At 45.3% G+C, this 271023-nt stretch overlaps 44 protein-coding genes and 1 long non-coding RNA gene across 67 annotated transcripts in view; 23 read left to right on the plus strand and 22 right to left on the minus strand.

Moving 5' to 3' along the window:
• Positions 1-863: 863 nt before the first annotated feature.
• Positions 864-12509, plus strand: LOC6593016. The gene is made up of 8 exons (XM_026986053.1): positions 864-918; positions 1505-1611; positions 7568-9840; positions 9922-10052; positions 11366-11477; positions 11543-11796; positions 11859-12152; positions 12216-12509. The coding sequence occupies exons 3-8, from the start codon at positions 8375-8377 to the stop codon at positions 12329-12331; spliced, it is 2373 nt and encodes a 790-aa protein (XP_026841854.1). The 5' UTR covers positions 864-918; positions 1505-1611; positions 7568-8374; the 3' UTR covers positions 12332-12509.
• Positions 12510-12748: 239 nt separating this feature from the next.
• On the minus strand, positions 12749-13759 carry LOC6593015. The gene is made up of 4 exons (XM_002018220.2): positions 13415-13759; positions 13269-13354; positions 13050-13200; positions 12749-12985 (listed from the first exon to the last, which is right to left on the minus strand). The coding sequence occupies exons 1-4, from the start codon at positions 13656-13658 to the stop codon at positions 12813-12815; spliced, it is 654 nt and encodes a 217-aa protein (XP_002018256.1). The 5' UTR covers positions 13659-13759; the 3' UTR covers positions 12749-12812.
• Positions 13760-14547: 788 nt separating this feature from the next.
• LOC6593014 (serine proteinase stubble) lies at positions 14548-16507 on the plus strand. Its single transcript, XM_002018219.2, has 6 exons — positions 14548-14997; positions 15051-15367; positions 15421-15940; positions 16018-16125; positions 16183-16281; positions 16344-16507. Exons 1-6 carry the CDS (start codon positions 14931-14933, stop codon positions 16409-16411), a joined length of 1179 nt encoding a protein of 392 aa, XP_002018255.1. The 5' UTR covers positions 14548-14930; the 3' UTR covers positions 16412-16507.
• A 244-nt stretch (positions 16508-16751) lies between these two features.
• LOC6593013 (ATP-dependent 6-phosphofructokinase) lies at positions 16752-24284 on the minus strand. 6 transcript variants are annotated; one of them, XR_003408545.1, is made up of 11 exons: positions 24209-24284; positions 23618-24151; positions 22134-22235; positions 21141-21482; positions 20922-21076; positions 20375-20483; positions 19105-19293; positions 18600-19042; positions 17696-18538; positions 17438-17633; positions 16752-17374 (listed from the first exon to the last, which is right to left on the minus strand). XR_003408545.1 is itself a non-coding variant. In XM_026986927.1 (10 exons), exons 1-10 carry the CDS (start codon positions 24236-24238, stop codon positions 17495-17497), a joined length of 2886 nt encoding a protein of 961 aa, XP_026842728.1. In that variant the 5' UTR covers positions 24239-24284; the 3' UTR covers positions 16752-17494. The 6 variants fall into 6 exon arrangements, 5 of the variants coding, with proteins under 5 accessions (XP_026842728.1, XP_026842729.1, XP_002018254.1 ...); XM_026986927.1 differs by having other exon boundaries at positions 16752-17633; XM_026986928.1 differs by lacking the exon at positions 20375-20483 and adding an exon at positions 20705-20813 and having other exon boundaries at positions 16752-17633.
• A 2587-nt stretch (positions 24285-26871) lies between these two features.
• LOC6593012 (14-3-3 protein zeta) lies at positions 26872-30157 on the minus strand. 2 transcript variants are annotated; one of them, XM_026985094.1, is made up of 6 exons: positions 29945-30157; positions 29760-29873; positions 29490-29616; positions 28618-28741; positions 27939-28102; positions 26872-27133 (listed from the first exon to the last, which is right to left on the minus strand). In XM_026985094.1, the coding sequence occupies exons 1-6, from the start codon at positions 30004-30006 to the stop codon at positions 26978-26980; spliced, it is 747 nt and encodes a 248-aa protein (XP_026840895.1). In that variant the 5' UTR covers positions 30007-30157; the 3' UTR covers positions 26872-26977. The 2 variants fall into 2 exon arrangements, with proteins under 2 accessions (XP_026840895.1, XP_002018253.1); XM_002018217.2 differs by lacking the exon at positions 27939-28102 and adding an exon at positions 28327-28490 and having other exon boundaries at positions 29945-30152.
• A 7352-nt stretch (positions 30158-37509) lies between these two features.
• Positions 37510-38521, plus strand: LOC6592570 (mRNA turnover protein 4 homolog). The gene is made up of 3 exons (XM_002018216.2): positions 37510-37588; positions 37652-37899; positions 37965-38521. The coding sequence occupies exons 1-3, from the start codon at positions 37561-37563 to the stop codon at positions 38442-38444; spliced, it is 756 nt and encodes a 251-aa protein (XP_002018252.1). The 5' UTR covers positions 37510-37560; the 3' UTR covers positions 38445-38521.
• A 54-nt stretch (positions 38522-38575) lies between these two features.
• Positions 38576-40234, minus strand: LOC6592569 (transcription factor AP-1). Its single transcript, XM_002018215.2, has 2 exons — positions 40111-40234; positions 38576-40012 (listed from the first exon to the last, which is right to left on the minus strand). Exon 2 carries the CDS (start codon positions 39986-39988, stop codon positions 39107-39109), a length of 882 nt encoding a protein of 293 aa, XP_002018251.1. The 5' UTR covers positions 39989-40012; positions 40111-40234; the 3' UTR covers positions 38576-39106.
• A 681-nt stretch (positions 40235-40915) lies between these two features.
• Positions 40916-52789, minus strand: LOC6592568. Of its 3 annotated transcripts, none has more exons than XM_026985788.1 (7): positions 52704-52789; positions 45546-45757; positions 44826-45074; positions 43330-44407; positions 42831-43262; positions 42490-42772; positions 40916-42421 (listed from the first exon to the last, which is right to left on the minus strand). In XM_026985788.1, the coding sequence occupies exons 2-7, from the start codon at positions 45727-45729 to the stop codon at positions 42227-42229; spliced, it is 2421 nt and encodes an 806-aa protein (XP_026841589.1). In that variant the 5' UTR covers positions 45730-45757; positions 52704-52789; the 3' UTR covers positions 40916-42226. The 3 variants fall into 3 exon arrangements, with proteins under 3 accessions (XP_026841589.1, XP_002018250.1, XP_026841590.1); XM_002018214.2 differs by lacking the exon at positions 52704-52789 and adding an exon at positions 47847-47973; XM_026985789.1 differs by lacking the exons at positions 44826-45074; positions 52704-52789 and adding an exon at positions 47847-47973 and having other exon boundaries at positions 40917-42421.
• On the plus strand, positions 48341-49756 carry LOC6592567 (facilitated trehalose transporter Tret1). The gene has a single exon (XM_002018213.2). It carries the CDS (start codon positions 48352-48354, stop codon positions 49687-49689), a length of 1338 nt encoding a protein of 445 aa, XP_002018249.2. The 5' UTR covers positions 48341-48351; the 3' UTR covers positions 49690-49756.
• Positions 50753-52182, plus strand: LOC6592566 (facilitated trehalose transporter Tret1). The gene has a single exon (XM_002018212.2). It carries the CDS (start codon positions 50789-50791, stop codon positions 52124-52126), a length of 1338 nt encoding a protein of 445 aa, XP_002018248.1. The 5' UTR covers positions 50753-50788; the 3' UTR covers positions 52127-52182.
• A 1036-nt stretch (positions 52790-53825) lies between the features above and the next one.
• LOC6592565 (protein eiger) lies at positions 53826-59305 on the minus strand. 2 transcript variants are annotated; one of them, XM_026985106.1, is made up of 7 exons: positions 58443-59305; positions 56372-56497; positions 55008-55330; positions 54848-54949; positions 54714-54790; positions 54516-54611; positions 53826-54458 (listed from the first exon to the last, which is right to left on the minus strand). In XM_026985106.1, the coding sequence occupies exons 1-7, from the start codon at positions 58608-58610 to the stop codon at positions 54088-54090; spliced, it is 1263 nt and encodes a 420-aa protein (XP_026840907.1). In that variant the 5' UTR covers positions 58611-59305; the 3' UTR covers positions 53826-54087. The 2 variants fall into 2 exon arrangements, with proteins under 2 accessions (XP_026840907.1, XP_002018247.1); XM_002018211.2 differs by having other exon boundaries at positions 54516-54629; positions 58443-59304.
• Positions 59306-61332: 2027 nt separating this feature from the next.
• On the minus strand, positions 61333-62920 carry LOC6592564 (putative gustatory receptor 59e). Its single transcript, XM_002018210.2, has 3 exons — positions 62854-62920; positions 61507-62792; positions 61333-61440 (listed from the first exon to the last, which is right to left on the minus strand). Exons 2-3 carry the CDS (start codon positions 62611-62613, stop codon positions 61333-61335), a joined length of 1215 nt encoding a protein of 404 aa, XP_002018246.1. The 5' UTR covers positions 62614-62792; positions 62854-62920.
• On the plus strand, positions 62742-64000 carry LOC6592563 (putative gustatory receptor 59f). Its single transcript, XM_002018209.2, has 3 exons — positions 62742-62803; positions 62861-63758; positions 63812-64000. Exons 1-3 carry the CDS (start codon positions 62742-62744, stop codon positions 63998-64000), a joined length of 1149 nt encoding a protein of 382 aa, XP_002018245.2.
• A 605-nt stretch (positions 64001-64605) lies between these two features.
• LOC6592562 (eukaryotic translation elongation factor 1 epsilon-1) lies at positions 64606-65436 on the plus strand. The gene is made up of 3 exons (XM_002018208.2): positions 64606-64706; positions 64772-65077; positions 65139-65436. Exons 1-3 carry the CDS (start codon positions 64626-64628, stop codon positions 65289-65291), a joined length of 540 nt encoding a protein of 179 aa, XP_002018244.1. The 5' UTR covers positions 64606-64625; the 3' UTR covers positions 65292-65436.
• LOC6592561 (serine-threonine kinase receptor-associated protein) lies at positions 65325-67948 on the minus strand. Its single transcript, XM_002018207.2, has 3 exons — positions 67505-67948; positions 65807-66472; positions 65325-65739 (listed from the first exon to the last, which is right to left on the minus strand). Exons 1-3 carry the CDS (start codon positions 67623-67625, stop codon positions 65540-65542), a joined length of 987 nt encoding a protein of 328 aa, XP_002018243.1. The 5' UTR covers positions 67626-67948; the 3' UTR covers positions 65325-65539.
• Positions 67949-68502: 554 nt separating this feature from the next.
• LOC6592560 (cytochrome c oxidase subunit 6A, mitochondrial) lies at positions 68503-69245 on the plus strand. The gene is made up of 2 exons (XM_002018206.2): positions 68503-68636; positions 68763-69245. The coding sequence occupies exons 1-2, from the start codon at positions 68540-68542 to the stop codon at positions 68993-68995; spliced, it is 330 nt and encodes a 109-aa protein (XP_002018242.1). The 5' UTR covers positions 68503-68539; the 3' UTR covers positions 68996-69245.
• Positions 69227-74254, minus strand: LOC6592428 (zinc finger protein 570). Its single transcript, XM_002018204.2, has 3 exons — positions 74001-74254; positions 70204-71301; positions 69227-70150 (listed from the first exon to the last, which is right to left on the minus strand). Exons 1-3 carry the CDS (start codon positions 74160-74162, stop codon positions 69299-69301), a joined length of 2112 nt encoding a protein of 703 aa, XP_002018240.1. The 5' UTR covers positions 74163-74254; the 3' UTR covers positions 69227-69298.
• On the plus strand, positions 71524-73566 carry LOC6592429 (caspase-1). Its single transcript, XM_002018205.2, has 3 exons — positions 71524-72072; positions 72389-72957; positions 73022-73566. The coding sequence occupies exons 1-3, from the start codon at positions 71927-71929 to the stop codon at positions 73276-73278; spliced, it is 972 nt and encodes a 323-aa protein (XP_002018241.1). The 5' UTR covers positions 71524-71926; the 3' UTR covers positions 73279-73566.
• Positions 74255-74403: 149 nt separating the features above from the next.
• LOC6592427 (exosome complex component RRP4) lies at positions 74404-75433 on the minus strand. Its single transcript, XM_002018203.2, has 2 exons — positions 74941-75433; positions 74404-74880 (listed from the first exon to the last, which is right to left on the minus strand). Exons 1-2 carry the CDS (start codon positions 75385-75387, stop codon positions 74431-74433), a joined length of 897 nt encoding a protein of 298 aa, XP_002018239.1. The 5' UTR covers positions 75388-75433; the 3' UTR covers positions 74404-74430.
• A 160-nt stretch (positions 75434-75593) lies between these two features.
• On the plus strand, positions 75594-79091 carry LOC6592426 (phosphatidylinositol 3-kinase catalytic subunit type 3). Its single transcript, XM_002018202.2, has 8 exons — positions 75594-75682; positions 75753-76374; positions 76435-76530; positions 76593-76678; positions 76745-77688; positions 77749-78022; positions 78090-78451; positions 78517-79091. The coding sequence occupies exons 1-8, from the start codon at positions 75612-75614 to the stop codon at positions 78960-78962; spliced, it is 2901 nt and encodes a 966-aa protein (XP_002018238.1). The 5' UTR covers positions 75594-75611; the 3' UTR covers positions 78963-79091.
• Positions 79091-79982, plus strand: LOC6592425. Its single transcript, XM_002018201.2, has one exon. It carries the CDS (start codon positions 79134-79136, stop codon positions 79812-79814), a length of 681 nt encoding a protein of 226 aa, XP_002018237.1. The 5' UTR covers positions 79091-79133; the 3' UTR covers positions 79815-79982.
• Positions 79983-81157: 1175 nt separating this feature from the next.
• On the plus strand, positions 81158-118394 carry LOC6592424. Of its 3 annotated transcripts, none has more exons than XM_026984802.1 (5): positions 81158-81384; positions 115759-115864; positions 115969-116229; positions 116306-116552; positions 116621-118394. In XM_026984802.1, exons 1-5 carry the CDS (start codon positions 81361-81363, stop codon positions 117474-117476), a joined length of 1494 nt encoding a protein of 497 aa, XP_026840603.1. In that variant the 5' UTR covers positions 81158-81360; the 3' UTR covers positions 117477-118394. The 3 variants fall into 3 exon arrangements, with proteins under 3 accessions (XP_026840603.1, XP_026840604.1, XP_026840605.1); XM_026984803.1 differs by having other exon boundaries at positions 81162-81384; positions 116624-118394; XM_026984804.1 differs by lacking the exon at positions 81158-81384 and adding an exon at positions 97997-98320.
• A 679-nt stretch (positions 118395-119073) lies between these two features.
• LOC113565026 lies at positions 119074-120160 on the minus strand. The gene is made up of 5 exons (XR_003408401.1): positions 120089-120160; positions 119957-120023; positions 119604-119899; positions 119493-119547; positions 119074-119420 (listed from the first exon to the last, which is right to left on the minus strand). It is a non-coding gene; the product is annotated as an uncharacterized LOC113565026 (long non-coding RNA).
• Positions 120161-120503: 343 nt separating this feature from the next.
• Positions 120504-120783, minus strand: LOC6592421 (immune-induced peptide 18). The gene has a single exon (XM_002018197.2). The coding sequence runs from the start codon at positions 120760-120762 to the stop codon at positions 120550-120552; it is 213 nt and encodes a 70-aa protein (XP_002018233.1). The 5' UTR covers positions 120763-120783; the 3' UTR covers positions 120504-120549.
• A 65-nt stretch (positions 120784-120848) lies between these two features.
• LOC113565025 lies at positions 120849-121440 on the minus strand. The gene is made up of 3 exons (XM_026984805.1): positions 121320-121440; positions 121185-121260; positions 120849-121121 (listed from the first exon to the last, which is right to left on the minus strand). The coding sequence occupies exons 1-3, from the start codon at positions 121373-121375 to the stop codon at positions 120891-120893; spliced, it is 363 nt and encodes a 120-aa protein (XP_026840606.1). The 5' UTR covers positions 121376-121440; the 3' UTR covers positions 120849-120890.
• Positions 121441-122804: 1364 nt separating this feature from the next.
• LOC6592420 (aquaporin) lies at positions 122805-135579 on the minus strand. 2 transcript variants are annotated; one of them, XM_026985446.1, is made up of 3 exons: positions 135210-135579; positions 123199-123757; positions 122805-123132 (listed from the first exon to the last, which is right to left on the minus strand). In XM_026985446.1, exons 1-3 carry the CDS (start codon positions 135347-135349, stop codon positions 122911-122913), a joined length of 921 nt encoding a protein of 306 aa, XP_026841247.1. In that variant the 5' UTR covers positions 135350-135579; the 3' UTR covers positions 122805-122910. The 2 variants fall into 2 exon arrangements, with proteins under 2 accessions (XP_026841247.1, XP_002018232.1); XM_002018196.2 differs by lacking the exon at positions 135210-135579 and adding an exon at positions 123835-123944.
• On the minus strand, positions 124410-125433 carry LOC6592529 (aquaporin AQPcic). The gene is made up of 2 exons (XM_002018195.2): positions 124737-125433; positions 124410-124679 (listed from the first exon to the last, which is right to left on the minus strand). The coding sequence occupies exons 1-2, from the start codon at positions 125334-125336 to the stop codon at positions 124461-124463; spliced, it is 819 nt and encodes a 272-aa protein (XP_002018231.1). The 5' UTR covers positions 125337-125433; the 3' UTR covers positions 124410-124460.
• On the minus strand, positions 126161-133649 carry LOC6592528 (aquaporin AQPcic). The gene is made up of 3 exons (XM_002018194.2): positions 133571-133649; positions 126576-127125; positions 126161-126509 (listed from the first exon to the last, which is right to left on the minus strand). Exons 2-3 carry the CDS (start codon positions 127104-127106, stop codon positions 126291-126293), a joined length of 750 nt encoding a protein of 249 aa, XP_002018230.1. The 5' UTR covers positions 127107-127125; positions 133571-133649; the 3' UTR covers positions 126161-126290.
• A 16733-nt stretch (positions 135580-152312) lies between the features above and the next one.
• Positions 152313-175409, plus strand: LOC6592527 (protein dead ringer). 3 transcript variants are annotated; one of them, XM_026985855.1, is made up of 11 exons: positions 152313-153007; positions 161963-162135; positions 162206-162356; positions 162417-162804; positions 162865-162980; positions 168037-168109; positions 171833-172016; positions 172510-172657; positions 172727-173211; positions 173357-173991; positions 174050-175409. In XM_026985855.1, exons 1-11 carry the CDS (start codon positions 152921-152923, stop codon positions 174418-174420), a joined length of 2811 nt encoding a protein of 936 aa, XP_026841656.1. In that variant the 5' UTR covers positions 152313-152920; the 3' UTR covers positions 174421-175409. The 3 variants fall into 3 exon arrangements, with proteins under 3 accessions (XP_026841656.1, XP_002018229.2, XP_026841657.1); XM_002018193.2 differs by having other exon boundaries at positions 162880-162980; XM_026985856.1 differs by lacking the exons at positions 161963-162135; positions 162206-162356; positions 162417-162804; positions 162865-162980 and having other exon boundaries at positions 152316-153007.
• A 5256-nt stretch (positions 175410-180665) lies between these two features.
• Positions 180666-201065, plus strand: LOC6592526 (high affinity cAMP-specific and IBMX-insensitive 3',5'-cyclic phosphodiesterase 8). Of its 6 annotated transcripts, none has more exons than XM_026985159.1 (19): positions 180666-180761; positions 185751-186529; positions 186613-186697; positions 193012-193136; positions 195391-195447; positions 195567-195772; positions 195962-196021; positions 196113-196167; positions 196267-196365; positions 196933-197043; positions 197161-197330; positions 197419-197629; positions 198939-199106; positions 199168-199266; positions 199354-199602; positions 199699-199921; positions 199997-200154; positions 200223-200493; positions 200568-201065. In XM_026985159.1, exons 2-19 carry the CDS (start codon positions 186206-186208, stop codon positions 200708-200710), a joined length of 2814 nt encoding a protein of 937 aa, XP_026840960.1. In that variant the 5' UTR covers positions 180666-180761; positions 185751-186205; the 3' UTR covers positions 200711-201065. The 6 variants fall into 6 exon arrangements, with proteins under 6 accessions (XP_026840960.1, XP_026840961.1, XP_026840964.1 ...); XM_026985160.1 differs by having other exon boundaries at positions 198966-199106; XM_026985163.1 differs by lacking the exons at positions 180666-180761; positions 185751-186529; positions 186613-186697 and adding an exon at positions 189993-190194.
• Positions 201066-203758: 2693 nt separating this feature from the next.
• On the plus strand, positions 203759-205081 carry LOC6592525 (amine sulfotransferase). Of its 2 annotated transcripts, none has more exons than XM_026985440.1 (3): positions 203759-204150; positions 204223-204753; positions 204804-205081. In XM_026985440.1, the coding sequence occupies exons 1-3, from the start codon at positions 203816-203818 to the stop codon at positions 204958-204960; spliced, it is 1023 nt and encodes a 340-aa protein (XP_026841241.1). In that variant the 5' UTR covers positions 203759-203815; the 3' UTR covers positions 204961-205081. The 2 variants fall into 2 exon arrangements, with proteins under 2 accessions (XP_026841241.1, XP_002018227.1); XM_002018191.2 differs by having other exon boundaries at positions 203760-204150; positions 204822-205081.
• A 1446-nt stretch (positions 205082-206527) lies between these two features.
• Positions 206528-207733, plus strand: LOC6592524 (estrogen sulfotransferase). Its single transcript, XM_002018190.2, has 4 exons — positions 206528-206811; positions 206877-207331; positions 207388-207460; positions 207519-207733. The coding sequence occupies exons 1-4, from the start codon at positions 206543-206545 to the stop codon at positions 207658-207660; spliced, it is 939 nt and encodes a 312-aa protein (XP_002018226.1). The 5' UTR covers positions 206528-206542; the 3' UTR covers positions 207661-207733.
• Positions 207734-207802: 69 nt separating this feature from the next.
• Positions 207803-208715, minus strand: LOC6592523 (protein lethal(2)essential for life). Its single transcript, XM_002018189.2, has 3 exons — positions 208645-208715; positions 208176-208563; positions 207803-208096 (listed from the first exon to the last, which is right to left on the minus strand). Exons 2-3 carry the CDS (start codon positions 208561-208563, stop codon positions 207921-207923), a joined length of 564 nt encoding a protein of 187 aa, XP_002018225.2. The 5' UTR covers positions 208645-208715; the 3' UTR covers positions 207803-207920.
• An 806-nt stretch (positions 208716-209521) lies between these two features.
• On the plus strand, positions 209522-210621 carry LOC6592522. Its single transcript, XM_002018188.2, has 4 exons — positions 209522-209903; positions 209985-210137; positions 210218-210300; positions 210382-210621. Exons 1-4 carry the CDS (start codon positions 209895-209897, stop codon positions 210467-210469), a joined length of 333 nt encoding a protein of 110 aa, XP_002018224.2. The 5' UTR covers positions 209522-209894; the 3' UTR covers positions 210470-210621.
• A 404-nt stretch (positions 210622-211025) lies between these two features.
• Positions 211026-213361, plus strand: LOC6593030 (peptidyl-alpha-hydroxyglycine alpha-amidating lyase 2). The gene is made up of 7 exons (XM_026985092.1): positions 211026-211284; positions 211352-211566; positions 211663-211861; positions 211921-212034; positions 212094-212181; positions 212240-212339; positions 212402-213361. Exons 1-7 carry the CDS (start codon positions 211129-211131, stop codon positions 212703-212705), a joined length of 1176 nt encoding a protein of 391 aa, XP_026840893.1. The 5' UTR covers positions 211026-211128; the 3' UTR covers positions 212706-213361.
• On the minus strand, positions 213221-220702 carry LOC6593029 (anillin). Its single transcript, XM_026985091.1, has 8 exons — positions 220444-220702; positions 219925-220383; positions 219131-219848; positions 217918-218921; positions 215626-216483; positions 215355-215564; positions 214298-215155; positions 213221-214242 (listed from the first exon to the last, which is right to left on the minus strand). The coding sequence occupies exons 1-8, from the start codon at positions 220450-220452 to the stop codon at positions 213619-213621; spliced, it is 4740 nt and encodes a 1579-aa protein (XP_026840892.1). The 5' UTR covers positions 220453-220702; the 3' UTR covers positions 213221-213618.
• LOC113565041 (protein angel) lies at positions 216698-217901 on the plus strand. Its single transcript, XM_026985093.1, has one exon. The coding sequence runs from the start codon at positions 216741-216743 to the stop codon at positions 217818-217820; it is 1080 nt and encodes a 359-aa protein (XP_026840894.1). The 5' UTR covers positions 216698-216740; the 3' UTR covers positions 217821-217901.
• A 248-nt stretch (positions 220703-220950) lies between the features above and the next one.
• Positions 220951-221791, plus strand: LOC6593028 (39S ribosomal protein L43, mitochondrial). The gene is made up of 3 exons (XM_002018185.2): positions 220951-221120; positions 221182-221288; positions 221342-221791. The coding sequence occupies exons 1-3, from the start codon at positions 220984-220986 to the stop codon at positions 221665-221667; spliced, it is 570 nt and encodes a 189-aa protein (XP_002018221.1). The 5' UTR covers positions 220951-220983; the 3' UTR covers positions 221668-221791.
• LOC6593027 (tumor necrosis factor alpha-induced protein 8-like protein) lies at positions 221711-224949 on the minus strand. Of its 2 annotated transcripts, XM_002018184.2 has the most exons (4): positions 224823-224949; positions 223641-223710; positions 223179-223471; positions 221711-223112 (listed from the first exon to the last, which is right to left on the minus strand). In XM_002018184.2, exons 2-4 carry the CDS (start codon positions 223702-223704, stop codon positions 222837-222839), a joined length of 633 nt encoding a protein of 210 aa, XP_002018220.1. In that variant the 5' UTR covers positions 223705-223710; positions 224823-224949; the 3' UTR covers positions 221711-222836. The 2 variants fall into 2 exon arrangements, with proteins under 2 accessions (XP_002018220.1, XP_026842565.1); XM_026986764.1 differs by lacking the exon at positions 223641-223710 and having other exon boundaries at positions 224823-224948.
• A 553-nt stretch (positions 224950-225502) lies between these two features.
• On the plus strand, positions 225503-228423 carry LOC6593026 (protein lethal(2)denticleless). The gene is made up of 2 exons (XM_002018183.2): positions 225503-225587; positions 225949-228423. The coding sequence occupies exons 1-2, from the start codon at positions 225545-225547 to the stop codon at positions 228222-228224; spliced, it is 2319 nt and encodes a 772-aa protein (XP_002018219.1). The 5' UTR covers positions 225503-225544; the 3' UTR covers positions 228225-228423.
• LOC6593024 (lethal(2)neighbour of tid protein 2) lies at positions 228420-232333 on the minus strand. Its single transcript, XM_002018181.2, has 2 exons — positions 232039-232333; positions 228420-229734 (listed from the first exon to the last, which is right to left on the minus strand). Exons 1-2 carry the CDS (start codon positions 232322-232324, stop codon positions 228482-228484), a joined length of 1539 nt encoding a protein of 512 aa, XP_002018217.1. The 5' UTR covers positions 232325-232333; the 3' UTR covers positions 228420-228481.
• Positions 229969-231910, plus strand: LOC6593025 (protein tumorous imaginal discs, mitochondrial). Of its 2 annotated transcripts, none has more exons than XM_002018182.2 (2): positions 229969-231394; positions 231570-231910. In XM_002018182.2, exons 1-2 carry the CDS (start codon positions 230004-230006, stop codon positions 231754-231756), a joined length of 1578 nt encoding a protein of 525 aa, XP_002018218.1. In that variant the 5' UTR covers positions 229969-230003; the 3' UTR covers positions 231757-231910. The 2 variants fall into 2 exon arrangements, with proteins under 2 accessions (XP_002018218.1, XP_026842563.1); XM_026986762.1 differs by having other exon boundaries at positions 229969-231381.
• Positions 232334-242132: 9799 nt separating the features above from the next.
• Positions 242133-243215, minus strand: LOC6593023 (purine nucleoside phosphorylase 1). The gene has a single exon (XM_002018180.2). The coding sequence runs from the start codon at positions 243163-243165 to the stop codon at positions 242173-242175; it is 993 nt and encodes a 330-aa protein (XP_002018216.1). The 5' UTR covers positions 243166-243215; the 3' UTR covers positions 242133-242172.
• A 2237-nt stretch (positions 243216-245452) lies between these two features.
• Positions 245453-257539, plus strand: LOC6593022 (sestrin homolog). Its single transcript, XM_002018179.2, has 8 exons — positions 245453-245874; positions 253053-253232; positions 255590-255772; positions 255858-256329; positions 256393-256711; positions 256772-256955; positions 257022-257132; positions 257197-257539. The coding sequence occupies exons 1-8, from the start codon at positions 245824-245826 to the stop codon at positions 257281-257283; spliced, it is 1587 nt and encodes a 528-aa protein (XP_002018215.1). The 5' UTR covers positions 245453-245823; the 3' UTR covers positions 257284-257539.
• A 2844-nt stretch (positions 257540-260383) lies between these two features.
• Positions 260384-271023, minus strand: part of LOC6592894 — a 12853-nt gene continuing 2213 nt past the window's right edge. Inside the window, exons 2-8 of the mRNA XM_026985193.1 lie at positions 270880-271023; positions 264250-264495; positions 262195-264172; positions 262029-262127; positions 261717-261966; positions 261558-261646; positions 260384-261486 (exon numbers count right to left, since the gene is read on the minus strand). The exon at positions 270880-271023 is cut by the window's right edge and continues 176 nt beyond it. Of these exons, the coding sequence (XP_026840994.1) occupies positions 261273-261486; positions 261558-261646; positions 261717-261966; positions 262029-262127; positions 262195-264172; positions 264250-264495; positions 270880-271023 (3020 nt within the window). The 3' untranslated portion in view covers positions 260384-261272. The remainder of the gene's footprint in view (positions 261487-261557; positions 261647-261716; positions 261967-262028; positions 262128-262194; positions 264173-264249; positions 264496-270879) is intronic.

The following is a 271023-nucleotide window of genomic DNA, read 5'->3' on the forward strand; positions in this document are numbered from 1 at the left end:
CATGGGCTTTTTGCTCTGCTCTGCCTGGACACGGCGCACGCTTCCACACATACACATTTCAATCAAATCAAATGCAATTTGCTGTCAAAGCCGAGTCACAGCATGTCACAGTCTGTCAAAAGGCATTAAATGTTGCGACGCTTTTGTTATTTGTGGGTTCTTTTTTCTGTATTTTGTGGCCGAAGGCTTTGGACAAATATGAACTGAAAATGTTTAATTGGCGGCTGTCATGTTTGGGCAGCTATAAAACTGAAATAAAACGATGGCCGGACTCTGACTCGGCCGCCTGGTACTTACTATTGACCATGGCGTCCAATGATGCTTTACGACTTCATATCATAATTACAGCTTACGAAATGGGTGCCGGGGGAGTTGATAGAGGGGGGGGGGATAAAATATGGTGGGGAAGAGGGTGAAGTCGACGTCTGCCGGCATTAAGCAATAATTTGTATTATTTGTACAATGCGGTGGCTGTTACAGTACGAGTACTCTTCTCTCTCTCTCTCTGCGTCCATCTCTTGTATATCTTTTACGCTTGTCTGTGCATTTATTGTTGCCTAATCGGTGATGGGAGACGAAGATGGAGAGCCGAAGCCGAAGCCGAAGCGACAGCTGTTTCCAAGCTCTCCTTTGCTTTGATATTTCGTGCAAACGCACTCCACACTCCACAGCACAGCGCAGCCGAAAAAAGCGCAGAAGAGTAGGAAGACAACAGCAACAGCAACAGCAACAACACCGAAAGAAACGGCGACTGCGCAGCAGCTGGCAAAGCTCAGTAAGCCAAGCTTACTGGCGCTCGGCGCCTGCGCTTCAGTTCAGACTTCTTTGAGACTCCGCTCAAGAAGGTAGTGTTCAGCTCTAGCTCAGGTTGGGCTCGCGTACGTAATTACCGCTACTCACGGGCCTCGATCGTTGGCTGTAAGTGCATGAGTGTCTGTGTGTGTGTTAGTTGAGATAAGATAAGACTCAGGACTTGGGGCGTCAATCAAACTGCAAATTAAGGCTGCGCTGCCCCAAATGATAGGTGATATTAGGATTAAAAGAGTTGGAGAGCGCAATAACTTTAGTGTTGGTGCCAGTGTGAGTGCTACGGATTGGATATAGCTTGCATTCGCCTGCAACTTCAAACAGCAACTCCCTCTCTCCAGTCTCCACTCTCCTTCGATCTACGCCTAACAGTGAAAGTGATTTGATTTTGCAATTGGAGTCCGAGTCCGAGTCGGAGCTGCAGTTGCTGCCAGCAAGCGACTTTGAACAATATTTCTGCTTGTTTGCTGATCCGATCAGCCAGCAGCGAAAAGCGTTTTTGCTTTTATTATTATTATTTTTCGCCAGGCAACGCAAAGGCAAAACCAAAACAAATCCAACGAAACAAAACGCAGCAAAACAATAAACAAAAGTGCAAAGAAAACAGAAAAACAGAAAAACAGCAAATAACAAACGTAAATTGCAAGCAATTTGTAATCTGGATCCTAATGCAATTTCTCTCTCTCCTTCTGCACAGTCGTTCCACTGTGGCCAAAACCAAATCCCCACAAAATACCATTAAAAAATCATCTTCAAATTGGATTAATAATCTGCAGATCAATCTATCTATACCCTTGCTTAAAGGTAAGTCAGATCAAGATAGCTAGATAGCTAGACTAATTAAATTTCATAAATTTCACATTAAATCGAATCGACACTTATGCGGCAACACTAACCGCTGGCAGGCGATTAAATCATTTGCACATTGCAACACTTGCAACACTCGCATCGCGCACGAACCTCACAAAAAGAAACTATTTACGGAGCAAAAGTAAAGCGTCATTATCTAATAAATCTTACCATATACTACTCGTATACCCACATTATTTTACACCCCATTCGGGTGCAGATACTTGCACCAGTACTTAGATGCATAAAACGCAAACACCAGCCCAGACTCGGGCTCATGGCGTGGTCGGTGGTTGGGGGGGTGTCTTGCAAAATGTGGAAAGTATTCGCAATTGAATGCTTGCCACATGCCTGGACACATAATCCGCTAGAGTCAATTTGCCAGGGCTGTCCCCTTTGTGGGGGACGCGGGATATGTGGCATGCAAATATTTCAATGATATGCGAATCCTTGCCGTTTACTGGGAAATTGCTTTTTAGTTGCAACAAGCATTTATATGGCATCTATTTAGTTTGAGTTTAAGGGAATATGCTTTAGAAATTATCATATACTTAGCACAAAGATCTCAAGTGGGCAGATTCCCACTTTGAACTTGTGACCCAATAACACAATTAAAAGTCACATTTTCAACGATATTGCAGTACAAACGGATTATTCAATCTGTTTCCAAATTAACAACGTGATAATTATTATATAAGCAGTACGAAGCAGACTTTGAATAATAAGTAGCTGCCTTAAAAAAGTTAAAAGAAAAAACCATGTCAAGTCGCCAATAAAGCAAATAAAACCGAATCAGACGAAATGCAAAAACCAAAGAAACAAACAACAAACCGGAAAACATAAATAGTCGGACAATAAAAGTGCGTGAAAGAAGGGCAAACGAAATGGGCAAAGAGACAAAAGAGAGATGAGCAGAGAGAGAGAGAGAAAGAGAAGCGACGCATTGGGGCAACTTAACCCCAATTTGGTTAACTGCAGCTTGAGCCACAAATTATTTGGCAACGTTTTTATGGCTCCGCCGAAGTCTCGTCTCGACTACACAATACATATATATATATATATACTCTATAAGATATATATCGCTGTGTGTGTAGGTATGACATGAACTTCATTATCAGCACACCCGAACGCCGAAGCCGTCCTTTTTTTTTGGTTTTTGGTTTTTTCTTTTTGTAACATCTCTTTACCCCTTGTTCGTTTTCCTGAAATGGTTTTATTTTATTTTGCTTTTTCAATTTAGGGCTGGCTTACGAGGAGTATTGCGTAAGCGGAGAAACTCGTATTGCTGGGGCTGCTCTCTGGAGCATGTGATACTTACATATACATACATTCATACTTGTAGAGACCTATAGTAGGTGCCATATATTTACCGTATATTTATTACGGTTGAGAACTTTCTTTCGGGACTGACACAAATTACTTAATTTTTAGGTGCCGCTGCTGCTGGGGCCTTAAATCCGGTTTCGTATTGGCTTGGACGGTTTTTGGAGGGGACTGCGATCTGACCCTTTTTTCATCATGTAATAAAACCCAAAATATACGATCTGTTTGTTGGAAAACAAGTTCCGCCAAATTGTGACCGTGGCCATGGATTTGTTAGCTCCGTTCGCCTTGCTTTTATTTTCTTTTTTGATGCTTTATGTAAATCTTATTTTTCTTCTTTCTTTCTTTCTTTTGTGCCCCCTTTTTGCTCTTTTTCCTGGCCCGAGCTTATGTAAGTCAATCGAAACACTCGTCATATGCAAATGATTTCTCAATTTTTGCTGCTCTTTTTCAACGTTTTTCCTCTTTTGGTTTGGATTTTGGCTCCGGCTCCGGCTTGGGCTTGGGCTTGGGTCGAATCGATTCGATGATGATTATGTATTCAGGTTGTTTTGTTTAATTATTTGGTTTTGGTTAATTGGTAGCTGTGGTGGGCGGGTCGGGGGAGGTGACCATAGTAGCTACTGGCTATACGGATCACCTAATTATCGGAGGCAATCATTGGGTTCGCCCTTTCGTTGCCTCAAGTTCGTGTCTTAAGTCGTTTGTTATTCCGATTCCAAATCCAGTTTGGGGTTTCCCCATTTCTCTCTGTAGCGACGAGCGACTAGCGATTACCGGCTAGAATCGGTTGCGCATACGCCATGTGTGTTGCGCTAATTGCATAATCATCATCATACCCATCACCATTCGCATCGATGTGATTTGCATGCCATGCTTCAAATCGCAAGCGCCTTTTGTTTTTGTTGCCATGTCCGATAGTCTGGCACTGGCACTGGCACTAGCACTTCTTAACACCCGACTGCCGCCGGGTTGAATGTTGACTTAACACATTCGTAACAATTGCGTAGCAGCCTTGTGGCTTGTATGATGAATGCTAATTAGCGCACACTCCGCGCTGCAGCAGACGTCACAGTTGCCACGTACGAGTATTGATTATGTGGTCGGGCGGGTGTGCTTGCCGCAGCCCCCTCTTACAACGGCACTTACCTTACCCAATAACACCTTGGAGCGCGGCTTTCATCGCGTTGCGTTTGCGTCGCCTCTAATACTATATTTCGTTTGTTTTCGTTTTCGGTTTTCGGTTTTTCTGGTGTTTTTTTTTTTCCCGTTCGTTAATTTTTTGGCTGGACAAAATGTGCCAATGGCAAGGCATGGCATGGCATGACACCAATTTCCATTTAATTTGGCCGCTCAGCCCCGCATTGAGCCAGGCAGCCAAGACGAGCGAAGCGCAGCTGTTTGACCTACTTGGTGGATTGTTGGTGGGGCTGCTGGACGTGGATGTGGTGGTGCTGTTTGTGGGAAAGTCAAATGGGTTTAACCTTTTGGCTTGTGCAAACAATTGGTAAATGCAATTGGTAGCAATTCAAAATAATTGAGCAAATCTATTTTAATTCAAGTTTGCCAAGAAGAGACAACCATCGAAAGTGGCAGTGGCAGTGGGAGTAGGAGTGGAGCGGAGTGGTGCTTATCTTGATTGTCTCTCTTGATTGTTTGACTCGACTGCCATGAAATAAATAAATGAAAAATTGTATGGTTAGGGTAAAAGTTGGGGAAATACCCGCCGCACACCTTTTGAAGGGGGGGAGAGAAATATTTTGTATATTGTAAAAAGGGAAACCTTCTTTGTGGCAACAAGTCTAGTAGTCTGTTATTTATCAGCTCTTTATGAATGTTTTTGATTCCTTTATCCATTTATCTATCGTTTTGCTTCTGCTTATTTTCTGCTGATAAGCTGAACAAAGAAAGCTTCTTCAAAATCTCTCTCAGAGAGTAAGAGAAGCTCATTTATCGCTGTACCCATCCCATTTTAAACATAAATTAAATTTCAGCTTCTTTCTTTTGTCATTTTTTTCTTTAATTTATTTTTCATGCCTGCATTTGGGTCTGTGTCTGGGTCTCCTCCATAATATAAGCACTTTTCCCCCGACTCAACAAAATGCATACAAATTTCCTCGACTCGCTTCATTTCAACAAACGAGAAACAACGAATTTGACAACTTTTGGCTGAGCTTTTGTGTTGCCCCGTGCTGCCGGTGCCATTGTCATTTTCTAGTTTTCCATTGTGGCGAGGGAGAGGGAGCGGGAATTGCTTTGAATTATGCGTGAACCGAAGAGAGAGAAAAGTTTCTCAGGATTTGTGACGCACAATCAACTCTGCTGATGCGAAGTCCATGTCCAATGAGGCACTCAGCATCGTATCGCCTTGCATCGCCTTGCATCGCATCTGCATACGCAACTGCAACCAGTTGAAGCTAGCTGCTGTTGCAACTGCTGCCTCTGCTGCTGCTGCTGCAGCTGCGGTTGCGCATTTAAAATGCATTTATCTCAATTACGAGCAGAAAGAGCAACAAAATCGCTTGTTTACAGCGAAATGAAAACGAAAACGAAACGAAATGAACGACGCATTGTTTTGCAGCAGAAAATAAAAACTTTCACTGCCACAAAATCCAAAAAAAAACACACAAAAAACTAAAACAAAAGTAATCATGTTGCGGGCGGGGGCTGCCTCAGCGGAGAGGACGGGTGCCGGTGCCCCGAAAAAGAGGAGAAGCAGAAACAGAAACAGAAGCAAAAGCAAAGCCCTGGAAAAGTGTTGTTAATGAAAACAAATAAACTGAAAGGCCAGGCCCAGGCCAGTCAGCAAACTGATTGTAATTTGTGCGTGGCAGAAGGGGCATTGGAAGTGTGAAAGAAGCAGCAGCCGGAGAAAGAGAGGGCACAACAGACAGAAAGAAAGAAAGAGCAGCACAAAAGATAGGCGGAAAGTGAATGCTGCAAAAGCCAAAGCAAAAGCAAAAGCGAGTTTCCGGCGTCCTTCACTCAAGGCCGTTCCGTTGCAGTGGACGCTGCACGCATGCGCAACTGTGGCAGCTGCTGTGATGCAGCTTTTCATCCAGATGGTGGTGGTAATGGAAGGGGCAGCTGTCCGCCAAATAAATATTTATGTAATCTCGAGGACGGATAAGCTCTTCCTGCGCCCGCTTTCCAACACTGACAAATATGTAAATTAAATTTCTGCAGCACGTTGCATCACTGAGGAGGGGGAGGTCTGCAGAGGAAAAAGCTGGTATTTTAGCTAGCAAAACCAGTTGAACCGCCAAAAAAATACGATATTTCATAATCAACATCCACAAAAGAAACAAAATGCCCGCAAAATGTGTTAAATGTTATGCAAAACCATCTGCTACGGCTGTCGATGCCCGGTGCCATGCCGCAGAGTCACGTCACGATTCGGTTGGCATGCAACCAGGAAGCGTACCCTACCTCCCTATCGATCTGTGCAACACGCTTGCCTCTGTCTCTGTCTCTGCCCTGGCCCCTGCCTCTGCTCTGAAGCCGCAAATCAAGTTCAAAATGTCAAGTTTGCGCCCGCACAAATCAACCGAAAAGGAAGCGTTGCAGTGCAGCAGCAGCGCAGCAGCGCAGCAGCAGCTCAGTGGTGCTTGAACTCGAAATGAAAGTGAAAATACGCCAGCAGCGACGTCCACAGCGACTGCGACTGCGAATGCGATTGCAGCTGAGAGCAGCTGAGCGAAAAAAGCTCGCAAACTCTTACTTTCAAAGCTGCGCTGGCTAGCCTCCGCAGAAGGGCAGCCACCAGCAAGAGGTCGACTATTGAATACCCTTCCCATGCGAAATAGCTTCAAGGACAACGTTGAGGAGGAAGTTTCTGTAGAGATATTTAGGCTTACATTTACACACACATTCCACACGGTGTTAGTGGTTTTTTATCTCAAACTCCCGCACCTCTAGATCTTATGCGAATATTTCCAATAAGATATTACCACTGAACTAATACGCCCTGTGTGGTGTGGTCTAGGGTATTGAAATACAAGTCGGTTGGGCTTTTATTGCACTTTTTACAATCACATTCATTCATTTCCTTCTATCGTTAAACGTAAAAAACATAGAAAACACTAAACAACAAAATAAAAAGTGAAATTAAAAAACGCTGCGAATTTCCAGCTGCTGGGTGATGGTTTTTCCAGTTTTCCCAGATGCTTTTATCCCGCCAGCCACCAGCCACCAGACAGCAGCCAGCAACCAGCAACTCGTTTACCAAAAACTCAGCTGGTAGCTGGCGATCGAGGAAATGCACGCGTGATGCAGTTGCAAGTGCAGCTTTTGTGGCTGCAACCAACTGCAAGTTAAACCGTAAATTGATGATTTAAAATTAATTTGTTGCGCGATTAATGGGAATTTAATGCGCAAAGCGGAGATTATGGCTGCCAGATGAAAGCTCATTTGGGCATTTATGAGTTTTACGACGATGATGGGCGTTCGTTTCATGCAACACACCCATGCACCCATGCACCCACTTCATCGGGGAGTAGAGTTAATTGCCAAAATATTCGAATACAATGGAAACTACAAAAAACTAAAACCCGTTCTTCTCTTTCTATCTTTCGTTTATCTGCCGCAGGCAATTAAGGAAGTAATTTTGTTACCGAAGCTCTTCGTGGATGTCTATGTGGATGTCGCCAGCCAAATAGCGCGATGCGATGCATGCAACCACACGAAACCGCTTGAAAAGTCGCTGTTAAAGCGTCAACAGCAATTGCCATAATTGCCATTGGAGCAGCACACACACACGGACACACGGACACACGGACACACTCCCAGATACAGAGGAGTCCAATAACCGCTGGACAAACATCCAACAACCAGCAATCCAACACCCAACCCGTGCCCGTGCCCGTGCCCGTGCCCATACCCGCACCCGGACCAATTCAGCCATCAAAACGAAACTTGCCACACGAGCTATCCGAGGCAGGCACATAGAAACACACACGCACACACACACACACACACACACACACACACACAAATCCGCAAGTCCCACTGAATTGTAACATAGACGGGGAGTCGAGCTTGAAAATCCCCAAAGCCAAAACAAAGTCCAAGACCGAGAGCAAGAGCAAGACCAAAAAACCAGTGGGGAGATCAATGAACGCGGCACGCAGCTGACAGCAGCAGCACCACCAACACCACCAGCAGCAGCTCAGTGAAGCATAGGAAAGGCGCCACGGACGGACACCAGGCTGGGGCGGCGTTCAAGTTCAAGCATCAACTATTCCGACGACGACGGCAAGCAGGAAGTGCCGCGGCTGCACCTTAATTGGAGGCAGTGTCATTAGCACCAAAAACAACAACAACAACAACAACAGCAACAGAAACAGCCTCAACTGAACAACAACAACCAACCAACGCTCATCCTGCTCGATGTAAGATGTTACTGACCGACAACAGCAACGAGCTCCACACAAGAAGCAACAGCCGCAGTCGCAGCCGCAGCCGCATCTGCACCTGGAGATGGAGCCTGATCCAACTGTTTGCCCTTTGCTGGTGCTGCCTCTGCTCAGTGCTCAGTGTTGAGGCGGCCACACCCACCACAGTGTCCACGGGGCAACTGCTGACGGGACATCAGCTGCTGCCCTGGCAATCACCGGCGGCGGCGGCGGCGGCGGCCACATCCTCCTCGCCCTATGCCACCGCCACGTTGGCGCCCACGGCTCGCAATCTGTACGCGCCCTTCCAGCGCTTCAGTCAGCAGGACGACATCAGCTTCAAGGATGTGCGCCAGCGCAGCGACGGCACCATTGTGCAGTCCTTTGGTTCCTATCGCACCGCCCGCCAATTGGGCGTGCCTGCGGCCGCCGCAGCCCAGCGCCGTTCCGATGCCGCCGTCGAGATCATTCCGGCGCCCTCGGTGGAGCTGCCTCAAGGCGACCTGATCACGATACCAAAGCAACTGGTGCCCACGATGCCGGAGAACGTGACGCGGCAGGGCAGGCAGCGCAACTACATGTACATCCCCCTCCAGACGGAGGCAGATCCCGATTCTGCCGGAGCCCTCCTTCAACTGCGTCCGAGCCGAAATGCCACGCTCTCCTCCCTGGGACCGCCTGCCGATGGAGTAGCCGCTGTGGCCCATCAGTTTGCAGCGGAATTGGCCACTCAGGGCAGTCCTGAGCAGCAGCCGCTGGAACTAGAGCCAGAACGAACGGAACGCAGCGATCTGGTGGCCTCTGCCAGCTCCACGGACAAGCTGGAGTACGCGGAGCCGGAGAATACCAGTCGCCGCGTGGGCTTCCAGTTTCCGAGCTACAGCCTGAAGCCCGCGAGTCCCTTCCATCCGCAGTCCTATCGCGAGGACAACCCCATCTTCGGGGAGACCAGTGGAGCGGGGTTCGAGCCGCAGCCATACAGCGAGGATGCCTCGCCCACGCCCACCCAGTACGAAGGGCACGAGACGCGCCACACGCGCCAGCTGTACTTCGACTCGGACGTATCGCCCTCAAGCTTCGAGTTCCCGGGTCTGTCGAGCAACTCCAAGCCCCACGGCCTCAAGCTCTATCGGGATGATGTGACCAAGTTTGGGGACATCAACGGACCCATCACGGCCCTCCCACAGCGTCCCCAGCGTGGCTTCTACTTTGGAGATACGGAATTCCGGACGGGACCTCCCGCACCCATCCGCCAGTTTGGACCACAGAAGAACTTCCAGGAGTACGTGGGTCCCAGCGACTATCAGGGCTCCCGCAAGAGTCGCTACTATCCGTACAAGTCGTCCCGCAGTCCCCGTGTGGTTTTCCCCTCCAACGACAATGTGGGAACCACTGGAGTCAGTGGTCCGGCGGGCAGCAGCGGACCCTCCGGCACAGGAGTGTACTTCAGCGACAACCTCGCCTTCAGGTTAGTAGCACACACACACCCACACATACAGAGTGAGCGATCGATCATGTTCTGAGCGTTACCTTCTCTGTTACATCATAGGGATCAGAACTTTGGCATCAACGAGCTGGCCGCCGTGCAGGATGTGCGCAACGATTACAGTCTGCAGGAGCTGGACAACGCCTCGGAAGCCACCAGCAGTCCGCAGTCGGCGAGCACGTTCAAGGAGAAAGGTAAGTCCAGCCCAGCCCCAACCCCACCCAGCTCCCTGCACCCAATCCAAGCGGAGCCCCAATCCCCGCGTTCAGTAGAGCATAAGTTAGAGTCGCTGCTGCTACTGCTGCTGTCACTGCTGGGAAACTGCTTGCACTAGGCCAACATGTAATCCTTCGAAACCCAGCCGAAACACCACCTCCACACCACAACTCAACACAACACAACACAACACAAGAAAAAGCAACCCATTCCGATACCGATACCGATTCCGATTCCCATCCGACAGTCGACATCACAACGGACATGGAGTGCCAGAACCGCGGCGGCACATGTGAGTTCTTTTTGGGCTGCTGGCTGTCCGGTGGCCTCATTCAGGGCACCTGCAACGGAGTGCTGCGCGGCTGTTGCCACCGCACGGCCAAGTCGGCCAATCTGCGCAGCTCGGACTATGTGGGCAACACCGTAGATCTCACAGATCTGCCGCAAAAGAACTACGGACCGGTCAACAACGAACCCAGTGAGTGTGGCAGCCTCAGCTCGAACCAATCCAAAACCAAAACCAAACCCAAACCCAAATCAACTCCCAAGCACGTGCACACTAAAACCCTCCCCACCCCACCCCACCCAAAAATCGGTTCAACGAAATAGTTGAGAAATAATTTGCATGCCACAAAAATCTAACAAATTTACGTACTCTTTATGTATAAGTACTTTGTAGTTCGTTTTGTTTTTCTCCCATCTTCATTAAGTAGTATATTATGTAGTTATGCACTCGTAATTCGTACTTGTAAGTATTTGTTTTAGTTACACTCTTGGCTAGGTTTCAGCGCCCAATTAAGCTGAGCTGCTGTACTCTCGGATGTATGCACGCCACTAAAACCGAGCCGAAGCCCCCCTCGAAGGAGGCAGAAAGAAAGGCTGGGGTTGCAATGAAAGATATAGATATAGAGTTTAATTGCCAAGCATGAGCATGTTAATTACCACAGCACGCTAATGATAATTAAGCCATATTACACATAGCTTAACGGCATTACGCTCCATGTGCAAGACACGGGTAGACCTCCCAAATGAACCCCCAGACCCCCAGTTGGACGAGACTAGAGACTAGAAAGCGGAGACAGACCAGACCCACCCGGCAGTGGCAGACCCACCCATAGCGATGCTTTCGTTGTTTTGTTGTTTTTTGCCTAATTGCTTGCTTGCTTTGTGATCGATCACTCTGTTTAATGCTTCACTAATCCCTCCATATATGTATCCTTCCGATCCGAGGGATCTGTGAGTTCAATCTCTACTAACTGAGTGCGTTTTCCGTTCCCCCTTGCCATTCCAGGTTGCGGCATCTCGCTGGCCAAGCAGACCGCCCAGCGCCGCATCGTGGGTGGAGATGATGCCGGCTTCGGCTCCTTCCCCTGGCAGGCCTACATACGCATTGGATCATCCAGGTAAGCACTGAAAGAAGGCACTAACTGCTTCATTACTGAATGGAATATGGGCTTCCTCCTTGCAGATGCGGAGGATCGCTGGTATCGCGCCGTCATGTGGTCACCGCCGGGCATTGTGTGGCTCGGGCCACTCCTCGTCAGGTGCACGTCACACTGGGCGACTACGTGATAAACTCGGCCGTGGAACCACTGCCGGCTTATACTTTCGGTGTTCGTCGGATCGATGTGCATCCGTACTTCAAGTTCACCCCGCAGGCGGATCGCTTTGACATCTCAGTGCTGACGCTGGAACGGACAGTGCACTTCATGCCACACATAGGTAAGTACCCCATTGCGCTTCCCTTCCGAAAGCCGCTCATGGTGATTATCTTCCAACTACAGCCCCCATCTGCCTGCCCGAGAAGAACGAGGACTTTCTGGGTAAATTCGGATGGGCCGCCGGCTGGGGAGCTCTGAATCCGGGCTCTCGGCTGCGTCCCAAGACGCTGCAAGCCGTCGATGTTCCGGTGATCGAGAACCGGATCTGCGAGCGCTGGCACCGGCAGAACGGCATCAATGTGGTCATCTATCAGGAGATGCTCTGCGCGGGCTACCGCAATGGAGGCAAGGACTCGTGCCAGGGCGACTCGGGTGGACCGCTGATGCACGACAAGAACGGGCGTTGGTACTTGATCGGTGAGTGTCCCTTCAAGAGACTTGCCACCTGCATCTATACTCATTTCCCTCTCCCTCTTCCAGGTGTCGTCTCGGCCGGGTACTCGTGTGCGTCCCGTGGCCAGCCAGGGATCTACCACAGCGTGAGCAAGACCGTCGACTGGGTATCCTATGTCGTTGGCCTCACGATGAACATCTGATGGATTTACTACTAATTTATTCTCATCGCTTCACATTCGCAATCGCAATCGCACCTGCCTGGTGCATGATTTTGTACATAATTCACTTCATTCTGCTCACTGAATACTGAATTCTGATCAATGCTAACTCTATTTATGAATACAAACGAATTATAACATTTAATGTAATTGAACAAATTAGCGCAGTACAATTTAGCGGATAGAAATGGACGGTATGTACTGCATACATATGTACATGTGTGAATCTGTATCTAAAAGATGCTCTTCCGTGCGACATTAGTGCAGAGCCAGCCCTAAACTAATTATAATTAATGATTAATAATTATGGATTAATTTACGTAGTCATATGCGCTGTTATGTAATTTTAATACTATTTATGAACTACTACATTTCGTGTGTAAATAAATTATACAAATGTTGAAATGAAGTCGCAATTTATTCTATTAAAGTGTCATTAGAATGTATTTGATTGTTTGTGCAGCTACTGTTTAAGGGGCACGGGCACGTAGACCTGCTGACAGGGAACTCCAGCCGCTGCTGTCCAACCATGCTCGGTATCCTTGTAGAAGACTCCGCCAAGAGTCCCATACTTCGACTGCTCTCCCATCACGCGGAATAGGGTGAAGACCTCGTGATAGATCTTGTAAAAGATCACTGGAGATACAATATGATATATTGAGCTGTGTTAAGGGATTTATCATTTCCGCGACGAGCTTACCCAGAACGAGCGTGAATACCAGGAGGCACATCAAAAAGCTGGACAGATCAATGAAGAGGCCCACGGTGGCATAGAAGACACCCACATACAGGCCAAAACCAAAGATCAAGCCATGGAATATCAACCAGGGATACATCAGACAGCTCATATCCTTAGACGAGGAGGATGAGGAAAGGTGAAGAAAACGGATTTAAATTGGACATTAGCATTTCCTCTTACCCGAGCCACGCCAATGAGCAGCAGTAGGCTGACGGCCGCGTTGATCAACGACAGTCCATATGCGCAATAGCTAAAGATGGTCAACACTGCAAGGAGCCGGAAACGGAGGCGTCAGAGGAGGAGGAGTGTCAATGGGTTCAACTCACGATTCATCAGAAACTGGTGCTCGTTGGCCGCGGCAATGCTGAGGAGCGCTTGCTTTAGCATCAGTCCAATATTCGGGTGCATGTGGAGGGTCAGCATGGAGCTGCCTAGGGTCACGGAGGATATGATCACGCCCAGCCAGCCCAGGATGATGACGTTGTACTTGAGATTCTGGCACTGCACGTACGAGATACCAGTGCCGCATGCAATACTGCCCTGGTGAGATCTATTATCATTACGCCCCATGATTATCGTCGAGAGTCGATTCTGTGGTGCGTTCCCAATTGTGTTTTGTGTTCAGTGTAGTTCTTGTTTTGTTTTGTTTCTTTTTTGCTGTAGTGTATGCTGCTTCATGTGTTTACAATAGAACAAACTACGATGAACTGAATAGAGAACAACCTTTGGCTCCACACTGACAGGGCGAGAGAGACCCGAAACAGCAAAGGCCTGCTAGGAGAACAGTTCGTATTCGTACACTCGTACAATAGGAATAGGTAGGTGGGTAGTATATGTTTTATTATGCTAATCCCGAATTAGAAAGTTACTTCATAAATGGATGGGCTGGCTCCCCCCTTTGGGGTCAGTGGTTCGCCTTTGTCTGACTCTGGAACGCACCTCCAGCCGTGTGGTGTTCCCATTCCGAGAGATGGCGAGATGCCAGCGGTTGTGGCAATTATGTCGCATAAAATAATTATAACAGACCTGGGGCACATTTCCTGCGTTGCTGGCATCAGCATTTCGTAATAATTAGTAAAGATGAAGAACACAGCACATCAGTGGCAGTGGCAGTGGCAGTAGCATCCACCAGCAGAGCCAAGACAAACCAGAACCAAGATCCAACCTGTTGCTGCAGAAGCATTCGGCGCCCAGTTCGAGTTTGGCCAGCGGCGCGTGCGGTTGTGGCGGCTCCATCTCCCATCTACAGACCATCTAGAGAACCGAGCCCCATCTCGCGGAGAAGTTTTCGGAAAATGTGTGAGTCGTGCGGGCAACATCAATGGCTGCTCGTGGTGGTAAAAGGAAAAGCACTAAGGAAACTGTGCCATCGAGCCAAGTGAATTGGCACACTTCCCATTGGGATGAGTGTTATATAAAGATCCATTAGCCAGTGCGTGCCTGTGCGGACAGGTGACCCATTTAGCGGGTGACCCCAAAACTCGTATCTCGGTCTCATATCAAGGACACACATCCACAACTCTTTCCCCGTAAAAGCAAAGCTCTCGGCCGTGAGTCATCCGCGAGACAAGCCCATACCCATACCCATACCCATAACCAGAGACGAAACCGAGTAAAAGTGGAGCAGCAGCAGTAATAAGAAATCTAAGTAGAAGAAAGAGCAGAAGACACGGCCAGAAGAGCCGCAGCTACATAAAAGTGAATAAGAAACTGTCATGCTTTCGTTGGCACCCATCCGGAGCTCATGCCAATGGAGATTTAACAGTCCACAAATTGTGTTAAGTGCCTTAACACCCACCAGTAATCTTATCTACTCCAAATAGTGAACAGTGAACAGTGACAATGAATCTGCTGGTGTGGCTCCTAGTGCTGCTCCTGCTATCCTGCCACATCGGCCACGGCCAGGCCAGTGAGTAAGTGCAAGCGAACCCCAAACTGCCTATTGATCCTGGTCTCCTTCAGATATCCTCAACACGTTGCTGGGCGTGCCCGCGGAGTGTGTGCACCAGAGCGGTATATGGCCCTGCAAGTTGAGCTTCTCCTGCTGGCTGCAGGGCGGCAAGCATGCCAAGGGCTGTGGCAGCAACAAGTGGCTCTTCAGCTGCTGCATCGCCGCCGATCCCCAGCATCCGCATCTATCCCAGTCGCAGCTGCCGCATCCGCACCCGTCGTCTTTGGCGAATCTCATCGATTATGGCCAGCTCAAGATGAGTCTGCAGAGTCTGCCCAAGCGTATCATGTTGCGGCGTCGCGACGACAATGAGCTGCTCAACGTTCAGGTAAGATTTGTGGCTGCCACAGTGACGACTGAGCCTCCTCCAATCCATTACAGCCCGAGTGTGGGGTGCCACGAACTGCTCAGAACACGCTACAGAAGCGTATCATCGGAGGCCGGCCGGCACAGTTCGCCGAGTATCCGTGGCAGGCGCACATCCGCATAGCCGAGTACCAGTGCGGCGGGGTGCTAATCTCGGCGAACATGGTGGCCACGGCTGCCCATTGCATACAGCAGGCGCAGCTGCCGGATATCACCGTGTATCTGGGGGAGCTGGATACCCAGGATCTGGGCCACATAAACGAGCCGCTGCCAGTGCAGAAGCACAGCGTAGTGCAAAAGATTATCCATCCGCGCTTTAACTTTCGCATGACGCAGCCAGACCGCTACGATCTGGCTTTGCTGAAGCTGGCCCACCCCACGGCCTTCAGCGAGCACATCCTGCCCATTTGCCTGCCCCATTATCCCATCCGGTTGATCGGACGCAAGGGCCTCATCGCCGGCTGGGGTAAGACCGAGGCACATTTGGGGCATGCGGGCACCAACATGCTGCAGGTGGCCAGCGTCCCCATCATTAGTGAGTAGCTCTCCAGATCTTCCGAATTTCTGACTCCACTCATCATCATCAATATTTGCCATTTGCCACCATATCAGCCACCTTCGACTGCATTCGCTGGCACGAGAGCAAGCAAATAAATGTGGAAATCAAGGCGGAAATGTTCTGTGCCGGACACTCGGATGGCCACATGGATGCCTGTCTGGGTGAGTGAGTGGGGCAAGCAGAACAAGCAAGATATTCAAGTTCGTTGTCCTTCACAGGCGATTCCGGAGGTCCACTGGTGATCAAGGATCGCGGACGATTTGTACTCGTCGGCATCACTAGCGCCGGCTTCGGCTGTGGCGTCGATCACCAGCCAGGTGCGATCATTCCACAATAACTTACGATATGATTGGAAAACTAATTGACTGTTCTGATTTAGGCATATACCACAATGTTCAGAAGACTGTGAGGTGGATACAGGATGTGGTGACACGCAACGAATTGTAGCGAAAGCGCCTGGACTTAGCCCGCGACAAATCTCATTAGTTTATGGCTCGTAGCATTAGGCAGTGGATATGTGCAATCCAAATATGCCAAACCACATAAGAGACACATTTATTTAGTAGATTTAATAAATATTATTATTTACACTATTTATAATGTAGACTCCTTTCTTCCAATTATGGATCCCAGAGCGATGCCTATGCGGGCTTAGGCCGAGCACTTGGAACTCTTTAATAGTGCTGCTCTTCTTCTCCCTCTCTACTGAGACGAAACCCTCTTTATAGAACAAACGATGGCTGTGGTTCCCAAAAAGAAATACAGTTGGTTTCAAACAAATTTGATGCACATTATGAGTACAGGTCGTTGAGTATGTATTTAGTATTTAGCGATATCAATATGTATTTCATTGTTTGGTCAACAACAATACTCGGAAAAACATTTGGTGTGGCGTAACATTTTTGGGAGATTTGCCATAGATTTCACTACGATAAATTGTTGTATAAATAGTTTAACATTTAATATATAGCTGGTGGGGGCGTAGATTAACCAACAATTTACGATAACATACGATTGGCGCCCATTAATAGACGGTGCTGTGAAGACCCATGCGAGCAGCTGCAATGTAGAATCAACGGTTAAGGGATGTACATACTCGTATATGTACTTTTCTGAACTTTGATGAAATGATTGGCATTCAATAATCAAATTCGACAGACTCAAAATAGTTGTGTGTGTAATAGTAGGAAGCGAATCATAAATGAGTAGGAAATATAAATAAATTATGTATTTAAAATGAATACTTTCGTATGCTATGCGGGCGCTGTCATGGGACCATTTGTGTGGAGGCCTTTAGAGAGTGGCCTAGACCCAAATATCGATCTGATCGTCGCGACCAGCAGTAGCAGAGATGACAAAAACGGATCAAATGTATTTAAAACTTAGGCCATAGCTTGTTGCGTTTGTAAACTAAAAACAATCATTGAGATAGATTCGAAGGATAGAAGAATAGATGGTGCTTTAGCAAGTTACACTGGGCAATGCAAAAAAATCAAACGGGGATGGGCAGCTTCATCATCGTGAGTTCGTCTAGGCAACGGCATCGGTGGCGCATTCCTCCTCGACGGTGATGTACATACCCTCCTCCTCGTAGGCAGAGTCGTGCTTGGCAAGGATTCTCAGAAGCGGACGCAGACGCAGCCACCATTGCTTCTTTGGTATGCGTTGACTGGCGGAGAAAATTTCGAGAAATTACGCATGAAACAAGTCTCAAGATCTGGGGATACTCACTCAAAGTTTGTCTCCCCAATGAGATCGACGAGTGGAGTGAAGCGGTATTGACGCGACACAATGCCCAGCAAAGTGGCGGTGTCAGGAGCCTTGCAGGTGATCTCGCCGTTGGCATTGATGTTCGCCTTGATCTGCTCAGCCAACCAGTCGACGCACTTGGCCGCCATCTTCGTGCCCATGTTGCGGTCGAAGGGTGTGGGCGATCCTCCCTGCTGCATGTGGCCGAGGATGTTCATACGGCAGGTGAAGAGACCCTTGCCTTCCTCCGAGTACAGGCGATAGATGAAGTCTGTGCTATAGTTCTCGCAAGCCTTCTCGTTGCGCAGGATCAGACCTCGAGAAACGCCCTCGGCCATTTTGCTGGCCATGTGGTAGACATCCTGCTGCAGGTCCTTGATGGAGAACTTCTCCTCGTAAATGTACGCGGCATCCGCACCACCGGCCAGACCAGCCAGCGTAGCCAAATAGCCGCAATATCCGCCCATTGTCTCGATAACGAACACACGACGCTTCGTGCCCTGGGCCGACTGGCGGATACGGTCGCAAATCTCCGTGATTTCATTCAGACCCGTGTCGCAGCCGAGCGAGAACTCTGTGCCGGGCACATTGTTTGAAATCGTCGCGGGTACGACCACGATCGGGATGCAGAACTGTGGATAGTTATCGCGCTGATCGGCGATCTGTCCGGCGGCATGGTAACTCTCGAATCCACCGATGATGAGGAGACCCTGGATCTTGAATTCCTTCAAACGAGCAGCAATCTCTTTGAACTTTCCCTCGGGCAGGGTGCGTTTGGTGCCCAGATAGGCGCCGCCCTGTCCCACCCATCCACTCACATCCGACCTGGAGAGGAGATCGGTTATGCACTCCGCTCAACTCTGTAGCAACTCACGTGCAGACTCACCATCCCAATTCACGTACATTGCCAGCAATGAGACCCTCGACACCGTCGTTGATGCCATAGACAACGTCGCCACGATAGATGGCATTGCGCACGAAACTGCGCACGGCCGCGTTCATGCCACAAGAGGGGGCACCAATGTGCATGACTGCTAGCCTGTACCCCTCGATGCCCTTGCCTGCGGCATCGAAGCACTCCTTTGGTGGCTTCAAGCGGGTCAACATCTTGTATGTCTCCAGATTGCGCTCGAAGGAGCGCCCACGCAGCTTGACGGCATCCGCCCAGCGTTTCTCCTTCATGGCCTTGGCCACTGCCTGAGTGCGCTCCACACACTCCATCAACGGCACACGCACGGCCTGATTGCCATCCAAAGAGATGACCACAGGCACAGAATCCTTAGTGGCCTCCATCAGAGCCAAAGTCGCCTCGGCGCCCATGCGGCATGCCTGAAATTGGATGAGATCTTGTTAGGGAATGCTTAAGATGGAATGCTCATTCAGATACGAACCAAAATACGATCGAAGGCGCTGGGATTGCCGCCGCGCTGGACATGACCGAGGACCGTGATGCGTGCATCGTGCTTCAAGCGTTCATCGATCACCTTCTTAACATCCTCAGCGGTAATTGGATTTCCCTCACGGTCCATAGCACCCTCAGCCACGATGACAATGTTCAAACGCTGGCCAGCCGATCGTTCCTGTTTAAAAATCACTATGTATCAGTATTCTATTCATAGAGATAAAGAGGCGTGTTGTGCGCTTAATGTATTTACATTGATGTACGATTTACATATACAACAATTTTTTACTTCAAGCTGATGAATACAGTGCGTTTTAAAACTTGTTTTTAAGGTTTAAACTAAAGTATTCAATAATTTTGGATTTATTTATGACTTGGATTGAACTAACAGATGTTATGAAACGCACTGCAGCAGCTCATATTGTATGTATATGGAGTTTTGTATAAAAAGCACAAGCATAAGCCACTAAAACCAGTGAAAAGTGGACGATAGACATAAGTAGATGATGATTTAAAGATCGAAATGAGGATGAGTGTTAGTGGAGCCGGGGAACGTTAATAGAAACACACAATGAAACATGAAAATAATACAGGAGAGACCAAAGAACCCAATAAAATTGAATATACACAAGTTGAAGCTATGGCTTCAAAATAAATTCCAAAAACGAAGTGTTAGAAAGATGTTGGGAGATTCCAACTTAAAACTTTTATAGAGTAAACGCTAAAAAAACGAATGAAGGTAGGAGGAGGGCAATCAGCCTGACCTGATGGAGTTTGATACTGAGATCGTCCTGCCACGTGACATCCACTGGTTCTTCGGGTATAAACATAAAATCAGCCTCTGTGGCTATAGCCGCGGATATGGCTAAGTAACTAAAAACGAAAAGATTAAACACACAAAAAAAGAAAAAGGAAAATGTTGACAAACGTTGCTGTGAATCGATGAGGGGTGTGGGGGATAAACTTAAGATTATTTACAATGTGATACAGCAGGCGATACGGGATAGGGACAAACGCATACGTTAATTGTGCATAAATCAGAATCATCCAATAGATCAGACCATACCATACAATATATATGGAAAAAATCGAGTGTGCAGGAGTTAAAATGGAGCGTAAAATAATAAAATGTCAAACTCCTTCGCGTGTGTCTTTAGAACTCATACACTATACAAGTAGTGTTTTGTATCTAGCGAGTGTGCATTATTTGCTGGAGATCAAAGAAAGCGAGTGGAATATTTTGTAGTTCAACTTCTTGCCTGGGCCAATTGAGTGCACAGCCTATCTGGCCAATCGACTTTCGGGGGCATTTCCGGAATGAATATGAAATCAGCTTCACTAGACAATCCGGCAACAAGTGCTAAATAACTGCAAATATATATATATATATGTATACAATTTAGAAAATGTACTTATTAATCATAAAAGGAATTTGGAGATGGGCTGGATCGGATAGGTGGGTTGACGAGTAGTATCCACAGAAAGATCGAGTGATACGAGTATCTTGGAAGGCATTCAATGATGACAGAAATACAGAAATGTGCGAAATGAATGATTGCAACATTCAACAGATCTCTGTTTCCGCTTGCCTGTTCCAACTTAAGCACTAATTTATCGGGCCAATCGGTGGGCGGGGGATATTCAGGGAGAAAGACATAGTCTGCCTCGGATATAACGCCAGCCACCACTGATAAATATCTAGATATTCCAGGATTGACATTAGGAGATATGAATCATCGCGTTGTCCCCAATTAATCACCGCCCTCCTAACTGAAAGAACCCCTATTTTACCAGACCCCTTCTTACCCGCAATGACGACCCATAACCTCCATAATGAAGGTGCGTTGATGTGAGTAGGCCGTGCTTGAAATGGCGTCAATAGCCTCGATGATGCGATGCAGTGCAGAGTCCGTACCAATGGTCATGTCCGTGCCACAGAAATCGTTATCAATAGAGCCGACCTGGAAAAATCATTTGAATCGTTAGCTTATCATTTAAATGCAGAGTAGATTTCTCCTTCCATACCAATCCCACGATGTGCAACACACTGTTCTTCTCCTGCTGGGCGGCAGTGATGCTGCCATTCTTCACCAGCTCATCCAACAGGCTGGACCACTCCTGACGGAACAGATTGGCGCCGGTAAGGGAGCCATCACCGCCAATTATCACCAGGTTGGTGATTCCCTTCTGCACCAGGTTGTTGGCGGCCTTGAGGCGGCCTGCGCGTTCACGGAAATCCGCACAGCGGGCGGAGCCAATAATAGTGCCGCCGCGATGGATGATGGAGGACACCGAGGCCCAGTTGGCCTCCTGAATATTGTCACCGCCATCTACCATGCCCTGGTAGCCTTCGCGGATGAAGTAGGCCTGTGGATTGAATTATATAGTATTGATCAACTTTTATCGCAAAGTACCGAGTATCTGTTCTAAGTTATTGCCTAATAAATTGTTGGTTTTCCATAGCTATCATTGCCAAAATAAAGACAGACTTCACTGCGAAGACATAGAGTGATCCAACCAATCAGACCATCAAATTTCACTTCCATTGACCCAAAACTATTAAAATGGCCATCCAAATTTATTCTAATCAATTTCAATTACGGACAATTGAAAAAATATTTGCATATTTTTTGGAGCAAAAACTTCGAATTGAAACGAACCAATTGGTCAGATGGAAGATACTATTTAACCGAAATTTAGAACACAACAAAAAAGTGAAACAGAAATTAGCCGAAAAAATCGCATGTGAAGCACCAAAAATAAACTCAGTGTCAATGCGCACAGACACATCTGCACACACACTAACACATACACTAAGAAATTTCTTAGTTGGCCTGATAAAGATTATCTAACTGCTAATCCATTAACTAAGTTCAATGCCTGCGATAAGAGTGGTGTACATTGATAATTCGAAGCATTTTACGTAAATTACAGATCTAAATGTTGTTACAGGTGGGGGTGGGGTTTTGGAGCTTGGGTGGTGGGTGGTAAAAGTACTTGGCAGAGGTCACTACTCACCTTGCATCCCAAATATATGGCCATACGCACACATGCACGCACAGCGGCATTCATGCCCTGGGAGTCCCCCCCGCTGGTGAAGACTGCCAGCCCCTTGTCCTTCTGCGAGCCGCGGGCCAGAAAACGTTGATTAATTTCGGAGTTCATGGCGAATTTTCTTTGAATTAATTCTTTGATAAAATTTTAATTGTGACTGTTAACGTCTTTCTTCGCTACCGGTGGGCGCGTACACACACAGACACACACACACTGGCCCCGAAAACACCCACTGGAGGGAGATTATAGAGATTGTTATTTTAAACACCCTCGAAAGTCCTTTTTTCAATCAGTCCAAGGCGGAGAGTGTCGGGAGACTGTCACAGGAGGGGCGGTGGGGATAAATATTATATCCAAAGAGTTATTAATAAAATAAGTATTCTCCGGTTCCGTTCCGTGCTCTTTATCAGCGAAATTAAACTAACGATGTTTTGCAAAACATCGATACAACATCAGTAAACATCGGCAGAAAAACATCGATGCTCGATGCATCGATGGAATTTGTTAATATTTTTTTATATTTTTTGGAATGGGAAGCGATTGCAAAAAGTTAATTTAAAGCTAAGTTTGATCTGGAATATACACACACACATACATAAAAAGCTTAAACATGCTTTCTAAGGTAAATGTATGTATGTATGTATGTATGCTGTATGTACAGGTTCGATGATAGTCTCTTTATTCGTTTTTGTTATCTTCGATAGCTTTTGTTTTCATTTTTTTACTTTACATTTAAAACAAAAATGTACTTTTACGTCATTTTGCGACATGACCTTCACTTTAACCTTGCTTCTACACACGTGACCTTAAAATGACCTTGACCTACACACGTTTTTTAATTTTGAATTTTTTTTGACACAGGTGGTTTCTTTTTTTTACAAATCCGGAATAATTTCGGAAAACATTTTATTTTATTTTTTAAAAACCAGCTGATTTTTTTTGATTTTTTTTTTGTTTACAAAAATTTTTCCAAAATTACAATGTCAAATGAAAAACAAGACTCAGAGTTGCCACGTCGCGGTGGTTTTTCTGACAGGGTGGTACCACTGTGAAACTAGTGGAACTAGTTCGTTGCTAATGTGTTTAATTTTATTTCTTATTTTAAATCAAATCAAATATCGAAGCGCGACTGATAAGTCTGATGCAATGTGGGCGTTGTTTGGATTTACACGGCACTGACTCTAAGATAAGATAAGGTTTATCTCTGCGGATGGTAGCGATTAAGCGCTCTGGACTCGTTTTGTTTACGTTCAACCCACAGGCAAGTGTGCGTGTGAAGAACAGCTGTTGCTGCTCAGCTGTTGAGCGCTGCGAGTAAAAGCTCCGAGCTTTCTCTTCTAGTGATGAACCACGGGGGCCAGCGGTGTATGCCGGCGGTTATCGTATCTTATTGATTTCTTTTGAAATCGTAACGGAATGTAAAAGCTAAAATGAATAATTCAACTTACATAGAGATTGCGGTTTCTGGGACCGTATTTGTAAACTTCCTTGATCCTTTCCAAGTGTAACTCCGGTGCTTCTAGTTTCTCAGATGAAATATTTAGTTTTTTGGTCTCTCCGAGGACGCTTTTGTTCATTTTTCCATCGACAGAATTCTTTAGGTTGATACCCACTATATCCATAACTGATTCAGTAAGAATATGTTGCCCGTCCATTTTACATATCTTTAAGGCTGACGAACACGGAGTTTCCATTTGAATGGCACTTAGGTTCTGATTTTGAACGTTGATTGGCATCGCCTCATGGTCCATCCCCCTGGCTCCACTCAGGATCGATATCACTTGAGATGGGCTTTCGCAAAAATAGCGGTAATACAACTCAGTATTGTGTTCCCGAAGAGCTATCAAAAACTCGTACTTCCTCTCCAAGCTTTTGGTCTTTTTCAAATATGTCTTGATATCAGTCAGATCCTTGTGGAAGCCATCGCCTTGGTCTTTACTACAGCTATGTATCCATCGATGGTAGAACGTTGCTCGACTCAACTAGATAAAACGTAATCAATACGATAATCTTACTACAAATAAGAGGGTGGTTCTCACCTTTAACCTTTGGTAAAGTGTTTGGCCCATCCGATTTTCGGAAATCTTGGATAATTTTAAATAGCAAGGATGAGGCTTTGGTATCCGCTCATTGCAGCCACAAATACTGCAAACGGATATCGATACACATTATATTGTTAGAAAAGAATTTATTTGCATTCATACCTTTTTTGGAATTTAGCTAATACTCGAAATTTGTATAAATGCATGCCACCAATTCAGCTAACGATTATATTTCAAAAGCATACATCGATCTGCATAGATAATTCTTAGAATATGGCGCATTTTATTCACTTATTACTTTTTTATATGTTTTTCTTTGGGCATTGTACCAAAAAAGTTTAATTTTGTTTGTATTTTACGAATTTATGTATTGTTTGACACTTAATATAGATGAGCTCTAGATGAAGATTGAAATTAAATTGTACGAGTATATCAGACTGTTTGTTTATCGGTGTTTTATCACCTTTCGCTTAAGATCGCTCCCACATTATTCCAAATGAAAACAAAGAGTCTATTTAGTTGGTTTTTTTTATGATTTATTTATTTAATTTTTTTTGTTTTTTTGTTGGTAATTAAGAAACTGTAATTTCAATAAACTTAAACTTTCCACTCATACATCAATCTTTGCCTCTATTATATGCATACAATTTACGTCTACACCTGGTTTTCCGTCTGGTTGTCATTTACTCTCTTTTACTCTGTTGTTTTTGTCGTTTGTTTCATTTATGTATGTATTGCAGTTACATTATATTATTATTTTCTTGTAATTCGACTTATTAGCGTTGCGGCAAAAAAGTGTTTGTTTTTTTTTATCATGTTTTAAATATATATATTTTTTATGCCTCACATTCATAATATAGCGATAAATTCAATTGCGAAAATATACATTTACTTTTATCATACACACACATATATATGCAGTTGCACATATGTATATGGAAATATATACATACACACAAGTATATAATGCTCAGTATGTTTACCATTCTGTTCTTGTTGTTTTGGACAATAAGATTTATATATTTATATATAGTATATTTTTGCATTTTAAATTTTTCTTTCTTTTTAATACACATGCAATGTTTTCTTTTATGGAAATTAAAAATTTGAATAGATTTCGTTTACAATATTTATGTATTTTGATTTGTATTTGGTTTTTAGTTCATTTTGTTCAAATATTTCCATTGTTAATGTGCAGCCTGCGTTCGCCAAAAGTTAGTAACCTTTCGAAAGCTTGGAAGTCGAAAATTGCTAGTAAAATTAATAAAACCGAAAATTGGGAAAAAAAAGAATTCTTTGATATTAGGAACAATTGATGGCTGTTTTCTTATAAAAAAGAGTTAAAGTAGATTGGGATAGTCCCGTAGAAGCCCTAAAAAGAGTATAAACCCTTGTGCAACCCTTGCGCACAATAAAACTCGTGCCTAAAGCCATGTTGCACAGTGTGAAAATTATAATGACTTCGTTCGCATTCTAGTTGTTTTTTAATTTTTATTTTTTAGCTGGCCGAATAATTGGATATCCCTTCATTCGCAAGTTTTCTCTATAGAGAGTTGGATTATATGTATGTATGCAAGTATTATATGAGTGTTACACTTTTCACAATTATTGTATAATACCAAGAGAAGACAACGAGGAAATTTGTAATTGTATTTTTTTAACCTTTTGTTTATATGTAAGACATGTATAAAAAATAGCAATGAACAACTATATTTTATTCTGTATTTCTCTCAATCTCACTTTCACTTTCCTTTAACAGATACGGTCCCCGTTTCGGTACGGCCGCCCCCCCTCCCAGTATGGAAATGGGGGATCGATCATTCCAAAACCAAGTTCCTCACATGCATTATAAATGCAACCCTGTGTTTGCTGTGTCTATGTGTGTGTCTGTCTGTGTGTGTGTGTGGGTGGATGGATGGGGGAACTTAGCAACTTAAAGAAAATTTCAAATAAAATGTAAAACAAAAAAAGGGAAATTAGGTTTTTTTGGTTTTATTTGTTTAGAAAAAGAATTACAAATAATACATAAGTTTCTGTTTTACTTTTGTTGTTTTTCTCATTTGGTTCGCTTGTGGTTGTTGATTCTAGTTTCTGCTTGTTGTTGCTGCCTGACCAAAAATTACATAATTAATTTAATTTCTTGCAAAAATTTATAAAAACAGAAAACAGAAAATAATCGCTTTAATTTTGTTTTATGTATACAATTAGGAATATTATTGATTGGTTGTTGTTGTTTCAATGAGGAAATTCACACGAGCATCATCGCACTAAAGCACAAAAACCGAGCATGCGTCTGTCTACTGATGCGATGAAGCCCTATCTCTATGTGTGGAATTGTATGCTCAAGCAGTTGCAGTGGATTGGATCATTCATTTGACTCGGATCAGTGGGGTCGGCCTCCTACATGCTACATATACATACAACTATGTATAGGTATATAGGCAAATAAAACCTTACGTTTCTGTAGAGCACGCTCTATAATGTTCTAACCACGATCCACGGCTTCAAATGAAAAGCATTCTGCAATTCTGTAATTTTGAATTAAATGTTGCATATGATTCCTCTTCCTGCCTGTCTCCTGTTGCTGTCTGCCTGCCTGGTATTATCGTTTCATTTCAATTTGTTGCTTGTGTTTTTGCTTTGCTGTTTGCGTTTTGCATTTATATTTGTTTCTCCTTGTTGTTTCTGGTTTTTGTTTTGTTTTTGTTTGTATTACTGAATAATATTTGCATAGTCAAAAAGGAAACATTTTGCTTAGTTGTTTGGTTAGTTGTCGCCGCCCTCCTGTGGCTCATCGCCATCGCCCTGGGTGTCGGAGGTCCAGAGAGTCAGGTTATCCCTCAACAGTTGCATGATGAGTGTCGAGTCTTTGTATGAGTCCTCGTTGAGTGTGTCCAACTCGGCTATCGCATCATCGAACGCCTGAATCGGGAACAAACAGAATTCATTATTAGTCAGCGTTCTTTTGGGGCGTTCTTCATTAGAGGAAATGTTTGGCAAGGCAAAATCAAGTTGGTAAAACAAAAGCATTTTTAAAGTTGCGTTAGGATCATCAAACATTCACAATTTCTTATCGCTTCACTTAACAACTCTACTAAACTTTAAACTAAACTTGAAAGCGGAATATACAAAACCAAAATAACAAACGAATTTTGACCTTAACTAAAAAAAAAAAAGGAGAAAATAAAAAAAAATTGTTCACCAGCAAAGGCCGCAGGTAAGTCGGTCGGGTCGGTCGTTAGTTAGATTACAGGCAATGTTTTTTTAAGCATTTCTCATGCGATTCGGGGTAAAGAGAAGGATATATACAGCTTTTCAGGACTAAGTCTGTTGAAAGAAACCATCAAAAATGATTTTTACATCGAACTTGGTACAATAGTATTTCGGTGCGCAGTCTTCTCTCGTTATTAATTTTGGGATCCCGTCACACACCTCTCCCATTGTCCTGAAACGCTTTGTTCACGTACATATTGACATATATATAGTATCCTTCAACTTGGCTTGGGGATTAAGCTCTTTTAAATTGTGGTTTTTAGTAATCGCTGGAAATGCTTCTCTCAGAATTTTAGTCACAAAACAACGACAACTTATGCGGGTGTGTGTATGTGTGTGTGGGTGTGTGGGCGTGTGGTTTGTTTGTGGATTAGTATTGAGGGAAATTAGAATTAGATTCGGAAGCTAGGTTAGAGCAGACTTAAGACAGAGATATGCATAAGTTGAACTGAACCTGTTTAGCTAAATGACAAGCCCTCGCTGGTGAATTGATAATTTCGTAATAGAAGACGGAAAAGTTGAGTGCGAGCCCTAATCTGATTGGATGTGTTGGCTGCATTTTGGTTTTTGCAATATCAAACGCCTCCTGATAGGCTTTTTTCGAGTCCTCAACGACGGCTTAACAATTTACACGATTTTTTTTAATTACAATAATAAAAGAAACGAAACAAATTAAAGCAAGTTAGAAAAAATATTGAAACAGTTGTATATGGATATGGGATAGTTCTTATATAGATAGAGATAGAGAAGTAGAGTTTTTATGTTTTTTGTTTTTTTGCTTTGCTCGCTTGCCATACATTTCCAATAAAGTTCATTGATTCATTGTTCGTTCAGTTATTAACCTGTTTAGCCAACTGGCAAGCTTTGTCTGGAGAGTTTAAGATCTCATAATAGAAGACTGAGAAGTTAAGGGCCAGACCCAAACGGATTGGATGTGTTGGCTGCATTTTTCCCTTGCTAATGTCAAATGCATCCTGGTAAGCGGTTTGCGAGTCATCAACAACAGCTGCATTTTTAAGAATGGAGTTTGGATTGGATTTATATAGATATATATTGCATATCTTGTGTTTCTTTTGTATAGGTGCATTTTGTATATAATACTTTGGTGGGGTCCCTGCCCCCGAAATACTTACTATTGCGTGCGTCTCCTGTGGCAACCTCGGCCAAATACCTGTAATAATCGCCCTTCATCTTCAGATAGAACACCTTGCTCTCGGGATTGCTGGCTTTTGGAATAAGATATTTGTCCAGAAGTCCCTGTAAAACAAAAACGGTAATTTTAATAACTTTTTGAAGACAGACAATGTAAATGTACTTTTAATTAGCCAAAAGAGCTCCCAAGATTATTATAAGCCTGGGCATAGAATTTTCCATTTAAAATTCAATCAAGTACGAGTTGAATTAAGGCTTACATAAGAGAGGAGAAGGGAAGGGGAAATACCAAGCCCAAGGAAAACTCAAGTTCATCCCTGGCCATGGTCTATTTTTTGATCCAAGTATTTATGGGGGAAATACGGGTATTGTATAGGCCAAAGCCACTCTCAGAATGTATGTGGGGGTAAAGTGGAAAATGTTCATTTTAAAAATAGATTTATTGATTGAAACAAATTTGATATTTCACAGGGGAAAGAAAGAAGCGCACAAAACTGTGCTTTCCACGCCAACCACCATACCACAGCCACCCCTAGCCTTAGCCCCAGCCCCACACGCCCGCCCTACCGACCGACCGACAGCTGAGCTCGTTTGGGGCTCTTCTATGCGGTGCGGATAACGGCTGACAGGTTCGAGGCTTTGGCCTACAGACATAGCCATCAATAATTTTAGATGAACAGCACACCGTAAATTGTGTGTATCGGCTGCGTGATGTGTGGATAAAAATAATTAGATGGACCAATTACAACCCATAAAACAAGGACAGCCAAATGGCGGACGGCTGACAGGCTGTCGGGACGGGACGTGACGGGACGGACGGACTTGCGCAGTCCTTCGAGTGTGTATTACTTACCAAAACTTCATAGCAGATTTCCCGCAGCTCCTTCTCCACACGCTCTCTGTACTCACGGGCAAGCTGTTGTTTTCTAGCAGATGCTTCGGTTTTCTGCTCAATGGAGGAGATGACGCGCCACGATGACCTGGTTGACAAACAGACAGGGTTGTTTGGTTGTAGGGTTGTAGGGTGGGATGGGGACGATAGAAAGAGTTAAGTGTCAGCGTAAAATATTACCATTGATGTATGTTTAAAGACATTAATCAAGTCCCGGTTCGTACGACTTACCTGCGTGCACCGACCACATTTTTGTAGGCAACGGAGAGCAGATTTCTTTCCTCATTTGAGAGTTCGACGCCCGTTTCTGTGACGGACTTCATGGCCTGGGCCATGTCATCGTAGCTACATATATAGAAAATATAGGTTCAGTAAATATTTGAATAAACATACCATAGTGTTCAGTCATTGCTTACCGTTCTGATTGCTCGGCCAGTTTAGCCTTCTGGACCAGTTCTTCCTTATCGACTGTCGACATTTTGTTTGTTTTTTTTTTTCAATTACTTCACAAAACTAAGGATGTATGTGGGGTGTGTCTGTCGTTCACACGGCGTATATATATATAGATCCCAGAGGAAAAATCAATTAAAGCAACAGGAATACGCCACAAAGTTGTTTTTATTGGCTTTCTGCAAGAACATATTTCAAGTAAACAACAACAAATTCATTAAATTTTATATAAACATAATTTCCGAATAAAATAAGGAATTCGGTTTAAGATCTCATAGATGAATACTTATATCCATGGACTATGGTTAGATATTGCTTCCTCTCCTTCTACCCAATACACCCAAATTGTGCTACCTGCAACATTTACACAGGGTAAGCCACACATATTTACTTTGTTGTCATGCTTCCGCTGAGAGAAAGTGTCAAGTTTAAAACTTTTGATGACTCACAGAAGGCCAAACGCTGATTGAATGGCTAATTTACAAGGCAAGTACATGGTACACACACGTGCCTCAACCATTTTAAAGCTCAGTTTAGAGTCAGTTAAACAAGACGATTAGTACGAGGACGGACTATCTGACAGGCAGATTTTCAGCGATCGTCTGTGTACGAGAAGTGGATGGAAAAGTCGAAAAGACGTGTAAAACACACAAGTCCGACAACAAAGATAAAAATAAATCATGAATAAAAAAGAATTCTGAGAGAGAGAGGAAGACAAACGGAGAAAAAATAGAGCAAAGGCGGCTCGCCTCTGTGACTCGTTGGTGTATGTGTTCTCGTGTGTTTTACTATGTATGTATGTGTGTATTTGAGTGTGCCAAAGATAGATATTTATGTCCGTGCATACATATGTATGTATTTACGATATGTACGTTTGATTGCAAGCGTACAGTGACGCACTCCATTATTTGCACAGTAAGCAACCGGCTATGCGAATCATTATTATTCTCAACAAAACAAATTGTGCCAGAACTGCACATCTGACTCACGTAATCCGTTTAGCAAATGTTTCGAGCAAAGCAATAGGATCAAATTTTATCGTAGGATCAATTTTCCGGTTCTGTTTGACAGGAAATCGATTAATTTCCGCCTTTCTGCCTAGAGAAAGCTGGATTCGAATCGAGCACGATGGAGTGAGTGGGAGGGAGGGAGGTAAATTGTTCTGTGTGGGGGAATGCATGTGGGCGTTGCTGGTATTTTTAGACAACGGCCACTCTGGATAAAACTTTTTGTTTTCCGTCGAGAGTAAAAAATGGGAGAACCGACAGACGAAGAAGCCTCGACATCAAGCAAAAACGCAGCAGCAATGATTGAAATCACCGGTCAGCACTTTCGATGTTTTACCACCCACTCCAACCCCCCAACAAGCAATCCATCAGTTGGATTTTTGCATTGTGCTCCGGACTACATATGCCGCTAGCTATCGACTGCCAAATCAAAAAGCATTGACCCTTTGTATCAAAGCAAACAATATATCCAAGTACATAATATACGAATGTGTGGGTGAGGGACAGAGAGAGACAGGGGAGTAGGTTTGGCGACCAACTCGTTTCTGGGTCAATCGACGTGTTTTTCTAGCACCCTAATTGCCAAAACATTAAGCGAGGCGTAACGTAATGCTCTCCCGTATATGGGGTTTTCGGTGGAAAGACCTGTGCTTGAATACATAGATTAAAACTTGTCCCGACCACGCAAAACACAAATCTCAGATGATGATCATCATCGAGAAGAGGAAGAATCGGCGCTCACATTGCTCATCCCCATGCATTCCACACGCACGCACACACATGCATTGCGTTACAAAAAGTTTTGTGACACACCAGCCGGAGACCGGAGGAGCCGCATCGAGCGAAGTCTACAAAAGTGTCGGTCGGCATGGGGCAGACGATGATGACGGCACTTTAAAGACCGCCATACTATGTACATGAGTACTGTGTGCGAGAGTGTGAGTGTTCTTGCGCCGGCCCATGAGCCAAGCAACGGTGAATTGTACCCAGCATGCGCAGTAGCTAAAAAGAATAGAAACGTAGAATGTAGAAATTCCTCTACATGTAGACACACAGCAACACGTTCATATGGATGTGTGTGAGGGAAGTTACTAACTTTTGTGGGCAATGTATCAGTATTAGGCTCTTGACGATGGCGGTGGGGTGCTTGGGGCAATCGTGTTTCTAAGTGCGGCGCTACAGAATTATAAAAATATCTGAGAGCAGTGAGGAGAGCGAACGCGTACAAAAATACTCTCGCACACACACAAACACCGATAGCCGCATAGGCGGCGAGAGAAAATGTATCTACCACAGTCGGACAAAAGTGTGTTGAGTTCAAAAACACACCTAACCGCGTGTCCCCATCCAAGTTTATATATATGTACGTATATATGCTGTACATATATGTGTATATAGAAGTCGGCTATGCCCGCCGCCTACAATTTAACCGAGCTGATGAAAAACGAATCTCACCGCATCACATACATACATACACCAATACCCTGGCAACTCGGGCACTCTTTTTTTCGCACATATTCACAGGTTCTACGTTTTGCGTAGGATTTTTTTTGATCGATCCCTTATGGAATGATGCGTAAAAAGGTAGTACTCTTGGTAAAACCATATTTGCGCAGTACGGTATATGTGCACGTACATTCTGCTAAATTTTCCATCATTTCTCGAATTCGTTTTAACCGATTTTACACGTGTTCTGGCATATTTTCCGTTTTATAATTTCAGCATATACCTGCACACATTCGCACCAATATTTCATGTATTTAGTGCACACATACTTTTCGGCCCAACTAAATATTACTTACATTCTCGATTAACTTGAAACGACGACGAACACTACCAACGACCGAATGAAAGCGACGGCACTGTATCTGTGCTGCTATGATGTGATTCTGTCATAGTGTGCGGAGAGGCACACATACACAGGCGGCGCATGCCCGCCACAAGTGAGCGTATTGCAGCGTTGCCAACCTGACGGTGGCAGTAATGCTGCCAGGTGTGCTCTGCTTTGCGTCAGCCGATGTTAATATTTAAACTTTAAGCATACCAGCCAAGCTTAACTGGGTGTGTATGGGCATGGAACACAATAAAATAAATATATAAATTAAAAAGTTGATGCCATGACGCATTAACATCGTCCATCACTGACTGGCAATTTTGTATTCTATGGATGTTGAAGAGTTTTCGAGAACGATACTTTCCAGTTTCCCCACTACCTGTTGAAATTTTCAGACGAGGCGGTTATCTGCTCGCAGATTACGTTTTTATCTTAACTTTATGGCCCTGAAGGAGGAACCTAATCGGCAGATGTATACCATTGATAAGAAGCAGCAAATTGCCTTAATTCTAATGTGGCAACCATTGAATTCTCGCTCTGCACAGAGCATATGGACTGGCGAGGCGAGATATCACCTCCACTTATTTTTTAAAGAGTAACTGAATTAAAGTTTTTGTTGCTGGCAACGCTGTTTACTTTTTACTTGTCAATTTACAAAGAACAAGACGAAAAAAATTACGTCATCGGCGTCCTATTCTCTCACATACGTATGCGGTAATTCTACTGGTATTTGGCAATAGTATAGTTGTTAATCACACGTAGCACTTAGGGAACATTGAATTCCCATAGAGCGATCCAATTAGGCAATCAAATCGATAAATATGTACGTATGTGGTTTATAAAAGAAAATTAGGGCCGCCGACAACATGGCGGTCAGAAACCGACCGACGGACGATTCACAACTTGCATGACTCACTGCCCATTCGCGATATTACATATTACACCATATAGACACTTGTTCCGATGTGCGACAATAATAACTTACACTGTTTTATTAATTTGCAAAACTTATTAACAAAATGATATTTATTTCCCACCAGTGTGACCGCGGACTTATTGATCAAATATACGGTCTGACTGTCAGAAATATACCAAAATATACCGTTTCATTAAAAAAATATACCGTAAATATACTGACGAACTCAAGTTATATTATTCATATTCCCCATTTTCTTTGTTCCGTCGAATATTACCAGCTATATAGAACATTTAGCCATGCCCACATAATTATATCCGATTAATTAAACTATTCTCAACTTGACTGGCTTATTTAAAACACTTGCTTTTATTGCATTTTGCGTAAGAAGAGGTTTTAGTGAAATAAGTCAAACAAAAAACAAGTAGCGAAATAGGTCAATCAAAACAAACGAAAAAGGAAATTCGTTCATATTGCTCAATTTTGATATTCCATTGAATAATGCTGACTTATTAAATCTTTTAGCAATTCCCACATAATTTTCTCACATTGATGAATAAATTTTCTACAAGATTGAATAGTTTTTAATCCTTGCTTTTATTGTATTTACTGTAAAAAAAGGTTTAAACGAAAAAGTCTAACAGAAAAAGAGTCACTATGTTGCGTGAAAGCCGTAGTATAGGCCTTTGTATACCCTATTTTGTTAATTTTATATGAAGATGAAACGTGATTTATAAAGACCTTTTCTCAAATTGATATTCTTTAGACATATTCAAGTACATTACTAGTATCTTGTATATATTTATCTCGATCCTGATACCTACTGAGCCTTGGAAGACAAACGTATTCACAATTCTATAACATCCATTTCCCCCAGGGTATGTGTGCTTGGAATTAGCAACATTTGTGCATGGAATGCGACACATTTGTGTATGGAATGGGACTCATTGTTGCAATAGCGAAACTGCGGCGAATCGGGTATTGCCTATATTTCAAGCTATATAGATTTGCCCACTTAGCTTTATCCCATAGATAAATGCATTTTCTACAAGATTGCTTCTTTTAATTACCATTATGTATTTTATTTTGACCAAAAAACGGTTTTCAAGTAAATGTTGCCGCAACTTTTGTGTATGGAATGCGCAACATTTGTGTATGGAATGAGACTCATTGTTGCTAAAGCGAACTGGGGCGAACTGCGGCGAATTGCGGCGAATTCAAATTTTCTCATATTCTTTGTTCCGTTGTATAATACTATCTATATGGAACATTTAGCCATGCCCACTCAATTTTGTACGATTGATGAATCAATTCTATACATGATGGGACTATTCGAAATACTTGCATTTATTGGATTTTTATATAAAATTGAAAATTAAATTAATAGATTGATGAAATTGACAAAAATACCATGGGAGCGCGGCGAAAACCAGTATTTCTACAGTATGACCCTCAGAACAGCACCGAAATATACGGTCTCATTTGAAAAATATACCGAGTGGTGCGCGCCAAATCGAACTTTTTTGAATGTGAGCGACAAGGATTTAAATGTTGTCAACCGGGCCTTTATCTATGCCCACATAATTTTATACGATTAATGAATCAATTTTCTACACAATTGGTTAGTTTTTAGTCCTTGCTTTTATTGAATTTTGACTAAAACACGGTTTTCAAGTAAATGTTGCCGCAACATTGTGTATGGAATGGGACTCATTGTTGCTAAATCGAACTGCGGCGAATTCAAATTCGATTCAAAAAACGACCAATTCCTCATATTCTTTGTTCCGTTGAATAATACTATCTATATGGAATATTTAGCCATGCCCACTTAATTTTGCACGATTGATGAATCAATTCTATACTTGATTGGCCTATTCAAAAAACTTGCATTTATTGGGTTTTTATATAAAATTGAAAATGAAATTAATAGATGACAAAAATACCATTTAGCACTAAAAAACACCTCATGGGAGCGCGGCGAAAACCAGTTTCTACAGTATATACGGTCTCACTTGAAAAATATACCGAGTGGTGCGCGCCAAATCGAACTTTTTTGAATGTGAGCGACAAGGATTTAAATGTTGTCAACCGGGCCTTTATCTATGCCCACATAATTTTATACGATTAATGAAGCAATTTTCTACAAAATTGGTTAGTTTGTAGTCCTTGCTTTTATTGTACTTTGACTAAAACACGGTTTTCAAGTAAATGTTGCCGCAACATTTTGTGGAATGGGACTCATTGTTGCTAAAGCGAAACTGCGGCGAATTCAAATTCGATTCAAAAAACGACCAATTCCTCATATTCTTTGTTCCGTTGAATAATACTATCTATATGGAACATTTAGCCATGCCCACTCAATTTTGTACGATTGATGAATCAATTCTATACATGATTGGCCTATTCGAAATACTGGCATTTATTGGATTTTTATATAAAATTGAAAATGAAATTAATAGATGACAAAAATACCATTTAGCACTAAAAACCACCTCATGGGAGCGCGGCGAAAACCAGTTTCTACAGTATATACGGTCTCACTTGAAAAATATACCGAGTGGTGCGCGCCAAATCGAACTTTTTTGAATGTGAGCGACAATTACTTAAATGTTGTCAACCGGGCCTTTATATACTTTTATACGATTAATGAAACTATTTTCTATTTGACTGGTCTATTTTAAGTACTTGCTCTTATTAGATTTTGCCAAAAAAAGGTCAAACATTGTTTTTGCCTTAATTTTTGTTGCTCAACAACAATATAGCGACTCGTATGATGCAAAACCGAACTTAGCCCACTTAAACCCCTATATTTAAATAGTTCAACTAGTTGAGGTAAATGGCGTATATATTCCGCGATTGTAAATTCTTCTTGTAGATAATTGCCATCTTTCCTCTGAATTTCAAAAAACACCACGATATCTTTCACTTGAACTGCGCTAAAATTAGTAAATTTTCATTATTTCCGGTGGATTACTAACAACATTATTATTATTATTATTATGAGTTAATCGTTAAGGGGACCCCTTTTTATTTGATTGTTTATAAGATAAGGTTAAAACGAAAAAGGTCAACGCATAAACGTAAATATACACGGAATGAAACGTAAGTGTATGGAACGTTACGTCATTGTTGCTAGTCACAGGTATCCGCCATGAGTATGGAAATTTGTATACCCTATTTCATTTCAATTTGATTACAGTCTTCTATATATATCCCGGTTCCGATACATAGTTCCGTTATCTGCAAGAATACCATAAACTAACAATAAAAACAACAAATACAGTTTTTCCGGTATGCGGATCTTTTCCATTGGTTATATTAATTCTGTATACACTATTATTAACTGTGTTTTATCTATTTCGAATACTAAGATTGTTTCTACGGCAAGCGAGAGCAAGAAAAAAACCCACCACTAAGAATATGAGATGATATATCTCTGCCTAGGCTAGTATTGAAGTTTATACTATTCTATATATTCCCCATATACCTCTAAAAAACAGTTAATAAATTTAGAAACATTGCCAGCAGTGAGAATTAAATACCATTTCATATCGATGCTTTTGTGAAATACAAATCATATGAAAATAATACACTGAATATATGTATATATAGCGTGAGTCCTACTTGCCATGGGTATTTTAGTAATCACGATCAATCGCCCATCTCCAACGTGTAAGCCAAGGATGCATTCCGATGAAAGCAGCACTTATCGATACTAGCGCGGCTATCATCGATATATCTCACGCTCATGCACGTGTTTACTACTCGCATTATTTTTGTGTTTTGAAATTTCATATTTAGACCAGTCTTTACCTGCGCACAAAGATGCCACGCTCCAAACGCGATAAGAAAGGTACGTCTTTAGCTATTTGGAAAGCTTTGGAGTAGTTCTTAATCCAGAGACCGTCTATTACAGTTTCGTTAACAAAGACCGACCGCAAGGGTCTGGCTTGGAAACAGCGATTCGTCGATGATATCAGATTCTGTGTAGGAAAGTACCCCAATATATTTGTGTTCCAGGTGCAAAACATGCGCAACAGTATACTGAAGGACCTGCGACAGGAATGGAAGAACAACTCGCGCATCATCTTTGGGAAAAACCGCGTAATGCAAATCGGCCTGGGACGCACAAAGAGCGAAGAAATGGAAGCAGGTCTGCACAAGGTAAAGTTCTTGTCAATCTATCCATATAAAATCTAGCATTTCTAATGTTTTGTGTGTTGAATCAGCTCGCCAAGCGCCTTAACGGCCAGGTGGGTCTACTGTTCACAGAAAAGTCCAAAGAGGAAGTCTTGGAATGGGCAGAAAATTACTGGGCGGTGGAATATGCGCGAAGTGGTTTTATCGCAACCGAGACGGTTACATTGCCAGCCGGTCCCCTCGAGGACTTTGCCCACTCCATGGAGCCCCATTTGCGTTCGTTGGGCATGCCCACCAAGCTGGAAAAGGGCATCGTGACCATCTACAGTGATTACACCGTATGCGAAGAGGGAAAGGTCCTTACACCCGAGCAAGCGCGTATACTCAAATTGGTGGGCAAACCAATGGCCAAGTTCCGAATGACGATTCAGTGCTCCTGGACAAAGAGTGATGGCTTCCAGTTGCACGTTGAGGACGGAATAAACGACGAAACCCAAGTCGACAGCGCCGTAGAAGAGGATGCCGAGGAAATGGACGAAGATGATGATAATGAGGACGAAGCTGAATAAATTAGTTTTAAGTTTAGAATTAATTTTTTATGTATATATGAAGTAAAATACATATATATGCACATACTTTTATCAGATATTTGGTTGGTCTTCGAAAGTAGTTTCCATTATATAAAATCATACTCTATATGTATATTTATATTTGACATTATATTATCTTACAATCAACACAGATAATACTTTACTTGAACATTAAGCTAAAACTAAGTAAACGAAAACACTTAAAAAGCATTTGTGTATAGTATTGCAGCAAAGTCAAAGCCATTTCACGTTGCAAAGAAATAAAAGATTAGCAAAGGCACTCCAGGGATCCAACCACATCCGGATCCTTAACTCGCAACCGGTGGATCGCAGCCATTGTCTGTCACTATGAACAGGACCACGGGCCGATTAGCACCGTCTCCGTCTTCCGATTTATCTACACTGACGACACCCAGCAGATCGTTTCCTGACAGCGATGGGGCTGGCGATAAGTCATCGAGCTCTGGCGCACTTGTTGTTGCTCTTAGAAAGAGTTTCAAGGGTATTCCCTGTTCCAAGAGTTCTGGATTTATAGCCTGATCCTCGATACTGTCTGGTCCCAAATCTGTCATCAAATCCATCTGCTCATCATCCTCCCTCTCTGCTGGTAACGTAAACGGCTCCTCAGGTGTGTCCATATGTTATTTGCCCGACAGCAAGGCTGGCGCCGAAATAGTTGGTACAGTGCATCCGGCTTCCATATGCTCGATGACCTGCTGCTTCAGCTGCGCCACATGATCCTTGAGACTTTTCACAATGCCGCCCAAATCAACGTTCTCGCCCTTCAATATCTTCACGCGGTCCTCCAGCTTCGAGATGCGTTCCAGCTTTCGCTTGCGGCACTTAGATGCGGCAACGCGATTCCGTTGACGTTTGCGCTCCAGCTTGATCTTTTCCTGTGTTTCCATATCGATTGGACTAACCGTTGGAGAGCCGGCTGGGTTCTGGGGCTCATCCTTGATGACAGGGAAGCCCTCGCCCATGTTGGCATAGGTGAAGGTCCCACCGCTGATGCCATTATTCACTGCCGTCATAGTAGTGCCAGTGACAGTTGGGTTGGCGGTTGGATTGCTGGCAGGGAAGGCCTGCGAATTTGTGTGCAGGTTCTGCAGCGCCTCTTCGAAGCCCTTGCCAAAGGCTTCCTGTTCGGATGTAACCGGTCCCACCTTGGTTGGAAACACTTTGCCCGGCTGCGGCGTTTGCATCATATGGTTGGACAGTAGTATTTTTTCCAGGTCTGGTGTGTTGACGGTCTTGGCTTGCAGATCTGGCGAATTAATCACCAGCGGCGCTATAATGCGTTTGTTCTTCGCTGCCTTGTTGTTCAGGTCCAAGAAGCCCGGACGTTTATTCGCATTGGGCGTTGAGGTGATGCCAGGTGTTTGGAAATCCAACGACATCGTCGAACTCTCTTCGTTGCCTACTGGTTCCGTCTTTGGCACAATTGGTGTGGCGCCCGATCCAGCACTGGCGCTCGATGCATTCGCACTGGATAGGGAAGCGGCGGACACGGGGGTTTTCATCTTTGCCCAAGTGATGACGTCAGACTGATTCCAATGAAACGAAATATAAACAAGAGGTTCAATCTGATAACTCGTTTCCCACTTGATGACTCATACAAATATTTGTTCTTCTTCTTACTCACCCGAACAAAATAAGTGCTGCGTAGTGTGTGGAATTTATTCCGTATTTGTATGTGCACGGCTGTGTGCGTTCCTATTCCCGGATCTTTAAATTTTACTACCGTATTTTGAAATAGCTCACAATTATTTCCTGCAATTTATTTATAAATTTAATTTCGCAAACTTCAAGTGGTGTTTTGATCTGTGGGTTTATCGATAACATATACGGTCTTACACCTCAGAAATATACCAAAATATACAGCCTATTTTAAAATATACCGTAAATATACTGACGAATTCAAGTTATATTATACATATTCCTCGATTTTGATATTCCGTGGAATATTACTAGCTATATAGACCATTTAGCTCTGCCGACATAATTTTATCCGATTAATGAATCAATTTTCTATTGAACTAACCTATTTTAAATACGTGCTTTTATTGTATTTTGACTAAAACAAGGTTAAAGCAAAAAAAGCTCTACAAAACACTGTCGCAATGTTTTCACGTCAATCTTGCTGGTATTTAAAGATTTGTTGCTTATCAACCGGAGTATGGCCATATTGATACCCTATTTCGTTAATTTGATATGAAGATCCAAACTGTTTTTAAAACTTAATTAATACAGACATTTTCTCAACAAACTGCAAAATATGGTTGAAATTCATTGTTTCTACCGATTCATACCCGATTCAAAGAGAGTCTTAACCGATGATATGGGATAAGAACGAAAAGGACTCACTCACATTAAAAAGTTTCCTCTCATCGGAATCATCCAAAAAGCTCAAAACGGAATTTTTGGAGGCCGAAGCCGAATTTATTTCAAATTGATGATAACTGTATAGCATAAATATGGGGTTTTCAAACTGTAGCATGTACATCAAATTTAAATGTATATAATATAGTATAGGTATGTAAATACATTTATAATATTTTGATTTAATATACTGAATATATTTTAACCAATCTTTAGTGCAGTTCAGCGGCTCATTTTTAACTTAGTTTTAGTAAGTTTCCATTTCCCTTCTCCTTTCTCCTTTCCATTGTAGTTTTGTATATTATATAATCACATCTATAGATCTTTTATTGTTTTTACACTGAAACACATTTAAGTATGTATATGTTTATTCGTAGACATGTTTTAATATATATATAGAGAGATTTATACATATGTATCTCTGATAGATTAGGAGTAGTGTTAGCTGTGGACAACCCATAAGCCGACAATTGGGACCATCCGGGAGATACTTTGATCGGCTCGACTCATTCTCTCCTACAATACAATCCTATTTTATATATGCCTGTATATTTGTGTCTGTCTGACCGTAACTGAATTCAAAGCTGTAGTTAAGCATTTGATTCTCGAACTGCGGCTAGCTGCCTATTTGGAAATCGCTCTCAAAATCTCGCAAGGAGAACTTAGTTATACAAAAACAAAACTAAAAACCGATTATGCGAATATTACATACAAATATGCGCTTAATTGTCTTTTGGTTTTTGATTTGATTATATATGTAGGTCCTGTGGATATATAGTTTGTATGATTACGACCTCTTTGTACACAAACACTTATGTAACTTTAAATATGTTTAGCAAACTTCTGTATTTGGACATTTAACATTCAATTAGGAGTGGAGTGGTTTAAAGACGCTGCTTAAATGGATTGTGGCTCGGTATTGGCGTATTGTATTTGTATTTGTATTCGTATTTGCCTGTAGGTATATAGCATATATAGCACTTCCCTTGGGTATCAGTTGAGTTTTTGTGCTACCGGCAAAGGGTTTCAAGAGCTGGTAAGTACATATTGTACGCCCCAAATGCCCCGCTTTTTTCGGTGTCAACTGCTGCAAGTCGATGTGATTATACATACATATACAATATTTTTGCAATTAGCATAGGTAGTACTCTAGGTTGCCCTCTGCCACCGCCTATGGAGTGGTAGACAGGAAAATACACACATCAAAATATTCTATATATTTGGTTTTGGTTTTGAATCAAACTTTTGATCTTTGCTAGTTCAGCATATTCTTTTTTGTTTTTGTTTTGGATTAACATATGGGGCCCCCTGCTTTTCGCTGTAGCTTCTTTTTTGATTATTCTTTTTAAACGCACACAAAGAAGATGATAGGAAAACGTTTATAGCCCAATCTCGCGCATGGCCCTGTACAGACAGGGATTCTTCAAGCACTCACGCGGTCCAAGCTGTCGGCCGGGCGTGCCGCGCAGAATCATCAGGATGGAACGGGCCACCGACTGACAATCGTTACTGCTGCCACAGATGCTGTCGGCCTCGGCCAAGTACTGATAGTCGCAGGCCACCTGCGAGGCTCCCTGGAGGAAAATTAGAAACAGTTTCATCAGTTCTGTGCCCCAGCACACTGCAGTGGGCCAATACTTACACAGAGATAGCATATTTGGTGGACACCGCACAGGGGAAGAAGCTCTTGGTTGACGTCCCCTGAAATCAAATCGACTCCCCGACAGCGCTCCGCCATGGACTCAATGACGGGGCACTGGTTGGAGCCGATTATGTAGTTCTTGTTGCCCAGATAGGCATCGTTCAGGGTCTCGTACGGGACACTACCAGCGGTGAGGGCCTCCTCCATGTTGTTGGGCTGCTCCGGATAGCGCAAGTACCCGCTGCGCTTCCTCTTCTCCATATCATGCGGCGGCTTGGCATCTCTGAGTGGTCATGGAAAAGAAGATTAGGTGTGGAATAATGATCTGGGATTTGGCTTACTCAGCCTGCTCCTTCTTGACGCTGTAGCGCTTCTTGGCCGACCAGTAGTTGGGCTCTAGGGTGTTTTCCTCCGAATCCGGCTCGATGGTATTGCGCATTAAGTGGTTTTCGTTGTCCACCGACTGCCGCAGCTTGTCCAGGGCACGACGCATCTTCTCCAGGCTGTAGGCCGTGGCCAGGCGGGACAGAACGTGGTCCTTGATCTTGCGTATGTCCTCCCTGTTGTTGACGCCCTCGTGTGCACCCGTATACTTGATGGTCTCATCGATGATGAAGTCCTCAATCGACTGCAGCTTCCTGTCCATGCTCTCCAGCTTCTCTGGATCCATGTCCCGCTTCTTCTTGCTCTCTTCCTGCGCATCCGGTTCCTCCTCTTCGTTGTTGTTACTATTATTGTTTGTGCTGTCACTTTCTAAACGCTTCTTCGTTTGCCTTTAATAAGGGGATTTGATAAGAGTTACTTCAGATATAATCTCCACTAGATCCAATCAAAACTCACTCAGTTTCCTGGGCAGACTTCTTCTTGCGGTCTAGGTCCAGACCAAAGTACTGGGACCAGTCGATCGACTTCTTGGCCCTCAGCATCAGATGGCCCACAGTGGGCGCCCGGAGATGCTTGGAGTGTCCGGCGACGCTGACTGCGGCTCGCTTCTTCTTGCGTCGCCGCTCATCGGCCTCCGCCTCGGTGTCCGGCTCGGCATCGCCCTCATCCTCGTCGAACTCATCGTGGTCGTCCTCATCGGAGCTCTCCTCACCCTCATCATCGTGCTCGTCCACGTCGTGGTCGTGCTCATCACTGTCCCTGCGATGTACGTGATCGCTGCGCTTGCGATGTCGGTACTCTGGACCCATGCCGGGAACGTGGTTGCCATGATGGCCGGCATGTCCGCCATGCTGGACCATCTCGCCAGCTCCAGCGGGAGCGGCAGGCTTCTCGTTGGTCACGTTCACGCGCTGGAAATTAATCTCCAATCGCATGTCACCCAAGGCCGTGGTCGTGGCTGGTGGCATCTCCGGGACATGGGCTGCGGTGGTAGTATTCGGCTCATCAGCCGAACGCTTCTTTTTCTCCTCCGACTGCTCCTGCAGCGGCTTTAGATGGGAGTCGACGGGCTTGCCAAAAAGTTCGCTCAGCTCCTGGGCCACTCGCTCGTCGGTCTTGGCCAGCGGCATCTGCTCCTTGTTGCTGCCAATTGCCCGCTTGGCCACTGGGAACCGCTTCTTCTTGTCGGCATTGGCATTGTACGGCAGCCATGGAAGGACCGGATAGGAGCGCTTCTTCTGCATCAACAGGTAGTATGGTGGCACGCGCATCCGCTTCTTCTGTTCAAACAGTTCGGGATCCAGATCTTGTTCTTGCTGGTGCTGCTGCGGCTGGACATCTTTTCCCAGTTGCTGGCGCTGGTCGAAATGATGCCACCACTGACGCACTGCATCCTTGTACCGCTCGCTGCGATCCTGTTCCCCGGCCTCCTCGATCTCGCGCAGAAACTGATCCGCCAGCTCGTTATGTGCGGGCTCTCCGCTTAGTGGTGGTTGATTCTCACGTTCACGGAACACAGACGGAGCTGGTGCATCTGCAAAAATGAGCGAAAAACCATCGATGACTTAACCTTGTGTCCTTGAAACGGAATCAGAAACAGGTTGCCCCGACTGACAGGCAGTCCATAAATCTTTTACCCAAACGGACATGCATCAAGTTGTTGGCCGTGCGAAAGCCATTAAATGAAATGACAGGAAGGAAGAAGGGCTGTTAGGATCTGCTTCCAGCTGGTTGCATTCATCATCGACCCATACAGTATCACCCACCTAATGCCACTCACAAGTTAATCGGAGCTAAGTGGTTTTAGCCGGGGCCATTGTTCGCCTCTTATCCGCTCAATCCTCCATATATTATCGGCCCAGCTTCTCGAGTGGACGGATGGGCCGACAAGCGTGTGCTTGTCCGTGTGCGTGTGCGTGCGTGTCTGTGCTTTGCTTTGAGCTTTTACTTACCGGGCTGCTCGTCACGTTCTCGAAAGAGGGACGGGGCGGCGGAGAAGCGCTTCCTACTCTCTTCGGCAAACAGATTATTGCGATTGTTGTCCAAATCGTCGCCAGCGCCGGACCCAAAGTCGTAGCCACTGAACGGTGGACCCAGGGCGCGATCCGGCTCAAAGTCGTCGGAATCGCGCCCTAAGTACTTGGCGAGCTCTTTATTAATTCGGTGCCGATTACGATTCTTACTCTTTCCAAATAAATCATCTGCATCGGAGGCAACCGGAGAACACAAATAAACGGGACCACGCGAGACCAAAGAGCAGAGAGGACAAAGGAAAAGAGAAACAGAAACGAAACAGAAGCAAAGAAAGAAAACGGTAAATGTGATTGTCAGAGTGCGCTGTGCTTTAAGGTGCTCAGTGGGTCAGCGCGGGAGGGGAGGGGAGCTGTGCTTAGGGCAAAGCAAGACAAGTGCAAGCTACATATATGTATGTATCGGCGGACGTCCCTCCTCATTATTGTTGGGTACTCAGTTCCAGATGACGGTGACTGGGCGAGACGGACGGCCTACATGCATCCGACAGCTACTTGCGTGGGCTGCCAGCATTGCGTAAGTTTCGCGGTTTTGGTCACTTCAGGGTTAATAATATCTGTAGCAGGCATTTGATGGATTTGTGACAGCTAAAGTGTGGGTGGGGGGTCTAGAGGAAGTTTCCTTCATTTCTCGTCACTTACCTTCTTCCCAGTCATCCAGCGGGGGTGGGGCATTCAACGGAAATTTCGATGCCTCGCGACGGTGCAGCTCGTCAACGGCTGCCTGGAGCGAATAGGCGGCGGTGCGCTGTGGTGTTGCCCAGATGCACTGCAGGAGTAGTAGCACCACGAAGCTACCGCAAATGCTCAAAAATCGCTTAGCCATCCTTACTGTCGCTGACTCACTCTACCAACTGCAACAAGAACGAGCAAAAAACAAAGGGAAAGGGTAAAAAAGGGGTTCGGATTAAAAAAGAGAGGCATAAAACGATACGGTTGAATGGTTGAAATATAACCCCGTTAAAAGTGATTTTATGCTCAACACGTTCCACGGCGGCCCGGCACGGTAAAAAACTTTTAATTACATTTGCACTTTAAAGCAAGGTTTATATATAGTCTGTACATATGTATGTTGTATATACGCTTCTTTATGGTGTGTGAAATTCCATGTTACATTACTTAATTATGCAGATGATCATCATCAGGTAACCAAATTCCGCATGACAAAAGGTATTTGAATAATTTACCCATTGGGTCCCGACTATCTAATGAAGAACATCCTCTACCGCCCACACGCATATAAAAGGTTCCCCCTTATAAATCAATAAAATTCCAATGTGCGTGAATATTTTCATCATCTTCATCAAAATTGGAGGGAGTAGAATTTCTCTCTTCAGAGCTTCTATCTACGTACTTCCTTTTCGTCTGCTCCGTGGGCTGAATTCTTGGTCGCTGACAAAAGCCAGAGTTGACAATTATGTGAAAGTTGAATGGTTGGTTGGATGCCAAATGCCATTGAGTGCGAGCTCATCCCACCCATTCCATTCCTCATTCCTTTTCTTAACGATGGCGATGGCGCACATAAGTATGCTATACATTCCTGACTTCAGCAGAGAATGGGAATAAATCTCAATGAATAGACGCCTTGGATGTGGCCACCTACACATGCATGCCACGTACCTGCGGCAGCGTTAGCTTTTCATTTGTACCATTAAATGTCAAGGCAGCTGACGTTTTATCCTTCCTTTCTTTGGGTTTTCTTTAGTTTGGTTTAACAGCTCCCCTGCACCTACTGTGGCTCGCCTACAGCTGTTGGCTTCATTATTCTGGTCTTAGTTGCTGTTGCTATTGGTTCTTTCAATATATTATTTCTGCATGGCTGGGCTCTTGTCTCCTCACTATCTAGTCGTTTATGCCGGCTTAAAGTTGAGGGCAGGAACGCAAATGCAGGAAAACGGATCTCAGTCTCATTGAATTACAATACGAGGTTAGAAGACTGTTGTTGGGATGCGTGCTCTTTGGATGGCCCGTTGCCTGTTGCTTCTTGGGAAGGTTTTCCACAGCAGGAAAATCGAATTTTCTCCTTACAGCTGCTGGTTCATTTGATTGAATATTGATTAGAGTCTCAGCTTGTGTCTTGGTTGTATGTACAGCAAAATGCAGCTAGTGTCAATCATTCAATTGCAGACTACAAAGATTGCCTAGAAAATTCATTTTGTATCCCTCTCCACCTCTCCCTAATATGACCAGATTTTTGGATCCATTTGACAGAGAGGCAGGACCCAGCAGGAAATTCATATTAGCGAGATAATTGAATTTGCCGCAGTAATTTTGAAACCATGGATACCCTGCTCAGGATTATACATTTATTTTCTGGTTTTCCCTGCAGCAAATTGGGACAAATTGAATTGGGTATTCGCCGGCGGACCCCAACTAAGTGAGTCGCGTCCGGGATGCATTTTTCCAGAGGAAGAGGAAGAGTTGGTGGAAGTGGCTAATTAGGCTGTTGGGGCAAGAGCTTTTTGGCTTAAAATATTTAAATGAAGCCGGAACGCTGCTGCTGTCCTGGGGCCAAATTCTACGACGACAGAAGGAGGAGCAACTTGTTTGTTAAGCTTGTTATGCGACTGTTATGCCCCCCACGAGTGCGGGGGCGAGTGTGTGTATGTATGTACCTTTTTATGTGTGATGTATTCAAGTTTCAGTTCAGTTCAGTTCACGACTGCTTGAAGCATACGCAAACAAAAACAACTTGTGCAATCAAGCAATTTGCAATATCTAATTAGAGACAGGAAATGAGAGAGTGCTGCGAATAAATTTTACGCAATATTCGTGGCGTCTTTTCACCGCCCTTGCGTTACGCCCACACACGCCCCCACATCGCCGACGAAAAAGCAACGAAAAACAAATCAATGGCAAGTCCAGAATTTGCACAGCTCTTGCTCTTGCAGCCGAGTAACGACTCCGTTTGCATCTCATGTACGAGTATTGGTCGCTACTCACTTGATTTCAATTTGCAGTTAGTTGTAAATTGCACTTTTTCCTCGAAAATTAAGAATACTTTTGCTCAGACACTTTTCACAACATGGCGTCACGCCTACGCCAGAGCACTGAAAGTTAGTCGGGTCCTTCAGTCCTAAGTCAAGACGGAACAGTGTCGGACCACTGGCACAGGGCTCGGTGTTTTATACAGCGAATTCGCCTCTGCGAAAGGATACGAGCGAATTCAGCAAAAGCTTCGGGAGAGAGCCAGCTAAGCTGTTGCTCAAGGACCTTTCGCTCGGAGCGAAGCCATGCCCTCTCTTTTCCCAGAGCGAGAGGGCATGAATGTGGAAAACTTTTTGGGGAACAGGTAGGCCGTCCCGCCCCCTTCGCATGGCATGTATGTGAGTTCGTCGTCTGCCTGTGCTCTCCTCTCAGTTTCGCTTTGATATTCCCATTTGAGACATATCCACACTAAATAAATATATCACAAAACATTATAGTGTAATTTCTAAAATTTTCAAAAATGAGCGGCTGGAAGCAATTTTTAGCTGGTACAATAGCCGCTCTAGGTGCCTTCTGCCTGGGCTGCTGCATCGGTTGGTCAGGACCTGTTGAGCAAGAAGTTAAAGCAGGGGACGCATACAAGTTCGCGCCCTCCTCCATGGAATGGGGATGGATATCCTCGTTGATGACATTGGGAGGTGCCGCATCCTGCATCCCCGTTGGAGTTCTAATTGGCATATTTGGACGCAAGATCACGATGCTGGGCCTGGCACCCCCCTTCTTTATCGGCTGGCTGCTGATCATCTTTGCCCAGAAAGCCTTTATGCTGATGATTGGCCGCTTCGTTGTCGGATTCTGTGGCGGAGCCTTCTGCATCACGGCTCCCATGTACAACACGGAGATCGCCGAGCTGAGCAAGCGCGGAATCATGGGCTGCTTCTTCCAGTTGCTGATCGTCCACGGCATACTATATGCCTTCATCGTGGGTGCCTTCGCCAAAGTTAAGATGATGAACATACTCTGCGCCATCTGGCCGATCATTTTTTTCGTGCTATTCCTTTGGATGCCGGAGTCCCCGGTGTATCTGGCACAGAAGGGAAAGAATGACAAAGCGGAGAAGTCGCTGAAGTTTCTCCGCGGCAAGGATGCCGACGTCAGTGCAGAGTCCAATCAAATGGCAAGCGAAGGAAATAAGGAGAAAGTCAAGCCAATGCAAGCCCTCTGTCGCAAGAACACTCTCAAAAGTATGGCCATTTCGATGATGCTGATGCTTTTCCAGCAGGTAACCGGCATCAATGCCATTCTTTTCTACGCCACTGGCATATTCAAGGATGCCGGTACTGGATTTTCGCCCTCAGCCTCCACCATTATACTGGGCGTGGTTCAAGTTATTGCCACTATTGTCTCCATCTTGCTGATCGACAAACTGGGGCGCAAGATTCTGCTGCTCACCTCAGCGGCCCTTATGTTCTTGGCTACTTTGATCATGGCCCTCTACTTCCAGTGGCTGTCGAAAAAAAATGTCGGCTGGCTGCCCGTGCTTGCTGTTTGCATCTTCATCATTGGATTCTCACTTGGATTTGGACCCGTCCCATGGCTGTTGATGGCCGAACTGTTCGCCGAAGATGCCAAGCCCGTGGCCGGAGCCATTGCGGGCACTACCAACTGGATTTTCGCCTTCATTGTGACTTTGGCCTTTCCACTGATAAAGGACGAATTTGGTCCTGCTGCCTGCTTCTGGATCTTTGCCGCCGTCTCCTTCGCCGCCATCATTTTCGTTCTGTTCCTGGTGCCCGAGACGAAGGGCAAGACTCTGAACGAGATTCAAGGAATGATCGCTGGCGGCAAAAAGGACTAGGGAATGCATCTCAATATATTCGTTATTAGTTTATTACATGAATAGAACTACTGGCATGGTATGAACAGTGATGTCGATTCTCATGTGGCTAAGCGATGGGGCACTTTGGGGACCATAAAATTAGGTGCTATATCTCCATACATACATGTAGGCTTAACGGAAAAATTATTTTATTCCTGTCATACAAACGATTGATATGATCAAATTTTTTGGGCCCCAGGTAGCTAGTGTTTACAAATCTCCTGTCACGGTGTTTGTGTAACAGCTGCTGCCCAAACAGTTTAACCGATTTTTACAACATGTTTTGCATAGTTAGTAGGTATGCGAATGGGCTATTAACTGTTTTTCATATCCCATACAAACCATAAACCTAATCAAGTATGATTTGATCTTTTTGTGCGTGTTGGCAAGAAATATGGTAAATAATAGAGCAGGAAGAACAGATGAACGAATCAAGTTAGATAACGAAAATGTGCGTGTGAGCATGTCCAAATAGTGTAAATCTCAACCATAGGAGGTACGAGCTGAGCGAAAGCAACAATGAACAACCAACTTGAACGGAGACATGCAAAATGGCAGACTCTCGTTTCAGTACGAGCCAAGTATAGAATATTTCGCGCATTCGAAATGCACTCAAATTCAAACATGAGTCTGACGCTATGTGCGGCTCACCAAGAAAAGTGCAATTAGCTGAAATTGAGATACCAGCTTGCTCCTCGTCTCGGATGCAATACTGCATCAAATGGTTTGCCAGGTCAGATAATCATGTAAATTTGTTCATTTTATTTAAAATAATAAATTTAGTGTCTATAATTAATATCTTTCAGAGGTAAAGTTTGAAGTGCATAATTGCATTTACATATATGCAAATGAGCCTGTCGCTTCTATTTCGGGCTCCCTTTTATTGTTCTCTTGGATATAGTCATAGGATGCCTATAATTTTTCACGACTTTGTAAATATATTGAAAAACTCAGAACACTACCACCAAATTGGAGCTGAAGGTGGCTGTGCTCGTTCTTTTGTCAGTATCACTTTTAAACATATAACATCGATATATGTCAAACATAAATATATAGAAATTGCTAAAATTTTCCTAAAATGAGCGGCTGGAAGCAGTATCTGGCTGGTGTTGCAGCAGCTTTTGGTGCATTCTGCCTGGGCGCCAGCATCGGATGGTCGGGACCTGTTGAGAAAGAAGTTAGGGGAGGGGGCGCATACAAATTCACGCCCTCCTCCGCGGAATGGGGATGGATCTCATCGCTGTTGACCTTGGGAGCTGCCGCATCCTGCATCCCTGCTGGAGTTCTAATTGGCATTTTTGGACGCAAGATCACGATGCTGGGCCTGGCACCCCCCTTCTTCATCGGCTGGCTGCTAATCATCTTTGCCCAGAAAGCCTTTATGCTGATGATTGGCCGCTTCATTGTCGGATTCTGTGGCGGAGCCTTCTGCATCACGGCTCCCATGTACAACACGGAGATCGCCGAGCTGAGCAAGCGCGGAATCATGGGCTGCTTCTTCCAGTTGCTGATCGTCCACGGCGTACTCTACGGCTTCATCGTGGGCGCCTACGCCAAAGTTAAGATGATGAACATACTCTGCGGTATCTTGCCCATCATCTTCTTTGTGCTATTCATTTGGATGCCGGAGTCTCCGGTCTATCTGGCACAGAAGGGCAAGAACGACAAAGCGGAGAAGTCGCTGAAGTTTCTCCGCGGCAAGGATGCCGACGTCAGTGCAGAATCCAATCAAATGGCAAGCGAAGGCAATAAGGAGAAAGTCAAGCCAATGCAAGCCCTCTGTCGCAAGAACACTCTCAAAAGTCTGGGCATCTCGATGATGCTGATGGTGTTTCAGCAGGTAACCGGCATCAATGCCATCATCTTCTACTCCACTGGGATATTCACAGATGCCGGAACTGGATTTTCGCCCGCAATCTCCACGATTATCATCGGGGTGGTTATGGTTATTGCAACTATTGTCTCCATCATGCTTATCGACAGAGTGGGCCGCAAGATTCTGCTGCTCGTCTCAGCGGCCCTTATGTTCGTGACTACCTTGATCATGGCCGTTTACTTCCAGTGGCTGTTGAAAAAAAATGTCGGCTGGCTGCCCGTGCTTGCTGTTTGCGTCTTCATCAGTGGATTCTCCTTTGGATTTGGACCAGTTCCATGGCTGCTGATGGCCGAACTGTTCGCCGAGGATGCCAAGCCCGTGGCCGGAGCCATTGCGGGCACTACCAACTGGATGTGCGCCTTCATTGTGACTTTGGCCTTTCCACTGATCAAGGACGGATTTGGTGCTGCTGCCTGCTTCTGGATCTTTGCCGCCGTCTCCTTCGCCGCCATCATTTTCGTTATGTTCCTGGTGCCCGAGACGAAGGGAAAGACTCTGAACGAGATTCAAGGAATGATCGCTGGCGGCAAAAAGGACTAGGGAATGCATCCCAATATATTCGTTATTTGTTTATTAAATGAAATACTAGTATGGTATGATCATTGCTGTCAATTCTCATGTGACTAAGCGATGGGGCACTTTGGGGAGTATATTATAGGTATAGGGGCTATTGAACTAAATTAAGGGAGAAAAGATTTGTATATTACTTCAAAAAAAAGCGATTATCAAAAGCCTATAGCCTTAGCTATCTCTTATTTCTACTAGAATTGAAGTTTATTTTATGATCTAGAAAACTATGTAATAGTATTGACTTTTGCATATTATTTCTCATGATCGATACAACTTCATCTTGATATTGAGAAATTAATTATATACAGAGTTCACGTTGATTTCATTTATTAAAACTTATATGTAACAGCTCAATTTCGTTCCAAAAGTTTCTGATTTTCACGTATAAGGTGTACATACAGATTTTGGGCTGATTTCATCATCGAGGAGTGGCTGGCGATATCTACCACCTGTTGTTTTTGTTGTTGAGTTGCCCGGGCAGCTCCCAAAATCAAGGTCGCGGCATGCTATAAATAGCTGCAGCTGCAGCTGCAGCTGAAGAACTTACCATCCGTGCACTCCACTCTTCCTGCAAGCAAGCTCTGCTCTCCAACCAGAACCAGACCGCACAAACACTGCACTGAACTCTGTTCCGAAAACAGAACCTCACTGGGGGAAATGCAAGTACAACCTGATGCAATCAGTAGGTATCAGTGCCAAATTGCAGCCGTGAGCCGAAGGATGGAAAAAGCTTCCTGCCACATTTTCGGGCTTCATATTCCCGATGCCTGGCCATTGCGCATGTCCGTAATATTTGATTGTAGCGTCGGTATTCGATTATGTACACGTTTTCATGTTGAACATATGTACAGGAGGTGGTGGCGAACTGTTGCTCTCCCACGCGAGATACCGCTATCCTCCACCACCACCTGTTACTCGCACCCGGACTCGACCGAGACCCGCACCCGAACCCGCACCCGGACCCGCACCAGGACCCGCAGTCGGACTCGCACTCGGTGTGCATTCGTTTCGGCAATCATTTCCGATTATCGCTTCGGGAAATATTGGATGCATCTACATATGTAATAGCTATGTGAGTAGCTATGTACTTATGCCTGAATGGATATGGATGTACATATGTAGATGAATCTCCGTTCGCCACTGCAGCGCATCAGCAGCAATCTGTTTGACGTCAAGTCGCATAGCTGTCGTTTCTTGTCCAACTGTACCATCCATATCTGGCCTGGCCCAATATGTCCAATGAGTGTACATTGCCAGCGTTTGGGCAAAAAGGTGGGCGCGCCCTGTACCTGCCCGTTTCCATGCTTTCCATTGATGAGCTGCCCGGGCCACAAGCTGCTCATGGTGCCTGGTGGTGGCCAAACCCACTTCCTCTGTGATGAGCGTGGATAATTTAATATATTTTCTGCATCGAATTTTAAAAGGGAAACAGACTAGAGACTAGGGATCCGCAGTATTCATGAAATCACAGCCTTAATGCGTTCGATCATTACGAGACCTGTCTTTAGTCAGATTTGAATCACCTCGAATCCCTCACAAACATTTTGGACAAACGATTCGAAGTTAAGTATGAGAAAGCTGAATCGCTGCTTCTATCGGATCACCGAATCAATTCGGTTGCCCTTTCATGCAGGGCTCCAAATTCAAATTATTATAATTATTATTCAAATTAGATACAAGTTGAACTAGATTTTTATTCACGAATATATACAAAATAAATATGATTTTCATGTGGTTTTCAGCTTTGTGCTTTCATTGCGTTATGCATGATTCGGCTTGAGATTATGAGTAGATTATGAGTAACTAAGGCTAAGAAGGATCTACAAACTATCAGATCCATGCAGGCGATGGACTGTATTCACGAGCAGTCCAGTCCAGCGGAGGGACAGGACTACTAAAGCTTAAACTGGCCACGAGGCTGGGATTGGAGCCTACAATTTGATGATGCCAAAGTAGCTGCGATTGTTGGAGTCCCTCAGCAGTACGTTGCGATCGCGATGAATGTCCCGCAGGTGGATCGACTCCTGCTCGCGCAGCTGGATCAGTCCACTGGTGTGGCACGTGTGAATCTTCTGGGGCATGTTCGTGGGCACCGTGTTCAGGCACTGTAGAAAGGCGTTGTGGCCGTGGAACACAATGAACCCGTTCTGATCGTGCGTGTTGTTGTAGCAGATCTGGGCATACACGTAGTACAGTCCCGGGTGATGGGCCGTCAGAACTCCGTTGGTGATACTGAAGTACTCCTGCCACGCGTTGTCGCTGCCCGCTGTGGCATGTCCAATGTACATGTCTCCCTGGTGCGCTACGGAAAATCAGAGATTATCATCAGAGATCTTTGAGTCCTTACTGAGATACTTACAACTCAGTTGAATGGGGGCATTGTGGTGCGGCACCTTGCGATTCAGATGGAAGTGTGCGGCTGGGGTGCGGGAGCCCGAGCTGGTTGTGGATTTGGCTGAAATAAGAGATTCACCTGCAAGTTAACAGAGATGCAAATAGAGTTTTGGTTTTTGCTTTTGAAATCAGTTCTCTGCCAATTGTGTTTGCGGATACACACCTTTCCGGACCAGAACCCTCTGGCGACTGGTGCGTGGACGCAGCTTGCGGCGATGGTTGTGCTGCCCTGAGGATGAGCTGAAAACACTCTGGGTTAAATCTAAACAATTTAATCTCTAGACTCTGAGCACTTACCTCTCCTTGGCCTCAGTGGATGCCTTCTCGTTCAGCTCCGTTTGGTTGGATTGTGTTGTCTGCACCTCATTGCGCACATCGGCAATCGAGCGAGACTTCCTCCTGTTGGACACCGGTCAATAAAATGGTTCAAAATCAAAGCCTTTGAGTCGTTACTCACCTATTTTTCTTCTTTTTGGAATCGTTGTAGTTGGTAAAATCATCGTAGACGTTGTCATCGTTAGAGGCAGACGAGGCGCTGTTGTTGCCATCCGGTTCCTCCGTGTTAGGCGCTGGCGTGGTTTCCTCCGGTTCGTCGTACTCGTCATAGAGACTCCCGTCTCCTTCTTCATCCCCATGGTCGATGAAAAAGCCGTCCTCGTCGTCTGCATCTATGTCCTCATCACCATCCTCCCCATCACCATCCCCATCGCCGTCGCCGTCGTCGTCATCGTCGGGGATGCCGTCCAGTTTGTTGGGATATTCAATGAGCGCATTCTCGTACTGCAAAGGAGTAGTAGGTCAGCATTTGGGGTCAGAATACTTGGCCAAGTACGTGACTGCAGCTGGCCCTAACCTGGCACATTCAAACGTATCTCACATTCATTTGGGAGTTCTTTTTTCAGACCCAAAAGCTGTTTTCATCATCATTTCTAATTGATGGCGCCTCGCGCAACCAAAAAAAAAAGGCAAAAACGCAAAAAAAAACTCTAGAGAATTGCGTGCACAGATGCCCAACCCCAACCCCAATTTCCGAATATAAAAATATAAATAAATCTTAAAACGATCTCTGGCCATTAGGCCATTTGATGAGATCAGATCAATCGTCACTTTTGGCTGCAAGCACATAAAACCAATAGCAAACCCTTGCCTTGAACGGATACATCTACATAATATTATACATATTCTCGTATTTAGATAGAGAATTATTGGGGCTTTTGCCCCATGTCACTGGTGGGCTTTTTAGCCCATAAATTTACTGTGACCGACCGCCTGGCGCTTCATCGTCACCGAATGTATCTCATAGTTAATTGAGTGTTCTTTTTGTTCACATTACTCGTATATGTATATTCAAATAATCTATCACTATTCGTCACCGGCTCTTTTTTGTTTTGGCATTCGTAAAACATTAATTAAAAGCGGGACAGCAAAAAGATGGAAAATTCTTTGAGAATATATTTTAATTTCAGCAGGCATTTCTATAAATACCGGTATGTGTGTGCCACGCTATTTCCACATATATCGGAGGCATAGTTTCGAAAGAGATGAAACAAATGTCGAATCTATTCGACTAAGTTGTACCCTACTCTGGAACTGCTTCTATATAGAATCTATGAAGAATAGAATTCCCATTAAAATGGCGGACACCTTCTCCAGTCCAATATACCGCCTTCTCCCAGCCAATTACGGGGCATCGGGCATCCACAGAAAACAACAATATTATGGCCCACAATTTCTGACTTGGTAAGCAATTCAAATAAAGCGTATTTACCACAGAATCGGCAGAAATCGCTTCTTGAATAAGTAAGTTATATATGGACTCACCTCCTTTTGGAAATCGTCGAGTTCGTCCAGATATTGTATGCCCAAACGCTGCTGGAGACTGCTGACGACCCGCTTAAGACTCTGCAGCTCCTTGTCCAGATGTGTGAGACGCGAAGACTGCCAGATCTGAAAGAACAAGAAGAATACAATGTGTATTAGGGGACTGATCTATTAAACAGATTGGTGTTATCTTGAGCACTTTTGCAATTAATTGAATGGGCTTCAATTATGGTCGATAGACGGTGCCAAAGCCAAACACATCATATAACACCCAACAGCCGAACTTTTGACACCCACAAAAAACAAACGAAAATAACTGAACAAACAGATAGAGGCAAGGCAGAGGCAAAGGCCCACTGATGGAGAGGCAGAGACAGAGGGAGAGAGAGCGGGAGATTTCATAAAGAAACGTCGAGGTACCGACACATCGCCACTCAGGCACATAATCTTTTTAATGGATCATTAACATTCGGGGCGAGAAGCAGCCACAGAAGAATACATACGTACGTAAGTACATACATATGTATACGCGAATGTATAAATTGTATTTCTCATATTTCGACTGCGACATCCGAAATGGAAAAAAAGAATGGCTCAACTTGAGCCACTGTACGGTACACAAATAAGGCATGGACAAAAAAAAAACAAAAAATAAAAAATGAAAATAAAACTTGTACTGAATTCTTGTATAAATTATGGACAGTACATCGGCCCAAGAAACTTGTTTCGCTCGCGAGCTTGGAACCCAGCGCCCAGGGCTGATTCCAGTGAACCACTTTCCATTAGGGCTTATCTATAGATCGATTGTAGCGCCTGCAGTTTGTCACTTTCACGGGGCCCTGATGAGGGTCAGTCGTTGGTCGCTGGTCGCTGGTCGCTGGTCGCTGGTCAGGATGTGGGAAGGGGCATATAATTGAATTGGAAAATCTTAACAAAGATTTATGAAGAAAACCCTAGTTTGTGGCTCACGTCAAACCGAAGCCAAAGTAAATCCAATCATTCAAAAGCCAATTGACAATTGTACGATTTCCGTTCACTTAAGCCAAAGTTGAGTGGGTCAACGAGTAGTCGGGGGAGGGGAGCAGTCTGCCTGTACACAACTAAAAACTGCGGCGCCCACACAGAGTTGTATAACTCCAAGTACTCGTATGTCTTTTATCTTTTGCATTGCAAATTTGTTGTTCAGTTTTGTAGAACAGTTCCGCGAGCTATCAGCGAATACAAAATGAACCAACATCCCCATGGAAGATAAAGCCAAGACAGAGATTTATTTTATCGAGAAACGAGCCGAACAGAACAGAACAGAGGCAGAATCATCCCCGCACTAAATCGGTACAACAATAACAAACAAAAAGTATCTGATATACGAGTACATATCGAGTACATATGTATCTGCATCCGCTGTACTGTTGTCTTGCGGCTCGTTTGGATTAGGCTGGATCATTAGGAAGCGATTTGGCCCAAAGACTTGTTGGTGACGACATGCCATGATCAGACAACGAAATCGACATCGACCAACCTAAATATAGTCGGGTGCCAAATTATACAGAGCTAAACCGTGACTTCATATCTCTGACAGTCATGCATTATAAACTCTGTGTTTTTTTGTTTGCTGTTTATTTTCATTTTATGTGAATTTATGTATATAAATATATGTATAATTGGCATAAACAAAGTCTTAATGACAAAGATCTTTAAAGGCAGAAGCGTGCCAGAGGTTAAATATTCGTTCTTAGATAACGATTTTGGTGGGAGTCTATCTAGATTCAAATGTATGTACATATATAGTATGCCGAAGTCCAATTTGCATATTTTTCTTTAGATACTGTCAAGCTACTGAAACACTCTTTCTCAAGAAATGTGGGGGGAATGAGAACCGGTTTAAAGTGGTTCAAGGCGGTATCTTGGAAAGTATTCGATTCTCGTTTGCAATTGGTAATCAATTGATATGTAACTACGCTTTTTAGTACACCCGTGAATTGCAAAATTCTCATATCTATGGGGAATTCTCCCTGATTACCGATTGCTCACACAACACAAATCGATCACTTCTTATACCTTCAAGACTTACCGTTAAGCTAAGGATGGCAACGACCAGGGCCAGACCCACTACACCCAAGACAATCGGGATGAGCTGTCGCGTCTTACGCTGGGCTTTTGCGGCGCTCGATTGCTTGTCCGGGAAGCCGCCGCCGGCACTCGTTGGTGTTATAAACGGCTTGAGTGTCTCAGCTGTCATAATGGGGATACGATACGCACAATTGATCAAGCGGAAGCCGTCCCTATATCGGTTGGAATCTCAGTTAAATGATCTGATTTTGCGCGCTCTTGGACGACTGTCTGTCTGGTCCACTCGGCTGCTGCTGTATTGACTCTCCCTCGCACTCACTGAACACAGCACAAACACACAAAGACACAAAACACACTGCCGGAACGAACACCCTCACTGAGAGCTCTCGAGGCTAAGCGAGATAAGCTTTGACATCAAGATAAACCACTTGGAATGCGAGATGCCCTTAGACACTTTTCCCTAGAAGCGAACTCGTATGTACACACAATATAGTATGTATATTTTCTTTGCTGGTTGCTTGCTGCCTTTTCCTTCTTTACATATAATTGATTGGCAATTTGCACAAGAGCTTCTCGAAACGAGTTTTTCCCTATAGACAGTAGAGATAATGTGTGTTCTCCCAACTTGCTGGTATTTTTTTTTTATTTTTTTATCAGTTTTCTTCCGATAAAGGCACAGACACAGGTTGCACTTATTTTTAGCTTTTTGCCCCTTGGCACAGCACAGAGTTATGGCTCACAAAAAAATCTTGGTAAACTAACGGAAGAGTAGCTCTACTGGAAGCCAGGGCCTCTGTTCCGTCCGTGAAACGGTTCACGCACGCACGCGCTCTTTGCAATCGGTTTGACGGCTGTCGGTTGACGCGACTGCTTCCGTCGACGAGTCGAATGAATCTGAACGATGTGGGCCCAGCAAGACATGATCGCTCAGGTCTGAGCATGCAAGAAGAGAGGGAGACAGCATGTCACAGTCGCTCGCTGGACGTCTCCGTTTCGTACTCTCTGCCTGGTGGGTGAGGATGCGGTGCGGTGCTTACTTAGGGGCGCATGCGCCATTTACTTTCAGTAGTGTAATTATTTTGGCCAGCATCGCCACGGGGGATGCAATATTCCATATGGCCGATCGACAGCACAAAAGCCTCTTTGACTTTTGCGCAGTTTTTTGTGCCCTCTGTCGTTTATTGCTTTCTGTTTTTGTTCGAACCTCCCCCTAGGTTTTGCTCAGCGTTTTAAGGGGGTTGCTAAAGTTTATACATATATGTACCATTGAAATCTGCACCACTCTAAGTGCTTCGGCCACACACATCACATCCCCCTGGGAACATGTTTGGTGTTTCTTGCTGGTGACATATTCCACATTAGACAGATCCCCGAAACGCAACTAATTGGATTTTGAACCAGGGCTCGAGCCCAGTAGCTGATAGCCCGTATGAACTTTTAGCATTTCATTAAAATCGAATTTATTATTACTTAGAGCAATCCGACGGCTTATCAGCTCGCCCGAGGCGACCACAACGGCGACCAGGTTGACGAATTTCCCCCAATACCGATTCTAATTATAGCTGGGGAAACCATAAAACTAATGCTGATCTGCTACCGTACCGTCTCGACAATCTGTCTGTCCGGCTGCCAAAATGGCCATATCATAAATCTCCCTTTTCCGCATAGATACATATGTACATCTGTATGTACTTATATAGGATGCGAATGTCCGTCGCTTGCCAGCTAATTAGTTTTGAATTGACGGCGACGACAGGTAGGGACAGGTTTTAGGTAGGATAATGTGCCACGCGATATGCAACATAACAGTCTGCCCGGGCACTCGCTTCCGGTCCGGCTCTCTACTGCTGATGCACCAAGACACACCACTTAACCCGAGACTCGAGTCCCCAGACAAGAGCCGGAGAGCCGAGATCTCAAGGCGCACTTTTCAAAGTCAATGTCGTAATTGACGTTGCATATGTATGTACATACATACATACATATATATATTGTACAAAAGTATTTTATTCGATTCACTTAATTGCTTCATCCCTCCCTCCCGGTCTGCGCCACTCAGCTTAAGCATTTTACAATTCTTGGGCATATAGTAGATTCTTTATTTGCAGACATTTATAGCGCGAAATTTATGAGACTCCAGCGATGCTTGAAATGAATTTCTGTGTTAGCCTTATCCTCTTCCTTGTCGTGTCTGTTGTTCAGATCGATTTACTTGGAAGTCATCCAATCAGACATATGTATCTCTATCGCGGTTTGCAGTAATGAAAATTCGTTCCGATAATTAATATATGACAAGCTTATATATACATATGTATTTATTATATCTGTTTCAATGCCAGAATGCCAAGTGGCGTATATATGTACATACGTCTCCAGATAGTGGTATCCATTTATCAAACAATCACATTGTACCAGATGTACGGCAATTGAAAACAATAGTGTCGTATATAAGCTTATCAAAACAACTGATAAGTGATTTCTTTTGAAAACTGTAAAAGAAAAAAGTATCCGATTCCTGTATTACAAAATCCAACAACAATAAAATATTGGGTTAAAAAATTCCATGAAAAACGGTTTTTTTCAATTCAAAAAATATAACCCGCAGCCTGCTCGAAAAGCGCTGACAGCCCTGGCCGATACCGATATACTATCGAGTACCTTGCAGAACGATACCAAGTATTAAAAACAACCGGCGCGGCTTATCGTATTCAAAATTTAAAGTTTTCGTTCCGTTCAAAGGTTACAGCACAGCCCCCGAGCCGCCCAAAATTATGATGATCGCTAGCTCATACATTCTATGTCCACCGATATGAAAGTGTGCGACTTGAGGCGTCACTCTTATAGCCACGCTGACCAAATGATAACTCAAGCTAATGGTTGAGACAATTTATTCAAATGTAAATCCAGCCTGATTGATTGAGGGCGACTCCCATTAGCGATTTATTCCCCAAGCCGATTTGAATTAGGAATATCACAATGGCCATCAGCACCCCGATAAACTGTTAATGAACAGAGAAATGCTTTAATTGTTTTAACAAAATGGTTAATTGGTTCCAGGTCCTTACCCCACCCATTGCCAGCGTGTCCAAATCGATGACGCCGCACGCGAGCAAGGGTTGCCCGATGCTCGTCTGGAGCTGTACCAGGAAACGATTAATGGTGCGCTCGAGATGGCTGCCACATACCTCCATTTGATTGAGCTGAAGGAATAATTGACATTCCTGCTCCACCATCTGTTCGTTGACAGCCAGGATCACCCAGATGCGTCCGCCGTGCATGACCAGCCACAGTATTCGGTAGAACAATAACATGCCCGCGGCCCATTGCGGCCGCTCGAAGAAGTTAAAGACCATGTAGAGCTCCTCGCAGAAGCTGCAAAGAGAGTTTCCAAAGTTGAGGAGCAGGAAGAGACCGAACTTGTCCAGCAGCTGCCTGTGCAGGCGATCTATAGAAGTGTACGTTGCGCGCAGCTCCTCCAGCACGAGAGAAGAGCATCCGCCAGCATCCACGAGAGAAGCAAAGAAACGATCGTACCGGGCATCCAGATTTACGATACCTTGTGGCGGCCTTCGTCGCTTTTGAAGCTGCTCCAGACAATGACAGAGATGTGACTGCAACAGCCAGAGTAAGTGCACGGCGAGGGCGTATTGAAGCACACCCAGGCTTATCATCAGAGCAGGCAAATTGTATACACTATTACTGCTCCAGGTAGTCCACCAGTTGAAGTCGTAATTTACAATGTCAACCACTATGCAGGCGCCATGGAATACGATGGTTTGTACCAGCAGATGACGAGTCCTCTTTCCGTGCTTCTGGTAGAGTCTCTGTGCTACTCCAAAATCCTGCCGGCCAATCAAAAGATGAATCTGAGTCTCCACATCCCTGGCGTACGGACAATTGAGTACAGCATGGTACACGAGGAAGCCAGTGATCGTTATATTGCCTGGAAACTCCATCAGATACAGCAGCTTCTCGATGGTCGGCATTTCTGCGTCAAACACAATGCACTTCCAGATGCAGCCAGTCCACACGTAGCCCAGCAAAACCAAGCACCAAAGACAGTGGATCCATCGAGCAAATCTTCCTTCCTTCCTTGCAGCGGGAGCCACGGCCAGGCAGCGGCTAATGGTCAGCAGGAGATTTCCCCAGCGATTGCTAATTGAACTGCTCATCGGCAAAGGAGTTTTGTTAATGAATAATAAAATTCAGCAGAAACATAATTTGGCTGCATAGATTAATGTCCTTTTGACAGGTCAAAGCAGTTGAAATGGAGGCTTTCCTAATGTCCTTAGCAGTCGACATGGGGAAGCCGAAGAAAGTGCCACCAAAGCACCCAATGACGGCGGAAAGACTGCCAAAAGGGTACGTAAAGATTAATAAACTGAAACTGAAATGATAGAATGTTCCCTTACATGGCAGTCATCCTTCGTTTCATCAGCAAACCAGACGTCTCTACAAAGCCTTGCATTGGCTACTCTTGATTTCTGTTTTGGCCAACACCGCGCCCATTGCTGTTCTGCCCGGTCGCCAGAGAATAGTCTACCGCCATCTTCATCTGTGTTGGATGGCCGTGTGCTACGGCTGGTTCTGCCTAGCCTCCTACTGGGAATTCGTGCTCATCACACTGAACAAGGTTTCCATTGATTGCTATTTGAACGCCATGGAATCGGCCATCTACGTGGTGCACAGTGCCTCAATCTTGATCCTTACATTTCAATGGAGACACCGAGCTCCGGCCGTAATTGACAGAATAGTGAAGTCGGATCTGGAGAGGGGATATAGTATCAACTGCCGCCAGAGTAAGCGCTTTTTGCGGGTTCAGCTGTCGCTGGTGTTGGTATTGGCCTGCTCGGCGTTTGCCATCGATATTTGTAGCCAAAGATTTGTTGTCTACAAGGCAATTCTCAGCATCCACAGCTTTGTGATGCCCAACATCATCAGTAGCCTCTCCTTTATCCAGTACTATGTGCTGCTCCAGGGCATCGCCTGGCGCCAGGCCGCAGTCACTGAATCCCTGCAATCGGAGCTCCAACACTTGCCATGTCCACGACGGTGGGAGGTGCAAAGACTGCGTCTGCAGCACGCTGAACTGACGCGCTTCACCAAACTGGTCAATACAGCATACCAGTATTCCATTGTCCTTCTGATTGTGGGTTGCTTTTTCAACTTTAACCTGAATCTGTTCCTTGTTTACAAGGGCATTGACGTTCCGGAGCTGGCTGATTGGGTCAGGTGGATCTACATGGTGCTGTGGCTGGCCATGCATATGGGCAAGGTGTATGGTATTCTCTACTTCAACCACAAAGTTCAGGATGAGGCAAGTAGCCAATCGCCATTCCATCTAGGATTAATATAAAGCTTTCCTTGCAGCAACGAAAATGCTTGGCCTTACTGAATGGTGTGCAATGTGTGGGCCCCGATCTTTTGGATACCCTCAACCATTTTGTGCTCCAACTGCAAACAAATGTACGGCAGCATGTTGTCTGCGGCGTCATTGTTCTGGATCTCAAATACCTTTCCGCTGTAAGACACTATACTATGATTATATTAGTGTACTAATATTATAGTATTACTATACAATATTATTTATTTAATTTGTTTAAATTCTGAATTCAGCTGCTGGTGGCTTCTGCAAATTTTTTTATATTTCTTCTGCAGTACGATGTCACATACGAGGCATTATATAAATTAACTTAATTAATTTAAATTAATTAAGTAATTCCGATAAATGACATCGATAGATTTTTAAATATTCCGAATATTTTATCAATATTATATTTTTATATATTATATTATTATTGTCCAGGCAGGGCAATTTTTCAAAATCTTAGAAACCGGATGGAATGGTGCAGTTTGGTTTACAAGGATAACCAAAGGGACCTAGTGGTGACACAAAGTTTAGTGGTGGCGTTCAATTTTCCAAATATTTTATCCCTGTTTTGCCTATCGTGTCAACTAAAGTGGCGTAACAATTATGGAGGGAAAAGGACCTAGAATATATCCTTTAAGCAAATACTTTAAACTGATTTTATCATTAGATCAAACATATTAATAATAATATGCTTCTTGTAGAATTCTGCAGTGTAAACCCAAACATCGATGACATCGATGTTTCTCCAGCTCTTTTATCGATAGATTAGTTTTATAGTTTTTTGCACGCCAAACAATTTTTATTAAAATTACCATGTGCGACGTTGCAAAAGTGCAAAAGATTGCCCATTGCCTGGGCGTGGCCCCCGGCAAAGTTCAGCTGAACGAGGAACAGGTACGCATATGATTTGGCGCCCGACAATTGATGTGGCATCCATCAATTTATTTTCTATTGCGAAGGTCGTAACGCGCACAAGTGGCCAGAATAAGAGCGTGGCTGGATTTTCCACAATTCTGGAGAGTCTAGCCAACGAGTCCAAGTCCGAGACGGCCCAAAACAGCAAGGTCTCGCGCGAAGTAGAGGCCCAGGTCTATCAGTGGATAGAGTTCTCTGTGCTCTACGTGGCTCCCGGCTCCAGGGATCGGAATGTGGCCAAGCAGTTGCTCGGGGACTTGAATAAGCTGTTCGCCAGCAAATCCTACCTGGTGGGACACTTCATTACACTGGCCGACCTGGCTGTCTACTATGCCATTTATGATCTTGTGGTGGGTGTTCCTTCTGCCTTTTTGTTGTAAGCTGCCACTTAACTTATCTGATATCTTGCAGAAATCCCTGTCGCCCGTGGAAAAGGAAGCCTATCTGAACCTCTCCAGATGGTTCGACCACCTACAGAACCGTCCCGACGTCCATCAGGGCGAACCCCTGCTCAACTTCACCACCATCTACCTGCATGGCTGGGCCACGGGAACACACATCTAAGAAGCTGCAGCTGCAGTCGCACTCGAGTCACAATTTGAGAAACTTAAGTTATTTATTTCTATTGCATTTCACAATATAGTTTTGTGTGATTATCATTTAATGCCAATGACAGTTCAGCGTTGGAATATAAAGTATCGTTATTGTAGCCCATTACAAAAATTGTTTAATGATAATCGATCTCAGCTATAGCTCGTATCCCTCCTTTGCATCGTCTGCGCCGTATAGCAGCCACTGGTAATTCTCCAACATCAGTTTGCAGACACCTCGCGCGGCGAGCTCATTGAGTTGTTCAGCTCGTTGGGCTCTGTGCACTTCCACAAGCCGTATGTCTTGCCCACCGTGGTCTGCCACAGCCTCAAGGTGCCGTCTTCGGATCCACTTGCATAGAGCTCGCCATCGGGGCTGAACTTGACCGCATGCACTGGACCAAAATGACCCTTGAATGATTCTGTTGAAGGAGAATGGAATGATTATAAAGCTGATTACTGGACACAGATATTCCTGTAGATATATACCTATTTCATTGCCTGTAATGTAGTCGAATTTGTACATCTTGAAGTCCTCGCCGCCGCAGACAAAGACATGCTTGTCCGGATGCAAACTGGCCGACGCGACATTCGTCGGCACTTTCACCTCCTTGAGCTTCTTGAGAGTGTCCACCTCCCAGAAGCTGATCGACGAGCCGTGGGCAATGGTCAGTATGTGGTTGTCGCGCGAGATCTCCAGGCTGTTCGGATGGCTATTGAACTGCAGGCGTTGCACTTCAATGCCCGTCATGCGATCCCACAGGCGGACGGTCTTGTCCTCGGCCGCCGAGACGATGCACTTGTCGTCGCGGCAGAAGAGTGCCCGCTTGATGGCCCCAGCGTGTCCACTGTACTCCTCCGGCTTTGCCTCGGGCTGCTCTAGGTTAAAGACTCGCACCAGCTTCTCGTTGCTGCCCGTCACAATGTTCTCCGAGTCCGCGTCGAAGGCCACACTCTTCACGATGTGCTTGTGCTGGAAACTGTGGATCTCGGCTCCGCTCACCGCATTCCACACCTTGCCGGTGAAGTCGGCCGCCCCCGAGGCAGCTAGCGTTGCATTTCGATTGAGTGTGGCATTCCACACGGCACCCTTGTGCCCCTCAAAGGTGCCCACCCAGTCACCGGTATCGCCGTGACGCAGCATCGGGCTGCCATCTACAAGAAACGTCCAGAATTCTCAATTGCATTTCGCGCCATAAAATGTATAAATTGATAAATAAATCGTGTGAGCGGCGGAAGCCACCTTGACTCAATGACTACCATCAATGCCAACGACCTGACACGGCGACGGCGGCAGTCGAAACGGAATCGGAATCATGCAAGCCATCAGCCAGCACAGCCAGCAGCTCCCAAGTTCACAGCGTTCTCGACGCAGCGGACCAGCAGGAGGGGGGCCTGCACACAGTTTTCAGTTTTCAGGCAGGGACACAGATCGTTAGTTTAATTAAAACAACATTTCATTTTAGAATGTAAACGGTTATCAGTTAATTGTATATTTAATGATTTTGGAAATGGTTTTGAGGGTAAATGTGACTTGCGCATACATTTCAGCGGCAAATGGATTTCCCTTTGGTTGAAGTTTGAGAATATTCCCAACGAGGAAATGGATCGATCTATCGTTTCCCGTTTTAAAGAGAATTCAGCATTCCGCATATTCCGGACAACTCTCTCGCCAACAGCATCGTGCGGCGTGCACACAATGTAAATATAGAAGTTTCAAGGCGCTTCCTGTACGCACAAAACGGGCAAAGTTTTTGAAAAGTTGTTAAACAAGGGGGTAGGAAGCCAGTCAGTACGTTAAATGGCGATAAAGCAAAAATTAACTTGAACTTGGAATTGAAATGATTTGCTTTTTTCCGCATAAATGCAACTTTTTAACGAAAGCAACTCACGCATACACCGACACCAGACAGAGAGACATCTCAAGGCAAAGAATGCAAAATATATTGCATGCGAGATGTGGGAAAAGGGTTCGGGTTCGCCAAAACAGGTTTCGCTCATTAATAAGTGATTCAACATTTGGGTCAAGGTTTCAGCCAGGCCAGGCTAGACGAGACGACAGTGCTCAATCAGGTCTATACACAGTACGTAGCACGTACATACATATGTTTGTTAATTTGCTGATGCTGCATCTTTCGTCGATGGCAGGCTATAAATAACCCAAGGACGGTTTATCGCATAGGTTACCTTTGCAAGCGGAGATGAGAAAGTATCCGCTGTTGCAGATGCCGCTGAAATCCAAATGCACCACTGGACGCGTGTGTCCGCTGCATGTCAGCGGGATTTGTCGCAAGTTATTGGCAGCCATTTGTTAATTAAATTCCTTTTCGGTTCGATTCGTTTCGCGGTAATAATACTCTTCGTTCTTACACTTGAAGGAGCGCAATTGGCAATAATAGGGTTTATTGTCTAATGAGAATTGTTAGGAAACTTGGCTCTTCGGGTTGCCTTTGTACTTCGGGTTGTTGCTAATTTAATATTTTTCACTGTCTTCGCATGCTTTCAATTCAATTTACAATATGCATGGCCTTGGCGGCTGCTCAGCGGTGCTGATGTTGCTCGTGCGGTGTCGCGTCACTAACGGAAGCTGAGCTGAGCACTTTGCTTTGTTAACAATATTGTAAATACAATTTTAATATCATAGGAGAAATTACGCGATGCCACCAGATTGTTTTGGTCCAGACAGTGTACGGTCTGACCCTTAGAAATATACCTCACAGTTTCAAAATATACCGTAAATATACTGACAATATACGCGTAAAAATACTGGAAAATACTATGATAAACAACAAGTTTTTGAAACAACCCAGTCAGGTAGAAAATTGATTTCTTAACCGATTTCTTAATGATGCGGGCAGAGCTGAAAGATCTATCTAGCTAGTATTATTCCAGGGACTATCAAAATCGTTGAATATGGTTTCCAATCCTCGATGGAGAACGATTAAACCATTGCAAGCCAAGGGTGTATTTTAATATTCCACCGAAAATAATAAAAATCTAATAATTTTAGCGCAATTTAGGTTAAAGATATCGTGGTTTTTGTAAGTGCAGAGGAAAGATGGCATGAATCTCACAATCGTTAATATTTTCCGCCATTTACCTTAGGGGGCTTAAGTGGGCTATGTTCGGTTTGTCAGCATATGAGACGGTCACACTTGTCATCACTAAACGTCAAAACAGTAAAATTTTCATTCGAGAAATTGGGATCGATCGGCTGAGAATATGTCTGCTATTCTAAACCACGCAATTCGTCGCCAATTCGGCGCTACTGCGGCCCGGAACATGTCTGGAACTGCTGCCGTGGCCGGCGAGCACTCGGGTAAATATCCTACCATTGTCCCAAACACCAAATTTCGCAATGTTTGTGGGGTTAAGGTTATGTAATTTGGCTGTTAGGCAAGAGGATCGATTTGGGCTCTCCTTAAACATTTGCGACTCCTTTCAGGTGGCTACAAGGTCTGGAAGCGTCTCTCCTTCTTCGTGGCCGTTCCGGCCGTTGGCCTGTGCATGCTCAATGCCTATCTGAAGCACCAGGAGGAGCACGACCATCCTCGCCAGGAGTTCGTCAAGTACGACTACTTGCGTCGTCGCGAGAAGCGTTTCCCCTGGGGCGAGGGCAACAAGAGCCTGTTCCACAACCCCCATGTCAACCCCTTGCCCGATGGCTATGAGCACTAAGTGGACGCCCGCTTAGTCGCGATTCCGTTGGGGGTGAAGTGAAGGATGGACTTTTTTTGGGTTATTGCTGGCCGGGCGCATGCACACATTCTGATGCTGTGGGAGACTTGTATTTAATGTTAATCTAAATTGAACTCAAGGCGGAAATACACACACACATAAACACAAACAAGCTACCAATACAAACACTGCGGTTGGATCCTTGAATAAAGAACTAAAACAACGTAACGCTCCTTCAGGCCAAAGTCGATGCGGTTCGTTTAATAAGTACGCTATAATTAAGTTTTTATGGGTAATGTTATATTATTGCCTAGAATTTTTCGATGAATTCCCGTTTTTGATCAGCAAACGTCCCTTTTTGGCAGGAGCTACAGGAGGACTCTTCCTAGTCGCAGCAGCCTGTTGTCTGGATTTCTGCGAATTTTCGGGTTGATCTTTTACGAGATCTGAAATCCGTGCTTGTCGTGTACGTTTGGGAAAAACAAGGGCTTCAGTGTCCGCGTCTGGCTTCTCCTTTGGTGGATTCACTTTGCGTTTTTTCACAGGTGGCGGCGGGGACGACGAATCATCACCCACGGGTTCATCGCGCAGCAGTTCTTGCAGCAAATATTTCTGCTCTTCCTCGTCGAGCTCAGCGCAATTTACAAGTATATCTGGGTCCGCATCACTCTGGTTCGAAACCCTGTCGCCATCATTCTGATACATGTCCATGTCCAGAACATGCTCATCTTCGATGTGTTTCTGCAGGCGATCTGAGCTCAGGAAGATCAAGTCGCAAAATTCGCAGGCAAATCTCTCGCCCTCCTTGTGCGTTGTCATGTGCTTCTCCACCTCACCGATATCATTGATCTTTTCATTGCACAACGGACACTTTAGAGACACATTCGCATGGCGGACCGAGTGCTCTATGAGACTGTTAAAGCTCTGGTGCGACTCCTTGCAGATGCTGCAGACAAACGAGGCCCCCGCATCCTGCTTGTGCATGCGCAGGTGCCTGGACAGATGGTGGGAGAGAATATACGATTTGGAACAGTATTTGCAGGGGTAGGCTCGCTTTCCGGCATGGGCCACCAGGTGACGGGCAAGCTTGCTGGCAGTGACAAAGCTGCTTGGGCAGTGCTCGCAGGGGAAAGGCAGATCCACGCTGTGAACGACCTATAAATAGTTCAAATCTTAGTTAAAGTTTTCACGCACATATGCCTCCTTACCTCGTGCCGCTCCAGGCCCTGCTTAAAGGCAAATGCCTTATTGCACATGGTGCACCGGAAAGGGCGCGATTTGGTGTGGCGCTCGGCATGCTTCATCATATCCTCGCGCGATAGGAATGGCTTCTCGCAGTGCACGCATATGAACTTGGGAAGATCCGTGTGCGAGCTCTCGTGGCGATGGAGCAGGGCTCGCCGCGTGAACGCCTTGTCACAGACGCTACAGGCGAAGGGTTTTTCGCCGGTGTGGATAAATTTGTGCTTCTGCAGATCGTACTTGGAGAAGAAGGCCTTGTTGCAGTCGCCGCACTGGAAGCTGCGGGCGCGTGTATGGTTCAGGCGATGGATCTCGAGCAGCTGCAAAAGGGGGAAGGAGCGCTCGCAATCAGGACAGGAGAAGACATTGGTTGCCACGAGAGCAGCGTCCTTAGCAGCATCTTCACTTGGGTGGGGTACAGCAGTATTTGGACCTATAATTTCCGCAACAATTGCCACATTGCCGTCTCGACCACGTTTGATCTGGGTCGTGGCCAGTTCGGGCTCCGCAGCAACGATGGCGCCCTTATTCAATATCCGAACGGAGGGCTTGTTCAGAACCTTCGGTTTGATTGGCAACTTCTTCTGAACAGGTGGCGATGGAACCTCTGGTAGTGGTGCTGGCGCCGATATTTGTTCATCCAGTTCATTGGCCATATCCTCCATCATATTCTGCACATCGTCCATCGAGAGCTCCTGGTTATTGTCCACCTTCATCTCATACGACTTGGAAATCGAAGGGGCGGCTATGCCGCCCAGCTTTTTAGCCAACGAACTGGTCTCCAAAACCTGGACATCTTCAATGATCACAGTCTTTGAATTGGCCAGGGTGTTTAGCAATTTCTTGGGCTGTCGTTCGGGGACTGCAGCATCCTTCTTTACGACCGCAGGTGTCTTCGTCGGAGGACGTGGTTTTGCCAGCGGTGCCGGAAGAGTTCCTGTCAGCGGAAACTGCCGGAGAGCTGTCTCAGCTCGCTTGCACATCTGCATAAAGCGGTAGCTGTGCTCGAACAGCAAGTGGCAGTCCAGGCAAATATAGCTGGGCATTTGATCATCGGCGCTCACCTGTAAAAATAAAAAGACAACATAACATTTAAATCTACAACTTTTTTACCTGAAATAACTTATTTGAATAAAACGATACATCAAATAATATCGAATGTTCCACTATCGATTTGTTCGTTCCTCGATACATCGATATTACTTAAATCCATCCCTACTTTGGCGGTAAGTGCACACACACAAACAGCCAAAACACAAACCCACCTCGAGAATTCGTGAGCGGCGCCGGAGCACGCTTAACCTCCGTTAATTAATTGATTAAACGCGGCTAAGCCATAAAAGGATATTTGGCCATTTCCCAGTGCAAATTCAATTGTTAGTGCAAATCGTCGGAATATAAAACAAACGAAAAACAGCTGTTGGTTTCGCGGTAGTGTTGAATTTAGTTACAAATAAACAAAATCAAAGAGCCGAACCTGACTGACGGGCCTCTTTTGGGTACGAAAGAAGGGCGCAACAATAGAAGGCAGGGCGTCGCAGGCAGTCACAGGCAGACGGACGCTGAGAACAAAAGGCAAGGCTGGCAACAAGGAGAACAGACCCACACAAACAATTGACTGCACTGCAATATCAGACGACGACGGCCGCGAGAGTCGCTCTCCCCCGAGAAGATATCAGAAGCAGCAAAATGACTGACGAGTGCATAACTAGGAACTTTATTGCTCTCGGTTCAAATGGAACGGGCGTCAATCGCAGCAGCATTGGTGATAGTACCGATGCCAAAGGCTGTGAGGGCAACAACGCCGGAGTTGGTGGTGCAACGGCTGCAGCGAGGTAAGGTCCATGTGCATTGTGTGTGTGTTGCTCTCTCCTCATTCTCTCTCTCGCTACTGCTCTCGCGTTCCCTTCACATAAGTGTGTATATAAAGTGCGGGTCTGCCTGTGTGTTCCTTGTATACCCTTACCGAGGAGGAAGTATTTCGAATGGCATGATGAGGTCCCCAAGGCTTTCTGTTGCTTTCTTCTTTGTCCAAATTGACGGTAAAATTCTAAATTAAGCGAAAGACCCAAATTTGTTATCTAATCTTATCGCTGTGGTGGTGATAGCCTATTGAATGGCTTATTGAAATTATCTGGATCTTGTTTTCAGTATTCCTCCCCCCTCGATCAACAATTATGTGGCCCGAATGCCCGTTGAGCGGTATGCCAGCGAGTACAACATGAATCACAAACATCGCGGTCAGGCCATTATATTCAATCATGAGTTCTTCGAGATACCTACGCTGAGGGCGCGTATGGGTACCAATGTGGATGCGGAGGAGCTGCGCAAGACCTTTAAGAGATTGGGTTTCGATGTGTCAGTGCACAAGGACTGCAAGTGGCAGAACATACGCGAACAGATCGAGAAGGCCGCCGCGCTGGACCATACGGACAGCGACTGCCTGGCCATTGCCATCTTGTCGCATGGCGAGCATGGCTGCATTTATGCCAACGATGTTCAGTACAAGCTGGACCAAATCTGGCACTACTTCACTGCCAAGATGTGCCCCACGCTGGCGGGCAAGCCGAAGTTGTTCTTCATACAGGCCTGCCAGGGTGATGGCCTGGACGAGGGCGTGATGCTAGAGAAGGGCGTGACTGAAACGGATGGGGACTCGTCTATGGGCTACAAAATACCTGTCCATGCCGACTTTCTCTTCTCCTACTCGACGATACCAGGTATGGATAAACCGATAAGGTTTAACGTTATTTATTTAGTTACTTACTAAACATGCGATTGCAGGCTACTATTCCTGGCGCAATATAAACAACGGCTCGTGGTACATGCAGTCACTCATCCAGGAGCTGAATAGCAATGCCAAGAAATACGACCTGCTCACGCTGCTCACTTTTGTCAGTCAGCGCGTAGCCATCGACTTTGAGTCGAACGTGCCGGTTACCCCAATGATGGATCGCCAGAAGCAGATACCGTGCTTCACCTCCATGCTGACGCGTATACTGCGCTTCGGCGACAAACCCAACGGCAATAAGGCTGGCTGAAATATATCCACCTCCTCACCCGCCGCCTGATACGTTCAACGCCCCCCATTCGTCACTTTGGATTCCATGCTACTACAAGTTCAGTTTTAGCCCTTAGCTTTATTATTGACAAAATTAATTTTATCCCAATTATCATATATCATATATATATATATATGTATAATAATCACTTGCCAATCGGGAAATCACAAATATTATATAAGATGGATATACAATGAAGATTTATAGAAATATACACCACTATATATTTGATACTCATAAATAAATCAGAAATATTATATAAGATGATATACAATGAAGATTTATACAAATATACACCCATATATGTGTTATACGCATAGGAATAAAAATGAATTCTGAAGAAAATAAATTCGTATTTGTGTCTGCGCGCCAAACAGCTGACCTCTGTGTCTGTGCACACCGAAATGTTGTGTTTGTATGCGTACAGTTGTGGCAATATTGAGTGAAAAATGGTATTTTCACCCAATTTGCAGGCAAAAAGTGCAGGGAATCAACAACAAACACATGGTTTTATCAATTTATATGTTTAATGATCAAAGGGCTTTCGCCGTTCCCTTAGCCAAGACCCCCCCACGAACGCAGTGTGTTCAGAAACCCCAAGCATTGTCTTAGCCAAGTTCTTTCTCGGTTTGCTGTTAGTGCAACTTTGAACCCGATTCAAATCCGATCCGGAAATGAGTTCCAATGAATTCCCTACTTACCTCGGTCGACGTGAGGGCCATTATCAGTAGGGGCAGCGACGCCGTTGACTTGACGCTGGGGTTTTCCGCAAAAAGCGATGCAATTTTCTCCCCCGTCAGGCAGAAGCGGCAGATTTTCTTTTTGACTAGCTCCGACTCACGGGCTCTTACGATGTCCTCCATCCTGAGCGTTCACGACGAAAACACACGGAATAATAATATAAGTATACCGCAAACACGGTAAACAAACTCGCGTCAAATAAATAACACGGTTTAAGCAGTGACAATTTCTAGGCGTCTTTTCTTTTCACGAACCCCGCAGTGCTGCCAACCCAGGCGAAACTTTAGCGTGCTGACACACTGGCGAGACATACTGGCCCTGCCAACCTGTCCAAAATAGTTCAAAAAACGGAGTTTGGAGGAATATTTCGAATTGTTCGTTTATTCCGGGCTATTCATCTCCATCCCGCAGACGAGCCTGCGTCTGCTCGCCGATATCGTATATGACGTTCTGTTGGAGCAGTTCGTGGGCCTCGTACTTGAGCGACTCGTCGTAGGCATACTGTATGCTGGTGTCGTAGAGCATCAGTTTGCATTTTGCTAGGGCCAGGATGCAGTTGCGCAGGCGGGCTATCACTTCGCGCTCGTTTCGTGGCACCGCTTCTCCCAGATTCTGGGCAAAGCCACCCTCGCCGCCTTCCTGATCCTGACTCTTGGGGGGCGATATCCAGATGTAGCCGTTGTTGCCCAAGATCACGGACGCTCCACAGGGCAGATTATGGAAGTGCATCTTGCGACGCTTGACCAGCGCGGGGAAGACCTTGACGAGTACGCCCTGGGACAGTTTTCCGTACTTCAAACTTCGGGTGTACAGCGAAAGCGTGCCCTCCTCGAAGATATTCTGAAGAGGAATTCAATAAGCTCCGCTGAAGAGGACCAACATAACTGCTGGGATACTCACTTGAACTTCGGCGGAAATGAGATCGCCTTCGTCCAGATAGCGTCGCATCATCTGCTCATCCTCTGCGGAGCGCCGTCTCAGCTCTCCGCCGGGCAGATTAACCGATGACAGCAGCAGTATGGAGTCCAGGCGGGAATTTGTGTCCACGCGCCAGCGCTTCTGCTGCACCTCGATCACGCGCGCCACCACCACGTCACCGATCTCGCCCACATATCGACTCTTGAGTGGACGCACGGAGATCAGTTTGTTCACCTTCTCAATCACGCCGGCCACAGAGGCCTTGATGTTCTCATCCTCTACGAACGTGCCGTGGCCGCGCATGAAGCCTGCCTCCGGCATGACAACTTCTCCGGGTGTGTAGACGCGCGGCAAGACGTCCTGCCGCTCGGCCAGGGCACACCAGTCCACGCGGTCCAGCGCCAGCTCTATTGTGGCGTTTGTGGCCATCGCAGGTCGAGTTTTAAATTGAAAATTAAACAAACTAAACGTAAACGCAACCACAGCTGACAAAACACGCGCGCCGCAGAACCAGTTCGGCGGTGTAACGGAACTAGTTCGTAGCGGAGCCAGTCTGAATCAGCTGTTTTGTGTTGTGGGTGAATTTATAGTTGTTGCTGCTCTGCGGAAATTACGCATATTTAAATGAAAATTTACAATTAAGCGTCTGGAAAATGGATCAGCCCGATGATAACTTTCGCTACATACACAGCAGCGCACTGCACGAGCGCGTGCAAATCAAAGTGTAAGCTGAAAGGGAGTGGCATGCCCGGGACCTGGAAAAATCGAGAAATCATTCTCTATTGTCTTTTCAGTGGGACGTTGGAGGGTAAAAAACGGCAGCCAGACTACGAGAAACTGCTTGAGGATCCCATTCTGCGCTTCTCGGGCCTGTACTCGGAGGAGTATCCATCGTTCCAGGTGCGCCTGCAGGTCTACAACAATGGACGGCCCTACTGCCTGCCCGTCTACAGCTCCTACAAGGCGTTTGGCAAACGCTGGAGCTGGAACGAGTGGGTGTCGCTGCCCCTGCAGTTCTCCGACTTGCCCCGCAATGCCATGCTGGTGCTGACCATCCTGGACTGCTCGGGCGCCGGCCAGACTACCGTCATTGGCGGTACAGCGATCTCTGTATTCGGCAAGGATGGCATGTTCCGACAGGGCATGTACGACTTGCGCGTCTGGCTGGGCGTAGAGGGCGATGGCAGTTTCCCCAGCAAGACCCCCGGTAAGGGCAAGGAATCGTCTAAGTCGCAGATGCAGCGCCTCGGAAAATTGGCCAAAAAACATCGCAACGGACAGGTGCAGAAGGTGGACTGGCTGGATCGTCTCACATTCCGAGAGATCGAGGTGATCAATGAGCGGGAGAAGCGCATGTCCGACTACATGTTCCTGATGATTGAGTTTCCCGCCGTCATTGTGGACGACATGTACAATGTGAGTGGTAATCGCCATCTTCCTGCATTGAAAAGCTTAATTTTTGGGTTCATTTTGCAGTATTCCGTGGTTTACTTTGAGCCGGAGGGCGACATCAAGTATAAATTGCCAGCCAAACCCAAGCTGGTCTCGGTTCCCGACTCGGAGATTCAAATGGTCAGTGTGGAGTAACCCCCAATCAATGCATACCCCTTATTTTTTTATCCTTTTTTGCTCAGGAAAATCTGGTTGAACGGAAGCACCATCGATTGGCCCGCTCGGAGCGTTCTGGCATCTCGGATCGGGACGCCAAGCCTACAGCCAGGTATTTGAGATGAATATGCAGCAATCCTTTCATGCATTTACATTGGAATCCTCCCTTGAATCTCAGCATTCGCGACCAACTGCACACGATCGTGTATCGTTGTCCGCCCACTTATGTGCTGACCAGCGAGGAACAAGATCTGCTGTGGAAGTTTCGCTTTTATCTGTCGTCGCACAAGAAGGCCCTCACAAAGTTCCTGAAGTGCATCAACTGGAAACTGGAGGATGAGGTTATGCAGGCCCTCTGGATGCTGGCTAATTGGGCCCCAATGGACGTGGAGGATGCCCTCGAGCTGCTGAGTCCAACTTTCACGCACCCGCAGGTGCGGAAGTATGCCATCAGTCGTCTGGCCCAAGCACCCGACGAGGATCTGCTGCTGTATCTGCTGCAGCTGGTGCAGGCCCTCAAGTACGAGGATCCCCGCAACATTGTCCATCTGCACAGCTGCATTTTCCCCGAGCGGGATGTGGCACGGTCCATGCTGGACGAGAACGGCTCTCTAATGGACCAGAGCACCATCTCGGATCTCAGTGGCACTAGCAGTGCCCTCCACTCTTCGGTTATACCCGCCAATCAGCGGGCCGCAAGCGCACTGGCCGCCATCAAGGGTGACATCTCAATCAGTCCTGGCTTGGGCGCTGGTCCGTCTAGCAGTTCGGTGCAAGGACTGGCAGTGGGACTGGGACTGGGATCGGCACCGGGGCCCAGCAAGGCCAGTACTCCAACTCCGGTTACGCCAGCACGGGGCGATGCAAATGCCGCCTCGCTTGTCTCCGACTCAAATTCCAACACTCTGATGCTGGCCGAGGGCATCAGCTTTGGCAGCGTGCCAAGTAATCTCTGCACATTCCTCATCCAGCGCGCCTGCAGCAATTCCACGCTGGCCAACTACTTCTACTGGTACTTGTCCATCGAGGTGGAGGAGGTGGAATCGGTGCGGAAGCAGGACGAGCGCGCCCACGACATGTACGCCATGGTTCTGAAGATGTTCCTCAAGGTGTTGGAAAATGGTAGGTGATCCATCAGTTCAGGGGATAACCCCCATATAATTGGGGATTTTAATATTCAAGGCAACTTCAACCTGAGGGGCATCTTCTATAATCTGCGGAAGCAGCGTCGCTTCATCGATGAGCTGGTGAAGCTGGTTAAACAGGTGGCCAAGGAGCCTGGGAATCGCAACAAGAAGACGGAGAAATTCCAGAAGCTGCTCGCCGAGCAGGATATGTTCAAGATGAACTTTACCAACTTTGAGCCGATACCATTTCCCCTGGACCCAGAGATCTACATCACAAAGATTGTGCCCATGCGCACATCCCTCTTCAAGAGCGCCCTAATGCCGGCCAAGTAAGAGGCGGCTTCCCTCGATACAAAGAATCGCTGGCTAAAATTTATTCTTCTATTTCTTGGACAGGCTCACGTTCGTGACATCGATTGCCCAGCACGAGTATGTGGCCATTTTCAAGCACGGCGATGATCTGCGCCAGGACCAGCTCATTCTGCAGATGATAACTCTGATGGACAAGCTGTTGCGGCGCGAGAATCTGGACCTCAAGCTCACGCCGTACAAGGTGCTGGCCACCAGCTCCAAGCACGGCTTCCTCCAGTACGTCGAGTCGTGCACCGTGGCGGAGGTTCTGGCCCGCGAGGGCAACATCCACAACTTCTTTCGGCGACACAATCCCTGCGACAATGGTCCCTACGGCATATCCGCGGAGGTCATGGACACCTACATCAAGAGCTGTGCCGGTTATTGTGTCATCACCTACTTGTTGGGTAAGATTTTCTGCATGTTCTCCCCATTCAGCTGCATTCCGCTTACGCTTTCGATCTGTCTGTAGGTGTGGGTGATCGGCATTTGGACAACCTTCTGCTGACCACCAATGGCAAGCTATTCCACATCGATTTCGGTTACATTCTGGGACGCGATCCCAAGCCCATGCCGCCGCCCATGAAGCTGAGCAAGGAAATGGTCGAGGCCATGGGCGGTGTCAGTTCCGATCATCATCATGAGTTCCGAAAGCAGTGCTATACTGCGTATTTGCATCTGCGAAGGCATGCCAACGTCATGCTCAATCTCTTTTCGCTGATGGTAGATGCCACGGTTCCGGATATCGCCCTCGAGCCGGACAAGGCGGTCAAGAAGGTGGAGGAGAACCTCCAGCTGGGCCTCACCGACGAGGAGGCCGTTCAGCATCTCCAAAGTTTGCTGGACATATCCATTACGGCAGTTATGCCGGCACTCGTCGAGCAGATCCACAGATTCACCCAGTACTGGCGCAAGTAGAGAGGCCGCCATATCCATATGTGTATCGTTAGTATTGCTCTAGCCAATGCAGTAGATCGCAGTAGGTCTGTAGATCTCGATTTTAATGTATCTGAATGTACTATATATCTTCTTTGTCCTGTCCCGATAGAATCTTCTGTTTGATTTCACGTGGGGGAAGGGGGTCAGAAGATGCGTTCAAAGAAGCCCGTGTGGCTGCTGTTCAAGGTGCTCGAATTGGTGCTGAGTTTTTGCTGCTGCTACATTCACTGGCGTTGCTTCCAGGACGAAGGCATACCGCACATATTCCTGCTGTGCGCCACCTACGGCGGCTCCTCCATCATCTGCCTGCTGGCCATCATCGGGATGTTCTATGCCGAGAAGCCGACAATGCAGCTGGAGTCCGCCTTCAGCGGACTCTTTGGCACCCTGCATCTAGTCACCATCTTTGTTCACATGTATCTGGCGCTGCACGGCAACAAGCTGCTGTACCTGAAGAGTCAGGGGGCGAACTGGCATGGCTACTATATCTGCTGCCGGGACAATGCCACGGTGGCGCTGTACGCAACTGCCGTTTACTACCTACATTGCGCCTTTGCTCTGGACCTGATGTTGACACACAGGAGGACCAAATTTGTGGAGTGCCCGGACGGGACTGTGCGGAAACAGCCGAAGCATCCGCGGCGCAGCATGCGTCCGCTCAAGCTCTATTTCATCAGTAAAGGCGTTGACAACTATCTGAATCGCTTCCGTTGGTTTCACCTGCTCACGGCGAACATGCTGATGAGCACTCAGCCATCCCAGAAGACGCTGGATGTGTCCTCCAATTCAAACGAGGCATTTGAATTGACACCGCAACTGAATATTAACTGATGTGTTTTACTAGTTTTATTTGCAAGAAATTACATTTTTAAATTTACAACGGCGGTTATCGTGCACCCCTGGCTGCAATCAGCTGTTTTTGGCCCTAATACAACACTAGTCTTCTGAACCGCGCACTTTGACAGCTGTTCGTTTTGATTCTTGCGGTATTTTGAAGTTTCGTCGTTGTTGTAAATGTGCCGGTTCTGTAAATTGCAACTGAAATTGTGGCTCCTTCTGGGAAACTCCAACTTCAACTCCAACTTCAATGGTGATGGCGATGGCGAGCGGTGCGGTAAGTCATCTCTTCTCTGTTTTTTATATTTTTGTTCAAATGCATTGCTGGAAATTTCCGTCTGCAAAGTTTCCTGATTTTCATAGTTCAATGCGTGGTTTTGTGCCCCCGGACGATGGGGGCATATGGCCCCAGCAATGGCAATGCCAATGGCAACTTTTAGAGCAGAGCAGAGCATGTGATGTGTGTGTGTGTGTGTGTGTGCGTATGCTGGCTGCTTGTGACTGCTTTTGTGCCTGTGCTGTGCCCCTGCTTAGTTAGTGGCAGGTACTCAAATCAAAAGTTTTTGCTAAAAGTTAGCCGGGCCCACTAAAGTTTCAGGCAGACGCACCGCAAAAATTTCGCTTTGCCATGGCTCTCGGCCAGCTGCAGTCCCACTCCCACTCACATGCATACATATACACCCTCACGCTCACTTAGTCTCAGGCGGCCAACTAAGTTAGACATGGCAAAACTTGGCACAGCCGCCTCTGCCTCTGCGGCCGACTCATACTAATTTGTAAATCGGGCGCGTAGTAAATGCTCTTATCGGAACCAAACGACGCGCGCTCTTTCCTTATGTCCCCTCTTTATAGTGGGCCCATTGCAAGGTCTATTAAATGTGGGGTTGGGCAGTCGCTCTTTTGAGGGTCAGTGTTTCTCGCCTTCTTTGTGTCACACCATCATATGCATGGATATGCAAATGTACAGATTGAATTCAGTACTCACCTTCTATGTAATATACCTTGGGACATTGCGGCTGAGCCCGTGTGTGAGTGAGCGAGTGAGTGAGTGAGTCACCCACTGCACTCAAACTTTGCTTTTGTTATTGTCTGCGGCTGTGGCTGTGGCTGCAAGCCAGAGACCAAGCCCTCGCAGCTCTCCGTCTCTTCTCCCCGAACCGCCCCGTTACCATCGTCCTGGATGGGGCAAATGCAGCACGTGTTCATTTTCGTGCAAAAGTCTGCTGGAATTCCAAGTTGGAGTGAAGTTATGTGCGCTTTTTGTTTTGTTTTGGTGTGGTGGCTGGCGCTGACACTTGCGCGTGTATTGGAACGTGAGTGTGCCTCTGGAAGATTCATTTTCTATGTAGATCAGAAAATGTTTGGTTTAGTTGGTAGCTAAATTTCACAACGTGCAGTTTTGTGGTGGGTGTTATATGTACACCCATATACGTATACGAACTATATGGAATGTGAGTGCTATTACAGTAATAGTTTTGCCGGCTGCGATAAAAAACAACGCTAATTTCTGCGGAGCAGCGTAGAGCCGCCGCCCTCAGAGATGATTGAGCGATTGAGATTAACGGTAAGTGAAGATGCAGATTAAACAGCAGCAGATAAAGCGAGACAGCCAACCACGGGAAGCTTTTTACTCGAGAAGAAGGCTAGTCCTGAAAACAGAAGAACCGTTGTCTAAGAACATCAGCTGGCACGCTCATCAGTGTGAATCTCTCGTTCTCTCTCTCTCCCTCTCTCTCTCTTCATCACCCACTTTCTATTTCAAGTAGTTCTCGAGAACCGTGCTAGCAAGCTCAAAACTGATTTCATAATCATCGTATTGGGGTAACTGTAATTTAAACCTTACCGCTGACTTCCTATATGCTCTCGGTTTTAACTAGAACTTTGGAGTAATCGCGCAGTTATGTATTTGTTGTTGTTTCTACACAGTTGAGAACCAAACTCCCGAAACGAAGGTTCCCATAGTCACACTCCCTGCCTCCCTCCCTCCCTTCCCGCTTTCCATTCCTCTTTGCTGGTCTTGGGCGAAAACAAACCCAAAAACGTCATGTACGTGCCGCTTGTGCAGCTCAATAGATCTTCGGGGTAATCAGTTTACGCTGACGTCGTTTTGCTTACCACTTCCCCCGCTCCCACTTGCCAGCCAACCATACATACATATGTATATGTAGTATGTATGTATGTATGTATTCATATTCCAAATCCAAGTGCAAGTCGTGTTTCTACATGCGAAACTCTATGTAAACCGAAATGCTTCTCATATACTCTTTCAGAGAGTATTATGATTTTTAGCAGATATTTGCAAACTCATAATAAATTTATGTATGCATATGTATATTTATTTTTTTTATTTGTCAAGTAATAACTTTTTGCCTCTAGATCTACCAACCAAACTCCAAAGATCTCTATCTGTTAGGGCATCCAAAGTTTCGGCATTCGAAGGTACCCATTTTCTTCTGTGTTATTTTTTCAATTTTATTTCTGCTTCTACTGCTGCTGTCGCCATAGTGGTTGGTGTTGTTCGTTTTTCATGAACCGATACTAACTCGAGTGCTACTATTTCAGTTGGTTACTAAACATTTAGTGCTCCCCCCTCCAGCACCCAACCGCCCGCCTTGGGCGAGCAGCGGGCTGACTAAGCGAACTGTCGCGTCATATTAACCATATTGTGGGACCCGCCGAAACGGTGGCTTTTGCATATTGCCTGCCTGCCTGTCCATGCCCCCCAATCAGCACCCTCTCCACCTTCCCCCCCTTCGTGAAGCACCCGCATCTGTTGCCTGCATTTGCTCCATTTGTTTGTTTGTGTTGAGAGCGCTTATATGTGTGTGTGTGTGTGTGTGTGTGCTTATTTTGTTGTTGTTGTTCTTGTTGCCCACAACGTGATAAAAACTTTAAACATTGAATTGTGAGACTTCGTCACTTGGTTGTAAATTGAAATAAGACTACCTTACTCTGTCCCTCTTTCCTGAGCACCGTCGGTCTCTCTGTCTCAACCGTTAAACGAAATGAGAAGCAAGAGAAAATACAAAAAAAAGAAATCTATTGCAATTGTCAGCAAATTTCCTTCAGAGGCGAGAACAAAACAACAACAGAAGCAGCATCAGCGAATTCGAAGAAGAAGAACAAGTGTAGCGAGGGCTGAAAATAAGGAAGAGGAATCAGAAGCTTAGGATATAGTAGCAGTATTAGTAGGTACAGTAGAGAGCAGAAAATGAGGAGCAAGGCAATTTTTAGGGCTTGTGAAATCTTTCCTAATCTGCTATTGTACGATCATTCCTGTGGAAATGCTTTTGTTTTTTATATGTATTTCCACGTTGCTGTCGGTTTTGCTAAAAACGGACGGTAGACAGCTGCAGCTTAACGTTTTATGATTTAAAATGCATACATAGATAAACTCATACATATGTACACACGTACGTACATATGTATTTACATTTGTTTGCGTATGTGCCGACGTTTGTTTATGCGAAGCTCTGGCCGATTCCTCGATTCCAGCATTTCCCATTCAGTGCAGTTTCTGACGCCTTCGGTTCGACTGTCATCTCTCTCTCTCTCTCTCTGTACGTCTGTCCTAGTGCGCGGTTTTTAGTTCTTGCTATTCCTACGTTTTTTTCTGCTTACTCTTTATTTGTGTGGTTCCCTGAATCGCGTGATTTGTGGCATCGCAAGTGAAAGACACAGTACTTCAATTAGTTTTTGATTCTTCCTTTGAACGGAACCAAAATTGCGATAATAAAATCAAATCAGGTACAGAGTCAACGTGATTCATATTTCAATGGATTATTGGATTAAAATTTAAATAAAATACACGTCTAAAGTGTACTTCAATCGGATGTGATCAAGTTCAGTGGAAAACGTGAATTTATGGTGAGCTATAATCAGAATTTGGATATTTCAATTTGTTTAAGCTTGATTCCACTTTCCCCGTAATCTTTTGCAGAATTGTAACCATTCCACGGTTACGCATTCCCCTGATTTTACTCTCCAAAAATTAACTAAAATTATGTGATTCCCGCTTAACTTTCAAACTTTGTGTAACTATAAATGATACTTCGTTTATCTTATCGAATAGTTAAAGTACAAAATGGAAATCAGAGCTATGCAATAGCATGGGCTTTTATGAGGTCGGAAATTACCGTTAGCATAGTGCCAAGTTTATGGCTCTTGAGTCACACACACACAGACACACACACACACGTGTTTGTGTTGGCCACGTTAAACGTAATGTTAGCGCAGTTTTGCTTACCTTTAACTCAATTATCTGATAAAGAAAGCCACATACTACAGCTACGCTACGGATGTTACCGTGGGCAGGGATAGGGAGAGGGACAGGGTGAGGGAGAGAGGCAGAGGACAGGGACGTTATCCGCAGTTTGTTGACCTCCGCTGATAAAGATTTTTTCCATTCCTCTTTCCTCTTTAGTTTTGCAAAAAGTTTATCCTCAAAGCGACACGAAGATCATGTCAATATGAGGCATATCTTTAAAAGTCGAAGGTGTAGATACTCTTGCAGGTGGATGTAACTTATGGTATATGATATTTCTAGCTGTATATAGAACTTGGCTTGAACACGAAACAATCATCAGATATCCTGACAGTAGTACTCTATGTGGAGGAATACCCTCCTCAAGAGTATACTCGCACAAAGAATAGCTCTTTGTGGCTAAGAAGTCGGTCCTATCGGTCGATGGTGGTTCGACTATATGGTAATTAGGCAGACGGAGCTCGACTTAGAAGTCTAATAAGTAAAACCCGCACGTAGGCCAAATAAAAATGGTAACAGAATCGAACGGTGCTGCCTCTGGCGCTGGTCTGGTCTCTGGCTTGGATTGGTGACAGACGGTGACTCGAAGTGAGTTCGGTTCCCAAGGCCAGTGGATCTATCAGGTTAATTACCCGCCATTGTTAATCCTAGCCAAGCGGTAGTACGCTTCCCCGAACTTCCACTCCCTTTAAGACCTCTTTTTTTGTGTGTTTTGCCTTTTTCAGTTCTTTTTCTTAAATTTTTTGTGGTAATAATGAATTCAATTATTGTCACTCGAGTGCGTTAAGTATGCGGTAAAGGTATGAGCGCTCTGTGCTGTGTGCTATCTGTATCTGTGAGAAACATTTGTATGTAAATACGTGCGCAACAAAAAAAATCAAGCTTCTGCGTCACTTGAAATTAAAACGTTTCTGCAAAAATACCAACAACCAGAGTAGAAAATAATGAAAATAAAGGCTCAAAACTAGTTTACGAGGCGCACATTTTGTGGCATACGGAGTTGGAGGGTTACGGCGAAGGCGAGGGCGGACAAATGACTACCGAAAGGGATTGCGTTAGATTACCTTTAATGGGTTCAACGGGTTCAAAATATACATACATCGATTCCAGAAGTATTTTTTTGGCTGTTAGTGTCCGGGAGTAGTCCGGTTACTGAATCGATTCTTATGTTGATTCTTTGGTATTTTAAGATAATAGCTACCAAAGCTATCAAACTATGGATAGTGCCAATAGACAGAAATTTCCAATATTTAATTTGGTTGCAGCTTCTATATTTTAGGATGTCATAAACTTCTAAAGAATCATACAAATAATCTCTTAATAAACAAATTCACTTACATTTTACACTAAAATTCCAATCATAGGTACATCATTTTAATCTTCCTAATTTATTATACAAATAATTCTAAAGATATATGCATAATATAATTATGCCCTCGCACCTTCTTTTGGCTACGTGATTATATTGCCATTTAAACAATAAGAACCATGCGATGATAAACAAATAAAAAGTTAGAATAAAAAGCAAATATACATACATATATGTATGTATGTATGTACATATAAATAATGGCTAACGAGAAGCGGCGGCTCTCTCTCCACCCAATTTCGCCACTACAAATTTTCGTATTTTGCTGCCAATTCTGATTCCGATTCCGAGTCTAATTTATTAATTTCATTTAATTTCTTTATGGGGCTGGCTTTTCGTTTCTTTTGGTTCGTTGTTCTTTGGACGCTGGCTGGGCTGGGCCCCGCCCCAAAAAACTTTACACAAAGCGAGAATATAGCTTTTGTTTTTTAACAATTGTGTAGGCCTCCTCGCTCGCACCTTCGTACTACAGCGCGCTATCTCTCTCTCTCTCTCTCTCTGTCTCCCCGTCTGCCTCTCTCTATTGCTGTTCGTTCTTACTCTAACTGTGTGTGTGTGTGTGTGTCTGTGAGAGAGTGTATTTGTGGCTTTTATAAACATGTTTTCGCATTAATAATACATTTTTATTCGCTAATTTAAATGTTGCTTACTTTAAACACGAAACCAGTTGGGGTCGCAGCGGTATATCAGACAAATGTATGTACATATAGTAAATACCTATATACGATGTACATATGTATGTATCTATGTGCTCTTACACTCATACAAAGAACCATCTGGGTGGAGCCTAAAACTTTGATAATTTACTTAGTCTCTGGGTCTGGGTATGGGTATGGGTCTGGGATTGTGCGTGTGTATGTCTGTCTGTCAGGCTTTTCTTCTTTGTGTTATTTATGCATTTGTTCAACTCAAACTTGGGAATTATTTGATGGCGATTTAAGAACCCTGTGCTCTCCATCCTCTCCCCATCCTCATGCTCAGCTTTCCTCTTGGGGAAAGTTCTTGTAACAATTGGTGTGGGGGCTAGGGCGGTGTCAAGTGGGTGGTTGCGACTGTGGGTGATTAAACGCCCACAATAAACGCCTCGAACAGCAGGCACATTCAAAGAATCCTTGTTTCTCGCTTCGAACAAATGTCCTCTTTAGCATCCACTACGTGCTCCTCCTCCAGCTCTGACTCAACATTTTTCTGTAGCTAATATTAGCGCATGATCTTTCGAGATGGATATACATACGCTTCGTTATTTGTTTCTGCAAAGAGGATCCTTCTTTAAAAACTAAATTAAATTAAGCATAAGATTTGTACAATTCTCTACTCCTAGAAGATCCGAACTCGAACTTCGAGGCTCTTGCTGAATAGGCATTGAAACAAAAGACAATGTCCCAGATACGAGTGACAATAGCTGGGAGGGGAGCACACAGTCGAACCCTCGGACCGAGCGAATTGGGGCAGCATTGAGTGGAGCGATTGAAATGCGACAATTTGTTGCTTCTCAAGTGCCGGGCAGTCAGGGCCTGGAGCAGGCACAGTTTGAGCAATCCGAATCACTGCCGCCACACAGCAGGGGCACATGAGTATGAGTATGCTCAATATTACACCAATCAATCCCCGGGCCAGGCCGGAGCCAGCTGCCCTTTTGTCAAATTCAAATAAACAAAAGCCATTAGCAAATGTATCCGAAAGATGCACACAGCACAGTACAGCAACAGCAACAGCGCTAGCACCAGCAGTGGCGGCGACACTTGAGCTGGTGTAATCAAATCATAAATTTATATGTATATACGGACAGATAGATATGGGAATGTTTTTCCGTATGCCATTCTATTAATTTCCATTAGGGTCTTGTTCTCGTCGTAGATACGATATGAGAGTATCATCCAACCCTGCGCTTGGCGACGCTTTTGAATTGGTTCAAGTATCTATGGCTTGTTGCAACAACAAACACGATACAAAAACGACAACAACTGTACTTTGTCACTGGCAGAAAAATAAAAGGAAACCCCTCATCAGGAGGTTGCAAACGGAACTCCTTTTCATCTTTATTTTCATTTTAATTTCCATTCTCATCTCCTCTTCGCTCGGAGATTTATTTATCAAACTATCTTTGAGCATTTTGCATCCCTTTGGAACGCATCGCATCCCTCATCTTGCCTCAACCTCAGTCTCAGTCTCAGAGTTTCTGCCACAGGAAAGTTCTTCCGGTCTGTCCTCCTCCGTGATGTGGTGGCTTCTTTCATTGTCTGTACTCTCGCTCAGGATCTGAATTTGGTGTATTGGGCTCGGCAGGGCATTTCCAATGGTAACACCTTTCTTTTTGCTAAGGGTCTGATAGGTTTTTGGTCGGATTATCACAGTTTATGGTAATATTTTGTCAAAGAAATACAAAGCAATTTTAAATCTATGTACGGTGAAGACTTTACTGTACCAAACATATAATAACCTTCTATTATTGTAGGGCATTCCAGACTTCGCTGTTGCGCGACATTCATGTCTGGTTAGCCCTTCCCCTTCCCTCTTCCCCCTTCCATTTCGATTTCCATTCCATGGAAATAATCCAAAATTCAAAAAGTCTCGGCAACGCGCATATTTTAGGAAATCATTTCTTGATTACGACGTTTGAAACAATTTGTCTTTCACTCTTTTCGCCTCAGTTCTCCAGCTTTTTGGTTATTTTGGGTGCTTTATATATACACACGTATAGTATATATTGAGATGCGGATGTGCGTGTGTGTGTGTGTGAACGTATTTGTGTACTTAGCTCAAAGTTGTCTGACTCGTTGAGACTCAAAGACCGACAGCGTCTGAGAGGGAGACAGACAGAGTGAGTAACTTTGTTTCTTCTTTTTTTTTTCTATCCATTATTCTTGCGCCCATTTTGATTTTTATTGTTGCTTTTCCATTGGCTTTCATCAAGCAAAAAGAAAAAAGAACTCGAGTTTGTAAAAGATGTTGTTTTTGTTGTTGGCCTATAAAAAACTGAATTTAAAATTTCATCTTGTTTTTATACACTAGCCAAAGGGGGTATTTTTATTTTAGAAGAGAGAACCGTTTTTGGGACCCTAAAGGGTATTCCGATTCTTGAGCAGATTGATTAGATAGGATTCTTCTAGGGACTGTGATTTTCGTTGCATTAGTCCCTCATATTTAAAAAAATATATCAAGGTTCTTAGCAGGATCCCCAAATGAAAACGTAGGGAACTGTTTTTGTAGTCTAAACATAATTGTTAGCGAAGAAATTGTAATTGTAATCGCACTCTTATCTGTAGGATTTTATTCGTTCTAAATTTAATGACTATATCATATGGAGTCTATTGAAATGATTTGGAAAGGGTATCAACAGTTTCGGTAACGCAGCCTTTTTACTCCTATATATTCATTTTTTTTTTTTGCGACAAGATAAGGAAAAAGTTGTTTTTAAGGTTTTCGCTATCATTCGGATGGAGGAGGGGATAAAAGAGAGAGCTCTCCTCCGGCTGGATACAATATTTTTGTGAATGAATTTTTTCGTGAACTGTCAGGCCACAGGGGAAGCATCAGCAGAAGGTCAGCAGCAGCAGCAGTCACAACAAATGGCAGCAACACCTGTTGCGCACACTCACACATGCAGAAAGACCGGCAGTCAGTCACACAGACACGCGTCGCCAAAAAGGACAGCAACAGCAACAACAAGAGGAACACAGCCGCAGTCGCCGCAGCATTTACTCACGTGCTGTGCTGTGTGAAATGTGAAATGGCCCAAAAACGAGGACGAGAGAAACGGAGGCAACACATGCTGAGAGCACACGAGGAATCGCTTCGTTTCGTCTCGCCCTCCCTCCCGATTGTATCGTACGGTAAAGGTGAGAGGCGACAGACTGCGATAGCGCGCTCTATTCCTTGTTCTGCTTTCTGCACGCTCTCTCTCTTTCTCTCTCTCTGTCTGTCTTTCCTTTGTTTTTGTTTTTGTTTTGTTTTGTTTGGGCTTTTTCTCTTCGTTCTCGTGCGTGTGTGAGTAACATGTGCAGGGCCTGGCCTCTGCTCCGATGTTGCTAATGTCATAGGTCAGGTTCAGGCTATGGCCCGTGATGAGGATGTGGGATGGAGGATGGAGGACAGCTAAATGCCACTAAATATGCAACAACAACCGATGGCATGTGTCTGTCGTGTGCGACTCAACGACAAACGTGTTGGGACATGTCACAACAGGATTGCCCAACGCTCTCTCCTGCACATGCGGCTGCTGCCAGTGTCTGCCCGACAACAGCAGAGGAGGAGCAGCAGCTACCAAAAGTTTGAGATGTCAACAGTTGGTGGCGGCCTGTGAGAACACATGTTGAGCCTCGAGACGGGACAGCCCAAAGCGGAAGAGAAAAGGAGTATAGTAAGCAGAGATGATGGAGAAACGAGAGTGCCAGGAATTTGATTGACACCCCACTACAAGCATGGGCGGAAGAAGACAGAAGGCTGGAAATCACAACTGTTATTTTTATAAATTTAGCTTTCTATAACTGTCAGCTCCACCACTTTTCCCTCATCCTCTGTTCTAAGGATTGTTCTAAGAGAGAAAAACAGCTGTGGGATTCGTACTTGATATACCAGTTTCCCCCTTCCTAAAAGCAGTTTCAATAGAAAGAATACAAAGAAGGAACTTCAATTAAAGTCATCGAATCCTCTAGCATTTATAATCTTTTCAAACTGCAAAACTAGAATGCCCAGACAAAGCGGCATTAAAGCTCTGCAATGTCCTTAGTCCTTATTCAGTTTCACAAACACACACAAAAAAAAACCTGAATAAGTAGAATACACAAATCTCTCAAGAAGGAAGATTCCTCCTATCGAATAACATTTCCGATCCCAAGATCAACTGTACTCGTAAATCCACACCAGGAATAAAATTCCAATGGCAACAAAATCGCACGCAAAAACCGAAACCGAAACTAAATTTGAACACCCCAAAACGCAAAGCAGGAGAGAGATAGAGAGAGAGAGAGAGAGAGAGAGATAGAGAGTGAGAGAGAAGTCTGTGATCGCTGACTACCTGAGCAATATAATTCGTACCTTGAGGCAGAGTTTGCTTTGGATTTGTTTTATTTATCGTTCGTTGTTGTACATCATCATGTTCCTGGTAAAAATTTTTGCGTCTTGTGCAAACAACACACACACATAGGGCGAGGAAGAGAGAATAAAACTGTGACTGCGACTGCGACTGGTAGGTGGGGGAAGAGATAACAAAAGGAACACGTTATCCTTTTTTTCATGTTAATGGTTTATGGTTTCCTTGTTTTGCGTAGGAATAGGAGCAGGAGCAGGAACAGAGGGCGCACGAGTGAGTATAATAAGAGCGTCTAATGCCCCGAGAGATCTCTATGTGTGTGTGTGTGAGTGCTTGTGTTTCCCTTCTCCGTCGTAGTCCTCATCCAAGCCACGTCTTAGGCTAAACAGAAAAACATAAACAAAGCGTGGAAAACGGGATGAAACTGCGTGTCCTGAAAGCCAAACTAAATGCGTCTTTGTTTCCTACTTGGCTTGGGCTGCCGGCCCTTCCCATCTGCCTTATATGCGTAGTTTTAGGAACTAGATTTCCTCCTTCGTTCGTCCTTTTGCCAAAAACTGCGCAGCTGCCCTTGGCCCTTGGCCCTTAGTCTTTTGTTTGAAGATTATACAGAGATAAGTCTACAGATCCAGTATTCGTTTGAAGATCGAATTTCCATTTGGACAGGTGTCCCAAAGAGGCATCCCCCCGTTCACTTAGTTGCAATGCAATTAATGTTGCAACCATCCCTCATATGACAGATCTATCTACCGTCCCATTCCATTCCTCCCAGGGGGGTTTCAGCCCAATTATTAAACAAATTAAAATCTCTGACAATCACACAATTTCCACTGACACGAGTGGAAAGTGGGTGGATTTTGAAGGACAACAGAGGCACAAAGTTATGAAAATTATCTGCATATCTGCATCTAGATGTCTAGGTAAAAACTGTACCACATTTGAATTTCAAATACAAGACTGAAAACGTATTTCAATTTTCCTTTTGTCGTCTTTGTGTGCTGATTGAGGAGAGATTTCCAAATCACAATCATGCCCAGACCTCGGCTCTAAAGTTAGGCAAATGTATTTACATATTTAGCAACGTGGAACGGAACAACAGTGACATACAGAGATACTCCACTCCACTCCACAGTTGTTGCAGGGTTGCACACACACACACACACACACAATGAGATACTCGAAAGATACAAAGTCAGCGGCAGAGAGTCGAGTCGAGTTTAGATATTTACCCCGAGATACGTAATAGAATGGGGTAAGGAACTTTTGTGAGGGATAACCAAGGCAATAATCATTATAATATCTAAGTGTATATACATACATATGTACAGTGCTGTACATATATATATGGCCAGCCATTGTGTAACTGTATTAATGGGCTAAATATTTTTGATTGCCACGACGAAGCCATTTGAATTTTCTCAGCTACAATATAGATTTTTATTAACGAACTTTGTCTACCATCCCGTCCCTCCCCCTTGCCACCCGCCTGCCTTCCTCCTGGTTCTCACTCGTACATATTACCCAGTGAGGCGTTTGTAAATTTATATTGAAATCAAAGCCATTGTCTTATGGGTTACAACATTCCCATTGAACCACCGAGTACACCCTCGACCGAAGAGGGTTGCTTGCTACTTTTGAATTCCAAATGGCAACTGGGGGAAATCCCGAAATGATGCATTAAACTGTGGAAAGATGTGCAAATTAGTTGCGACCAGTCACGGCAATTGGAACTGCAGTTCACGGGGGTGTGGACCAGAGGCGGTGCGTACAGAATTGGTGGAATAGAGTTGTTGAAATGGAATGATTGGAGGCTAGAGATATGAAAGGTTTTCTCAAATCAAAGAGTTCTAAACAAATATTGTAGTATTAATTCAACGAATAGAAATATTCTAAAGAGCTATTGGAATATCCTGAAATAAAAGACGATTATTACCATTTCATACCATTCCTTTCCATTCCCTTTATGTTCAGAAAATTCACTTTTATTCAAAGAAAGCACCACTCCCTTGAATCCCCATCTCAGCGACCGACGATTACTTTGTAAAAAATGAAGAAATGTTCAAACTTAATGGGATTTCTCTTTATCTTAGCCAGAGATCCCCCATCCCCCTGCCGCAAGTAAAGTCCTTTCCTTGGTTACATGTACATGGAGTGGAGTTCATCAACTAAATGACAATCCCTCTCGCAGATGACTCGCCTATATTGTTGTCATTGTCCATTCCTTATGGCTGGCTGGCAATAATTAATTTTCCCAAATCCCCGATATCAGTTTTATCTGTGAAAAACGTTTTAAGCTGCACCTCCCTCCCTCTCCCCCTAAAAAGAAAACAAGAAAAAGAAAATGAGCAAACCATAACCAAAAAGGGAGGCAGAGTGTAACAAAACAAAACAAAACAAAAAACGAATGCGAACAATGAGAGAGATATTTTTAAATGGAAAATTTCGTATTTAATCCTCACTATGTCCCATATACTCCTACTCTCGCGTACCTTTCTCACACATCCATCTATCCATCTATCTATCTATGCCCGGCTATCCCATCTATCCGTCTTTCTCTCTTCCCTGGATGCCTTACGGTTGCTGGTGGTGGTGGTGGTGGGCTCTCCTAACTAACCCGACCTTAGAATGTAGTTGTTGTAATTCATCACCTACAAATCAATCATTTTGACGAAGCAACTCACTAAAAACGAAAAAACGAAAGAACGAAAGAAAGAACCAGAGAACGAGGAGGGGGGAGAGTTAGGAGAACAACGAAATAAAAGGAATCGCACTAAGAACGACGAACCGTATAAAATGCAGTTACGAGAGTGCGAGCGGGATAACCGAACAGACAATAGATCAATGCTTCCAATATCAAAGAGTCGGCTTGACCTTTTGACGTACGAGAGACGTACCAGATTGCTGGATGGAAGATGGAAGCCTGTCTCTCGGCTCAACTAATTGTCTCCCAATGGATCACCCAATGGATTCTCTCTCTCTTTCTGACAGTCTTTCAGGCGCATGAAAAATGTTTTCATTTCGTAGATTTATGTAGATATGTCCAAGATAGATTCAAAAAAGGTCTGGCATACCTCCGAAGCGTAGGCTTACCTCCCTCCTGTTTCCCATCTTAAGAGCGCTGTCTTGCTGTGCTTCCACCTTGTGTAAATATACCTTGGATATAACCATAAAGGTGCGGTGTAGGTGTGTAGTTCTCTTCTCTTCTCTCTCCCTCTCTTTCTCTCTGTTGGCACTTAATTTGTTGTTTCTGTCTGCAGCATAGCATTTTTATATGTATTTTTTTTTGGTGTGAGATTACGCATTTTTGTTCTCGTTCTCGCCGCAGACCTTTTGCCTGATCTTTGGCTCGGCATTTGACGATCCTTTCAGCATTGGAATGCCTCTCTTGTCTTGTCTTGGCTTAGTTTACAATGCTCTTTTGATTAGGCCACGAAGGTGGGCTCCGCTCCGCTCCCCTGCCCATTACCGGCCCTCCCATAACCTATCCATTCCGTGTAGCTGTCGCTGTCGCTGTCCGTCGTACGTGATTGGTATTATTCATCACTTGTCCTTGGGTCCGTCGTATATCCTATCATTGGAATTTCTTTCTTTTCGGCTCTGGGCTGCTGCTTATCAGGCCAAGATTTGTTTAGGCAGAACCTTTTTCCCAATATTTAATTTAAATTTTAAGTATCTTCAGGTAAATTCTTGTTTATTTGGTATTTTTTGTTGTTAGGTAGTTCGATTCACCGATTTAGTTGCAACAGGAAGCCATAAAACATTTTCCATTCACTGGTTATATTTTTTACTTCTTGATTTCCTATTATTTGAAATTTTTTAATTGAATTTTATGAATTTATCTTTGGACGGCTTGCAGGACTTCCATCCAGAGAAAGTTTTCCTGGACAAGGCGGGTGTGAGACTAAAAGGGTTGAGGTCCCTGGGGTGTAGGGCTGTAGGGGTGGGGGTCAACAGCCAAAAACTAAAAACTTTTACGTTTTCCTCTTCCCAACAATGAATGCAGTCGATAAGTAGTGGCATAAGTACCATTTCATTCCACAAAAACACACACACAAACAAATATCTAGTAAAAGGGGAAAACAAAAATGAAATGATTCAGAATCGAAAGGAAAACCGACTATTTTGATAGCCTTGAAATGGTTTTATGGATATGTGGAACAATTTTGTGGGACGAGAAACGAAAATTTTAGTTGAAACTCATTCATGATCAACAGATTTATGCAAAAACTAGCCTTATGTTTATCTTAAGTTCCAGATAGTGGTATAGTGTTTGAAGGAACAATACTTTTGCTCATTGATATCTACAGATATCTATCAGTGAATTATCGTTGCTGGCGAATGGTAGGTGAATGGTAGTCCGGTGTAGTCCCATAGTTCCAGTAGACCCTCCATTAGTCAACCAAGACGTTCTCCTTCTTCTAGGAATATACCTTACCTCTCCTTTGAAGGGTATAATGAAATGTTCTCTCCCCTTTTCAACCCATTCGATGAGCGAGACTCAAAACCCGAAGACCGAAGCGACTCCAAGCCCAGCACAAGCCCAAAGCACAGCTGTCAAGGAAGAAGAACAAGTAGTAGAGCAGACGAAGAGGAAGAAGAAGAATCAGAAAAGGACAGCAGATGGTACAGGGGGGCGGGCAAGGGAAACGGTATGGCTGGGGTGGGGTGGGGTGCGGTGGCCCGGTCTCAAAATAGTCATTGTAATAAGAAAATTTTGATTTCATTTTTAGTATTTGTATAAAATTTAATAACGCCGCACAAGATGGCTGACGAAGTCGTCGACGTCGACTGAGAGCAGAGAAGAATGGCATTGTGAGAGAGCGGCGCAGCAGCGGCGAGTGGAGTGAGAGCGAAAGCGAGAGAGGGATGGGTTGGGTTGGGACCTGGTCTGGGCTGGGCTAGGCTGGGGGGTGGTGGTGGCAACTAAAACGCTTAAAACACACAATCTCGTTTCGGGTTCGGTTGGGATTGGGATTGGGATTTCGGGGTTACGCTTAAACTCTAAGTACATTTTAACTTAACTGCCGGCTTCTTTTTTTGCTTTGCTTTGCTGTTGTTGTTTGTGCTGCTGCTGCTGCTTCTTCTTCTCCTTTTGGGTTTTTGTTAGTTCGTCCCCCTGCGTCGCCCTGCCCTGCGCCTGCATAGCGAATTGTAAGGCGAGAAGGCAAACCCCGATGATGATGACTAGGATGATGATTATGGTCGGTTTGGTGGATCGTCGTCGGTGGCAGGGACCGAGTGGATGGCCTGGGTGGGGTGGCCATTGGTGGTGGTTTGAGATGCTCTAACTTGTGCTTTTCTGTTTCTGTTCGTGTGTGTGTGTGTGTGTGTGTGTGTGTGTGTGAGTGTGCGTTCGCTTGAGCGCAATTATAAATTTTTGGAATTGTTGTAATTTAGTTTTGTTTGTTTGCTAGTCTCTCCTCCGTTTTTCATACTCCTTCCTAGTCCCTTTCCTTTTTCTCTCTCTCCTTCTCTGGCTAGTAATACTGTACGTTTCGTCCATTGTTGTACCAGCTGTGACTGTAGCTGTGTGTGTGTGTGTGTGTCCTGCACTGCGAATGGAATAAGTATTTTGATACCCATCAAAACAGACAGATCGGAATGAACGAAAGCTTCTTCGTCCAAAACCCTGTAGATGTGCGTTTTCCCAGAGCCCAAGAGAGGCCCGCCCTCCGTCATAGCAGTCCATTGAGAGTACTATATTTTTTTGTTATCCTTTTCAAATCAAAATTTTTTTTAATTCCATCTCTTCCTCTTCCGTTCCCCCGTAATTACAATAGATTTTCGTATAATTACTGACTTGCAGTACTATTCCTTCATAAGCCGAGCCCGCTTCAACACCCGACATATGTACCCTTTCACACCCTATTCATAACGGGAATAAAAACTTTTCTCCTAACTGCGATTGTGACTGCTGCGATGTCGCTGCCGCTGCCTCTGCCGCTGCTTCAGTCGCAGCCGCCGCCTCTGTCGGTGCTGATTATTACGATAAAGCATAATGATTACATTTTTAGTAGTAGCTTTCCAAAGGAGCGAGCAGGATGGCAGAGAGAGCCTTATTATTGTTGTTCTGTAAATCGTAGAGTTTTTGAACTTGTTGTTGGGTTTTTGGATAGGAATTGAAATTGGGTTTGGGTTTTGCGCATACATAGGTTTGGGAGGGTTGCTCCTCTGTTCTGTTCTGTTCTGTTCTGTTCTGGCTGGCAAATGCGTCGTTTCAACAATTTCCAAATTCTCAGGGTTAGAGTTACTAGATGAAGGACCTGAAAGGGCAGATGGAGATGGTGAGAGAGAGAGAATGAGAGAGCTGGAGAGTTTTAAAGGCATTGGCTCTTGCACTTGATTAATTGCGATTTATGCGCCGCTGCTGCGGCTTATGTTCCATGCGATATGGAACTTTTGTGTGTAATTATGGATGGGTTATGGGTATGGGAGGGATTGGATTGGATTGGATGGGATTGAATGGGTTGCCCGGAGAATAATAAGTAACTGTAATAACGGTCGTTGACATGAGGGTTTCCTGCATTCGTTCGTTCGTTTGTTCGTTTGCTGCTTAATGTTTTTTTTTTCTTTTTTGGAAATGTGAGCAATAGGGTTTGAAGGACGATTTGTTGAAGGGTACTGATTATATAAGATATGCAATTAAGAAGAGAGGGGGGCACACTGCCGGGTACTCATGAGAAAAACTATTAGGCTGCAGCTGCAAATTTGTTGAATCCGTGTGGCTAGTAAGAAGAGAAGCAGTGCATCATGGGGAATTTACCAGAGGAAGCAGTGGCTGGGGGGACTGATGGGCCCACAAGGAAGCAGTGCATTCGTGTGTGGGTGGGAGATAATCGTGAATGAGGCATATTTTTGCCTTTTTGTTTTGCTTGGCTCATTTGGCAGCACACACACACGCACTCTCGTAAGCATACACCCACACAGCGACTACTGGAAAAGAGAGCGAACGAATGAAAGAGAGAGCCAGGCAGGAGAACCAAGCTGGCAATCAGCCCAAAGCCATGGAATGGAGCGCAAAATACGTTATATTACAATTGCGGCTATTGTCATTACTTTTGGCCCACATTCAAAGCGGTACCACACACACACACAGAGACGCTCAATCGCGCAAATAGAGAAGGAGAGCGAACGAAAGAGAAGCACAGCGAAAGAGCGAGCAGAGGCAGCCGCATAATTCATAGCCGAACTTCGGGTGTGCATTGAACGATGTGTTGCCGAACGATGCCGAGCGCTCTCATCGGCTTGCGCGTCGTTCTATGTGCGTGTGTGTGTGTGTGAACGCTCTCGTCGGCATTCGGTGGTGCCTCTGGGTTTGTATCTGTGTGTGAGTGTGTTTGTAATTGATTTTATTAGTTTTGGGTTTTTGTTGTATGTTTGCCGCTGTCGACGCTGACGGCGGCAGCGCTGATGAATTTAAAAAAATTTTGAATTGCCCGCCCTTAGTCATTGACTAAACGTGCAGCAGTGCGAACGCGGCAAAACATCCAGTGTCTCCGTGTCACCCGCTGAACGTTTCTCCGATCCGGCATTTTGTTCTTCCTAAATCGCAAAACATATCCCTGATATATCTACAATATCTGTCAGATATATAGAGAGTTCTCGGCACGCGACACATAAACAATTTTCGAGTGCTTATACAACAAACAAACAAATACGAAAAAAAGAAACGCTAGTTGCAACAATTCGAATATGTGCCACATTAACAAATAAAACACACAAATTTACACTTTCTTGGGATTAACAAACAAATCAGAGACAACCCAGAGACTTACTCCAGGATAAAAGGAGAGATTTCCGAACGCAGGATATACCCCACATACGCCAGCAAAATGGTAATTACACCGTACATCATTTCGCCATATATAACCGTATATGAATCAGCCAGAGCGGGCCAATTTATATTTTATTAGCCAAGTTTCTCGAGTGTGTCTGGGCGCTCCTTAGTCTTAGTCATTAGCCGCAAAGCAAGTGCCTTCCCCCGCTTGTGTCTTTGTATCTCTGCCGTTTGGTGATTTAGATACAGATAATGATTCGCATGCATATCTATATGGAGCCGACGACGTATTGTACATATAAATTCATCTTTAATCTCTTTGGCTGCATATTCATTTGTGCTCACTATCGTTGTGATCGCTAATTTCTATCATTTCCGGCGTTTTGACTATGCCCCACCATAAAAGGCGACTGCGATTTGTGATTCTCGATTCGCGATTCCAACAGAATCCATAACCATCCAGTAATACACTTCGAATGACGTCGCATTTCCGTCTCCAAAGCCCAAAGAATGCGAAATATTATGATATTTGAACTGGCGATCTGGCGCTATCGGCGAGCGGATGTGTGTGCTCCCTAACCCAATCGGAATCCTAAGTGCTCCCTGGAGATGGAACCAAATTTTTATTTAAATTTTTGTTTTGTTTTTTAAACTACTTCTTGAATAAGAACTCAATCTCGGATACAACTAAAGGCATTTAAAAGCAATCAATAACCAAGAGCACTCTATTTTGATCCTTTAAAAGCAGTTTTTCGAAGGAAAACATATACATATGTCCTCGAGTTTTGTAAAAGATCAGCAAAACAACGACATATATTTATGATCGAATTCAGAATAATCTTTCTCAGAGTTCAAAAAAGAACGGAACACAGTTCTAGTGCCATCAGATGGGTTGGTCTTTGTAAACCCGGTGGCTCTGCCTGGAATTCCTCAGAATGTGTCTTATATCATCCTCGCAGAAACCCTTCAACCTTTTTCTCTCTACTGTCAACAGTTTTTCACGCACACATTTTTGCAAATTTTTCTATATTTCATTTTCCTATTAATCGCCATAAATGCAAAATACCGACAGGCCAAAGAAATAATGAAGAACATTTTTGGTTTCGAGAAATATAGAAAATGCTGCCGCTGCTGCTGCTGCTGCTGCTGCTAGTGCTGTGAGATACATTTGTGCGCGAGTACGAATGCGAGTATCTGTGTGTGTATGTTTTGTGGATGGATGTTCAGCGGGATACAAATAAATTTTTGGCACATTAAGAACGCCGCCAAAATGCGAAGAGCCAGCCAAATATGAAATTATGATTGCGATTATGATTATGATTATGATGATGATGTTGTTATAATTAGAGAACAACGAAAGCGAAAAACGATTCGTAATTATTCAAAAATTGACTTTAAGCAGTCGTCGTCGCAGTCGCAGTCGCAGTCGTAGTCGTTCGTGGCTCCTGCTACTGAGGCAGCTGCCGTCGCCAGGTCGTACGGATCGCACAGATCGCACAGATCGCCCAGATCCATATAGATTTTAGTTATGGTCTTAGTTTCGAGTGTGTGCGCTCTTCCATTGCAGCTATTTTAAGCACACACTCGCGCGCACACACATGGACACATGAATTACACTTCCAAGTGCTTAATCATGGCCCGAACCGAGCGTCGAAACTTTTACACAAATCATATTCCACCCCACCCCGCTCCCAATATATATCCATTCCCCCTGACCTCCTCCCCGTTCCGAATACTCCCCATTCGGGGCACACGCCCGTTCTTGCAACTGTTCTTTCGGAAATTTTCTTTTGGTTTTTGCGTTTTCCATTGAAAAAACCCAAATCGAGAATATGTGAGCGATATGTTTCCACTCAAAATGTTCGGTTCCGTTCGAAGGGGGGACTGGCCACATTTGCTTTATTAATCGACCCACACTCACACACTCACACACACACATACTTAGTCGATTCATAGCCGATAATCGTGGAATACATTATTATTATATTGGAGGAGAACAATCATAAATGGCCAAAAAGTGTCTGTAATGAGCATTGCCGATACGAAATGACTTGCTTACATATTTCAGGCATGTTTCTCGAGGAAATTGCCAAATTAAAGCGATTCCAAATATAATGAATGTCTGGCCACAGAGACAGGGAATACCGTATATATTGTGGGATGTGCAACAGCTGATTGGAGAGATCTGCTTAAGGTTGCAATGGATGATTCCTCTGTTAAAGTATTTACTGCATAGCTGCTCAAGTTCGAATCGAAACTCTGCCATCAACAGGGTCGAACCTTTAGCCATTTGTAGTTCCATCGATGGAACTTGACATTCAATTGGCTTAATCCTGACAGGGGCAGGGGCTGCGGCGGGGGCCTTCCTTCCCATAAACTTGTGAAAATATTCAAGCCACATGAGCGCTCTTAGAGATTTCCCCCTCCCACCCTTTGGTGGCTGTCCATTGAAATGGCAATTATTTGAATTTATTTTTAATGTTCCGATAGATACATGTGTGTGTGTTGGGTACTCATCTCTCCTATCTTGCCCCACCCCCCACTATATGTATCTTTAATTTGTACCATCTGGAAGGGGATTTGATCTGTTTCCATATGTGTGTCGTGCGGTTGACTACTTAATTTCAGAGTGCCATAAAAATTACGATTTCGAATTCAAATTGAAAGGTCTCTCAGCCATGCCCATTTCCATGTACTCACTCCGCCTCAGCACCCACCCGCCTTTCCGCTCCTCCAAAAACAGTCGAAACGCATTTGGTGTTGAAAATAAGTTGGATTATTTATCGATTCGAATGCTTATAAATATTTAAGAAGCTTCAAATGAAATCAACAATTAGTTTATTTATTGACACTTGATATCAGAGCAGGGGGAGGGGTCTCTATCTCCCTTAAAGTGCCCCCATGATGAAAGACAAAACGAGTACGAATACGAGAGTATTATTGAGATTTGTTGTCCCCCTCCCCCTCCTCCTCTGCCCCGCCCTGGCATCTCCAGATGATGTCGAATGCAAATTCGTTCCATCACTCAAAACTCGCATAGTTTCCCCCACCCCCCCTTTGGGGGAAAATTAATGCAAGTGCTAGGAAAAGTGTGGCCGCCACAAACAATGCTTGTCCATCTGTCCATCAGTCAGTCAGTCAGTCAGTCAGCCAGTCAGTGTTTCCTTCAAGCCGGGCATCAGCCACAGCCGGTTCAGGTTGAGTCACCACCGTATGTGGCACGTCTTTCATCTATTGGCATCCTTGACGCGAACCCTAGAGATGACAGCGTGAGTCACGCATGTGCAAACTTTCTTAATTCCCAGAATAACTGGAAATTCGAATCGAAAATGTTCCGAATGTAGCCTGATATCCTCGCGGTTGTTTATCGCATCAACACTCTGATTGAATTTGATTGAATTTTGCTGGTAAAATGAACAACTTATTGTAAGAGACTTAAAGTACATTGAAAGCCATTCATCCTTTGTCTGGCAGGGGCCCACATGCGGCCATCGCCAGAACACACACACACTCACGCAGGGCGCGCACTCATCGAGGATGTGTGCGTGTGCGTGTGTGTTCCAGAGAGAGTCTTTCGACTCTTAATCCCCTCCCCTTCAGTCGGGCCTGGGGTGGGGGGGCTGACTGACTGACAATCAATCAATGCACGTGTTTCATATTTTTGATATTTGCCGCTTGACGAGAATTTTTTGGACAAATCAGTCGGCCCAGGGAGCTTAGTTGTTGCCACATCGCAAGAGGGTTAGGGGGAGGGGGAGGGGGAGGGGGGGGGGGGAGGGAAGCCAGGCCATACAAGTATATTGTAGATATATCCAGTCTCTGTCTTTGTGGCAGCGTCACCCGAAAGTCGTTCAATTAAAGACGATTTAAATTTATAGAAGATACTCTCTCTCTCACTCTCGCCCATCGGCACAGATACAGGCCATGCACAGATGTACATATGCACGAACAAAGTCGAATGTCTTAATTAATTTTAATTATTTTCAATGGGCGACTATGAAATACAAGGCACAAACCGGCAACAGGCATTCCCCCGTTCCAACTAAGGCGATAAGAGCAGCAATTAAGTAACGAATTAATAGCAATCGACTTGTAAATAAATACTTATGATGGTACCCACAGGTCCCCCTGTCGCACCACCCCCCACCCAACCCTCATGACAATTGGTTGCGCCGCTTAACCCGCTCTCCCGCTCTCCCAACCCCCCCAAAACCCAACCGAATCGCCCTCTTTTTCTGGCCAATTTTCAGGGTGTAATGTCGGCTCTGTTCTTGCATTTTCCAAACGATTGTGCCTATAAGTATTAGGAGCATTTTCCGTATGCCCAAAATGCGGGTGCCGTGGCCCAAGGGGCAGGCCGTTAATTTATTTGCCTGCAGCATGCAAACCAATTGACAATCAAACGCAATTAGTCACAATAATCGTCGTAATCGTGAAATGGAAACGCATTTTCAGCTTATTTCAAGAGAGTTTCAAGAACTCGATACGTGATGCGAGCTGCTGGATTGCCTTGAAATGTTGCTTCCTTTTGTTCATGAATAATGCGATCATGTGATCGCCCAAGACACACGAGATAAATCATCATCTTCGCAGGTAGCTCTCTGGGATGACGCCCCCAACCCAAAAGTTGTCGTCGCCAGCGATAGGGAGGAGAAGAGATGAATTCTCTTCGGGCAAATCTCAGAATGTTTTCACTCAACTAGAATCAATTAATCATATATATCTTTCTAAGGCGACAGGAGAGATGATCTCTCTCTCTCTCTCTCTCCTTGAGTAAATTTGAACTGGTTTAAGGAACTAAAATCGAATCTTAAAGATAATCACTTGATGCAAATTTCAACCCCAAATCCATTCGGATCCAACCGAAAAGCCATTCGCATATGCCAGGAATTTGGTCTTGGCCTACTTTACCGACTGGCTGGCTGGTTTGCTTTTCAAAATTAATAGGAATTCTTTCCTTAAACCTAGATTAGCAAAATTTGATAAGTATTCGTATGGAATATGGTTAGGGGTTTGGATTGTGTTGCGGGGCAGATCCATTCAGCAAAAAAAAAAGACCAACCCATGCCCAGAAAAAGGGGTTGTTGTTGTTGTGGTGTTTGGTTGTTGGTTGCATCATCCTCGCCAGCGTCGACAGCGACGTCGACGTCGTCGTCGTCGTCGTCATAATGATCTTCATTGTCGGTTGTGTGGTTGTTGGGTTTATTCAGCATTTCGCATGGCGTGCACTTAATAAAATAGGATTAACATTTTATAGTGAGAGTCGTCCCTCCTCTCCCGTCTCACACACTTTGCCGTATGTCTCTGTATCTGTATCTGTATCTGTGTTTGTGTTTGTGAGTGCGAGTGCGAGTTTATTCCCTGGTTCCTTTTGTAAAATTCAACAACTGCGCATTGCTGTCGTTTCTTCCATGTGGCATAGCCGTGTGGCCGTTGTCTGTATGTATAACCAGTTATTGGAATAATGACAGCTGTGTGATATGGACTCTTGAGAACTCAAACGGCAACTCCAAATCCAACCCGAAGGCCATACCATACCATTTGTCCTTTAAAGCTAATTTATCTAGCACATGCATTTTTTGTTTGTTTTTGTATCGAACAGCTTTCCAGAGTTTCCTTTGAACAAGCTTTGGCTTACTTTGTATCTGAGAGATCTGAAAGTATCTGCAAGAAATTGTCCTTAAAAGAGCACTCCTTACGGATTGGTAACTTTAAGAATTCAAGGTCTGGACTTAGCTTTTTTGTATCTTCGAGATAGATCTTGTGTACCACCATTCCAATCATTGAGCTGCCAATTGCCTCCGAGTATCTGGCAGCATTTCTCTTGTATCTGTGAGATACTGCTGCTCATAACTTATGCATCAACGCGTACCATTTCAGCATAAATCGCGCTGTCACCCCGATCTGCCTTTTGTCATCATCATCCTCAACATCGGGAGTCGGGAGTCGGTCGTCGTTGTCCCTCCTCCTCGCTCTTTCTCTCTCTCTCTCTCTCTCTTTCTTTTCCCCTGCTTCTTTTTGTTCGTTTTGATTGTTTTTTTTTTGTGTCGTTAAAATATTTTTTTTTTGGGTGTGTTCTGTATTTTAATAGCTCTATGGAGCTGGAGCCCAAATCGCTTGAGCACTGCGCTGGCTTCCACTTCCTTTCGTCTCACACACACACGTACGCCCTGTACCCCTCTCACCCCCCTGTGCAACTAATAGTTTATCTTGTTTAATTTCTTTCGAATTTGTCAAAGAAACAATAAAGAGGAGAAAAAAAAGAGACCAAAAGTAACATGATTTCCGTTTTTTACTTGAAAGTAAATCGAGATACACTTTGACTCACACACAGAGACACTCGCTCATTCGACTCGTTACTCGCTTCGTCTGCTAATCCCTCAAATGTCTCGTTTTGGTAGTACCGTACCCTCGATAGAGACAGCGACAGAGACAGGCACAATGGATGAGTGTGTGAGAGACGGGACGACTCACTTTGAATTATTAAAACCTAATCTTGATTCTACAATTTCAGTTAGAGTTCAACAGCAACAAATATAAAGAGTGTGAGGGTGGCAGTGAGGGTGAGGGTGATGCGGAGTAGAGAAAAGGGGATTGGTATCGTATATACATATATCTTTTAATATGTGCCTTCGATGCGATCGCACGAACATCGCCCATCGTACCGTCCCCTGTCCCCTGTCCCCGGTCCCCTTTCCCTACTGAAGGTATACGCGCATCCCAAATCGTGGGTTTATGGCGTCGCCCCCACCTTGAAATTCCTCTCTCTCTCTCTCTTTCTCTCTCTGACTGATTTTAGTCTCAATTTTAGGATTAAAAATGTCGTCAGCATTTTTTATGCTGAATTTCAAAATATATTCTCCTCCTTTGGCATTGATTTTAAGCGGAAAAAACCTCATACTACGATTATAAAAACACACCCCGGGACACAACACAGATTTTGTTGCTCTGACAGCTGATTTGGGTATTCGATTACGGCCACAACTATTCAACATTCGAACTGCAAGTCTGAGTGTATTCGAATGGAAGAGTATCTGCCAATTGAATTGTCAGTTTGGGGGAGGATTTGAATATGAAAAGAATTTCATAAAAAATATAGAAACTTGAGAGATCTAAGGCTTCCTATATCCTATAGCCTACAGCCCATATAGAAGCCCAAGATCAAATTCAAATATCAGGGAAATTAGCATTGATTACAATTTGGAATATTGTAAACCTAAAGAATGTGCATATCAAATGGACACAATATATGTATGTCTATAGTATCTGTATCTCTCATCTGTACAAATTGTCTGACCAGTCGCAATCGGAATCAATCTATATATGCGCTATAGTAGTGGTAGTTGTTGACTAAAGCAAAAGGCAAAAAATTAATTTATTAAAATTTAAAGCGCATGACTTTTGCGAACAAATGGAGCAACGGCGACCGGCGACCGACGACCAGCGACAAAAGCAAACGGCAATCAGTAAGCAAATAAATGGCTATATGTACGAGTGGGTTATATGGGATATATGGTATAGTATATATAGGTATGAATCATGCGTCACACTTGCGCATTATAATTGAGAGATATAGGAGGGGGATATGGAGGGGGGGGAGGGCAGCAGCCCTGGCGCAGATGCAGATGCAGATGCAGACTGGACCCCAAACATCGACTCCCAGTGCCAGTGCCAGCTCCAGCTCCAGTTTTTTGATACCAATGCATTTTGGCTGGTTGCCGTGGGGACTAGATTCTAGTATCTAGATACTCGCGTTCGTACCTACCCAACTGCGTCCAGGTGTGCAAGACAAACAAATTTTCTGTGTGTTTCTGTTGTGGTTACCCTCCACATATTTTCTGTGGTTTTCTGTGGGGGGGAGGGGGTTTTTTTTTTTTTTTTTGCTGTCCGCCTTTTGGGGCACATTGTCACTGGGAAGGAAATGCAAAGAATTCGATTTGTAGCGACAGCTTAATTAAGGTTATCTATCAAATGTGATGATTAGTTTAGTCAAACTTCTGTCTGGTGATAGCTGATAGTGGCTTGGGACACTTTGTAAGCCCCCTAAACGATGCAATTAGCAATTAAATTTCCGTTGACCTAATGCTAGGCAAAGTCTCTCGACTTATTTATCAATTACACAGATACACAAATACTCAACGGTGGTGTGACATCGATAAACAAAAGAGCTTTAAATTATGTGTAGTATTAATATTTTGTTGTTGACACACTCACACACACACACACACACACACACACATGTACTTGGCCATTCCCATGACTTTAATTACGATTTAATATTTATTTAGTTCCGATAAGGCAGTCGAATCGCCCCAAAAGGTAATTAGTGTATAACGTTTCCCTTTTTCGGATACCGATACCGAGTCATGACTGCTGCACCCAATCTAACCCATAGGACGTCTGCGTATTTGTTTGACTATCAATCGGGCGGAGGGTCTTAGGTCTTCGAAAGGGGCGGGGAGGGTAAATGCCTAAGTAAATTTGTTGAACAAATCATTGGTACTTCGGGTAGCACGCATATACATAAGTACATGTGTGCTTAATGAATGCTTAAATCTTGCACAAATTTATTTGACTGGGAATCGTGAGGATAGAACAGTGGGAATACAGAAGGGAGTAGGCTTAAGAGATCTTCAAGTCAATTCTTATAGAGGAATGGACTGTCTTTCAGTATTTTGATCGATAGATTTGTTTCCAGCTGTTGATCTTTCTAGATTTTTTCGTCTGGGCTGTACCCATAGATGGTTTGAAGCTACTCCTTATAAAGAATGGCGAAATCCAATATTTATGAAAGTTATAAACACAATAAATGATACAATTTTCTTAGTTATTGTGGCTTTATCTCTAATTTTAAGTGGGTTACACCTTCACGCACCCATCGCTAAGCAAAGGGCACACCACACCCGCTCTTTTGCCGAAACGAATTACGTAGAAAATTAGAGAGAAAAAACAACAACAACACACCGAAAAATAAAAAGTTATAAACTATACAAAGAAGGCGGCGTTGGAGCAGTGCCACAAATGGGGGGGGGGAGCGCGTTTTCCCCCTGGCGTTCCATTTGGATTGCTTTTCGCTTTGGTTTTTGTCTTTTGTTGGTAGGCTTCGCTTTTATCAGCATTTGGTTAAATTACCAAGAATTAGTTAATACATTTTTGTTGCTGTTGCCGCCTTTGGCTGGGGCCTGTTCGCCGTGTGTTTGGCATAATTAAACAATTTTTGGTGTACTCTATGCGCAATTAAATTAATTTCTTCCTTTTGGCCTTAGCCGCCGCTGATAAGTGAAGACAAACATTTAAATTGCGATTGCAATGCAAAAGATACAACAATGGGAGACACACAAACCGATACAGATACAGATACAGATACATTTGCTGGCTGAATGCAATATTTATGAGATATTAATTGTGACAGTCGTGTAGGGGATGGGGAACGGAGAACGGGGATACGGGGAACCGGGGGGTAAGCAGATTACATTGCCAGCCAAGCAGCTGCCATTTGGTCTGCTCTGATTTCCTTTCCCAGGAGAAGTCGGAACGGAATTGTTGTACGTGCAAAATCATAAAGAACGCCAGCAAAGAGTCCAAGGAATGGGACTGAGAGCTACAGCTGTATCCAAGAGATACACACACACACACAGACACACACACAAACGGTCGCAAGTAATGTGCGTGGCCACTTTTTCATTCATTCGGAATGAATAACATTCATGTTTGGACGTGCGGGGGGGGCAATGAATTAATGCCGGGGCATAGCTGCAAAATGCCAAATGCAAAATGTGTATCCCCCGAAGCGAATTAACATTTGTTTTTGTACAGAAATGGCTTTGGGCCACCATAAGACACATACATATCTTTGTGATCTCCAGATCTACATACATATATCTAGATCCTTTTCCAATGTTTGTATCTGATTTCTGGTTTGCTTTCAGCTGATTAGCTTTCTCCCGCACAGCAAATACTTGGCATTAGATGCTGGCTGCCTCATCAATTCAATTCCTATATGAATGAATAACGTGTTTATTTCATTTCATTTCAGTTCAGTTCAGCTCCGAGCTCGGAGTGATAGATCTCTCGGAGATCACAGTGCTTTGTAGCAAGTACTTATTAATGCTCTCATGTGGTGCTGCTGTGTTGTTGTTGGACTCGGGATCAGACTAAGATCAGATACAAAGATACATTATCTCCGCGCTCAGAGCTTTGTGAAGCAGCAGCAGGCAGTAGTTGTAGTAGTAGGCGTCCCGGGCATTGGCGCAATTAAAACGCTCAAGGGGCCAAACTCGATGGCAGAGCTCAGAGCCCAGTCGTTGCTGTTGCTACTTAAAGATACATGCCATAGCCACAGCCACAGACACCGAGACACACACGCACCACGCAGTTGATGGAGACTCGAACCGATCGCCTTTGCGCTAGGGTTTCGCTCTATAGATAGATATAAATAAGCGATACGTGTAATTCGGGTCACTAACCGTTAACAATAAATTTCATTTGTTTAAAAAGACTTTGTCCCCCGCCCCTCTACCCTCGACCCTCTCCCCCCCCGTGTTGGAGTGTTGGATTGGCCTGCCTGTAAATATCGCCATAAAAATTGACATCCGATCATTTGTAATTATTATTGCGCATTGCGACATGACAAGACGTCGGTCCCTCCGTCCCTCCGTCCGTCCGTCCGTCCGTCCGTCTGTCTGTCTGTCCGTCCGGCTACTACTTGCTGCCGGGCTTGGGGCGTGGCCTCTGGCGCTATTGGCTGCCGATATACGAGTGTATATTGTATGTAGATATATTGCAGGCAGCTCTGCTTGGCAGATCCGATGATCATCCACAAATCATTCTAAATGGTTCGTGCCTCGGTCTCGTTCGCATTCAAAGATTCGACTCATTCTGCCTCTAATGGTAATCACAGTGCCATAATTTACATTGAGCCAGAGATACCCATACCCATGCCAGAGATCCAGAGATCCAGAGAGCCATACCCAACCCCAACTACCAGTTCGTTCAACTCCGTTCAATCAATCTTAGATTCGGTTCATGGAACAATTAATGCCAAAAAAATACCAAAAAGTAAAGAAGAAAAACTTATCCAAGAGGGAGAGGGAGAGGGAGAGAGAGAGTACAGGGGAATGGGGATGTGGGGAAGTGGGAAAGTGGGGGAGGGGAAGGGCTTTCTTTTCTGTTGTCTACTTGAAGAGTTTCGGTGCTCGGTGTTCGGTTTTCGGTTTTCAGTTTTCGTTTTAAGACCAACTTAAATGGAACCAGAAATTATTTTTGAACGCCTTCAAGTGCTACAGCAACAACAACAACAACAACAACAACACAAATTTAAAAGGAATGGTAAATGGTAAAAAAAAATAACAACGTTGATTCAAAGTTGGAGCGCAATCATGACTTGATGCGATTATAAAGAAGTTTTTTGTGTTTGGGGTCTGGGTCTGGTCTGCGGCACTCACTCTGTGAGTGTGGTGGCTGTGTCTGTGGCAGGGGGCAGAAGGCATTAAAGCCCAATACAAATAGAAATTAGACACACACACATGTGTGGTGTGGATACTTAAAGAATTTCAATATTCAAATGAATTTTTGGAAAATGACTAAACCGAAAAACCAAACCGAAAAAGAAGTATGCCCCAAAACGAGTGAACGAACGAGTGCTTAGAATTGTTTTCTTTTCTTTTCTTTTCTTTCTGGTCTGGCTTTTGAGTTTGGTTTGGCGGTTGGTTCTGGGGAGACTGTAAGTAATAATGGCCATCAAATCAGACACATATGTAGGTATGTACGTGTGACTGGTAGAGACTCGTGGAGATAGCAGCTCTGAGTGTTAACATCATGAACCCACATCAAGCAGAATCTCCCCACCCCTCCCACTACGCCGTGAAACTTTTGAATTGAAATCCACAATTTGGCTGGCTGTTGACTTTCAATTGGAATTGTCTATCGTTTCAGCCCAGAATGATGATAGAAAATATAAGACAAAAGTTGGGCAAGGACTGGGTTTGACAGTCGAGCCATAAAAACTTGTAATTAAGTTATGGGACCAGTGGCATATTCCCAATATATACTATATATAAAAGACCCATCGAACCCATAGACAAGATGCTATGCCTAAGTTATGCAAATGTCGCTGGCCATCGGCCATTCCAGACCACAAGGAACTTTTATGATCGCTCGACAATGTAACGTACTCGCACGCAGCCAGTGACAAACCAATTTGGTCTTTCGAATGGCATAAAGACACTAACAATTGGTATCGCCACCATATAAGGCGACTGGGTGCTGACAGCAGCAGCAGCAGCAGCAGCAAAGTTTGTGGCAACTGTTGTGTGGATGGGTCGAGCGGAGGAGTCGCCTCGGAGTAGCAGACTCGAGCATAGTGGTAGAGTAATGAACTTGTCAGCCCAGCCATGTTTTCAGGGTGTGTGCTGTGCTCAAGAAAGTTGGAGAGCTCTGCTAGTACTTTGTGCATACCTACACTGAAAGAAAAAGGGCCCTGAAATTGTTATTTTTACACTCAGAGAGTGGAAATTGGAAAATATTCGTTTTAAATATCATTTATATTTATTTGTATGTATTTTCTACGAATTGAAAATAATTATATTTCATGGTTAAACCTATCTACAGGGAACTGAAGTCTCGGCGATGTGTGTGTGTTTTTTCTCACAGTGTATGCACAATACATGGCCTAACTAATGTACATATCTCCCACTATATACACGTAAATACAAATGTGGACTGCTCCAATTGTTTCCCTTGGTTGCTGTTTTGCTGGTTTTGGGGGGGGGGGGGGGGGGGGGGAGCGGGGGGCTATGTGAATCAAAGATAAAGGTAATCCATTTGACTTGACGATATCTATGACTGTCACATAGCCACAGTCGAAGTCGAAGTCTCAGTCGAAGTTTCAGTTCCATTCCCCAGTCTCCCCTCTATCCCCCCTCCTCCCACCCCATTGCGAGTCTCACTCTGATTTGAAAACTATGCACAGCTGCGCAATTTCGTATGCGAGGCTTGGATTTTGGATTTTGGGTTTGGGTTTGGGTTTCGGTCTGGGGGTTTGGGGGCTGACTAATGAAATACAACAATAATAATTTAGTAAGTTTAGACCTACGCATGCGTCGTTGAGACAGCACTAAAGACGTTGAAGGGGGGAGGGGGGGGGGGGGGGAACAGGGCGGGGTAGGGGGCAGAGCGGAGCAGACACTTCCCATTCGATGCCTGGCTGGCAATTGTCGCAGCACAAAGCGCAATTTGTCGTCGCCGATGAGGAGTAGAGAAGTCGATGAACCCATGATTTTTCTCTCTCTCTCTCCCCCTCTCTTTCTATATATTTTTTTGGGTGTAGGCCAGGCCCGTAGTAGACAAAGCCAAATGCCTGACAAAGAAAAATCTTATATAGTTTTTTTTTTTTTAGTTACAATTGTAAGTAGCACACAGATACACACACACACACAGAGACTTTTGCGCTGACAACTGCGCAGGCGCGCGTGTGCGTCATGAAATTAGTTTATTTGTTTGCATAAATGTGCCACAGTGGCTGTCGCAGTGTGTGTTTGTGTGTGTGTGTGTGCAACAAATTTCTAATAAATTTGTTGTTTCGGCAGCCGTGTCATGCCATGCACACCTGGAGCATAATTCGCCGAGAGCCCCAGAAACAGCCACAGAGTCACACAGAGCCAAAGCCAAAGCCATGAGTCAATTTCCGTCAGCTGCGGCACCAGCGGCAGCAGAGAAACAAACTAAGGTCTTATATCAAATTATGACTCTTGAATAACTGAGATCTATATGAGAGTAATCTGTCAGAGTAATCTATGACTATTATCATAAACAGAACACGCCAAAAGCTGACGTTTCTAGCATTTCTAAACTCCAGATAATATTCATAAGAATTTACTGATAAAACATAAGAATGCAATTAATACAAGAACAGACGGTATTTCAATGAAAGATAAACCTATTCGTCATACGAATATCTAATGAAATATCATAAGATGCCATTATCCAATCCCCGCTTAAGAGTATTCCATCCACTTGAAAGAACTGAGATTTCCTGTATTATCGAATATTTCTGGTAAAGCAATTAAGAAATTCTCCAATTGTAAATATCATTCCAAAAATATTTACACTCCTCGTTCTCTCTCTCTCTCTCGCTCTCGTATGAAGAGAAATTGTTCGAGTAGTCGGAAGAGCGAGAAATGTTCGCATCTTGAACCTGCGGCAGGGTTCCCACTTAAGGCGCTCTCCGACCAACGTTAGAACAATAAACAGCGCACAACAAATTCTTTTCTTTGATTTAAGCATTCAAATCAATGAATGCCCTAACTGCCACACAACTGCCTGCCTGCCTGCCACTCCACCACTACACGTACCCGCCACTCGAAAGACCCAAAATGCAGGAGAACGAGGGGAAACGTAGGGCAATGAAGGGGAGCTCTTTTCGGCCACTTGAACGTTCGATGACATTTCGTTTTTAGTTTTCTCTGTACAATTATTATAATACATAAATTTATGCTACACAACGCAGCAGCAGCAGCGGCATTCAACAGCAATCCAGAACGTGGGCAAGAGAATTTCTGTGTGTGTAAAATCATTTCAAGTGCTCGAAAGTTTAACGTTTAACGATTCGTCTCCAGGTTCAGAATCAGTCGCAGGGCACGACCATAGCTGTACTCCATCTACAGCTCCATCAGAATGTGTGTGTGTGTGTGTGTGTGTGTGTGTGTGTGGTGTGCTCCATTTATGCCCCACTCCCATTGCCATTACCATTTGAAATTTCTCATTTGGCTTGAACTATAACGCTGCTTTAACTTTTGTTGTTGACAGAAATAGTTCACCGTACTAAGGCTAAGGCTGAGGCTGGGGCTGAGGCTGGGGCTGGGGCTGGGGCTGGGGCTAAGGCATGCCGCAGAATACAATAAGTTGTTCGTTTGTTCGTTCATTCGATCGTTAATTTGTGGTAATTACCCACACACACGGACAGAGCACGGACAGAGCATGGACAGAGCACGGACAAAGCACGGACAAAGCACGGACAAAGCACGGACTGCCTGCCCGGGCAATGGATACGTACTTACGGTATATCGAGCATGGTCGTCTTTGGGCCTGGTCTCTGGTCTGGTTTGGTCTGGTCTGTCTCCGGTATCTGGTATCTGCTATACCTCTGCTGGTAGTAGTGGGCAACAGACAATGCCTTGCTTTATTTTAAGGCACAAGGTTGACTTTTGTAGACGCTCCGTGTGTGTAGGTTCACAATTGTTGAGGGGCATGTATGTAGATACAGTAATTATTTTTCGTTTTCATATTAACCGAAAAAAATAAATATAGATAAAAATCCAAAGCACACACACACACACACAGTCGCTGGAAATGTAAACCAGTTTGCTTATTTAGTAATTTCAATGCTTAATTTTTGAAGTAACATTGATTGAAGGAGGGAGTGATTATTGTTTGATCTTTAGATCATTGAGGCATATTCGATATGCACCAGTCAGGGAACTGCCTCGGAAGCTACCAAGGATCCCTAATTGGAACACAGGAAATATTAAATCTAATAGAGATATTACTTTTGGTCTTGGCAGCCCATTAAACAAACTTAGGAACAATTCGAAATTGCCGGACACAAGACTTGATTATAAATTGCGGCATTTGGGAGGCATTTCAGAGGCATTTCGGAGGCATTTGGGAGGCATTTCGGGAGGTGTCAGAACTTCCAGTCTGCCATCATTTTTTGCATCTTTCAACTTCATCTTTGGACTAACTTGGCCGGCAAGCGCGCTCAGTGCCAGAACAGAGCAGAACACTCGCCTCGCATTTCAATTATTCTCTGAATACCGAAAATACCGAACCCAAAAGTCCAGCCAACTCATGACTAAAATTTAAACACTACCATAATAGTCGACAATAATAATTAATTGTTCGTTAAGAAATATAGTGGATATGTGTGTGTGTGTGTGTGTGTATATGTACTCGTACACATAGGAAGAGTACAAATAAATATAATAATAATAAGCGCACGCGCCGCTGTCGGTTGTCGATGTCGTTGTCGATGCCAATGACTAAGTTTCCTTTGGATCTCATAGACTTCGTCGAGCGTATGCGATAAATACAAATGTATCTACATATCTGCGTACTTACTATATATGTGTACACACACACACACATATACACGTATAAATTGTAAATCAGATACGGCATAAATATTGAACACATGGCGCAGTTTCTACAGCCAGTCCCCCAGTCCCCCAGTCCCCTCCCTCTTCAAGACTTGTGGGTTTCCGAAGGAGGAGACACCGGAATCGGTCGCTGAACAAAACTGAAATAAAATAAAGCACCATAAAACGTACTTAAAGATTGACGATCGTACATATGATCGGGTCGAGGTAGGGACAGGGGTAGGGCAAGAGCTTTTGCGGAGATCTGTAAGGGCAGATGTTCGGAGTCTAGTTTACATAGATTCCAGATAATTTCTTCGAGAAGAAATCAGCTTGTTGGCCGCTGTAGGCCAGCTTCACTGTAGCGAGCATTGGATATGCTCAATATGTGCCACCACATGGATGTATTGATTTATATATGTACATATGTATGTACATATATATGGATGTATAGGGTATATGCTTGAAGAATTTGTAGATGCTTGCTTGAGTGTATTTGATCTTGGTATAATTGGCTGTCAGTGCGACGTTTGATCGCCCCCACACTCAAGCACAGATCCACACACACACAGATACTCCGAGCAAAATGTCCGCATCTGTGTGTGCGTGTGTGTGTGTGTGAGTTTTGTTAATTTATAAATTAAAACGCGTTTCATGGCATTATTTATTTGTCGTTTTCTGTGGGTCGCTCTGTCTCTTTCACATCATTCGATTGTTCATATTCATATTCATATTCCTCTTAGCCCATTTTCGTTATGGCCTGCAAACATTTGCTGACTGATATGCCTGTGTGCCTCCCACCCCTCTTTCCAGTCTCCTGTCCGCTAATTGAAAATCAATTAATGCGACTGTAGATGCAGCCGCCTCCATTCTGGTCATATCAAAGTCAGAAATCAAGCAGCCAGAAGTAATGCAAGGGAGGGAGAAGAGCAGAAGATGGAGACGACGATGAAGAAAATAACAATTCCAGACTCAAAATCCTTTTGTTTTCATTGACTCCTACGGGAATGGCCACCGCCACAAAAAAGTTTAATTGATGTGCCCGGAGTATCACTCCGACACACGAAATATTTCATTTTGTCTCGGGTTTGGCCGAAACGATCCGATCATCATCATCGTCATCATTATCAAGTTCATTGAATCTTGAAGTGCGTCTCAAAGCAGCGCTTCTTATGGTGGGGAATGTGGCACAAGCTTTGCATGCCAAAGTATGTACCTGACAGACCCAAGGGGGAATGGAATTATAATTCAGATTTGCCGGTAATTTGAGGACTAATCAATGACTCCGATTCCGATTCCGATTCGATTCTCGCTCCCACATTTGCGATATCTCGATTCTCATTTCTCTCGTTACTCGTTGCAGGTCAACAAACAGTATACGGCCAACGATCTGGAGGCTTTTATGAAGATAGCCGCCAACTGGCAGAATTCGAACCACAGTTTGCTGGAGGGCGTCGACTTGAAGACGGGTAAGTTATACATTAACCCTCCGCCTACCGCCTACCGCCTACCGCCTACCGCCTACCGCATTCCTACCAGACCGTTAAAATTCCATATTCCATCCCATTCGCAGAGATGACACAGTACATGAACAATCCATCGATGAACATGTACAAGAAACGGGAACGCACCCAGAACTGGAATCATCAGGAGAAGAAGTACCTGCTAGATCTGTGCCGCAAGGATATGCGGATCATAGAGAACAAGCGCCTGGATGCCGGCCTCACAGCCGTCAAGAACAAGGCCTGGAAGATCATACACCAGAAGTTTTCAAATCAATTTGGCACCGATCGCACCTGCAATCGCCTCAAGGAGCAGTGGCGCCGCATGAAGGGTATGTGCCATCAGAAAGATGCCTTTCATCTAATAAATTAATGTCCTAACATTTAAAAACATCTTTCTTCCATCAGCTTGCACCCGGAATGAGATACTCGACTATAACAATCGTTTAGCCAGGTTCGGGGCAGAGGTGGCTGATCGCAAGAAGCCGTCACCGTTCACCTTCGAGGTGTGGGACTTTATGCAGGAGGCGAAGAAGGCCTGCAAGTCGGAGGCCTTGGATGGCATTGACTATTCAAAGATTCCACTGGCCCTGGAGGAGGGTTTCGAGTATCGCGAGGACTACAAATTCAATGGGGATGAGCACGAAATGGACGAGTAAGTGGAATGCTAAAGATCTTTCCCTCCGGCTGGATATCTATAACTAACAATATTCTCCATTCAAGCAGCAGTCGTACCCCACCGCAGGAGATGTGCGATGTGGACATCAAGGAAGAGGAACACAACGAGACCTTTGATGAGAAATACAACAGTCACCATCTCAACCAGAGCGACATCCTAGGCGGTGGCGAGCGTCTGAGTGTGTCACCCAATCACAGTCGCAACGGGATCCACGAGGCCGAGAGTCCGGCCACAGTCTCGACAGCCGTTGCTCTCGATGCGAGTACCGGCGGCGGTGGCGGCTTTCTCCCGGGCGGACCCGACATGTCCGGCTTCCAGGCCAACTTCAACATGAACAACATATCCGCCACGCTGGAGGCTCTCAATGCCTTGAGGACCGGCCAGTTCCCCAGTGCGGCAGCTGCTGCGGCCGCCGCCATCCAGCAGCATCAGGCTCAGGCACAGGCACAAGCTCAGGTGGTCGCCCTGCAGCACCAGCACAAGAGCACCAATAACAACAACAATAATGAGGACGATGATGATCTGCTGAAGCCTTTGCCCAAGCGTCGGCGCACCAACAGCGGCAGCATGTTGGGAATCGAGGATCAGCCGCAGTCTTTGACCACATCCATGCCGCCTTCGACAGACTGCCAGGCCCTGGAGCGTTCGGGCAGCAGCAGCAGCAACGGTCATGGCGTAGGCGTTGGCGTTGGCGTTGGAGTCGCGACTGGCAGCTCCAGCAGCAACAACTTCGAGCTGCGCCTGTTCATGGAGATGCAGAGCAAGGAGCACATGATGCGCATGAAGATCCTCGAGGTGCAACTGCAGTCGGCCAAGCACAGCCGTGACCTGATCGAGATCAACAAGACCCTGGCGCTGCAGAAGCTGCAGGAGCTGGCCAGCAAGCGGCTGCCCAGTTAGGACACAGCGGGCGTCAGTCGAGCAGCGTTTCATGTTATGTTAGTTGTAGCCTTAACAGACGACTCCATGGCTCCGTTCGCAGGTAGAGGGCGTAGCTGGAGATCGGCTAGAGTTAGAGATAGTGTTTTACACCTAAGTTAGAAGCAGGATTCATATCTGTCCACACACACACACGCACAAACACACCCACAGTCACAAACAGAGACACCGAGTTGCATGCTACCACAACATTCCTGGCATTGTTGATCAGTATTTGAAAAGCTAGAAGCGAATCCCGCACACAGACCCCAACCCCAACGCGAACCCAACCAAGCCACAGATGAAGGGAGGACCAGGAGACGCTCGAAAGTATGCCATATTTCTCTCGCTCGCTCGCTCGGCCGCCCGCCCGCCCATTAAGCCTACCTCACACACACCCACACCCAACCCACCCATACACAAAAACACTCTCTTCTGGCCTCACCAGCACTTGACCAAGTCAAGTCAAGTTTTAGTTTGTAGTTATAGTTCGTACTAGGGAATATCATTCTCCAAGTTGCTCAACTACCACAAATGTATTGTACTTACGTTCTTGAATTCAGTTTTACGTTCTGCTACCACCACTAACGGTCTGCTTATACATATATGTACATACATACATGTACGAGTATATCTATAGGCGATTCTTTTTGTATTCTTAAGCTAATCCGACTTATTCAGGAGGATGTACTGTATTGTATTTTGCGCAGCAGCCCTACACACATGTGGAGTCATCTTTGATTTTGATTTGAACTTGTATTTATTTTATCTTTGTATAGACTTTATTTTGATTTGTGTATACGTATACCCACACGTATGCCCTGTCCCTCTCTTAATGCACATGTGTGTGTGCATATAGATGTTTGTTTGAATGCCATATTAAATGAAGGTTAATTTCAATATTTTATTTACCATTTGCGCTGCAAAACAAATTGTTACCATATATGATTAAAACAAAAACAAAACAAAAACAGCCCCATATATATATCGTATGTTTAAGAAAGCTCCCACTATCAGGCAGGTCTTTGAAGAGGGAAAGAAAACCCTCGGACCTGAAAGGCTTCTATGTAAATGAGAAAATACAAATTATTTTAAATAAAAAAACGAAAGAAAAAAACAGTTTGGGTATAGCCCTCTTAATTTATTTCAGATTAAATATTATGTATTTCCCTTAGTGCTGTTCCCCTTCAATGTGCCTGTTTGTCTTCATCGGATTTTGCCGTTATTCTCTCAATCTGCTCATCCACCTTGTCGATCTTTTCAATGACCTGCACCTTTTGCATCATCAGTTTGGAGCGCAGCTTCATCAGTTGTTCTCTTTGCTGGATAATGTTTAAACAATTCACACCATTACCAAATCGGATACAGATCACAAATACGTACTATTTTCAGGAAGTGAACATTTTCTCCGGCTCTGGCTCTTTCGTACAAGAAGTTGCTAGCATTCCTATAAATATTGTCGAATACAGCAATAGACTTTTCCCGATTATCTGAATACTTACTTGAAGCTCTGTGTAAAACAACATTTGGGGGGAGCTAAAAGGCGAAGCGTGTTGCAAAGATATTTCTGCATTTCTGATAATTTTCGGTGAATTTAAAAGAATTATCCAAACAAAAATGTATTTATCTATGAAAATTTTGAAATTACTTGAAATTTATTTTACTGTTAAGGAATGTGAAGGAATGCCAGAGGCAGATTGAAACTAGAAAGATCGCCTACTTTCAATCGTTTTTTCCAATCGTCTTTCTTATTTTCTCGATTTCAGTTTTTAGCTGCTCGATTTTTTCCAACAACTCTTCTTTGACTGACTCTTTGTCTTCGGAAAACCCTCTGTCAATGGTTTTGATCTCGTATTTCAGAGCCTCGATCTGTGCCATCATATCCTTAATTACATTCTGCCTAATTTTCTTCAGTTGTTCCATTTCCTTTTCGACGTAGGCATATACATACATATATACAACTTCGTTAAAGATTGATTGATTGATTCAAGTACTCACAATTCTCTTAAAATGATGCTTTTCTTCTCCTGTTTTGTCCCGGCTTACTCCCCGTCTATTGGTTATTGGAAAAAGGTTATAAAAGAATACAGGAAAGCCGAACATACGCACTGAAGACCGCTTGTGGCCAGGACATCTCTGAATTTCAGAAGCCTTATGGCTTTGATGACGGCTCCAAACATCATGGGCCAAAAATTTCAAAAATTAGAATTCCAAACTGCTCGATACTACAGAGCTGTTTTCCAGAGCTAACCTGATTTACTGTGTCTTTATGACTTCTTTTCGGGGTTTGATTTTAATTTTTCCAAATTATTTATAAGCTTCTGAATTTTTTCAATTTTAGATTTAAGTGTCTCTCGTTCTGCTTTGATTTTCTTGCGTATAATTTCCAACCGATCGCGTTGCTTCTGGAATGGAAGATCTATTAGATGGAGAATTCGAAAATGTTAGACTTATTAACAAACCGTTTGCATATACGGGATGTTAGACCTCTTGACACTGCCTAGGTAAGAGAATTTGATCGAATATCGACTGGTTGAAAAAGAATTAATGTCTTTATGGGAGATTATGCAATATGATGTCTTTATAGAACATACTTGACTGCTGGAAGGTTGTATATTTTCTGTGGGTGCAAACGCCTTATAGCGAATTGCGAGCTTAGCAGATTCACAATTTTAGACATTTTCTATGATTCGGAATTTGGATAAAATATTTATTTACGCTAACATGATTGACAAATAAAGTGAGGCTACATAATATTTAACCATATACGTAGAGCCTCAAAAATTCAATAGTATTCGTTGAGCGATCCATCAATGAATCACGCCAGAAATTCTCAAACACTTGATTACCTGATAAGAAGAAAAATCCCCATATGATGATTGTGTATATTTCGTAATCACAATGGGGGGCTATAACAGATCGTCAATTAAGAAACCTTAATTCAGATTCTGAAGGCAAACAAAGCTCCGATCAGCTTTTCGCTGGCTCTCATTGATAAAAACACAAAAATTTCTGTTTTCATATTTAGTAAATTTATTAAGTCACATTTGTTGATTTAAGCGTACATAGTTTTTGGTTGACCCGGTCTTCGGATCGGCGCGTCATAGATGAAAGGACGTGGTGCGGGCGGCTGTCTGAAAGGATTTCCAGCTCCTCCAGGCGCTCCTCCAGTTCCTCCTCCGCTGTGACGGGATGGCGAGCCATAGCTTGGAGAGACCAGGCATCCGAGTAGAGCGAACAGCAGACAACACAGTGCGAACAGCTTCATCGTTTGGAATCTTTTGCTTTCTGAATGCCAATCTCAGTCGAGATGAATGCTTTTATAGGTTTCCGACACGTTCTGTTGATAATGAAACCCCTGTGAACCACTCGAGGGGATTTTTGCATCAACTCATATCACCGACACTGGGTGATTTTTTTTTTGTTTGACGGAGAAGATGTCGAGGTGGGGCTGATCTCAATCCCTTTTTCGGCTGGTGCTTTTTTTGCTGTCTCTTTAATTCTCAGATCCATGTCTTTATCGAACTCTGTGCGTTTAATAGCCCGCGTCAAGTCGGAGACCATGACCTCTAGTCCCCTGACCTGCTTGGTGAGCGTGCCGGTTTTTGTCTCCAGTTGCTTCCGTTCCTGTACAAATTGAGTGGTGTTATGGAGAAGTCCATCACTATCATCACTATCTATCTATCTTACCGTTAGCAACTCTTCGATTTTCAGATCATTTTTAATTTGGCTGGTAATACTATTGTTGAACTTAATCAAATATCCTCTGTGAAATGGCCAAAGCTCAGCTTAGTATAGGATTATGTGGTGTGAATCAATCCTTACCGAAATAAGCAGCCACCCCTGAATTGAGTCCATATCTTATTCATCATCTTACTCATCTGATATACGCAACAATACGCAGGAGACCACCGGAATTTGCGGAAGTGCGCCAAGAAAGGAAATTTAGTTCAGCCAGAAATGAGAAATGTGTATCTGTGTATTTTCGAAAATGTGTGTGACATCTTGTACGTCAAACGACTCCTAGAGTAGTGAAGTTTTTAATTATATTTACTTTTTTCATCGATCGCATTTTTACCTCAGAATTACCCCTCTTGTGCTTTCGATTCTTCGTCTTATGCTTATCTTGCTATCGCTTGTCCGGGAATATCGGCCTTCTTGGAGCTGCTTTTTCCTGTTGTCCAGACCCCTTCTAAAAGGCTATTCAAAATTTCGCCCTACCCACCATACCACTACACAACCGTTATATTCTTGTTCTTCTATTTGCTGAGTCTATTTGCTGCTAAGATAGCAGCCGGCATTTCAGAGCAGGCAACTTTGGAGTGTAGCCACTGTTGTTGTGGCATTTCCCCGTCAGGTGTCTGTTGATAATTACATCCGACATGTAGTTCATATGTATCAAAAGTGTAGTCAGCGCGTAGTTAACATGCAGAAAATAAGTTTGCGAAATTTGTTTGGACTTTTTTGTTTTAAAATATTTAAAAATAATACAATAAATCTACTCGTTGCAAAATTGCCCAATCCTATAGAAAATTGCTGCATTGATCGGCTAAAATTATTTATTCAAAAATTTTGTAAAGTACTTTAGGCTCCGCGCCGTGTCCCATGATGGAGCCCCAGTCCTAGTATTTTAAAATCGCTTGTGATATTTTTAATGAAATTGCCGTTTTTTTTGCATATTGTTGTATTCCACTAGACTTGAGTGTAACATTCTTATGGTAAAAGAAGACAGGGTATGTGAAAGAAATGCGGGCATTTATTTCCGTAGCACAGCCCACCGAAACCCAATATTTAAAAGCTAATATAATCCCATTTTCATATAATTTTATCCCTCATAGCATTAAGAAACCTAAAACTCGATGAACCCCATCTCGTACTACACTTAGCTAACAAAATGCTATCGCATGCGAAATTTCTATATTTTTTGTTGCACTAAAAGCGTACGAACGTTCATTCCAAAACAATCAATATTTCCTCCTTCATTTTTAGCACTAACAATGATTATTTATACTACCCTCTGAAAGGTATTATAAATTTAACAGATTAATACATCCCGCTCGCAAAGCTGTAAACGGTCTAGTTCTGTTCCGCCCTCCACGTATGGTAGTTCCATCACTTGGAGCACGAAAAGTCCTCATATAATAAGAAGCAGTAAGAAGCAGTTCGGTAGTACGGTTGTAGCTGTTGTCATATCTTTAGGCTAATTCGCAGCAATTTTTACGAGTGTTTCTATATGAATATTAACGATAAGCACGTAACAAAATAATCTCGCCATGGCTTATCATACCACCCCACACGGAAGCCGGCGGATTTAATTTATAGTATTTATTTGTATAGTAGGGCGAGTGAGACTAAAAACTAAGCCGCTTTTAAAGCACTTATGGGATATGTTGTCTTGTAAGGGATCTCTTGCTCGCTAGGCGAACTCTAATTCAGAGGTCCGCTTGGTGGACATGGTGGATTCCTGCTCTTCCTGTGCCTGAACCTCTCGTCGGAAAGCATACTTGTAGATGAGCGATGAGACGAGAGCTCCTGCCAGGGGACCCACCCAGTAGATCCAGTGATTCTCCCAGGCTCCGTTCCAAATGGCCGGGGCAAAGGAGCGGGCCGGATTCATGCTGGCTCCTGTGAACTGACCCTGAAAACGGAATCAATGCACACATTACCGGACTGTCCAGAGAGCAGAACTCAGCAAATTACTTACCGCAGTCAAGGAGAGGCAGGCGATGGCCAGGCCGAAACGCACTGGCACCGAGTCCTGGTTCTTGGCATTGCGCGGATCCCAGACGCCACAGCAAATGGCAATCAGGGCGCTGGTGATCAGGAACTCGATGACCGCGCCCTGCAGCCCCGTCAGGCTGCTGTGGAGGGAGGTTACGCAGACGCCACTCGACGAGCTAGAGCTGTATATGGCGCTCTCTGGCATGACGGCCTTGAGCAGACCGTAGCCGATGAAGGCCCCCACCATCTGCGCGACAAAGTAGGAAATGGCCATGGGCAGCGAGATCATGTTGTAGATATAGTTGGCCAACGTCACGGCGGGATTGAGATGGGCACCGCACACGCAGCCAAAGCACTGGATGCAGATCAGGACAACAAAGCCGAAGTTGAGCGCACTCTGGAAGTTGGAGTTGGAGAAGAACGAATTCTCGATGCAGCCCATGCAGCCGAGGAACATCAGCATGGCTGTGGCAATTAGTTCGGCAAAGACGATGCAGATGTTGTTCAACTGCCGAGGCTGAAGCAGCCAACAGGACGAGCGACTGCAAGAGAGAACAAAGAGGATGTGTCAGTCGGGATATGATGTATGATGGCTATGCTGTGTTCATCCGAGTATCACCTCGTGCTTGTATTGGACATGTCTGCAAATCACCTTAACTCCAACGAGCTCCGTCGCTGACTGAGAGCTCTTAGAGGTCCACCTACTTAGACAGCACCTCAAGCGCTCAATGGGAACGAGATACTACGGGTACAAGATTAAATCTATAATCTAATCGGCATAATCTACGACATTCTACAGCAATCAAATATCAAGATTTCTAATCGCCCCAGCCCCAGCCCCATCTATTGGCAGTGCCTCTATTTACTTAATACACTTCCAGCACTGCCAAATATTTCACTTAGCTCAAGGGCAGGGGGTCGTTATTGTGGTGTCTAGTGTGCAAAATTCCAGCTGTCTGGTTGGTTTATAAGCCATCTGCTGCTTATCTCAACGACACACATATGTGCCGATTAATGATAGTGTTTGAATGAAGACATTTATATACAATACTACACTCATTGATAGGGATCTCTGGTTAAATTTTCCAGTGACGCATAAACTATATAGCTACAGAGTCGGCAGTCAGCTGATTCAATAGTAGTTCAATTTACCCTCCCAAATGTATGCTATGGAAAACGATTAATCCTCTTTATTGGAAAACTTAAGATTCTAAAACTACAGCTAAGACAGCGATTAACAACAACTTAGGGCAGTACCACCTCCTCGATCACCCGAATCTTGGCATTCGAGCTCCGTAGCTCGATCACCTCGTCTCCTTTGAAGGCGAATCGGTAGATGAGGGAAGTGACAGCGCCTGCCACGAGAGGACCCACCCAATAGATCCAATGGTGCTCCCAAGAATCGTTCCACACAGCAGGACCCAGGGACCTAGTGGGATTCATGCTGGCTCCTGTGAAGAGGCCCTAAAGGAGAAAAAAACCGATGATGCCATTCAAACTGCAGTCTCATACTATACTAACCGCTGTAATGATGAGACAGGACACTGTCAGACCGAAGCGCACGGGCACCGAGTCCTTGAGCTTGGCATTGCGGGGATCCCACACCGAGCAGGCAACCATCACCAGGCAACAGGTGATGAGGAACTCAATGAACACGCCCTGTAACACAGAGATGTCACTGGCCAGGACTGTCACGCATACACCTGCCGGGTTGTCCACGCCCTTAATGGCGTTATGGGGGAGGACGGCTACCAACAGGCCGTACCCAATGAAAGCGCCCGCCACCTGAGCCACAAAATAGGCAATGGCCATTCCCCAGTGGAGCACGCCGTACACGGCGGCAGCGAGGGTAATGGCTGGATTGAGGTGTGCCCCGGACACAGAACCGTAGCACTGGATGGCTATGAGGATTGCCAGGCCGAAGGTGAGGCCGCTTTGAAAGTGCGTGTTGTTGAAGATCGGCGTCTGGACACAGCCCCAGCAGGCGATTAGCACGAACATGGCTGTGCCCACCAGCTCCCCAAAGAAGGCGGCCACTCGACTCCTGTGCTTCTGATGGAGACGCCATCGTCCGCCGGAGGGGGAGAATCCGCTTGCTTGTTTTGGCTTCTGTTGCGACATGCTGACTAAACTCGACTGCCACCAACTCTTTCCCTGGCCAACTGAGTTGGCGTATTTGCGAGGCCTGTGACTTTAAATTGGTTCCAATCAATCAATATCAATTATAAAACCTTAATGCTAATTATCATATGGATATTTCCAAGTAGAGGCGCGTAGATATACTGCGCTGTTGTGTGGCCCTGTTCTGTCTGTCCGTCGCCGCCCATTCCGGACGGATCAATTAATCAAAGAGCATTTTCAGGAGGCTTTTCTGCTGTAATTATCGGCCTGACAAGCCCCACAGCGTCACTGCCTACGGCCACCTTCTGATTGGCCAGCAGCATTTCCCGCGATTTGCTCTTAATCTTATCTCGAATCATTAAGATCTTAATCAGAGGGCGCATGTGGCGCCGAGCCTTGGACAACACACGCTTCGTAGTCTCGACTGGGACTGGGGGCGGAATGTGGGCCTCCAAATTATGAAAACTTTAGCCAGTTGATTGTTGCTGGAAGTTGAACTAGTGGTAGCAGAACTACAGACTAGAGAACTTATCTGAAGAGCAGAAAACGCGAAAAGGGAGCCAAAAGCTGAAGGAAACCTGTGGTTGACAGTGGTAGTGCCACAGGACACATTCAAACACGTTCCATCAGCGAGGCAGTGCTATGGAAGAGTACTTCCGAGAGACTAGCAGGTCTTGATGGGTTGATGATGGCTTCTATAAACCGTTTTGTGAAAGCATCCCACCATCAGGAATAATCGTATAGAGTTTTGATTTTCATTGAGGGGCTTGCCGTGTCAGGAAAGAAAATAGCTTCCCTCCCCATCGAATTTAAAGTTCTTCTGGTTCTTTAAAATAGTTGAAAAATCTCGATGTTCTTTATTATCGAAGGCCTTATATTGCATTAATATAAAATTCGGCTGTCTTAGCTTAAAGTTAAGTGTAGTTGCAATGTCTTTGGCATCCTCGTCCGCTTCTACGAGAGCTGTACGTCCTCCAGCTGGCGCAGCTTCTCGTGGCTGGTGATCTCCGCCTCCACCACCTCCCGCCGGAAGACGGCCTTGTAGGCGTAGGCGGTAACGGCGGCAGCACTGAGTGGAGCCAGCCAGTAGATCCAGTTGGAATCGAAGTGGGCGTTCCACAGGGCAGGAGCAAAGGACCTGGCCGGGTTCATGCTGGCACCGGTGAAGGGACCCTGGAAAGAAGGAAACATTAGACTTCTTGTTGGACTGAAAGGATCAAGGTGCAAGGCGGAACTTACGGCAGCGCAGGCAAGGCAGGAAATGGCCAGACCGAAGCGAATGGCAACAGAGTCGTGGAACTTGGAGTTGCGGGGATCCCAGACGCCGCAGCAGACAATCACCAGGATGGCAGTGATCACGAACTCAATGCCAAAGGCCTGAGCATGGCTAATGCTGCTGTGGGGCAAGGTCACACACAGGCCAACGCCCGCACTGAGGGTGTCCTCGGGCAGGAGAACCTTCAGCAGGCCGTAGCCAATGAAGGCGCCCAGCATCTGGGCCACACAGTAGACAAAGGCCATGGGAAGTGTGACCAACTCGTAGATGTAGGCGGCAACAGTTACCGCTGGGTTGAGATGGGCGCCGGACACACAGCCGAAGCACTGGATGCAGATCATGACCGCCAGACCGAAGTTGAGAATAATCTGCAGATGGTTGTTGGGGAACAGGTCCGACTTCACGCATCCCATGCAGCCGAGGAAGACCAGCATGCCTGTGCCGATGAGCTCGGCCAGGAAGCAGCAGATTTTGTCCAGTGTCGATCCCTTCATTTTGAATACTTTCAAGCAACTGAAAACGGTAAATATATAAATCCAGGTGGAACTTCAGCCCTCTCTCGCTCTCTATCTCCCTTTCCCACACTGTCTCTGGCTCTTTCAGACGGAATCACTTCATCAATCATTTGGTATTTTACGCGTATTCTATCCTATCGTTGCATTAAGCTTTTCAATTAAAGGTAATCTCCTCCTCCATTATCTGCTTTCGATTATAGTTGTGTTTAATTGAAGTTTTCATCGAGACCTTTTCATTTGCTCCTCAGCGGGGCCCGAGTCTTGAGGGTGATTTTCCACCCCCTGAAGTGGCGGCTGCTCCTGCTCACGGCTCGATGGCATGTCATCGATTTTTCAACAATGATTTTGGACGGACACCACGAAGTTCACTTTGTCGTGGGCATAAAGAGACTGAAACTGCTGGCAGAAAGATAATCTGCTTTATACAGAGATACATGTCTCTTTTGATTGCTCATTCAGCTGTCAAAATTCGTAGATAAATTGTCAAAAAAACAACAACAACAACAAAAAATGAAGAAATCAGAGCATGCCAATAACAATGGCGTTTAAACAATAACTAATCTATTTGTGGTTGTTATCAGGGGGTGCCATTCGAAAGGTAGACTGGAGTTCGTTCAGATCCAAGAGATCCGATAATAAATTAAGTGAATTTTGTTAACTGTGCCAATACGAGTAATTCACTAAGATGTCTCTCACAATAATTGGTTCTAGAATATTTATTTTGAGGTTAAAGGGAGGAGGGATTGGTTCTTCAAGTGTCTCAGATATTTACCGATCCCAACACTCGCGAGTCATTGTGGTCACTTGTCTGATTTTTAAAATCTCAACAAAAAGTGTGTATATTTTATCTATTTATTTTCAAAGATGGTTCCGTTCGACGACCGTTCTGAAGCGAGTGAAAATTTACAAAGCGACCGCGGGACTGTCAATGTCGATCTGAAGTGTTGCAGTAGCCATAGACAAATATTTATATCTGTATCTATATAACATTGCGTAAATCAAAAGCCCATTTTTAGCCACTGCTAACACTCACACCACACCACACCGCCATGGGCTGCTTCTGTGTGTGTGTGGAAATTAGCAGATCCTACTCGGGAGAGCATAAAAAAGTCAGGTATCCAGAATTTATGAGCATCTTAAGTGCTCACTCGGCTCTCTTTCTCTCTCTATAATCGCTACAACCTCTGGAGCGCTGCATATCTCTCCCGCTCCCTGTATCTCTGCCATCTTAATTTTATACAATGTGGAAACAATAATATAATATGGATATAAGAATGGGGCAATCGAGTCTGGGAACTGCAGATTGATAACGGATTGGAGTGGAAGGTGGATGGTGGAAGGTGGCGAGGGCGAGTGGTGCACGGAGTGACCAGAGTGATCAATTTACATGTCAGGGGCCTTCCATCGTATCAATTGCAGCCTACAACGCACAATTGTTGCAATTGCAGTTGCAATTGCGTGGCCCCACACTCACTACGCAATGTGGCAAACAAATCACAGCTGAATCTCAGCCGCCTGTCGATCAAATTGCACGCAATTTACTCTTAACTGTCTCAATAGCAATTGAAATGGCAATACAATGAACTCGAAATAAATATGTCGAAAACAAATCTATTGCATAAGCGTGTCATGATAACCCCCGCTGATCTCTAGCAAGTGGAATATTTTTCATCTTTTTTGGTTTATGACACTTCCAGAACTTTATAGCCGCAGTTAACCCCGTATTAACCTCGCCCAACATTGGAGTCTCCATTTCCTTGAAATACTCTTATTTGCAATTGCAGAACCTGCACCCATGGAGAAAACGGCAGAAAACTATTGGCCTGTGGCCAAGAGTAATTGTTTGGCCAACTCATTGACAGAAGGCCAAGGACGAGGGAGGGATCGTGTGGTGCGTGTGGCGCGAGAGCGACACGTTTTGGCACAGGCTGAGAGAGAGAAAAGTGAAAACAATAAACACGCGATGCGATGGAGGAAAGAAAAGTTTATAAATAAATCAAACGGATCTGATCTCCATCTCCACATCGAATGTTAATAGTTTAATTACCACCTGTGTGCCCGTGCCATTCGCATATACAATATTTACATATTTCTCTTAGCTTTCGAGATCTTCGTGTTAATCTTAAACCATGCCCAGGCCCATGCCCAGAAGGATCACGTATCGTTCATGAGATCGCGGCATGTGTCACGATTCGGTTCGGTTTGGGCTGCCGCAGGGCTCTAATTGATGATAATCTTAGGACAAAGCCAATGAAATTATTTATTATTTATTATATGTTATTTTCAGTGTTCAGCTAAGTGACGGAACGTGCCTGGGGGTACGGGGTTCTAAGTGGCATTCAGCGGGAGGCGATGGAGAAGCGAGAAAGATGATCGATCAATCGATCTGCTGCGGAAGTTGATTCCGTTAATTAGCCAAGAAGACTGGCATAGCTTTTGCAGTAGCTTTCTCTGGAATAGCTTTGATCGGCAGCTTTAAGCTTCAAAAAGTTTGCAGCTCAGGAAGCAGAGCTTTCTTATCATTCCATTCTATCCCCTGACAAATGATAATTATCATAATGAGCTTTCATCTGGTCCCCTTATCACAGCTTTTCCAGCTATCACCCCATATCAAAGTTGAGCCAGAAGCTCGCCATAAAAATTTGTGCTGTTAAACTGAAGAACCACTAATCAAATCGCAGCTGATAAGCGCTGCGCTCCTGCGATTATTGTCGATATTTGCCGACTGCTTAAGAAGTGATTTTTAGCAATGGGCCGTAAACTTTTGATGGCTATAACTATCAATGCCCCTGTGTGTCATCAGGACAGGTAGTGTATTCAAGGTGCTGATAAGGGACGGCTGTCGGATGACAGTGCTGGCGCGGGTGGGCTAGGGACAAGTGTTGGGCCCTATCAGTGCCCGTCAAAAAATCGAATTAGTTCACAAACGGTTTAATTTGGCCATAATTGGGCCGACACCGTCAGTCCAAATCGGATTTACTCGTCAGACTTTTGACATTGCACCGCTTCTATGAGTGTTCCAAAGACCGATAATGATTGGGTTACGACTTAATGAAGCGCATCTATACTTAAAGACATATGTGCTATGTATCTGTGGAAGTACTCGTTTGGTTGTCTATGTATAGATACGCCTCCGATAGCCGCCTGTTTCCAGGCATCGTGTTGGAAATAATTAAGCTCATTATACTATGCACGGGCGGCAGCTTTAGTTGACATCTCCCTTCCCCTTCCCCTCCCCGAACTCTTCCCCTTCCAGTTCCATTGATCTTGAACCCCCCGCGACACCCCACACATCTCTTCGAACTCACCTCCTAAAACTAAGACTCTTATCTTTCCGGCTTATCAATGGAATCGCAACTGCTGACGTTGCTCTTCTTCTTTGTTGCTTCTATTACGCAACATCTTAAAGGCATCAGCCGGTGAAAAACCGCCGTCCCAATGCTACAGGCTTTAAAGGCAACAAATTTATGGGTGTGTACTACCATACTATATGGCCAGTGATAAAAGAGTTCCCGAAAAAAGTGATCCAAGTGGCGGGGTCTACAGCCGAAAACACCTCGCTTGACGTTTCGTGGAGCAAGTTCTAGGTCCCAAGGCAAATCATGTGCTGTGCTGACATACAACGTGGCTAAAATTAGTTTACGACAGAGGAATCTCCCATTATCAACCGTCTGAAGGCTGTACGCGAGCAGCTTATTTTTCGGACTTTATGGAAAGAGTTATAGAACAAATCGTTAAGTGGTTACAACTTGCATGAATGGGCAGTGCAGTGCATTACCCCTTCGTGTTATCTTTGTGCTATATGGAGTAAAATTCATCATTGACCTAGGTTCTTACTTTCTTAGTGGACTGTCAATGAATGGGAAATTTATGGTCCGATTCGGTTTTTAATCAAGAAGTTCATATAACTTACTTTTCCGCCCCGCCTTCTATTTATATAGAGACCCGTGCACGCTTTTATATGCAGCTCATCTGATACTAGTCAACAGCAAACCAGAAGAGAAGTGTGTGTGGGGCGATAAGACCTGACACAAATAGCAAAAGCCAGCCTATAAATTATGCAACGAAAAGTGTGCAAAGAATTTCAAGCGTATCGCTGTGCAGCAAGCAGCCAGTGGAGGCAGAGGCAGAGGCAGAGATACTTGAATTGGAACTAAACTTTGATCAATGACGGCTGAGACCTGATTGATAACCCATGATCACTAGGAGCATTCATTATCAGCTCGAGGCGAGAATTGAGAATCAAACTAACTATTTTCCACTCCCTTCTAAGGCAACGTGGGTTCTGTTATGGTTTGCCAAGCACAAATTGAATCTTAACAATGTCATTGTGTGGGATTGAATGACATCAACCAACTGTGAAAAATCACAGAGATGATATTAAAACTACCTTGGATAAACAGAATGAATATACAGATCTAACCATATTTGGCACTCCTGACTGGCCCAATTTGTGCCCTAGAATGTGTTCCGTGTGAAACCTGTTGGTCGATCATATGATGACGCTATATTTATCCCAAATCAGATTAATAGAGTCACTAACTCCGGCTGGGGAACACGCGACGTGGTGGATTGATGGGATTGGTTTGTCAAATTTGATTAGCGGTGATTATCGAGCAACCCGTGATTGAATTTGCCAAACCAAAGATGTGATGGGATAGTGTTTAATCAAAGGCATGTGCTAGCTTATGTAAGGTTCAATTTCTCTGAGGTTTTCATTCATTGCAGAGCGGAGGATGCTGTATAGCTGATCTCAGCTGCTGGAGCAAACGAAACACTTTATCGCTACCCTGACCTTGGGCCCGAGCCAAGAAACCGAGAGAATTCTGTTTTTGGTTTGAGTCTGGTTTCTTTTTTTTTTTGCTTGTTTTTTCGTGGGAGTACGTTTGTTTTTTGTTTTTTGTTTTTAAGTCCGTAGATAAAGCTTGGGGCGAAAATTGCTTATACACACTGTATATATGAAACGCCAGATATTTGAAGTATTTTCGAGTGTTTACCCAGCAAATGTGCGCTTAAAGTCTCAGAAAATTATCAATGGAGAAGGTTAGTGCGGGGACAATGCAAAAATCGTATGATCCAAGTCCCAAAAAACTAAGTTGGCAACATGCATACCACTGAGTGTCTGGTCTGGTCTGGTCTGTTTACTTATCAGGCATTTTTATTTTATAGAATCAAGTGACCCCGGCAATCGTGTTGCCATACTTATTTTCAATGATAATTTTGATAAGACTTCCCACACGAGCCGCCTTCTAATTAGTATACAAAAACAACACAGTTTCTTGGGCACTCCGTACCCGTACCCGTACATTCCACTGAACTGAACTGAACGAGTATAAAGTATAAAAAAATGAACGTGTATAAATACCCGCAAAGTAGAACAGCAGCCTACACAGTCGGGTATGGTGTGTAGAAATGTTTTCCAAAAACCAAAAAGACTTGGCATAATTCTTTATAAATAAACATTCTCCGGTATGGGGATTGTTTCGCTCAAGGCGAGCATCTCGATTATTGTCTCGAAAGTGTGTTTTATGAATGTCAAATGAGGAACGGAACCAAATCTTTTGAGAATATCAGAATGCTGCTCTCTGTTGGGCAGAATATAAAGCTAATGGCCATTCGACGTTAGAGTTCCTAGTGGGTTCTCCCTCTAATTACAGAGTCTGCCTCTTGCGCAATTGTGGGATCGATTGTCGATTGCTTTTCCACGTGCTGCAGGCTTGCTTCTATCATGTGCATTGTGGGCTTTAAATGCTAAATAATGCACATAATTATAAGTCAATAATGCGGTTGGTAGTTGATAAACAACAATATTAACAAATGTGCAGGCAATGTGCTTAGGTGTTTTTAATTGCTTCCCAACTGTTTCATCACTATTCAAGGCACTCAGCCATGAGGTGGGCATGGAGTGCGAATGAAGCCCAATCATGTCCGAGCTGAATCCACAAAAAGTACCCAAATTCGAAATGGAAAGTTGGGCAGACCAGACCACTGTTCAATATTTGAATAGATTTACATCTCAAATCCAAAACACACACGCACAGGTAGTCACAAACACACTTCTTCGTTATCTCGGAGATACAAATTTCAAAAATTTCCATTGAAAGCTGAATGCTGGGCTTAAAATACAGTAAACGTTTCGCCGTATCGTCATTTACCCAGGAAGCAGTCCGAAAAAAGCTTAAGTCAAGCGCGCGAATTTCGAAACGCGTTATGCTATAAAAACACACTTGTCTCTGTCAATGCACTGCCAAACCTTTTTATATAAAAAATATCTGTAGCAGCTGCGTGACTTCGGTGGCTTTCCTTACTCTTTTATTTTAATTAGTAAACTTAAGACAAGTTTGCTAATTAATTACCGTCTCGCACTAAACCTGACACACACTATCTCGCAGAATCACTCGTAGATACAAGACGCACTGAGCTACACGCAGAATAGAACTAACCTGCGCTATGTTCGATTCGATCGTTTGTTTGCTATTGAACGCCTGGGGCTCTTCGAATACGAGGCGAGATCGACTGTGAATGAACGCCAAGTCTGCGGCGGCGTCTGCGTTGGCTTCGCTTCAGCTTCGGTGAACAACACGGCGTATGCTTGCTAGAAGCCGCGCGCAGTGCTGTTGGTAAAAGTTTTGTGCTTATCAGCATCGCCGTCGGCGTCGGCGTCAGCGCTAGCGTCAGCGTCAGCTTTTAGCTTTCAGCTTTAGGTTTTGTTGGCGCTAGGGATGGGAGCTTTCAGAGCGATAGTAATAATATACTTTGGGCATTAAATCTGGCATTTAATATATGCAAACATTTGTTTTGTTTAAAATAAAGTCTCTCACAGTCCGAGCGAAGCGGAGAGTATTGGAAGCAGTTCAAAGCAGCAAACACTAAACAGAACAAATAAGCAGTGCTATTACACGTTTACACGATATTCAGTATTTGGATGCAGATTTCAGGCTAAGTGAAAGAAAAACAAGACAGTGATGCGTATTTAACAACCATTAAACTTAATTATCAGAGCAATTAAGAGCCCGGCGTTAAAAATGGTGACTAAAGTGACGCCAAGTACACGATAATTAGTGTCCCTATATACACCTGCAAAGCTCAAACTAAACCGATTCAAGCGGCATGCCATGCCCCTTTTTGATAAGAACCAATCGGCTGGCGACAGAGAGACGAGAGGGCTGTTTAGACTTACCTTGAAGAATCCTCCGATTGGAAAACTTACCCAAAGATTCCATAATGACGACGGGGGGCTTTTTGGGGGAATATTTTGATTGAAGTCATTTCAGATAACACTTAACAACACACTAGCACGTCACGACACTGTTCAGGCATGGGAAAACTTTATCGGAAGGCGGCTTTCCATGACGCTTCCGCCGTCAGGCATCCATTGGGCCTTGACTTTGTTATCTCTTCGCACCGAATGCTCATGCTTAAGCATATACGTATGACGCGCGTCGTATGAGATATGCACTCAATGATTTGCATAGACGATCGGTCGGCATATTATTTGAAGTTTGTTAATAAATGATAGACGCCAAAGATGCCATCGATTGAGGTAAAAGCAATTTAACTCAGTCAATTAATAAATAAGCTCAATGAAATCCTCGGTTCGGGCCAGCGCCAACCCAAGCGAAGCGAATAAGTGTTGGATTGGATAGATTGATAAGTTTTATGGATTTGCAGAGTGATCCATAAAGCCCCGTCCAAATCGCAATCACTTCGGGTTCGGTTCGCGTTGGCGTTGGGGTTCGGGTTCGGGCCAGACTTGGCTGATTTATTGCCACAATACTCGGACAGTATATATGAATGTATATTTTCGTCTGGCGCACAGCTCGTTAACCGGCTCGAGGCGTCAAACTGGTTAAAGCCGAAGACTGAATGTAAATAAGCAAATAGGCAAGGCAACATACATTCAGCTTGTTCAGCTGCAGTAAACTTCTTGATTCGCGCGCTCTTTCTGCGCTCTTGGCTCTTGCGAATATCCGAAAATACATTTCTGCACGAAAAAACTTATTCACGTGACGTATACGCAACGTGGCACCGAATGTGGGTCAAATAAAATTAAAAGAAATACATTTTGGCAGTAGCTCGCACCTTTTGGTCTTTGGCTTTGCACTGGATGGCATGGCCATGGATCCTCCTGCACCTGCTCCGACGACTCCCGTCTTCTGCTGATGATTGAGAATTGCAGCAATTGTGGGCAATGCCTGCTGCGGCTGTTGTGGCACAGACATTCCTTACACTTTTACTTTTATTGTATTGTACTCGAATTTGATACGTAAATTGTGCAGGCACTTGACAGACTTCACTGGTCACTGCGTGTCGCGCTGCGTATCGGACTCTCGACTCTCGGACGGTGTATTTGTATCTGTATGTGCAGCTTCTGCTTCTGTTTCCGTATCGTATCTGCATGCGTTGCACTGCGTCGTGTTTGAGTTTTGCCTTCGAGTTCGCAGCTAAACCGTTGCGAACGACTGACTGACAGAGAGTAACCGTTGTCGCCGTTTAACAAACCACGGAACACAACACCCATCAAATATCGCGAATGGCACAAGGCAGGCAGGCAGGCGAGCCATAAAAACCAACGAAAACAATATGTGCTGTTATACAAGAGCCGATCAGAAAGGGTATATACCATGCGGACTCATTTTGTTAAAGGGCTGGCTGTAAGTGCCATTCCAACGGTTGGGTTACGCCAGATCTAACCCAGTAATACATAGATCATAGTCAGTGGTGTAGAAATAGAGCAATTCCTACTGAAAAAGCTCTGTAGCTCAACGCCGACCCACTATAGGGTATCTTACCAGTCTGAACTACAACACTTCCACCTTGTTGCCATCGCGTTTTTTCGTTTTCTGTTTTGATTATACAGATTTACCCCGTCACCAAGGGAATACCCCTCTCCGCCTCCACCTCCACCTACACCGCTCAATGAATTGCTGTGATCTTTCACATTTTGGGAGGGAACTCATCTAATTGGGCACGTAATTGATTTAAATACACATTCGGCAATTAACTTGTCGTTTCTCCCAGTGCATGTTTGCGGACCACTTCATTGATATTTATCTGCGAATATATGTATATTCATATGAAACGCGGCAGATCTCAATGTCAACTCCACACTGGCGCAAAGATCGATATAATAATATTTGATAATATTTAATGGCGTTCGGTTCTGGTATGGGTATGGGTTTTAGGGTTGTGCAATAGAGGTTCTATTTTATCCACGACCACAACGTGGAAGTGGAGGCTCGTTCTGTATCAGCTATTGTATTGTATTGGGGGAATTTATTGGGGGAGTATTTTGCGAGAGATATGAACCAAATCACAGTACATTGTACTATGAATAGACTTCTGTGCGGCAGGACAACCTTTGGCAAATACTAAACGAGTTGATGATTCCATAAACTTGCTGGAGCTACCGAAACCGTTACAAAAATTGTTCATGGTCTTTTGACCATATAAAGAAAACGTGTTGGTCATGTTGGATGAATATTTAGCTACATACTTTTAGGCTGGTATCTTAACCACCCAAATAGTTTGGGTGAACGTAATTTTTCTAAGACATATGTTTATATGATTAATTTGAGGATAATATTTTATTAATCATTTTCTCTCCACATCGAAACGAAGTAAGAGAAACAAAAATGTAAATATTTATTTTGAATAAAACGTAAATGTCGAGCAGCTTTTTGAGTGCTGAGCAACACTTACCAAATGCTGCACAGCGCCACTGAGTGTAGAAAGCTTTTAGTATATGCCTAAAGCTCCGTACTCGGTATATTTTAGCAATAAATCTGCGGTCACACTGAACGAATTATTGCGCGGGAAAATTTAAAAACAGGTAAATTCAACTTTAAAAATTTCACCTATTTTATTTTAAACTTTCGTCTTTTCTTATATATTATTTTCCATAAAAATGACCACTATCGAGATAAGTGCGCCGCCGACTCCGATTGCGGGGAGTTGCTCGCTCCACCAAACTATGATCCCTTGTGCAGGTGGGCCAGACCTTGTCTCCTTCAGCTTGTCCATTATTTGATCTGGGATCGCCATGAAAGAATCGATTCGGTTGCAGAACTGAGGCAGCAGAAGACACTGGAGAAGATACTGTGAGCACTGGTCTTAAGGATGGCATTACACCAGCTTCGACATGGTGGCAATTCTTGTCGCATCGTGCGTATCACTATACATATGTGTAGCTCCAGGGGAATGAGTCACACATTGGGGTAGAAATTACCCCGGGCATAGGTCAGAGTTTTGCTTTTCCTCTATAGAATTCCCTGGACCTTTGCCGTGAACTGCTCACAGGAGATCTGTGGCTTCTAGTCAGAATCGGTTCCCTCTTTTCGCGGAAGTTGACGTCCGCTGGAGTACGAGTACGAGCAACGTGGATGAGTGAATACTCTAGAAATCAAATATTAGTAAACCTCGCTTGGATCTATCAATATCATGCATCGGGCCTGTGGACGTACCCTTGACGACGCCGTGAGATCAAAAAATACCCGACACGCAACAATTAACAGGAATTAACATGTATCGCTAAAGTCGATTCAATATTGACACTCGCCGGAGCCTGGACTGGGGCGGGGGGATGCGGCATATATCCGGTCCAGCAAGGGGTCGAAAGGGGTCTGGGTCTGGTTAATGTGAGTATATACTCGTATAATCGATTTCACACTACTTTTTAATCACTACAAAACATTTATTGTTTGCCCGCAGCGAGAAAAGTCAAACAAAGCAGAGACGATACTGAAAGACTGACAGACTGAGAGACTGAGATACTGAGGGACCATGCTCGCAATGGGTCGGACGCTGAACAAATTGACTTGGGCCACATAATTAGGCACTTGCACATGTCCATACCAATACCATACCCCCCCCCCCACACCATCTACCTTCCACGGGTATCTGTATCTACCATCTCCTCCACGAATGCAGTTGACCAGCCGTTCGGCCAGAAAGTATCTCACGCAGTTCACGGACAAAAGGTTTTTATTGTGCGTACGTACCCGTTGACAGCTTCAATCGACGGGTTGGGCTTTGGCCCCGGCTTTAACATTGGACGACGAAGAGTTCGGTCGGTCCCATAGCAGTCATCGTTTGTTATATTGTATGTACATTGGTACATGTGTCTGTATATGTTATTTATTTTGCGGTTATAATGCTGAACTGAACTGAAAAATATTGGCATCCATTCAGCGGAGTTTTTACAGTTTTGGACCTGACGAAATGATAAATTAGCTTTGTACGTAAATTCAAGATGGAAAAATCTGTACTCGTACCATATACACCCATTCGATGTGTGCGAACGATCCCCAGACTCGAGTAATTGTGTAAATACATATCTTGTCTCTGCATGACAATAACTGGCTCCCCCTCTGCACTTCCCCCGTTCCCGTTCCTTTGGACTGACAATGAATGCCATGCCACATTATTATATTGTAGTTTGTCAACCAATCCGTACTGAACCGAACCGAACCCAACCCCGAAAAAGGCGTTTGGTTTGTGATGGGATGGGATGGAAGATGAGAGCAATGTGATAATTCAATGTCGCTCAGGCAGCGCACGGATGCGAGATGCAGATACAATATCTTTTTATACACACGATCTTTGTGTTGTGTTGTGTTGTGTTATGCGGTGATGACCGCGGTAACTTATTATTATACGATACATGCCAAAAGAATTGTAATTACGTGGCCTGTCGCCTTGTACACACATTTGTATCTTTATTTGTATCTGTATATGTATCTCCTGGATCTCCAACAATGGCATCAGCATAACAAAGCACAGCACCCATTGCTGTAAGCTCTCTATTCGTCTCTGTCTCTGTCCCAGTCCCAGTTGCAGTCCCCTTTCCATCTAATAAGCATAGAAAAAGCGCCTAAATAGTGTCAATGATTAATTGCTTTTGTGATTAGATGGAAATTTAATAGATTTTTTATTGCAGCTCACCGAAATTGAAATTCTATCAAGGTACGGGCAGACTGGTGGCTGGGGGCTGGAGGCTGGAGGCACGTCTACATCTATCTCATGACTGCAGCATCATTATTACCCTCGGTTCTCGGTTGCCCTTTTCAGTTATTTGTCAGTTTTTATTTGTTTTTTGCTCCACACCCCTCCCTCCACACTCTGCCGCCGCGGCGCTCTCTATGACAGTTGAGCGCAAAAAGGGCCGCATCATTGTTACCAATTTCGAATTCAAATTGAAATTCACACGCGTCACGCTGCCAGAAAGGAAAGTGCAAGAAACGCTTGATCTGTTCGTGTTCGGCTGCTCTCTTGTTAGCAAAGTCTCCACCCATCGAAAGGCCACCCACCCAAACACCCACCTAGTGGAACCCCAAGGCAGAGAAGAAACGAAACGAAACTAAATTCTTCTTATATTAAATGTAATGCCACCACAGAAATCCCTAAAGCCGACCAAGACCACAGCCACAATACAGCACAGCACAGCCGAAGGGAAATAGATACCGTACCTAGTGCAAGATACTCGTACACTCGACTTGAAGTCCTTCGTTTCAATCTGTTGAAATCCCACACAAAGTCGCAAAGGAAAACACACACTGAAAGGGGAAATTCAAGTGGAAATTACTCAATTACAGGCGGACCGACCCTCGGCGAGGCTTGGCGTGGGTTGACTTTTTCGAATTGCTTATGCCGTTCTATCCGGCTATCCTCTCATCCTTATTGATGATAGGCCAAGGGGAAACCCTACAAATCGAAGAAGGCATTCGATGTACGCGATAATTACAGTCCATAAAAATGGGGGAGGATACAATGCGACAATTATGTAACCTGATAATCGCCAGGGAGTGTGGAAAAACTGAAGACAAAACTTGTGAAATTAATAACTCACCTTCGTTCCAGACCCTCTGGGGCTGGGGCACTCACTCTTTGGTCAAACATATTTATTACAAATAAAGACACAAACACAAAAGGCAAACAAATAAACGGACAGACGCAGACGGGCCGGACAAACGGCAAAGAAACTTGGCCCAAAAGAGACCAAGAGGCGGCACAACAAAGCGTTTTGGGGGCATTTAATAGGCTTAACTAAGAAAGAGCGACGGGGAGAGGCTCTAACTGGGGGGAATAAGAGGTCTGAAGTGTTGACATGTTCTTAGGGGTACGATTGACACATGAATTTGAGCAGAAACTCCATTCCATTCTGGATATACAATTGGTGTACTCTTATCTTTAGTCGATTCCGATTGCTTTGATGAGTTGCTGGTCACGTAATTGATATTTAAGCGGCTTCGGGATTGTGTGTGTGGTGTGGTATGTGCTCTAACGACAGATGGATTGATTAACACATTTCGATTTGATTCAGCAGAGTATCTGCATCTAAAAGATACACATATACAATTAGTTACCCATGGATTACTCTATCGGTAAATGGTCACGTATCTCCTACTCAAAGCAACTTGTATTTATGTAAAGTATCTGCATCCAACAGATACATTGATAGACAAGCTTCTGATTGGCTGAAAGTTATTCGATTATGACTCAGCCCCCAGATACAAATGTATCTCTACGTACATATAAATAATTTAACTTTTCCCAACCCCAACCCCACTCCATTGTACATTATTTCGTTTCGTTTCGTTTCCAACATTTCCACTTACACGTCCACTTTCCACTTCCAATCCCAATTCGATTTTCATGCGCACGCTCTCAGAGTATCTGTGTGTGCGTCTATCTCTGCCCCAGTGTGCGTGCATCTGTGTGTGAGCGCGCTTCTCTTTGGCTCTCGCTCGCTCTCGAGCTGTCTGTCCTGCTCGCTCTTTGATTATTTTATCTGTCCCGTAGGCAACCAATCGGATGGCCGTTTCATTGCCAGGTGAAATAAAAAGCGTATATACAACACCTTAGAGATACAGCGAGGTCTGTTCGAAGACTTTTCATGGGGAAAAACTCACACATCGCTGGACAGGGCCGGGCCGGGCAGGGCGGGACAGGGATGGTCTGGCTGCTGATCATTTTATGGCCCCAGCACCTGATGAATTTCACGACCAGGCCGTCGGACCACAGACTACATAAATTCATTTTACGCTCTTTTAATTGAGTTAGCTAATTAAATGTTTAGCCCCCTCCCGCCCTTACTCCCGCTGACCAGGCTCAGACGCCACCCCCTCCTCATGGGCGCGCGCACTGTGGGAACTGCCGCAGCTTTGGCGAGCATAAAAATGTGAGCCTGTAATTGTCGGTTCGGTTGCATTTAATTGTGATTGGACAACACTGTACTGTTGTACTTCATTGTCCGAAGAGTGTGACCAGATGTGGATGCGTTTTGTGGGTGGTTTAAAGTTACAGAAGCCATCGCTAGGAACGGTTTGAAACGAAAGAGTGTGCTGAAACCTGTGATATATAGAGAAAGTAGTTTATCATAGTTATATTTTAGATAGATGGCAATTCTCACTGGGCCCTCGGCCATGGGTGGTTTTTTATTCATCTTTCTTGTATCTTTCTTTGTATCTTTCCCCATCTGGTCATACTGGTGCTCAAAATTTACAATATTTCAAAGAGATCATTATGTTTATCCACCCAAACTGCTTGGAAATCTTTTTAGCCGTGCAACTTTTCATATTTTCCCAGGCCCCAGTAATTGGTATGCACACATATCCAGTGCTGGCTCCACCCGCTGTCCACCCCCCAGCCCTCAATATTGGGGCCCCAATAATTTCACGCAGTGCTAATTAATTGCCCAACAATCGTAGCATTCGGAATGTTGCCTAAAGAGCGTGGGAAGCCGCTGCCAGAAGTGAATGAAAACTCATACCAAATCGAAGAGGAAGTTGTCGCCTCAGTTTGGACGAGGCTCAAGAGTTTTCACACCTGTTTGCGGGCCAATTGATTTCACCTTTTCTCTTTGAATTCAGAATTGGAATCGCTCACAGAAACTAGAGGGGAGCGGAGGCAGCAAATTCAATTAGTAATAAACAAGATCTCCCCCCAGGCAGGTATCAATCGGTGGCTCGGTGGATAGATCGAACCACACACATGTGTGTGTGACTATAAAATTTATTAAAGCCCAGGGGCAAGGAAGGGGCAAACCAAGGAGCAGCAAATGCGTGGGCCCTGCTGTTGCAGTGCTGTCGGGGAGCACTATACTATAATAAAGCAATTCAAGGAAATCATTTGGATGGCCATTTGAAGTGAGCAGCGCTTAAGTGCAGCGCAAAATCACAGCCAAAGCGCAACAAGCTGTAAACTTGTTGCAGATCAAAAAAAAAGAAGGAGATATTCGCACACATATGAGAATATATATAAAAATATTGAAAAGGGAACGGGAACGGGCACCAACGCGGCGTACAGAGATCAAAATGAATACATTTGGAGCCACAGACCCCGAACCAGAACCAGAACCAGAATCGGGGAGCAGAATCTGGGAGCAGAGAGGCGACAGGGACCAGCGAAGCAGCGACTTCTGGCCGTCATCGTCGTCGTCTGGCCCTGTGCTCTGGACCCTATGCCTGTGCCTATGCCTGTGCCTGTGCCTGTGCCTGTGCCTGTGCGTCTGTGTAAATCATTGGGGGGCGTATAACGTAGCTCTTTTGCTCTTCATTTGTTGTATTTTATGCGTACATGTTCGCGGAAAACTCGTAAAATTATTAAAAATCGTTTAAGTATTTCGGCATCTTTCATCGCTGCCACAGCGGAAGCAAACAACCACCCCTCTCCCCTCCCATAGCTCCCTCTCCTCCGCTCCAACCCAGCCCCCTTTCGGAGGGGAGATAGAGAGAGAGAGAATGTACAACATTGTTTTCCATAATCATTTCATTGCTCCACCCCAGAGCGCGCCCTTGCCGACGCCTATGCGTCTGCCCAGGCCTGTGCGGGTGTCAAGTGATCGATGGGCGAAGAAAGGCGTCGCGGAGAGAGTGGGGGGAGAGCTGCCCTGCAGCAGCTTAAATACATGTTATTAACGCTGTTATAAATTGATTTTCCCTCGTGACCCACTCTACTTTGTTCTACTTCAGAGTAGACGTACACTCTTCGCATCCCACAGATCTTCTCACTCGAACTCGATCCATTCGACAGAGCTATATCTGTGTGTAAACGAGGATCACCCAGCAGCTCTGATGAACTCTGATCTAATGATTTTATAAATGTGCTCAAATTAATGATATTAGGTTGTTCGGGCGGGGCAAGATTTTGTAACAAGCTGGAGGAGGAGTGTGTTGGTAACGATTGGTTATACATTTTCTATGCTCTACCTTCAGCACAGTCTGTTATGTTGCTACAGTGATTGGTTTTACCTGTAACTCTATAGCAAGAATCTCTCTCCTGGCAAGAATAATCAGTGTTCGTGTTGCATATTGATTCCCTAAATCATTTACTTTGGAATGCCACGAGCATTGCCAGTTGAGGGCCTGTTCGCTGCGCAAAAAGAGATGGTTGCCCCTACGACTATCAAAAGACGATTTCCACTCACAAATTACCATGAGACGTGAACTCTGTGCTCCTTGGTCCGCTTTTCTAGCTGGGTGCTGGTTGCTGGTTGCTGGTTGGTGGAGCAAGCTCGCAATTTTGTGGTTTTTGTTGCCAACAGTTCAACCTCAGACAGACCCATACTCGTGCAACACATGAGCGGGCATTCGGTGTGTGCTGTGGTGTATGCATAAACACGCTCGTACGTTTTAATATTTAGTGTTAATATGTTGACGGATTTCTGGTCATAAACACTTTTTGTGTGGAACGGTCCACGTCGTCATCGCTGTGTTGTCCTCCTCCTCGACCTCCTTCTTCTGCTAGCTCTCTCTCTCTCTCGCTGCCGCTCTCTTGCTCACCCGCTCTCTCTTTCTGGTTCCCAGTTTGTCCGCATTACAGCCACTTGGCTATAATTTTCTTTAATGATGAAAGTTTGGTTCGTTGCTCGACTCGAAGTTGGAGTCACAATCGCGGTCCCAGTCCGAGTCCGAGTCCGAGTCGGAGTCGGAGTCTGAGTTTGAGTCTGGAGCCGAGGCTTGGCTTCGGAGTTCATTAACATGACAAACATTGTGCTGTTTTGGTGACTGGTTGGGGCCTGGCCTGGGCTAGGGCTTCCTTCCCTGGCTGGATGAGGAGGTGGAGCCTACGCATTATAACAATAGTACGAAACCTATTAACAGCAACAATTTTAACTGCAGCTCAGAGTACGGCTGGGAGCTGGAAGCGGCTACGGCTACGGCGACTGCAACTGCAACTGGGAGTCCGATTCGCTGCGCATCGCTGCATTTCATATTTCGCAAACGGCACGCACATGAAATGACAGAAATTATGTGGCAATCAATTATCGAACTGATGATCGGCGGTCAAAAGCGTTTACAGCAGCCCCAGCAGCTTCCCTCATAATGATGATCGAGACAGAGACAGAGACGGGGCGAAAGCTCAGCGGAGGATGGGATGGGATGGGATGGTGCGGCGTTTAGATCTCTGGACACATTTGCAATCGATCAGCATGAGGCGGAAGAGCTATGGTCCAGCAGCTAACCCGACGCTCACCTACTCGAGCCCCAGTCGTAGTGTCTGTCCTGTCGCTCTACTCATTATAGGGAAAAGGAAAGAAACAAAAACCACTCACCTCACTCCTTTTTTTGTTGTTGCTGTTTTTGTTTTCTTGTTTTTTGCTTACATTGTAACCTGAGCATGTGCGCCGGGGCTCTCTCTGGCTAAATTTTTAAGCATAAAACCATAAAAAAAGGAACGAAAAACAACTGCAAATACATCATGCATATTCATAGTGCAATATGATTTTCCATTTGACAAAAAGTACAGCAACAGCGGTACAGTGGGGCATATGTTGGGTTATAGGAAGGAAAGGAATTTTGCATGATTTTGGTATCTTATAGTGGTATAGTAAGTAAGTAAGTTAGTAAGTAAAGCTTATGGGTATATACCCTAAACCTAATGTTAAGAATGACATTCAAATGTTGAGTCTTTAGCAAATGATTTTCATAATACTCTGTCCCACTGTGGGGACAAACATAATTTAGTGCATGACTTTTCCAGCCTTCTGCCTTCTGCTGTCTATCTGTCTCTCTCTCTCTCTTTCTGTGCCACTCTGTTGCTGTCTCTCTTCAGCTTTGGACGCTGAATGTATCGTATCAAGGGGTTCGTTCGATGGATGGATGGACGGATGGATGTAAAAAGTTATTCGCAGTTCGTTGCTGTCTATTATTTATTACCGTTGAAACGACGACGTTTATTATAATTCGCATTTTGAAGCTTTTGATTTTCGGTTTGTGTTTTTTCCCCCCTTTGCAGTCGAAGATGGATGCTGTAGATGGAGGCTGGGACTGGAACTGGGACTGGAGATGGAGGGCCACTGAGGCCACTTCGGGCATTGGCGGCCATTTTCGACTGCAACATTTTAATATGCGGTTGTAAATTTAATACGCCCCGTTGTCCATAAACACATATCAATACTTCCAAAGGGGCAGACGGTTTGGAGTTTTTCCCATTTCGGTGTTGCTGTTGCTGCGGCGCATTGTTGTTGCAATTAATTGCTTTGCACATTAATTAAGCGGCTGACTTACTGGCCGAGCCGAGCCGAGCCATGGCAGACGAGACGAGACGACACGAAAGGTCAAAGGCCGCTAATAGGCGTTAGACAAGTTAATTTGAATATAACTCTGACAAGATATAGATGCGAACAGAAAAGCCACAACAACAGCAACAGCGGCCAAAAACCAAATAAAATAGCAGTTCTCGGCAAATTCGCTGTTTGAAATGGATTAGGGGGCATTAGGGCTAATCGCTATCCATTACGCAAGCCCCTTAGCGGAGAAAAGCAATATATATATGTATATACAGATACAGCTATATTAAAAAATACAGAGATAGTCGTGGCAGCAAAGCAAAGCAGAGATGCAGATACAGATGAAGATTTTATAAAAATAAACACGAGTTTCTATGCCGCTTGTTTTCATATCAAAAGCAAGTAACATATCTATGAAGCTGCTGCTGCTTCTGATTTGGGAGAGAGTAATCGACCGAAGGATACCCTGTGTTCTGGGTTACAGGGAAGTTGGAAGGAGAAGTCATCGCTGTGTGTCTGAAAAGCTTCGAAAACAATTCAGTCATTTCTATTAAGTCTACCCATCTCGAATGCCTTGAACTATCACCCTTCTCCACAAATGGATAGGAACCACGAAAAATAATCATTTTGATAAATAGAAAAGATTTCCGTTTGTTCTTGATGCGATTGCTGTGCTGTTGTTCCGTTTCATTCGAACAAAAAAAGAAAAAGACTCGAACAATGTGCGATATGTAGCGATTTATAAAAGTCACCGAAATTAAAAATTAAATGCGGAGCAGGGAACGGACAGCAGCAACTGCTGGATTGTTTGATGTTATGCTATATGGAGATTTGATTTCAGAGTCTCAGACGAAGGGCAGGGAGGGAGGAAAAATGCCTTAATTCGACTGGAGAAGTGCTGAATGTATGCTGGGTGGTTGTGTGTGGGTGGTTGGGTGTTTGGTCAACTTCCTGTTGGGTGCCAGTGGCAGTGCCAGGCAGTATCTGTCGGATAAAAACGAATAGTGGGAGGGATAGATATATAATTTGCAAAATATCTTAAGCCTTTTGTGTGGGCGCCACCGAGTGTGTCAGCCGCACATCAGATGAATTAATCAACGTGTGTCGCTGTCTCTGTCGTCAATCTTGTGTTCCCTTCCGCATTTTGCTTGTATGCCGCATTCTGGCCGCCTTTTGGATCGGGATTGGTATTGGGATTCGGATTCCTGCCTGCCCAGCCCCGCCACTCGCTGGCTAATTTATTTATTTCGGTTTCGTTCGCTTTACGTTTGTTTGTTTGCTTGCTTGTCTCTCCAATGGACGTCAACAGCTGGACATGTTCGCTGCGCTCCCTTTCCCTCGATTCGATTCAATTTAATTTCCATTTTCCTATCGAAATGTGTAGTTTCTCACATGACAGAACCCGTGGACGCTATTCCTTTGTCGTTCGAATCGATAGGCCAACGTGTCGTATAAGCAATGTTAGTTTATGAATTCAGCGAACAGAAGCCCCGCAAGTTAAGGCCCCAACCGCACCTCACCCACCGCCGGGTATTATTATTGTTATTATATTTATATTGTCATTTGTCTTTGGGAGCAGCACGATAAAAGCGGACAATAAATATGAATACTTAGTTGTGGGGCTGGCACTGGCACTGGCACTGGCACTGGCGGCAGGGGCACGGGCAGGGGCAGGGGCAGGCGCAGGGGAGTGGATGGGCAGCGGCGACAATTCAATGTCATTATTGATGTCATGCTCCCATTTTTTTGTATTTGTATTGTATTTTTATGGTTTTATAACAGCCATTGCCCGTTGGGTCTGGTCTTTCTTCTGCCAAGAAGATTTGGCATTTACATAATGTACACATCGTGTCTCTGCTCTGATTTCCCTAATATATAAATATGTACCTGAATAACCAAACAATGCCATATGAATGGAATGCTACAGCAAAAGAATCCCAGACATATTAAAAATATGTTTTGGGGAATGCCTTGAACAAATTTCCTTAATTACTCCGCTTCCAAAGAGTGTTCACACGAATCAAAAGCGAGAAATCTTTTGCGAAAAAACCCAAAAGAAACCAACAAAATCAATGACCATAATCCAATTTGGAACTGTCTGAACCTGAAACTGAAACTGAAACTGATGTGCATATCTGTATGTATGTGTATCTATAATTTATTGCATTTCTGTTGAGATCCGCTTCAATCAAAACTTTTATGTCAGAGATTAACGATTAAAGTCATTAGCAGTTAAGATCGAGATCAGTCAAACTCTACTCTTGATGTGTCCTACCAGACAGCAGGCAACCTCCTCCGCTCTCCTCTCGAGCGGAGTCTCTACATACGAGTGTATGAACAGACATCCAGAGATACAGATATCCATATATTATATTTGTACAGCAGACAAAAGGCAATACGGTTCATTCTTTTATCGCTTTTGGCATTTTTAATGCGATGTCTGAGGCGGAGGTCGAGGTTGGAGGCATCGGCATCGGCATCGGCATCGACTGGGACGCGAGCTGGGGCTTGGTTTATTGTGGCTTGGGGCACGGGACACGGGGCACGGGGCAGGGGGCAGGACGAATACGGAGCTGAGCACATATTAAAAGGGCAGAGTTATAAAACATTAGCGCATATTAATCATTTTTTTTTGGGGCCCATACGAAATCCCATTTATTCGTTACCATTTCCCGCCACAGATCTTGATGGGTTGCAACTGCAGTCACTCCACAGCGCGGAATTCAATTAAAGTTTTCGGTGTAACCATTCCCGGGAATGAACACACAACCCGTACCGCACCGAAGCAATGCAGGGAAGATGGAAAGTGGGGCGGCGGAGCTGTTGGTGGGTCGGATGGGGTCGTCAGAGTGTCTCGTGTGTAGGGCTGTGTGTTTGAGAACTGTCAAAATATTGACAGCGGCATCCGTTATGCTTTTTGCCCAAATTGATATTCTATTTTAAGAGTTCTCGCTCGCTCCCAGACTCCGTCTCCGACTTCATTAAAATATTTCCCCAAAATAGTAAGAAAAATCTAAATAAATAAAAAACTTATGAATACGGCAGAGTTAATGATGCCTTGTCGCCCGAGCGCTGAGATACAAACATAATGGAGATACTCTCCGCCGTAATCACTGACAAGCTCTTGACAGTTAGTTGGGGGCCCATTCCGATGCCCGATGAACGATGCCGGGTTGCAGTTTGGTTTGTGAATGAATTTTGTGCCACGCTTGGTCTTGAATTTCTGCCGATTGCCGATTTCTTCTAACTGTCTGCTCGTGGATCGTGGATTTCCACAACCGAGCTGAACCAAACAAAAATTATTAATGAAACCTATGCTCAAATGGAGTCCAGTCCGCCAGTCCGCCGGTCCGCCGGTCTGCCCCCTCAAGCCACCTACAAAAAAAAAGCTCGACAAGAGTGTGTGAAGCGATCCAATGCTGCGATCCATGTCGGATCCCATCGGATCCAATGCGATCCATTGGCCATAGCCAAAATATCATCAATTATCGCCGATGCTCGTCGACTCATTCATATTCCACCAGCAACAACGACGACGACCACTACGACGATGGCTGAATGTCGATCTGGTCAATCAATTTGGCTTTAACTTTGTCTCTCTCCCTGTGCCCGTCTCTAGCTCTAACTCTGGCCTAGGGCTAGAGGAACCACACCGCTTGCCCTCCCTCCCCTACCCCACCTCTCACTCACACCGACAGGTAAAGATTGTTCGTTCAACAGCAGAAAATCGCTTTCTCACACATCGATGGACTCGTGGATTGACAAATTGCATTTCCTGGATTAATGATCGCCTAAATGGTATTTTATTAATTGATGTTGTTCTCCTTCCCTTCCCCCTTCCCCCTGCTCACTCGCTATCTTCAACCGTTGCTTGTGTTGAAACTGTTAACTGTTGGTAAATTATATATAATTATATTTGCATTTTTTATCTCACATTAAGGGGCAGGGACAAGCAGTCCAATTTAAATGATCTTTTTTTGTCAGAGGGAATTAATTTACGCAATTAATTAATAAGCCATTAATTACATTTCAGGTTTTGTGGATGTTTTATATAGAGGTATGACCAGTATGAATTACATGTTATATGGAAAAACATTTTTATTTATCCCTAGCGATGATGGAAATGGGATCGTTTTGTTTACCTTTGGATAAGAAAAGTATCTAAATACAGTTAGATTATCGATAGAGGATGTTCTTCAAGACGTTACGAGCATCATTATCAGGGTAACATATAACCTACGACCTATAAGATTTATATTATGAATCTCTTTAAGATGGTTTTTCAGTTCACAATCTTCAGTAAGCCAGTAAGTATTTTTTAACGATAGCACCCGGCTATTGCTTGAATTTTTTAGCCCCTTCCAGCCACAGCTCGTCACCGTCAACACTGAGTCGACGTATCTATTTCCTAAAATATTGTACAAGTTCTGGTTCCGCCGAAGTTCACACCAGAAATAAGATAAAACGGAAAAGTAAGCCGGAGAGATATTCATGTCGAATGTGTAATTCCCAAATCACTTAATACTCATCAACTAATGAGGCCTAAAAGCCTTCGGCCGCCGACGCGACGGATGTGTTGGACAATAACAACTTCAACTAATATCCATATCTCGTATATATGTGTACATATGTACAAAATGTATCTACATATATGCATGTTTCCTCTCTCCTCTCCCGCTGCTCCACCATATTTTTCGGTTTGTGTGGAGGTTGGTTTCTCTATATCTCATTTATTTATTTTGAAATTGTTAGGAGTACATACATATATCATTATTTTTTGTGGGTTTCCCGTTTCCCCACTTTTTCGGCTAACACACAAAATGCAGGAAATGGACGTGTTGACAAATAAACGAGGTTCCCCTGTTCAATATTTGCTAATATTCATGTATCTTTGTATGTATCTGAGAGTCTACTATATGTATCCACGGATTAAACACAAATTTCACCTGTGAAAAGGCGGCGTGCACGTTTCGTGTAAGTATCGCTCTATTGTACACTTGTACGTTGTTTGAAAATCAAATAGAAGTTTAGAGCTATTCCAAAAACGAAAGTTAATAGTGACAAATTTGTCGGTGGAGGTAGTATCTGTGAGATACAGTTTTGGCACTGGACTCGGATGTGTTTTGGGGATGTACGTGTGTTTTCGTGATGAATGCAGTCCAACTTCCCCTAGATCACACCCATTACCATTACCATTACACCCCTCACCATCCCATCCACTGTGTGCCCCACGAATTTGACGGCGTCTCATTAGTCACATTTAAAATTGTATTTAATTACTTTCTCACTTCATCATCAGTCAAGTCTGTGGGTCGGACGACTACGACGCCTCGTCATTGGTGTGTTTCCCTCCAGAGGGGGTGGTGGTGTGGGGTAGGTTGCACGCCTGCGCCTCCCAAAACGAATACATGCCACAGCGTCCGCTGGCTGTTTGTTGTGCAGACAAGAAGGCGAAAATTGATATACTTTCTGCTCCTGCCACTGCCACTGGCACTGGCACTGCTGCTGTCGACGTCGCTGCCTTTCATCAATTTCAAATTAGTGAAAATCGAGAAACGGAAATTATTTACTATCTGGATGGGTGAAATGAGGATGGGTGATGGGCGGGTGGACGGTACAAGAGCCATGTATCCATCTATCTACCGTTTGGGCCATTACAAGTGCAATTTATCTCGCAAATCATTAATCAGCTTTCTGTTTGTTTTTCCCCACCCACCCACACTCCACATGCCCCCCTCGTCCAGCTGGTTGATTGTTTCCCCCCTCCCCACATTAACGGCATTTGGCAAACCACAAATGTGAATGTGAATGTATGCAGAGGCCCCGCCCCATTCGATAAACACACAACGAATATTCGACAAATGAAAAGGGCGTACGTAGCTGCTCAATTGAATCGCGTATAAAACACGATCGAAAGATATACAATACATAGGCACTCACACTGCACTACAGGCTTGAGTAATGGGAAAAAATAATACTTGACTTTGGTCGTTGTAGAGTTATACTGCTTCAAACCTGCTATATTCCACTCACTTCCACCTGTACAGTTTGCACTCTTTTGCACATAGTAACCCCATTCGGTTTATTCACCAACCCTGCTCAACAGTGTATTCACGCTGTCTACACACATGGTCTCTGGCCTTGTCTGTATGGGTATCGAAACGGGCGATACGTTCACACACAAACAAACACGAATTCAGGTATTTATTGCATAGATTACTCTTACATAGTTACATACATCAAAACATACATACATCGAGTGCATACGATTGGTTGACTGCTCTCTCTCTCCCCTTCCTTGTTGAGTGAAACGGGTGGCAAAGAAACAGTTGGGAGCGAAAAGAGAGAAGTGAAACGAATAGCATCGGAACATCAAGCCACTCATACAGGCAACGAAGAAATGAGTCGTGAGCGTAATTTTGAATGGGCTATAAAAAGGGGTATGGACAACAGGCGAAAACAGCCAGGGAACAAATTGAAAACAAGTACGAACCTCACCTCGCCGAGCGTGATGAAAAATGTGCTATGAAAACAAAATTGAATTTTTTCATGGTATGATCGGCAAAAGGGTGAATTTTACCTTGCACGCCTCGCATTTTCAGTGCCGTTTTGCCTGTTGGTCATACCTATTTGTTTCTCGGCAATTTGCCAGTGGGCGGACTTGAAAGAACGGTTGGAATTTGAAATTACAAGTAGACACGGGGTCCAAACAAGCCCCAATTCGCTTTTTTTCCTCGTTGGCGTCGGTCGGTGCTCGTCCGTGTTTGTCCGGATTATAGGAGAATATAGGAGAATTATAGGAGGAAATAACAATTAAATATTACTAATCGAGGGGCTGTAATTCGGCTCGAAAACAGTGCAGTGGTAGTGAGTGTTACGTGTTGTGTTCCGCCCCCGCCCCTGTCCACGTTCCGCAGAAGAATAATTTGTGCAACAACGGTAAAGTTTGCCAAGAAATATTCGCAACCAAACAAACAACGAGAAGAGCAAGCAAAAAGCGAAAAGTGATCAAACGGTTCTTCAACGTCTCTTTTCGCCTCTCTTGGAGAAACCGAAGCGTGGGAGACGACCACCGAGGATCGACATCCATACCAGAACATAACGGTTCGCGCGAACGACACAAATGCAAACGACAGACGGAAGAAGAGCCACAAAAAAAGCTAAGAAACACAACAGAAAGTGTGCGGTGATATAGAAAACAGCAAATATCGGAACATTGATCTGAATCAGTATCAGAATATTCGTGGACCAGAGTGAGATAGAAGAAGCAGCGCTGGCTTCAATGCAACTTCGCGTGCACCCTACTATGGACTGTAGCGGTCGTTCAAATAGCAATATTGAACGTGATTCCGATTTGGGAGACGATCTGGTAAGATATGAAATTGTCGATTGAAAGAAAGTTGTGCTAAGGAAATGTAAGTGTAAGATATGCAGTGATCTATCAGTACATATATGCTTGTATAACCAGTATTATCTTTATATATTTGCTTTTGTTGAGGGTCTCCGTCTCCTCTTAAGAACCCGTACTCGATCTGCTTGATTACTCTTGATATAACATCAAAGATTGCTTCAATATTCGCCCCTCATCATCGCGATGAGTAAGCATCTGGAAGCGCTCGGCTGAAATACGTTTCATGCCAAAAATATGCCACAGACTCGTGTCTATCTGAACATCTCTTTCAATTATTTGACAAAATGTCCCAAGGTATATATTTCACCAGATGAAATTTGTCAAATCGAAATTAACGCAATATTCATCCTTTCATCTATCCATTAAATAGAGAATTTGATTGGTTTTGGTAACTCGATCATCATATTTCTGAAAATATTACATCAGAGATAAAGTGGATGTCAGAGAAAGCTATAGGGGAAATATCCAAACAGGTGTGTCGAACCGATCTGATTTGCCGTCGGCTTCCTACTTCTCCTACACCTTGATGATGATGATCTCTTATTTGGTTATTGGAGTTATTTTTGTGTTCGGCCTCAACCAGAAAACGAATTCAAGCAAAATCAAGTTAAATTGTTTGCAAACGATTCAAAGAGTAATTATAATGTTAAGATAATGTTGATATTGATGCAGGGGACAGAGGGAAGGCAGATATACTCGTATTTTTTTGGCGTTTCTATTTGTTAGAGAGCCGTTAAAAGGTGACATGCTAAATGGTACCACACAGCGCATTTCTCAAGCAGACCCACACAGATACAGATACTCACACATTCACACATTTACACATTGATTGGGCCTAAGTGCATAACATACTCATAAATACAAATAGATTCATCTGTTTCGGGAGGACGGACCCAGAGGCAGAGCAGAGACAGAGCCAGAGCCGCGTCCCGTCATCAGTGGGATCTCGTTCACAATTTCCATCTACCATCAATTGAAAGATCTCTTTCAATCCAAGCTCTTTGATGGCGTTCATATGTAAATAAATTGTTCAAATATTTGCATTATTTGTTAGTACCTTAAATGAATATTAAATGGGTTTTATTGCCTTTCAGTCCGCCGTTCCATTCGCTTTCAGTCTCAGGTATATCGTATCCATTGGTATGTGAATGTCGGCTGTGCAGCATCCGATGATGCTGCCGATGCTGTCGATGCTGTCTCTTCTTCAATTCAATAAAACTCTTGTTAGTTTTTTCCAGCCTTTTGTTTTTCTTTCAGTTTTATTGTTGTTAATAGACAGTGTGCCGGCAGTGGCAGTGGCGGTGGCCGGCCGGGTCGATCAACAATGAGCCAGACTTTATACACTCTCTCGGAGACGAGATGCGGCTATTTACATAATTTTTAATAGCCTCGCTTTTGGCCAGGCCATCCAGCCACCGACTCCTCTGATAGCCGGGCTGTTGTGCTGTGCAAACATTGTCCCGTCATATGATTATTCGAATTCCACTTTGAGACATTCATTCCCTTCTTTGCGGCGGGTGTTAATTGAAGGGTAAGGATGAGGAAGAACGGGGGTTTCACAATTGAATATCACTTACATACGCCACCAACAACCCAACAATCGACAACCCCATGTGGGTGTTATTTAATTAACTCAAACCCCGAACTGAAAACTCTTTATATGCTGGTGTCATTCGCACATCCGATCCGAAAACGATTCCCGCTTCTCGCGGATCCGATCCCCATACTGTACGAGTTCCAGTACGAGTACGAGTATTTCTATTCAAATCAAATCCTAAGGCTACTCTGAGATTTTCAACTCGAAAGTCACGATTAAACAATAATGTGGGCTGTCAAAAAGTCATAAATTCTCAAATGAAACCAACTCCGAGCCTCCGAGTCGTGCCCAATGGCCCGATGCTGCTGGATGTCCGATGCCGAAGCCGATGCCCATTACTTGTTGGCCGTCGTCGTCATTCCAGCACCGCCTTTAATTACTTGGGTTAAACGCAGAGTTTAAAATTATTTTGTCGAATTGTTGTCTTTAATTTTTGAATCGTTTTTAAATTAAATCAAGTTCCGAACATGACTCCTCTCCCACCCCCGACAGTTGAACTTCACTGCCTCCCGCTTTGCAGTTGATTCGTTTTCTTGGCTTTTGCTCTACTGATTTTGACCACTGCACACGTGCTCTGGCCAGAGTTCCCACATTATATCATGGCCTTCGTGAGGGGGCAAGAGGTTTGGGGTTGGGGTTGGGGTCTCCTCCGAAAATCTCAGTGGTTGTTAACTGCCCGTTTGGTGGTGCACGGATTCACACTTTGGAATGGTTTTCGGGATTTATTTGTGGTTTATGGTCGGGTTTTTAATGGATTGATAGTAGCACTTGATGGGAATTGAATTTTGAACATATTTGAATGGAAGATCTCTTATAGAATATAGGTCTTTGCGCTTCCTAACGAACTTTTAATGAATCCCTTCAATTGGTTGTTTCTTCTGATGGTCGAATGCTCGAATGGAAAATAATGCAGATTGCATACCCCCTCTCTGGATATATCCCTCTCCTCCCCAGTCTTTTGGCCATCTCATTCATTCCACTAACTCATTTGGGTCGACAACGGCACCTGTTATAATTTGTTTGGCTTCTTGTACGCTGACAGGCAACGATTTTTATTAAATTCTTTTTGTGTGCTCCTCTTCTTTTCCTTCATGCTGCTTCTGTTGCTGCTGTTGTTGTTGTTGCATAACCATATAACCTACAGAGTGCGTATGTATGCGACTGTGGGGCAGGAAAAATATTTGATTAAGTATCTAGTGGGGAGGCCTGCCCTGTCTTGCCCTGCTGCTGCCCCTTCCATTGGGGTGACACTTTGGCTTCCACTTTCCGCCACACCCCCACTCCCACCCGTGACACACTCGACGCTTTGGTGGCGCTTTCAACCGCAATGACAAACGAAATTTGTTTTGCTTTTAGTATCTTTTGGGCGCGAACTTGAAACTGTCCAAAAGGATGGGGTGGGGGCAGGGGCACGTGTGTTGTGTGTGGTGTCGTGTGATGTATATGGGGCCGTGTCCCGTCATTTGTGGCAGAATGAGTATAGGTTTTTAATTTAATTTTCGCAATAACAAATTCGAAAAAAAAAGTTGTATGGCGACAAATGTCAGCCACAAAATCAACTGCAGAAAGTGCTCATAAAGAAATATGATTATTATTGGTAATATTAGTACAGTTTTTTCCCTGCCGTTGCTGCTGTTTCATCTACTGTTTTTGTTGTTGCCGTGGCCGTATTGTTTTTAATGAATTTATGAATTATTTTCCCAACCATAGCTAATAAAACTGTTAATTGGATTTTTCCAGCACAGCTGCCGATTGTGCGATAAACTTTTGCGCCAACGCGAAATACAAAAAAAAACAAGAAAAAATGGCAACAAAAATAACGAATCGCGAATGGCGAATCGCCAGGCGAATAAGTGTGAATGCAAAAATATGAATACCAAGGTGTATTCATACCAAGGTGAGGCAGCTATCGCAAGGAAACACCTCAAACCATGGTTCATATGGGAGGATAATATATTTGTTGCGTAGAATAGAATGATCGAGAATTGTTGTCAGAGTGCTATTTCTCCTATTTCTCTCCTCTGTATTTCTCCCCCGAAATTGGGTGTGCCTTTGGCGAATGGTCGGGGGAGCCCACCAAGAATTTCATTTCCGAAATCCTTCCCATCCCCTTCTTTAAGGCCCTGACTCACAATCCGAAATCAACTGTTTATTGTTTTGTGGAAAGTATAGACTCGAAGAGAGCTTTCTTCAGATGACTCCACACCCAAAAAAAAAGGCACAAAAGTAATGGAGTATATTTTTGGCAGACGACGGCGACAAGCCATTTGCCCCCCTCCTGCCTCCTGCCTCCTGAGTTCCATATCCAGACAACCAGTCCGTCCAAGCAGTCCAAGTCGTCGGTCTTAGGGGCAGGGCCAGAGACAGGCCAGGCCGACTTGCGGGCTGGCCAAAGCAATAAAATAATGCAGTTTTTAATTATTGCCGCCTGCAATCGAAGCTAGACGCAGTGAATCCACCCCAGACCCAGACATTGAATGTGGACGTGGTCGGGTCGGGTCGGGGTCGGTCTTGCAAGCGGGGGCTCCGCAGAAATAAATAGAGAGAGAGCCAGAAGAGAAGCTTCAGCCGAACCCAACTATTGCTGGTTGTTTAACCGTTGCGTTTTTCCTCCTCCTCGCTGCTCCTTCCCCTGCTCCTTCTCCACCCTTCCCTCCCTCTCTCTCACTCCTACTCCTCCTGTTGCCATTTAACCGGTTTCGTTTTTTGTGTTTTTATTGTTTACGCGAAACTTTTAGTCTGGCGTCCCGGCCGTCTGTAGCGCTGTAGCGCTCACTTTACATGGGCGTGCGTGTACGTACACATATGTACATGCATGTGCATGAGTACGGGTATCTGTGTGCGCATATGCCGGCATATGTGTATCTGACAGATACTTTTTCGCGGACGCGAATGCGGCTCGCCAGCGCCATTACGTTTTGCTTGTGTGTGTGTGTGTGCGCGAGTAGGCATGCGTGTGTGTGTGTCTGTGTTTCTGTTTTGTTGTTTCCATTTTTATATTTTATTCGCTTTATTTTTTCCGCTCCGACGCTCGCGAGCGAATGAAATCGCGTTTGTTAGCACGCATACAGTCGCTCGTGTATCTGTGTGTGTGCGCGCCGTATGCACGTATCTGTCAGATACGTTTTGCATTTTAATTTTATTTCCATGCCCCCAATGCCTGCTGCGGCGGCGGCAGAGTGGAGTACGATCTCTTCTCGACCACGTTGCACATGTTTTTGTTGCTGTTGTTGTTGTGTTTTTTGTCCTTTTTCCCACATCTTTTCTTTTATATTCCCTCTTTTAGCCGCTGGCTGTGGCTCTTCCACCCCTTCCCCTTTGCAGTTGCTGTTGTTGTTTGTCGTCGTTGCAGCGCGTTTTAAATACATAATTCGCCACGGGGTAGATGCGTAAATGAGCAATTTTTATTTATATATGTAGATAAATACACACATATTTATTCGGTTACAAGATACGCGTATGTATGTATGCTTGAGAACACATGTGGCAGTACCCCTTAGGGCCTGGATCGTTGGTCCAAAAATTGATTGAACAATTCGGAATATCTGGGATTTTTTTGAGGAAAAATAAATACTCACAAGTATATGTATCTCTTAAATAGATGATATCCTATAGATTTAATATTCAAATCCGATTCGGTATTCTTTTGTTAATTTCTCAGTTTCAGCATCGGTATATAACAATAATCCCAACAAACTTAGGACGACAGCACGCCCCGAGCTGATCCTCAATAGACGAGGAGAGACGAAGAGGACACTTGAGTCATAAGGACATTAGGCCTTCGGTTCGTTAAGAGTTCAAGCTAAAAAACAAAAACAAAAAGGAGAAGAATGGAAAATGAAAAGAAACACGAGGACATGCAGTTGCAGTAAAAGAAGCAAAGCAAAGCAAAGCCAGACATCGAGAGCTAAAGATACAGATACAGATACACATTACACATTACACATGCTGCTCGCTGGCAATGCATAATCTTAATCCTTCACACAATAAACGCCCCTTTGTGTGCGGTGGTTGGTAGCAGCGGCTGATCCTGTTTGCTGGCAGCGCCCTTCACAGCTTGCCTTGACGGTCTGGAGGTCCTGAGGTCCGTTCGCGGACAGCATTGTCACATTATGGATTTCCGAGCGGTCGCAGCGGCACGTCCTTTTGTTTTAAATTAGCACGGCATGTTGCACATGCTGCGGCACGGGTTTGCTAAGGCTCCGTCCGTCCGTCCGTCTGTCCGTTGGTCCGTTCGTCTGACGGTCCGTTTCCTACAAATTTGTCCATTCGATTGTTAAACAGCGAATGGAAATTAACTAAATTGGAAATGGAAATGCAATGATAATAAATTTGAGATACATTATTTTCCAGCTACTTCTATCGAAAATGTAATGTAAACTAATTAGTGATAAAAAAACCAGGGGACAAAAGGAGTGGGGAGTGGAGGGGGGGAGAAAAACTGTCAACGGCAAATAAATTAAATATTTTACCTATACCAAGGCACTATTGTGGCACTCAGATAGATAGTCGTCGTCTGTCTCCGAGTCGCCTCTGGCAACGGCGGTGTATTGAAAGCTATTAAAGTAAATTGCACTATCGCCCCCTCTCTGGGGCCCACATCCACCTCCACATCCACATCCATATCCACCTCCATTTGTATTGTTTGCGTTCTTGGAGTACTTCCAGTACGCCTAGTAGTTGTATCCGTATCTGACACATGTACAGCCCGCCAGCAGAGCAGCAGAGCAGAGAGGTCTAATTGCGATTTAATGTCTTTTGCTGAAAGTCGAGCTTCGCTTCGACCTGCAGTTGAGACGATAACAGTAGCGTTTTATCAATGCTAGAATTAATGGAACTAACGTGTCCCTCAGAGACCACCATATGCATATCCACATATCGGTATATACTTGTATATATATCCATTAGCTGGATGTACTTCTGTATGAGTGTGACTGCGAGTGGGGCTGTGTTTTCCCCACCATACATACATCCATCCATCCATCCATCCAGCCATTGGATGTGACTTAATGCCTTCCAAGTGGAACACCTTATCGCTTCATGCTGATTTATGCGACGCCTATTACAGCCGCAGCCCATAGCCGCAGCCCTTAGCCCGAGAATGCTTCCCCAGAAGCTCCCACTCCGATATTCAGATGAAATTCCATATCTTTTCCAGGAATTGTGGCTTTTGTTGCTTTTGATGGATGGATTCCTTTCCATTGTTTTCGGCTTGCACGGAAAACGCAACCAATTTCTACCAATGCTTTACCATAAATTTCCTTTAAGAAAAACGCTTCTAGATCATCGATTCATGATTCAGCTACGAGCATTAAATAACACTTTCTGTGAATATTTTATAGCTCTAAAATAAATTCTATCGACCCATCCTCGTAGTACACAACTTTGTTCGATTTGTAATGCATAAAATAAATAAATTACAAACTTAAAATGGTTTTGGGGTGTGGATCCTCCAACCAACCAACCAACCATCCATCCATCCATCCATATTTTCGCATCCATTCGCAACTGTAACGACTGCAGAGGCAGCAGCAACAAAAAGCGGCACAAATTCGTTGTGCATTAATTAGACATTTTATAGGTGCAAGTTGGCATGGCCTGCATGTACCTGGTGCCTGGTCCCTGCCATTGGGCAGACCAGAGCAGACCGGACCACAATTATAATTGTTTGGGCCTGGTCAACACGAGAGTAGCGCAACAGAAAACCGCAACGCAAAAGGCAGTCCAGAAGACGAGAAGAGCACCCAGTGGAGCGTACCGTCCATACGTGTATTTCGCATGGCTTCGATAACTTACATTAATTTGATATATACACACACACACACACACAGACATAGAGGAGTGCGAGTACTCTCCAGTGAAGTAACCACTGACTCTTTGGCTAACTACCAACCAACCCGTCACAGCCAGAGCTAGAGCCAAAGCCAGAGCCGTCAGAGCCAGGCCAAGTCAAGAGGCCACATCCCATGCATGCGAGAAGCGATCATAGCGCTCTCATTTCTCTCTCTAGCCACAGCCACATACATACTTGTATATGCATGTATCTTTAAGCTTCGTACAAGATACAAGTAACTTTCCCCCCTTCCCACCCTCCGTTTTTGAGTGTGCAACATTTTCGCTTGGCTCACATTTTGCGCCAAACTTCAAAGAATTCCGAGAACTCTCTTTCTCTATGGTCGAGGCATTGTCTATGCCTTGGTTTTGGTTGCGTTTATGATTACACCCAAGCGACACCACCAGCACCAGCACCAGCAACAGAAACAGCAACAACACTTGCCACTACTCAGCCCAGGCGATGGATGGGGCAAGGCGATAAATGTTGTACACATATCTATATCTACATACGAGGAGTACTCGTTCCTGGGCTCCGACACCGTCTCTGAGCCCGACTCCGACTCCGCTTAGACTCTGGCTTACTTTGTGGAACGTTGCTCTGCTGCTGCTGCTGCTGCTGCTGCTGCGTTGACTGTTGGCTGTGTTTAAATTGAAAATTCCCGATTTGCACACAGTCACAGATGCGCTTAATTTGCACCTCTCCAAATGCATAAAAACCAAGAAGCCGTGATGGAGTACCAGTGCCAGTGCCAGTGCCAGTGCCCAGAGTGGCAAGTCCATGCTGTCGCTGTCGCTGTTGCTGGTTGCTGGAGATGCAGTTGCAGTTGCACTCTCGGCCATGCGTGGCGCACTTCTTGGCAAAGAGTCACGGCTGAAAATATTCACAGTTCGCTCTGACCACGACTCTCCCGGGGCAGGAGAGTACTCGGCTCTCGGCTCTGCCCTCTCTAGCGGCTCTGGAGCCCTGGAGCTATGGTGCCTGATTGCCGTTTTGCGGGTCTGCCATTGTTAATTTATTAAGTGGTTACCTTTGTTGTCACCCTCTCCGCCTGTCTGTCTGTCTGCCTGTCCGCCTGGAGGAAGTGGCTTTCAGTTGCTTTCAATTGAATTTGCCAGGCGTGCCTTGGCTAATGTGTTTTTCCGTGTGGCACGGGCCGCGAGGCAAGGCTGAGAGAGAAACACCATAAACCAGAGTCTGAATCAGAGCTAGATCTAGAGCTCAAATCCAGACTCAAATCAATGACCATTTGCTAAGTGCTGCCCACGCCACAGTCACAGTCAATGGAAAGAGATCTTTATATATCTGATTCTTATTCGGATTTTGATTACGATTCTGCCGCCTTCGATCGGTGGACAAAGCGCTGCCCATTAGCGTCTCCCAGCGGGCGGCCAATTGTGGCGGCTTGTTGACATAAGCGCCGCCATCAATCCGCAATCCGCACTCGACTCAAACGTTTCCTCCTCTTCTCTCTGCCCGACAGTCACATGGTGATCGAACGGACGACGAGATGCGCGACTGTGACTCCGTGGAGGGAGAGCATCATCAGCTGAGTGCCAAGGCGGCGATTGCTGCCAGACTCAGTCACACAGCGGCCGGCGGAGGCGGAGGCCACAACTTTGCCAGTCCCGATCAGCAGACAGAACTGCCACTAAGGTGAGAGAGCACCCAAGAGTGGGGCTTGGGTAGTGATTCCTAATCTCTATCGCTATCGCTATCGTTGCAGCCATCACCATCAGCTGCCGCCAAATCATCCGCTCAATGCGCTGGGCAGCTTCATGGGCATCGGGGGACTACATAGCATTCCAAATCTGCAGCACAGCGACGTCCTGGAGAAGCTCAAGATGCAGGTGCGCGACATGAAGGTGGGACTAATGGTGAGTGCATGAATGAGTGCCTGAGTGGCTGGCCGAATCAACGCCACGTTGCTGTTGCAGGAACAGGACTATGCGGCCGCCGCCCATGCGGCAGCCTTCGGGGCCAATATGCTGCCCACGACGATTAGCCCGGGCTTCACCCTGCCCCACAATTCGGTGGCAGCGGCAGCGGCGGCAGCCTCCTTTGGGCATGTGGCCTCGGCGCCCACCGCCAGCAATGGCGGCAGCTACAACGGGGGTGTCATGGGAGGAGGCACCACCACCACACCAAGTTCGGGCAACAATCCAGCCACCAATGGAGGCAGCCACTCCGTTTCCAACAACAACAACAGTAGCAGCGGAGGAGGAGGAGGAGGTGGAGGAGCAGGACCAGGAGGAGGCACAGGCGGAGGACATCCCTTCTCGTTTGCATCGCCCACAGCAGTGGCAGGCGGTGGCGGCAAAGAAGGTTGGTATCGTGGCATCGCCACTCGAGGGGACTCCATTTGTGTTTAACTGTTGCACTCAGCCCGCCACTTTGCAGCTAATTCCGCATCGAACTCATCGACGTCCAGCGAGGCATCGAATTCATCGCAGCAGAATAATGGATGGAGCTTTGAAGAGCAGTACAAACAAGTCAGACAGGTTAGTACCCAGTCCCCAGTACCCAGTCCCCAGTCCTCAGTCTTAGTCCCAAACCTAGTCATAGTCCCTCCTGTCAGTCAATTGAATTCGACAGAAACTCTCTCACTGCAAACAAGATGCAGGCAAAACTATCAATTAACGGCTAATAGCAAACGCATCGGGCTCTCGGGCGACTGGCAGGCAGGCAGGAGCCAAGCTGTGAGCCAAGCAGGAGCATAAGCAGACGCAGGAGGCATGCCAACTGGACAGCAAGCAGCAGCATCATCTTCTCGTCATCTCCTGGGGAACGAAACCAGTTAAAAGGCCAGTTATGATCTCGTTTCGAGGCTGCTCTGCTCTGCTCTGCTCTGTGCTGCTATCTGCTGCTTAGTGCCGCCTTGAGGCGTTCCACTCGATAGTTCCGGTTTGCAATTGAGCAATTAATGAAGCCCATCTCTTAAGGGCGTTAATTTGGTGAGAAAATAGCTAGTTTACCCCCCACTTCTTGTGCTCTCCCCTCCCTCTACCGTTCTGTGTGCGGTCCGATCCAGATGCTGACCAAGATGAGCAATTAGGCCCGAAAACTTGTGCGCCGCTTTGCCGCTTTTGGGGTCGATTCGGGGCGAGTGCGAGTTCGAGTGCGCGTCGAGATCTGAGGCGAGAGGAGAAGTGCACAATTTTTTGGTCATTAAATTGTGGTTGCCAAAAATGTGTGCGAGTGTAGCCGTAGCCGTAGCCGTAGCTGTATCCGTGTCTGTGTCTGTTGCGTCGTGTGAACCTCAACAGCTTTTGGTTCGGCTCGGGTTGGCCATAAAAACGGAATTTCGATTAACTTTAAATGCACACACACAGACGACCACACAGTCCATCCGTCCTCCTCCCTTTTCAGAGCCATAGCGAGAGCTATCCATCAAACGGAGCCCGCATTCTCTATGCACTATAAAAACTTTGACCCTCGCAATGCACTGCAAAAGATACTTATGTATCTCTGTATCTGTATCTGTATCTGTATCTGTATCTGTATCTACGCTTCACGCTTAACACCTTCGCTTACTCCGTGTGTGAGGAGTGAGGCTAAGGCTTGAATGATGATGATGTTTTTGCTGAAACCGGCTCCCCCTAAACCCGCCAGCCACCCCCGCGGCCCCAATCGCAGCCGCCTCGATAGGTGAGGTGTTGGGCTAAATCCCTTGAAGCTGATATTCAAAATGGCCTGCCGTCTGCCTTCTCCTTCATTAATTGTGAAAAACGGAATGAAATGAGGCGAAACGTTAATTACGTTAATTGAACAGATTGGCCAGCACAGGGCGACTATGAAGAGACCATTTTGAAAGAGAGAATCTCACAGATACACACAGAGATACTCTTATGTATCTGCGAACACTATCCGCCATTCGCCATTCGCCATAGCATCGCAAGTCAGATTCTGCTCTGATTTTAGCGGTGTAGCAGTCTCCCTGGCTCCCCGCATCCCCTCCCCATTGGTCTGTGCTTTGCGCCATCCGTCAGTCAGCCATCTATCCATCCCATCCCATCCCATCCATCCATCTATCCATCTCGTATCTATCTTTCTATCCATCCATCCATCTATCCGCAGACGAAGACGACGAAAACAACAACTAAAATAAATAAAAATATTATTTTTGGTACATTTCGCTCCTCGTTTCTTGTACTAACGAATATTATATAGTTCTTCGTTTGGCGCTGTTCCACTCTGCTATGCTCCGCTCTGCCCTGCTCTGCTCTGCTCTCATTAATCAATGTCAATTATCTGTACATACTGAATAATTATGTTTAATTATAGACCCCGTCTAAAGCATTTTCCAATATTATTTTTATTCTATTTCTTTGTACTTTAATTCTGAAAAAAGCAACCATACATGCTCGTACCTCCTACCTCTATAGAAGAATTCATATTCTATTTACTGTGGAATTTCCCTTCAATACGCAACCTTTTTTTCTTTTTTTCTTTTTTGGCGCGTGTTCTTTGTAATTAGTTGGATATCTTAGTCATCGGAAACTATTCTAATGGACTAATGACAGAATTCCGAAGAATACGCAAAGAATTCTTAAAGGCCAGAGCTTCTCTCAGATCTCCCTACCCATACTTTTCTCTTTTATAAAATATACTTTTGTATATTGAGTATCGTTAACCTTAAACGAACTTCTATCAGCTCGAAAATGTCAAAAAGATACATCAAATATACGGAATTTAAAGATATGTTGTCTAAGATTGACATTAATTTGGTTCTTAAAAGCATTAAGCAGTTGAGGAGATACAGCCACATTCTTTAGCAAAAAAAAAGAGCCAGCAAATGAAGTAGAATATAAAACTGAACAATCTGTTCAACACATTTTGAATAATGAGTGTGAAATTCTTGAATAAATATGCAGCGCATCGCAACCTGCAGATGCATTCTCAATCTGTATCTGTACATCTGTATCTGTGTGTGGCTGTGGGTGTATTCGTGTAAGTGGCTCGATGCAGCAGGATAACACTTATGATTCCTGCAACGGGATCTGTGTCCAAATATACGAATATAAAATTTTAATGTTTCCATTGGAAAGGAAACCTTTTGCTGTTGCTTTTCTCTGTATCTGATAGTTATAAATTACACCCACACACGTACAGAAAACGCAGAGGGCTGGCACCGAAAAATTGATCTGCTGGCGAAAATGCATTTGAAGCATTTCCCAGAATCAAGGATTCAAATTTCAAGCAGTCGGTCGTCGTCGTCTGCGCGAGGGATTTGTTAGGTTAGGTACTAAGTCCAGGCGACAAATAAGTGAGATTATTTTTATAACCCAAGCCCAAGCCCGAACCCATACCCACACCCAAAAGCAGGCCCGAAAGGATCGTATGTATGTTGTACGAGTATGTGCTGCTCAACATGTGTCCTTTTGGAAGGACATGCAGCAGCCAGCACAGCGGCGGCTTCGATAGTTATAAAAACGATTATGATTGGTCTACAAACTCCTGTTTAGGGGATAGACAGAATTCATGTATTTTCCGCTTTATTGCTTTATTGCCTGCGGATTTGTGAGATGAGATACATGCACGAGTATATTGGTAGCGCTTAACGGTTCTGCGGCTGCTGTGATGCAAGCCAGGGATCGGATCGGATCGGAACGGAACGGATAGTGGCAGGTTTTCCAACAACCCTGCCACGTGTGAGTGTGTGTGTGTGTGTGTGCGATGGAAAGCGGGACTTCATTTTATGATTATTAATACAAAATACCCCAGACAAGCAGGCAGGCACACAGATACCCATGTGTGCCTCTCTGTGTGCGTGTGAGTGCAACAACAGCATCGACGGCATCGACAGCGACAGCAGCGGCGGCAGCAGCATCTCAATCGAGACTCCTACCATATTTTTAGTTGATAAACGACCTTTGATGGCGTTGCATCGTCGCGTTGATCAATGTCCCCCTCGTCTGGTATAAAAAATCGATTTTCTGTATATAAATCGATCGTCGAGTGATCTCGGGAATTGCAAACAAGTGAACCGTGACCTGACCGTGTTGTCTGCCAATCAAATAACCCCCCATCGAGCTCAACAAGTGCGATTAAAATGCTCATTTCGGAAGATCAAATACAGGAGGTACATACATAAATACTACCACTAGATACCAGATATATCTTCAGTTTGAAGTGCAGCTTAAATTCCAGTGAATCAGATCGAAAAAAAGATCTGAGCAAATCGGTTAACAACTTTCCAGTCTGAGACTTCAATCAATTTATTTCTGTTCCTTTTTTGGTTTTTTTTTTTTCATTTTTGCCCGACTCGACTCTTAGCGCAAAGAAGTATTAGGGAATAAATATAAATGTGCATATATTCGTATCTGTTGGATACAGATACAGTGGTGGTGCTGCTATAGCTCTTGTGGGCGTCGTGCATCATAAAAAATATATCCCCAGCCACTTTTTTTTGGGAAGCAGGCGGCAGGCGGCAGGAGGCAGGCGGCAGGCATCAGCCTCGTCTCAGAGTCGTCAGAGCCAGCCACAGTCTGTGGCACGGAGAGCGGCTCTGGGGCTGACTTGGTTTTAAATCATTTATGCGAAGTGAAGGAAGCAACGAAAGGGTGGAGTGAAGGGGTACAGCAGGGTACACAGGTACACAGACAGTGGAGGAGCCGAAGGAGGCAGTTCATCATTCGCATTGACTTAGAATGTGCACCGCGGATAGAAGAGATCTCTGGTCTCTGGATCTCTGTTTCTGTCTCTGTCTCTGTATCTGTGTATCCCCCTCTTTGCGGAGTGTGTTGCTGCTGATGCTGCAGTAGGCGGAAAGTATGATGAATTCCGAATTTGATGAGTTCACTCCGATGTTGTCATTAATTTTGAACATACTCGTACTCGTAGTTGGAGCTGCTGCAGCTAAACCCAAAGCCAGGGCTTTTGGCTAGTTTAAGGCTTTCCTTTTGCAGAAGATGCCAGCCAGCCAGTCGCGGTTCCTGGTGGCAAAGGTCAAAGCATGAGCCTCGGGAGAACCCCGAGTCTTCCCCAGTCTCTCGGTGGAAACGTAGATGATAAATAATAACGAATAGATGGCAGATACATATGTATCTGTATGTCTATCTGCCTATTTGTATGTATCTCTAGCCCTATCTTTATCACCTAATTATCCATTGTACTCGCACTCTTCCCTTGTTCCCTTTTTCCTTTGACCTTTTCTATTATACTTCACGCTCATTGAGTGCCTCACACTCGAAACGAGGCCAGAAATGGAGGTTAGGGGAATGTTTCTCTATCAACCCCCAGCAAACAAACCACCGAGAGAACGGCGGCACTCATAGAGAGAGAGAGAGAGAGAGAGCGAGAATTAACGGCGCAACACGCGCCCCTGTCAACAGCCACATCCACAGCCAAACACATCAACATCTATCTATTGTTGTCCCAACATTCATCCCAAACAAAAGGGCAAAAGCGGGCCAAACGCCATTTTGTGCGAAACCATTGGCCAAAAGAGTCAAGTTGTTTGTTGTTGCCACCCATTGTTGCATACTGCCCATTGTATCCATATTATAAGGTTATTATAACACTCTCTGTACGTCTCTCCCTCCTCTGTACTTTCAGCTCTACGAAATCAATGACGATCCCAAGCGCAAGGAGTTCCTCGATGATCTGTTCTCGTTTATGCAAAAGCGCGGTAAGTTGCAAGCTACAGCAGGGGGGAAATAGGTGGAAAAGGGGGCCTGGCCTGGGAGGGTAGGGTAGGGGGCTATCCAGATTGTGGTTTGGGGCACCATTTGCATATCCCTGGCCTGGCCAGGTCTGGCAATGATGACAGATTGCTGACTCAGCCAGCCAAGTGTTTTTGGGCTCACTCAAATTATGTTAATTGAATAAATTTCTCGGCACTTTGACGTTTGATTTTGAAGCTTGGGGCCGAAAAGGGGAGCCATTAAAATATGCAGAAATTCTAGTGAAAGAAACCCATCAAGAGCAACAGAGAGTGGGAGAGGGAGAGAGGGAAAGAGGGAGGGATGGCAGCAGCAGCAGCAGAGAAATCGTTATGCGGATGACTTTTTGTCATTTTGTCACTTCAAATTACTGTCAAACTCACACACACAGTTCCTCAAGGGAAAGGGGTATGTGATGTGGCGTGGGGCATGGGGGTGTTTATGCACCATATGCATATTGGTACTTAAATTTCGAAGGCGACTCTGGCCGCTGCAATCGGAGCAAATGCCTATTTATAAGCCAGGCAAGCCTTCGAGCAAGCGCATGCTTTCCTGTACTTTTGTCATTAATTATGAGAGCATTACCGAAAATGCATCGGAAATCTGTGGCAGAACACGCACACACACATATGGCAGCTTGTCGTGACTGTACTTGCTTAATAAATCTCACTTCCTGTTCCTTGCGGCGTCCTTTTCGCCTGAAAATGTAATCACAATTCTTGTGATTTTGTGACTTTTGTGCGATGGTATTGTGCCTCGACTCGACTCGACTCGACTGTCGAGTGTTTGTTGCAATCGCCTGACTGACTGACGACTTGAGAGTGCATTAAATTTGTTTGTATTTGCATATCGTAGGAATTGAGTAGGGCCCGGCCCTATCCGCAGACGATACTCTTTGTAGGGCGACAGAGAGAGGGGTTTCTATATGTCCATGAATTGTATTACGTAGTTTAACTTTGCATTTATTTAATGAGTGAGGGTTTCTTTTATGAGGTAGGATACCAGATGATCTTTAGAAATGGGAACTAGATGTAGCACAGGGAACTCTCAAGCAAAGGGAGTAGTATCTTTCAGTCGATTCCTGAGTATCTTATTCTGCCTTATTCTCAGTTAATGTTTGTGTGTTTAACAAAAGTTCCACAGCCCACACACACACACACACACACACAAAGGCATGTCGGTGAGTATCTGTGAGTGTTTCGCACACATGTGCGAATCTGAGGCGAATGATAGTCTGTTATGTTGAGGCCTGAGCTTGACTTGGCCCCGGATGCAATTATTTATTTATTTTATCTAATTTCGTATGCATTTCATAAAATATATAAAAATATCTATGTATCTATAAGTGTGTGCTATGGTGTATGTGTGTGTGTGTGTAGAGCATCTCTAGTGCTTGACAACTTAATGGATTTTAATCTGTCACATGCGTTCAAGTTTTGACATATGCATGCCCCGACGACGCGGTCACTGGTAGCAAACAGAAGGGAGCGGGAACGGGAACGGGAGCGGGAGCTCCCACTGCGGGGTACTGCCACACTACGTACCGACTGTCTAAGATGTCGTCTGCCATGAGAAGGAAGCGCCGAAAATGCGACTCACTTCTGGGGCAAAAAACAAAGAGGAAAAGCGGAATAGCGGAAAATAAAGAGTCGAGTGTATTCCTCAGATATAGAATGTATTCAATGTATAGCAAAGCATGACTATAACCAAAATGATATTGTACAATTGTACAACTAACTAGCGGAAAGGAAAGGCAACTATGGCGGCTATAGTGCCGGGGGGAATGTGGATCGGTTGTGTTGATGCCGTGAGATGTTTGGGCACCGAAGAGCGGCGCAATTCTTAATTAAAAGACGTCAATCACTTATCAACGCTGACGCTATTTCTGGGATCGCTGGGAGCCCAGACCCCAGAGCTCAGACACGTCCTCATCCTCATCCATCCCCGAGGCAGATCGAGTGAATCAGTTGTCAGGCCATGGGATCGACGCCCACTCCCCCTCTCTCTCGCCCCCTATGCGATGTAGATGCGATGGTGGCGTTATGATTTCAGACTCGATCAAATTTCCTTTAATTTCCATTAAAAACCGCCTGACATCTAGGAAAACAAATCCACACACGGATAAATAAATAAATTTTGCCCCTAAAAGAGTTTTTGCCTGAAAGCCACCGAAAGACAAAAAAAAAGAAAAGAGGAAGATTTTGAAGAAAAAGTTGCCAAGAAAAATAATAATAAGTCGGCAGTCGGGAGGAGTCGACTGTGGCAGCATGTGCGTGTCAGGGATAGGACTCGGGATCGGGGTCGGAATCGGAATCCCCCAGAGAGGAATTCAAATCCAGCCCCCAAGGCGACCACCGATCGACTATGAGTCCGAGAGTTTAATGATCGCTCGATTCGAGGCGAGTGCCGGCAGCAGAGTTAATCATTAAATTGCCATTGATTATGTATATGATTCGTTTTTTTGTTTTGTGTGTTGTGGCTGTGGCTCGTGTGCTCTGATCGATTCTTTTTTGCTTGGATTGCCGATTGCCGGCTGGCTGGCAGCTCTTCATTTATTTTGTATTACTCGTCGTACGATATTCCTTTTTGATCCGAGTCGATCGCATCCCTCCATCCCCATACCCTCCTCACGCGCCCAATTTGTTTATATGCATAAAAAACAAAACGTATTTTCATTCAATCAACACGTCCATCAACGAGTTTGATTGATTCCTCTCGGGCTCATAAAACAGAAAATGGAAAAGAAACTAAACTCGATCGATCCTCTGCCGCATGCAGCATGCCGCATGCAGCATTCAGCAGTATTTGGGGAAGGGGAATGGGAATGGGATTTGGGATCATAAAAAAGGAAAGGAGGAGGCAGGGCCCGGCCGCTTTATACAAATTCAAATTACTCACGTACGGAGGCAGCAATTATGCAAGTTGATTTGTTTTTTATATGTTAAATGCGCTACTCTTTAAGCGGGACAGTCCATCGATAATCGACATTTGTTGGAACTATTTCAATACCGATCATCAGAATATTCCAATACTGAAAAACCAACCAAATTAAGGGATAAGTTATCTTCAAAATCATAGACATCATATTTGATACACTCAAACACCTTGCACTTTACATTGTAGCGCACACAAATAAAAAGAATAGGTGAGAAAGGGCACGTGGAAATTTCGAATAATACAATTTCAATACGAAATTGAAGCGAATGAATGCCAATGTGGATGATGATGATTAGCCGCCATAAACAGATCAACATATGTACAAACATCATGTTGTATCCAGTCATAGGTATATACAGACAGAAAGTAGACATATATTTACATACATACATACATGTACATGGGGGATCGGGCAACAATTAGGATTTATTTCTGTTTTTATCGGCTTCGGTCTTCTGAGCACTTTTCAGCCTGCTACGGCGGGGGCTACAAGTGTTAATTGCTTCGTGATCAATGGCTGATGGTGAGGGGAGAGTGGGGAAAGGAAGGAAATCTACTCTATTGGGCAGATAAATCTATTTTATAGATATTTTAACCGTGTTTTGCTTATTGGTGCATTTAACGAGCGCATTGGAAAACATTTACAAGTGCAAGAACAAGTTTTTAGTGCGCAAACAAACAAATCGGTATCGTAGGCCCCCAAAACTGAATACGCATACCTATATCTCACACTCTCTTTCTGTTTTCTGCAGGCACGCCCATCAATCGGCTGCCCATTATGGCCAAGTCCGTGCTGGATCTCTACGAGCTGTACAATCTGGTAATTGCGCGCGGTGGCCTCGTCGATGTGATCAACAAGAAGCTGTGGCAGGAGATCATCAAGGGACTGCATCTGCCTTCGAGCATCACCAGTGCAGCGTTCACCCTGCGGACCCAGTAAGTGGACACCTTGTGGCATCATCAGCACCTTTCCCCCCCATTCCCCATAAGCGTCTTGGCCTGGCCAGAAACTATGCCCAAGACAAACACAAACAGATGAGGGGGGTGAACAGAAACGGACAATCAAACAGTGCAACGTCCAGAGTCCCGCGTCCACGACTTGATAGCCGATCAAGCAGCAATCGATCAGCGAGTCTCAGTTTCGCTCTCTCTCTCGCTGTTGCTGCTCGTATCTATCCGTCTCACTTGCTCGAGCACAAGTATCTGGTGGATTGAGATTTGTTTGCCTGTCGCTTTCGTATTTACACGATAATTCAACTTAAATGCCCGACAGGACAACATCAACCTGAAGTTTCGAGTGTCCCCGTACCCCGTACCCCATCCCCCATCCACATCGACATTCCCTGCTATGCCTGGTCCCTGCTCCCTCTGGATATTTGCTGTTAGGCCATGTTTGCCGGGCTTATTAATAATTTTATGCATCTTGCAGATACATGAAGTATCTGTACCCGTACGAGTGCGAGAAGAAGAACCTAAGCACACCGGCCGAGCTGCAGGCGGCCATCGATGGCAATCGGCGGGAAGGACGCCGCTCCAGCTACGGCCAGTACGAGGCCATGCACAACCAGATGCCCCTGGTGAGTACACCTCAACCACTTGGTATAGCTCCTTATGCTCCGGATGCTAATGTTCCACTGATTGGACAGACGCCCATTTCGCGCCCCTCTCTGCCGGGTGGCATGCAGCAGATGTCGCCGCTGGCTTTGGTCACCCATGCGGCAGTGGCTAACAATCAGCAGGCCCAGGCAGCGGCCGCCGCCGCGGCCGCACATCATCGACTGATGGGTGCCCCGGGATTCGGCCAGATGCCCAATCTCGTCAAGCAGGAGATCGAGAGCCGCATGATGGAGTATCTGCAGCTCATCCAGGCCAAGAAGGATCAGGGCATGGCGCCAGTCCTGGGCGCCACACATCCCCACCAGCAGCACCAACACCAACACCAGCAGCAGCAGCCACCGCCACAGCAGCAGCAACATCTCCTCCAGCAACAACAGCAGCAGCAGCAGCGGCAGCGATCACAGAGTCCGGACATCAGCAAGCACGATGCGCTCAGCGCACAGGTGGCACTCTGGCACATGTACCACAACAACAACAGTCCACCAGGATCGGCACACACCTCCCCGCAGCAACGGTAAGAATCCAAATTGAGTGTAGAGTGCCGCCATCTGCATTGAATCTAGCTCACTGTACTAGCGCCATCTACATGCCATATAAAAAAAATACCTACCCAAGACATTAACCCTATATAACATCTAACATTTTTCTCTCCATTACAGCGAAGCCCTAAACCTCTCAGACTCTCCACCGAATCTCACAAATATCAAAAGAGAACGCGAACGAGAGCCTACGCCAGAGCCCGTGGAGCAGGACGACGGACCGCACCACCCACCGCCTGCTAAACGAGGGGGCAGCAGCCTCCTGCCGCCCGGTTTCCCCGCCAATTTCTATCTGAATCCACACAACATGGCTGCCGTGGCGGCGGCAGCAGGCTTCCATCATCAGGCGAACAGCGGCCATGGAGGACACCAGCACCAGCAGGACGCCGCCTCCGAGGGGGAACCCGAGGACGAGTACGGCCATGCAGAGCACAACACCACGGGCAACTCCTCGTCCATGCACGACGACGGCGAGGCCCAACAGATGAACGGACACCACCATCACCACCACCAGAGCCATCAGCTGGACAAGTCGGATGACTCGGCCATCGAAAACTCGCCCAGCACATCCACCACCACCGCCTCGGTGGGGCATCGCCACGGTTCGCCGGTGTCCACCAAGAAGAAGAGCGGCAAGGCGGCCCAGGCCAGTGCCAAGGATCAGCCGGAGGAGAAGTGTGGCGGTAGCTCTAAAATGAATCCACTGGATACGCTGAGCCTACTCTCGGGCATGCAGTTCCAGGTGGCCAGGAATGGTGAGTACCGCTGCTGCTTATCTGGATCCGATGTAATTCAATCCCTTATCCCTTTCAGGAACTGGCGAGAATGGAGAGCAGCAGCTTATTGTCAATCTCGAGCTAAATGGCATCAAGTACTCGGGTGTCCTGGTGGCGAATGCACCAATAACACAGGCATCGACCGGGAGAACGGGATTGCCATGCCCCGAGCCAGCGGGCGATGACGAGGAGGATGAGGAAGAGGAGGATTCGCATGCCGTGGACGAGGAGGAGGCTCAACAACGTTCGCCAGTCAAGGAAGAGGCCAACGAGGAGACAGACCAGGATATGGACACCAGTTCTGCTGCTGCTGCCATTGTGAATGGTAGCGGGGGGACAGTGGGAGCGGGAGTGGGTGCTGCCGGTGTGGGTATCTCCCTGCTGAAAGATGCGGTGCTCAGTTCGTAGGCCAGCCGGGAAAAGTATCGAGAGAGGAATACCAAAGTCATATTTTTCAGAAAAATACAAAAGAAGTAAAACTCACACAAGCACACAGATGCACAGATCCAGAACTTATATGTATATACACACACACACACAAACACAAAAAAAACACTTATGCATTCGCATACACAAACGCATACACCGTAGGAGATAGAAGTGAAATATAAGATGAAATAATGCATCCATTGTTGAGTCGGAACCATAGAGCGGCATTACAAAGAGGCAGAATCGAATCAAAATGGTTCGAATCAATCGTTTTATGTATGTGTAGCATACCCCCCAACACCCCACACCCACACCAGCATAGCACCGCTCTAAGACTAACCTAACCGCAGCATGTAGAAGATCATATAAATAATATAATATATAAAGAACGAAGTATATAAGATATATGTATGTATGTCTGTTCAATTTCCACATTTGCATAAAAGACAAGCTGGCGAGCATGTATTTACTGATAGATCATAGACATAAGCAAGCATCGATAAAGGAATATATCCATAGATACACATAGGCTAGGATTCGCGAACGCATACGCATAGGGCATAGGCTTCCCAGAAATGAGTTTTTAGTTTGTTTTTAGTATGAAGTTTGTTTTATCCTTATAAATTTCATCACCCCTCTCACCTTAAAGAAAATCATTATTTTGTGTTAAGCTTGAAAGCTTCCTCCTGTACATATCAATCAATATGTAGTCTGTATACAACACACACACACACACATCTATTATATATATAAATATATATCTTTGGATAATTATAAGAACACATTCATAAACACACACACACACACACACACACACACACACATAGAAACACACACAAAAATATCCATTATGACCACATTGAGTATGCATCATCATAGACATATATTAGATGTAGAGCCTAAACAAGTAATATTGTAAGTATAAATGTATTTGTCGTAAAATTAAATTGCGCTCTTGGCCCGAAAACAACAGACACACTCTCCCCCCCTGCAGCCCCCCAAAGTATCTCGTATCTTCTAGCTACTCCAAAGCCAAGCAGAATGTAGCAAACACCAACAAGAAGAACATGGACATATTCTAAGCATAAGCGTTCAATTTATTGAATAATAAATCTATTTAATTTTAGTTGCAATTCGCATTCGAGTCCATCATGGTCATTAAATACGGCTCCAGGGCTAATTAACAGACCCCCCGCCCAGTGGGTGTTATAACAAGTGGAGCTTGAAGGGCACGGATCGAAGTGGCAAAAGCAAACAACATGAGAATCACTCAAAGGAGCACAGCACTGCACAGCCCTTACTCCGATGCATACGATACGGCGGCTCGGTTCTGTTCCTTCTCTTATAAAACAAAAGAAATATTTGCTCTTTATGTTTTTCTTGCCTGGCTTCAATTTTCACAAGGCGAAAAAGTCATAAACACACAGAAGGGGCCGTAGATTATCATCATACTCACCGGTTGGTCGAGTAGGGGGTAGGGAGGATGGATGGATAGCGGGGGAAACCCACAAAATGCACACCAAACAAAGTGATGAAAAGCAAATGTTGTTGAAAACAATGGATCCGTGAAATTGTTCTCGCCCAGAGGACGACGACCAGTCAGACAGCTGTAAATGGCGGCGGTGTAGGTGTAGGTGTAGGCCCAGGTGAGGTCTCGGGTGCTAACTACATTAATGCATAATGATGGTTGTGGCGGGGAGCCACATTCTGTGCTGAGAGAGAGAGGAGTGGAGGGAGGCCTCTGCTGGACCATCAGCATAATGACTTACGGACGCAACTTTGTTATGCCCCGGCAATGAGCCTTGATAAGTGGCAAGTGCGTTTAGAACCATGGCTATAAACGGATAAAGCCTGGGCCTGAGTGGTTTCCCTTGCCCTGGCCCACTCACGGCTGCTACAATCGCTCTGAAAATTTATGAAACACTGAATCATCTTCATATATTTCCTATTAAAATTTGCTGTTTCTTTAATTTCTTGCTATTAAGCCTTGAGCTTTTGGCCAGTACAGCTTAGCGATTAAAAGCTGGCTTTAAAGGTTGCAGAATTATTCTCAAGTCTCTGTACAAAATCTGCCCAACGACAACAACTGATTCCAAGGGTAATGGAAATTTCTGAGACGTCATTTGATGGCAAAGCCACAGATATTTATACTATACTCTCTGTGCTGCAATTATTTCAATGAAATTTATGAAAATTATTGTGGTTTTGGGGGGGATTTCAAACAGCGTTTGAAGTTTACTTTGTGGTTGCAATTTGTCAGGAATTTCCATTTAATCAAATGTCCTGTGCACCAGGAATGCGGCTAGCGACTGTCATTGGTCAATCAGAGCTATTCAATTAGCAATAAATAAACAAAGCCAACAACTTGTTGCAGATGATTGCAGCAGAGACCAGCTGACAGCCAGGTGTAACAAATGGCGAATATAAAGAATAAATAACTCCCAGGGGAATGCTGCAGGTCACGTGCTGTGAATGTGTTCGGTCTCGAATTACCCAACTAATCAGGAAGCGGCCCCTCCATAAATCGTGAATATTTTGTTGCGAGGAGAAGAAGCAGTGGCATGGCTGCGAGCATTTTCTTGCTGACACAAAGGAACGAATAACCAAAAACATTACATTACAGAAATTAGCCCCAAACAATGGAAAGCGCAGGGAACGGCAACTGGGAAATATATGTATTTATTTATGGATGATATGTACCTACACATATATTAAACATACATGTGTATGTATATTGATGTTGCTGCTCAAATTAAAGGCCAATAATACAGTAATAAAGTTGGCATCGCACCCAATCGGCCTATGGCCACCCAAAGCCCAACCGAACCAAATCACCCACAGAGACACCCACAAACACAGCTATACTTGGGGGCAGACACACACGCACCTTGACAGGCAGCGGCGCTTAAAAGTATTTATAAATTTTATATAATGTGCTTTCGTGCACAAGATACAGGACGTATCCCTCCCCGCTTCCCCGCCTCCCCGCCTCCAATGCCCAATGCCCCCCAGCATGAGGTACATAAAGTACAATAGCGGTTTGCCCTTTTTGGTGCCGAGCGGGAAGTAACCTCTATTATTTACCAATACAAACTAAGCTTTAAAAAAGAAATGTAAAATTACCCAGCTGATGTGTGGGGCAGCGGGGAAGGCCCGAGCACGAGCACGAACAGGAGCAGGAGCACGAGCACGAAAAGGATAAAAGAAGACGCACGCGGCACGAGCACGAGCGGGAGACAAACATGTTTACCCCCAGTCACACACACATCGCATCGCATAGCATCACATGTTTAATACAACAATTGTGTGGCTTTTTTAGTACACAGAGTGCGACGGAGGGGAGGAGTCATTGTGCATGTGTTTATATGGTATGGTATGTGTGTGCGTGCCTGCCGCGGCTCGACCTACGGCCTGTACGCAAGCAACAGTTGTCCCGCAGCTCGACAGAATGTTGCCGAGCATAAAAGCTTGCCACTGCAGGCAGCGGCAGGCACAGCAGCGGCGACAGCGACGCCTGCGCATTACGCCCTGCCTTCGTCGGACGAAAGATTGTTGCCTACTTCTGGGGGCAAGCGACAGCAGGAGCAGCAGGAATATGTACAATGAAAATACATACATTCATTCATCCCTCCTAAGGTTCCCTGGGAAGCTTGGCTGGGAGCAGCGCGGAGGCAGCTTCAACTTCACCCTTATCAGAAAGCTCTCCACTCACACAAACACACATACAGGTATCACCGTTTTGTATCTCAACATTTGCGGGCATGCAACAAGCATGCTTTGTTTGTATCCGTGTGTGCGGCAGAGGCGGGGAAGCGTCTCCTTCTGCTGTTGCTGCTGTTGCTGCTGCTGCTGCTGGGGCTGCTCAACATAAGCGTTCGGGTGTCACGATGATGTGGAACGACCACGACGACTACAACGACGCCGACGACGGGAACAGAACAGCACTCGACTTATGTAGAATTTTTTGCACACTTGAGAGTTTAGTTCAGTTTTGGCAGAATTGATAGATACTCGTACCCGCAGCGCAGCTCGCAGTTGTACCGTTTGCGGCAGATATAGATACAGATACAAACGCACACAGGCACACAGCCACAACAGCACAGACACTGGCACTGGCACAGGTTTTCCCCGCTGTTTTTGGACTCACTGGCTTGCCTAACTGACTGCCTGACTGCCCGTCAGTCTGGGCCACATCGTGTCTATCCATTGCCATTAGGCAGAAGGCAGAACCAGCGCCAGAACCAAAGCCAAAGCCAAATGTAAAAGCAAAAGCCAAACCAAAATCGGCAGCACGCTTCCAGTGGGAAAACATTCCGCTTGTTCCCGCTGCTACCGACGCGTCGGTCGGTCCTAGTCCGTCAATGAATCTACGTTGATTTTTTTATCGGCTCGCAATTGTGATTTACAATACAACCAACCACCACAAATATATGTATATACTTTATATATACATATATAAACGTACAATCCACCACAGATCCCCGAGTGCATTCAGCGGCAAAAAATTAAAGTTAAAGTGCTTTCCAGTGCTCGAAGTTCTCTAGGTATCACAGGACTGTCATCAGGCTGCAATTCTCAAGCAATTTGCATAAGGTAATACATTTTCCCCCGAAGCCCCCGAGCCCCAATCCCCAATCCCCAAAACCCCGTTGTGCCAAATTGATGTGAATATGGTGTTACCCCTTAGGAAGCCTCGGCATGTCGTGATTTTTCTCTCCCTCCCCCAAAAAACTAGCTCCAGCTAATTGATAGTGGAGCCAAGCCAGGAGTTTGGGAGCTCAGGCAAACGCAATTACAATTACCAGATGAAGGAAGGAAAAAACAGCAAATATGCTCTTACTAGGATGAATATAAGCTCATCAAGGGGGCCAGGCACAAGCACAGGCACAAGAACTGTTCCGTGCATATGCGTGTATGAGTGTGTTTGTGTACTTTTGCATGTGTTTTGTGTGTGTGTTTTTGTGAGTTTGTGTGCCGGGGTCTCAGTAAAGTTAAGCTGCTTGCGGGATGCAGAGAGTCCTACCAGAGCAAGAGTGGGTTGGGTTTCGCCGGGGTGAAAGGTACGAATATATACTACTTGATTGAATAGCCGGACGAGTCATCCCTGATTTTTTCCATTGATTCCACTTCCATTGAGTAGTGCAGCTCTGCTATCAACAAAATGACAGCAACACTGACAGTGTCACAGGAAATGCTTCAAAGTCCGGATCAATAAACAGTTTGGATCTCTCTGATTACTCTGATCATAGAAGATGATATTATTCAAAGTAGATTTGAACTTTATCTCGTAATCTGTGGATATACACCTTCCACTCCTAATCATACACACTTCCACAGTGATAGAACATGCATCTACATAATAGCAATCCTTACACTTTGTATAAAAGTACCCTTCACAATGGGGGACGAGACACCTATCGATGGGAAGAGCAAAATGGCCGATATTCGGAAAACCATGAACTTTGGGAATCATAGATCTATGATTTTTCCAGCTATAAAAATTTCAAGGTTCATTGTTCCGGTGTATAAAAATACGAATATTCGAATGACACACTCACTGCTTTTTCAATCAAGTAAAGTTTCCAATTAGGTTCCACTTTGCTTTAAGAGCTTTCTTTTTGAATTCTACTAATTTACCAAATTTTAGAAGTCTTGTTTGTTTATAGTCTTTTGACCCGCTAATAATGTCAGAAGGTCCCTATGCATTTCCGTATTTCAATAAACAATCGGTGGAATCTTATTATCTCCCATTAAAAGGTAACTCAAATACTTTCCACCGGGTCCACCAACTCCCCTTGATATATATCGAACAGCCTGAACTCTCTCACGCGATCAGCTCCAACGCAATGTGCTCTCTGCTCTCCCTTGCGCTCAGCTATTTGGCTTTGATTTCTTTTCTTCGGTGCACACATGTGTGCATACATATATGTATGTTTATTCATTCTGCTGCCTCTCACAGCTCTCTTGCGCTCTCAAGCTCAGACTCTGATACATACTTGTTGTACTCGTACTTCTCGTTCGCGCTGTTGTTGTTGCTGCTGTTGTCGGTATCGTCGCTCTCAGAGATTGTTTTAGTTTTTCTACCATTTGGTTGCTTTTCGTTCGTTTGCCTTTTGCGCTCCGTGCGTCTGTGTTTCGTTTCGTTTTCTTTTGTGTGTTTCGTACGAGCCGGAGCTGGGAGCAAAATCATTTCATTTGACGTTTTGCTTTGACAGGCAACCGTCGCCGTCGATCGCCGCTCTGTTTCGATTCGATCCGATCCGCTCGCTCATTCTCGGGGTCGGTCTGATCGTCGTCGTCGTCGTCGTCGTCTTTTAGTTGTGAGTCCCGTGCATCTTACGCAGAAAGCACTACACTCCCCCACCCACTAAAAACAGTGCCAGCCACCCCCCTCTCTCCAGTTCCAACTCCGCTGTAATCGAATATCATATTCATTCGATTGCTGATCAATATGCGTGTGTGTGTGCGTGTGTGTGCCTGTGTGTTGGCAGAAGCAGCAAAGGCAGCGGCATCGGCAGAAGCAGCAGCAGCAGCAGTAAATATGAGCCAATTGTATCTCTCAGATACTTCGTGGTGTTATCGGTGCCGCTGCTGCTGCTGCTACTACATTTGTGTGACGACACAGTGGGTGCTGCCGCTGCTATTATTATTTTTAATGCATTGCATTTACGATTCGTGTATCTACATACATATTTTGCAATATCTTGTGCGTCAACAGCAACAACAAGCACACAACACAGCACAGCACAGCACAATACCACATCCGTGCGATGAACGTGACCTCCCGCGTATTAAAATAAATTCTAATTTGTGGAAGAACGAAAGAGCAACGAAAATTGTATTCTTATTGTTATTCTGGCGATACATACACATGTACACATGTACATATATTATATGCGCGAAGAAGTGCCGCCGAGTATCTATGAGAGCATACTCACTCAGTGTGTTTGTGTGTGTGCGTGTGTCCCCCAATATTTGTCAAGAGTGCGTATTCCCCCCCGACCCCAAACACCATTGTTCATGTGTATTTGTTTAATTTATATCTAGAGTCTGATATAAATATTAAAATAAGAAAGTATACGTAAGTAGTATATGAAAAAAATCAGAGGCAGCCACAACTAAGCGACGAATTTTCTGGTACGTCAACAGATAATATATTGTGCGAGATATACATATACATATATGTATATACATACGTTTGTTCTGGTTGGACATTTCTGTTTTAATTTTCGCGGAATTTCGACTGGGGGAGGGGGGCACTTCTTACACACAGTTGGATACAGATACAAGATATAGTTAGCCCCAATCGGTTGTATATCCACCTTGAAAGTGCCCGAGTCGTCTGGCAGGTGCCCTCCAAAAAGATCATAAAATAAAATAACATAAAATATAATAAAATTTCGGTTAAAAGTAGTTGACGGAGCGGGAGGGGAACTTCTCATGCAACTGGCGTCGCAAAAACATTTTCAGTTTTTAATTTATCTGAATACGGCCTGAATACGACGCTGGGACGGTGAGACCGGTGGGGCCGGGGGCAGGGGGGTACATGGCTTCCCATAAAAATACCGCTTAAAATGTTGTCGCAGTGTCCGCTCGGTGGCAAGTCCGTGTCCGTGCAGGGGGTGGCGAGGGGGTGGGGAGTCGAGAAGTAAGGTTGCCATAAACAATGCGAAAAATATCGCTTCGCTGTACTTATAAACAAGCCACAATAAATTTGCAATTGGCGTTCGCATTTTGCATTTTTCATTTTTCATTATTTCAGACTCGTTTCGATTTTTGGGCCCCCTTTCGATTTTGTGTATATCGAGGGACTCGTGGGGGGACTGACCCATTTCGGCGATTATCTAATGACTGATTTCTACATATGTACATACATACGTACAGTATAGTATTGTATTGTACAGTATATACGCGTACACATATTCATTCCGTAGATTCCTTTTCATTTTCACTATCTGTGCGATAGGTGGGTAGGCCCTCCCACTCTCCCACTCCCTCTACCAATCAGTATTTTTCGTGGTGGGCTTAATTAATTCTCGATTTTAACTGTTTATTAAAAGGGAATGAATGCTTTCGACTGATATTGTCGAGAGCTGTCGAGTTGTTGGTGTAACGCTAAGACGCGCGGGGTGTTTGGTATTGTTAACAGCAAATAAATCCGCATAGCTACCCTGCATACTGATGGGGGAATATTCAGCGGAACGGAATTCGAACGCACCAAACAACAAATAAACACCAGCAGGGGGCGGAGTGGGGGAAAAGCAAAAGAAAATCATCGAGCAGCTGAACGAAAAGAGCGAGAAATACCTTGTACATTTCTTGTATTATTATAACTACAGTTATGCAACCTGCAACCTGCACCCTGCACCCTGCAACCCCCCCTTCCAACCCCATAGTTGGCATGTCTGCAGGCTCTTCCGTCCAACTTTATTCGCAGCTCAATTCGCAGTTCGCCAAATGGCGGCGCAGCACGGCTGGCTGTATTGTCAACCGCTTGCGGCAATCAGCACTCACTAATCTGCTCTCTCTCTCGCTCTCTTCTACACCCGCCACAGCTCCCTCTAATCGCAGTAGTGGGACTGGTTCTAGTTGTGATTCCGAATCTGATTCAGATTCTGGATATTCCGTTGCGACACTTTGTGGCCCCCCACCGCCCCTTCCATGCCTTGCACCCATACCCATACACCCATCCATCTATTGTGTTATCTCGCGCTTGAGATCGCCATTTGAAATTCAAATTTTCAACTGGCAAACTCTGTCAAACGGCCGGAAAAGTCTCCCATTGATATTGTAGGCAGAGCCTATGTATATGTATGTCTCTGTCTCTCTCTCTCTCTCTCTCTCTCTCGGCATCTCTGTCTGTCTGCCTGTCTGTGTGCGTGTTCTTTCACGTTCATTATTAATTGGGCAGTGTCCAGCCTTCCGCTTGTAAAAGATTAGTTTCTGTTTCATTGTGAGGCCTCAAGGCCCCCCCTGCGATCATCCACAAACAATTTCGAGGATGTTTGCCGACATTTGGGACCCAAGAGGAAGCTGATTCAGGAGACTTGGAGGAAACTGCGAAATGTATCATGGATTTCCATAATTCACATTACTGTTTTTCCCCATAAGGCTGTCTGTCTCTGTTTTTGCAAAAGTCTAATGTCATACAGCTATGCCATGAGTGCGTGATATCCGAATATCTCTATAGGGAATCAGAGTCGTATAAAATATTTAAAGACGGCGCTATAGGCAGGCATGTAATGTAAACAGAAAACCACAGTCCAGTCCGCTCAGGCAGCTGCAGAACATCAGTTGGCAAAAACTATTAGATACAAAATTGCTGAAATGCGTTTCGATGTTTGGTGTTCGATGTTCTTCTTATGGACTGCGCCAGCTTCGTTTCGTATATGGCCAGGCTCCATTTGATACATACTGATACATATGTACAGCTGCGGCCACGATTATATATTTGTCTGGGAATACGAATACGTAAGTTTGGCTGGCAATTCTATTGGAGACCACAAGCACCTGCATACTAATCGGATTGCCCCAGGCAGCCGTGACGGAGCCTGCTGACTGCTGCAGCCAGTGGCGGGGCCCAACGGAATTTGGCACTTTGTGGGGGCACAGTTGGTTGCATACCGCAAGGCGCTGTAGCAGGGCAGAGCAGAGCTTGGCAGCAAGATGCCACCTGTCCTTGGCAACAAATTACGTAGACGTACATGTACCCACGGGGAGGGGGCAGGGCGCTCTTTATTTATTTGAAAACTTAAATGAGCCAAAGTGAACAGCGAAAGCCATTATTTGTTCGTTTTAATATGGCCCGCGTCTAAAAATAATTTGTTTAAATCAACAAACACACCATAGACTAGACTACACCGATCTGTGCATACTCGATGGGGAATCTATCGTGTTTACCTCCTCTCCCCCACTCTCACCTACCTCCTCTATCCCATTGTCTTGGCTGGGACTGGTGCTGGCGCTGTGAGATGTGGATGATGCCTTTGTTGGCTCTGGGGCTGTTTATCTTCCTGTTTGCGCCTTCTGTAGTGACGCCTTTGTCTTTTGCAACCGACAATGCAACAGTCGGAGGCACCCAGCTGGAGAGACAACAAGTCTCCTTATAGATACATAGTACATGTATTTATGCAGATGAAAGACAGCCTCTGCTTTTGCTTTTGCCTTTGCCTTTGACAAGTCAATCAATGTCGCTGGGGATAAGACTATCTCCGGTTTGGCCAGCCACTTCCTCTGGGAGCGGACGCAAACTTTCACCAACAGACATGATCAGGATCCCCTCCAGAAACGGAGGCAGAGAACGGGGTTGAGTGGCATGTTCCGCCCGCTAATTGAAGCAGGTCGTCTTTGAGATGTCAATGTCGAAGGACTTTGCAACTAATATCCGTTCCGTTCTATTGCACATCAGGCACAGTCGTTGCTTGTCAGGGCTTTGCTTTCGTTAAAGACTCCTTTAAAGATTTCGTGCGACTTGGACTGGACACACATACCATCAAATCCATACGCAATAGGGCAATATGGCACGCGAGAAAATCAAGTGTCCGCCAAGCGTCCGCCCTGATGGCTGTCCCTCAGAGTTGTCCAACTTTTGGGACTCCAAAGGGAAGGAGCCGATACAAATCTCGGACTCTGACTCTGACTCTGACTGGGCATTATTCATAGGTAGGTCGGTGGTCCGGTCACGTGCCACGGAGCACCACCTCGCCTTGGCTTCGATAATCATTGCCAATATTTGGGCCTTTATGAATTTATAACAATCAGCCTGAGACGTTTTTTTTCGTTTTTGTTTTTTTTTCTTACGACAATTATGCGGGTGCCTCGTACATTTACGATGAGAGTTTCAATGAAACGACTTGGCCTTCCATGGTTATTCCCTGGCACCAACACAGCACTCAAGTCTTCTCGTAACCGTAATTTAAGGCAGCTCATCGCTTATCATTTGCATTTATCATTGTCAATTAATGGGTTTCTTGGGGTCCGTAGTAGAGTTTCGGCCAAAAGCCAACTAGAGTATAGGTCAGTGATGGCAAACTGAGGGAAGGAAGGGTTCCTTTAAATGCCTTAGAACAATATGGAAATATTCAAAGGTAGAAGGTAGAATAATTGTCACCTTATCCCTGCCTCATCCATAAATATACTCAAATGAATGAATATTTAGGGCTGTGCTGCAGTTTTTCCGTAAACCACATGAGAAATTAAAGAAATGCAGTTCCCCCATGATTATCCGCAAAACTCACAATGCATTTTGATTGGGCCATTAATAACGTACCTTCCTCTCTCCCTGCCATTGCTCTCTCCCCTCTTTTCAGTTTTGGGAAAAATGTGAGGCAGTGGCAAGCCGGCAATCGTCAGTCAATCATTAGACCGCTGCCCAAAAATGTTTCAATTATGTTATCGGCAACCACAAGAAGAGCTACAACAACAATTACAGCAACACCAGAGGCAGCAGCAACTGAATCTTCGAGAGCAATTAAACGTCAGCAGCAGCAGCAACCACAGAGCCGCATTGGCCGTGTCCGAAGGAGCCGAGGCGGAAGAAGCGTAGGCCAGAGCAGGCAAAGCAGTGGAAGAGGAATAGGCAGCCAATCATCCATCCAAGGAACCACAACCGAAACCAAAATCAAAACCAGAACCAGAACCAAATTAATACGTAACCAAGAGCAATTTAGCATAGCAACCGCCACAGGAACACGTCCCGGGTGCCACGTTCAGAGGGTCTAAGGCAGAAGCAGAGCAGAGGAAAAGTCAGAAGCAGGACTTCGACATGGGCTGCTCGCCAAGCACACTCCCCAATTCCGCCTCCGCCTCCGCCAACGCCAACACCAACGCTGGCCCCACTGCAGCCAATTCCGTCCCCCTCTCCCTCGACGCCACTGAAAAGGATGGCAGCCGTCTGTTCTGCATCAAGCTGCGGCGCAGCCGTCTTCGCCGCTGCAGCTGCGGCGGAGTCGCCCTCCAGCAGGGTGACGGCAACGTCAACGGCAGCACTGCGGGCAGTGCAACCTGCGGCAGTGGGACGGGCGATAATCTGTGCCACCAGGTGCTCCTGAATCCGCTTCAGGCCAAGAACGAGGCTGACTACGAAAAGGTAACCAAATACGCCTTCCAATCCCCAATACCCAAGCCCCTCTTGCCCGATCTTACCGTCTTTCAACTTACCGTCTTTCACAGCTAAGCACTGGAAAAAAGGACTCGATTGTGACGGTGGCAGCATTGGGCAACTTCACCCACAGTGTGGTGCGACGTGCCACAGGCAGTAAGTACCCGTTATCTAAATCATTTTCTCCGCTTGATTTTGGGGCAGTTCTTATAGGAACCAATTGCTCTTCCACTCGCCCTTCCAGACTTCATAATAGCAAATATGCTCGTAGATAAGCCCCCAGATTGAAGAACCCTGTTCCTAATCTGAAGTGACAGTGCTCCAACCTCAAGAGCTCCCTCAATGGTAGCTGATAATACAATAATTATCTTTGGAATCTCAGTATTTCAGAAATGCTTAAATATGTACGGGTATTTCCTCCAAGATTTATTGTGGTTTATGGCACAAATCATTCAAGAATCCATCAAGCATCATTCTAATCCAATCAGCTCAAGTGCTAGCCATAACTCTCCCCAGATAAAAGTCAAATCGTGCACAAAAGTCGTACAGGGTATCCGCAGTTCGTTGTTAGGTGATACAGAAGGACAGGCACAGGTAATACGATCGCTGAGAAGTCAGCTGGCGCTTGTCTAAGCTTCAAGCGCAGCTGTTTTGTGGATGACCAATTAACAGTTGCTTGCCGCCCCTCTCCCCTGTCTGGGGCTGGGTTCTGTTCTGGGTCTGGGGCTGAGCTTCGGCTTTCAATAGGAGCTTCGGTGGCAGCAAAGCAATTGTCCAAAGAGCGCGAACGAGCATTACTCTCTGAGTTTCTGTCTGGCCCTGTGGCTGTGTGAAACTTGATCGCTCTCAGCAAATGTGATCGCCGAGAGAGCGCCAAGTTTGCGAGATAAAGCGAAAGAGAGAGCAAAGCTCGCCCCAACATCGCTTCGGCAACAGCTGCTCCCCATGTATGGAGTCATTCGCTTTTAACTGTTTCGTCGCGTCGGTTGCGCGTACTATACGTACCCCTGCATCGCATGTATACCGAAACGCACACATACTCGTATGCATCGTATGCTCCTCCGGCCTGGTCTCTGTAGAATACACTGTAACCGAGGTGTGTGTACGGATTTCGAAAGCCTCACGCACTATGCAAATTTCAAGAGGAGTTTGATCTTGCGGGCGTGGCCAGTCGGTCCCCTTTCCGATGTACACCGGTGCGCGGTGCGGTGCGGTTCGTATCGGTTCTGTTCAGTTCAGTTGAGTTCAGTTCGGTGAGAACTGGTCGCTCCAATCGCGGCCTAATGCAGTGGCACAAATTTGGCAAGTCGTGCCAGTGCATGGCCCAGGGCCAACCAGTCCCGAGCCCCCACCAAACCGAGTGCAATTAAAAAACGCATAGAGCAACAACTTCTCAGATACAATACAAACCCGAAACCATAACCGAATCAGAATCAGAAACAGAAACAGAACCCGAAACAGAAACTGAAACAGCAACGTCGATGTGGAAAAAAACAGCTTGGCATGCTCTAAAATACAGCAACAACCAACCAACCAACCAACAACCCCATACGAAATTCACTCACACTCGGGCACAGGAGGGTATCAAAAAATGTGTTAAAAATCAAAACAAACTTCACAACTAAGTGTGCCACAAAAAGGCAGCAAAAGCAAAAGCAAAAGCAAAAGCAACAAGAACAAGTGTAACGAGTAGCAATCCACAATCCACGACTAGAATTTGTATCTGTGTATCTGTCTGCTGGTCAATACATCCACCCGTCCATCCATCCATCTGTATCCAGCGCAGCCGTATCTGTATCTGCGCTTCTTTCATTCTTGAATTTGCTCTGCATCAGCTATTGTTTCGCTTTCGTTTCGGCTCATTAGCTGCGAAGATCCGCATACACACCAATACTCGTACACTGCGATTCTTCGATTAATATGCAAAGATTCACATGACAAAATCTGGTTCCCCGATCGTCTGCGGCATCTCTCACTCTACTGCTATATCGCATCTCTCGCTGTAAACAATGGATCGATCGCCCACGATATGGCGCCAAAACATCAATCAAAGCCAAAGAAAACAAACCGAGCGAACGATCGCTCGACAACGATTCATTATGTGTCCTAATCCCACCCCCTGTCGGACTCCGCAGTTTATCAGTTTTCACATCAATTAAATACAAAAGAAATCGTAATTGAATTGATGACCCATCCAATTTACCAATTTTCGCTTAGTAGAACCAGATTCTCCTCCGAATTTTACAGAAATCTTTTATATTTTTCGGGGTTTAGCCGACCACGTGAAGTCATTTCCATGAATATTGCGCGCCAAGTCAGAGAGACCAGAGACCAGAGACCAGAGACCACATCAGACCCGACCCGTCCAGCCCAGTTGGAGATTAGATTATGCCAAAACGAAGACTGCTGAATATTGCTCGCACCGAACACCCAACACCCCCGCCCTTGGGCTGCTTGGGAAGCCCCCTGTCGTCCGGCCACAAAACGGCCACAGTTGGTATCAATATGGAGCCATTGTTATATGGCCAGTGTCCCGTATGTCCCGTGTGCCATGTCCGGCTATCAACGGCGAGTATCGCTGAGCAAAGAAGATCGCGCGGTGGCAGATAAAGTCCCTGTCTGTCCCTCCCTTCGGACAGTTTGATTCCGATTTGGGGCCACCACGACTGCTACTCGTATGTGAATCCAATAAAGCGCACACAGGCCACGCTCATAGATAGAATAGATGTAGATTGTGCACGCGTTTCTCCCATTCCCATACCCATGCCCATGCCCATTTCCATGAGCTGTATCTGTATCTGCATCTGCAACTGTATCTGTGGCAGTATCTGCCCCACACACACACACACACACACACACACTCACACACGGTGTGCGGGGGCTAAACATCTGAATACTATGAGCAAACTTGGCTGATATTATCTTATCACAAATTAATTGGTTGCCATGACAGCGACACAAGGCGCAAAAGGCCCCAAAAGCACCAAAAAATGATCGGCCAACGTTGGCGGCTCTGAGCCGCTGCTGCCTTCCGGCTCTGGCCCTGCCCCTGCCCCTGCCCCACCGAGAGGTGGATAATCCGCTCTTTGTATTAAAATTTAATTTTCTTCTGGCTATTTGTGATTCCATTGCACCTGCCCGCTCCCTCCCTCCACCCCTTCCCCCTGTTCCATTTGCGTGTTTTTCTATTTCTCTAAGCGCCTTAGATACGCCTCACTGTACGCGTAGATACAAATGTATCTGGCAGCCCAGCAGACCGTCAGTTTACCCTGAAGCGCACCTTCTGCTGCCGTTGTCGCTGCTGCTGCGGCTGCTGCCACTGCCACTGGCTCTGTTGGCTTCAGAATCCGTGCGAGAATTATCATCTGGCAAACAGTTCTTCATAACGGATTAGAGCGGACGTTGTTTCTAGTCTGGGGTCGCCTTTTGCCACCCAGCCCATCCGAGCGTCTCTTGGCCACTTGGCTCCCAGATTTTCAGTCTCAGTTTCCATTTCAGTTTTCGTTTAAATGTGATTTCAGTGTGAATTCGGATGTGGTGGCGCGAATATCCCCAATCGATCAACCTATCCTCGTAGGCCTTGCAGTGCAGCACTTCTGTGAAACTTGCACTCTAATTTTTCTGTTCTTGCCGTGCCCTAATGAGCCAGTGTAGTAAGTATCTGCAGCAGTTCAGTGTGGTGTGGTGTGGTGTGGTTTGGTGTGTGTGTGTGTGTGTGTGTGTCTCGAAATAGTTTTCCAAACTTGAAAAGTGGAGTGGATGGATATGGCAGAGGATTGGAGCGGAGTAGAGTGGAGTGGAGTGGAGTGGCGGCTAGAGCCTGTTGCTGGCGACGTCAGCAGGCTGTGTGGCAGGCGGCTGCTGTTCCCTGCCTTTATCTAAGCAATTTATCGATTTTCGTTTAGATTACAACGCGTGTACCGCCCCCCACCCCCCTCTCTCACTCTCTCTCTGTCTCTTTCTCTCACGGAGTGTTCCCTTCCCTTGGCTACCCCTGCCGAAAATATAACACAGACGATAAGATACACTCGACCCATTTGAATAAGCGCAAATATTCTGTCCCCCCTTAGACGGGGGGGCGCGGGCAGTGCTGTACATACACGTATTACGTACACATTCGTACACTCGACTTTTGTATATGGATCTCGTAGAGCCCCTGTACACACTCGGACTACATGCAGAGCCTGACGCTGAAGCATTCTCTCTCTCTCCCCAGGTCCCTCTTTGACCCTAACTTTGTGGGTACTTTCCCCCTGGATAGTTTTTTGTTTATGCCCCATTCAGCTGTATGTAAATATTGTATATATTCTCATATAGTATGAAAAATACATATCTTTCGGGCAGGAGTTCTCGCATGCATGTGGAGCAGTTTATCATTACGCACTAATTGTGCGAAATCAATGCCACACAGACAGATAAACGAACGGATAAAGCGGCAACCAAACAACATACAAAACAATACTAGTGCACATAGATGACAATTAACATAATGCCACGAAAATAATCAAAATTTGTGTGTTGGTTCATTTGCAAACTACCCACAAAAAAACAAAAACAAAAACCACCCAAATAACCATTCAACCCGCCCGTCGAGCGTCGGGAAAGGCGAGTCGGGAAAGAAAGGGAATAGAACCGCATAAACAATGATAATTTCGAGTCAGCCAAACTTGGCTGGAAGCACGCCTACAACCACTGCCACCTCCCCAGTACCAGTACCAGTACTCGTACCCGCCTCGGTCAGTGGCGCACACACGAGTGAAGAAAGTGTTGAGAGTGCCAGTGCCCCAAGCGGTTGCAATTGTGTGGGGCAAGCGGGTGTGGGTGTGCATGTGAAGGTGGGTATGGATGGGCCAGTGGGCGTGGGGGCCAGACAAACGCCAGCCATGGAGGCAACAACAACAACAGCAACAGCAGAAGGCAGCAGAGATTCATTAACGCGTCCGGCCTCCGAGTCCGAGCTGGCTGTGGGTAAGGTTCTTCTACGGTTCTACGGTTGGGCCCCTGCCCTCTCTATCTCTCTCTCTTCAGGGGTTAAAGTTGAGGTTGATGATGCGGTTAACAAGCGTGTGCCCGGGCCAGGGGGATCTCTGTAGTATTGCCGTGTGTGGGTTGGATTTTAGTTGTCTGTTTTCCCAGCATAACCCTGAAAAGTTGTGCTAAATTTCTGCTTCACATAGTTGGTTTTCGGCAATTAAATATTACGAGCGAAATTTGTGCATCCCATCAAGTGCTGCGTAAATTGTTTTAGCAAATTCCCAGAAATATTCTCAACCGAAATTCTGCACTAGCATAAAGCTTTACTCGAGTACACGTAAATATATTAGAAAAGTTATCCGAAACTGTAAAATTTGATATAATTAGCATTTCATTTCATTCTTCAGTTAAAAACATTCCCTTCAATTTTCGGCGAACCTTTTTGGGGCCAAAACATTGTTTATGAAAGTTCCCAGGAACCGCAGAATTTTAATTTCCTTTTAGCTTAAGGAATGCTGATGCTCAACAGGAGGAGCGTTTAAGAACTCCCTGCTGGAATGTGTTCCCTTATATGATTTCTTAATATATTTACACGATTTCTGGGGCATTATAGCTTGAATGGGAAATCCCACAATAAAGTAGTTGTCTGTCTGGAGGTGCGGCTTGTCCGCATACGAACGATGGTCGAATCGAAGAAGAGAGTTTGGTCAAGGAGCCCCAAAGATTCCCCAAAAGATATCCTTAGTTTTTATTGACTGAGTTATCTTTTAGTCTTCCGTCTGACAGTTGAACAGAAATGTTTTCAATTTGCATTTACCTCTTGATTCCTATAAGTAATAACGAACATGATAAATTGACTTGATGAATATTGTATAGACATAAGTGAAACTTTCCCTGGTAAATCATATTCCACGCAAGGATACTCTGAGCTTCGACTGAGCTTGAAGTTCCCCTTCAGTCCCAATCTCTTCTTGGGTTTCTCATTAAATGAAATACAATTTGTGCGGCTTAGTTCCCACTCGGGTTTCTGGCACTTCTCTCGAGCTGCCGTCAGTGACAGAGATAGAAACCTGCCCTGACCCCAAGGATCCAGTACCCTTTGGGGCCTCAGATCTGGCCGTGCCCATGCCCGTGCCCGTACGTGTGGCTATGTAGTGAGCCTTTTTGTGCATGTGTGTTGTATGTGTGTGAGAAAGTGGGCCTTCCTTCGGTTTATAAAGTGTTTTTGAAATGCCAACGCTTATAATTAAATAAAACGTGCAACAAGAGAAATTAATGGGCGTGCGTGTGCTTGTCACTGTCCCCCTGTCCTGCTGTCCTGCTCTGCCTGTGTGTGGGAATTTGTGTGGTGTCCATTCATCTTGATTGTGTGCGTGCGGGCAGCCCAAAAGTATGCAGCACTTTCCCTGTCAGAAAAACGCCCCGAAATGTAGCATACTTCTCAGCGTCGCATGTCTATAGCTATCATCTTAAACTCTTTTTGTTATACCCTACAGGCACCGGCACTGGCACATCGGGCACCAGTTCATCCGGTGGCGGCGGTAACAATCGGCCAGGTCATCGAAAGTCATCGCTCGCCCTCGCCCTCACCCCCGAGGATGACCCAATGGATGTGTATCAGGTGAGTGTCCATGTCCACATAAGGATCCACTGGATCCAAAGAGAGGTGGCTAGGCACGGTAAGTTGGGGACCGCATGGCTGTTACGTCTTTTGATAAGATCTTATCTTATCAGAACTCGGTTTATGGCAGCAGAGAGCAATACAGAGCGGAGAGCATGGCAAAGTGTTGCGCTTTTCGCTCTACATTCCGCTTTAAATAGCCGCTCACCCATACCAGAGCACTGTGATATGCATGCCGGAATGTGTGTGTGTGTGTGTGTGTTTTGCTTATAAACAATAGGCTACCAGAGAAATCAAATCAATTAACATTGAAGGTGGGAAATCAAAAAGCAAAGAAAGAAAAAAAGATTATACCCCGTCGCTGTCGATCGACGTTTTCAGTTGGATGTTTGAGCGTCGCCGAGTCGCGTTTCGACCACAAATCAAAAAACTGTGAATTACTACGTGCCACCTAGAATTGATTGAGATTTGGATACAAATATACACAGATACCATCACGGATAGAGATAGAGACGGAGATAGAGAAAGAAATACAGATACGATCGAGATTGTCGCATGGAAAATGCCAGGGCCTGGATCGCGTCTGTGTCTGTTGAGGCTTATGCAAACAACTTGTTATTGATCTAAGACATTGGACCGCTCAAGTGCTTAGCGTAATTGTCATTGTTATATTGTCATAGTTATTGCCATTGCGATTCCGATTGCGGCACAGTGAGTGAGTTACTGAGTGAGTGACTCCGAGTGTCGTCCGAGTGTCGTCCGAGTGTCGTCTGAGTGCAGTTTTATAATTAGCTGAAATGCGCAATTGCTTGCCAAAACTCACGAATGTCTTTCGCCGCAAATCCTCCGCGAAATCGTCGGCAACTGGCAACCGTGCAAATCATTCGAATGATTGCCTCTCCGACAGCGACTCGGAGCAGTACACTGCGGTGGCCATGTCTGGCGGGGCTTTAGCCATTCCGTCGCCACAGTCCGATCAGCCGCACGATAATAATAATAAGAGACCACCGCACACGGATGGCGATAGCAGCTATAGCCGGCTGATAAGTGGCTCGCACTTGGAGACAGTGGCAGTGGCGCCAAATGTCCGCATCCGTACGATGGACGAAAGCTCCTTCACGGAAATGAGAGTGGAAGCGATTTCGGGGCAGGCTCCCGGTCCTACTTCCGGTCCTACTCCCGGTCCAGCGCGGCTTTCTGTACCAATTCCCGGGCGTAATTCCATTTCGTTGCCATTTGCGGGGCTCGGTTCGAGCAAAACGCCCGAGGAAATGGAACTGGAATATGAGGCGAATGTGAAGGCCGAAGGCGGAGACATTGTGACACCCCTGCGCCGAAACACCAACACCACCGGCACGAGGCCGCACAGTATGGCCCAGAACGGGGGACGCAGTGCGTCGCTGCAGCCGGAAATAGTCGAGGCCATACGCAATTTAGACGTCCAGGGGCTCTTTTTCAACAATCTCGCAATGGAGGACGGGGACTCTGAGTCGGACTCCCAGTGTCATGAAGATGCTGTGGTACTGCGGCGCAAGGTCGCCGGCCTGGAGCGCAAATCCTGCAGCCTCTACGAGCGGCGTATGCCCAAGATGCCGAAGCTCCATCTGATGGTAGCAGGAAAAAAGCCGCAGCCGCAGCCGCAACAGCAACCCGAAGATGATGATGATGAGTACAAAGTTTTTCAGGTAGTTTACAGGTGCAAGAAAAGAGATGTAACAGAAACCCCAATCCTATCCGTTTGAAGTTGCGGGAAATTTCTGGGAAATATTGCTTGTACATTTTCATTCCCGTAACTGACATGGAGCTCATCCCGCGTCTGTCTCTCGGCAAATCCCTGCCTTTCGCATATCGTATTAAAAAGCAGCACAAAGCAGACATCTGTACAGCCAGTCACAGAGTTTGAAGTCAGAGCCAGCGATTTTATTTTAATTTATCATCATTTAAGCGACACGAGCGTCACACACGCATTGTACGCGTATCTGCCAGATACACAGAGCACACACACACACACAGATCCAGATACAGATATACAACATGACGGTGTGGCGGACAAACGGACAGGCACGGACAGGCAGTGGGGGTATGAAGCGAAGCCAGGTTAAGCCCTCTTATTTTGATGGAAAATCCAGAGAAGCTGTAGATTTTTATTTAATTTTACACGTTGTTTCACCTGTCCTCCCGCCACTCAACTGTCTCCCTCTCTCTCTCTCTTTCTCTCTCTCTCGCTCACTGACATTTCTACTTCTCTTTGCAGCGAAATCTCATGGACTTGAAATATCCAACCGTGCTACCACCGAATCCTCAACTTAAGGTAAGCGTAAGCTCTACTCCAGCCAGACCTGCCCCATTCAATCAATGCAATGGCTGTCCCGTCCCGTCCCGTCCCGTCCATCTCCATCTTCTATTTCCATCTCCGTTTCCGTTTTCCAGGCTCTTTTAGTTTTCCACAAATCGGATAGCATCTGTGAGGCGGTCGCCTCCGCCTGCCAGCGCCACCAGCTGGACGTAACGCTGGTCAAGTCGAAGGAGGAGGCCCTGGACACGCTCCAGAAGTCGTATGCCACCGCCCAATGCTACCATCTAATCATAATTGATGCGCGCTCCTCGAAAAATCTAGATGCCGAGCATATTGCAAGGTAAGATATGCGGTTCGGGTTCGGTTCGGCAACCAAAAATATATCTACATGAGTTGGGTCTCTCTCTCGTCTTAGGGGCTGCTCAAGTTTATATAAGTTTGGTCGAAAAGTTTTCCCAACTTTTTCATTTTGATAAACTTTACACTTTGCTATAAAACTTGCTTCTCTCTCTCTCTCTCTCCTCATCAGAACAATACGTCATACACATGGACACCATTTAACGACAATAATTGCCGTCTGCAAGAAGAGGTAAGTGGCAAGAACACGCCTAGCCATGCCCTGGCAGTTACTCAATCAACTTCGTCTGCTGGAGCCTTAAATAACGAACGACTCTTTGCAGTTTCTTCGAAAAGGATGATGTGCTAATTGCTCTATTGGACGCTGGCGTTAATAGAGTAAGTTTCCTGTTAATTGGCCCATCGGCAGCTTAAAAAGAGGCCAAAACGAGAAACATACTATATACCAGATGCTCATCGGGGTCTATTATTCCACAGTGCGTAGCCGAGACGACAAACCTGGCCATGTGCAGTGTGGAGCTGAAGCAAATACTGCACTCGATCATACGGCCCCACAATGTCATGTCCACTCAACAGGTAATCAAGTTAATGTCCTTCTCCTTGGGGTTGCTTGACAGGGAATGCGCTCGCTCTGTCTCGTTCACAAATTAATTCAATTAAATGGTCCAAGTGAAATTGTAAACCACAAGCTCAACGCAGAGCGCCCTTCCTTCACTTGCCTTCCCGTCCTCAATGTAATATGTACCATATATACCCTGTAATCGTAGAGTAGATTAGAGTATAGTGCAAACTACAGTATATTGTGCTTCTCTGGCTCGCATAAACCTTGTGGATATCTGATTATACATACTAGAAACAAACGAAGATAAAGTTTTATTGGGAAAATAAAGCATGACGTCCTCCGTTTTTGGTAATCGATAATAGTTTTAAATTTATGGAACTACTGTTCAATGGTTGTATGTTAATAAGACTCTGATCAAACGACAAAATATAATCTTAATTAGATCAAAATAAGAATCAGAATAGTTCAGAAATAGTACTAAGTGGAAACAAACACAGAAATATCCCGGGTAGCCCATAGTCGTATCGTCCTGTATCTGCTCTCCATTGGCCCGCTAAAACTGTCCTTTGTATCTCCCACAGGCACTCTACACGGCACTGCATCGGCTGAAGGAGGTGGTCCTTATCACGGACGACGTGCTGCGAATACAGTACGCGAACCGTGCCACGGAACGTCTCCTCAACATGCGGCTGGTGAGTGGATGGGTTTTAGGTGCCAGCGCCGCCGCTGCCGCCCCTCCTGTAGTTTTGTGCACTGTGTGCACTAGGTGCAATTGAAGCATTAATGGGATTTGCTTGTTTAACAAACAGGATGAAATCATTAGCAAGCCACTGGCGGACATTTTCGTGTCCGACCTGTCCACCATCAGCGAGCAGGGCAAGAGCATCAAAGAGTTCGATGGGATACTGACAGTGCGACGCAAGAACCAGGAGGGCATCCCCATGCATGTTCGCGTCGTCCCAGTGGCCTGCATCGGGAGGTGAGTTCGATGGTCGGTCCCTTCTCCACTCAGAGCATTAATTGGCAATCTGTCGCTTGCGTTGGGGACCTTTTTCTTTCCGTTGCAGTGCGCCCACTCACTTGATTTTCAACTTTGATGTGCCCGGCGGACAGATGGACTTCATAGCCACCCTGCCGCAGCCAAAGGAGGCGCCGCGCGGCTCCCTACACTCGGTGCGGCGCTGCAGCTTCGATGTGCGGTCCATTGCCTCGGACGGATTGCGGAGGACCAGCCTGGCCAAGCTCACATCCCTGCCGCTGGAGGCCCCAATCACTAAAGTATGACTCCGCTTTGTGCGCTTTCTGGGATTTGAATTGGTTTATGGCTAAAACACGGAAATGCTTCTTGTGCCTATTGGAATGACCCCAAAATGTCGTCCGTGCTTGTATCCGTGTGCGTGTGTATGTGTGTATGCGTGTGTGTGTGTCTGGTTTGTGTGGTGTCCTGGTGTCGTAGTGTCCTGTCATGCCCTGTGGCGCAGCAGCAGCAGCAAAAGCAATAGCATTAGCAACAATATTTGCACAAGAATACAAACCACACACATGCCGCACCACCCACCCACCCGTGCCTGCCATCTACACACAAACACAGGCACACCGGCGATCAGAGCCACCAGAGAACCGCCCCTAAATGCATTTTCAGGAGTAATTCGTTTGTGCTCTGTCCACAAATGTTTGCACTCACTCTGCTCTTAATTATCGAATCACTCAATCAATTTACGGTAATATAGTCAGCGAGGAAGCAAAACATTCCATTATCTTCCTCTATTCACTTCCTGCCCTGCCGCTGCCCCTGCCCCTGGCGCTGCAGCGTCAGCAGCATTGTGCTGCTATGCTTTTCTCTAATTATGCGAGCTCGACGTCACTGACGTCATGTTCGAAAATTCGCCTTCGAGATGAGAGTGGCACTCACTCTCTTTCAAAGCAAAGTTGAAAGTAAATTACTACAAGGTGACGGGCCCCGCTCTCGCGACAGCAGTTGTCAAAGCGAATGAAAGCAAATTAGCTGCCGTGAGAACGCTCTTTGGTGAGGCCTCACCTTTTTTGATACACTTTGAGATAAGCAGTTACTTTTCGGCTCTCTTTGATTAGCTTTTTGCTACCGCTGCGACAGTGAGAGAGTAAGAGCGCATAAGATTTTACTGCAAATGCATTTGCGGGCACCGTGTTTCCATGTTTCATCTCTCTGAAGCTCCCTAATTTGTCATCAAAATTTTCCGCCTACTAATCCCAAAAATCAACGCCAAACCGCAACCAAAACAACCTTAATTGCACATCTAAAACAACATTTTTTACATATATTCTCTTTTTATCTCTTATTTGTTATGTTCTCTTTTTTACTTTTATGTTTTGTGTACTCGAACAATGAACCAACTCATAAATACAAATATTAAAAAAAATAATGTACAAACTGTTCGTTCGCACGTTCGCTCGCTCGCTCGATTTGCTCGCTGCGCGTCGCTAACCAAAACAAAAAAAAACAATAATAATAATAAAAAAAAAATGAAACTCAAAACCAACACAACAAAAAACAAATTCAAACCAAAAAAAAAAAACGAAACCAACTGCGCACTCACTCGCACTTTAGATAATTAATTTACTATCACAAGTACAGGAGAATTGTTCGGCCGACGAGGCGCGGCTCATAGACAAGGTCTTGGAGTTCCTGAAGCGCGAGGGACTCTACAGTCCACAAATGAAGGAGATACGAACAGATGATCCCATAGCCACCGATCTAATTGGTGCCCTATTAACGGTAAGTGCAAATGTTCAAATAAAATTAAATAGATCTCGTGATAATCTCTTCCGATCTTCAGGGACCGAGCGTTTACTCCTCGCGGCGAAGCTCGAATGACTCCATCATACGCACAGGCAGTTCTACCCGAACTGCCACCATCGTGCCCGCCAAGATGAAGGTAAGTCGGAAAAAAGCTTGGGAATAAATACATATATGTACATATGTGAATCATTTAGTAATCCAACCACCACCCACCCTCTTCCAGGCCAATCCCATAATAATGGAACTACTTGAAGAATCTCTCAGCTGGGACTTTGATATTTTCAAATTGGAAGAGATCACCGACTACCATCCGCTGCTCTACCTGGGTATGGAAATGTTCCGCCGTTTCGACGTCTTCGCCACTCTGAACATTGAGGAAAATGTGTGCAAGGCCTGGCTGGCAGTCATAGAGGCCCACTACCACAAATCGAACACCTATCACAATAGCACACATGCCGCCGATGTCATGCAGGTGCGTGTCTGTCTGGCCTTCTGGCCATCTGGCCCCTTCCCTCCAATTACCACTTATCTATGTTTATGCTATCAATACTGTATCGTTTATCTGCAGGCCACTGGGGCGTTTATCACGCAGCTGACCAACAAGGACATGATGGTCATGGATCGCATGGAGGAGGCCATGGCTCTGATTGCGGCTGCTGCCCACGATATCGATCATCCTGGTCGCTCCTCGGCCTTTCTGTGTAACTCAAACAGCGCTCTGGCCATACTGTACAATGATCTTACGGTGCTGGAGAACCATCATGCCGCCATCACTTTCAAGCTAACTTTAGGTAAGGAATACCGAAACCAAAACCTCCATACACGTTATGGGATGGAAGGTATCTCTAAGAATCTCTTTCCTGCAGGCGACGATAAGATCAACATATTTAAGAACCTGGACAAGGAAACATACAAATCGGCGCGCAGCACCATTATTGACATGATATTGGCCACCGAGATGACGCGACACTTTGAGCACTTGGCCAAGTTTGTGAGCGTCTTTGGGGGCGAGGAGCCGCGCGAAGTAAGTGAATCCCCCCTTAGTATATGTATGGAATGTATGTACAAAATGGAATCCATCGTATCTCTTAGCATAACCCACAGTCGGATGAGGAGACAGCTATACTCATGCGCCGCATGCTCATCAAGGTGGCCGATGTGAGCAACCCGGCCCGGCCCATGCAGTTCTGCATCGAGTGGGCGCGGCGCATTGCCGAGGAGTACTTCATGCAGACGGACGAGGAGAAGCAGCGGCATTTGCCCATCGTTATGCCCATGTTCGATCGGGCCACATGCAGCATACCAAAGAGCCAGATCGGTTTCATCGAATACATCATACAGGACATGATGCATGCCTGGGAGAGTATGTATTGGATTTATCCTGTGCCTGCGGCAACTTGTTGAATGATCTCTCTCGCTCTCTCGTATCTTCAACAGGCTTCATTGACATGCCCCAGCTCATCACCTACATGCAGATCAACTACTCACAGTGGAAGAAGTACGACGAGCAGGGCGTGAACACATTGGCCGATGTTATGGCCATGCAGCCGCCGATGGTAAAGCTGGCTAATTCCAAATAGCATACGGCCTTCCGGAGATTATTCTCGGGTCTACTGAAGCCACTGCCGGCCCAGGCGCCGGGCACATCCACAATTGGCGAGAATGAACTGGAGGATGCGCTCTAGTGACGGCGCAGGCGTTCCGCCCGTGGCCCCACCTGGCGGCGCAGTTACTCTGCATAATCCTCTCATTGTTGCTGTTGCCCCTCCACACACCTGGATCCAGATACATGTCCAGATCCATTTCCGCTCCATCTGTCATACATATCTCGGATTAACAGGAAGGCGTCGTATGGGTACAGAGGAAGGGGCAGTGCTCCAGTGCTGCCACGCAGTCAACAACACACAAAGTGGTGCCAAGCGGTGTCGCAAAGCAGAAAACAGAAACAAATACCTAACCTAACTAAAGCAAGTTTAAACAATTATTGGGCTGGACTCAAAATTTAATGTTTAAGAAGCATCACAAAAGCGAAATCAATACAGAATCGTAAATGTATATCAAACCTATGTAAATGTGAGTCTGTATGTGTGTGCGTGTATGTCCCCCGTACCACTGTATATGTGTATGTGCTTAGGGTAAAGAAACAAAAAAGGAAAACGCAAAAAACAAAAATAAAAATGAAAATGAAAAAAAACCACCAAACAAACAAAAATCCACAGAAATTGGATCAACAACGGAGGAACAATAGGGCGTGGCGTGCGCTCAAAAAGTACCTTTAAACGGTAAAACGGTATAACAGTATAGCACAATAGCATCTTAGCGGAATCGGTATTAGTCGGTGCCGCGCAATCAGAAACAATTTTTAGCGAGCGCACAGTGAGCGCTAAACATATTTCTTTCCCATCTAGAAGACAATCTACGTTAAGTTATGCACTCAAAATTGTGTCTAAATAACTTAATCGTTGTCCAGATCAGAAAAATAAACGAAACCCAGAACGGAGTTGAAAATGGCAATGGAGGGACTACTAAATATACTACTATGCTATATAAAATGGTATAACTATAAAAAAAGAAACAAAAAAACTGATGAAAACCAATTCGAATCCACACTTGAGACATATGAAATTGTATGGGGCCCCTTTTACTACCTACTAATTAACTAGTTACCTACTTTCTTAACTAAGTAAACACACAAAAAAAAGGAGATCGAGGAACGAGAGAAACTTTCCTAACTAATATTATTAATGTTGTTTAGCTTTCTAAGCCCAAAATGTTTTACAATTAAGTGGAATCCTTTTTGAAATCTTTTTATCTAATTGACTGAACAAATTACATATATACATATATATACATATACATACATAACTGTATATCTAATACGAGTCGATAATATGTTCTTGTTAAAAAACAAAAGAAACAAAAACGGAAATGAAATTGAAAAGCAAAATAATATATACAATATATACATATATACAATTTATACAAATTTTACGAAGCATATTAAAAATAATATACATATACATATATATTTATATGTCCTATCGGCATTCATTCACACAATTACAGTTATTTGTATGTGTTACAAAAGTGTTTTATCCTGTGCTTCACGATGTTTTGATAGAAATTATATACATGTATACAAGTCACCCGAACGACCTCCTCCCACCAGAGGAAAGAAAGAACTGTGTAGTAAAATTATCCCCAATCCCCTAGAGAACCCCTAGACCTGCCCGACCCTAGAGTATCATAAAAAAGCAAAGACCCAACTGAATGAGTCGCCTGGAGTTGTTCTTGCTTTCGTTTCCTCCCACCTTTCTACTGGAACAGATCACACATATAAACGTACATAATACTGAGCGATAAGGGAATATATATATGCATATTTAATGTTGTTAATATGTGTGTTTAATTGTATGTTGTATTGGCGTAAATAAAATAAATTACAACCAGAATATACTGAAATGAAAAATACAAAATAGTGGAAACCAAGAAAAATAATTCGCAAAAATTGCGCATAGACATACATACAATATATAATACGATAAAACGCTAAACAATTCATGTGTTATATTAAATATTATATATAGATACGATACTATATGTTTCTGAACACACATACATATGATAAATCTTTACATACATACATACAACAATGTATATTTGTTACTACATCTGTTTGCTCCTTGCAGGTTAAGGATTATAAATGTTAAGATTTAGTCAAATTTATTGTAAAAAACAATTACAAATGAAAACAAACAACAACCAAAACAAAATGAAAAACAAAAACAAAATGCAAATAATACGAATAAAAATTAAAAAAAAAGATAATCTAAAAAAAACTGCGAAAGGGAAATTTCGGGTCAAGGTTGGAACCAGTTTGGAATGCGCCTCAGGCCATTGTACGGTGGGATATTCTATCAATAAATTATATAATGAATGCTAGCGTCTGGCTCATTCATATTTCATTCAATAATAATCGTAAGCATGATCGACTCTTATGGCGTATGGCCGACCCCCACCATGCATTCAAACAACCTGTTTTGCCCGACCGAAGCAAGGTATTCTTCCAATTTGATGGGTGCCAAAAAAGGGGGCATAATTTCACTTGCCAAAGCGTCAATCGAAAGGTAAACAAAGCCAAAAACTTTCTTCGGCTAAACAGAAAGGTGTCCCGAACAAAGAAAGTCTCTCGTTCCGGGCCAGGTTTACAGCACGATCGCTTCATGCAACTCGAAAATCGAGGCGCGATTCGGTAAGAAACGAGTCCGGTTACGCGTGTGGATGTGGATACTAGTATTGTATTGTGTGTCAACGGAGCGAGGGGCTAATTGCATAATCTCATGAGTAAATTCGAGATGGTAGCGTGATCCAGGGATCAGTGGATCATTTGATGCTGAGCAACTCCGTCAATCATATTTAATTTACTAATGATCATAAAACTAATCAGTTCTTATGGCGCACACCGACCCCCACAATTGAAGAAGTTCAGTTTGATCTCAAGATCGTGCAAGTTCTTATATGTCTTTTCGCACTCACGATCGTGTCACGCGCCCATCATCAACCTACACAGGGGCGAGAAATTCTGCTCCGATCGCTTTTGATTTCTCAAGCTGCGTTTAATACGGCCCCAACTGCCGAGACGTTCAGTTCGATCGATCGTTTAAGCCGTATACGGGACTATCGCCATGCCGCAGTCGAGCTTCTTTGCCAAGAGCGTGCCCTTCGAGCAGATCGACAAGCTGGCCATCAGTGGCGGCTACTCCTCGATCTTTTCCACCCAAGAGCCGGCAGTCCCAGTGGTGGGCCAGTGGGAGCATCGCTTCTGCCGCCTGGCTGACACCTTTCAGCCCGTGCTCGATCGTGTCCATGAGTTCGAGGTACGTGAGGACGATGTGTGGATTGTGACGCTGCCCAAATGCGGCACCACCTGGATGCAGGAGCTCACCTGGCTGGTGATGAACCAGTGCGACTTCGAGACGGCCAAGAGCGTGGATCTGACCCTTCGATCGCCCTTCCTGGAGTGAGTTGTGCAAAGCATTGGAATGGAGCTCCTGGGAACTAATCCCTATTTGTATTTTCCTTCCTCTTTAAGGTTCAATGGGGTTGTGCCCAATGTCCCCCACGACACGATGGAGGCAGCCAATGCCATGCCATCGCCGCGTCTAATCAAGTCCCACCTGCCGGCCTGGCTGCTGCCTCGCCAGATCTGGACGAAAAAGCCTAAGATCATCTATGTCTACCGCAATCCCAAGGATGCGGCCATCTCGTACTTCCATCACTGGCGCGGCATGGTCGGCTACCAGGGCACCAAGTCGGACTTTATGCACTCCTTCATCGACGGCTATGTGAACTTCACGCCCTGTTGGCCCCATGTCCTCGACTTTTGGCAGCTACGCCATGAGCCGCACATCTTCTTCACCAGCTACGAGCGCATGAAGGCCCAGTTGGGCGACGTCATCCGAGATGTGGCAGCGTTCCTGCAACGACCGATCACCGGGGAACAGGTGGAGCAGATGACACAGCACTTGTCCTTCGAAAGTATGCGCGACAATCCCGCCTGCAATCATGTGAAGGAGTTTGAGAGCATGAAGGCGGCCGCCGGCCGTGAGGTGGAGGAATTCAGGTGAGATTTTTCATTGCTTACCGAGAGTTATCCGCAAAGATCCTTACCAGCTGTTCTTCTTCTCACAGATTCGTTCGTCGCGGTGTCGTTGGCAGCCACAAGGATGAGCTCACCGCTGACATCATACGGGAGTTCGATCTCTGGTCGGACATCAATCTGCGCGACTACAAATTGAACATGGATGACTTTGCAAACTACAGCAAGTAATCGTCTAGTTAATCGTTTCGCTATAATGTACATACTCGTATATTGTATAACATTGTGTAATAGTCTGTAAGCTGTGGTGATATATGTTTTATAAATGATGGCATACCCTCTGTCTATGTAAGTGTGTCTATGTATATGGTATGTATCGGGCTTCTGCAACTAGAAGTAAAGTGTTTACATATTCTTGTTTATAAAAGGCCCTTAATCAGCCCCCGAATGGAGGCCCCAGTCCCTTGATTGACACTCTCTATCGCCCACTATCTGCTATCTGCTGAAGAGAGAGGAGCGTATCATGGGTTACTCCAATTACATTGCAATAAACATCAGCAGCAATAACAACCTTATCAGCCGCTGAATTAGTGTTCAACCAGAGAGAACGAGCTCCCAAAGAGCGTAAACTTTCCCTCAGTTGTAGCTCTATTATACGAGTAGATACACACGTACGTTTTTATACCCGATACTCAAAATGAGTATTAGGGTATATTAGATTTGTGGTAAAAGTGGATGTGTGTAACGTCCAGAAGGAATCGTTTCCGACCCTATAAAGTATATATATTCTTGATCAGCATCAATAGCCGAGTCGATTGAGCCCTGTCTGTCTGTCCGTCCGTCCGTCTGTCCGTCTGTCCGTCCCCTTCAGCGCCTAATGCTCAAAGACTATAAGAGCTAGAGCAACGATGTTTTGGATCCAGACTTCTGTGATATGTCACTGCTCCAAAAATATTTCAAAACTTTGCCCCGCCCACTTCCGCCCCCACAAAGGGCGAAAATCTGTGGCATCCACAATTTCGACGATACGAGAAAACTAAAAACGCAGAATCGTAGAAGATGACTATATCTTCTAGAGTGCAAAATCTGAACCAGATCGTATAATTATTACAGCCAGAATCACGAAAACAATTTCACTCTTTCTCGCTCTGTCTCACTCTAACACACAGGTTTCATGGTCGGTTTTGCCAATTGCAAAATATGAGTTCAAGGATTTCAGAACCTATAAAAGCCAGAGCAACCAAATTTGGTATCCACACTCCTGTGATATCGGACCTTGACCGTTTCCTGTCCAAATTTCGCCACACCCCCTTCCGCCCCGCAAAGGACGAAAATCTGAGGCAACCACAAATCTCAGAGACTATTAAGGCTAGAGTAACCAAATTTGGTGCACACACTCCTTTAAGATGTCACTATAAAACGTATATCTCAGAATTTCGCCCGACCCCCATCCGCCCCCACAAAGGACGAAAATCTGTTGCATCCACAATATTGCAGATTTGAGAAAACTAAAAACGCAGAATCATAGATAATGACCATATCTATTAGATTGCTGAATCTGGATCAGATCAGATCATTTTTATAGCCAAAAGGAACAAATCAATTTGCAGTGGCTACGCAGCGCCCGACGTCACGCTCAGACTGATTTTCTGTCTCTCTCGCACGCACTCTTTGTCGTGTCGTTAAATATTAGCGGCGTCTGCCGGAGGAGAGCCATACTGACTTAGTATCGGGTATAACCGTAGAGTTGCGGTGTCCGCAGCAACTCACAACGTTCCCCTCGTTCGTTTTGAAAACTCAGTAAGCCGCCGCCATGGAACGTGAACGGGTCACGCCTAAGAGTTATCCGACCGGCCTCATCGACAAAGACTGGTCTAAGCGTGAACTGTTCTTCAAAAGCAACTCTCAGCGTTTTCTCGATGCCGTTCACGATCTGGAGGTGCGAGACGATGACGTGTGGGTGGTGACGCTGCCAAAATGTGGCACCACTTGGATGCAGGAGTTGGTCTGGCTGCTGATCAACGACTGCAACTTCGAGGCGGCTCTGGCCAAAGACCTGGAACTGCGCAGTCCATTCGTCGAGTAAGAAGAAGTTTAGAAATACTCGTGCCAACAAAAAGATGGATGGTAAACAAATTCATTTCTAGGTTTAATTTCAACGCACACGGGGATGATAGTAAGGTCTTTGCTGTCCAAGATGTTGACTCGCCGCGGGTCATCAAGTCCCATCTGCCGCTGCCCCTGCTGCCTGCCCAGTTGTGGCAGAAGCGGCACAAAGTGGTGTACGTGTTTCGGAATCCCCTTGATGCCTTGGTCTCTCGGTACTATCATGGCGTGACCTATGGCCACAACTACGGCAAGACCTTGGCACAGTTTATCGAAGAGAATCTTGACACAGATGCCACATTCAGAAATGCCATCGAACACGCCCACGAGTTCTATCAGCTGCGGCATGAGCCCTGGCTGTACTACACGAGCTTCGAGCGCATGAAGAAGGATCTCCGAGCTGTGGTCGAGGATCTGTGTCGCTTTCTGAACAAACCCATAGTGGATCAGCCAATGGATCAACTGCTAAAGCATCTATCTTTTGAGGAGATGAAAAGTGAGTATGTCACTTAAATTAAGTTCATCTATTTTTTGGTATTTTTTTGAGTACAGAAAATCCAACAACGAATCATCTGTGGGAGATATCGCAAGTGAATCACAAAGATGCCGGCAAGGAAAAGCACAAGTAAGTAAAAGAATCTTATTTATTTGTTGGACATTTGATGTAGCAAACGATCTTGCAGTTTCGTTCGTCGTGGCAAGGTGAACGGATACAAAGATGAGCTGTCCGGCGAGCAGATAGAGAAGGCGAACCACTACATACAGCGGTGTCTGGAGGAGAAGGCCGTAACTCTGGATGAGCTTCTGCTACTAAATGATCCGTAAATAAATATATGGGCCAATGAAATCTTAGCAGATGATACGAGGTAGAAAACACTTTCTCATTTGTAGTTTTGCGTGAAAATAATCAGATTATAGTATGTATAGGGTACCTAATTTTCGACCAATTACAATTTAAAAATTTGCATTCGTTTTAATTGGTAATTGTTTTAATAAAAGCCCAATATCATAGGGACAAATACATAGATATATACCTACTAACTATTGTAACTCTCGGTTTGGTATAAAAAACTCAACTAAGGGGCCTAGGTCGTTGTTGTTTCCACCTTCTTGGCATTGTCCTCCTTGGAGGATGGACCAGTCTGTGTGATTTGCACGACGCGTTCGGTCGATGGTGGGGGCAGCTTCTTCATGGGGGCAGTGATGGTCAGTAGACCGTCCGAGGAGAGGGAGGAGGTAACATTGTCTGGATTGACATCACCTACAATGGAAGGTAAGGGAAGGAAAGGGATTCTGGTTAGAACTGGAAGATTCTAAAGAGAGAAGAGCTTCGAACTCACTGGGCAGCTGGTAGCGTCTGGAAAACTGACGAGACACATAGCCATGCTCGTCCTGCTTCTCCTCGTGCTTGCCCTCGACGATGACGAACTTGTCGGCGATCTTAACGGTGATCTCGTTGGGGGAGAACTGCTGCACATCCAGAATAACCTCAAACTTCTCGTTGTCGATGTTGAGCGTGGAGCCGGACTCCTGCTTCTGCAGGCTGTTCTTCTGCCAGGGACGCAGGTAGCCCGAGCGCAGAACTGTGGGCCGGGAGTTCCACACCGACGACATCAGATCGTCGCGCTTCATCCCCTGGCCGAAATGCTGGTCCAAGAGGCGCGATGTGCGCATCGGAAAGTCAATCTCATCCCACCAGTCGCGGAACATTAGGGGCACAACGGACATCTACGTTGATGGAGATGGAGAAACGATACGAACGGTGAGCTAATGGCGCAAATAGTCCTCTATATATCCTCCGATTTGTACCTTTGATTCTTTTATATATTTCGTATTCCCGATCTTTCTTGATTCGCCGCTAAAGCACTTTTGATGGAGCTCTCCCAAAAATCACTCGGTTTTATACCCTCACCAGTCTGTTTACAGTCTGTGCTAAAAATATGAAAATGTATTTCTCATCTAATTTTAGGCGAGCGTCATACATTCTGTATAGAGAACACAGAGCTTGTATACCGCACTTATAAGCATGTATCGGTTTTGTGCGAATATTCCAAAGATTTCTTGTCGTGGGAGACACTGACGCCTATGACGATGACCTGTGGAATATTCTATAACAACTTAGTTAAGAACGGAATTTTCTAGGGCAAACCAAATATGAATCACATCACAGGCGCAGTTTATGTTTGTTTGCCGGATTTTGCTATATTTTGTAGGTATTACTTTCTATCTAAACGATACTAGACTACATCATTCAGCCCACACACACATTTGGCCCTGGAAAGTGTTTTCCAGATGTGCCAAATGAAACAACAAAATGATTTTATAGAAAATGCCAGAATATACGCCCTAAAATTGCTATAATGTATGCATATGTGGGTGTACATATATTCATACATACATATATATATGTACATGTATATCAGGAGATTTTCATAATTTTCTACCTGTTGAGATGGCTGAAAATACTTTTGGCAGCTAAATGAGCTTTCAAACTATTTAAAGCATCTCTGCGGGTATGCGGGTGTGCTGAGTCATGTCGCGTGCGAGATGACGTCGGGGAAATGTTGACAAACAAAACAAAAGAATTTGATCAAGAAATGTATTGTGTCAAGATTTCATCCAAGATACATGCCTATAGGGTGCACACATCCCCATTCCCCATTCATGAATATAAGCCGATGGTAGACCTTTTTTGAATGATTCACCCTGTAATTGCATGTGGCCCCCATGAACAGTGGGACAAGAACCCTCCACACACACATGCACACACAGAGGGACTTCTGCATGTGCAAGAGTACACGTGTGTGTGTGTGTGTCTAGAGAAAGCGAAAAGCCGACGACTGGGGTCCCGATTCCAGTTCCCGTTGCAGTTGCTTTGCCGAACGGCCAGCCCCAGCAGTTGTTGCCACGTGACACTCGCCACAGGACATGCATGTACCACGTGAGGAAGTACAGTGAAAGTTATGAAGAAAAGCCCCCGCTTTAAGTGAAACTAAAAACCAATAACGAAAAATACAAAAAGCAGCACCTGCAAAAACAGGCCATTACTAACCGAAACGATGCGAAAGGTCAGACCATAATGGAAAAAGGAAAATAATTTGAAAAATATAAAAATGTAATTTGATTATTTTGTTGCTAATTGTGCTAAGGTGATCACAGGGCTGCCCTTGGCATCGCGGTGGTTGCTTCTGGGCTGCTGCCTCCGACTGTCCCTGCTCCTGGTGCCCGCACCGGCCGATGCACAGGCGCATCTAACGAAGCGCAGCTACTCGGACCAGAGCGTTCACGGCTATATGACCGAGGTCTGTGGTGTGCGGGTGAGTAGAGCTGGAGATTGGCTTAATTAACCCCTCCCCCCTTGGATTGTTTGATCATATTGCAGCGCACCTGCTGGTGGAACGAGGTGTGCAAGGAGGAGTTCCAGAGCCTGTTTCGGTGCAAGTGTCCACAGTACTCCTACTGCCGGTGAGTGCGTTACGTGACCATCTTCTCGACGGCGAGTCCGCTGATGCACAGGGGATGCCTGTCTCGTTTCACTGTTTACAGCTCCCCGGGACGCTATTACAATGCTTACTGCTCCATGACGGACACTGGCTATATTTGGACTCAGCCCAACTGGGATTGGGGGTCGTAGAGCACACGTATAGCCCACGTAAAGCCCACGGATTACGGCCCTGCTCCACCCACTGCCCAACACCCGCTGTGACGTCAAAGACACTGACTGCTGATTGTATGCTTCCATCTCCAAAGTGGCCTCCAAACTCCAAATCGATTCTCTATTCATTGCACCATTAATTGTAAACTTAATCGAGCACGTTCACAACAAAATCGTATCGAATTTCGCCATCGAACTGTTATCGATGGCGTTTGCACCATATAATCGAATCGAATAAAGCCTTACTTTTGGCCCTCACTGTTCTGTCCTATTGGAAAATCAATAAACGCTTTCCAATCTCCAACAGCTTGCGGCAGGGCCACAGTGGGGCAATCAGACGCACATCTGAAAATATCCAGGCATTTCAAACCATTTACCGAGCGGATGGGCTACGGCCCAGTGTGCTGGGGATCAGCAGGCGCAGGCGCCAAAAATGAAAGCGAAAATCGAAAAGCGTGGGACTATCAGCGTCAGTGCGTGTGGGGGAGTGGAGTGGAGTTCGTGGTCCAAAGGCAGTTAATCTATTGCCAGCGCAACATATAGACACCGCCAACAGATGTTAGCAGAGCAGAAAATCGCGCAAGCAGAGCACAAGTAAACTTCTGCCACTAGAAAAACGCAAATCAGAGGACTTCCAAATGTCGTGCATTCATCTTGTGGCGCTGCTGGCGCTCTGCCTGGGAGCAGTGGCCGCGAACAGCAACCACCTGCCAGGGGGGGTGAACCTCAACGAACGGTTCTTCAACCAGGTGAGGGCGCTCATCAAGCGCCGCATGCAGCAGAAGGACCTTCAGGTGAGCTAGTCTCCACCAAAAAACTGTGTCGTTCACATCGTCAGGGGTTGTCCACTGTCCGTTGCAGCCGCCGCAGCTGCCACTGGTGGACGATGAGGTGGCCCTGCAGAACCAGCGCAGCTACGACAATGTACCCATTCCGGCGGCCAGTGTGCCCACTCCTGTGCTCGTGGAGAACTGGCCCACCGAGCAGCACAGCTTCGGCCAGGTCACCGCCGTCTCCGTGGACCCACAGGGCAATCCAGTCATTTTCCATCGCGCCGACCGCTACTGGGACGTAAAGTAGGTCAACAGCTGTCGCTGTTGCATAGTAACAAGTGTCTACTCTCACGTGGGACACGTATACATATCTGATTTGTGTGTCCAATCTGCTTGCAGCACCTTCAACGAAAGCAATATCTACTACCTCATCGAGTACGGGCCGATTAAGGAGAAGACCATCTATGTCCTAGACTCGAAGACGGGCGCCATTAAATCTGGCTGGGGCTCAAATATGTTCTACATGCCCCATGGAATGACCATCGATATTCATGGCAACTACTGGATTACGGACGTGGCTATGCACCAGGCATTCAAGGTACATACTTTTTATACAGAGTCCTTTATCTAGTCCTATACTATATAGTCCTGGTTTAGTTTAAGCCCTTCGGCAGCAAGCCTCTTCTTACGATTGGCAAACGCTTCCGCCCTGGATCCTCCGTCAAACATCTGTGCAAGCCGACTTCCATAGCCGTGGCCACCACGGGAGAGGTAAGACTCTCAGGCCCTTTGACTAGGAAGAATGTTTTCATATATGTATGTATTCACAGTTCTTTATCGCCGATGGCTACTGTAACAGTCGCATCCTGAAGTTCAATGCCGCTGGCAAGCTGCTTCGTACGATTCCACAGCCACCAGGTACGTACATATATTTAATATTTGAGTGTTCATCATAACATTCCAAAATCCCTTCCAGAGTTTCTGTCACTACAGGTGCCACATGCCATCACCCTGTTGGAGCACTTGGATCTACTGTGCATCGCTGACCGCGAGAATATGCGCGTCGTCTGTCCCAAGTGAGTGGAGTAGCAAAGCAATCCTAAAACGATTCCCAAATTGCAAAATGAAACTCTTCCAGAGCCGGCTTGAAGTCTTCCCATGGCGAGGGTGAGCCTGCAGCCACCATACAGGAGCCAGATCTGGGTCGCGTCTTTGGCGTCGCCAGTTACGGCGATATAGTGTTCGCCGTGAACGGACCCACCTCGATGCTGCCCGTGTGCGGCTTCACCATCGATCCGCGGTCGGAGGCCATTATCGGGCACTGGGGCGACTTCAAAAATCCGCATTCGATGGCCGTCAGTGTTAACGGGTCGGCCCTGTATGTCACTGAGATCGGAACCAATCATCAGACAAATCGCGTCTGGAAGTACGTTCTGGCCTAAGCCCTAAAGGTCGCAGAGCCAATACAGACCCCGAACCCCAAATAACTACCGTTATAGACGCTCTCCAGCATGTCCACTTATAACCCGTACAGAAATAGAAATATATACAAAAAATAGATCAGAATCAGATAGTTATCAACAGGATCAGGATCAATACAAATACAGGATACAGGATACAGATACAGAGACTAGTAGGAGAAGACACCAACTATTTAATTGTAATAGTAATTGTTAGAGTAACGTCGTACAATATACTCGTAAGTATGTAAATTGCTTGACACATACCACAACAAACATAACCTCAGACTTTATGTTTTTGCACTGTAATGAGCAAACGCGGACTCAGAACCCGTATTACAAAGCAGCTTATTTTTAATAGTACATATACTATATTTAGTATAGTATGGGTACTATTCATTAACATAAACTAGGCACACGAGTGTGGGGGCTTTAGAATACCCTAATCCACAGAATATCCACAGAGCACACGGAGCGCATAAAAAAAAAACATACACTAATGTACCATACTATATAGTAATCTATATCCAGTTGACAAAACTTTACATATGCATATATATATATATACAATATATCTTAACGAACTATTATAACCGATGTAAATTATGTATGTAATAAACTGTTGTTGTTGTAACGTACACTACAGCCCCATAAACAGGCGATTTAAAGATAGAGACTACGAGTATACTCCCCAGAAAAGGCAGCGATGGCGGAATGTTACCGGAATGGTAAGTCGGTGGATGGGGAGTAAACTCTCCTTTGACCAGCATAAGTAGAACAAATGTTCTCAACATATTTTATCCTATCCCAGAAGGTAGTTTACAATTTAAGACTACAAAATATAAAGAGAAAACATAAACACACAATAAAATTATAGAATAAAATAGTGTATCCCTCAAGGTGCGACCAGCCATCGCTTGGCGAAAGACAGAGATTCGTTCAGATGCAATAGCCATTCGTCTAGTTCCGGCTGAGTGTCGGCTGCAAAAAAGAATCCCAAGGCTGCTTCCTTCTCCCGTAGGAGAAAACTCCGGGCACGAGCACACAGCTCTCGCGGTGCCGCAGCTATCGAGGCTTGCGGGCATCCCTGCAGATGCAATGAGAAGAGGGGCGGCTGCTCACTGAGATCGTCTTCGTGCTGCCACACGGACAGCTGTACACCGTCGAGGGTGCACCAGCGTCGATTCCAGTGGTGCTTCCTCTGCGGATCCTCCACATTCAAATAGCCAGAGTAATGTGACTTGGGCAAACGAACCTCCACACGCCCCGTCACGGATATTTCGGGCGCCAGATTGGTCGATTTTGTGTGGGTAGTCAATGGTAGCTGCCAGGATCGTGAGCTTCGCAAGCAAATCCGATCACTGGCCTGCGTCTCGCTGGCCAACAGCTCGAATGGAGCCAAATCAATGGCACGCAAACAGAAGGAGGCATGTAGGCGAAACCGGGATACTACTCGCTCACCCGCGGAGCTGCCAGAGCAGCTGGATGTGGACGAACACAGATTGCTGGTACCGCGTTTCTGTAAGCAGAGAAAATTTTAGCGAGGTCCTGCAAGTCGGACTAGAGCCACTTACCACTGTCTTGGCTGGCTCCAGCGACAGCGTAGAGATCTTGCGCAGCCGAAACATAAATATTTGACAGCGCAACTCCATCGCCTCCACCGGGCCGGCGCTGTAGAACTCCAGTCCGCAGTCACGGAACAGGGCAACGCCATTCTGGCACTCCACCGATTGGGTGGAGCAAATGCGTCCCTCGAACTCGTATGTGCAAATGTAATGGTAATTGAAGAACATGTCCTGGCTGGCATCTGATCTCACTGGCAGCTGCATGGCATCGATTAGGACGCACTGCGCCTGCCGCCTGGCAGCCAGAACGGCATCGCTGGCCTGGCCAGGATCAGCGGGAGAGCTTTGTCGCAGGGTTGAGAATAGCAAAAGGCGCTCTGCCTCCACCATTTCGTTGGAGATCTCCAGCTCGGGCATTTTCCGACAAATGCTGACAGCCTGCGCCAGCTGCTCGCTGGTGGTTAGCGACTCATTGAGCAGGCAGTCGAGATTGAAGCTGGCGTAGTAGGTGCTGCTGTCCAGCTCCCCGTCGGTCTGGTTGGACTGATCGCGGGACATATTGAGACTGTGGGTCAGTCGATGCTTCTCCGCCAGAAAGAAGTCCTTGCCTTTCCGGTAAGAGCGCCGCAGGGCATCCTTGAGGAGGCGATAGCGGGCCAGAGCGCTCACCGACATCAGCTGGCTGTCAGTGGGGCTGGGTAGCGATTGGACCAGCTCCCCCAGACTGCTGCTGTTGTGGGCCAGCTGGGCGGATGGTTTAGCCGGCTGTTGTGGAGTCGTTGGGCAGCTGTGGCTGAGATTGTGGCCAAATGGACGCGCTGGCGACTGTGTGGCATCGTTGATGTCGATGCTGAGATTGCTCGGTGGCTGGAAAATGAATTATTACGCGTGTTTAGATAACCAAAGGAAGCAGCTTACATATATTTCAAATGCTTCAGAAGCGCGAGCTGTGTACAGTGTAGTTATGGATATATATATTCAAAGGGTTACAATCTCCAAGAACATGGCAATGGCAAGTGAAAGCAGAAAGCCTTAGGCGCTAATAGGAGTCAACAAAAATCTCTACCTTAGTTGTATATCGTTGGCTTTTCTTTTTTGGTGTGCTCTGGTTCTCTGACGGAGGCGGCGGCGGCTCAATCTGGCACGATCCGTAGTCGTTGGTGGCAAAGGAACTGCCGGCGCTGGCATCCTCAATGGCGTAATCATCGTACAGTCCCTCGGGCATGTCGTAGGAGACAGCATCCTCATTGCGGGGGCTACTGGCTCTGAGGCAGGTCTGCAAGTAGTTGGACAAGGATAAGTATGCGTATGAGGTAGTATTTGCTGCGTATACTCACATTTGGAATCTTTTCAAGGCGAGTGTTGAGCTGCTCGTCCTGATCGAGTACAAGCTCGCTGCGGCAGAAATTGTCCAGGAAGATCTGGCTGCGCTGCAGGGAGAGCTCGGACCTCGACAGGTTTCGGTTCTTCTTTGGTGGCGAGTTCCTTTCGTTTATATTGTTTAGCGACTGGTGCATGGGTGGGGACGTCGGTTTTGGCTTGCGAATCACCGACGAATCTGTGGTTTCGCTTGTGGACTCAGAGCGAGAACATTCGCTACTAGGCTCATCAGGCAGTGGCATGAACTTAAAGAAGCTGCCACTCTTCAGGGACTCTTGCAGACACTGCCCCAATGCCACCGGCTGGGCAGTCAGATTTACTGGAGGCAGACTCGGCTGAGGCTTCTTCTGTGGCTTCTGCACCCTTGCATAGAGTATTGACAGATCCGCAGGCACAGTCAAGTCAGAGACAGCCGCTGTCGACTCACTCCCAGTCGCCGTGGAGCTTGAAGTTTGGGCATCGCTGGGCTGTCGTTCCACTGCAGTCCTGACCTCGTACTGCGGACTGCCCCTTATACGCAAGCAGTCCTCTTCGATCTCTGAATAAATGGGTTCGCAATCGAGATCACGCTGATGCCGAGTAGGTACTACAAATGTCGTGTCACGTTTGGATTGAGTAGATCTCACAAATGTCGTGTCCCGTGGATATTGCGAGGTTGCTGCAGATGCCGTATCACGTGGATATTGAGTGGTTGCCACATATGTCGTATCACGTTGATATTGAGTTGTGGCCGATGTTGCGCTCAAGCTATGTGGCCCGTCAATGCAATCGAAGCTCTCCTTTTGACGCTCGATTGCCTCAACGCGTGAAGAATCCTGAGAAGACGAACACAAATATACAGTAATTAATTAATTAAAATCCTGCATCTGCAATTGAAACCAACCGCGAATATTTAAATTTCGATTAGAAACCACCATTATCGATTTCGATTACGCGCGCAAACCCATCCCTGCGAAGAACAGACGAAAGCAACAAGCAAACAGCTGACGAGAGCATAGTTTTTTTTTCTACCTTTTTGGCTTTTGGCGCATTTGAAATCTGTTGCACTCGATGGGGACGCGCATCGAGTGATATGTACAAATTCCTGCTCCGATCCCTGCCAGGCCAAGCTTCCTTCATTCGCACCCTCGGGGTCAGCACAGCCAAGCACAGAAGCAGCAGGAGGAACGAGAGTAGTGACCAAATACACGACGCCATGGATAGATACGACAGAAACCGGCAATGGAGGCGCACAAAAGACGGACATGGACACGGTCACGTGAGCAAGGACTCCAGCTTTAAAGTAGTTTCGTACAACATACTCGCCCAGGACCTGCTGGTAGAACATTTCTATCTGTATGGGGAACTCAGAACCGACTGTCTGACCTGGCGACGTCGCCTGCAGAACATCCAGCGGGAAATACTGACACTAGACCCGGACATTCTCTGTCTCCAGGAGATGCAGTACGACCACATATTTGATCTAATGCAGGGACTCCGGGTGGGCAATGGCAAGAAACTGGAGTACGTCTACAAGAAAAAGACTGGCGAGCGCACTGACGGCTGTGCTATCATCTACGACGCATGCAAGTTCCAGTTGCTGGACCAGCGGCCAATCGAGTTTTACGATCAGAATGTGAAGCTGCTGAATCGCGAGAATGTGGCTCTATTCGCCAAACTCGGGCTGAAAGGTCAGACGGAGAAGGAGTTCATAGTGGCCACCACCCACCTGCTATACAATCCCAAGCGCGATGATGTGCGCTGTGCCCAGGTGACCAGGCTGCTTGAAGAGCTAGAGACATTTTCATGCGACCCAAAGAGTGGCCAAGTTACGCCCATAGTATTAACTGGAGACTTCAACAGCGTCCCCAATTCTCCGCCCTTCGAGATTATCACCGCAGACAGCCCACCCGCAAAGTTGCTCAATTTTAAGGTTGTGGAGATGGGACCGCCAGGTCCCAAGGGACCCAGCATTGCATCCACACGGCAAGACAATTGGATCACCGTGGACTACATTCTGCGCTCCCTAAGCGATAAAAGCCAGCACCAGCTGCAGGTGACTAGCATTTATGGTCTGCCGACGGTCAACGTCTGCTACCACGTCGGACCCATACCCAATCACTATTTGGGATCTGATCACTACGCTCTGGGCGTTGTATTTAACCTTATCTAGACTATACGCCATAAGCCATGAGCCATAGGCCTAAGGATATTTTGACTCGTCAATAAAGATACGAAATTTGTTTATGAAAGACTCGACCTAGACTCACCCGAAAGGTTCGCACGGCGCGGTCGTCGCTCGCCTCCAGCTTGGCCCGAATATTGCTCAACAGGTAGCCCATTTTGGTGATGGTTACATCCTGGTCGAGATCCTTGTGAAAGGAGCGATAGGTGGTGGGTGCTTCGGCCTCAGTATGGAAGTTCAGTTTGCGAGCACGGTTCGTGGCACGTGGCATCTTCTTGGGCGGGTTCGGTGCTTCGATCTTGCGTTCGAAATCAAAGTACGGCTGGTCGCCGCTGCTCTCCTTGTCCGGCTGCTGCCTGGTGGATGTCGTTGTGGCCGATGGCGTCGACTGCATGGGGGAATGATAGCTGCCCGGTGGGGATTGCGACTGCAGATCCAACTGCGATGTGGATGTCTGAACACCCACAGTGCAGAGTCGGGGAGTAGGTGTGGGCCGTCGCGCCGGGTTCTCCGGGTGATTTGACTTTTTGGGCGACACAAAGCGCAGTATCTTGTTCTTTGAGTTGTTAAGAAAGTTCTTGGACTTGGTTTTGAGTGTAGGCTGCTTGTTGGCTGCCTTCAGCGGCGAAAAGTTGCGCAACTGCTCGCCCCAAATGAACTTATTGCTGGTCTGTCCGCCAGCAGACTTGATGCCTCGCGGATATTTGATGGGAGTGTGCTTGCGGTCTATGTTGGAGGCCAGATTCTCGCACATACTGCCGTCGACAGTGTCTAAGGAGATCTTAGGCACTACAGGCTGTGGTAGCTGCCAGCCAATGGCCACTTGGGGCTCTGCCATAGGAGCCTGGGTCTTGAAATGGGTACTCCGCTTGTTCTCGTAGTTCAACATGTCGTTGATCTTTGGCTCTGTCCAGCCTAGCAGGATCTCCTTCATGGGTTTGTCGGCTACGGCATTCTTTCCCTTGCTACTGGCCTGCTGTATATTTCGGGCGTAGTTCGAGCCACGCTTGGACTCCACAACTCGCTCAATGTCGCTCAGCGAGGGACACGTAGGCAGCTGTCTGCTGCGCCGGGGCTTCTCCACTTCGGCTGCAATTTGAAGCGAGTTAAGAGGCGAAATAGAGAAGTAATAGGACCTGGGACCAGGAAATGAAACCGTAACTCAATTGGTAAACAAAAGATCTTTTTATTTTGACAAGAAAATTGAAGTTTAATTTGATTTGGTTTAGCTAAAAGGGATATTGTTTCCAATTTGGTTTGGGTTTCAGTTTCATTCTTTGGCTTCGGCTACCACTTACCCATCGGATAGGACCTGCGCTTGCTCTTTTTATCCTTTCGAGGCGAGTTATTGTTGCTACTGGGTACCGTGACGCCTCTCTGGCGCAGGAACTCGTCCAAAACACGCTCAGCCTCCCGCACTGAAGGCGTTGTCGAAGCCAACGAAGACAGTGAGAATTTCCCATCGAGACTCTGGCAGCTACGGCGCGGCGGCTTCGGTGGTGGCTCTTGGCAATCGCGTCTCTTGAAATTCCCCAGACCCTGTAACAAACGCTTCTGGAGGAGACGGCCACCTGCACCAGAGCTGCGACGCGACCGGGAGCTTTGGCGAGCGGACTGCAGACTAGTCGGCTGTTCTGTTTGAGCCATTTCCGGCTCCTCTTCCAGGGCAGAATCCTGCTCGCTGATGTTTGACAAGGCCGGGGCAGTGGGTTTGTATGTAATCGGATCGTATGCCTTCACTTTGCAGGTCTTAACAGGCGAAGACCTTGGCTGGCAGCCTGATCCTGACAGCTTCTGTCGGTTCACGCGCACCTCTGACACAACACAATTATCGCGCAGCTCCTGAATAATCTGTATGAGCGGAGCATCATCGCCGACGGCACATATACTGCTTATGGCAGTCAAAGGAATATTTGAGGTCTGTTTCACGTTGGGCGGCTCACTGTGACGACGTCCCACCTGCTGCCTCTGGCTGTCCAAATGGTTCTGGACCAGCGGCTTGGACGCACTGGCCGCCTGGACAAGCACACGTATCATGTGGATGAAAAAACATCAGTTATTTGATTGTCTGAAAGGGTTTTAGTACTTGTACCTTAGTGCTTTCGGAACGCCTGCTGCGTCTGGGCTGGCGCACGTGCGACTCTCGTGTCGGTGCCGTGGAGGCACAATCGCCACTGTCGCTGGTGAAGCAATAGCAAAAACCATTCTTGCATGGCTTGCCCTTTCGCTCCTGGGCCTTGTTACAGCGATTCTGGTTAATTAAGTCCGCATCGGCGGATGTGCCTCGTACGCGCACGGGCTGGTCCTCACTTGGCATGTTGTGGTTGTTGTCACAGTCGCGGCTTTGGGTGGAGACGCGTCTAATGCGGCGGGCCCGAAACTCGTTTATGCACTCCTGAAGACTGAACGAGGTTGTCGAGCCCGATTCGGCAGAGTCTTCTTCTTCATCGTCGTCATCCTCCTCTTCTTCCTCCTCCTCCTCCTCCTCCTTCTCGGCTACGACATCAGGCACTACGTGCTTTGGGAACTTTGACTTTGACGCCCCAAATACCTATGCAAAGATGCTGTTTACCAAGCTGCAAGTTGCAATAAAAATCATTTGCTTGCTTACTGTGGCCATTTTATGTTTTCAAAATTCACTGATAAGCCACGCGTCGAGGCCAGCTCTCTGTGTGCTCCACTTAACACCACGTTGCACGCTTTCTATTTCTATGTCGGGGTATTTTCCAATCAAAAGAAAAACGACGCGACCTGCATTTTTGTTGTCTCTTTTGTGCCGCTTCTTCGCCGTTATCAACTGGCGGCGCATAAAACAACCCTGCATAGAATCAGAGGTGACAGCTTGGCTCGGAAATTCTGCCGCTAAAGTTAGCTCAAATCAAGCCAAAATATAGTAGAAATATACAAAAACAGAGGAACTCAAACTTTTGCAAATTCAAAAAATAGCACAATAAAGTAATATAATTATTATTCTATATATATATATAGGAATGTATGACATAAGGTTGCTAGGTGGTTTAATCTAACTAATTCTCTCTACATATGTTTAGAGCTAGATTGGCATCACTGTCTACAGCACAAACAGCTGGCCGGTTACGTCGATTTTGGATACGAAAATTGAAATAAATTCTGACCAAAGCGTGTTTGAATAATGTCCAACAGTCATTTGTTTTTAAAGTCTGGCTTCCCACGGGCCCCCCTGCAGAATGGTTTGGGACGCTATGTGTGCCAACTGCAGCGAATCACGCTAAAATTCTGCAAGAACAATGGCTCCAGCAAAGGCATGCGGTAAGAATTGTGTTAAAGTTAAATGAAAATGCCATCCAACCATGTGCAATCCAATCCGTAGGGATTTCATCGAGAACCACCTGGTGGACTTTGCAAAGGAGAACCCCGGAATTGTGGTCTACGTGAAGCCGCGTCGCCACCGCACACCGGTTCTGGTTGGCGAGTATTGTAAGTAGAGGGCTAGTTTGTCTTTACTATTGGATAATACTAATTTCTCGCAGTGAACGGTGATCGCGAGTGGCTGAGCTGCCGCAACAGCACCCAGGAGGAAATAACCAAGTGGGTCGATCTGTTAAGGACACAAAACGGCAGCTCCAGTTCGCTGCGTCTGCGGAAAATGTGGCACACCGATGTACCATCCATCCAGGGGCCCTGGACGCCTTTTCTGCTACGCTCCCCCGAAGCTCATGGTCAGGAATATCCCAGCGTTGAGGCATCTAAGCCCTTGGATGCTCCACAAACTGCCACCGAGAAGCTCATTGAACTGTTCCGGCAGCAGAAACAACTGGGGGATGAGGATGTGTTAAGTCAAAAACGTGCAGAGTGAGCAGAGGAGTAGGGAAAGTGTATGATTTAAGAATGAAATATAGTTAACTTTTTGGTATTTGTTGCTTTTATTTTCATACTCAACATAATTCTGTTGGTAAAACAATAAATATTTAAAATCTAAACGACTAAAATTGTGCTCTCTCAAAATGTACCTAATATCGAACATTGGTTTGTAACTAACAATATTCTGGACAAAGTCATACAAAAATCAATCAACTTATTGTCCGACGTTTCGATATGCCTTGGGTATGGATACATAGAATATCATTGTGTGAACAACCGAAGTGGAATATCATAAATAATGCTTTAGGGTGAGTGACCGACCCATGCCTTTGGCTCTGGGACGGGGGCTTGGAATACATACATAAGATACAAAATACAAATCGATGCGTAACAAATGGCTCGCAGACAGGTGTGGTGAAGAGGGATAAGCAGGTTCTAGTGTCAGCTTAGCATTAAGAACTAAATATAGACTAGCATTCACAACAAGTAAAATATGTGATTTCTGTGTTCTGTGTGGTGCTGGTCTCTGAAGGGAAAGCAACGCTTGTTGGTGGAGATCAACAACGATTAATTAATTAAGTACTGTAAGACTGATAGAAGAGTGGACACAGCGAGTATTAAGAGTAACAAAACGGAGTATCCTTCACATACTGATACACATTTCTAAATATATACCATAAATAATTGCTTTTATGCAGAAATTTTCCACATTTACATAGACACGACTTACAAGCTTTAAGGTACAAAGATACATTCATACAAACACACAGATACAGATACAAGCATTTTGCTAGAGTTTACAATTTCCGTTTGGTTAATTCCTTTGGCAAAATGCATATAGTAGTAGTTCTTAATCGTTACAAAATGTTAACATTGTCGTTAAATAAATCAATACAATACGGACGTTTTGTTCACTTTTGATATTTGTTGCTGTCAATGATATATCACTATCCAAAATTAAACTAAACTCTGGCCTAAACATATGTCTTTTCTGTCTGTACTATCCTCAGTTTTGTGTGTTTTGTGTTTTGGTGTTGGTGTTGGTGGGTGGAGCTTACAAGCCAAGCATTTCCAATTTGCAGATAGCTCTTAGTGTCTCATGCTGTTTTGTGTTGTTTTGGTTTCTTTCGACAAGTCGCATTTCAGTGCATGCAATAAGAGCCCTCAGATGTCGCCCGTCTCCATGGCGGAGTTGATGTCGGCCACAATCTTGCCCATAACCTCGCGGTAGGGCGAGTCCGGCTTGAAGGCCGTCTCCAAAAGCACGGCATCGCCAAAGAAATCAAACACCTCATCGATGCGACCTAATGACTTGTCCGTCAGATGCGGTTGCACAATCGACTTGAGTGCCACCTGCGATTCCGCTATCGACTTTTGCAGATAGGCCAGGTCGAAGGTGTAGTCTACCTCGTAGAATGATATGATGGACAGTTGGGTGTTCTGCAAGGGAAATCGATAAGAAATGAACGAAGCCGTCAAGCAGAATGTTTTATTATTGTAGATTACCTGAAACTTGCGTTTAAAGTTCTCGGCTCTTTGCAGCTCCTCGTCGCTGAACTGGTTATTCCGATGCAGAACTCCAATCTTGATGACTATTTTGATGATATTCTTGATCAGCTTCTCCGCCTTGGCCTTGTTGCCGGTATGCATCTTGCACAGCCTGTACAGGTTATCCAGCAGCGAGGCCGTTGTCCCATCGATGAATGTCTTTGCAATATTTTTCGTTGCCATGCGTGAGAGGATTTTCTTTTGAGCGCGTAGCCCGATATCTTGCGACTTGAACACATTGTCAGCCATGACTAATGGGAGTATGAGAGATATTATTATTATTGTTGCATATTCATCGCGAATCGCGCACTGCATCTGTATTGTTGAACAACAGAAATAACGCAAAACAACTGAACGAACAACTGAAAACCAATGGAGAGAAAAGATATGCACAATACCAATTCGAATCCACACTTTTACCTTCCAAGTTCCAGTAGTCTACGCTCCATAGGAGCAGGGACTGTCGTAGACCTGCCACCGACATGTTGGGCTACACACACGTCGATCCAGTTGCAAGCATGATAATTGATAAGGAAAGCACAGAAACAGAGACAGAGACATATGGGTGGGCACATGTACGATTAGGCAATGTTAATAGTCGTCGTATCTTTTGATAAAGAAACCTACTGCTTCTTCAACTGCGCTGCGGTTTATTTTCTTTCTGTCTTTGTGTTTCAATCAAAGAAAGAATAATGGTAGGCCCGTGGCTGTGTGTATGACTCCATAGGCATGTGTCGACCAGTCAGCGCAAACCACAATCCACTTGGGTTATTCATAAGGCTGTTCTAACGGGTTCGCTGCGACGCGGCACGCGCTATTTGTACGTGTCTATGCCGCAAATGGCTCGTGCGGCAAGTTTTCCCAACTGTCCAAAAAAGGAGCCTTGCCTTGCCGCACCTCAACCGTTATTCAAGACCAGGGTTGGGGGGACTCCTCTGGGGAAATTGTAGGGTCAACTGGGGTCATAACGTGCGAATAGATAAACCGCTTCCGTTCCTCCAATTCCCGGACACTTATTAACGCCATTGGTCGTCGTTCTTGTCCACCTCTAGTCTTTCATTTAACTAAGTGAATTCTATCTTCGCTTCTTTCCAGTTCTAGTTCTGAATCTATTTCTAACTAGCAAACCGTACCATGACACGGACCGCTCCAAATGGTTAAGGTCACGCGAAATGCAATAATACGGTCCGAAAAACGGACATGGGGAGAGACAGAGCAGAGAGAGTTTGTGGTGGTGGAACCGAAGGACAAATGGGCAATGAGCCGCCAAATGACCAACGCGGAAGTGCGCTACTCCTCGAGTCTAGAGGCATTTTCTTTCGTTTTGCATTCAACCCACAATCACTGAAGCGTCCACAAAAAGTCTTAGCGAGCGGAATTTCTGGGCCAACTTATCGTCGTTTCCGACGCTGTCGTGTTCATGCATTTGCGTGTTTGATATCATTATTGTTGTTGTTGTTGCTGGTGTTGGGTGTATGGACGATTGTGGATTTGTGCTGTTCCGAGTATTATTGATTGCAACAGGCTCGTCCACCCACACTCGTCCAGGCCGGGTGGTGGGGAGGGAAAGAAGGTCGAGTTTGGCGCTCAGGCAAGGCTCACCTGTGTTTTTGTTGCTGCAGTCCTGTGGCCGAGTATCCTTGAAATTCCGTTTGAGTTCCTTTTGTATGAAGTGGTTCCTGCTAATCTACTGCTGCGTTACATACAAAAATTCCGAATAAAAACAGCATTTACATAAATAATAAATAGAACGATTCTTGGCTGAGTTTATGCGTAGTTCCAATTGTTTAAAAAAAAATCAGCAGCGAGCAACAAAACAAAATATGAATGAGCGCAACAGTGTGTGTGACCGCGGACTGAAAATACCGTCTGACCCTCAGAAAAATACCGAAATATACCGTCTTATCTTCCAAACATACAGGAAATATACCGATAACAAAAGAACTTAACCCACTTAGGCCCCCTTTATTTCAACAAGATACCAACTCGATTTAAGTCGGGGAATATAACACAAATAATAATAATAACTCTTGTAGGTCCATCTTATCTTTCATCTTTGCATAAAAAATCCCACGATGAAGCATACATCTCAAATACGCTTTGATTTTTAAAGATTTATAATTTTCGGGGTCGACAATGGGTTAACTGTTCTCGATAGCACCTGCATCGATAACCTTCGCGCCGCCCCATTTCCATCTCTACGGTCCAGCTGCGTCGTTGAAAATATGCTAGCATCGTTTTCTATTGTTTTATTTTGAATAAAATAGCAATTAGACTAGTGTAATTCGATCCAAAGGAGCTCTATTCGTATAGCTGGTGTCAAAATGAACATAGACAACAAATTGCGCAGCAGGGAGCACGGGTTCTGTGAGTATTTCGAATGGCGGGAGAATTTCACTTTTGGCGGTCGAATTTTCTATGTAAATATGTGATTAATTCGACAAGTTACATTGAAATGAAATGGCAATTGGCACTCTAGTGGCAATAAGCTAAGCCTGGGATCAGTCTGTGGCACTCTAGTGGCAATAAGCTAAGCCTGGGATCAGTCTGTGATCCGTCGCTGTCTCATCCAGGGAAGGGTTCTCCAGATCTCCGGGTCTCTAGCCGAAATTGCAGCGCAAGCGAAAACGTATTGAAAAACTAGACTGCAACATAGACAAAGACGCAGACCACGATGGAGACAATCTGAGAGCTGCACTAATTTCTGGCTTTTTCACTCTCATTGCAGCCAACGAGCGGACCTACGATTTCGCCCTGCGTCGTCTGTGCGTGGCCAAAGAGGACAGCTGGCGGGGAATCGCTCCGGCCAACTACTGCCCGGACTTCAACCCAGAGCCGCCCATATTTTCGGCCAAGTTTGCCAATTGCAACGGCTATAGGCACATTCTGGCCATAGCCAATGAGGATGGCAAGATCACACTGCAGGACACCACACAGCGCAACCACGAGCCGGAGGAGCAGTCCCTGCCGGGGCCACAGTGCCATTACAATGCAGTCTTCGACCTGGAGTGGGCCCCGGGGCAGATGCGGTTCGTTTCCGCCTCGGGGGACCACACAGCACGGCTCTGGGAGGTGGCTGGCTCGGGCATTAGGGGACTCAACTCGTATATTGGCCACACACGATCCGTTAAGTCGGCCGCCTTCAAGCGAACAGACCCAGCCGTGTTTGCCACTGGCGGGCGAGACGGAGCCATTCTCATCTGGGACATACGGGCCAATCTCAACATGGATTTGACCTCTCGCGTGGACAACTGCATCTACAGCGGGCACACGGGGGGACCGGGCACGCCCGTCTCGCAGCGAAAGCAGCGCTCACGCACGCCCAAGATGTCGTCCAGCGCCACCTCGAGCAGCATCACGGGATTGGCCTTCCAGGACGACAACACCCTGATATCCTGTGGCGCTGGCGACGGTGTGATCAAGGTATGGGATCTGCGACGCAACTATACGGCCTACAGGAAGGAGCCGCTGCCCAGGCACAAGCTGCCGTATGCCGGACACTCCACCTTCCGGGGATTTACCAATCTCATTGTGGATGCGGCAGGGACGCGGCTCTTTGCCAACTGCATGGACAACACGATCTACTGCTACAATCTGGTATCGTACTCCCCCAAGCCGCTGGCCTGCTACAAGGGTCTGCTGAATTCCACCTTCTACATCAAGTCCTGCCTAAGTCCGGATGGAAAGTACCTGTTGAGCGGCAGCAGTGACGAGCGGGCGTACATCTGGAACCTAGAACATGCAGAGGAGCCGCTGGTGGCTCTGTCGGGCCACACGGTCGAGGTGACCTGCGTCGCCTGGGGCTCTTCCCACGACTGTCCCATTGTCACCTGCAGCGACGATGCGCGGCATAAGATCTGGCGCATGGGACCCGACCTGGAGGGTCTTAGCGAGGCCGAGAGGGCGGACAAGTATCGCGGCCATGCAAGCTATGTGCGCCAATTCAGCAAAAAGTCCACGGCTCCGGCCACCGGCAACCACAAGTACAACCTGAGGGATCTGGAGTCTACGCCACGCTCGCTGAAGCGCCTGATGGACCAGAACGAACGCACGCCCGGCTCCATCGAAAAGGTGGCCATGAAGCGTTCATTTCTGGACATGCTGGGCGTGGCCAGCAGCGAGGTAGATGCCGAGCAACCGCAGAAACGAACCAAGCCCCTGGAATCCCGCGGAAGGCGACTCTTTGGGCCCTCTAGCCAAGAGCCCACTTGCAGGCATATTCAGCTGCCGCCGATTGGCGAGGAAGAAGCATCACCCAGCAAAAAGCAAAAGGAGAACGCAGCCGCCGATGATATTTCCCCGGGGACCAAGCTGCTAAGCCTCAACTCCTCGCCGGCCCACTCGCCGCTCAGCGAGAATGTCAACCACATATACGCCTCACCACCCACCACATCCGCAGCTGCAGCTGCAGCAGCGGCGGCGGCAGCGGCTGCCTCCGAGGGAGCTGGCCAGCAGCCCCTCTCCTCTGTGATCTACTCGCCCACATCGAACCTGCCCAACTACGTGCTGGACGGGGAGGCACCGCATCTGGCCATAATGTCGCCCAAGCGCAAGGCCAAGGAAAAGGTCGACTGGCTGACGAACATACGCAAGCAGAAGCTGATGAACGGCAGGGCGCACGTCTCGCTCAGCGACAAGATCAACGAGGAGCAGCAGCAGGCCAACTCTGTGGATGTTTTGGCCTCGCCGCGTCTCCAGTGCCTCCGTCAGTCGGAGTGCAGTCCCCGCTTAAAGGCCACTCCCCGGCGGCGCATCTCGCACACTGATGCTGGAGGTGGTGCGGGCGGCTCAAGCGGATCCATACCACAACCACAGCCACGCACACCCACCTCCAGTCGCCGGAACAGTGAGACAACACTGCTCCGCTTCTTCAGCGTTCAGCGCAGCAGCAGCGTGGCACCCGACGAGACGGCGACAGCGTCGGGGCCAAGCGAGATGTCGCCACCTCCATCGGTCACGCCGCTGACACTGCGAACGCCCACGACAGCGGTGGGAAGCGATTAAAATGTCGCCTAACAAATGGGGAGAATCGTATCCCCTCGTCGTATTATTGTACCCTTAGTTTTAAGCGGACATTGTTGTAAGCTATTTTATGTAGATCCTAGCTTGAATCTTATTTTCGTTGGGCGAGTTGGTAACCAATTCCCCCGGCACTTTGTACAGCGCCACTACAAAAGACTAAATAAAAGTACATCCATAAATAGTTTAAGCTTCATTACATTTGGTTACAAGTACAGTGTGGATCACTACTGTATGACTAGTTATTGCACTTTCTTCTGCTGTTGTTGCTTCTGCTTGGCCGCCGCATTCAGCCGCATGGTCTGGAAGATCTGACGGGCCACACCGAAAAGCAATACGAGGTGACAGAGATGCAGGGCCGAGCTGGACAGATAAGTGCTGGGATAGCTGTTCCAGCAGTACTCGATGATGCCCAGAATGAGATAGCGCACGCCCAGGGTATAGGACGTGGACCAGACCAGATATGGAAGCGAGTGAAAATACCAAACGTAGAACTGATAGTGCAGCGAGCGGGAGCAGGCCACGCCGATGAAGTTGCACAGGAAAAAGGGCAGCAGGGCCAGTTGCGTGCACCGTTCAAAGTGGATGCCATAGCGCTCGGCCTCCGCCCGAGCGGGAGCGGGTGCTGGAGGAGCCGCTGCCTTGCCGCCCGATGACTTTTGTAGTGTCTTTTCGAAGGCATTCAGAAAGGATTGCTGTTCGGCGCTTAGCTTCTCCGTGTCCTTTTCCTTTTTCGCTTCCTTCTTGCTCTTCCTCTGGGCTTGGACTTCGCTATTCTTCTTGGCAATTTGCGGCTGCAGTTGGTCCTGGACACTGCGCAGGCGAACATAGCTCTGGAAGAAGGTCCACGTGGGCTTGGCAAACACTAGCAGGAGCACCAAATGCAGGCCCAACAGAGATAGGTGGAACGTACGGTGCTCAAAGAACTCCCTACTCAAGAACCTATAGTTCACCGTCCACTTGTGCTCGAAGATGCGGCCCAGGTCGAAGCTGCCACGCAGATACTCCACCGGATGGGAGAGCAGAAAGGGGGCGCCCAGCAGAAGCTGGACCGAACCACAAATTGCAAGCTGCAGGAAGGTCTTCAGCGGTCCCAGATTGGCCAAGTAGAAGAGCAGCAGGGCCGGTGCAAACAGCAGAATATTCATCTTGACGCCCACGGCCAGGCTGAAGAGAATGCTGCCCCAGGTCCAGCGCCGATCCACGAAGAGATTGAGTGCCGCATAGAGCAGGAGGATGGCCACGGGATCGTTGAACAAACGCAGCACATAGATCGAGTGAATGCGGTACGAGGTAAAGGCGCTCAGGACCAGCACGTACGGCGGCACCTTGCGACTCTTCGCGTACAGGCGCAGCACCAGGCACATCTGCAGCAGGTAAATCCCGGCAAAGATGTACTGCGCCACCCGCACATTAGCGCCATGCGACGTTATGTAGTAGAGGGCCGAGTAAATGTACACAAAAGCCGCCGGATACACTAGGGGCCCAGTATCACCTGCAATGTAGACAAAAGAAATAGTTTAATTAACATTTCCCTTGTCTGTTCTTGTCTTGTTCCGTTCCGTTACAGTTCGAATTCTGTTTCGAAGCAGCTGTATTTTCGGCGCGCACTGTGAATGGCAAATTCAAAGAAGAGCAACGTCGTCGGGCGACTGTCAAAATGTCAGATGTCAGTGTCAGAAAGAGAAGGAAAATTTTTATTCGAGAAGCATGGAGGTTATTACGGCATGTTTTTAGCTGAGAACTACAACTTTTAATGTAAATATGATTTCGTGTCAAAATTTGTTCGTACTCCGCGGCCAACTGCCGGCGATCCGCTGCTGCCGCCGGTACCAACAGCACCTACGGACAACTCTGAAACACAGCTCCAGCTTCTCGCCCTGGGGCCCCACGGCAGCGCCGAGTATATCGCATGCGTCCGCGTCCAAATTGTCATTGCTGGGGCTTAGGACACGCGATGATGGACGGCACACAGTCCGCAGTTTTCACACCTCCAGCCGCATGCTGGCCAAAGACTACTACACGACACTGGGGGTGGCCAAGAACGCCAATGGGAAGGATATCAAGAAGGCCTACTATCAGCTGGCCAAGAAGTACCATCCGGACACCAACAAGGAGGACCCGGATGCCGGTCGCAAATTCCAGGAGGTCTCCGAGGCCTACGAGGTGCTCAGCGATGATCAGAAGCGGCGTGAGTACGACACCTACGGCCAGACGGCGGAGAACATGAGTCGTCAGGGTGGCGGATTCGGTGGCGGCGGCGGCGGGGCAGGACCCTTCGGACCCGAGGGCTTCTCACAGAGCTGGCAGTTCCGCTCGACCATCGATCCCGAGGAGCTGTTCCGCAAGATTTTCGGCGAGGGAAACTTCCGCACCAACAGTTTCGACGACTTCGCCGACTCCAAGTTCGGTTTCGGCCAGGCTCAGGAGATGGTCATGGACTTGACCTTCGCCCAGGCAGCTCGCGGCGTCAATAAGGATGTGAATGTCAATGTGGTGGACGAGTGCCCCAAGTGCGCCGGCTCCAAGTGCGAGCCGGGCACAAAGCCGGGCCGCTGCCAGTACTGTAACGGCACAGGCTTCGAGACCATCTCGACGGGACCCTTCGTCATGCGTTCCACGTGCCGCTACTGCCAGGGCACGCGCCAGTACATCAAGTATCCGTGCAGCGAGTGCGAGGGCAAGGGAAAGACTGTGCAGCGCCGCAAGGTGACTGTACCGGTGCCGGCGGGCATCGAGAACGGACAAACGGTGCGCATGCAGGTGGGCAGCAAGGAACTGTTTGTGACCTTCCGAGTGGAACGGAGCGACTACTTCCGCCGTGACGGGGCCGACGTACACACAGACGTGGCCATCTCGGTGTCACAGTCCGTCCTGGGCGGCACTGTACGCGTCCAGGGCGTCTACGAGGACCAGTGGATTAACATTGAACCGGGCACCTCCTCCCACCACAAGCACACGTTGCGAGGCAAGGGCCTTAAGCGGGTAAACGCTCATGGCCATGGCGATCACTATGTACACATCAAAATTGATGTGCCGCGGAAGCTGAGCAAGGAGCAGCGCGCACTCATCGAGGCCTTCGCCGAGCTGGAGCTGGACACGCCAGGCAAGATCCACGGCATCACCCAGACAAAAAATGGCAGTAAGAAAGCAACGTAAATACACCCTAGCAGATAGAAACGCAATTTCGCAAGTCAATTCTCAATCTCATTGCCCAATGCAGCATCTAATGTAATTGGAGCTTCAATTCGTAGTTCAAATATATGTGGGTTAACAGTCTGAACGATACTTAAACGTCAATCCCTGTCTTTTGCTCTTCTATAATTGCAGCACAGGTGCGAGTGAACAATCCGGAGCTGTTGGAGGCGGAGCAGCCAAAGGAACCAGCAAAGAAAGCACAAGCGAAACCAAGGAACAGCAGGACCAAAAAGAGTCCAAGCCCAGTGGGGGATCAGGGCAAAGCGAAGGCGGAGGCGGGGGAGGCTTCTTAAACAAGATCAAATCTATGTTCAACTGAAACACAATTGTTTTACGTTAATATTTAAGCAAAAACAATGTTAATGTTGCTCCTAAGATAACGTTTTGTTTTAAGTCTAAGACTAGGGGTACGAGCAGCAGGACCTATTCCAAGTGGAAGAGACGAATAAACGATGTTCACAGTCACAGTCCAAGCAAAGGACTTCCCATTGGTTCCAGAGGGATGGAGCAGAAACTTTAGATATAGAAGCATTGGAATGGGGGCACATGGCAGCCGCCGCTGGTGTCCAAAAATAAACTCGAGAAAACCTTGAGCACTCACCGCGCAGCAGGGCATAATTGGTGGTACCGTTCAGGAAGCCCTCGCACTCCTGCATGTAGGCCACCCAATCGATCTCCGTATATGGCACGCGCCGAATCACAAACACATTGATAGCTGCTTCCGCCAAAACAATCAGAACACTAATTATGGGCAAGGCGGCCGGCTCGAGCACCAGGTACTTGAGAAAGCCTATATTCAGGTATTTGTCCAGCAGTGTCTGCAACAGGTTGCTGGACTTTTTGCGACGTCCAGTCGGACGGTTGTTGTTGCCTTTCGGTGGGGCCATTTATGTGATAATATTCGGAAAATCAACTAAATTAAATGAAAAAAATCCACACAAGACCAGGGCTGCAAAAGCACAAGCACTGACTATTCACTATTCGTTCATACAACGAACGTGTTGCGAGCGAACTTTCTGCGTACGCTCCCAGGTTCTTCGGCTCTAGCGTTCGGCTCGACTCGTTGTGTGCCGGTTGTGTACTTTTTTACACGTGCATATTTTATAAACCAATGAATGCGAATTAAAAGCTAGAGTTCTCAGGTAACTCTCAGTGAAGGAACTAAATGTATTCCTTCAAGAAGAATTTAATGAAGAGAGAATTTTTAAAATTTGATGGCATTCTTGAATGCCCATTACATATGTATATGTACAAATATGCAAGGAAACCACCACAATAATGAATTTTGAATTTGAAAGCTTAATACTTTCCAGACAGTAATCTTAAGCAACAAAGTGCTTAGATCCGATTTATAACTGCATTTATTAGCTTTTCACAATTGCAAAGTTTAATACAACCAGATGTAAGATACTTAAGTTTTGTGAAAAAAGCCCTACCGCTGAAAACACACAAGCAAAAAAAAATGATTTAAAAAAAATTAGGGTAAATAACTAAACTTAAAAAAATAAAATTATTTAATAACTTAAAAGCCACAGTCGAAATGTGTAGAAAAAACCCGAACGGCAGACAATTAATTAAAATTTTGTAGTCCATTTACTGACCAGCGCAATTCGGATACTCCTTGCTATAATCCGGCCTTATGGGTATTGGAAATTACCTTTCTCGTCATACTCTACCCATAATTTAATGAAGAGAATTGAAAGGGAGTTTTACGGAGTTTATCTTTAGGGCAAATGCAAAAACATGACATAAAAACAGTAAATGAACTAATTATCTTTCATTTGAAATTGGTGAATGAATGGGGATATGCAGAACTACAGGCAGTGCATGCAAGAGACCCAAGGCCAGACGGGGGCAGGGATGTGTATAGGGTTGGCAGTGAGTAGGAGAGCAAGTGTTTGGGTGGGATGTGCGCAACTGAAAATAAATGATTAATGCTCATCGTTTGTTTCATAGATGGATGGATGCGTGGTGTAAACCTGGAAACAACCGTCCCAGCAGAGGCCACGTCCTCCCCTTCCTGTACAAAGCGCGAAAATTGCCCTTAAGCCAAAGGGACATGGGATGGATATTGGTTCTGGTGGTTTAACGCATCATTGAGATCTATTGACGAAGGGGAAATGTTGAAACACGGTCCGGTAAACGGTCGCAGGCCGATACCGGACAAATTCGCGCGTCTGCTCATGCATACATATCTACATATATGGACATGTTGCTCATTTACAAAAAAACGGACAACTGTTGGAGCTTCTCCCATTCCTCTTCATTCCGCTGATATGTGGCACATGTCATCCTTTGCATGGATTGTCCTTCACCGTAGATTTCTGGGCAATTAATTGCCAACCGGGACATGGTATGCGTTTGATTCAGTCTCAGTCTTCTCTTTACAAGAGAACTTTTCTCGTACCCTTGCGGGGGGTATTGCGATTTCAGCATATAATCACCCTGTATCCTGTATCTGGCTAGGAATATTGATGAAGTCCTTACTCATCCAAGCCTACAGCAACCCGACTTGATTGATTTTTCTGTTACAGATTCGTGTGGAACACTTAACGGATATATCATAGTTGTTGAATGGAATCTGCCAGGGTATCCAAAATTTCGGTCCTCGAAGATAGGGTTTCTTTATTGTTTGTTGATGCTTTTGCTTGCTGCACATTAATTGTGTGCACTGCACCATGTTTTCATTCGTACGCCTCTCAAAAGCGATGAAAAATCCGCCTCCTCGCTCAGAGTGTCAACAGGACTGCAAGGACTGCAATAACGACGGGTAAAAAAACCACTGTGGATGCAAAAAATGGCCATGTAATAACATTTCAAAGGTATCCCACGCCCGCGTTGAAACGGGGATTCATTAAAAAAAGTTGCATGTATTTTTGTAACTTGTTGCGTACAGAATTTTATATCGCACGGATTTTTACTAAAATTTTCGACATTTATTTGAGTGCGATTCAGGGCCATTCAATCGGAATAATGAAACCTTCCACTCAAATAAAAAATTCTGTTTAAGTGAGTATTATTTTATTAAATATTGATTCACAGATGTTCATATAGTACGAATGTACTTGTTGCATTGCAATTTTGGTTAAGGAATAGCTTTCCCCGCTTCCCCATTTGCCATTCAAAGAAATATTCATAGATATTTCAGACACAATCATTTGATGTTTGTCGTCTCCACTTTGTGGGTCAATTGTGTCTAATGCTAGTTATCACTTTATGAACTATAGAACTAAATCGGTCATTGCTTATCAGTAGCGTCGCCATTGTGTATGTGAGTGGTTCCACAGTTCCATGTCTGTATGTATAGGCAACGAAGCAGCCTAAGACTGAGAGCTATTTACGAGTATTCGTGGTACAAGTGAGAAAATTGTTTATTAATCAATAATAATCTATATAGAAACATATGTACATATGTATGTATGTACATACATATCCGTGCTGTTATCATGCTGGTTGGTCTACTCTACTGATAAGAGCAAGCTGTTAAATGCAAATCTCCCAGCTTCGCCCAATACTAGTTCCCAACAGAACTTTGCACTCAAAATGGTGCTTATGCTTATTCATTTCTTTGGGATTAAATTCATTGTGTCACGATTTAGCAGCTATTTATTCTAGAAACAATGACGGGACGGATTTATAACCATTTATTGCAAGAAGCGTCTGATGATACTTTAACGTGCTTCACTTGCCATTGCCGTTTCCATTTAATAGATTGTTTGGTTAGCTCTGAATGGACTTTTTTTGAGCGCTGTACCTTATGCATCAGTTGTTTTGATAGTCAAGATTGCACCTTACTGTGACGCCTCTTTTCATATGATAGCTCCAGCCCTGAACGGAAAACAACACTCTCCCACACACACACACACACGCACATCATTTATGAGCCTTTCTGTTTGTGTTCGTTGGACCAGATGACAGGCGGGTGCCAAGGGAGCTTCGGCCGTTTAAGAGTTCAATCATATAAAGCGTTGTCGTTGTCACTCATATATACACACACATATGTGTATGAAAAGAAAACGTACAAAAATAGAAACACAACTGTTAATAAAAAAGGAGAAGCATATGAGCGCAGACAAAAAGCTTATTTGCATGTGCTTGCTGAGCGTCAACAGACAGCCTACCTAGTCTCTCTGCTTAGTGTAGGGTACAACAGAACGCATGCAACAGCTGGTCGGAGTCAAGGTGTATTTATATGAGGTGGCGCATAGAAAAAGTGTTTATCGAACGGCTCATTCTTGATGATTATTAAACTAGTGTTCACAAATTAATTTTAGGTGTACTCCGTATATACATACATATGTATGTATATTACCTCTGACAAAACTGCTTTCGCTTGAGCGCTTCTAATTATGCGTCACCTTACAAAAGTACGTCCTGGTCGAAGCGTACGATTTTTCATGTGCTGATTGGCCTGGCCCCCTCCCCACTCCTCTGACACTCGTTGCTCCAACACTAACAGCTCTGTCTGCCTGCCTGTTGCTGCTCCACTCTCACTTCCCCTCCAACGTTTCCACCTAGTTCCTCTATCTTCCCGCTGCCCTGCTCGCGTAAGAAGCTTATTGCATACGAGTGTGTGTGTGTGTTGGCATGCTCTTCGTGCTTCGCATGGAATAACTATATCGGGTAGTTTCCTACTCAGAGGGACATAATTCCAGGCATATCTAGTGCCTATGTCGCTCAGACAACGAGATGGATGGCCTTACCTTTGTTTAGTCATACCCTGGTACTAAGAGATAGCTGGTTGGTTCAGCTTTTGGCCGAGTGAAAACGAAACGAGCCGACGGAACAAGCCGAATGTGCACTCTGTATTTGTTTGTTTGCCTTTCCATCGCGAGATTTCCCCATTTCTGTTTTCGACTTGCCGCGTAACGGTTGTCATTGCTCCCGAGTGCACACAGCGAGGCTCGCACGCAACAACAGCAGCAGCAGCCCGCACCTTCTCTTCACCTCTTTCTGGAAGAGTCAAGTCTAGACTACGCTTAGTTTACAAGAGAGTGTTCCGAAGAACGGGCAGAAGTTTTTCCTTTTTTAGTTTGTTTGATTTGTTCGTTTTGTTAATCTGGTAATTTCCCCAAACTATCCCTACTCTATGTTTAAGTGTGTGTGAGCTCTCGGTGCTGAAATTGGCGTTGTTCTTCGTTCCAGAATTATTCAAATTTTAAAAGAAACAAGAAAAGAGCGCGCGCTCAAGATAATATGCCGAAAAAAGCAGAGAATCATTGTTATTGCATGGAAAATTACTACAGAAATCAACAACAAGCCAAACCGAAAACACAAAAAGAGAATAAAAAAAAGAGCAGAAAGAGAAACAACAATAACACAGAGGAAAGCATGTGAGCCCCATAGACGACGAACCGCATAAACAAATTAAGTGATGCTCCCTGCCTTCCTCCGTGCTCCGCGCCCTCTCCCTGCTACACGCGCCATTTCTTGAATTTAAATTTAAATTTAAACTATTATTGTTATCGGTGGCAGCCTGCTCTTGATTTCTATTTTTTCGCGCCAAGTGCAATCGGCTTTTACATAATTAATATGGTCAAATCCAAAAAATGTTCCAAAATGTATAATATAAACAACTTGGGCCAAACGAACGCATGTCAAGTCACACCCGCGCAACTTTGCGCCGTTTTCTAGTTCTTGTTGCTTCCATTTCGAAACTGTTTCCGAGATCTCCAAAATATACATATGTGTACATATGTATGTATGTATAGATTTCTGATTAACGCATTATATTTATTTATTCCACAGTGTTTCTTCCCTCGTTCGTATTGTGTTTCGCGGCTGTTGTATTTTACTGCAATTAGTTACTGTTACTCTACACCACACCCATCGCGCCCAGAAACTAACTGTATTCGAGTGTGTCTGTTATCACCGAAAAAAGACATACGCTTCACGTACATACATACACATTTAACTCGTAACGAAATCGACGTGTGTGTGTGTCGCTTTATCGGAGAAGCCAAAGGCAAGCAAGCGAGACAAAGCAAAAGAGACTCGCGTCCGACAGACCCGATAAAGCAGAATCAACAAGCACCAAACTAACGGCGGTCACGTCACTCTCTTCAACTGCACTTCTCTGCACCAGCAACAATTAACCTGCATTGAGAGCGCCAGAGAGCTGATCACCACACTCGCTTCCCTGCACCGTGGTTCAATTGCGCTCTGCTCTCCCTGTCCATCCACGCTCTCTCTCAGCAAGGCAAGCAAATGAAGCAAATGAGCTGTTTTGCCGACGCTCTCTATGGGTAAGTTTCCTAAGATGAAAATTTAAGTTCAAATTAAACTCGTCTCCGCCTCTACTGAAAACTAGTTTTTCCGAAAAAAGAAAAAAAAAACTGCAAATGGTCTGCCGTATCGATAGCCGTATCTCACATACATAATTCCTCGGTACTCTCGCCAGGGGCACCATTTACAGACACAGACAGATACACAGCAATAGGCTTCCAATGCAGCGCCCTCTTGGCAGGCCCGGCACATGAACATCACCAGAAACCCAACCAGCTTCGGTATTTTGATACCCTATTATAGAGTAGAGTATGATGATTTACACCAGATGTTTGCAACGAACGCAGAGCCCCAACTTGTATGCATGCAGTTTATAAATGAGAACCCCCGAAGTTGGTTTTTAATATCGAGGGTGTATTTTTGGTTTGTATGTTTGTGAGCCAGACGCATCTCCACAGTGTCGACCCCCATTCTAGGAAATGTGATGGGATTGCAATGTGCCAGCTTCGAATGAAACCACCAATTTTCATGCCTTGACCAGGCCCAGTACCTGCAACAGCAATCAAAAAATTCCACCTTTGAGGGAACCCTTTTTTATCTGGCTAAAACTCCCAAAAACTAGATCAGGACCCTGTGACCCAGTCCCATCAAAATGTCTGTTGATTTGCAGTTATGCAATTGGAATGACTGGCTGAAGGCAAGCATAATCAGTTTTTAGCCAGAAGGAAAAGGCTGTCGTCGGCCAGAAGGAGAATGTTCTTGCATCGAATGTGGTCCCGTCTCTGGCGCACACCATACGAAGCACACAATTCTGAGCTGAGGAAATTGGCACATGACCTGACCTACCGCAAGAAAATCTAAATTAGGCACGTTTTGCGCTCACTCTCCCCCTGTATCGTGCATCTGTCCCTCTCACTCTCACGCTGCTGTTTGTTTTATGTCGTTTTGTTCGAAACATTTCTTAACTTTGTTTGTGTCTGCACGCCATCATTCTATTGTTTCGTTCTTCGTTGTGCTCACAACATTTGCATTGTAATTATTCTACTCGATTCTTTCCGTCCTTATGCCAGAAACTGTTTGCACTCGAAGGAATACCCAAGAATTTCGAGTTATTTGTGGCTATCAAGCCAACAGTAAAATTCTGTTGAATCTCCTCTTCCACAACTAAAAGTTGTAATCAGGATTAAAAATGAATTTTATTTGATTTATTTTATTTTTCAATAATTTGTTAAGAGTCTGGCTTGTGCTGTTGGGTTGTTGAACGAAACAATTATGATATCAAGGGTTACAATTCCGACGGCACACACTCAAACTCCTCACCCACTCAGTCAGCGATTGAAACACTCGCTCACTTATTGCTTCACACACTAATACCTTCAATGCGCTGCACTCTTCAAGCGAACAACTGTTGCTTGCGATTGTTGCTCTTGCTGTTGCTGTTGTAGTTTGTTTCCATTTGTCGCTGTTGCCAGGCGCATTATAGCGGTTATTTCGGTTATGCGAGTGTATCGGAAATCACTCGAACTCTGCTTGAGGTTCGAGTGGAGTGATTGAGATGTGTGTGGATCTCCATTTGTCAGAACAGGGGCGCTCCGCAAAGGGTCAGGGTGGGGGTCAGTCTCTGTCTGGAATTTGAGGTCCGAGTCTGAGTTTTCTGGGAGTTTTCGCTTCATTGAATAATGATATCTGCAAACATACATACATATGTACATATGTACATACGTGTGTATATATCGCACCCACGTCTCCCCCGTCACATTCCATTCAATTCCCTTAACGAAATGTAATTGTCATTGAGTATACGACCTGGCGACCAGAGTCGTATGATTTATTCAAAACGGGCCGTTTTCAGCCGTCGTTTGTCGTCGCTTGACGTCGCTTGTGCAATGTATTAGTTAAGCAAATAGCAACAATTGCCAATGGCTGCTACAGAAAAACAACAACAACAACAGCAATTACAGTCGTCACTTCTATGGCCGCAAAGCGAGGGGTGACTGAACTTCCAACAAAAAAAAACTGTAACTGCAACTGCAAGTGCAGCTGTAACTATTAAATTATATAAAGGGTATCTGTCGGAAGGGTGCATCGTTTTGGGATATATGTACATATAATCTAAGAAATGCCACATCCATTAATAAGGGGGGGTCTCTTATGCGGTCTCCTTTGACTTTTCAATGGATTAAGTTCGGCAAGCCGTTCCGGCCAAGGAAACTTTTAATTGTACAACATTCCAACTGCACACTGTTTTCGTTTATGGCTCTGACACTGTTCTTTGCTGTCTGGAATCCTTGCAGCATGTCCAAGGAGCGAGCGAAACCCAAAACGTGATTCACTTAGCGCCAGATGAAAGCAGATGCCACTGAAAGTGTTTTGTGTGTGTTGGGGGTAACCTAATTGTGGACTAATAAAGATTGATTGGCCTGGCTTAAACTCTCTCCTCTCTCTCTCCCGCTTTGAAGACCAAACTCTAATCTAATGATTTCTGGTTTATGGTCCCAAGTGATAAGGCGATCAGATGCAGGGGAGGCGGGTCATGGGCCTAGCAACAGGCTGGTCTAGGAATATACTGTAGTATTGTGTAATATTCTAGAATAAATGTTGCACATTTTAACGCTGAATCATTTTATATACTTTGTTTTGTGTATTGCGTTGGCTGGCATTTGGCATTTGTGGTTGAATGCTTTTATTTGCTTATCAGAAAGCGTAATGAAACGTCGCGACGTCAACAGACATTCGACATATGTATACGAGCTTTCACATTAAATAATAGACCTTTTATTGATTACATACATTTTGCTCCTCCTTAAATATTTGCTTGAGATCAAACCACAGATGCACAGAGTTGTCCCCCCTTTTCTTTTGGCTGTAGATACAAAAGTATCTCTCTTTTGCACTCGTACAGTAAAGATGCAAATGAATCTGGAAAGCTGACAATTTGATTACGGCTTACGGCTTACGGCTTACGGAAAAGTATTAAATATTTTAGTTATTTAATGGCAAATAGTTGATATAATTAGTACTGGGCCTCAAAAGAATCTTTGTGGCAGCTGTAGCTGTATGCCATTTAAATTGTTTTGTTTTGGTTGTGGCAGGGCAGATGTGGCACGTACGAGTACGAGGCGAGGCGAGGCGAGACGAGGCAATTGAAATGCCAAAACTATTTGCTGCACACCAACCTATACTGTATCTAATATACAGACTATCTGTGCATCTGTATCCACATATCTACGTATCTGGCAATCATCTGCTGGTGCTGCTGCTGCAGCGTCGCTGTGGCAGGGGCATTTCAATTGCTGCCACTCTGATATTCAACGCACAAATGCCTCGAATGGCTTTGATATTTTTAAATTCAAATAAAACTAAATGCAATGCCACAGTACACTGAACTGTTGGCCAAAAAGGGGTGCAGATGGACAGGTGGACAGGTGGAGATACCACATTCAGTAGATAGGAGTATTTTTGTTTAATTACTCGCCGATAATTCAATCATCATTTTTGTGCGGGTCGTTGAACTAGCCGCATCTCAAAAGCTCAGAATCGCATAAATCACAAGTTGGCTGAGAAAATTAAAGCGGGGGGAAAACGATCTACGAGTAGCAGTAGGAAAACAAATCGCAAAAACAAAATGCGCGTGTCAATCCGTCCCACCCCCCCGTTCACTCTTCCTATATACACATATGTATATATATAGCCGTATACTTAAACAATCAGCGTGGGGAGGAGGCTAATGATTCGTCATCGACTTGGGGCCCCCAACAAACAATGAAACAATGATGAAATTGGCAGCAATGTGACACACAAAAGAATGAAATACGAATACGAGTACGTGTACAAAAAAGTTCAAATCTTTTAATTGTCATAAAGAAGGACACAATGTACAGTATTACAGCACCAGGGAATGAATTGTTGTAGTAAACAGTTATGGGAGAGCCTCTTTGCGGGGTATAAATGTCCTTTACACACGAAGAAAACCGTGCAGAATCCACAAAACTGAATTTTCAAAGACTCTGAGAGGATGAAGCTCCCAATATTTCTGATTGCAGATGGTTCTTTTGTAGGTAATTACCATTAAATGTACGTCAATTTATTGTATGTGGATGTAGGGATGCCCACGAGGGAGTAGGGATGCAGCGTATTACGTATACGCCGAGTGGTGGTGGTGGTGTTGGTGGGAGGGGGTTGGGCTGTGCTCCCAATACTTTGACAGTTTTATCGCTGGCCATTTGGGCCATTAGACAGCTTGACACCGGGCACACTTGCACCTACCTCTGCCTCCACTCTGCCCCCTTTCCGCTTGCCCCTTTTTGTGAGTTGGTGGGGTGGTGGGGTAGCCAGCAGCAGCTGCACCTGTCGCTGCTTCCGCGTTGAGAGCTTTCTTGGCAACAGTTGTTGCTTTGTTGCACTTCGCATTAAAAGCAAAACAAAAACAGCAACAAAAACAGAAAGAGAAACAGAAACAACGCAATCGAGTGGCTGGCGGTAGGGTAAAGAAATCTATTTTTGGGATATCTCACAGATTGTTGTGGATGCAGTAGATGAGGCGGGAGATCAGATCGGTGCAGGCCTGCAGGCGTTGCATGGGCATCTCCATCTCCTGCGTCTCCTGCGCCTCCGCCACCTCATGCTGCTCGTCGTCCTTGCTGGCGGCCAGCGTAATGATGCCCAGAGAGAAGATCTTCAGGCCGCAGTGGTGGGACACAATCACCTCGTGGACGAGGGACATGCCCACAGCATCGACGCCCATCACACGCAGCATCTCCCCCTCGGCGTTCGTCTTGCAGGTGGGGCCGCACAGGCAACCGAAGACACCCACTTGGAGGCAGTCGTCGAAGCCCAGCTCTCTGCCGATCTGCAGGCTCTTTTCGAGCAGGTGTCTGTCGTAGGCGCGGGTCATTGCCAGCTTGCGAACGCCGAAGCGCGGATCGTGGGCGCCCGTCAGCGGCGTCCTGTCGAACATGCCCAGCATGTTGATGTGGTCCTTGATGAGCATAATGTCGCCCACGGCGTACTGGGGATTCACTGCCGCCGCGGCGCACGTCAGCAGGATGTGCTGGACGCCGCACAGCTTCATGACGCGCACGGGCAGGACGCTGCTGGCCAGCTGGTAGCCCTCGTAGGTGTGGAAGCGGTCCTGCATGGCCATCACGGTGGCCCCCATCACGGTGCCCACGACCAGGTGGTTGCGGGCGCCCTCCAGCGTGGAGCACACCGGGAACTGCGGTATGTCCTCGAACGGTATGAGCACGGGCTCCTCGATAATGTCGACCAGCTGGCGCAGGAAGTGGCCGCATATCAGCCCGATCCTGGGCCGCATTTGGCAGACCTTCATGATGTGCTCGGCCATCGCCTCGATCTCCCCGTAGGCGTACAGCTCGCTCTCCGGCGTGCAGATGACGGGCTTGGGCCTTCTCAGGGCCTCTTCCTCCTCCATTCGCTGCTGCCTGATCGCCTGCAGCCTCCGGGCAATGGGCGACTTGCCCGAGCAGCAAGTGGGGCTGCACATGGCGCCAGGACAGAGAGCGGCACTCTGCTACTAAATCAACTTTAATTTATCACAAATAAAAACACTTGATTAGTGGGACATGGGTATACCTATGGACTATCCCTTGAATGGATTTGACAAGCCGAGCGTCAAAGGAATTCATTCTTTTGTGACCCGATGTCCGCACAGCAAGACGCCATCCACCGACTGGTGTGCGGTGCAGGCACGGTTTTTGTTGAATTTTTCGATTGTTCCAAACATCCTTTGCCTGCCACAAAAGCCCCCCGTCAATCCGCAAAACAAAAGGCAGACAACAACCGTCGGGGGCTGTTAATTTAATCTGGAAATGTAAAAATATACGCGTGGGAGTCAACAGAACATTCGTGATGAAAACTATATTGATTTCTGCCGTACGAAACTCCAGTTGAACTCCAGTTCGAGGCAAACGAGAAGCGAGAAAGCGGCTTACAATATTAACAGTGCGTATACGTGACGGCAATGCTCATACGCAATGGCGTTCGCCACAGCAGCAGCAACAGAAACAGAAACAGCAACAGCTACTGACTGCACTGTACCCCTCAGCACTGCAACACATTTGATTTTTTTGGCTTTTAGCAGCCGATAAAAGCGAAGGAGTAATGCAAGGCTACCCTGTAAAGTTGGTAAGCCGATCTCGATTTGGCTTGACTTTGGGCGAATTACTGAAGCATTCAGTCACAACACTCACAGAATATTCAGTATACGGTATTCGCTATTCGGTATTCGGTATCCGGTATGCCTGTGGCGTTGTCTTTAACAATAATAAAATAAAAACAATTGTTAATAGGGAACTTTGTAACATTGTTTATGTCATTTGAGCGCTCACACAGATGCTTGAGTTACAAAAATCGTTGTTGCCGCACCCCCGCACCCCCGCACCCCCGCACCCCCACACTCCCGCTGCTCCGCCCCCACAAACAACAATGTCACGCGTGACGTTTGACGGCAATGTGGATGCCGCCAAGGCAATGGCAACCGATAGCAAAGTTTATCCAGTGAGAAATATCATCTGTTTCACCCAACTACGTCGCGCCCGCTGCCCGTCTGCCTGTCTGCCTGCTCCTCGCAGTTGCAGCTACAAATTTTGGCCTGTATTTGATTTGTGTCTGCCGCTGTCTGCTTATTTGTTTGCTACTTTGCGTCTGCATGCCAAAAATACTATGCTATGTTAACATTTGGGATTAATTTCTGGTTCATATTTGTTTTTGTTTGTTTGTGTTTTTTGCGACTGTTTGTTACCTTGCCCCAGGAAGAGGCAATCGAGGCATGGGCAAAAACACGTTCCCCAAATATTCCCATTCAGACTTGCCGTGCACTTTTGCGGTCTTGTAGGTGCCTATACGATATAGGATATCGGGTATAGGGTAGAGGGTAGAGGGAGGAACTGCTCAGATTCGATTTCGAAAATGTTTCGTTTTTCTAGGAAAAACCCATGGCTATTTGATATGTTTTCCCCCAAAAGTTAGCAACCAAAATTCGACTGAAATTCGACTCGATTCGAAGGAAAGTGTATCTATATCTTCGCTCACCGATGAAATAATCTTTGAATTTGTGTGTGTTTTGGGGCTTGTTTTTGGATGTTTGTTTTTGAAAGCAAAAAACCAAAACGAAATGTTAAATATATTGACTGGCATTTGAATGCTAATTGAAGTTGGATACCTCCTATACGATCTTATATGTATGTATGTATCTCCATGCTGTTGCTGTGGGAAGTTTTTTGTTGGATAAGCGGGCATTTCCGGGGGAAAAAGGAAAAAGTCAATTTTCCAAATTAATTGAAAGTTAACCACCAATTGACACATAATTTTATGAACTTTGATCCGAAAAATCTCGAAATCTTCCTCTATTTTAGTTGCTGATTAAAGCCTCGCCAAGGACTCCCAGCGCGAATAAAGGATAAGTGGATGAGTGGGAAAGTGGGAAAACGATTCCTCTTCAAAAGTCGACAAATGAAAACCAACAAAAACAACAGTAAGAGCCATCGCTTATGCAACAACCTGTTGAGCCCAGAAGCCGCAAGTGTCGACCGGAGTAGCAATCAAGGCAGGAACAGGGGCAATCAGAGCATCTTGCGGATACAAAGCAGCTACACTTACAAGTGTCTCAACCACAATCCGCGACTAGAGGTACTGACCTGACTCCCAGCACCCAGCAGCCAGCTCTCAGCAACTCCGGGACTCGTGACCCGCTAAGAGAGCCGCATACTGACGAAAGACTTGAAGTTGAAGTTGCAGTTGCAGTTGGCGGTGGCTGTGGCATCAGAGACAGAGAGAGAGAGAGACCCTGAAACTGAATCTGAAAACCAAAACAAAAACGTAAAAGCCAAAATCTGGTTTGACTCGATTCGACGATACGCCACGAGCAATCCGCAGACGAGCCTCCTTCCAGTGTTTCGGTTGCTGTGCTCCACTTTCAGTGGCTCTGGCTCTGGCTCCATCTTTGGCTGTGTCTCTGACTCTGTTTACTGGCACTGGCCACTGGCCACTGGCCACTGGATCTGCCCCGATAAAGGCAATAAACAAAAGACGAGAGAGCTGTAGCTGTGGCTGAACCGCAAACTGGTTCTGGTATCTGTTTTATTGTGTGATCTGCAGGCTGCAGCTTGAAGTTGTAGTTGCAGTTGTAGTTGTAGTTGGACTCATGTCTTACGCTGTTGATTATTTCGCGGATATGGGACAGATCTCACAAGATGTAAGTACACAAAACCCCACTTTCATATACCCACATACTCGCATGTACACGTACATAGCTGTACGGCTAGTCATAATAATAATATTTTTGCCTGTCAGATACACTCAACCTCAACCAATTTTCACTTGATTTAAAGTTACTTGTTTGCCGATTCAGTGGGGAAGTTCAGTTGTTTTGGGGCCAGACCCTGGCTGCTTTTATTGGTGCATCGACTGATGTATGGTTGCATAGTTTCTAATTAATTGAGGACATGGGGAACCGACCAGACGACCAGACGGCCATCAATGGTATTGATTTCCATCAAGGCAGCACAAAAATCCTAACGAATATTTGGGGAATTCCATAATTGGTTTGTTTCGACTGCAGGCAGTCCCAACGATGCCAAAGTTGAACGATATTCGGCATCCTCGTGGGTGCTTCCTTGCATTGTTGGCAGGCCAACAAAATCCGGTAACACAAAAGGCCAAAATCACCACAATTTTCCATGCAACTCAATCAGATATTTATGCCCCAGAATGGGGCAGCAGCAGAGCAGAAAATCATTAGCACTACACTAAACATAGAGTAGAGTAGAGTATTTTCCAGGATATCGTAGTACAGGACACAGAATTACGGATAATTGTTGAAGCAAACGGCCAGCCACAGCACAGATGTCATGCAACAAAATAGGCGACGTTGCAAATGAATATTAAATCAAATTAAAGCGTAATCTATTAAAATAAATTATGCAAAGGTCCCTGGCACTGTGGAGCCACAACACCCCACACCACCCCACACCACACATGTGCAAACAACATATAATTGGGTGCAGTCCGGTGTCCGAAGAAGCATGTTTATTTGTTTCAACCGCCGAACAGAAATTAAGCAAAATTCAGGAGGTGGAAGGAAACATTTGGAAAAAGCGAATAGAAGCAGCGAACGCGTCTACATTTTTTTTGCCATTTCCCAGAGTTTCCAGTTGTTTCCCCGAGTTGCACAGAGTCGTAGTCCCAGTGCTGGTGGGATTGTGGGATTGTGTTTATTTAATTAGCAGAATGGCAACTACGAAAATAATATCAAAACTATTACCGTAAAGTCGGGTGCCCCAGGTGCTATGTGGCTGGGTGTCGCTGGGGCTCTACCCCGATAAGTAACAGCACCAACACCACCACCCCCACCCCTTTTGTTGGTTTCCTTCACATTTTGATAAGCAGTCCCTCGTGGAATAGTTTTTGGCACTTCTTTTTCAGGCCAAAGATAACGCAGAAACCTCAGCGATTTTGCATGTTTTTTTTTCATAATAAAATAAGTATAATAAAAATGCTGCAAGTATCTGGGTCACCTAATCAGGCAAAATGTAGGCAAATTGCGACTTGAATTTAATTGAAATCGAGAGCAGCAGAAACAGAAACAGAAACAAAGGCAAAGCATCGGAGCCAACAGATGGGTGGGGGGGCGGTTTGGTTTAATCAACGCTTTTGCGGTTTGTCGGGGGACTAACTATAGTAAATATATGCAAATATGAACACTAATTATGTATTGGGGAATGCAATTAATTTCGGCATTTGGCTGGGGAATATCTGTGGTTTTTTTTGGGCAGCATTTAGGCCCTCTGGAGTCGCATTCATGGGGCATTCTTCAATTGTTGAGCTTCGATCTGCTGCAAGAAGATGGGAATGCGGCTGCACAATTTGCAATCGAAGCAGAGGAAATCATAATAAATAATAATTGCAATTACCAGCAGGGCGTATCTGTCGAGGGGGGAGAGGCGGGAGGGCATCGGCCATCGGCAACAGACGGGCAGGCCTCGGAGGAAAATGCAAAGAATTTTATTTACGCAATAAATATAAATTGTATAAAAATACATTATCCGCAGGGCGGCGGCGGGGGGCCGCAGGGTGGGGTTGGTGGCTGGTGTTGACTCCTGGGGACAGCGTCAGTCCGTCAGTCCGTCAGTCAGTCAGTCAGTCAGGCAGTCATTGCGGCCTGAGAGCAGTATCAAAATAAACAGATGTACGCCCGCCCGACGCTGGCAAGAGTCCAAAAAGGCTTTCGCCTTTCGAGTGAGTGACGGCGGAAAAGGCACCAACTGATTGAGTGAGTGAATTACAGAGTTAATGAGTGATTGCAGGAGTGAATGAGTGAAGGAGTAACGGAGTAACGGAGTGACGGAGTGACGGCTTTCGCCATTGATTGATTGACGCATCCACTAACTGAATTGCAGTGCGAATGCATAATTGAAGATGCGATTGAATGAGTGAATAAGTCAGTTTGATACGCAGTTCCTTCCCTCCAGCGAAAAGCTAAAATTTACTCGTATATGTATGAACTCGTATAATATATAATATTTTCATCGTATCTTTTGTTCTGAATGGATGTGGTATCGTTATTATATGAGATGGGTTTTCCTTTATACTTTGCCCCTCAGAGCCCGTGAATGTCAACAAAATACTTGCTGCATTCCCATTAATGCAAGTTACTCGAAACGAAACGAGTATAAAGATACAGATACAGATGCAGATACATGGTATACACATGTACATGGGTAGTTCTAGATAGTTCGTTGACCTTGCGTTGGCTAAATATAGAATTTGTCGGATCACTTGCCATTTGTCCAGCGATTTGCATTGTCCGACATACAGACAGAGAATGAGAGAGTTATCAGTGGGCGGTTATCAGTGGAAGATGACAGTATTTTTTACATACATATATGTGAAGGGATGTACAACGTAAGTGCTAGAGAGAAACTTGCCGACATTTGATATGCCTCGTAAATACAATGTCCTACAGAGGCTGGTGATGGGGATGGAGATGGAGATGGAGACGGGTGTTCTCTTCTGTTCACCTAATAATTTGTGCGGCACTTTATCAGCAGACAAAGTGTCGCTCTGAGTGCCAGACAGCTTGGGTAGAGTTTGGGTAGACGAAGGCACCCCCCTCCCGCCCAATCACTCACACAGATGGATATTGAGGTGGGTCAATGTGTTGAGTGTCGGAAGGTGGGGTGATGTGATGTGAAAAACATCTCAAACGTTGGCGAACAGAACCAATATATGTATCTCGTTGTTCAGAGGTTCAGATTAATTAATTAAGGCCAAAGGTGATTCTTTTGCTTTCGAAATAATCCCCATTAATCTGTGAAGACAAAGAAGAGCCTTCGCCAGGGAAAAGAATGATGTAAATTTAAGCTAAAAGCCATGGAAATAAAAGAGGAATTTAATCAATTTCAATCCTATAGAAGATGCTATTTACCTTCTTTGAGTCTCGCTGCCTCCCTGATTATCCAATACCTGACATTTTCCCCTCACCACCCCCCATTTCATGCAGAAGATAATGGACTGGCGGGAGCCCCAGCCACGGCCCCAGCTCTGGGGAGATGGGTTGTCTGTTTGTCTGTTTGTCTGTCGCCGTCTGGCCATAAAATGTCAATCAATAAGTAAAAACAGAGTGCAAAATATGATTTAGCTGCATATCTAAGCAGCAATAAAAGCATTGTTCGGGATTTTTATTGCAAAACATAATATGAGAAAAAATGTGCCAATAATTCAGTAATTTAATTAACAGCAACGATTGTTTGTGTCAACAATCGGTGCATACACACTTTGTTGTTTGCTATTCACAGAGTAAATACGAGTAGATCTAATTAAATATTCGCCAATGCAATGCAGGGGGAAAACTGTAATCGAACTCGTACATACATACATATGTACATATGTACATATGTATGTGGTATGTGGTATATAGTAGTGATAGTGGTTGTGGCCTGTAGGAAAAATAGTTTATCACGTCTAGACATGTCTTTATTATTATCTACGCACACACAGGCACACAACACAAACAAAACGCTTGCACAATTTCTGTTTTTTTTCATACGCGAGTTAAGCTTTATTTTTTTATTTTGTTTATGTTGTTTTTGTTTCCCGAGCTCGAGTACTCGAGCTGTAGTATTGGAAAGCGTTTTATTCGGCTATAAGGCATACAGATCACTGTAGATCTATGAGATCCAAAAATTGAGATGCCTCTTGGCGGATATTCTACACATTTAAATCCCCCTTTTGATCCTGGGAATACCATAAATTTGGTTTACTCTCAATTCTTAGGGTATTCTCCGCCTCGTTGTGGCACGGCTTTTGGTTTTTGGTTTTGCTTTCTTGTGTGTGTGTGTGTGTGTGTGTGTGTGTGTTTTTTGTTTTGTTTTGTTCGCGTCGTTGTTGTCTCTCGTGTGCATTTCTACAACACCTGACGTTTTTTCCACTTTACTTGTTTACCTACTTATTGTTTTTCGTGGCCCCCGCCATCCACCCGCCCCCACTATTCATAAGTCTATCTCCCTGTCTGTCTGCCTATCTATCCGTGTCCCCGTCCCTCGCTCTTCGCTTCGCTTCACTTCTCTTCCCTTCTCTTCGCCTCCATCTATGGCATTCTACCATTTATGCTAATTTATTTGCCTGTTTACCAGCTTTTGTTTTAATCTGTTTGTGGGGTTGTGTGTTGACACTGTGTTTGAATAGTATACGTACCGCATAGTGTGCGTGTGTATGAGTGATTGAATATGAGTAGTGCTCAGTGTTCAAGTGTGTGAGAGAGTATCCAGAGTGGTGTGGATGGAAAACAATGATACATATTTCAGAGCTAAATTACACCACAAAAATGTATTGTCCACGCCGCTCCACGCCGCTCCACGCCGCTCCACTCCGCTCCCCTCCACTCCCCTCCGCTCCACTCTGCTTTGCGTTAATTATGTTAATTTATTAATTTGTCTTGGAAAGAGGAAAGGAAATCAAGATTAGCTTACTGAAATTAATTGCCCGCAATTAACATACGTACATAAGCTCCAAGAGCGTAAACAGCTGCGTTGCATCCGGCGGAGATATAGAGACAGAGAGAGAGAGAGAGATGGTGAGTGTAAGTGCTCGTATTGTATTGTACACCTAGAGAGAATAAAAGCTTTGAGCCCCGAATAGTTGCACTTGGATCTCAACATGGCTGTGCTTTCTCTCAGTGCAGCCTGAACGGTGGTAGGACGCTCCTGGAGGTGTGAAATGTTCCAGTTTTCTCCAAATCCTCTGCAGTATGCAATTATCCGCACTTGATCTCAATTAACAGCCCGAAGCTTCTGAAACACTTCCCCCAAGTCTTTTGTCTGATTTCCTGCGAATCCAAAGGATTTCCGCATTAATTAATAATCATGCAGCTGAATGGGTGCACAAAGGTTCTTCTACTCAATTTAATGAGAAGTCTTAAGTCCGGATGAGAAGCATTCATGTGCATGGCTCTGACTGGGTAGTAGATAGAGGCTCAACCTCAACCAGGGATTAATTATCGAACATCCCGTACACCATCATTACATACACCACCCATGTGCGCCCTCAGGACCGCGTGCAGTGCTTCCATCTCCTTCGATCATTTTCATTGATTGTTGGTGCATCTAGGCTACCCAATTACTATGCAGCTAGAATAATTATTTTTTCAAATTAACGCCCTTGCATATGCCCAATATTAAACATGGCCTAAGCCTAAGCCTAAGCCACCTCCCGCCCCCTGCCTGCCGCTGCTCGAACGGGTCTGGGTCTGGGTCTGGGACTGGGACTGGGTCGTGTGTGTGCGCTGTATGCCAAAGGCGAAAACTAGTTTGATTTTCCAAACGGGTTTACCCCATCCCCTAGCCTTGCCCTGCCTTGCCTTGCCTTGCCTTGAGTCTGTGTGGGTGTCCATTATTTCCATGGCAGAACTTTGACGATGATGATGGAAGTCAACAAGTGCAGTCAAAGTTTAGTATTTAATTAAATTTCAGGGGCAATTACCAGGACTCTCTCTCCCTCCCTCCATCTGTCCTTCAAGGTATATTAATAATCAGATTTTAAAGATCTTTGCGAATAGTTTTTTGCCCATAAATCAAATTGATTTGTGGACCAACTCTGGTTTCAATTTTGTTTGGCATTTGTTATATCCGACAGCTCCCATAACGTCTAATCATTCATTCGATTAATTAGTGAACATTCGGTTCGATTAATTATGTATGTGAAAGCCAGGGCACTTTTGTTGTTAGCTGATTTACATTTCTCTCACTCGTGAGCATCCGAGTGTCCGAGTGTCGTAAGTGCCGTTTTGTGGCTATTAATTTAATTCATTCGATGGAATAATTATGAAATTAGCACTGGCTCTGGCTCTGGCTCTGGCTCTGGCTCTGGCTCTGGAACGTGGGCGCCTCAAACGGGTGTGACTTTGAGCGGTGTCGGTGTCGAGTGGGTGGCGGGGGCGGTGGCGGTGGCGGTGGCTAAGGTTAACACTAAACTTGATTATGCAAATATCGGAACTACCATTTTTGGTGGCTACAACTATTCCCTCGAATGGTTCTCTGACTGCAACGAAGCACACAAAAACATACATACATACATGTATGTGGATCTACTACATATGTATGTACATACTATTTACGCACTCGATTTTTATATGGTGCCGGAGAGATTGTGCTATCAAGAAATTAAAATAGAAATATACGTACATATGTACTAGAGGCGGAGCCCACTCTCGTTGGGAGTCATTGAACGTTTAATAACATCGTCCCAGTTTGTGGCACCACTCCACACACCACAACAACAGGAAAATAAACTAAAAAATACACCATCAGCATTCGATTGGAGTAAATGTATCTTGTATCTTCATTATTTGTGGTGGGTTTCCCCAAGGACTGTCTTCAATCTCCTGCTGTGTGCCCTTTCATCGCGGGTTTTTTTTTTCCTGGAAAACGGCGGAATGCAATACAAATCGGACCCTTCCCGAGGAGGCTGTGAGGCGAACAGAATTTCTATGGCAACGGCTTATTGATTCCAGCCATTCAGTGCCCAATGAATAGGTGCAATGCAATTCTATTTAAGCCTTCGAAGTCTGCTTTCATCGGAAGAGCTTAAGGGACGGTGGGGTGGTTGGGGGGCTTGTTACATCCATACTCGTAGGTGCCGTATCTCGAATATCAAATTAGTTTGGCAAAAGCTTTCATTCATTTGTGGCAGGCAGCAACAGGTCGTGTGTATGTTGCGGCAAGCCTAATTGCAACCAATATCAGCGAGAAGACTCTCAGCTGACTTTTGAGCAAAAGTTTAGCCTGTTTTTGCATGCACTTTCCCCGCACTTTCCCCGCACTCCTTCGATTAGTTTTCAACTAATTTTCCAATAACGACTCTCGATTCCATCCACAGTGTTCCTCAGCAGCCACAAGCACAGACTTTGACATGGATGATCTCGACGATTTGGATCAAGTGACGCAGGTGATCGGCTACCATCCGCACTTTCACGATCACTTTCTCCGCACCCAGAACTTCATCATGAAGGGCGACGGACCCCTGCCCAACGACTACAGATACTATCTGGCCATAATTGTGAGTGTCTACTCTTTATTCATGTGTTTTAGGAAGGCGCACGCGTTCCAATGATTTAATTAACATCACCAGTTCGGAAATTGGGAAAACAATCGCATTTGATTGTATCTCCACGGCACGCCAATGCCACGCTATGGCTGTGTTCTGGCTGCGGATTAATCGGGTTGTCCAGAACCATCCAGCCCTTGGCTCGATGTATGAGAGAGACAAAGGCGCTATTGCTATTGCTCGCCTATTGTTTGCCATATCTGTTGTTTTTTTCGTGGCACGTACACGGCAGCCGCTGTCAGATCAAAACCGTATGCAGTTTCTGGCAGCTTTTTTCGGGACGGAGCCGATTGAATAGGAAACTAACACGAGTACGGGAACTGCCTCCATTAGCTGCTGCTTCTGTCAGCAGAGCACATTTGCAACGGCTGGACGGACGGACAAGTCGGACCACTGCACTAGAGCTCCAAACTTTCATATTCGATAGGGGGGTTTCAGGGGGAAAATATCAACTCATCATTTCGGGCGCCCGCTAATAGTGTTTGTCTATCAGAAGCTTACTGGTTTTACATATACATACATACATATGTATGTATGTATACTGCGCGAACGAAAAGCTCCGCTCCAAATACTCGTATTCGCTGCGCTTTAGAACTGCACTTCATTGCTCTCTCGCGAACAAGTCGCGAAAGGGAAGATGAGAGGACGAGGCTGTTCGCTCCGACTCTTTCTTTCTTCGTGTCTGTCTGCTTTCTGCATATGATCGTGCGCTTTACCGAAAGACCTGTTGCTGGCTTTGAACAGTTAAACATTCGCTCTTCTTGCTGTTCTTTTGCCTTTAGCACTACTTACAGAGATATCATATTAATTATCAATACCATCGGTTCTTTATTGCCCCTGCCTTGTTCTATCGAATGGAATTATACATTAATAGTGTTTAGCATGAATTTGTGATATTTTGTGTCTACTTTGATGCAACCTAATGACTTCCTATTCTATTCCCCGACTGCCGCTTCACCCTCCACCAGGCCAGTACGCTGGTGAATTAAAATTCAATTTTGAAAAGCTGGAAAGTTACAAAAGGAAATCTCGGGCAATAGAAACTCTCGTCCATCGATCATCGACAAATTATTATTGAATCATTTCCAATCGGAACAAAAAATCATATTGCTGCTGTAATAAAAGTCTTTTGGGCCGACCGAAAACGAAATAAACCTCGAATTAGTAAAAGAAATGCGTAATTAAAATTGATGTATCCTATGTATCGCTGCAATCGAGGGCGTTCCAAACGGACTTTGAACCCCACCCCCGAATTCAGAACCGAATACATTTTCCGTCCGTCCCGCGGAAAATCGAAAGCAAAATACGAAAACACCATTACGGATTATAGAAAAATGCATTTAGCAATTATTTGGCCAATTTTGTTGGTCCATAAAAGGTTAACGTTCTCTGAACGGATCTAAATATACTGAGAGATTTGTAATTTATTATTTTAGCTGTGCGTACGCCTATAAAAATAAACATAAATTCGATAACTTATGTACATATCTACGAATTTGTATATATGTACATACATACATATCATATATGTCGTATCAGAGGACTTTAGCATTTGCTGGCATTCCTCTGAGCAAAATAATGGAGACCATCGTTCAATTCGTGTCAGAAAATGGCAAACGATGTGTGTGCGTGTGTTGTTGGTGTCCTACGCATCGTTGGCTCCAAAGGGGGGCGGGGAGGTGACGGGATCCACAGAGCGGGTACAATTATTTAAGATTTACGATCCCATGTCGCGGGGCACTGTGCCATGATTAGGCTTCTGCGCTCCACACAAGCATTAATGACAACAACCCCAACCACAACAACAACAACAACAACAACAACATCATCAGCAGATACATAGATCGTAATAGATCGTAAGGAAAAACAAAACAAAAACAACAAGAATAGAGCACAACAATGGACTACGGGGCCTACGCTCTGAATGTTTGAATATTTTGTCTCATTTTGGGTCACAGCAGCAACACACACACACACACACACACACACACACACACACACAAAGGCCAGAAGATTCAAAATATTTTTAGCACATTCAGGTGTTCAACATGACGATGACGATGACGATGATGATGATCTCTCCCAGGTCCGCACCCTGGGAGATCTTTGATTGTGGGTCACTTGGATTGTTTTTCGGTGTTTCTGTTGGTTTAGGTCTCAGCATGGATCGTGGTGGGAAGGGGGCCAAATCTGAGGCCAAGGCTACCGAAAGATATCAAAACAAATGACGTAGTGCGAAGAGAAATGTTACCTGAATACCGAGCTCTGAATAGACCTGTGATCCTCTGCTCTGATCTGTATATTTTCAGGCTGCTGCCCGACACCAGTGTCCGTATTTGGTGAAGCGCTACGAGAAGGAGTTCATCAATCAGGGTGGGAGCAGCGAGTGGCTGCGCGGACTGGACCACATCCCCGACAAACTACGTGCCATATACGATATAAATAAAATATTAGCCCATCGTCCCTGGCTGTTGCGCAAGGAGCACATTGAGGTAAGGACATGAAGACAGCTCGCAGTCCAACTAAATATTAAATGAGTATCCTTCCTCCGTCGTCGATAATTCCTGCTGCACACAGCTTTTGACAAAGGGAATAAATAGCTGGTCCCTGTCGGAGGTGGTGCACGCGATGGTCCTGCTATCGCATTTCCATTCACTGTCTTCATTTGTGTTCTCCTGCGGCCTCACACAAAAGCTAGATGGCCTGTCTAGTCCCAAACTGAAGAGTGCTCCTGCCACGTTGGGGGCACCGGCAACAGCAACAGCAGCAGCAGCACCACCACCACTACCACCCCAACCACAACCACAACCATTGCTGTCCGTTGCCAATGCGGCAACCATCGTCCGACAGACCACCACCACCCCCGTCCACCAGAAAACAGTTTTGGGTGAGATATCACTCAACGCCGGCGGCGCCGGCGGCACAAAGCCGGATTACAATACCCAAAACGCTGCGAGCAACAATGGAAGCGGAGGTGCACCTGGAGATGGTGCCGGTGGTGCAGCTGGCGGTGGTGGGGCTGGTGCAGCGGCCCTCAATGGGTATTTGGGTAGGCAATTAACGGCCAATGGCTGCCTCCCACTCTGTTGAAACTAATCCGCTTGAATTGCAGCAACGGCCCAGCAACTGCCCCAGCAGCACGGCATCAGTGTGGAGGCCCTGATGGAGCGAATGAAGGTGCTCTCCCAGAACCAGGACGAGTGCAGTGAGGCGGAGCTGAGCAGCAGATTCAAGAACGTGGAGATGCAGACCGCCGAACTGGCGGCCGTGACGCCGGGCCCGGCGGTGGCCTTGCCCCCCAATATCTCTCACTATGTGGACGATGCGAATTTCATTTACCAGGACTTTGCCCGTCGCGGAGCGGAGAATGTGAACACGTTTCGCATACAGGACTACTCCTGGGAGGATCACGGCTACTCGCTGGTGGATGGGTATGTGGTCGAGCTAACGTCACTCATTCAGAGCTGACTTTCGTCCTCTCTACTCAATAGGTTGTACAACGACGTGGGCACTTATTTGGATGAGAAGTTCCGCTCGGCCTACAACCTCACGTACTGCACCATGGGTGGGATCAAGAATGTGGACACCTCCAAGTTCCGACGGGCCATCTGGAACTATATACAGTGCATATACGGCATCCGTCACGACGACTACGACTATGGGGAAGTGAATCAGGTAAGATTTTGCCTGGCTTTTCACTATTATTCGATTATACTCATTGATGAAACTGCTTTTCGCTAGCTGCTTGTCCGACCGCTGAAAATGTTCATAAAGACAGCCTGTTGCTTTCCCGAGCGTATTACCACCAAGGATTATGATAGTGTGCTTGTCGAGCTGCAGGACAGTGAAAAGGTTTGTGATCCACACACCAGGAATGATTTATCAACTAATTGTTTCGCTATCTACCTCTCAACAGGTTCATGTGAATCTGATGATAATGGAAGCCCGCAATCAGGCCGAGTTACTCTATGCTCTGCGCGAGATAATGCGCTATATGACTTGATCTCATTAAAAGAATAACTCTATATACGTATATTACACCCCCATACACACACACACACAAACAAATGAAAACATGAAACATTTTGAAAGTGCATAAACAAATGCAGCGAAAGGAACAGGAAGCAGCACCAGCAGTAGGAACCAGAACCAGAACCCGAACCCGAACCAGAATCAGAACCAGTAGCACCGATGCGGGAAATACTCGTAGTCGATGGAGAACACAATGATTTGTGCAATAAAAAATCATAAAAAATTCATACCATTTTCGTGTCCATGCAATACATATGTATACTATACTCGATATATACTGAAATTTGAAATGTTCGTTCCATCTCGTGCCAACGAGAGTAGTCTACAGTGTCTATGGTTAGCCAGCAGTGATCTCTCCATATGAGACACAGCATACACTCCTCGTACATACAATATTCAAGAAAACCAAAAACCAAACAAATGTATGGAAGAGAAAAAAACTCAGAGCTCAAGAGCTTTCTGTCTGTCTTGTTTACCCTTTCCTGCATGTGCAAGCAATAATCACTGTACATATGTATTATGTTTTGTTTAGTTATTTTAGTGAAATAAATACAATTTTTATTTTAATTATGCGAATATTGTTTTCTTTTACACAACTATTGATCCACCTTTTGCGTCGAACCGTAACATTGACTGATTTACTCTTAGTTTTAGTTCCATCCAAAGACAGAAACTAATTGGTGAAACCATTTTACACGTAAGAGCTTTTCTTGTAAGGATAGTAAATACATATATTATATGTATATATGTCTATTTTTATGTATCTTATTTATACCTTATACCTTACTTGAAGGGGCATTCAATGTCTATGATATACGTAAGCGAAATGTGACTAATATGTGTATGTGTAAATGAACGTTTCCTTTCCATATTTAGCGAGTTCAGACTACACACAGAATATTTGTAAGCTAAGAATTTAACCGAAATAACACGAATTTACATTGATGTACACTCAACACAACATATTATCTAGATTAAGTGATATTTAAACTGTATTGACGATACCTCCGACACTAAGGATCCGCTTGAAGTCTACTTTGCCCATGTCCAGGCTGACAGCTTTTTCAGCTTTCTGCTCTATTGGGTTGTAAAAATTCGAACATTGGCATTCCCTTCATAATTCCGTTTCACTATCCTGGCCTGAACTCTCTTTGTTCAATCTCCTAAGCTAATATTCAGTGCGTTCTGTGCAATAAGTACTCACTCTATGCACATAACGCTGCAAATACCGAATAATCACTGGGTTCAATCATACATAAGTATACAAGTTAAACAAAAATCGTTTTTATGAGTACTTTTTGCATTTATGGACATTCGACTCCATATGCAGGTTTCCCAGGAAATCCTTACGAATTAGTATAGTCTAAAATATTAAGGTTCAGAGCAAATATCCAAAAGGAGAAAGGCGGGCAATGTAAAGTCCGGAAAGTCCTGCGATAAAAGTCGCTGGCAAGTCGCAACACTAAAATTTGCTGAAAGACAAGGATGGGATAGATTTAAGCATCGTTCGATGGAAAAGAAATAAACAGAAAATAGAAATTGAATTTTTGTAGAATAAGTACACACATACCTAAACCGAAAAGTAAGCCGCGAAATAAGAAACCTAGTAATGGACACTTCACCAGACGACACCAAGCAGACAGTCCAATAAAGCGAGTTAGAACCAAATTGTACATATATCTAACGAGCTATGGAGAGATTCAAAGATGTGATCAAAGCAAATATATATAGAACAAAAATGTATTCCTTTGCACATAAACAAGTACATGAAATGAGTATATATATTTGCGATAGCTAATAGCTTATTGCCTATATGGCATCTCTAGTATAAGATTTGTTGTGCGTGTTTCAATACATTTATTGAACCTGGTATTCGTAGTGGATGCATAAATGTCGGGCAGAAAGACTCTGATTCCGATTCAATATGCCTACAATGAACACTTGTATTCTTTTGTCCGTTTTGTCTGTCCAGGTGATATCTGATATTGGGTGATTTTGGTCCATTCCAGTGTGCGAACCAATTACCGTCTCACTGTCTCCGCGATCGTTTGCCATTTCAATCGCTATAAACCACACAATCTTTATACAACAGAACAATAAGTCCGAGTACTGGGTATTTAATAGTCGGAAAACTCGACTATATCTCTTTAGTTTGTTGTTGTAGTTTTCATTAATGGAACGACAGTGCAACTGAATGGTGAATTATTATACATATATTCTAATTTCTACACAACATACATATACACATATACACATATACACTCTTTTATCAAGCTCAAAAGAAGGCTGTAATCGGTAGTCACACTAGAGCTGAAGTTACTCGAATTTAATAAAAGCGCAATAAAGCGACTGCAAGGCAATTGCAAAACAAGCTGGAACAAGTCCAAAAGTGAAATACACTTCAAGCTGAAACCTTAAAGTGTATTTTATCTTGCTAGAGGTAAGAATATTTAACAAATTGATGTTTGGAACCGGTTTAAACATGGTTGCTGTTTTCAGAAGTCAATTGATTAAAACCAGTACATTATAGAACATATACGAGTACATATGTACATACACATATGTCTGTATGTACACATGTGAATTTTTCGATGTCTATTAATGCCATTTTATGAGTTTTTTATCCATACAACCATGTTACCTTTTCAGCATCGATTAGGTTCATTGTTATGGAGAGCACCTCTCGCTTGAATCTAGATGATTGACAAATAAAATAAAATAAAATAAAACTAGATTTTAATTGGGAAAACTCCCTATACTATACGAATAATCAATAAGAATTAAAATGAAAGAATCAGACATACTTATACCAACATAAACTGAACACAAACATAAATGTATTTACACAAACAACACACAAATTTCAATATCTATACATATATATACTTATATATCAATATTCAATAATCAATGTTTAAAACCTCTTGATGTCGTTGAATAAAAAACCCCTTCCCTCGCCCCCACCAACCAATTTTCTTGTGTAAATTCACTGAGTAGCCCCGTGGGGCGGAGTGGTGGAAATTGAATAATATTTCTTAATAATAATATTAATATTAATATTTCGTTAAATATATTTTTGTATATACACGTTTTATTCAATTAGAAATATCATTTATAATCGTACAATTTCAATATGCTTTCCTTTACAATTAACTCTCATTTATGTATGTACTTAGATTGATTACAGAATTGCTTTTTGTTAATTAATTAATAAGATTGTTTGGTTAAACTAAAATTGAGTTGAATAAACGTTTAGTTTAGTTTGGGTTTATAAAGAATTAATTATGGTTAAAATACAATAAGTTCACTTCTGATATGGCGACAAAGATACATATTAGGAAACCTCTACAAAGCTGCATTTGAATTATTTCATCTCGATTTAATACACATTGGTCCAACGCAGATTATAATAATCATTAATCATTTCGCTAATACATCGCAAAGCTTTCTATGTCACATTTACACATACATTTTCATTGATTGTTTGGCGCTGATTTAGGGTCATAATGAACAAAAACAAAACAATCTGAGACCTACCCATCTATCCACCTTTCATCTGTCTCATCGAATGCAACACGGATTCTCAGACCTCAGACCCCACTCCGCTCTGGAATGGGATGGGATGGGGTCACCGCTGAGAAGTGCGATTCGTACAGTAGCTCGTTTGGGAGGCCATTAATTTACAATTGGTAAATCATACTCATATATATTATTGTTATTGCAATGTTCAACATTTAGGCACAAAATATATTGCTTCTCAATTGGATATACCCATAAAAGTTATTATTGCATAATCGATAGTCGATAGTGGGTGCTCGGGACACCGCCCTTTGTCTTTGTCTTTCTCTTCGTCTTCTCCTCGAGTCTCGCAACAGTTAAAAACAGAAAAATAATAATACGTAATATGTCTGCGCTTTGCTTTGATTGTTAGGAATCATGGTTCGAAGATTGACACGTTGTTTATGTGGATGCCACACGCTTCGTGGGCGAGCTGCTAAGCATTGCCGTCTCCTTGGCCCGCTCATGCTCGTCCTGGAAGAATATCTTGGTGATGACGACGTCGCCGGTGCTCAGGGTCTGCGATTCGGCATCCACCAGCTTCACCACCCGCCTGTCCGTCGTTCTCAGAATGGGCGTGACACTGCGCTCTCCTTGGCAATTGCAATTCCTATTGCTGTTGAGATAGAGTTCAAGAGAATTAGAGTTTGTGAATTAGCCTGATGTTCTCCGCTAAGAGACACTCACTTTCTGGACTTTTCGCGTATGATTTGCAAATTATCTGTGGTCGCAATGCTCGAACCCAACTGTTCCTGAATCGAATTGGAAGCCAGTATCTGTATGAAAGAAATTAGAAATGTTTTAAATTAGTTTACAAATACGATGGGAGCTGTGACGGATGCTCACCTGATCGCATGGCAACGAGGTGGCTGTCGTCAGTATGGCCTCTAGCTTATCAATTCGCGCAATGCGATCCATTGACTTGTTCTGCAGTATTTCCTCCAGCATCTGCATGGATTCCGTCAGGCTGGGTGGCTCAGAGCTGAAGCGCGGCGAAAAGGTGCCCGAGAGGGAATTGTCCGATGGTACAGAGTCCAAGCTGGGAAACATTTCGTTTTCATTGGGTTCCGCCTCGTCTTCAGAGTCACTTTGATCCCTGCAGGATTCAACAAGGTTCAGTTTGGTTTGGTGTACTTTTATAACTATTTCGGCACTCACTTGCTGGGATTGCCGGCAGATTCCATTTTTTCCAGCTTCTTGGCCACCTTGTAGTAGCCCTTGAGGCGCTCCTTTTCATCCTCCGTCAGATCCATGTAACTGTTTATGATGTATACCACGATTAGCTCTTGATCGATTGATTGATTGAGACAGAAGGATTACTCACCGCAGCAGACGTATCTCACGGTTCGAAAGCACAATGCTCTTGCTGGTCTGCGCCAATTTCAACTTCAGATCGGACACCTCGGTGCTAACCTTGCGCTGCTTCTTGCGAATCTTCACCTCGTTCGGCTTGATCTGCAGAAGGATTTGCTCCGTGCACAGCTCGGAGAAAAGCTGCCTGTTCTCTGGCCTGATCTGCCGCGCCAGACTGCCAAAGAGCTGATCGTGGATGAGCACCAGCACATCGCCAGCCGCGTACAGCATCATTTCGCGGGTGAGCGGCCGCTTGGCCCAGAACTTCTGGTCCCGCCTGTATATCTGTTTCAGCTGGTCCTTGATTGGATTGCAGGGTGCATTGTACTGCTCGCACAGCGAGTTGAGCGATATGTATTTGGCCTTGTAGACCTGCTTGCCGTTCTCCTGGTACTGCAGGATCGCATGCGCCGCCTGTGTGTCGAACACGTTGCGCAGCAGGATACCAAACTGCAGATACAGATTGGCCGCATCGTTGCGACAGTCGTGGATGACCTTGATGACCTGCTCGTGCTCCAGCACGGTCTTCAGGCCACCATCCGTGACCATGGCAGGGCAGGACTGCACATCGAAGAGGAACGCCTCGCCCCGGGCCGTTCCGATTTCAATCAACGTGATTTCGCCCTTCAGCCCGAGATTGATGCCTTCGCAGTCGAGGGAGACCACAATGCCCTCGTTCTTGGCCGCGTACTTGAGAAGGATGTCGGTGACGAACACCGACTGCTTCACACTGGCTATCACCGTCGTGTTCTGCAGGACCTTGATCTTCCACGTGTCGCCGACAAAGTAGCTATGACTAGGTGATTGATTGGCGATGGTGGGTGGGTTGGAGCTGGAGTTTGAGTTGGAGATGGTATTGGGATTGTTCGCTGTGCCCGCATTGGCACTGCTGGAGTTGGAATTGGAGTTGGGATGGGAGTTGCTGGAATGCAAGGGACTGGCATGCGGAGAACTTTGGTTGGCCAACGACTGTTTGTCCTTCTCGAGGTTCTCCGCCAGCGTGCGTATGACCAGAGTATTTATGCGTTGCTTCAGCGTTTGGTTGACGCTGTTCACTCTCTCCGAGGAAGGATTCGTAGAGGCAGGCACCGGCGCCGTCAACGGCTGCTGCTGTTGAATGGGTCCTCCTCCGATGGGGCCATAGCATACATTCCCACCGGGATAGTTGTTCTCGCAGAGATTCTCCAGCTTCAGCTCCGACATGGGCACATAGCTGTCGAAGCCAGAGCTCGGCTCCGACTTGGGCTGCCCCAGCTGCCCCTGCCCCTGCCCCCCAATTACATTCGACACGGGTGCGTTCAGCTTGAAATTGGGCGATGCTATGCTATTGTTGTTGTTGATGCTACTGCTGCTGCTAATGACATTATTGTTGCTGCTCGCACATCCATTGCTGCGCAAAGCCGGAGACTGCAATCGCTGTTGCACGGAGCTCAAGGCACCTCCACCTACACCGGCACCCACATCCACCCTGCGGCTTGAATTTGAATTGCTGCCATTGTTGATGTTGTTGTTGTTGTTGAGGGCGTTGAACTGCTCCCTGGTCTGGGCCTGGGCCTGCTGGATGTGCGTGTCACTGAGCTTGGGCTTCTGCAGCAGCGTGACTAGATTGGCCTGAATGTGAAAGCAGTCGCCGAAGAGCTTTAGGAAGGAGCTCAGGTCGCCGGGCGTCTTGAACATGCGCAGCCACTGATCCTGCGGAAAGTTGGTGGTCAGCAAATGGAACAGCTGGTCCACCAGCAGCGGCCCCTTAATCTCGATGCACTGCGCGAAGAAGTCGAGCATCTGCTGGGTGCCGCGCGTATCGATGTTCGACTGTGGCAGATGGAGACGATCCCTGGCCGGCAGATCAGTCATATTCTCGCAGCCCACCAGCATCACAAAGTCATCCATCACCTTGAACGTGTCCGTGTGCTTGGTGAGAAAGTCCGTGAACTCCTTGATATGTTGACCTTCAAAAAACAAAAAGGAAAAGAGTGAAAAGTGAAAAGTGGAGGCAGAGGAACGACTTCTTGAATATCCAACATACCCGATATGTGACGTACTTGCGGCGAGGCCTGCGACCGATGGCCGAGCAGACTCCGCACCGGCACCTCTGCAGCGGCCCCGTACTGGAGCATCTTGTTCTTGAAGTAGTCTTTAGCCTCTTGAATGTAGTCGCGCTTGCCGCCGCCACCACCGTCGTCCGCGTTGCTGTGCTGGTAGGCATTCACCTGCACGTAGTCCCCGTCCACCAGGAATATTGATGGGTATTGGGCGAGAAATTTCTTCAGACCTGACGAAAGGGCAAAGGGAGATGTCAATTACAATTAGGTGGAGCCATTAGTGCTTCTGCCCCCGTCTGGCAGTGGCAAAGAATGGTGTAGTGGTTAAAGCAGTAAAAGTGTTGCACCAGCAGCCCAAACTTAATTAATTTTCTTGGCCTCTCAATGTGTCAACTCAGTAATTACGTCAAGACTAAGTACTTATTGTTGTTAATTAATTCCCGGGTACCGTGGTGCCCTGGTACCCAGTCGTTCGATAGTGATAGTGGGTGTTCGTCTCTATAGAGAGCCACGCATTCGAGTTGCACCATCATTAAGGAGTAACTTTTGTGTGCATATAAAGTTTTCCCCCTTTCATATCGTGGAACTACATATGTCTGGATTCCCATAATTAACAAAACATTGTTGTAATCGCATCATCAAATGACAAACTTACAATTCATATCCATATATGAATACAAATCAACGAATACTCGTGCATGGGCATAGGAATGAATATTCATTCAGTCTCTATCCTGTTGCTCTGCGTGGGGGGGGGGGGGGGGGGGGGGGGTTTTTGAAAAGTTGGCAAAAGTTGTTGCTTCAAATAAAGTTAGTTTACAATTACAAAGTACGGTATGCGAAGGATAGCAAATTGTGTGTGTTTTAGGGGGCTACACTGTGAGAATGTGGGTGTAGGTAACATGTTGGCCTGTTGGTGCATATCAGAATAGTCTTAGGCAAAATACATTGCGTGTGCATGACGTGCTTTAAAGCAAGTTATTGGGGCTTTCAATAGTTTGTTCCAAGTGTAGCTCCAACCAAATGAGAAGAGTATTGTGAACTCAAGCCAACCGACCGAGCGCACCATTTATTTGATAAATCAGGTCATAGTTGCTGACTGACTGACTGCCACTGTGAGGCCCAAAACGGGACGCGTTGCGACCCAACCCTGCTCCATCATCATCATCATCCGGTATGAAGGTAGGAATGTAGCGATGAGTGCCGCTCGACTCTATCCCCCAGCTCCACCTCTGCCTTCCCCTCTGCCTCCACAACCATTCGCTATTGTTTGCGTAATCTGACGTGACAGCAAGGCAAACGCCACGCAGCGCTGGAAAGATCAGAGAGCACCACTCCAAAGAGAAGGTACTCGGTGCTCGGTGCTCGGTGCTCGGTCCTCCATTGCGTGCCTCATTGTTGGAACTTGTTTATAATGCTAGGCATAGATTAATTCAATTGCATTTGACATACTGCTCCCTGCATGCACAACTCCAGGGCGAGACAAACCCGAAACGAGCTCTGATTAATCGAATCGGATGGGCATTATGCAAGGGGATTGTCTACGGATTTGGCGAGTCAATCAAAATAGAACGTAATCCCTTAACAAACATCTTACATCTCCATTTTCCACCCACTTTCCTGCCCCCGTCCAAGGGGCCCTGCCCAATGAGCCACAAAACTGACAAATGGCTGGAAAGAGTCACCCCCAATCCGAGCTATTTTCTTGAGAGAAATCCCACCGCATTAAGGTCGAGGACCCTGGCAGCATGTGCATAATTCAATTTTATGTTTACTTACAGAAATTGAAATTGGTGGCAACTGGCAGAAGGGCGCACCAACTGACGCGCCACAAATCGAAGTTCATAAAAGTTGTACAAAAAACATTTCAATATTAATATTTATCGAAGGCCACAACCTCTAACCCCAATATCTAATATGCATATCTACGTGTACGACTTTTGTGCATACATATGTATATTTGGGTACTTCCCATAGTGCCACAGCCAAATATTATACCAAGTACTTGGCTGGTCCAATATTTGTCTGTTTGTGTGCCTAGCCGCAATTCTTGGCAAACAAACATTTTTGGCGCTCTTAGTGGAGCGCAGGTGGCAGGTGGCAGGGGAGACTCTGCGGCTGGGGTGGTCGGAACATTTTACGGCTCGACCCACTTGGACACATTTCTTATATTTTTTTTTTCTTTTCTTGCCATGGCAATTTTCAAATGCACCGAGGACACTCGCTATAAATTTATGTGTATTTATGGTACATTCTGCTTATTGAAGAAAACGGAAATGTTTCCCCAGTTTCGGGCCCCGAGATGTTGTAAATTCGAATGTAAGCGAATACACAGGTAGCCGCAGGCCTGTTGCATGATTGTGGGGGGCGTAAAAGGGTTATGTCTGTCCATAAATTCAAGATTTTATGCCTCTCAGAGGGAGGGGCAGGGGAATGACACACAAGTGTAATGGCAGTGCCTGGGTGGTGGGGGTTTCCTAACTCCTAAATTCTTGTACTTCCCCTTTCGGAGGGCTTGCTGCCCTCTTCATTATAGGCACTTCATTATAGGCTCATTAGAGCCGCTTTTCCCTTTCCCCTGCTGCCTGACAGTCAAACAGTTCTGTTCTCAATCAATTAGACGCCAAAATGGGCACAAAAGTTCACCTAAAATATAATGAACAGCAAATTCATTTCTTGTGCTTTTTGCAATTAATGTCAGCTGTGAAGAACAGCAAAAATCAATGCCTCCCCTCCTCCCCGAAAACAGTTACCAATTTCCCTCGAAGGGAAAGTTAACAATAACATAAAAGCCTTGGGTGCTGCCCCGGTACGCACCAAATGTTGACACGCAATGCCGCCCGAAAGGAGGAGGCTATGGAGCATTGAGCACCGGCTGGCGGTAAGGCGTTAAAGGATTTCCAGTCCTATCCCTTCCCTTCACCCCTTTTTTCTGCCGTTCGCATAAAATCGTTAAATTTACGACAATGTCTCTCTCTAGCACACACTCTGTTTCTCTCCCACTCGCTCTCTCTCCCTGTTCGTTGGCGTAAATTGAAATGTGTAACAGAGAGCAGGACGTGGACTCCGTCTCATGCGGAAGCATCGGCCGCAGATCAATCAGCAAATCATTCACTTATCCATACTCGTTTCGCGCATTTCAACAGCAGTTATTGTGTGTTTTTATTCCGATTACTTTGACAATATTTTTGTTTTGGAAATCGATTACTCAACAAGAAATAAATACAGAAACCAAAATAACAAAATAGTTGCGAACGAACGAACCTTCGTTAGTCCCGTTAAGGCTTGGCATGTAGAGATCGTGCCTGCGTGTGCGTGCGTGTGTGCGTGCACGTGTGTGTACGAGCTAGAGATGGGGCCAAAGCCACACCACCTGATGAGTAGATCTCCACTTCGTGCGTGAGAAATAACAGAAACGGCATATTGTTTTCGTATTTTTCAAAGATTTTCATTGAATATTCATAATTTCTATTGAAGGTGGTGTATATATTAAAGTATTAAAATATAGCAAAACAATTCAATTCTAAAATCGGTATATACCAAACATATTTAACTGAAAATGCCAAAATAAACTCGTATTTGTGTATTTTTTCGTGCCTATTCAAAGACGTGTCTTTGCATGAGAGAGACTGTCCAGAGAGCTGTACCTATTCGGGTTCGGCTCGTCTGGGCCCAACAAATACGCACAACGTAGATCGAGACTCAAGACGCTTCTACAGGTACTTCTGTAGGTCGCAAGATTGCAAAAACATTACCTTGGTGGGTCATGATTCAGGACAGTATTTTAGACTATGCTTGGTGCGTGCCATACAACCACGACACGCGCTCATCTCTAATGTGGGAGAGCATACGTGTGCGTGTGTGTGTGTGGGCAATTAAACAGAGTAAAATCGTTGTTTGGCTTTGCTCTCTGCCGCTGTCGCTGCCCCTTCCTCTGCCGGAGGCACAGCTTAAAATGGCCAAACGATAAAGAGAGCTAAATGGACATGTTTTTGTGTTTGTCCAAATGATTTGCACCGCAGAACACACAAAAACAAAAACAATCGAAGCTTCAGTTTCCGTTAGTGTGTTGTCTGGGTGTTGAATTAGCAGTGAAAATTTAAGTCCCAGATAAACGAGGGCAAAGCTATTTCTCACAGAAAATTAAAGAAGTCCAAGTTACTGTTACCGTTGCTCTCATCTGGCTAGAAGATAGCTTTTGACGTTAATTTCCCCAAAAAATGTTGGTCGAAAACCCTCATCAATTCGATGGGGAATATGCATATGAAAGGCAAAAGGGAGGCTCACACACACACACACACACACACTCACACACACATCGCCATATATTATTGAAGCAACAAATGGATAGGGATGTCCATGCAATTTTATTGAAATTCAATTGAACATTTTTGTCACGTAATCGACACTTTTCTATTACAACGTTTCCGTCTCTACATCGCCATGCTCCATGCTCCCCACCCCCCACCCAATGGCAGACCGCAAAAACTACATAATGGAACGAAGTCGATGGGTTTATTGGGGGCGAGGGCGGCATACACAAGGGTATAGGATGTAAGCAACAGCAGCAGCAGCAGCAGCAGCAGAAGCCCTGGCGGCTTTAACGGTTTATAAGTTGCACAAACAACACGTTGACAAAAATGAAGCAGCATAATATATGTTTATAGGGTTTTAGGTCGTACCCAGGAGAGTAAACAGGCGTTTATGGGGGAAATTGGGTTTTCCACTGACCCAAGAGCACTCCTTATCACCCATTTGATGGGGACTTAGAAACATCAGCCAAAGGATACGATACGAATATCTGACGCTATTCTATTTATAAGCCAAACCTTGACATTTCCCCATTAATATTTCCCCTGGTTCTTCGGCTCTGATTTGCGTGTCTCGCGAATATTTCCCCCAGAGTTTTTTCCGTCTATTGCGTTCTGGGGTAAAAGCAACATTTAAGCCAAAGATTAAAGTATTTTAGCGCCAAACTACTTGGCAAATGTTGCTCGCTTTGGGGTTTGGTTTGGGGGCAGACACGATTTGTCTTGTCGCGGGTCTTGTCCGTGGAACGTCACGCACATGTGTGGGAAATCAGCAAATGCGATAAACATTTTGTTAAATGTTTGTTTTGCTCTGTTGCAATTAATGCAGCCACAAAGTGTGAACAAAGAGCTACAATCGCCATTTATGGGCGCTAAACAATTACAAGAAAGAACTGTGAAGAAATGCATGGTGAAAGGTAATTGGTTCCACAGAAAGAATGGGAAAGTTAATGTTCTTGAATAACTATTTGTAGTATTTATTGTATCTAAAAACGGCTAGTTTAAGACAGTTTTTTTTACTGAATTCAAAGCTACAAAGCTCATAATCCGAACAGGTTATCGAGCCAAGGGACAGACAACATAATTTCTCCCTTAAATTCCTACACGTACGGGGTATTATGTATTCCTCTACAGCTCTCAACTTGTTTACAAGGGATTATACGATCAATGTAAACAATTGTTTGCCATTTCCTGTTACCACATTTGTTACCACTCCATCAAAAATACATAGATCTTTGGAGTGCCCACACAAATATCTGAGAGCAAAGGGAAAGTGCATTGCACCTTTTCTTTAAGAAACTTGCCTCAAGTGGTACGGCACCTATGTATCTTTAGAAATCGAAAGATGTTTGTTGTGTCTATTCTTGGAGATTCTGTTCGCAGAAGCATGCATTTTGATAAATATCATGAAGAGCAGGCCGCGGGGCTCTTCACGTGTTGACTTGTCAATGGAATAGAATGTGGAGAGTGTGGAGTACATGTGTATGTATTGGTTTTTGGGAGAATACCCAGTACTCGTGGAGTTCAAGGGCTTCCATCACTCCGAAAAGTCCACTCTGCTATCGACACTTTCAAAGTAAGTCGAATGAAGTCCAAATCTCTTATGACTAGCGGGTATGGTTTAGTCGGAATATCGAGTACTACAGTATAGTAGTGTTCTTTAGGCCTCCAAAGCACGCGGGCCCTTGAGAGCGCTTGTAAACACAGCGCGTATAGTAGAGAAAGAGGAGGGAGGAGCCAGGCACAACGTAAGAGGGGAAATGGAATAGAGAGACAAAACCGACAAACAACACGTGCATTATCGATTGCAGTTTCGCGTCTGCGATAAAAAGCTGAAACTGAAAAATCATTGGCATGTTTTTGCGGTTTCGTGCATTGGCGCAGCTTCAGTCGAGTCGAGAGATGGAAAAGGAGACACAGAGACACTGCCTCCCCTCTGGCAGTGGCAATGACATGTGCACTTGGCCGCCAACAACAACAAAAGCAATCATTGGCAATGACAAACATTGGCCCGCAGGTGTATCGAATGTGTATTGTATTGGATCGAATGTTCGTATAGCCGTAGAAATGTGACATGTCCAGTATTAGTTGTCAGCAAACAAGTTTCATGGTTCATGTTTCATGTTTCATGCTGGGACCTGTAGTGGTCAAGGGGATAGAGGGGCAGCGAAGGAATGCATATCTTCCGATCATGGGTCTAGCCGCAAACTATGTTTTTGAAGCGAATATCCCTATATGAATGATATGCAATAAACTCCACTTTAGCTGAGTTCCACTGTAGTTTGTTGTGGGGTCTGCACTTACCCGATTGACTGCCGCCGGCGATTTGCCGCATCTCCTTGGTGAACTCCTTGTTGCCGAACTGGCACGAGAGATCGTGCACGGTGCGGGGCTCCCCCTTGTCGAGGAGGCGCTCCAGGAAGAACAGCAGCGTCATATTGCGTGCCA

Source organism: Drosophila persimilis, unplaced genomic scaffold (genome assembly GCF_003286085.1).
Source record: "Drosophila persimilis strain 14011-0111.01,24,50 unplaced genomic scaffold, DperRS2 tig00000002-arrow-pilon, whole genome shotgun sequence".
Taxonomy (NCBI): Eukaryota; Metazoa; Arthropoda; class Insecta; order Diptera; family Drosophilidae; genus Drosophila; species Drosophila persimilis.

Bases quoted from the DNA above. Each gene is read 5' to 3' on its own strand.
- LOC6593016 (XM_026986053.1), top strand. From the start codon at position 8,375: ATGTTACTGACCGACAACAGCAACGAGCTCCACACAAGAAGCAACAGC. The intron at 9,841-9,921 runs GTTAGTAGCACA...GTTACATCATAG, and splicing joins AGCGACAACCTCGCCTTCAG to GGATCAGAACTTTGGCATCA. The intron at 11,478-11,542 runs GTAAGCACTGAA...TCCTCCTTGCAG, and splicing joins ATACGCATTGGATCATCCAG to ATGCGGAGGATCGCTGGTAT.
- LOC6593015 (XM_002018220.2), bottom strand. From the start codon at position 13,658: ATGGGGCGTAATGATAATAGATCTCACCAGGGCAGTATTGCATGCGGC. The intron at 13,201-13,268 runs GTAAGAGGAAAT...TCCTCGTCTAAG, and splicing joins TGCTCATTGGCGTGGCTCGG to GATATGAGCTGTCTGATGTA. The intron at 12,986-13,049 runs GTAAGCTCGTCG...TTGTATCTCCAG, and splicing joins GGTATTCACGCTCGTTCTGG to TGATCTTTTACAAGATCTAT.
- LOC6593014 (XM_002018219.2), top strand. From the start codon at position 14,931: ATGAATCTGCTGGTGTGGCTCCTAGTGCTGCTCCTGCTATCCTGCCAC. The intron at 14,998-15,050 runs GTGAGTAAGTGC...GGTCTCCTTCAG, and splicing joins CATCGGCCACGGCCAGGCCA to ATATCCTCAACACGTTGCTG. The intron at 15,368-15,420 runs GTAAGATTTGTG...AATCCATTACAG, and splicing joins ATGAGCTGCTCAACGTTCAG to CCCGAGTGTGGGGTGCCACG.
- LOC6593013 (XM_026986927.1), bottom strand. From the start codon at position 24,238: ATGGGCCAAACACTTTACCAAAGGTTAAAG. The intron at 21,483-22,133 runs GTGAGTAGTGAC...TTCAATCCACAG, and splicing joins CCATATATTTGGGATGCAAG to GCCTACTTCATCCGCGAAGG. The intron at 20,484-20,921 runs GTAAGAAGGGGT...ATATATTTGCAG, and splicing joins GTTATGGGTCGTCATTGCGG to TTATTTAGCACTTGTTGCCG.
- LOC6593012 (XM_026985094.1), bottom strand. From the start codon at position 30,006: ATGTCGACAGTCGATAAGGAAGAACTGGTCCAGAAGGCTAAACTGGCC. The intron at 28,742-29,489 runs GTAAGTAATACA...TTTGTTTTACAG, and splicing joins AAATCTGCTATGAAGTTTTG to GGACTTCTGGACAAATATCT. The intron at 28,103-28,617 runs GTAAGTATTTCG...TAAATTGTTAAG, and splicing joins CACAGGAGACGCACGCAATA to CCGTCGTTGAGGACTCGAAA.
- LOC6592570 (XM_002018216.2), top strand. From the start codon at position 37,561: ATGCCACGCTCCAAACGCGATAAGAAAG. The intron at 37,589-37,651 runs GTACGTCTTTAG...CGTCTATTACAG, and splicing joins CTCCAAACGCGATAAGAAAG to TTTCGTTAACAAAGACCGAC. The intron at 37,900-37,964 runs GTAAAGTTCTTG...GTGTTGAATCAG, and splicing joins TGGAAGCAGGTCTGCACAAG to CTCGCCAAGCGCCTTAACGG.
- LOC6592569 (XM_002018215.2), bottom strand. From the start codon at position 39,988: ATGAAAACCCCCGTGTCCGCCGCTTCCCTATCCAGTGCGAATGCATCG.
- LOC6592568 (XM_026985788.1), bottom strand. From the start codon at position 45,729: ATGGCTAAGCGATTTTTGAGCATTTGCGGTAGCTTCGTGGTGCTACTA. The intron at 43,263-43,329 runs GTGAGTTTTGAT...CCCTTATTAAAG, and splicing joins AAGTCTGCCCAGGAAACTGA to GCAAACGAAGAAGCGTTTAG. The intron at 42,773-42,830 runs GTAAGCCAAATC...ATGACCACTCAG, and splicing joins GTCAAGAAGGAGCAGGCTGA to AGATGCCAAGCCGCCGCATG.
- LOC6592567 (XM_002018213.2), top strand. From the start codon at position 48,352: ATGAGCGGCTGGAAGCAATTTTTAGCTGGTACAATAGCCGCTCTAGGT.
- LOC6592566 (XM_002018212.2), top strand. From the start codon at position 50,789: ATGAGCGGCTGGAAGCAGTATCTGGCTGGTGTTGCAGCAGCTTTTGGT.
- LOC6592565 (XM_002018211.2), bottom strand. From the start codon at position 58,610: ATGACAGCTGAGACACTCAAGCCGTTTATAACACCAACGAGTGCCGGC. The intron at 55,331-56,371 runs GTGAGTCCATAT...ACTCCTTTGCAG, and splicing joins TCGACGATTTCCAAAAGGAG to TACGAGAATGCGCTCATTGA. The intron at 54,630-54,713 runs GTGTGTATCCGC...GTTAACTTGCAG, and splicing joins GAGGGTTCTGGTCCGGAAAG to GTGAATCTCTTATTTCAGCC.
- LOC6592564 (XM_002018210.2), bottom strand. From the start codon at position 62,613: ATGAGCAGTTCAATTAGCAATCGCTGGGGAAATCTCCTGCTGACCATT. The intron at 61,441-61,506 runs GTAAGGACCTGG...GTTCATTAACAG, and splicing joins ACACGCTGGCAATGGGTGGG to TTTATCGGGGTGCTGATGGC.
- LOC6592563 (XM_002018209.2), top strand. From the start codon at position 62,742: ATGGGGAAGCCGAAGAAAGTGCCACCAAAGCACCCAATGACGGCGGAA. The intron at 62,804-62,860 runs GTACGTAAAGAT...CTTACATGGCAG, and splicing joins GCGGAAAGACTGCCAAAAGG to TCATCCTTCGTTTCATCAGC. The intron at 63,759-63,811 runs GCAAGTAGCCAA...CTTTCCTTGCAG, and splicing joins ACCACAAAGTTCAGGATGAG to CAACGAAAATGCTTGGCCTT.
- LOC6592562 (XM_002018208.2), top strand. From the start codon at position 64,626: ATGTGCGACGTTGCAAAAGTGCAAAAGATTGCCCATTGCCTGGGCGTG. The intron at 64,707-64,771 runs GTACGCATATGA...TCTATTGCGAAG, and splicing joins TTCAGCTGAACGAGGAACAG to GTCGTAACGCGCACAAGTGG. The intron at 65,078-65,138 runs GTGGGTGTTCCT...GATATCTTGCAG, and splicing joins ATGCCATTTATGATCTTGTG to AAATCCCTGTCGCCCGTGGA.
- LOC6592561 (XM_002018207.2), bottom strand. From the start codon at position 67,625: ATGGCTGCCAATAACTTGCGACAAATCCCGCTGACATGCAGCGGACAC. The intron at 66,473-67,504 runs GTAACCTATGCG...CGTTTCTTGTAG, and splicing joins TCTCATCTCCGCTTGCAAAG to ATGGCAGCCCGATGCTGCGT. The intron at 65,740-65,806 runs GTATATATCTAC...CTCCTTCAACAG, and splicing joins CATTACAGGCAATGAAATAG to AATCATTCAAGGGTCATTTT.
- LOC6592560 (XM_002018206.2), top strand. From the start codon at position 68,540: ATGTCTGCTATTCTAAACCACGCAATTCGTCGCCAATTCGGCGCTACT. The intron at 68,637-68,762 runs GTAAATATCCTA...GACTCCTTTCAG, and splicing joins CGTGGCCGGCGAGCACTCGG to GTGGCTACAAGGTCTGGAAG.
- LOC6592429 (XM_002018205.2), top strand. From the start codon at position 71,927: ATGACTGACGAGTGCATAACTAGGAACTTTATTGCTCTCGGTTCAAAT. The intron at 72,073-72,388 runs GTAAGGTCCATG...TCTTGTTTTCAG, and splicing joins GGTGCAACGGCTGCAGCGAG to TATTCCTCCCCCCTCGATCA. The intron at 72,958-73,021 runs GTATGGATAAAC...ATGCGATTGCAG, and splicing joins CTCCTACTCGACGATACCAG to GCTACTATTCCTGGCGCAAT.
- LOC6592428 (XM_002018204.2), bottom strand. From the start codon at position 74,162: ATGGAGGACATCGTAAGAGCCCGTGAGTCGGAGCTAGTCAAAAAGAAA. The intron at 71,302-74,000 runs GTAAGTAGGGAA...TTATTTTTACAG, and splicing joins TGGCCCTCACGTCGACCGAG to GTGAGCGCCGATGATCAAAT. The intron at 70,151-70,203 runs GTAAGGAGGCAT...AACTATTTATAG, and splicing joins AGGGCCTGGAGCGGCACGAG to GTCGTTCACAGCGTGGATCT.
- LOC6592427 (XM_002018203.2), bottom strand. From the start codon at position 75,387: ATGGCCACAAACGCCACAATAGAGCTGGCGCTGGACCGCGTGGACTGG. The intron at 74,881-74,940 runs GTGAGTATCCCA...ATTCCTCTTCAG, and splicing joins TCATTTCCGCCGAAGTTCAA to AATATCTTCGAGGAGGGCAC.
- LOC6592426 (XM_002018202.2), top strand. From the start codon at position 75,612: ATGGATCAGCCCGATGATAACTTTCGCTACATACACAGCAGCGCACTG. The intron at 76,679-76,744 runs GTATTTGAGATG...CTTGAATCTCAG, and splicing joins GACGCCAAGCCTACAGCCAG to CATTCGCGACCAACTGCACA. The intron at 78,452-78,516 runs GTAAGATTTTCT...ATCTGTCTGTAG, and splicing joins TGTCATCACCTACTTGTTGG to GTGTGGGTGATCGGCATTTG.
- LOC6592425 (XM_002018201.2), top strand. From the start codon at position 79,134: ATGCGTTCAAAGAAGCCCGTGTGGCTGCTGTTCAAGGTGCTCGAATTG.
- LOC6592424 (XM_026984802.1), top strand. From the start codon at position 81,361: ATGATTGAGCGATTGAGATTAACG. The intron at 81,385-115,758 runs GTAAGTGAAGAT...TACTCGTTGCAG, and splicing joins TTGAGCGATTGAGATTAACG to GTCAACAAACAGTATACGGC. The intron at 115,865-115,968 runs GTAAGTTATACA...TCCCATTCGCAG, and splicing joins GGGCGTCGACTTGAAGACGG to AGATGACACAGTACATGAAC.
- LOC6592421 (XM_002018197.2), bottom strand. From the start codon at position 120,762: ATGAAGCTGTTCGCACTGTGTTGTCTGCTGTTCGCTCTACTCGGATGC.
- LOC113565025 (XM_026984805.1), bottom strand. From the start codon at position 121,375: ATGAGTAAGATGATGAATAAGATATGGACTCAATTCAGGGGTGGCTGC. The intron at 121,261-121,319 runs GTAAGGATTGAT...GCCATTTCACAG, and splicing joins AGGGGTGGCTGCTTATTTCG to AGGATATTTGATTAAGTTCA. The intron at 121,122-121,184 runs GTAAGATAGATA...CAATTTGTACAG, and splicing joins AAATCGAAGAGTTGCTAACG to GAACGGAAGCAACTGGAGAC.
- LOC6592529 (XM_002018195.2), bottom strand. From the start codon at position 125,336: ATGTCGCAACAGAAGCCAAAACAAGCAAGCGGATTCTCCCCCTCCGGC. The intron at 124,680-124,736 runs GTTAGTATAGTA...TTTCTCCTTTAG, and splicing joins CCTGTCTCATCATTACAGCG to GGCCTCTTCACAGGAGCCAG.
- LOC6592528 (XM_002018194.2), bottom strand. From the start codon at position 127,106: ATGAAGGGATCGACACTGGACAAAATCTGCTGCTTCCTGGCCGAGCTC. The intron at 126,510-126,575 runs GTAAGTTCCGCC...CCTTCTTTCCAG, and splicing joins CCTGCCTTGCCTGCGCTGCC to GGTCCCTTCACCGGTGCCAG.
- LOC6592420 (XM_026985446.1), bottom strand. From the start codon at position 135,349: ATGTCTGTGCCACAACAGCCGCAGCAGGCATTGCCCACAATTGCTGCA. The intron at 123,758-135,209 runs GTGCGAGCTACT...TCTCTCTTGCAG, and splicing joins GCAAAGCCAAAGACCAAAAG to TCGCTCGTCCTGTTGGCTGC. The intron at 123,133-123,198 runs GTAAGTAATTTG...TTCCGTTTTCAG, and splicing joins CCTGCCTCTCCTTGACTGCG to GGTCAGTTCACAGGAGCCAG.
- LOC6592527 (XM_026985855.1), top strand. From the start codon at position 152,921: ATGCAACTTCGCGTGCACCCTACTATGGACTGTAGCGGTCGTTCAAAT. The intron at 168,110-171,832 runs GTAAGTTGCAAG...TGTTTTCTGCAG, and splicing joins CTCGTTTATGCAAAAGCGCG to GCACGCCCATCAATCGGCTG. The intron at 173,992-174,049 runs GTGAGTACCGCT...TATCCCTTTCAG, and splicing joins GTTCCAGGTGGCCAGGAATG to GAACTGGCGAGAATGGAGAG.
- LOC6592526 (XM_026985157.1), top strand. From the start codon at position 193,934: ATGCGCAATTGCTTGCCAAAACTCACGAATGTCTTTCGCCGCAAATCC. The intron at 195,773-195,961 runs GTAAGATATGCG...TCTCCTCATCAG, and splicing joins GATGCCGAGCATATTGCAAG to AACAATACGTCATACACATG. The intron at 199,603-199,698 runs GTGCGTGTCTGT...GTTTATCTGCAG, and splicing joins ATGCCGCCGATGTCATGCAG to GCCACTGGGGCGTTTATCAC.
- LOC6592525 (XM_026985440.1), top strand. From the start codon at position 203,816: ATGCCGCAGTCGAGCTTCTTTGCCAAGAGCGTGCCCTTCGAGCAGATC. The intron at 204,151-204,222 runs GTGAGTTGTGCA...TTCCTCTTTAAG, and splicing joins CTTCGATCGCCCTTCCTGGA to GTTCAATGGGGTTGTGCCCA. The intron at 204,754-204,803 runs GTGAGATTTTTC...GATCCTTACCAG, and splicing joins CGTGAGGTGGAGGAATTCAG to CTGTTCTTCTTCTCACAGAT.
- LOC6592524 (XM_002018190.2), top strand. From the start codon at position 206,543: ATGGAACGTGAACGGGTCACGCCTAAGAGTTATCCGACCGGCCTCATC. The intron at 207,332-207,387 runs GTGAGTATGTCA...TTTTGAGTACAG, and splicing joins ATCTTTTGAGGAGATGAAAA to AAAATCCAACAACGAATCAT. The intron at 207,461-207,518 runs GTAAGTAAAAGA...ACGATCTTGCAG, and splicing joins GCCGGCAAGGAAAAGCACAA to TTTCGTTCGTCGTGGCAAGG.
- LOC6592523 (XM_002018189.2), bottom strand. From the start codon at position 208,563: ATGTCCGTTGTGCCCCTAATGTTCCGCGACTGGTGGGATGAGATTGAC. The intron at 208,097-208,175 runs GTGAGTTCGAAG...CTTCCATTGTAG, and splicing joins CAGACGCTACCAGCTGCCCA to GTGATGTCAATCCAGACAAT.
- LOC6592522 (XM_002018188.2), top strand. The intron at 210,138-210,217 runs GTCTGTGGTGTG...ATCATATTGCAG, and splicing joins TTCACGGCTATATGACCGAG to CGCACCTGCTGGTGGAACGA. The intron at 210,301-210,381 runs GTGAGTGCGTTA...CACTGTTTACAG, and splicing joins CCACAGTACTCCTACTGCCG to CTCCCCGGGACGCTATTACA.
- LOC6593030 (XM_026985092.1), top strand. From the start codon at position 211,129: ATGTCGTGCATTCATCTTGTGGCGCTGCTGGCGCTCTGCCTGGGAGCA. The intron at 211,567-211,662 runs GTAGGTCAACAG...ATCTGCTTGCAG, and splicing joins GACCGCTACTGGGACGTAAA to CACCTTCAACGAAAGCAATA. The intron at 211,862-211,920 runs GTACATACTTTT...GTCCTGGTTTAG, and splicing joins CTATGCACCAGGCATTCAAG to TTTAAGCCCTTCGGCAGCAA.
- LOC113565041 (XM_026985093.1), top strand. From the start codon at position 216,741: ATGTACAAATTCCTGCTCCGATCCCTGCCAGGCCAAGCTTCCTTCATT.
- LOC6593029 (XM_026985091.1), bottom strand. The intron at 216,484-217,917 runs GTGAGTCTAGGT...TCGTCTTCTCAG, and splicing joins GCGCCGTGCGAACCTTTCGG to GATTCTTCACGCGTTGAGGC. The intron at 214,243-214,297 runs GTAAGTGGCTCT...CTCTGCTTACAG, and splicing joins TGGAGCCAGCCAAGACAGTG to AAACGCGGTACCAGCAATCT.
- LOC6593028 (XM_002018185.2), top strand. From the start codon at position 220,984: ATGTCCAACAGTCATTTGTTTTTAAAGTCTGGCTTCCCACGGGCCCCC. The intron at 221,121-221,181 runs GTAAGAATTGTG...TCCAATCCGTAG, and splicing joins GGCTCCAGCAAAGGCATGCG to GGATTTCATCGAGAACCACC. The intron at 221,289-221,341 runs GTAAGTAGAGGG...AATTTCTCGCAG, and splicing joins GGTTCTGGTTGGCGAGTATT to TGAACGGTGATCGCGAGTGG.
- LOC6593027 (XM_002018184.2), bottom strand. From the start codon at position 223,704: ATGTCGGTGGCAGGTCTACGACAGTCCCTGCTCCTATGGAGCGTAGAC. The intron at 223,472-223,640 runs GTAAAAGTGTGG...TACTCCCATTAG, and splicing joins AGACTACTGGAACTTGGAAG to TCATGGCTGACAATGTGTTC. The intron at 223,113-223,178 runs GTAATCTACAAT...TTTCCCTTGCAG, and splicing joins ACTTTAAACGCAAGTTTCAG to AACACCCAACTGTCCATCAT.
- LOC6593026 (XM_002018183.2), top strand. From the start codon at position 225,545: ATGAACATAGACAACAAATTGCGCAGCAGGGAGCACGGGTTCT. The intron at 225,588-225,948 runs GTGAGTATTTCG...CTCTCATTGCAG, and splicing joins CAGCAGGGAGCACGGGTTCT to CCAACGAGCGGACCTACGAT.
- LOC6593025 (XM_002018182.2), top strand. From the start codon at position 230,004: ATGATTTCGTGTCAAAATTTGTTCGTACTCCGCGGCCAACTGCCGGCG. The intron at 231,395-231,569 runs GTAAATACACCC...CTATAATTGCAG, and splicing joins AATGGCAGTAAGAAAGCAAC to CACAGGTGCGAGTGAACAAT.
- LOC6593024 (XM_002018181.2), bottom strand. From the start codon at position 232,324: ATGGCCCCACCGAAAGGCAACAACAACCGTCCGACTGGACGTCGCAAA. The intron at 229,735-232,038 runs GTGAGTGCTCAA...TCTACATTGCAG, and splicing joins CAATTATGCCCTGCTGCGCG to GTGATACTGGGCCCCTAGTG.
- LOC6593023 (XM_002018180.2), bottom strand. From the start codon at position 243,165: ATGTGCAGCCCCACTTGCTGCTCGGGCAAGTCGCCCATTGCCCGGAGG.
- LOC6593022 (XM_002018179.2), top strand. From the start codon at position 245,824: ATGTCTTACGCTGTTGATTATTTCGCGGATATGGGACAGATCTCACAA. The intron at 245,875-253,052 runs GTAAGTACACAA...TTCCATCCACAG, and splicing joins TGGGACAGATCTCACAAGAT to TGTTCCTCAGCAGCCACAAG. The intron at 257,133-257,196 runs GTTTGTGATCCA...ACCTCTCAACAG, and splicing joins AGCTGCAGGACAGTGAAAAG to GTTCATGTGAATCTGATGAT.